A 272,682-nucleotide genomic window follows, 5' to 3' on the forward strand; every position below is an offset into this window, starting at 1 on the left:
TCTCCCTATTACTGTTTCATTGTGATCAGACACGCCCTTGCTCCGTGCAAAAGGCTGATGGAGTGCAATGAATATCAATTTGAATATTTGCAGCCCTCTGTGGATTTGCGCTGCTTGTAGATGATGCTGAACTGTGCAGCAGATGAAAACCACAGGCAGGTGGTTTGAACAACAAAAAAAGCCCCGTACATTTGTTTGTACGTTGTGTAGGCGGGTGTATTAGTATGCATCAGATTTCTGTGTGATCCCCCCCCCCAACACCACATCATAGAATGCTTCAGGGTGATTCCGCATCTCCAGAGGATGGATTTAAGAAAGTCATCTTTAGGAGAAGTTTGTCATGGGGTATTTGGGGGTTATTCATTTTCATTTGAGGTTGGACTCAACAGCAGCTGGAGCAATTAATTAATCCATATTACCTTCTATTGAGTGCACACATTAATCTAAACTAAACATTAAACTAAGTGATTCAACACACGGATGCATAAAATTTAACATGGCCTCTAAAATTGTAACAATCAGTGGTTACTAGACGTTGCCAGACCCTGTCATAGATGCTGAAAGGACCCCTGCCGCTGTCAGAGCAATTTTCCGAGTTGGAATCTGTATTCAGCGGTCTCCACTCCCCCCGGAGGCATGCAAATGCACACATGCAAAGAGCGGGTAAACAGGCCATGTCAAATTACTTTGAAATTGTGTTTCAATCATGAAAATCATTCCAGTGTCTCCCATGTGTGTGTTGCAAATCCCCCCCATCTGGTTTTGTCAGTCTGACAAGTCTCGAGGGGAAGCACTCTAAGAATTCACTGGTGTTGAATGAGACCTTGCTTTCCCAGCAGCACTGCAACAGACTGGTGAGTGTGTCTAATGTTTATTCAAGTTCACACATGTATTTTTTGCTCCAACATTCATGCAGGAAACATCTTTCACCAGTGCAAAGTGGGGTTAACATTGTATTTGCCAAAAAAATCAGTGGAAACAATGGAAATGTTGCTCATTTAGCACATATATCATTTGTTGTTGAGAAGAACAACATCCATTTGGTAAAACCACTTTCTCGGCAAAGTCATACATAAAAAAGGAGATTAAACAATCTCTACAGTAACCAACATAGCCAAATATACATAATAAATATAGCATCACAACCAAATATATCAAAATTCTGGAATTTGCTTGTCTTTACTTGAATCACTCTATTCCCCCACATTTTCTGCCCCACAAATTACAACCGGGCCTTTTGTCTCTTCCAAGTAAAACTTTCAGTCAATACGAAAGGTGTTTAAACAGGTGTCTCTTGACTCAGTCCTTTAACTGTAGAGACCCTTACTTGTGTCTAAAAAGGGCCACAAATCACTTCTGTTCCAGTCCTCAGCTACGTTGTGTTTTTTTTAAGAGGCTCCCTCCTTCACAATGACTTGAAAGGCTGCATCACTTTTGGATTTAATATCTTTGCGGGGTTGAAAACCCTGCTATCCATGGATATATGGTTACAGAATATTGGCTGGAAAGATCAAGCATCCACTAAGAATTTGCAGTGAGGTAGAAGGTTACATTTTAATCAATTCTTCTTTCTTTTTGTTTTCATTGAGTATTTCATTCGTCCTGAAGTAAAAAGTGCTGTTATTCTGAGATCCCAAGATTGTGCCCACCCACTTGAAGATGTAAGGATAAGCGTACATTGAGCATGATCATCTTTGCAAAATCAAAGCCAGGATCAGTTCAATCACCCTCAGAGTGGGTTGGCTGATGGGGTAGTTAGGTGGCAGTTTCACTCCGGCACACGACGGCTTCACAAAATACCTATGGTGATGAGACAACGGATTCAATTTTCACCTTTATCAAGCCGATGGGACCATCATTCTGACCCTTATGTGGTGCCACAAACCTGAACTCCTCTCTGAAGCTGGACTGGAGGTGCCGCGCCAGCTGGTTCTCATGCTGCAGGCAGGCCAGCAGGAGGCGACTTCGCTGAAACAGCAGCACAGACTGAGTCGGACTCAAAGGGGATGCCTGCACGTCTGACAGAACCAACACCATTTGTTGGGCCTGGAAGCTGATAAAGGACAGCTGTGCAGGGACAAGGAAACCAGTTAGAGTCCTCCCTGCTCTAAAAGAATAATACCAATGTATATTACTAAAAGAACATCACCATACAATCAGACTCTGCGAGTGTGCCTGTCAAACAAGTTAAACAAGTAAAACTATTAACTTACAATGAAACGGGAAGCTGCAATTATTGCAATTAGAAGACCTCAAATATTTGAACTTCCAGTTTGGTTAAGAGTCATATATACCAGACTACCCCTAATGTCTTCCCTGGACTCTCTCCTTTCGCCGGTTCCCAAGTGGTGTGGCTCTACACTCTGCTGCTGTCCCTTAATGAATATTAAAGCAATTATCTTACCACATGGGCTAGAACCATGTAACTGTCAGTACTACTAATATTATTACCATTCCCTATCACACTCTTGTTTTCTAGCTCTCTCTTTCTACCCCTACCAGTTGAGGCAGGCGGCCACCTGCATTGAGCTGGGATCTGAGGTTCCTGCACCAGTAAAAGTCAATTGTTTCCTCACTGCTGTCGCCAAGTGCTTGCTCATGGGGCGAATTTGGGGTTTCTGTAAATCATTTTAAAGAATGTGGTCCAGACCAACTCTACGTGAAAAGTGTCATGAGATGACTGGGTTGGGATTTGGTGTTGTTTAAATAAAATCTGACTTGACTTTGACTCCCTATGGATTATATGCACAAAGTATTTGAAAGCCTAAGAAGGACTTGGAAACATTTGTCAGTTTCATTGGTTTTGGCTTTTAGTGGGATTTAAGACTCAATAACCCTTAAACCAGACCAACAAAGTGAAATAAAGGGGATTAATTGTAGTTCCATTGAGTTTCAGTGACTGTCTGACTTCTGGAGGTACAGTGGGTGAGCTTACCAGGTGGGGGTGAGGCCGCAGGGCTCGCAGCACCCAGCCGACGGAGAGGAAGCTTTCAACGGATGAACACTTGCTGGCCTGAAACACACACAACGAAAAACATACACAGTGAAAACCCAAGGGTTAAAAGAAATATACTCCCTGAAGAAATTAGAGTAATTTAACCATCTTTAGTTTTGCTGATGTTTCAATGCCAAGTAGCTTCAGTTTGCACAGGTGTCAGGGTAAAGATGTGAAGGTGCCTTTGGGAGTTGTGGCATTTATACACCAACAACAGTTCTATTTTAAACTACAGCAGTGAATGTGATCCGTGACTGAAGGTCAGATGTTTTGAGGGGAATATTACTTATGTTGAGGCGGCAGCACCTGGTTGATGTCAGACCTTCACAACTGTAAAGTTCTTTGACGGATTAAATCATTGCATGATATTTCAGAGCAACATATTTATAATATCACAATACAATCATAGTTATCATGCATGCAGATATTACATGCACTGTCAACACTCGGGTTATTCATTTTAGAAGGAGTGTATCACAAGTCATAACATAACATATAAAACCTCAAAAATCCTTGGCACCAAGGCCGAGCATGGAGTCAGTTCAGGTCAGGTGAGCTGAAGAGACAGAAATGTTGTGAAGAGAAACCATAGATGGAAAAATCTGGAAAAAGACGACGGTAAGTACTGTAAGTGACGAAGCAGAGGTAGCTGGTCAGGAAGCTAAGGGATAAATACACAGGTCTGTGGTTCCGATGATAGAGGTTTGACTCCTCTGTGGCTGTCTTATTGATATAATTATTTTCCTTTCATTGACAATTTTTTATTTTTTAAATGTATTTACTTCTTTCATTTATCATCTATAATGCCTATCCTGAAGCCAGGGTCTTGGGGGATTGCTGTAGCCTGACCCAGCTGTCAATGGGCGAGAGGCGGGGTTCGCCCTTGACCAGTTGCCAGTTGATTACAGGGCCACATATAGAGGCATGCAAGAATTCACCCTGTCATTCACACGTCTGGGCAATTTCGGGTCCTCAACGTAATCAAAATAATGGGTAATATTTTGAGGGAAAAAAATGTATATTTTGGCTTACTAGAAGAATTCAGAGAATGACTTGACAGCAAACGTGTCCCTTGGTATATTTGGCATTCTACATTTGTATATTGCATATACAAATATTCCACTGAACTCCACTGAACGCCACAGGAGGTCTTTCCTACCTGAGGCTATCAGACTTTTTAATTCCTCTTCCCTCAGCCGCAGGGAATCTTCAAATCTTTGTAGTTTCAGTTAACAGTTAAGACAATTTATATTTCATTGTATTTCTTATTCTTCCTCCTTTCTACTATTATCTATTACTGTTATGTTTTTACTTGAAACTCTGGCACAACAATTTCCTTCGGGATAAATAAAGTTGTTCTCATCTCTCATCTCATATTTTCTATACTTTGGCCATACATTTTCTTGCAGCTATAACCAGTCCTTCTGATTCAACTGTGTTTACAATGCCATATAAAAGAATATACTGTGTTTCTGTGAAATGCAATGAGGCACCTGAGGCATCTCATACATTATTATACTCATTATGATACAGACATTTTGGGCAAAAATGGCTTCACCCCTCACCATCGGCACATTTATCATTGTAATTATACTCATTACAGGCAGAACTCACCTCGTGGCCTAAAAGCAGCAGCTCAAACAGCAGAGAGCAGGCGGCATCCAGGTACTCAGCAAGTAAGGCCTGAAGCTGTAAAAACGCATGATATATGATAAAAAGACAATATGTGAGTAGAAGATTAACTCCAAACATACTTTTGATGATTATTACTCAGCTATCTTATAAAACAAACACTCTCATGGGGTTATTTTGCTCTTATGTATCCATCCATCTATCCATCCATCTTTCCCCGTTTATCTGGAGTCAGGTTGCAGGGACAGCAGCCGGAGCAGTGAGGCCCAGACCTCCCTCTCCTCCGCCGCATGGTCCAGCTCTTCCGGGGTTTCCCCAAAGCGTTCCTGGGCCAGCCTAGAGACATAGTCTCTCCAGTGTGTCCTATCTCCCCATGGTCTCCTCCCAGATGGACATGCCTAGAATACCTCTTCCGAGAAGCGTCCAGGAGGCATCCTGACCAGATGCCGGAGCCACCTCATCTGGCTCCGCTCTATGCGGAGGAGTAGCTGCTCTACTCTGACCTCCTCCCGGATGATCGAACCTCTCACCCTATCTCTTGGGGAGAGTCCGGCCACTCTGTGGAGGAAACTCATTTCGGCCGCTTGTATCTGCGATCTTGTTCTTTAGGTCACCCATCGGTGAGGGTGGGAACGTAAATCAACCGGTAAATTGAGAGCTTCGCCTTCTGGCTCAACTCTCTCTTCACCACGACAGACTGGTACATTGTCTGCATCACTGCACACCGCACCGATCCGCCTGTCGATTTCCCGCTCCATCCTTCCCTCACTCGTGAACAAGATGAGGTGAGACGAGAATCTCCAAGATCTATGACATTTGCAGATAACATTGTGATCTCTAGTGAGAGCAGAGAGCAGGTAGAGGAAAATCTAGAGATGTATCCCCTTGAAAGGGGAGGACTAAAGGTTAGCCACAGCATCACAGAATTATGTCCATTCCAAATGGAAACCTGAGGCTACAGGGAGTGGAGATCAAGAGGTTGGAGGACTTCAAGTCAACAGTTCAGACTAATGGAGAGTGTGGAAAATTGGTAAAGAAAGGCGCCCAAGCAGGTTAGAGTGGGTGGAGAAACGTGTCAGTGGTAGTGAGTGATAGAAGTGTATCAGCCAGAATGAAAGGAACAGTGTACAAGACAATAGTGAGACCAGCGACGCTCTATGATTTAGAGACAGTGGCACTGAGGAGAAGACAGGAAGAAGAGCTGGACTTAGCAGAGATGAAGATTCTGAGGTTCTCTTTGGGAGTGACCAGCATATATTCGATCAGGAATGAGTCCATCAGAGGGACAGCACGTGTTAGATGTTTCAGAGATAAGGTCAGAGAAGCTAGACTGAGTTGGTTTGGTCATGTACAGAGGAGGGATAGTGAATATATTTGTAGAAGCATGCTGGGGTTAGAATTGCCAGGCAGGAGGGTTAGAGGAAGACCAAAGAGAAGATTTATGGATGTAGTGAAATAGGACATGAAGTTAGTTGGTATAAGAGAAGAGGATACAGAAGATAGGGCTGGATGGAGAAGGTTGGCTATGCCAACCCCTGAAGGTAAAACCCAAAAAGAAAAGAAGACAAATCATTACCATAATCGTCAGCTCACCTCACTGTGAATCACAGAAGGCTGGTTCTCTAGATGAAGCTCTGGATCACATAGCAGGGCGAGCAGCATCCTGGAGGCCAGGGAACAACTGAGGGAAGGGAAAAAAAAATCATTATTAAATTATATTTAATGAGTACATTTCTAAAAAGGATTTAAAAGAACTGACTTGTTGGCAGAGAACTGGCAGAGTCTGGCTGTATCATTCTCTGTCTCTCTGAACATGATGGCCAGGGTTTGAACAATCAAAGTGCTGAGTCTGAAGAGAAAATCAAACACAGGCATTATTATAAAACAAAATAAGTTTGGTAACGTATTAACGTGAGTAATGTATACGTAATGTAATACTTTCAGTTTGTGTCATTTGTGTGACATGGTGACTTGTCCAGCAGTGGTGTAATGGATCTGAAAGTGTCAAAAGTGTGTCAGCAAATCCCGAAAAAAATCAAGATGGCGCCCTGGACGCAGGACAGCAGTCATTCTGATGGCTCATTTCATGAACGCGCTTTCAAGGAATATCAGTTGAAAAATATTATCCAGGGCTGTGTTAAGGGAGTATAGTGGTGTGATCAAAATCAGAAAAGAATCCTTTATTGATCCCCATGGGGGGAAACTGCTCATTAATAGCATTAAGCATCCGCTTTTTACATTTGTTTTAAGATAATCATTCCACACATTGCAAAAGAGAGTAACTGCTAATGAAGCACATACAAATAATTAGTAAAAAAAGCCCTTAACTAGATGAAGAATAATTATAAGTCAGTGAGTTGAATTTAAATCTTCATTCTCTGAGAGACACAGGCGGAAACACACAACAGCTTACAGGAGCTGATCTGCTGTGTGACTTCGGTTGAGAGTCTGAGCGCTGTGAAGATTTTCCTCCAGGGACCAAACCAGGAAGATGCATAGCTCATTGCTCTAAAACACAGGGAAATCCCGTTGACAGCTGACTCATTAGTTCGGTGTTGTTTCTCAGCACTGGATAAATGACACATAACCACTGATCTGAGCTTGAAATGGTTCAAAAGATTGGAAAAATAACATGTTTTCAGTCTTTTTTCTATTTTCTTGGTTATTTATTATCATGAGTTGCTGATTTTCTGAATCCATGTATCAATGAAGATATAGCACAATTAGTTAACACAATTATATCCATTTAATATAAAAGGAGGAAAAATATCCAAAACATGCTACATGTAAGACCTCAAACAATACAATGACCATTAAACAAAGTAATTTAGCTGAAAAAAATTGGGTTTCCATCAGTAAGGAATCTTTCACCTTTTGCAAAGTTTGCATTTTGCATTAAAAACACACCATTCAATAAGAAATATAATTTAAACATAGGGCTTGATAATGATTAATGTCATTAAAAAAATCAAGCTGAGTAGTTTTGTTGCTCATTTCTACAATATTTTTGACTTGAAACATAATTTGTTAGTCAGGTGGTTAGGTTACTTCAGGTTGTCCTGGGGCAGGAGGGTGTTTTGATTTCTCACCCGCCAGAAGAGTCTGCGCAGAATGACGTTATTGCAAGCTGCCGTCCTCAGCTCCTGCAGCAGCAGGTAAAAACTCTCCAAGTTGTCTCCTGCCTGCAGGAGCTCGGAGGTCAGCTGTGCGAAGAGGCTGGCAGTCCGCTCCCAGCTGCACAGAAGCAGGAATGTGTCTGTCACATCACATGTGTTCACTAACTTCACCCTCGCCCACCCTCAGCCAAGGCTAAAATCTACAGAAAGCTTGTGACCCTATGTCCGCAGATATTCAGACACAACAGCAGGAAGTGAAAAGAAATGGTCATATAATGTAAGAGATGTCTGTCAACACAACAAGGAGATTCACGAGTGTTACAAGTTCATTTCTTCTTCTTGAGATATCTGGTTGGATACGGGTCGCTGTTTACCCACTTCACACTTAACAATCAAACACACAGTCAAACACACACACACAAAATTATTGTTATTTCCAAACATAGTTGTGCAATATAGTTGCACAAACAACTACAAGTTGTGTAGGGTTGTTACCTGAGCGATGAAGGTCTCTTTCGAGGGGACAAGTTGCTGAAAGTTTGCTTGTGCGGAGAATCCAACAACAGAGTTGATCTCTGAACACACACACACACACACACACACACACACACACACACACACACACACACACACACACACACACACACACACACACACACACGCACGCACGCACACACACACACACAAAGGGTATGATTCAGGGGGGGATTTGGTGGGTTTGTATCATGATGGTTAAATAGAAAAAGTCATTCAGATTGATATGATGTGTAAAAGAAACAATTTGCATTTTGACTTTAAAAGATCTAGATCCACTGAAACATCCAAATTGATGATGTACTGTTTGCCACAAGATCCCAAATATATATAAAATTTATTAAATCTAATATATTTATAGATCATTTGGTTAAATGATACCATACATACCATTATTTGCTCAAGGCCATTAGGAAACACAGAATAATTGTTGAGGTCAAAAATATGTTTTGGGGTTCAGAAATTATTTTAGTTTTTTTGTTAAATCACACCTATTGATATTTTAATATTCATATGAAGGGGGTGTGCTTGTTTCAAACTGCTGTTCTTTATCAACGCCTACGATAATGAAGCTGTTCCAGGAGCTCTGCAGGTGGAGATAGAGCCTGGAGGTGGGCAGCAGGGCATAGAGATGCAGCTCCGCCTTCCTGTACTCTGTGACATTCACATGGTCCTTTCTAAAAAGACGGGACAGAGCGAAACCCAGCCTCCTGGCCATCTGAAACATTAGTGCAGTTTAGTTTTTGTTTGCAGGTCCAGTTATATATAAATACATTTTAATATGTGTTTCATATATTGTGTGTATATCTCACTAGTTGAGGGGAGCGAAAAATTATATCTCTCTTGAATATTTCTCAACCAAACACCAGCAAATTTTCAAATGTTTCAAATGTAGAATTGATGCTTTGTTTCATTAACATAGAAGTTCAGTCACTAAAAAATAACTTTTTTTTTTTTTTTTGACTAATGGACCAATTCTATCCAATAAGGTCAAGAACATGTTTTATCTGTCACATGATTACTGAATGTTTAACAGTTCTGCCACTTCACATTGGCCTGGATGTCGGTGAAGTGTCATCCTTACCTTCACAGGCTTAGGGACATCAGGCCTTTGACTCGAAGTTAAGGCAGCCATGGTGGTGGAGCTGTAGAGTGGGGGGATAGAAGGGGGCTGGCTGGGAGGGTGCAGGACCCTCTGGGGGCCCAAAGTCTCTAGGTTCAGACATGAGGCAAGACGTGGGGGCTTGACCAGGTGAACTTCCTCTGTGGCCCTTTCATTGTGGTCTCTAATAAACAGAGGCAGGTTAAATACAGTATAAACAAGGTCGTTTTGGGGGTGCTATTGATCATAATAAGGGCTTAAAAGGAGCAACACTTCACTCATTATACTCAATTCAAGCCTGATGTTGGAAAGGATCTGCACTAAAAATCATTACAATAATCTAGGGAAAAGCCGAAGATTTGTCTTTTTTCCACCATCACCTCAGTAAGGCTGCTGACGTTAGACATTTAAAATCAGAAACCTGCAGGGATTCTCATTCCGTTGACATTTCCTGCACCAACCACCCATGCATCTTTTAGTTGTGGCCTTTGCAAAAGTGATAAAGAATGAAGGTTTTCATCTTTTTTATTGTTTCCACAAAATAGTGGGGGCCTGAAATGTGATTAAATGTTCCTCATGCGGAAAATGGGGGTATAATTAAGACTCCAAAACGTGTTTCTATATACAAAAACAAGTAGCTCACTCTGTATTTCTAAACATTGAATTGTCCTTGAATTGTCCTTTGCTGTATAATCTTAGTTTTTAAGTGTTACTGAGCTTATTAATCCTTACTATACAGCTGAAACATATTTTTAACTATTTCTCTGTGGAAGCAAGGATCTCCCGGGGATGAACCGCATGCGGGCACGACAGCATTGGCGCTTTACAATGCTTACATCCCGTGCAGTTATGTCTCATTTGTTGCAACCCATCAACTATTCAGGGTTTAGTGACAGTAAATGTATGCTGAATCCCCCCTTGTCTCTTTAAAAGTCCTTCCTGACGGGACATTTTCAACAACAGGATGCCAAGCATGACATAACTCCAAATTCAGTCAGCCGGCAAGCAGCTTTAATTAAGGCTGCAAGTCTCTCGATGCAACATGATTTCAAGGTTACTGTTTTACATTTCCATGCATTTTGAACAGATTTATGTTTCTATAATTACGTTCTGAGTTGGGTCTTTTCAAGGCTGTTCTGAGGATAAAGGGATGAATCTGCTGTATGTAAAATATTAAGCCGCTATAAATGATAAATACTCCTAAGTGAAGGTCCACAGTTTACAAAGCTCGATTTTGAGATAGGCACTTTTGTATTGACAGAAATAACAATTATATTATGCTCATTACCAGGAGTAGTTGGATAAAAACGGATCCTTTAAAAAGTTCTACTCAGTGATCTGAAGGGTTGTCAATGCTGTATTCAGGTTTTGGTACAGCTGAGGATGCCTGTATGAACATCTGGGGTTCTATGTTTACTATTACCTCTTATTCCTTTGAGAAAATTAATTTGTCAAGGTGTGACAATTTAATGTCATACATCCACTTTGCGTGTCTACTGTGCACTTCCCCTATTATAGGATTGGTACAGGATTATCTTCTGCCTTACAGCCAGCCTTCTCAACTGGCTTTATAAGATGCTAGTTTCTTTAGACCAAACTTTGTTCTCCTGTATGTCTAAATTAAATGCTCACAACCAGTTGTGCCACTTATTTTAAGCACAAAGGCCCTGCTTTCTAAATAGCTTTTCCAATTGGAAAACTATCTGCGCGATACAAGTTTAATGAGCAGCGGGTAAGCTGAGATGAAATGTGACTTTCTTGGTGAAATAAGTAATGAGCTGAGACTCAAGACAGCCATTACATGACAAGCGGAGGGAGGGTGACACAGCATTCACTCTATTCACATTCTTTGAAGTATCTGCACCACAAGAGCATATATAAATACGGGTATGTGCAGTTATAGTGCATTTTTGCTCTGTCTTGTGGCCCTTTGGACATAAGTGGTTGTAAAGTTTTTTATAGCACACAGAGTTTGTCTGTCTCCAGGACTCCCAGACAGGGGCTGGCAATTACACTTGAGACAGACAGGAGGGAAACATCCTGAATCAGACACATAAAGTTACAGAATAGAACAAAGAGAACAGGGCTCTAACGATAAACAAACCCAAAATATAAACATATATTTATTCAATATAGGTAAATGTTATATCAACACACACAAAAAAGACCCATGCAAAGCAAAATAATTGATAATAACAATATTTTTTTCTTAAAGGCATTGCCAACCATTGTGACAGCAGCATTTGGCAAAGAACACAAAACAAGCAAACAGTCAAAGTTCAAATTGTGGAATTAAATGGCTCCAAATTCATGTAAATTGTATTTATGACTTGAATCACTCCTTTACAGCAGATATAAAAGTAAAAGCAGCCAGTTGACATTAGTGTCTGTGGATATCATATGGCAAAACCATTGTGTGTGTGTGTGTGTGTGTGTGTGTGTGTGTGTGTGTGTGTGTGTGTGTGTGTGTGTGTGTGTGTGTGTAATGCTCACCTCTGTACAGGATATCCTGTAGAATACAGGCGCAGGATGGCTAAGGTTACAGTGAAAGGGATTGGAGAAAACATGGACTGTGCCTTCCACTGTTTTTACAGATACATTGTTTTCTGACATATCACTCATGTCACATTCTATGTTTTTAGTGTTTTGCTGTAATAAATTTGAGGTCTTCAGAATGGAGAAATACAAAAGAAAATAAATAAAATAAATTCTACAGTATTTATTATATGCAATACAGGTGTAATGTTTATTGAATTGTGTTGTCTTTAATCTATCGTATTTAGTACGCCTGCAGGATTGAGCATTTTGTATGTTAGCATTGTGTTACCAAATGTGTATAATAGCATGTATGGAAGTGTCAAGGTGGTTGAGACGCAATGATGTCAATACATCTTCCTGAGCCTCAGAAATGGGAGATGATGGTCAAAATAGGTCAAATTAAATGGTTGTGGTGATTTATGTGTATGGTATTAAGACATTTATATCTTCTTGAAAACGTGTTTTTACCTTTGCTAATGTGACTTCTTGTTTGGCTGCTGGAGCTTCTGCCAGAGGGCAGGGCAGGCGGAGGTTGTCCCTCCCACCTGTCTGGCATCCAGCTCATGCCCTTCCTGACAGGCTTTTCAGTCATGTAGGTGATTCGGATGTGCTGGCAGAGTTCCCTGTCCTTCCCGTGCAGGAAATCTGGAAAGTCATTGATCTGAATGGATAAAGCCGGAGGGGTAATGGAAAAAAAATGTTAACCAGTGACAGTTTTCTCTGAAATGTAGCTACCCTCTACTAAAGCGCGGCAACAACTTTCTGATTCGCAATAAAAAAAACTCTTGATTTCTAATTATTTTATAGTAATTATAAACATGAATAAAATAAAGTATAATGATGGTTAACTTTGCAAATAGATAAATTATTGGCTGAGACGGAATCCCCACTGAATCAGCATTAACACATAAATATATAAAATGTATATTTGTATAAAAATACTGCCAGAGCCAGCCGGGACAACACAGCTCAATGGCAATTTAAGGGTTTGATGCAGAAGGGATTTACTTGGTGAGAAAGTAGTTTATCCTTTGGCCTCTGACATAACAAGATAGATAGTGATTATCTCTATATTAAAAAAGATCCCCTGAGCAGCTCTCAGACATTCAGATTCACTTTAGTATTTTGCCTGTTGGGTAACTTGAGAGACAATCCAATTATTAAGGTAAAAGAAACGACAGGATAAGGTATGAATACAGAAAACAAGTACTTGATTCTTCTGTTGTGTGGCAACGACCTAAGGAATTAAAATAAAGAACTTGGGATTGGAACGATTTAAATAATACCATTGGAGACCTGTGACTACCGTGCTGTACATTTACACACCTCACATGCAAGAATTTGGAAAATGTAACATCATTTTCAAGGTTTTTATAAATTATTTTATTTTATTTTATACAGATGTGTGCAGAAGGTCTTGAGTCGAGACCTTCTGCCTGGCAATTCCAATTCCAAAGACTGAGTTATGCCACTATTTATAATGTAATCATTTAATTCGAACCCATTCATGATAGATGGGTGTAAAACATGAAGCCAAGTGATAAATACTTGATTTTTAAGTACATTTAACTGATGTTCCCAGATGTTTAGCTAACTTTACTGGGGTCAGCAGGAAACTAGCTAGTGTAAACTCACCAGCTCGATGTCCAGCACGCGCCCGAAGCTCACGGCTGCCGTGAGCGTGCGCGGCGCGTGCTCGGTCAGGTACACGCGCTCGTCACTCAGCACCGCGTACATGTACGCCCTCCTGACCGCGTCCGACACGACCACGCACGGCTCGTAGGCGCGGATCCGCTCGAACACAGACAACTCCGTGTTCCGCTTCAGGAAAGTCTCCAACCGGATGTTCCTGCGGGGAAGAAGCGTCCCGGTCCCGGACATGACGGTGCCAGCAGGGGGGGACGGGAAAACTGAATGCGGACACCTGCAGAGCAGCCGTCGCGCCTGAGATCGGATGAAGCGCTGCTCTCTGATTGGTCGACGTGAAAGACGGGCCTCTGATTGGCTTGAGGATGAACCCTTAAGCGCATCCTGTAGCCCTGCGGGGGAGACGAATCATTAACGATTGCTGAAATGTATTTAAGAAAAAACACATCAGCATTTTATTGAATTTGCAGAACATTTATCTGCAATTTATTTATTATTATATATATTATTTATTAAACATTGTTTTCATTCATTCATTCACTCACTCACTCATTCATTCATTCATTCATTCATTCATACGTACATCCACTGACCCATACATTCATTTGTGCTGCTGTTGTAAGCAGCTATTGTATGCTGCGAGTTCAACTTTTTTGCACATGTGTTTGTATTTTTTTATTTCTATATTTTCGGATATTTTTTTATTTTTCAGCTTATATTAGTTCCTTAACTAGCTCTATTCCTTTGTCCCCTTTCTGAAGTGCAAATTGAAATTTCCCCATTGATGAATGGTTAAAGGCACATTATGTTCTATTCTAATATATTCTGCATCTGGATAAAGATTTTTTTGTAGGACAGCTAAATCGGGTAATGCCAGGAGAAGCTGCAAGACTGGGAGATTGAATTGGTGATGAAACACAATATTTTCATCCTTTGCCCTCCACCATAAGGGAGTTTACAACATGGCGTAAGGTGATAAAAACACTGACTGCATTTTTTTCATTTTACCATCCAAGATGAAGTCAAGACCTTGCTTTTAAGTTTCCAATTCCATTTCCTGGAAAGTTGTTTTATATGTGCACACACTAGATTCATTTCACAAAATAACAGGCACAAAATGATTGTTATTTTACACATTTATTCAAACATCACCATTGTAACATGTTATCATGCATGTTTGTTTAGCACTCCTACACAGAAATTGCATTCTGTGCAGAATAACCAGATTTGAAGCACTTGTTTATATATAAGGCCAAACAATTTAACTGTGCCTAGGGGTGCCTGCATTGTTTGTGTACATTAGGACATAATTTGGTTTGCATTAGAAATTGTTGTGACAAACTAATAGGGGAATAACAAATTTAGACATTTGACATTGTAAACTTTAAAATAAACATGTTGAACCTCCCTCATCCTCTGCAGAGTGGAAATCTCTCTGCATATCCACTAAAACCTCAAATACTTTCACAAACTGCAGCTTTTCAAATTATAATAAAAATAAATTTCTCCAAGTTGTTGGACAAATTATTTACAGAAATTGGGTTTCGATTTGTCAACAATCGGTTTCTAATATGCAACGCAGGCTCAATGTTGTTTATTTTCCTGGTATTCCTGTTTTAATTCCATGTCTCCAAAATCATGCCAGAAATGTTAGCATACCACCATACAGGCTTCAAACTACAAACCTGTAAATGTTAATAAGAAAAAGCACAAGTGCTGTGTCGGCAAACATTTATACACCACAAGTACTATTCAAGCTGAGAACCAGCGTTATGTTTCTGCCTGTTTTTGATGTCACACTACAGACTTTGGTACATTCACTGATATTCACCTTATTCTCTTAAAGGCACTTCACCTTCCTCCAAGTATTGTCACAACACTGGCACTCTTCAGCTTTGCCTCCAGCTTCTCTGCTTACAGCCTACATGTAAATGAGGAACAGATAGATGTAACTCAACTACAACTGCAGCGCCCATCATAAATAGCATCACAGTGCCACTTGCTTGCAACAACACAGGTTATGCTTTCTCAGAACCTGAGTTCTTGTCACAAGTCAGGCATGCAGACGCTGACACACTCTTTGGGATTCCAGCTACAGTGGCATTAGACACCTGAAGGCATCCTGCCTCTCAGCTTCCTTTTGGTAATAACACAGCCTGCACTTTGTGGGCCAAAGGTGGGTTGAAACAGGTTTCCCACTGTCATTCTAGCTAAACAGGGGATGCTGCAGTACCTCCTCAGCTGTGATACGTAGGATCGCATCCAGCAGCAGCATCCTCTTCACCAGGTCCATGAAGTGTTCCTGACCATTCTGATATCCCCAGTTGTCCTCCATTAGCTCCCTCAGACCATCGAGGGAAAAAAGGATCAAACCTCTGGTGTCTTTGGCACGGACCCCGGTCTCCAGGGCATACAAGTCTGGGGTTTTGAAGGTCCATTGGCTCATACCTTTCTGCGCCCGGCTGAAGTAATGATAAGTTCTTATTCCGCAATCCAGGACATAGTCATCTGGCTGCCCTTGTGTTTGAAGAATGAAGTGCAGGACGTCGTAATTGGTCTCTCCGGGGTACAGTGGGAAACCTGTTACTAACTCTGCAACAGTCACACCAAGGCTCCATATGTCAATTGCTTCATTGTAAGGCATGCCCAGTATGAGCTCTGGTGCCCGATACCAAGTTGTTCCAAAACAGTTACCAGGTTGCGTTGTCGACACATCATGTGCCAAACCAAAATCAATAACTTTAATGCTCAGTGGCTGCTGGTGACGGTCCACAACCATGATGTTGTCTGGTTTCAAATCGGCGTGAATGATTCCCAGTGACCTTAAATGGAAAAGAGCGATAGCCAACTGATACACTATGGGACGAAGTTCGTAGAGAGAAAGCGGCAAATATTGTCTGTAATGATTGTAGCCTCGCAGGCTGAGATCCAGTATCTCAAAGATCAGACAGATGTGGTCATTCTCAAAGAAAAGGCCATTCCACCTCACAATGTTGCAAGTGTCCGGATCCAGCCGCCGCAACTTTTCCAGGATCAAGACTTCCTCTTGGACCTGTTGGATAATATGCGGCTGGTTTTTGTTCACCTTAATTGCCTCAACCTGGTTCGTTTCCATGTTGCGACATTTGGTCACAAAGCCAAAGCTGCCCTGTCCCAGAATGTCCTCCACTACGTGGCACCGGCCAAGCATGCTTCCCTGGTAGATGTACAGCTCCTCAAACGTTCCCATCACAATCAAATTTCTCCAAGGGTAATACACACAATATTGTCACTTTTGTCAAAATAAGTGCAGTGCCCATTTACAGTCGGTGCTTCCCTGTGTATAATTACATTTTCCCCTTCACAGCTTGAGTGACATTCACTTCACAGCTTGCCTGCAAGTCCCTCACACACGGACAGAAGAAATGTTTTGCTGTACCGTAAGATATCTTAGAGCGTGAAACCCTATTTTTTAATCAGTCTTCACTTTAAAAGTCTTCTGTGAGGGTTTAAGATGATGCACACCCATGGAGTTAAACTGAGGCCCGTTTTTCGATTGATATTCTTCTTTTTAGGGTTTTATGGTGTATCTGATTTAGAGTGAAATTCTTCAGTGAAATGTTGGAGACATTTAGCATCCATGGAGTTGTATTACCGCCTACCCCTGCCTAAAAGTCAGCCTCAATTTGCTCGCCCGCAGCTCAGTATTCCTGCAAGGTTCTGACGGTGTCCATTATACAAATTTTTGGCACAGAATATGCTGATGTCATATAGCATGTTTGGGGTGACATCACCGACACCACAGTGCTATTTTTCTATCCAAAATCATATACTTTGTACTCAACTCAGGCGAACTCAGGTGTGCGTAACTGACAGTATCTATCATTTGGATGCTGCAGCTTAGTTGCCACAAACTGAGAGGTTGTGAAAGGACAAACTGTTATGTCATACAGGGGGAAGTTTATTAACTATGATGCCTCTGTGACTTTATGTTTACAATTAGAAATCAATACATCTCTTGTTTGAATTTATGGTTGGTCCACTTGACAGAGGAGAAAATACTGGGGCGAATATCATGCTGTGAGAGGAAAGGTGCAATTTTATGAAGGGGAAGCACATATCAGGATATAGTGAACACACATAGTGAGGCTGTGCACCATAACTGGTCAAGTCTCAGTGAATGTGTTCTGCAACAAGTGTAAATGAATGATCAATAAATCCAATAAATCCATCCACCCGTTCTCTGCCATTTATTCTGCACTCAGGGTCACGGGCAATGCTGGAGCCTATCCCAGCTATCAGTCACAGGGCCACATATATAGACAAACATCCATTCATTTGCTAATTACTGTATTATTCAAAAATGTGATGTGATTTATAAAAAAATGTGATGTGATCATAAATAAATGAAATTGAGAATCTCTTTGCAAAAGAAAGGTAAAAACATGGAATGCATCCTGTTTTATTGTCAGGATATTGCCTATTTTGTCACCTTTATTGCATCTGAATTTGTGGAGCAAGTAAATTATTTCTATTGAAAAACAGATTTTTTGAAAAACATGCAAGGAAAAAAAAACCTCAGTGCCATAGTAACAACCACCTTTTAGATGACTTTCCTGTAACGATCAGTGTATAACAAAGTCCTTAGCCTGCTCACGTACCTTTGTAGTCTATTCCTTTTGCTCCTCCACCTTTAATAGTTCCTTCTCCGTTCTGGAGTAAATGCAGATTCATCTATTCCAGGCATCTTTCTGCTTATCAAATTTCAACACATCTTTATGTTCTGCGTTTAGAAATACTTTTATCCTGACAGGAAATGTATGAATCCATATCTTACAAGTTAGAGAATATGTTTATAAATGAATCCCTTTGAAACAAGATGGAATGGACCATTTGTTCTATCTATTTATTTACCAATATTGCAACCAAATAACAGAGAAAACAATTCAGGGATTTAATTTTTGGGACAAGGCAGTGTTTTATGATTGTGTCTGGTCAGACCGGAGTGTCGCATTGAAGGATCCTGTACCTCTCAGTTGCAGAGCGATGGGGGTCTTCATTAGTGGAGAGTGAATCATCACTTTGGCCTTGAAATCTCTGGCGTCACTAAAGCGCAGTAATAAAATCAATACATCTGAAACCTTGAGGTGTTTTAAACCTGTATCATAAATGCTCATATCAACTGTTCCAGAGCTATGTTAGGCAGTGGTTTGTTACCAGGCAGTAAAGCTGATCTGCAGACACTTGCTGCAGACCGTGACGTTGAGGTCCTTGGTTCGGAGCATCCCACAGTCTGGTGTCACTCTGAACACGTTCAAGTCCCTTTCACTGGCCTCTACATGAAGTCACAGAAGCAGCAGATAATCAGGTTCCCATGCACATTTTTAATATTTAGACCTTTTACATGCACCTGAGGTAAATACACACCAAGTTTTGAAATTTAGCCTGCAGCATCCAGAGCTAAACATAATGACATCTTAGTGGTTATAGCAAAAGGGCTATGCTAACCACATCCTGTAATGAGGATTCAGGCACTCAAGAAGTGTAGAATATATTCTGTATGTGGCTCCATTCAAGATCTAACCAAACCCTAGAGCCAAAGCAAAGAAGAAATAGGAAAACAAACATTCTCTGATTACCTATAACTGACTTCCAGTATATGGGGCCTCCATCACTGCAGAGATTGACTTCTATGGTTTGTGTCTGATTCACATAACAAACCCCAAAGTTGATGATGTCACTAGACAGAAACAGTGTTGCAAGTTTCAGATGTGCCTGTAGAGGTATTTCCTGGACAGAGCACAAAAGATGAAATTGAAATTCAGGCTGAATCTGGTGAAATTATTGACCATATAATATAGTTGTCATGCCATTTAGATTTTCCCCCTAAGATTTAAAAAAGCTAACCTGTGTGTTATTGTTGCTGAAGTGAATAAGGAGATTTTGCTGGAACCTCAGTGTCTTTTGACCATTTGCACTTTGGACCAGCGTAACCCCATGCTTGGCTTCCTCACCTGCCAGCTCTGCATAGTTTAGAAGAGACAGGGAGCAGTGGAAAGCCACAGCCACCTGCGAAAGATCAGCATTTTGTTTTAAAAATGTCCAAATGACAGAAATTAATTTCAGTTAATGATCTCTGCTATAACATTCTCTTGTCACACCTGCATGTTGTGTTTAGGTTTGAGAACCAGACATTGACTGTCTTTAGAAGACAGCTTACTGGAGGTCCTGGTCTGGCCTCTGGGCTGAGACTTCTGCACTGAAAATGGAGGCTGAGCCTGAAGCCTGAAGTGCAGAGGCATCTCACAATTGTTTCTTAGCTGAATTGATTGAATAACATCATAGTCCTGCACTAGGACCTGAACAAATAAATCAGAAAAACAAACATTACATGTGATTGACCAATAACACACCACTGATAAGTGTTATTGAGATGTTTGCACTCACCTCTTCCATTTCTGTCTTCAGTAAATCACTAACTGAGGCATGAAAATCCAGCACTCCTGTGTCCTCCTCTGTCTGCACTAACAGCCTACACCAACACAGTGAGGAGTATATACATCATAATACGGCACTCTGAGCTGCTTTTCTCTGACCTCAGCTGAATATGTCTTTGAAATCACACACAGTGATGCGGTCAGGTTTTTAGGGCATAAAATATTATGATTTTAGTTCCTTACGTAGCAGGCTTTACAACTCCCAGTAGATCAATTCTGAGTGGTTCCACATCCAATCCTTGAAACCTTCTTACTTTGCCAGGGACACATGCAGCCACCTGTAACACATGCAGGATAACAAGCCTTATGCCAACTGCATCCATGGTACTTTGACTTCCCTTGACTTTAAGTAAGGAAAGTTCCACTTGGCACATTGAGCATGTTACCTCATAGTCCAGACTCATGAAGCCAAGAGCTACCCCAAAACATGCAACCTCACCAGCTGATCCAGAAAGAGACAGTGGGGTGAAAGATATATGGATTGTAGCACTGCCTTTTGCTGGGACAACCTGGAGATGTAAATATGGGGAAGAAACACATTTAGATGGGAAAAATGGGCCCAGGGGTGGTTAGAATCATGTATGTAACTCAAATATCAACATACTATCTGCTGGGGTGTGATGCAGTATGGGTAATTGGACAGGTTTCCTCTGTGAGGTCGAATATGGACAGAGAGGAATTTTTTCTTCCCGTGATAAGGATAAAGACAGGTCTTTCCATCCTCATCTACAGGTTCTTCATTTACCAGTTCCTGAAATGGACAGATGTGTGCAAAATAAATATTTCTGCTTGTTTTCCCATCGTAGCCATCAGGAGTTTCTGATGGCCAAATTGTGATACATCACACTGTTCCATTAAAATTCATGTTTGAATTTATGTATTTTTTTGGCTTTGTCCTCACAGTGGAGCTTTGTTGAGAGGCATCGGATGCTTCTGAGCCAGAGAAGTAAGTCATTTGGTAGTCTGTTTGAATCCTTAGGTTAGGACGCCTCACTGCTCCACTCAGCATCTCATTGCCATCTGCATCCTTGATAGGGAAGGCTTCCCCATATGAAACTAACAAATCTACCAGTTTACTGTCATCACGATCCACATTATATGCCTCCCAATCCATACGAATGTCTGTTAGAAAGCGGAAGTTTGCACTGAGACTTTTGAAACCCCTCAAAAAACAGAATACAATCAAAACCAAACACATAAATAAATAACACACAAATAATGCATATTACAATGATAGGTACATAAATCAAATTAATATGCAACAAAAATATAGATCAAAGACTACAATTTACACAACCTGGATAAAGTATGCACAACATACAGAATCTCTAAAAAATAATGTTCTATAGGAATCTCCATCATTATGGAACTCATGCAGTCTGTGGCCAAAAGTAATGATAAGTGTAAAAGATTTTTTTCTATTTTTTCAATATTTGTTAATCCATGTTTATTATTGGACTTACCAAATATGGTGGGGTTGTTAATTCGAAGAGATCGAGATACAGTGTCACCACCAGACACATGAGTGCCAAACCTAAAAATGTAGACAAAGATTTATCTGTTTATCATCTTTTTGATAATCAAAATCAAATAGTTAATAGCAGGATGGATATAACTAGGGAAAGAAAAAGTGAAACAGACTGAGTGGCTGGTCCCTGGTTTGGGTCATCTAAATTTGGGCCTATCAGTTGGAAGTAGAGTGGGCAGCCTTTCACTGTCATCTCCATGGGAATGATGGTGGGCTCAAGGTTCCCAACCTGAACAAGATAAAGAGTTAAACTTTATTGGTTCACCAGGAAATTAAAGAGAAAAATATATACTTATCTAATCCTCATATTGGTGTTGTCCCACTGAACTAAATCATACCTTGCATATAAGGTTATCTTTGTATTCCCCCCACATGTCATTGTATGCAGTCAAGGTCACAGTCAAGGTCTCAAAGGCTCCAAGGATTCCACTGCTTGGTGAGACAGCGAATGCCACCCCCTTACTGTGAGCCAGAAGATTGCTTACAAACTCTGTCAAAGAATTCAAAAGGAAAAACCTCAGAAACAATGTCACTGGTGCTCAATTGAAAGTGCTTGTGCTAAAACAAAGTTACACATACCTTTGTATATTTTCTCATCCAATTTCTTTTCTTGAATTGGATTAAGCTGCATCTTGATGCTGAAATATTTGTGATTAAAATGCAGCCTGCATTACATCAGCATTCGAATAAAATCAGCCTTTGATCAATAATTCAGGTTAATGAGAGCGATGCTTTACCCTTTCTTTGATAGGCTATCGGGTGTTTGGGTATGACAGGTGAAATACTCAACCTCTATGGTGAAAGAGGCAGGGATAGCTGTTTGATTGGTTATCTGTAAATGCCTGACGACAGGCTTGCTGAAAAGTACATCATTTCCAAAATCTAGCACTGACACAGAAGGGTTTTGATCATCTGGGGGATACCTAAAGGAACAAAACTTATCTTAGTGAACATTTAGAACAGAATCACAGTCTAGATATATGTATCACAACAAGGCTACTACCGGACACCAGGGAGCGAATAATATATGCTGAGTTGTTTGGCTTTGGAGGCCGCAATGGCAAGAACAAGGGGTAACTTCATTCCCTCAACCTCACAGAGAGCAGCCACCTCAGTCGTCTCCAGCTGGGGGACAGATAAAGCACATTAAAAATAATGTGTTTCCTGTTGTGGGTCAAACCTTACCACTGACTATTTCCATTCAGTCTCTTTTATCTCAGGTGATGAATTACATGAGCTTCAATTATGTACGTTGTTGGCAAATACTTACATCTGTGTGGGAAGTGAAGTTGACAGTAATATCCATGTTTGCATTTGGACCCAGAGTACCAGATGGGGGATCAAAACTGGCTGAGCACAATGGAGCCTTCTGACCCTGGAGCTGAGTCTGATGGTTGAATATTTTCATTCATGTGAGATATTTGTGATTAAAAGAGATCCATGTTTTATCAACTTCAGAAATGGCAAAACTAAGATAAATCAGCAATGTTCACATTTCTTAACACAAATACCACAGAGTGCAAGTACTAAACTTTAAACACACCATCCATGTGAAGTTGGCAGGGTGCAGGGTTTGGTTGAATAGCGTAACGGTTCTCTTGGTTGGAACTCCAAAGTAGACTTCAGACAGGACCAGCTCACAGTTTAACAAACAAACCTGGGGAGATTGCACATCCGCTCGCAACGAGAGGTGACTGTAGAGAACATATAGGGAGAGTCACATTTCACCCTGACATGGTCACAGAGCATAACTGCTGATAAGTTTATCATAGCTGTTGTCTCTGCACCACTTCAAAGTGTCTACATTCCAGTTTTGTTTAGGTAATCGCTTGAAAACATATACAAAGATAAGTCTCAAATGGTAAATTCACAATAGTACGACATATTCCACAACTTGTCTGCAGTGATATTTATCTATATAAATCCACCTGATATCCGCACAATTCACCTAATGCAGGGGGTTGCATCAGGAAGGACATCCGACGTAAAACTTGTGCCAAAACCAAATACGCAAATCAAACCTAAGAATCTCATACTGGATTGGTCAAGGCCTGGGTTTAGAGCAACCGACATTGGTGCCGATAACCTACAGTACTAGTAGAAATTGGGCTACTCTGGGTCAAAGAAGGAGAGGAGGAAGACGTGTTCAGAGGCAGAGAGAGAAGAGGAAAGGCAAGAGTCTGGGACTGAGAGAAGGGACTTTGAATATTGGGATGATTACAGGAAAAGGTAGAGAGTTGGTTAGCATGATGCAGAGAAGGAAGGTGGATATACTGTGGGTCCAGGGGATTAGGTGGAAAGGCTAGAAGCTTAGGGGTATGCTTTAAGTTGTACTATCATGGTACTGACAGGAAGAGAAATGGAGTAGAATTATCTTGAAGGAGGAGTTTGTGAGGAATGTTCAGGAGGTGAAAAGAATGTCAGGCTTATGAGTCTGAAACTGGAAATTTAAGTTGTGATGCTCAATGTGGCTATGCCCCACATGCGGGATGTGAGTTGAGGTTCCCCACGTTGAGGAAAATCTAGAGAGGTGGAGGTATATGCTGGAAAGGAGAGGGATGAAAGTTAGTCGCAGCAAGACAGAGTATATGGTGTGTATGTGAATAAAAGGAACTCAGGTGGAACGGTGAGGCTCCAGGAAGTGGAGATCAGGAAGTTGGAGGATTTCAGGTACTTGTGGTCAACAGTCCAGAGCAATGGAGAGTGTGGAAAAGAGGTGAAGAGACGGGTTCAAGCAGGTTGGAATGGGTGGAGAAAAGTGTCAGGGGTACTATGCAATAGAGAACTATCGGCCAGAATGAATGGTAAGGAGTACAAGACAGTGGTGAGACCAGCGATGCTGTATGGACTAGAAACAGTTACAATGACCAAAAGACAGGAGGCAGAGCTACAGGTCGCAGAGATGAAGACAATGAGGCTCTCTTTGGGAGTGACAAAGATGGATAGGATCAGGAATGGTTCCATTGGAGGGACAGCACATGTTAGATGTTTTGGAGAGGTCAGAGAAGCCAGTCTGAGATGCCTCGTTCATGTGCAGAAGAGGGATGCTGAATATATTGGTAGACGGATGTTGGAATTGGAGCTGCCAGGCAGGAGGTCTAGAGGAAGACCAAAGAGAAGATTTATGGACGTAGTGAGAGAGGATATGAAGTTAATAGGTGTGAGAGAGGAGAATACAGAAAATAGGGTTAGATTGAGAAGGTTGATTCGCTATTGCAAACCCTGAAGGGAAAAGCCGAAAGGAGAAGAAGATCGGCACAATTCACCTACTCAGCAAAAACAATCATATGGACAGTAATACTGGGGGTAAGAAGAAAATAGGTTATGGTAGATCTAAATTTAGGGTTGAATTATTTTTTCAAGGAGGAGATTGATATTGTTAGGAAGCAGAGTATCTTTACCATCCTGTTCCATTCTCCACTTTGAGCTCCAGCTCTGTTTCAAACTGCTGGCAGAAAAGTGGCCTAAAGAAGACATCTACATTCCACGAGGAAAAAGGGAGCAGCACACCACTGCATGGCTCGACAAATATCTAAAGAGAAACAGGTAATACAAGAATGCTTAACTTGAGATTAAGAAAGAATCGGTATGCAAAAACATTTACTGTATTTTTATTTTCTTACCTGACAGTTTTGATCCCCCTGTTGATTGTTATGCACCTGTTTCAAGATCCACGGAGCTTTCAGTTTTGTGATGTTTGTTAGAAGCAATGTCCTATGCTTCTGCTCCCCAGGCCTTATGAGACCAAAGTCCACACTGGGCACGCTGAGAGTCACTGTGGGACCCTAGGCAGAAAAAAAAAAATCAGCTCAAACTGGTTATTGGCCTCAAAATCTATAATTAAAGACTGGCTTAAATGGAAACGGGTACTGTGAAAATCATAATTGAGAATGTGATAGTGTAATGGGCTCATTCAGACCTTGAAGGACACTTCCACAGCCAAAGCGACAGTCTCATGGTCATGCTGTATATGGCAAACCAGACTGGTCACAACCCTCTCTGGTTTCCCTCCGCTCAAAGTAAGATTAAAATCCAAACACTCGTTCATTTCTGGACCAAAAACCATCAAAGACTAGTTAGCAATAACTGACAAGGATGATAAGCTGACTGATCATGAATATGGGGTATTCATACTCTCATGACACACCAATTTTACCAGCCGAGGGATCTACTTCTATCCTGTGGGAGCTGCTTATCTTCTCCCATTCAAAAGTGACAGAGGTTCTGCTGTGGTTCCACATCTGATACAAATAAGATGTACAATAATACCCTATTTACAAGTGTAGTGTGCAGTGACTTCATTCAAAAATAATGTATGCGATTTTTGATTACTATATTAAATTGTGACAGGAGTAACCTTGAACTGCCTCTGGATGGTCGTGAAAATAAAAACTTCGCCAGGTATTACAATAGCATAGGGCTCCAGTAGGATCTGGTAGTTTATTGTGGACCCCTTAACCTCTATCTCCATGACGATGACATCACTCAGCTTGGAGCCAGGGTGCACAGGCTGAAGAATGCCGCATTTACCCTCCCACCCATAGACACAAAGACAAGATTTTGTCAATGAACTGTCTCTAATAAAATCTATCAGCTTGCTTGTTTGTGCTGACCTCGGAAATAACAGCAACCTGAAAGACACGGAAACATACCTGTTGTCAAAAGGCTCTACGGGCGGCTGGGGAATGTCTCTCAGGACAAGATGACAGACACTGTGGTAATCCTTAACCTTAAAACAACATAAGCCATGTAAGTGATACAAATGTGATTACTACAAATGATATTACATGCTATTAACTTTTTTGTGACTTTATTCATAGATGATAGAATAAACTTATCATTTAATTTTTCTAGCATGCTGTACCTCCTTTGGACAGAAACTGAACAAGAACTCTTGATCCTTGCAAGGAGCTAGAATGCCTGTTGAGGGGCTAACTTGGAAAGCATCATCTTTAGCTGGTTGAAACTGTATATGAGAGACCACTGGTACTTCCCCTGGAAGCAGGGAGTTCAGGTTTGGCCTCATGATCTGCCAGTGGAATGGCAAATCCAAGTTGCTTAATTTAAGGAGAGACAATGGGAGAAAGATATTATTACATTTAAAGTTCTGTGTTTTTTTCTTCTTTTTCCGATCGCTAAATGCGGTTATTGTGACATTGAAGAATAATCTATTTATAGACTTTGGCACAGGAAGGTAGTCCTCATAGTCATTGATCAGAGTGTAACATTTCTATGCTAATTAAGAATCTGATTCTAAGATGTGGACCTGCAGGATTACTTATGACATGCAAGTATTTTGAAACCATTTCTACTCTGCTATCAAAATCAAACAAAAGGGTGTGATGGATAGTTTAAGCTCCTCCATCAAAATCTGACAATTGAATTTTCTTAAAAATCAAGGGAGAGTCAAGGAACTTGGGTAAAACATATATTCATTGAGGAATTAGAGTTAATGCCGAGAAAGAGAGTCAGTGGGAGTTACAGTACTTATATTCCTCAATACTAACCAAACCCTCATAAGAACTCAAACAGAAAGTGAAACTTTGTCGGCAACGGGATTGACAAATAAATAATCAATGGAAGCGTCAGACTTTACCATTTAATACTGATAACATAGTTGATGACAAGAGAGCAGCTCTGAATCCTCAGGATGGATATGGATAATTTTGATTAATTTGTGGTCAGACATTGAACTTGTGATGGACATGTTTGCTGTGAAAAGGGATTTCCATGATCGTGATGATATCAAAAGTTAGGTTAAGCAGATACCTACACATTGTTTCTGATGACAACTTTCCTCTCTTGCACAGACATGGAATTGCACGGACTGAACCGGACAAAGTGGTCCGCAGTGAGGTCACGCGCCTCTCCGATCATGGGAGGCAACTCCTCCCCAGACACTGACACAAGCTCAAGAGCAATCAACTGGCCCTCTCCTGAGAAGGACATACACATGGAAAAACAAAGAGGGGATTCAAAGGGTTCTACCCTACATTAAAATTTAACATTTTTGTGAGACATGGTCACCTTCAGTGGAAATGTCTTTCACCTGGCAGTTGTCACATACAACAGTAAAAACCTGACAACACTTCCCAGATGTGACGGGGAAGAAAACAACCTGTAATCATACAGAGACCCCCACAAAAAAACAAACACCCAATGAAGAGCATACCATTAAAATCTTAAATGAGAAACATTCTGGGAAGCACCTCATCATTTTAATAGTCACACCTCAACTACAGTGGTGTCTCCTGGCTGCAATACAAAGAGAGATGGACTGACTGCAAAGGGTGCCTGCTCCATGAAGAATGTTCTCACCACAGACTATGTAAAGACACAAAACACACATCCTCAACTCTGGACAATCGGTGAAAGATGTTATAGACAAAACTACATTTTTTAAACACATTTTACCCTCAGATTTGATGCTGGCCACTGGCTCTTTGGGACTATGCAGAAAGTCCCAGTGCTGAGACCAACATTCTGGCATTGAAACTGAATTAATTTTACTCCTCCAATAAGGCAGTAACCACAGTCCAGAACTCTCGGTACTGAGGATGAACAGAGGACACACAGGACACAAAGCATCGAAACTTTCAACGAAGACAATGCGAAAAATGCGTTGTACAAGAAAGTGCACTAAGAGCAGACTCACGAGTGAGGACTGGAGGGGGGCGCCGGGCCTCGATGGGAACCACAAGGGCATGCTCTGCCTGGGTTTCTACCACTATAAAGTCCTCATAGTCAGCCAGGGAGTCCGGAGCAAACAGCACTGTGTACTTACAACTCATTCCTGGAGCAACAACACCACCTTCACCAGGGAATCTTCCTAAACAGGTGAAATAGAAATGTATTTAAAGTATCATCTTCAGCTCGATTCCCCCTTAATGCATTATTAAAGGTCACTCATACAAAAGTTAAATGCAGCAAGGAAAAACAAGTCGGTAAGCCATAACAAGTTCAATGGCAATAAGTATAGGGGAGTCAATTAAAAAAAAAAAAAAGATGCGAAAAATACCAAATGCTGTTTTCCCCTTCAAAAATACATTCACAAATTAGAGGTCTAAATAACCAAATGATTGCAATGACTCCTCGGCTGATATCTAAACATGGATATTAACAACCATGATTGTAAAGCGGTTACTAAAAAAACACTATGCTACATGGTGTGGCTTCTGTCTTGATCAAAGCAATTTGAGGAAAGTCTAAATGAAGGAGGTTGTGACAGTTTGTTTACGAAAGAAAGATTTTTTTTTAATTAAATCATGAATGTATGGAAATAACTGTGAGGACACTAAAATTCAAACTCAACTGGATTTGTTATATGATGTTTCCTATTGGCTATTGGTAAATTTACTATTTGAAATTAGCAAAAAATAACTGCCAAAGCTTATTTAAAAAAACATTGCGTTAACAGATAAATTCTGTGATCTCATGCAGTTTCAGATTCCATCCATTTTCTCACAGTAGAGGGTGCTGATGGATACAGAATCAGAAAGCTAATACTTCCAAAAAATTTCAAGCCCTCTGGCCTTTTTTGCAAAAGATTTGCTGATTCCTGTCACATTTGATAAATTCTTCAGCTGGGGGAAACAACTAACCCAAACCGATGGAGAAATAAGTAGTCCTGGGTGGGAAGACTCTGACATTCCGACATGACGAAGTTAAGTTTTTCAACTCTAGTGTAACCTAAGACAAAACAGGACACGATAGATCAGAATTTATACACAGGTTATATTCTTGTTGAATGCAACTAGACAGCATTTAGTTACTTCTGTAGTCATTCTGTAATTATTTTGTATTTTTACTGAAACACACCTCATACACGCGTCCCACATTGTAGTCAGTGAAGTATACTACTGATGGCGTTGCTACAAAAACTGGAATGGGATCATCATATGGGCTTTTGCAGAGAAAGAGAAAAATCACAATACTTTAGCATTCAGCATGCTATCAGTAAGCAGCAGACTGAATAACAAGTTGCCATCTAGATGTGCAACACAAAGCTGTAAAACAGTCAAACAAAATAACAGCATTACTGATGCATGTTGTAAATACCACTTGAAAAATAGCAGCTTTGTGGTCAATCATCATCCTTCAGTTGTGGCCCGTTTAGTTTATTTCCAGAGACAATATGAGTCAGGAACCACACCTGTCATAATAAGATTGTCATCTTCTATCTGTGGTTTTCTCCATACCAGAGGTGTTTCTGACCTTCTCAGAGCAGTTGGACATTCTTTGTTACCATTAGCAATATAAAATCAAACTCGAGAATTTAATCATTTATCTGCTGTTTGGAAACTGAATGCATTTTAGGTGGGCACCATGAATGTGCCTGCTCCCCCCCTTTTGCCAAGAGGATAAACCAACTCAAAAAAACCACCTGTTCAAAAATGTACTCAAAAGTCATGAGAATATTCAGCAATCAATTGTCCTATTATTTAAAACATGATTGAAAAGATCTGCAGATTCAAATTTCAAGACAGTCAAGACTTACTGTATATTGATAGTATTCTGCAAATAGCAACAGTCTGATTGGTGCATACATTTTTGTTTTGTCTTTTTAACGTGCTATTTGAAAAGTCTGGATGATTTGACGGTGATATAATGTGGTCCGTGGGTGAAGCCAGATCACATGAAAAATGTCATATTTGGCAGAAAAGATGTGTGAATTGAGCTGGCAAGTATGTGTGTTTGCAGATAGTACATGCTGAAGGGTGATGCTTGACCTGGATTTTTTTGTTTAAGCAATTTCGTTGGCTTGCCTTTTACATTATGAAGACAAAGTGTTTAATTTTAAAATGAAGGAAAGTGCCTCTCTTGTGCGCCACAGAAGGGCTCTGTACCTTTGCTTCTCTATCCCTTTACCACATTGAATGCTCTTGGGACAGATGGGATGGATAAGGGATTTGCCACCCTTATGTGCATTTGGAGGCAGGAAACGTGGATTTAATGTGCATTGCTTCTTATTCTCCTGCTTAAGTTTGTCAAAATCCTTTCTGCCTGGAACATCCTTGATCTTTGGTCGGTGTTTGGTCGTCTTCTGTTTCTGAGAAACACAGGGATATTTATGACAGATCTCAATAATGTGTTTTCATCATATCTAGTCTAAACTGATTTCTGGACTAGCTAAGATTGCTAGTAGCTTTTAAGCTACTTCTCAAATTGTCATTTATTTCAGTAGTACATTAGTAATTTTATGTTTTGTTTTGTCCCCTAACACAGTTGTCTATCAAAAAAGGTGTCCGCATCCCATCACATTTAGGAAAGAATGTTTCTGACTCCTCACCTCATTGGCTGTTGTTTTGCGCTCTGAGGAACATGAGCTGGACTCAAAAGTCAGACTGAGGTCAGACTCATTCTTGTCTGGGACTGACTTTAGACTGTAGCCATCATCCTGTGGCTCCCTGGATAGATGTGTGGTGCAACCCAGAGGCGATCTGGGAGGGGTTAGCTTTACTGACAGGAAAAAAAAATCAAATCAAATAGAAAGAAAAAGTAGTAGAAATAGTAGTAGTAGTTGTTGTGATGGTTCATAAATTGCAAGGTACCTTCTGCTTTTGCCTTCAACTGTGTGTTCTGATGAGGTAAGTAGTCCTGTGGGGAAATCAGGTTGTTCACTTTGAGAAGATCATCATCTATATACCAGGGAAAAGCTGATTTGACTGGAAAGAAATACAACAAACAAAAACAAATGAGGTGCATCCCTGGGAATTTTTTAAATCACTGCAATACCTGTGCACAGTGACCAATAATATGAGCTTTGACTTTGTGACTTCTCTAGGCAGTGAGATTCAAACAAACATTTCTGTGAGTGCACAGTGAAATAATGATATATATATATTTATGTGTACACACACACACACACGCACACACACACAGTTCACTTTCCATGGTACCAACCAACTCAGCGGTTGCTCACCACTGTACACTCAGTGAAGAAGTACTGTCGTTAGACCTACATAAGCTAAAATGAGTATTCAGATATAATTCTCACCTATAGGGACACCTGGGTTATCATTATCTAATCCAATGTCCTCTTTCAGCCTCTCAAAGGCCTCGCTCTCCTTGGATGCAGCCTTTGCTCTGGCCTGGATTATGTGACTCTCCAGCATGTCTGCCTGTTGTACACAGTGGCTGTACTCAGCATGAGCCTGTGTGGGGAGAGTTTGATTGAGACACTTAAAAGATATATGCAAAAATAATTGGGTATTATGCACGCATGTTTTGTACACCTTTGTGGTGATACCTGTTGCAGTTCTTTGACATATCTGTCATGATAGCTGCCTCTTTCTTCCTTGGTCTTTGTGAGGTTGGAAAGGGTGTCTCTCCCAATGATGGATTTCGTGTAGAGGTCCTTGAAAGTGCTGGCCAAGACTTGGGAAATATCCTGAGAGCCAGGAGGAGAAGTAATTTAATCTGTAATTTGCAGCTACAGTATATTTATTTATGATTAGCCGTCTGTCCCTCACCTGAGACTGGCTGGACGCAGGCCTGTGGGTGCACTCGGACCGCGACGTTTGTCTCGTCTCTGGTTCCTCCATGACGACTGACTTGGCAGAGGTCAATGCTAACATTAGCTTGTCATTTTCAACTCTTTTGTTCGCTTTTAAAAGGGACTTTCACGCAACTTAAAGTCAACGGCAACCTGTAACGTCTTCTTCTGAGGTTTTAACAACAAATGAGTCGTGTAAGCAGTACTTTTAGAGTTTCCTTCTCCCTCACTATCAACGTTTTCTGTCAACATTCCAGCCACTTTCAGCCTTGTGTGTACATTGGGTTGCCATAGCGACGGCCCACGCGCGTTCTCAGCCGCCGGTTTTGCGCGCCGCACATGGGAAAATTTTGCCCTGATTCTTGCCAACGGACTATCGAAGTGCAACAGGGTGATGCGCGGGTTGTGACACGTACACGCTCACACGCACGATAGGATGCGCATCTACATTGGGGTTTTGCAGATGTTGCAAGCAAATACCTCCATACAAAGTTCTGAGAATGCATGTTAAGTTCTTTGCACTCCGCAACCATATTGCTTTCCTTGGGATTTATATACCCACGTTATGTTATATTATAACTCATCTACACTATTTTATTCATGTTGTGATATTTTTTGCTTTATTTTTTCATTCAGATCTTTTTGTAAAATTATAACATTATTCAATATGAAAAAAAAAAAATCAAAACTGGAGGAATGTGTTTGTAAGAAGGGGGTTGAAAACTTAATTGTACAGATTCTTATTCTGGCGGGAATAACTAGTGTATACTTCCTTCCACTCCTTTACGAAAATGCTAAATGATATATTTCTTGTGTCAAAGACTGCCTGAAGTGGGATGCCGTTCTACATTTGTTTTCTTTATGTCGATTTTGTTTCAACATGTTCGAAATAAACAATAAACAACACCAAATTGACTGCAAATCTGCAGAAGGAATTTCGATGAGAACATTTTTCCAGGAGTATCAGTTCAAATCCTGGTCAAAACATATGGATAAAGCCTTTGCAAAGGGACTGACATGAGAAACAGTAAATGCTGCTTAAATAATAGAATAAAAGATATTACAGAACAACAGAGGGAGGTTTGTAACATTCAAACTGCACATTTCGTGAGGTCAGAATTGAGCTTATCTGAGCCTTTTCAGGCTGCAACCTCCTTCGGAGAGGGAGGATGAAGCAATAGTCATAACAGTGACTCTCACAACCTCCTCCTCCTTCTTGGGTTGCGGAATCCAAACTGATGAGGTCCTGTCAGACGCAGGGCCGAGAAAAAATGCTGGGTAGTGACATGTATGCAAAGCCTTTTCAATACACCATAGAAGCTTAAGCCAAAAAGCAACTCGATAGTAAAGATTGTAATGAATACATTGTCAGGTTAAGTAGGACTAATTTTGGCAGTCTTTTAAAGAGGGTCAAAATTGCAGTATGTGAGGATGTGCTAACCCCTTCATGTTGCACTTAAAATCGAAACTGATGGGGGACAGAACGGACTTTGTGAAGGTAACATTGCAGTAGTTTCGGAGCCAGAGCTTTCTTTCCCACCGGGTTCTGTCCAACGAGAGAGTTCACAGAACAGAATGGACCGGTTGACACTGATAATAAAGAGGCACAAAGAGGGATTTGTCTCAGTCCACATTTACTACAGTCCACTGATTCATTTACAGAAGCTTATGTGTCCCGCGCACGACACAGTTTACTTAATATTAACTAAAAATTGAAATTATAAACGCATGAAATAAGTTTTCTTTGATTTGATGAAACAGCCATCAGGCGTATGGTGCTTTGAAAGCCTGCTTTGGGTCTGTTTTGCCAGAATCATTGTTCCCAAGAAATTTGACGAAACCTCACATAATGTATTCACTGACACTTTGAATGAATATGTTTCTATATTAAAAAAAGCTGTTCTCTCAATACTTTATATGAAAATAAAGCGTGTGTGCAACAGTTGACGATCGAAGGGCAGATCTGCACAAGATATGGCAACAACATAAACAGTTAAAACATAGGCTTTTTGAAATAAATCACTTCTTTCCGTTCAAAAAACTCAAATCAAAACAAATCGTGTCCAGATTTACTCTGAGTGTCATCGCGGTGTTTGTTCGAGGCGGAATTCCATCCCAAAGTGTTTGGATTGTGTGGACTGAATGGCACTGTGAACAGCAAACACACACACACTCACACACACACTCACACACTTGTCAAACCGGTGTTGCAGTGGGTGTGGACAGCGGAGCGGGATGGGCCGGCGGCGGGGCTCGGTTCAGTCCAAGGCTCGGTGCCGATACGGGAGGCGCAGAGACGGTGCACGGTTGTCCCACAGTGGACTCTCCTCTGGAGGGGGGAAAGGGCGTTTTTGGTGATTTATCCCGGCCAGGAGACAGAATGGAGGCCAATGGCACGGCGGGGAGACACGGTGAGTTGACGGTGACGCACAGATTCAAATCAGCCTGTAAAGTCAAATATATGTATTGTGCTAAAAGCCGTTACCTTGTGTTTGTCTTCGAGAATGAAAACGAGCGAAATAGTACTTTTAACAAAGTTGAAGTGTTGGATTATTCAACTACAATCGAGTTTTGACGTGCGTTCAAGTCAATTTAATTGGACTTTTTTTTTAAACGACTCACTATCCTCTAATATTGTCCATAAACAAAACGTCAACGTCAATGTCTATTTTTAGTGTTTTCAATGAGAATCCACGTGAATTTTCCCACCTTAAAGTATAATCTAAGCTCACCGGGAGGTGGCGCTGTTACACTATACGGTTTAAAAGGCATTTAACCATTTTAATGTGGTTTTAAAAATAGGAGTGTGAGTTGGGAAAACCGGTTGCGTCTTGGGAGGGGAGGGAAAAAATCTAATTCCACTGTTGCAACTCGCTCAGCACTTTTTTTTCTACCGTGAATGTGTGTGTGTGTGTGTGTGTGTGTGTGTGTGTGTGTGTGTGTGTGTGTGTGTGTGTGTGTGTGTGTGTGTGTGCGTAGACATGCGTTATAAATGGAAGTTCAAGTGCGTCTGTTGAAAAAAAACGCGCTGTAAGAGCATTGTAAACATTACTAAAACATTGAAATATACTGATGTAGACACCGGTTATGCTGACAAAAATAAACATGCAAGTTTGTTAAACGTTCAAAGCATGAGTCTCAGCGGCTCAGAAGTGTATGACAGTGTAATAGACCGTCAGGACCCGCCCCTACAGTGAAAACTCCTCAGTGCCGGGTTTTATTTTTTTCTCTGTGTGGAAAAAAAGGCAGAGTGGATATATTTCTTATTTTTTCCAAGTGAAGGATAAAGGTAAGAAACCCTTGGTTCACAATGTCGTGTTTCCACAAACGTCCAAAAAGGACAAAATCCGAAGAGCTGGCTTTCAGGGAACACATGAAAAAGGTCGCCCAGGAGAACGGAAAACGCATAGGTAAGTCCTGAAAGGTGCGTTATTCCCCCCTCCCAGCAGACAAACATCCATTATTTACAAAGTTGGTCCTTTAGGGGATGGGGGTGTGGTTCAGATATTGTCCCCAGAAACTACAAATGTTGAACTTTGCTGAGAAAACAGTTTTGTCCAGTTTGCTTAGTTTTGTTTTCCCTTTGATGCAGTTTTGGAGGCGTGCAGAGCCTCTCTCACTGCCTGGAGCTGTGCATTCCTTCAGCCATGTTGACGACTCAGAGGGAGGGGGTCGGTGTGTATGTGCGTGGGGTGCACCTTGTATATTGTGTCTTTTTTCCATCATATATCTGTCATGTCACGGACACTGTGATTTCAAAGCGGGACAGTTATTGACACACAAATTACTCAAACACAAAATCTCAAGATCCCCGTAGAAACTGGTTCAGACAGCAGGAAAATTCAATGCTCCATCCAAGGATTGAATGTAGGCAACAATGGTGTGTGTGTGTGTGTGTTTGTGTGGGTGTGTGTTTGTGTTTGGTCAGCGCCTTCATGTAAGATATATAAAGTGGAGAACTTGTCAGTTTAGAAATACATGTCATGTGGTCTATGAGACTTGGTGAAAACTGCCTCCTGCTCCAAATCAGAGTGTAGAGAGAGAGAGAGATTATGCAACACATCCTGGAAAAAAGCCCATTTGGAAAATTCAACTCATAATGGATATCAAAAAGTCTGATTCAGAATGGGTTTGTGAGGAATATAATTGCAAACCGGTCCAACATTTGTTATGTTACAATCCTCTGTGTGTGTGTGTATGTTTAATCTTGCACTCCACAGTACTAATAATTTCCATGTCCTTTATCCTGCTCAAAAATGTTTTATATATTGTAATTTTGTCAATGTGTGCAATCAAGCTTTCGCTTCTTCTTTTTTTAAAATATTGCTAAGCCAAAGGGGTCAAAGGGCTTAGGGTGTGCTGCACTTAGAACAGATAGTAAAGATTTTACAGATAGCGTGGTTTTTGGACAGTGTATATACAGCTGAATGAACCTTCCCTTGACAGTGTTGCATGAAAACAAACATTTCTCTCTGCCCACAATGAAGTTATGCCTCGGAGGCTTCACGCACAGATAGTCTACCTCTCAATTACTCTTTGTTTCAGCTTGCCTCTCAGGGCGTTGTCGGTATAACGCAGATGTTAGATGTTAGATTTTTTTAGGCCTCCTGTAAGCAATCTGGGTAAAAAAGCAAAGCTCATCTGATTCTAATAATTGTATCTTATAAGTATGAATCATGTGTCTGAGAGGGGGAAGTCCAAAATTTGAAAGGCATAGTGGCTTCTCTGTTGAGATGTTGAAAGGGAGGGAGCGTGATGCACACTTTTAAAAGGAAAAGTGGATTACATGAATAAAAGGAGGCGACAGGTTACTACTGCACATCGTGACCGAGAGACTTGAGCTCCTTGCGGTGGCTGTGAGGTGGTCAGGTTCCCTCGTGCAGTCTCTTCCTATAAACATCCCCAACGAGATGATGGTATGATTCGGGAAAAAATGTGTGTAATGTCAGGGCTCTGCCCACGGGCCAGACACAGTCTGAGCTGCTGGTGTAGTCGAGGTGAACGTCGCTATCCTCAGATACCCTTTGCTCCCCAGAGGAACAAGTGGTGATAGTGTCTGTATATTTACATTTAATGGCATATTTGAAGTTTTTCTCCTCCAAAGAAGAAAGTTAAAAGCCCCTGACCTCTACATTCACTGACAAAATACTCACATTAGGTCATCAGCTTAAACAGAAGAAAAAAATAAACTTTGTCCTGCCAACATGAGTTTATTGTGGTTTCACAACATTGCACGTGCACTATGAATCAGCAGATGTCACACACCCTTTTCAACGCTATCTGAACCAGCCAGGTTCTCCAGAGAGATAAGAGACCTTCTTCTACATCGTTCTCCAGAACCAGTGGGCAGAAACACAGGTGTATCATTTTGCAACTGATAGCACAGCAACAGCCCTTGTAACAGCTGACTTGTCAGACTAAAGTTCGAACTACAAGCTGACTCTCAGACTCTTATTCTCATCTAATGCTCTGGGAGGGGTTGGATGAGCTGAGGTTATCTTTGAATTTACGAGAACTGTAAAAGTATCAGTATGTGTCGTGACACACAATTCCAAGTCATCTGTGATGTGCTTAAGATGTCCAGTGGTACTGTTGAAAAATTATTCTGTCACGGTTTTGTGCACTCAGCTGCTCTCTTGAGCTTGAGATGCGAGAATTCAAATCCGACTGAACATTAGAACTCCATACAACATACAATAACATACAAAAAAGGCTTGTGTGCTGCTACCTTCAGTTGCTAATATTTACAAGGTACAGAAGCTCAAGTGACATCAAACTTCCAAACCACTTGCTTTTGTAAAATGGTATTTTATCCTGTGATGATGGTTCCTAATGGCGCCAAGCCAACTCAAAACGAGAACTGATATTCATTGGAAAAAATAAAAAAATCCAAGCCACGTTTTTGAATTAATCACAAAAGTTATTGTCAAACCTCCATGGACACGGCCACTTCAGATATAATTTGTCAGCTAACTTTGCTTATTTTAACTCCAACTTCTTTCTGCTAATGCAAAGGTTTGGAGGGCGATGCAGACCTCCAGTTCCTGCTCATCGGTGGGGTGCTGGTCAAGGTCCGCTCAAGCTCTTGGAAGAAGAACCGCTATTACAAATTGCAGGAAGACTGCAAGACCATGTGGCATGAATCCCACAAGAAGTTCAAGAGAGACCAGACCTGTGAGTGTCGACACCGTCTGTGCTTTCGTTCCTTTTTTTTTTTTTTCTTTTTTTTCATTTTACAAGGATATCAGCAATGCCGACAAGTGTCACGGGCCTGTTCTCCACAGGGTTTCTCCGACCTTTCAATTCATCCTCCTCTATTCCACTACTCGCAGCTGTCCTTTTCAAGACCCTTTAATAGCTTGCTGTATACTATCTTACTCATAAAGAAAAGGTAACTTGCTCTCTAATCAGACAGGAAAATTGTTGTGCCTTTCCTGGCTGTTTTGCCGTCGGTCAAAGACAGATTGTGTTCTTTTGCTGTATGCCTCATTGATTCAGTGTCAGAGTGCGAGTGTCCTTCTCTCCAGGGCTGCAAGCTGCAGCTGCTACCGGGACTGATAAACTCTGTCCTATAACAATAATAATAATAATTATTATTTCTCAATCCCCATGGGGAAATTCATTCTCTGCAAGTAACCCATCATGGATGAAACATGAGCAGTAGGTTGCTGTCCACCAGCGCCAGGCAGTTAGTGTCTTGCTCAACACCATTTTGACACACTAGGAGGCGCCGGGAACTGAACTGGGAATATTTGATTCTAAAGAGGATTGCTCTACCTCCTGCACCATGTCCCCACCTGAGTTTCCCTCTCTTACAAACAGTGAAAAAAAGGGCAGTGGGCCATGCTAGATATTCCCAATATTGGCATTTCTAGTGCCCACAGTTTGTGTTTGAGCATATATGAATGTAGAGGGAGGAGAAAAGGACATGAAAGTGGTCAAAGGTATGCATTCCTTTACATAAATGTGTTGAATTTCTCTAAAGAGGAACAACCAAAATTTTCTTTTTTTCATTTTCTGCTTGGGTTTATTTTTGAAGGTTTCTTTTTTTAAATTGAGTGTAATGTCGTTCTTATATTGTCCAAAAGTCCCAATACTGCTACAGCTGCTCACACATCAGCTCTTTTTGGAAACCATAGACACTTATATAATCGATGAATGTCTGCAGAACATTATCACTTTTTCCGTAAGTTAAATAAAGAAATCCAGAATCCAGAAGCGAGCAGTGATGATACATCTTATTAACAAAAAAGGTGGAAAACGGAAGGTGAAGGTGATACTGAATGAGATTATAAAGACCAATCAAAATATAACTTGTAATGGCTTGCTAATTTACTGAAATAATTATTTTATCCATAATATGAAGTTTACCATCAATTAATTTTTTAGTTTCAAGCCTGCTAGTCTTTTCATGCTTAAGTTTTTTTTCCAGTGAAAGGGATTTTTTTTTTGATACATCCATTTAGTAACATGACCAAAACACATGCAGCCACATATACATCCACTGTCTTGGTAGTTGTGATAAAAGTGCAACTACTGTGTTTGACTGTAAGGTGAAACACTAATGGCAGCATTTCACTTTGGATGATTATAATGCATCTTGTTGTAGCAAATGCATGTTGTATTAGTAGCAAACAAAAAAGCTGAAAATTGACATGAAATTCAAGTTTTCGCTCACAAACTTTTGAAATGACCCCATTGGCTGGTAAAGATTGTGTTTTGCAAACTGAAATGCAGACTCTGTCAGGCTTAGCACAATAATCCCTTTCATCAGACATCATCTGGTATTCAAGCAATGTCTGCTTGATTCAAATGATGTGACAGAAGAATTGTGGGCTTCATCTCTTCAGATGGAGTCTCTGGTTCATAGAGACTGGTTCATATTCATCTCCCTAAACTCCTCCACAGTGGAGTGTTGGGATAACTTGTATGCACAGATTGAACAAACACTCTCCTTCTGCTGAGCGCTTCTGAGGTATTTTGTTCATGCAGCGGTCAGCTGAGTGAATAGCACCTGGCCTTGAGTAAGTTTCACCCCCCCCTCTCCCCCATTGCTTCATTTTACCCTCAAGTTGCGTGACCTTTAGCTTTTTTTATATTTCGATCCTCCCAAGAACAATGGTTGTTCTTCAGTGAGATGGATATTGTAAAGTCTTAATGGTCGTAGCTGCACAACCACAACACGAGCTGCCCCTATGGCCTCCAAAGCTAATAGTCTTTAGTGTTTTGTTGAAAGGGCAGTTGTTGACATTTAGTGTGATTACATCATGCTTGGTCATGGATGCTCTTCCGTGCACTAAGCTGCTCAACAATAGAGTTCAGCCTGAGCAAATGGAAAAGTGAAGCATGCAGAGAGTCCTCCACTACATGACTGAGAAGGCATCTGTCACAAATGTGGATCATGAGTTTATGAGTACATGTGCTTCATTCAGATGTGCAAGGCGATGAAATGGGAGCAGACTTCATCAAACTGTTTTATAGCTATCAAATTTTCATGGAATGCGTTTGATGACTAGAGCATCTGAATGTTGTACAAACAGGAACAAAATGTCTGAGAGCATCTCTTCACCAGTCTCAAAGGGCTCTTTTGGGTAAATTGCTCCGTTTAAGGAATGCACTAATTGGTAAATAAGATTTTGGATCATCCTGGTGTCATTATGCAATATGTTTGAAAACTACATATTTTGATCCCTGTGGGACGGAAGGCAAATTCCCTATTTATTATTTGACTGGGTGTGGCAGGAAAAAAACAAGTGAGCAGAAGGAGTAGGAACCCAAATAAGAGACACTTTTATTCTGTCATGGGATTGTGACACAGAGGGATTTTTGTTGGAGCTTTATGGGACACTCCTGCACATTTGCACATTACATGTTTCTTAATAAATTCTGTTATTTTCTGTTATTTTCTATTCATATTCACACACACACACACACACACACATACACACACACACACACAAACACACACACACACACACACACACATACACACACACACACATATATATATAAATGCAAAATCAGTGGTGTTGTTGTTGTTCCCCACAAACCATAATTTCAGGAATTCATACTAGACATTTATCAATACTAATTATGAAAAAAAAGAGAAGATATGCTAGTAAACAAATTATTTATGCTTCGCAATCAGACTGATTTACACCACAGCAACATCATAGCCCCTGAAATACTGACTGGAAATTTTGAGCTATTTCCATCCTCAGGCTAGAAAATGAACTTTGCGTGATCTCGTGACACGGATGCCGTCCTAAATAACTTGACTTGGGTAGACTGAAGGGAAAATTTCATTGTTAGTAACAAACAGGGGGAGGCGTCACCAAAAACTACAGTGGAGAAGCTGTTGTTCTGTGGATGTTTTTGGTAGATATCCCTATTTTATTTTTAGTATGATCTAGTAGATCATATATGATTTTTTTGTATAATTATAATGATAATTATAGTTATAATTATCATTATGATAATAATAATAATAATAATAATTTTTATTAGTGTTGCGCTTAACAGTTCCTGTAAATGCATAATTGTTGTAATATTATATGTGCATCATATGATGTCACTATGGCATCATCTGCAATGCTCAAAAGGGTGGTTTCCACTGGAATATTTTTGTATTATTAGGAATATTGTAAAAGGTAAAAGTAATTCAATTCAGATGAAACATTACATACATTTGAATATCAATGCAATTTGAACCTCTGCAATAGAGTAACTCACTAAAAAGAGTCCTCTGAAATTCCCATTATACTGCAGCAACTATGGAAGCCTTGCCAGCCTTCTGTTGGAAATTGGAATATTAGGAAGCTCAATATTGGATGCAGAAGCACGGTGGTGCCGATTCTCGGTTTGAATCCTGAATCCGACTGGGGTGTGCTGACGTACTTTTAGTTTGGATCAAGTCAACTGAATGTTTAGGTTTGAGGTAGTAGAGTTTTCAAAAAATCTGCACACCAAAAAATGCTCCAGAAAGAAAACTTGATCTATTTTATATATAACATGAAACACCGATTCTCACATGCATGCTCGATGTTTTGAGCAAAAAATAGGCTCTTCCTCAGATGCTTACTGGAAAAACTGTATGTGTTAGCAAATATATTATTGTGGTGCCATTTTTAAAGCGAAGAGAAGGATCATGGAATTGATTCCCTCCTCCCTTTTTCACACCTCTTATTGGATATATGATGTCCTTTTAACATTTTAACAGCATACACTATAAAATATAAAAAAACATCTACATGGGGGATCAGACCAACAGAGCAAATAATATAGACAGAAAGAACATATGTTGTGGACAAACACAGATAATGTAACAGGCAGTGCGGTTATCTCAACATTTTGCTGAGGTCAAGTTCTAGCATGTCAGTGTCTGTTGTTTTGGAAGGCAGAAGGGAACTCCGACACAGAGCTTTCCTGTTGATAAAGCGGCGTCATCTGGGGGAGTTGTGTGTTAAGTGTGTCAAAAAGATCTTTAAACACTGCTATCTTATCGAATGAGAAACATTCACCTCAAGGAAAGTTTCTTTGACTTCCAAGAACTTCACTATTTGGCCTTTTTTCTAATTTGTCCTTTTATGAGAAAATAGCTGTCATCAGCAGAACCAAGAATGCCTGGAGTATCTTGAAGCCAAGGCTGTAAGGAATATTAAAATGAAAGAACTTAGAAGTAGCTTTGACAGTTGCTGAGGGGAGATGCATGTGTTACTTCTCTCTTCATATTTAGATTGTAGAATTTCTGGAAGCCTTCATTTTACATAATGTGAGTCACTGCTTGGAGCTGTTGGCATTAAACAGACTTTCCTTTTTTTTTTAAGTCACCCACTGGGGCCGTTTGTAACTGGCTCTCTGCTGACTCAATGAAGCGCCAAGTGGCCAAGCAAGGGACTTACTGTATATAGCAGGGGTGTCAAACTCGAGGGGCGAGGGCCGAATCAGGGCAACAAACAAGTTTAATTGGGCTTGCAAAGCTAAAAGATACGAGGTTTCAGGGGTGAATTGAACTATAGGTATATTAACAAAGGTTAATATGTCATGATTTCACACGTCCGACCCACATGAGAATATATTTTCCTCCATGTGGCCCCTGAGCTCCAATGAGTTTGACACCTGTGGTATATAGGGTTTTAGCTTCTGTGTATAGTTGACTGCGTTCAAACACCAAACACATAATAAATAGGAACACCAAAAACCTGGTGGAGAGAGCCTGGTGGAAACCCATGCAGACACGGGAAGACTTTAAAAGTAATAATTCAAAAGTAACCTTAAAGATAAACCATTGCAAATTAAAAAAACAAAGAAAAAACATAAAACTTTTACCTTGAAAAATAGAGGGAAAAGATTAAAGAGGCCTGTCCCCCCCAAAAAATGATTTGAATGATACTTTAAAGTGATACTTAAAAAATGCTTGACAAGAAATTTAGCAACAAATGAAATGTATGCATTCTTATTTCCGCAGGTAAAGTAGAAAGTCAAATTATTTGATTGTGATTTCTCAGGGTGTTATCACAGGGCTGTTCCTACTTTTCAAGAGCTTGCATCTGCTAATGCACTCCACTGCCAAACATACCGGTGACCTCACACCATGACCTCCTCTCTCTCCAAACAGTCTCCATCGATGACATCGATTCTGTGCGCAAGGGCCGACAGTCCGAGGGTCTCAACAAGCACACGGAACCCAGCGACGATGAGCGGTGCTTTACCATCGTCTTCAAGGGCCGCAAGAAGGCCCTTGACCTGATGGCGGACAATGAGGAGGAGGCCAAACGGTGGGTTGAAGGCCTGGAGAAGGTCATCAGCAACATGCGCAACCTCAACTCCCAGCAGAAGCGTGAACAGTATCCTTGACGATTGCTTCACATGCGCGCTCTTCGAAAGTGTCTGTGGCCGTTTCAGCTCCAAATTCGGGTGTTACTTGTTGTCGTTGTAACCTTACATCGATATGCCAGCTGGATCATCAGCTGCATGAGGAAGGCCGACAAGAACGAGGACAACAAGATGACACTGAAGGAACTGAAGCACTTCCTGCGGCAGATTAACATTGAGGTGGACGACACATATGCTGAAGACCTCTTCAAGGTAGGTAGAAGACCTCCCCTCCTTGCTCTTTTTCCTTCATATTGGTTTCTCGTATGCCCGAATTACATTCTGAAAACAATCACGTGTGCCATGTTAAACAGAAATGTGACGAGTCCAACTCGGGTTCCTTGGAAGGCTCCGAGATCAAGCACTTTTACGATCTGCTCACCCAAAGAGAAGAGATAAACGTGATCTATGGGAAATACGCCGAGGCAGACGGTCACATGAGTGCCCGGGACCTCATGAACTTCCTGCTGAATGAGCAGAGGGAGCAGGTGACCATTGAGGACGTTCACAAATTGATCGAAAAATATGAGGTCGATGCAACAGGTAGGTTTCATAACGGGAAAAAGATCCGTCTAAATTTGTAACATATACGTCATGTCTGTTGGTCTTCATATCGTTCCCTCAGCAAAGCAGAAGAAACTAATGAGCAAAGATGGCTTCCTGATGTATCTCAACCACGAAGACGGCTCCATCCTCAATCCGGGCCATAAGGATGTGTACCAGGATATGAGGCAGCCCCTCAACAATTACTTTATTTCCTCCTCACACAACACGTACCTGATGGAGGATCAGCTAAAAGGACCCAGTAGCACAGAGGCCTACATAAGGTAGCTTTCTTTAGGGTAGGGAACACACTCAGCGAGGCTTTCAAACTGCAGACTGTAAGGACGTCCTTTTTCCACAGAGCGCTGATGAAGAGCTGCCGATGCGTGGAGCTGGACTGCTGGGACGGCGCGAATGGCGAGCCTGTTATTTACCATGGTTACACGCTGACTTCAAAAGTTCTCTTCAGAGACGTTATCAAAGTCATTAAAGACTATGCCTTCAAGGTATGGGCAATGACCCCTTTCGGGACAGCGGCTGTATCAAATTCCTGCAGGAATGTGATCATATTGTGTCCTTTTGTTGTGTTTCTTCAGACGTCTGACTACCCGGTGATATTGTCACTGGAGAACCACTGCAGTATCGACCAGCAAAAGCTCATGGCCCATTACTTGATCTCCATCCTTGGCGAGGCTCTGGTCACAAAGCCTCTCGGTACCACCATGCCCACCACCTTCCCGTCACCTGAGGTTTTTGGCTTTTATACGTAAACCTATGAGAGAAACACATAACATAATATTCTCCGCTCTGCTCGACAAGTGCCCTCTCGAGTAAACACAGTGAGGAAAACCACACCTAAACTGTCCACCTCCTGAATCAATGAAACTCTGCCAGATATTTTCATTTTCCTGTTTACTTGTTTAACTGTGTAATTTGTCTAGGAGAGGAAGCTCTTGAGATTGTAGCAAAATTTATTGTAATTATAAGAGCGTGCTTTAAAACCCCCCAAAGCGCAATCCTAACTGCGACAGTGTGAAGCCTCGCTTACTCTCCGCATGTTAATAGTGTTTGTGAATTTGAAAATAAAAAAAAGCACCCAAAAGACCTCCTCTGTTCTGATTTCAGTGTCAGAGCTGAAGAGGATTTTTTTTCAAGACTGATGTGATCCAAACAGAGGCTGTTAATTGTTTTTTAAATTTTAAAAACTCCACAATGCCAAATGATGATAATGTACTCATACACTTCGTCCCTTCCATCTGGAAGAGAAGAGGATTCTGATTATTTATAAAAAGAAATTACTGTCATTTTGGTATTTAGTGTCTATAATACTCACCTTATTTTTCTTGATTTGTCTTTTTTTTCTTTAATGCATCTCAATTCAATTTAATCATCTTAAATACTTGTTTTGTTGACCTTCTCGAGCCCTTTAGCGGTCTTGAATGTCGTTCCCATAGGACTCATGACTGTGACTTCTGTATTCTTACTTCTGTTATGCAACATTTGCCCTGCTGTGATTGGCTGTTGAGAGGGAGTAACATGACAGTCATCGCTGACAAATGTGCTGCAAAATCGATGAGCTGTTAGCTTGTGTCTGAAGTTGGATGCCGGTTTATCATTTGCAGTGTTTCCTGATGTGTTGCATGTTGACAGGAGCTGAGAGGGAAGTTCCTCATCAAGGGAAAACGCCTGAACAAACTCGATTCCGCCTTCACCAACAACAGCACGATAGAGGAAGACACCGTGTCTGAGGAAGATGAGGCTGCAGAGCAGGAAAACGGACAGAAGGCAAAAGCCAAGGTATGTCAAGTCGAGCCAAACAATGACATCAGTTGCTGTAAGATAAGAGACAATAGTGATTATTTATTAGATTTGATTTGTTTTTTCTTGCATTGAAAAACAGTTTCACTTTCACCAAGGGGTCATGTGCTCCGTTGCAGGTGCATGCACCTCAATAAACCTATGTACTATATGCAAACAGCTGATCAGTTAACAAGTTTATTTTTCAAGGCACTGTGTGATGGAAAATGTGCTATTATTGTCCATTTAAAAAAAAATATCCAGCCCAGTTATAGATTGATAGAGAGACGACTATAATAATCACCATGGGGAATTTTAAATTGTCGTAGCTGCCAGGTACATCAAAATACAATAAAGTTAAAAAAATAATTTAAAAAAAATGATAAAAAGAAATGCTATACGAAAAAATTAAATACAAAAAAGGTAATGTAGAAACACCAATTTCAGTGGACCACATTCACAGTTTGGTGGCTGTGCCTTAAATCAGGTGCATAGGTGTTATATAAGGTGCTAACAGTTTTATGCTTCTTCTTCTTCTTTTCCTTTCGGCTTTTCCCTTCAGGGGTCGCCACAGCGAATCAACCCTTTGCATCTAACCCTATTCTCTGTATCCTCCTCTCTCACACCAACTACTTTCATATCCTCTCTCATTACGTCCATAAATCTTCTCTTTGGTCTTTCTTGAGAATTCCTGCCTGTCAGCTCCAATTCCAGCATCCGTCTACCAATACGTTCACTATCCCTCCTCTGTACATGACTGAACCATCTCAATCTGGCTTCTCTAACCTGCTCTTCAAAACATCTAACATGTGCTGTTCCTCTGATAGACACAAGCTTTAATTTTAAGCTTAAATTGAGATAAAACGAACGTAAAATGGTCAATGAATATAAACACATTTTTTTATCAGAAAAACACATTTGTAATTCACGTTTTGGTATCGAGATGGGTTTAGATACGGTAATCCTTTTTGAGCAACGGACAGGTACACTAATAAAGTAACCTTCCTCTCAGAAATCGAAGATCAAACTCGCCAAAGAGCTGTCAGACATTGTCATCTACTGCAAGAGTGTCCACTTTAATGGATTTGAACATGCCAAGGACAACCTGGCCTTCTACGAGATGTCCTCTTTCAAGGAGAGCAAAGCCTTCAACTTGGCAGAGACCTCGGGTAAATACCTCGACGCAACATGACTCCTCAGTGCAATGTTGGACAGAGTGAAAAGTGGCTTAATGCAGATTTTAATGGTGTCAATGGCATTCTTCCAGCTACCGCCTTTGTCCATCACAACATGGACAAGCTGAGTAGAATCTACCCAGCCGGGTCCCGTACTGACTCCTCCAACTACAGCCCCGTGCCGATGTGGAACGCTGGCTGCCAAATAGGTACATTGTTATTTGGTATCTCCAGAAATCATAATTGTTTGCTGAGTTGTCTAAGTAACTCTCTTGTCTCAACCTTCTTTTCCTGAATGCCAGTGGCGCTGAACTTTCAGACTCCCTCCAAGGAAATGCACCTAAACCAGGGACGCTTTTTGCCAAACGGAATGTCCGGCTACATCTTGAAGCCCGAATTTCACAGGAGCTTGTCCTCTCAGTTTGATCCCAACTCACTGTCCAAAGGGCCTTGGCTAAAGAAGAAGAGTTTTCATGTCATGGTGAGGCTGTAGGTCTTGAGTGTACACTCCAGAATACAATTTGATTTAAACCTGGATTTTTTTATCCTTGTTACTGTCTTCATCCTTTTAATTGCCTCTTCAGTTCATATTTATATTCATATTTATTGTTATTGTTGCGCTGCTGTGATACACTAATTTTCGCGATGGAATCAATGAATTATCTTATTTTATCTTAAAGTGGTTCATATTATTTCCATTTAAAAGATAATTTCATCACTTTACATTATCCTTATAGGTGATCTCAGCTCAGCAGCTACCAAAGCTTAACAAGGACAAACAGAAATCCATTGTGGACCCTCTAGTCCGGGTGGAGATCTATGGCGTGCCAGCAGATGTTGCCACCAAAGAGACGCACTACATTGACAACAACGGTGAGCAGACCAAACTCATGCACCATACAAGTGGTTTACCGCCTTTGAAAAATACAGAAAAATATGAAAACTATCAGCAGGTGGTCACCATTAAAACCAAGGATGTATCTTGCAGGATTCAACCCTATGTGGAATGAAAGCTTCCAGTACACCATCCATGTCCCGGACTTGGCTATGGTCCGTTTCGTGGTGGAGGATTACGACGCCACATCCCAGAACGATCTCATCGGCCAATACTGTCTTCCGCTCACCAGCGTGCAGAATGGTGAGCACTGAGCGAATATACAGGACTGTCTAAGAAAATTAGAATATTGTGATACAGTTCATTATCTTCTGTAATGCAATTAAAAAAAAGCAAAAATTACTTTTTCATGATATTCTAATATTTTTAGATAGGATTTTTGAGTTTTCTGAAGATGTTAGCCATAATCAGCAATATTAAAATAATAAAAGGCTTGCAATATTTCAGTTGATTTGTAATGAATCCAGAATGAATGACATTTTTGTTTTTGTAATTGCATTACAGAGGATAAAGAACTTTATCAGAATATTCTAATTTTCTGAGACAGCCCTGTAGGATATACAAATGGTTTTGTGCAAAAAGATTTTTGATGTGGTAGTAATATTCACACCCAACTTTGGCTCTCTATTAAATACGTTACCACTCCATGCATTAAGTGACAGACACACAAAAGTGAAAGTTACTTTTTTTTTCTACAGGATATCGCCATGTTCCACTGCTCACCAAGCGAGGGGACGTCATTAGCTCGGCTGGGCTGTTCGTACACCTCATGCTTCTGGACGCCCACCAATAGATCCATCAATGTAGTATGTCAGATTTATAAAAAAATGAAATATTTTAACTCCTTGTAAAGATAATCAAATTGTTTTTCTCACTGTTGTTTCCGCCACATTCTGACTGTGTAATAATTTTAGCTTTTTAATTAGGCACACACTGTGTGTGGCTTAGAGCTCACGTAGAGAGAGAGAGAGAGAGAGAGAGAGAGAGAAGTCTGAGTGAACAAACCGTGACACAAGAAGGTATACATAAAGATGTTGTTATACTGGATCCGTTGTCTTGTGAGGGTGTGCAGATGTTGGCGGTAATCTTTTCTGACCAGTATTTTAAATATTGGGTTGGGCTTTCTACTTTTATACGACAAGCATCTTAAAACTTTTCTAACAAGGACCACGCGATGTACTTACATTTCATATATTGTTTCTCAGCGTAGTAACGTTATAAAGCCATGAGGTAAACATGTTGTCCGACGAGAAACCCTGCAGTTTTGTGTTTGACTGCAGAGACAATAGCTGCAGATATCCAAGGCGATTTTTTTATTCATCAGGCAGACTTAAACTCTACATGTTTTCTTTTTACATCTGAAATAAATACAACACTATGCATTTTTACTGTCTATATGTTAAATACTTTATTCACTGTATTTAATGTTTGACAGAAACTTATTCTAACACTGACCCGCCGCAGTTTTTCTTTGACAATCCACCAATGGTTGACTCCATTTGCACTATATCTCAAATAAAACCGGTGTTCTCTAATAAGAGGTGTATGTTAATGCTTTACAAAAGGACTTACCTGTGTGAAATAAAACAAAGATACAGTGGCATTGTGTTTATTGCACAGGCGTATTATGCAGACAAATATTGGCACAACTTCCACAAATAGCTCATAAAAGGATCAGTGATTAGCGATGTTGACAGAAAATAAATATTTGATTGTGACGTCATAACAATTTTAAGAAAAACAAAAAGGATAGTTTCAGATAGTGCAACATCTCTGGTAGGTAGGAAGTATCCGCAAAAAGGCACATCATATTTTTTCATTACATGATCGAATTATGGAAATAGTACAAATAAAACAATACAAACCAATTAACTACAGGCTTAAAATGCATTATTATGAGCTACTAATTGCGTCTGTTCCATGAATGATTTTATTTTGTTTTAGTCAAGAAGCGTGCCCGGTGGTTGATGAAAGTGCTTCAGGTTGAAAATTAATTTTGCCTTACACACACACTTTTGATTTATCCCTTCTCAGAAAAGCCCTGCCTTCTTCTTCAGCTCATTCTGTCTCCACTTTGGCTGCAGGTTGAAGTCTGAGCGGCTTACGCCCAGCAGATTCACAAAATCTTCATCTGACAGGTAGTCCTGTATAGAAATTAAAAAAAAACAAAACGTCAGGCAACAGTTAGGCTGACCTCTCCTGCCGGATGCCTGCTATTACATCAGGATTTACTGAGCATCTTGGTGGACTTCATACCTACAGCTGCAGAAACCCAGCACAAAATTATCAGCCTGCTTTTGTGTTACTTGCAGAAGATAGAAAGTGCTCCCACCTCCCGCTGGCTTGGGTCGACACCCGGGGGCAGGTCGGTCACTTGTTTATTGATGAGGAGTTTTGGGTCCAGGTACATCCCAGGGCCTCCAACTGGGGATGATGGGAAATTGGTAGATTCAGGCTGCTGGGCTCCCGGGTTGGGCTGGCTGGTAGGGGTGGTGGGTCTGGGGCTCAAACTTCCAACGAGGGATCTATTGTTGGCTGGAGGTGGGCTGACGGGGCTCCCTGGAGCGCCATTTCCATACCCGCTCACCCCAACAGGGTTCAGCTCCTACATTTATGAGTGAAAATATAAAAATGTAAATAGTAACAGTAAGGTATTGAAAACTCAAATAAGAGGTGAATTAACTGTAGAAGGAAATTCAATTACCACAGTGATTGGTGAGAGAGACGTTGCATCGTTTAGCTTTCTTTTCATCTCCTCATAGGAGTGTCCTCCCTATTGAGAGCATCAGATGAACCAGGATGCAGCACAAGTACGCCTGCAAGGTCTTCATCCCCCCATACATACATAATCTAGCAAATTATCCATGTGGCTGCACATGAAATACCAGATGATTTATTCACCAGATTATAGCATCAATGTCATTCTTTATTCATTCATAGCAATTATGTCTGCGGAGGTTCTCAGTCATCCAGGTCATGGTGAATTCTTGTCAAAATCTTCTTGTTGTTTCAACTGGACTAGAATTCCTTCACTTGAAGATGTTTTACCCCTCATCCAAGAGTCGTCTTTAGTTTTTCAGTTCAGAACTGAAGAAGCCCCTTGGATGAGGGGTGAAATGTTTTCAAGTGCAGATGCCACAACAAGAAGATTTCAACAAGAATTCATTGCAATGATGTTAATGAAATGCACAGGGATTGAACATTTGGCTTGATAACTGGCTTTTTTGGTGTTAAAGATCCAGGCGGCTGCATGTGCCGCCCAGAAACTCACGCTCCACTTATGAGAATCCCAGGCATTGAACCATCCGGTGAAGGTGGGCGGCTCGTAGCCTTGTTTCACAAAGGCAATGGGGGTTTCCGGGTCACGTCCCGCAGGGTGGGAACTCAGGTACTTCTGGGTGGTGTTCCACGCCTCCTTTGTCTCATACTGATTTGCTGAGTTTCCAACCCACAAGAAAACCTGACGGGATGCGGGAAATGTGAAAGGGGTTACCCTGTTAACCCATTTATATGAGGTGAGATGGTTATGGTGCTCAGGAATTTCTTGCAAAATAGTTCCAGTGAATTTCCATTGCTTAAATTAAGCAAAAACTCATAGATTTGCAAACAAAGCATGTTTTTGCCTCCACTGCTTTCTGGGCAAATTCCATCTCAGTTTGTTAAATCGTTTAATTTCCCACGCCAGAAAGCCTGTAAAACCTCTGACCTCCTCCCAGGTGTCCAACAGCATGACGTCTTCCTCGTCCAAGTCGCTCTGGGCAAAGTCGTCCACCTCGGTCATTCGAAATCGACCTGTCTGATTGGAGCACTCGAATAGGCGCGGACTGTGCGGAGGCTCCTCTCTCTGCAGCCTGCAACGGCACACAGATGCGTAATCTGTTATGTTTGTGCGATTCAAATGACATCGATTGACCTTGGTACAAAATGAATCCAGATATATATGTAAGCTTTTGAATGCTTTAAATATAATGAAAGGTTACTTTAGATAACCCTTCCATAGCCAATGCCTGGTTAATTCCATATTGTTGTAAATAGTTTCTTTGTGATCAGGGCACATGGGAAAAGACATGGTGGCTAAAATTGTGCTGGTTAGCCAACCAGATATTAATTCAACGTTTTATGAATTTTTGCATTGGTGTGTGAATACACTCAAAAATTAAAAGTGCATTGAAGTGTTTAAATTGAGTGGTTTTTACCTCTTGTCACTGGCATAGGGGGCTTTTCCTCCCAGAGCAATCCAGAATTCATCTAGCTCCTGGCCCTCCATCACCACCTGTTTGTCCTGCTTGGACAGCACATCTGCCACCACTCTACCCGTCTCCCTCTCATCTCCGTTGCAGCCCTAGGAATGGATAGAGGGAGAGGTGTGTGTGAGAAAAGCCCGTGGTTGCAGATCGAACCCCCCGCCCACCCTCACGCAGGACCTCTCATCTCAGATGTCACCAAATACGAACCTTTCCATACCACAGGTAGCAAACATCATCCGTCTTCAGCAAGAAGACGTCGTTGGTGTTGAGAGACGAAGCCCTTGCCGGCACCTCGGTGGCCTTGCCGTTCATCTCATTGGTCCCCCTAACCTGGAAGAGCCTGGCACTGCTCTTGGAGTTGACCTCTGCTGGGGCGTCTGCGCTGCCCTGACCACACCACAAACAAAAACCACATTCACATCTATTACTATTACTTTCTAGCAAAAGAAAAAACATGAAAACTAAAATCATAGTTTCAGTATTTTGTCGCTGCACACATCATTGTAGCTACCAAACAGACAGCAAGGGAAATAAACATACCTCACAGATTATAAGCTTCCCTTTGAAAATAGCCAGGAAATGGCGAGGCTCTTTTCCCATGACCACCCTGACCTGGACTGGGGCTCCGTTGTACTTGTTATACACGTTAACAGCCTGATAGGCACATGCTGTGACTTCATCCTTGCCGGCGTGGCAACCCTTTTGCAAAACACACCCAGATAGACTGCCTTTTCATAAAAACAACACTTTTTTGTGATTTGCATTGTTAGTATTGAATCAAAACTGACCTGCCACATGTACAGGATGTGATGCTGCTTGTTGGATATTTGATACGAATACAGCACCAGGTAGCAGTCTCCGCTGTAGAATTGCCCGTATGTACTTGGGTCTACCTCAGCCAGCTCCAGCTTCTCGATGCGCCACACCTGACACGCACACAAAAGAAACTGATGGCTTTTTCTGTCGCCCGGATATGAAGGGTTTGATTTCATTATTAAAACCCCACCTTGACTTCTCCGGAGGCATCGTCCACCATGCGCTGTTGGGCGGCCAACTCGGGGCGAGCATGAAGCTCCATCACATTAAACTTCCCCTGATCGACCTTTGCTGAAATAAAGTCAATACGTTGACTGTGAATTTATTATTTCACGGCCAAAATCAATACGGATCGAGATTCAGTTTGAAGGCAAATAAAAAAAACTGAAGAGCTTTTGATACATCGCTAAATTAACATCTCATCACCAAATGCAAACTCACATAATTTTTTTCTTACATTAAAATGCTCACCTGTTAATTTGGTTTATTCATTCTTGTCTTTTTCTTTCTTTTTTCACATTTTCGAGGCAATGCTTTCTAATTTTCAGCTAATTAAGAACAATTTTTCAATTTCTTTCTTGTGGACAACTCATTGACTCATTTCACAGTAGCTTTTGGTTGGTGTGTATTATCACCAGGGAATAAATTCAAGGGATTTTTTATGCAGAACAATTCACTTAAAAGTGAGGCAAGCAGGTAATTGAAAATTGACAACATTTACAGTAATTGTTTTGTTTAAAGCACAATAACTGCAGTCTTACAGTGAAAAGGATTTCAGACTATTGACTTGAACTTTCCAATATCAGAATTGTTTGACGGTCCTTTTTGAAAGGCTATGTAATATCATAAAAATGGTGCTGTACAGAGGTTACCTATCTTGCCTGTGCTGTAGCTGGTGCCTAGACCCTGCGTTTGACCTTTATCTCTCCAGGACCGAAACAGGTGCTTGAACATGGCCGACTCCCCGCCCTCGCTCATCACCTCTACGCTGGTGGTTGGGGGGTACGTCTTGGCCTTGATATAGCCCTGTGAGCAAAAAGGACTTATTATTAGAGACCCCTGGTGACCCTGCCAAAATGGCCCCATATCATCAATTGATTAATTGATTAATTGATTAATTGATTCATTCATTATCTCAACCGCTTACGCTCTACTTAGAGTTGCATGGGTGCTAGACGCTATCCCGGCTGTGACTGGGTGAGAGGCGGTGTTCACCCTGGACTGGTTGCCAGTTGATCACAAGGCCACATATAGAGACATACAACCATTCTTCTACCTGGGGAAACCCAGGTAGAAGAATGGGAGAACATGCAAACTCCACACAGAAACACCCCCTGTCAGAATTGAACCAGGGACCTCCTTGCGTCACGTGGGAGTTTGAACCGCTGTGTAATCCTGATGCACAATCCCTTATTAAAAGCATAATTTCTCCAAATTTCAGGCCACTTTAAGACTCCAAGTTCACTGTGATAGTTCAATATACTACTTGTGTCTGCTTACTAGTGCTCTGTTGAAAGCTTCCTGTCGTTCTTCCTTGGAGGCCTGTTTTCCTTTCCATACCATCACACAGGAGCCTCTCTGGTCCAGAATGTAGCAGTCCTGAGTGAAAGACAAAAAGGGAGAACTGCAACACATTTCTCCATCAACAGTATCCCGGAGTTTATAACGGCACTCACGGAAGAATGAAGCAGATCTTGCGTTAAAGGCTGAATGGCCACTTCTCGCACCACCAGATTCCCACTATTTTCAAAAACACTATGGGGAGACATTATAAAAACAAGCTGGAATATTATTAGTCACCAAAATATTGTAAGGGGACATTCAGTGGACAGAAGGGGTCCTTACTGGTAAAGTCTGACGTAAGGGCACTGTTCCTGGGTGGCTTTGTCATCGGGAATGGCCTCCTTCAGCGACCCAGGTCGTTGTCCGAGGACGTTTACCATGACCTTCATCAGCTCAGGGGTAGCTTTTTCATCTCCTCCCTCCACAACACCGATCTGTGCACGACCGCCTCTCTCCCTGTCCCGGATATCCTGGGCCAACAAGACTGCCTTGGGGAAGGGAAGACAATTGCAGACTTATTCCACCACAGCAGGAATTACACAAGATATTCATCAAGGAGTTTTTCATCCATGAATATAAAATGGCATGGCATACAAAGCAGAATCTCAGTAAGGTAAAAGATTCCAAAATAGTTAAAGAAACAGGTAAATCTTCTCTAAAACAAAGAATCAAAATGTTGCTTTTTATTTTGATTTTTGAAGTTCTTTCAATCTGTGTTTCTGCTGGTGAAAAGGCCACAGATGATTCTGATAAAACAATAGACCATATATGATAAACCATAGTATAATATCCATATGGGTTTTATTTTGTTGTTATTGAGAAATGTTTTGGTTTTCGACACAGGTGTTAAAATGTAAAAAAATGACAACTAAGAACATGATAATAAGTAGAAGACATTTTTGTTGCCAATTCCAATATAGAAATATATTTTTGGTTTGGGAATTGCTCTGACAGAGGTCAATTGTTATTTATAATAATGAAAGTTTGTATGAATATGAATCGAATACGATAGTGAAAAGTATTGTCTATTTGTTAATTCACAAATTGGCTATGGTTAAAACAGTGACATATCCTTGGCAACAATAGACATCATCAACATGGGATTTGATATGTGGCAGTAAAACTGAGAATAATAAAAGTTGAACAGAGTTGATAAAACAATGAACCAAATTAGAACCATGAAGCAGATTCAAAGCAAGCAGAGCGTCTGAAAGAGCTTGAAATAGGATCAGATGATTTTCTGTTATTCAAGGATGCAGATGAATTCTGAGGCAAGCACAGTAAACAGTAAACACGGTTGTCATAGCGATATATTTCTTTAAGCATCTTTGCCAGGAGCCTAAAAAATCATGCCCAGCAAATAAATAAGGCTCAATATATTCGAACCAAACGTTTATGATAATAATATAAATGCATTTAAATGGCAGCTGCGGTTAATTTGCAAACTTGGAAAATGTTATTATACACAGAATCAGCCAATCTAGAAAAAAAGGAAGTGTGATCCATCTCATCTACATCTGAACACATGATTTTTATTATAAGTGGGTGGTTACCTTCAGTTTCTCTCTCCTGTTGCTCTGGGGTCCATTCCACTGCACAATGGCTTTCCCCATATCCAGCAGGAATATATCACCGTTGTTAAAGCTGCTCCATGACACCTCCACCTGCACACAGACACACCAACATCAGCGGGATGGAGAGGATGTAGCTCTCTCTAGAGTGAAATGGGCGTATAAAACATTTCAAGACACAAATGGCTTTGAATAATGTAGGGGGAATTATTCCTAGCGCGCTATTAATTTACATCTAACATGAGTGAAGAAGAACTGAAGAAGCTGTTCGGAGGAGGGGTGAAATGTCTTCAAGTGAGGAAACTTAAGTCCAGTCGCCAAGACAAGAGGATTTCGATGAGAATTCCCCATGACCTGGATGACTGAGAACCGCCACAGACAATATGAGTGATGTGATGGTGAGAACATGATGATGTGACAAAGAGCGAGTGACAGCAATCCATGTTATGGGAAGCCTGTGTTGTGGGAATGCACTCTGCATTAAACAAGGCCGGTGCTCCACGTGCTCCCTACCTCTCTCGCTGTGACGTGCTTCCTTCCTTTGACGTGCAGCAGTCGAAAGACGTTGTAGACATTTGTGTCAACGTGGTGAAACCCTGAAGCCACTCCGCCCTTTTTGTAGCTGCAGGCACAGCATTCAGTTATCAAGTGCACTTGCCAAAGTTCAAGTGTCATAAAATATGCGGGGTCAGACAGGAAGGCACAAAGACAACAGGGGGCCTGCTTTTTTGTTAGTCATTTAAATAGACCTCAAACTAAAACTTGTCCAACATGGAAACAAAAGTACCGATAAAACTGATAACCAGAATAAGGGAGAAATGTAACTTAAATTGAATGTTATTTTTGCCAGCTATGACTTAACAAAACAAGCGAACTTGTTTCAAAATTATTTTATACTGAAGTATTGGGAGATTAAGTATTGTATAAGTATATTAAGTATTGCATAAGAATAAGTATAGTATTAAGTATAGTATAGGTATTGTGTGTCTTGTGCATGTGTGTGTGTGGGTGTATAGTCCCCCTCTCTTCATTGTTTCATCACTTGATTCAATTCTTCTCTACAAAAGTAACCCTGCTCTTTGACTCACATCAGGCCATTCTTAAAATAGCCCCTGAACCGAGGCGACTCGCTGCCCTGCACCTCCCTGTGCTGCACGGGAGTTCCACCCAGGTGTTCATCCAGCTGGGTGACATAGATGGCTGCCGCACCCTGTTCATCCTGGGAAGAGGTGCTTCCTATCCAGTAGTGGATGTCAGCTGACTGGCCTGAGCTCTTATTTGGACTTATCTGATTTACAGAAACACAGTAGCAGAAGAAAAAAAACACTTACACACAAACAAGTTACCAAGTACAGGCATGCACAAACCACATGCCTTCATTAACATTGAGCCTGTGTCGCCTCATGGGAAATCAGCTGCTATTTTCTTACTCACGTAGAGAACAATGTAACAGTCACCCTCAAAGAAGTTGCCAAACCCTTTCGTCTGAACAGGAACCATCTGCATGTTCTAAATAACAAATAACACAAATTAAAAGTATATTTTGTAGTCTGAAAATGTCAACATAAATCACATTTAAGTATGCCACAGTCTCCTTAAGTTAAATGACACACTAATGGGGACTGCATGATCTACATGTAAAACCCCATGGATGACTCACATTGACGGTCCATATCTGCAGGCCTGGCTTCTTGCTGACATTTCTAAAAGCATCCTTGTTGTCAGAGGTTAGCATGCTGGTGGACTGAAATAAACAGAAAGACAGACAGACAGACAGACAGACAGACAGACACACACACACACATACACACACACGGTAATAATGTGATTCAGTGGTGCTCCCTCTGCAAGAGGAGATGTCTAAAATACATTCATGTTCATGAAAATGCAAGTTTTTTGACAGAAAATTTGTCTCTGAGGTACATGATTACTTAAAGCAAGTACTTTTCTACTAAATAGGTTACAGTGAGTATTTTTTCTTTCTTTTTTTTCTTTTCATTTTGCAAGAAACCCAATTTTTATACCCTACAAAGTACCCTCAGAGGGTGTCCCGCTCATCACTTCTTATGAGATATTCCACATCTTTCACTGCAAACAGTTGACGGTAGAACGGCGAGCAAACTATTTGAAAAGATAAGACCATTGACAGAGAAACATCTCTAATCCCGCTAATGAGTATCATCTTGCTGTCGCAGCAGTGCAAGTCCTGCAATCAGCAGTGCTTAACGGATTCAAACAGAGGAAACAAGGGTGCTGATAAGCGAGCGCACCGCAACCCCGGCTGTGCCAAGAATAGAGGCCTGGTGGCGACACTCTGCATGGAGAGAGGGTAGGTGGGATGTTCTGAATGCAAATACAGGCTCCGTGCATGCATGATCCGATTGTCAAATAGCTGGAGGTACTGCACTTCTAGTTATTTCCAAGAATAAATGACATCGCTATAATTCATGGTTCATAAACCGTGTGGCGCCTCAGGAAGAATGTCGTGATGATTGATGGAGTCAGCAGTGGGAGGTGCAGCCATACTCCGCCAGAATGTTCACCACACCCTTTATCAATGCTATCAAGGCTCCACTTATCGACGTAGTCGGACGAGGTATCGGATATGCAGAGCAAACATGCAAGCAACATGCAAACAAATGTGTGAGATTGAGAATAAATGATGGGGTTGAGGCCGAAAGCGAGGATGCCAATAAATCTGAGGAGGAATGAGGGGGAGGTGAGAACATTGGTGAATAGGAGGTGGCCAAGACTGGCAGTAATTTTTGTAAGGGCTGATAAGTAAATGGGGGTCATTTGGAGATATTTGCAGAGACATTTTATCCAACAGCAACACTATCAAGGACTTATGGTGAGAAAATACACAGCTTTCCTTATGGACTGCAACACAAAGCGACGCTGAGTTACCAAGCAGTGATTGGTGGAAAGGGAAACTGCTGTTGAAATCAATCAAATCAATCTTTTTTCTCCCAGTTTGAGCACCACAAGGAGAACTCCGTTACCATTACATCCATGAAAAGAATCACCGCGATCTACATAATCACGTCACATAACCTCAGCAGCCAATGTGATCTGAAAGCGTTGCTTTTTTATTTCCTCCACTTAACTTTGATCATTAAAAAGATAAACATGATGAGTAAATCACCTTTATGAACATTTGTCTACAATTGTAATGACAGATGACATTTACAGATTGCAGCTTCATGAATGTATTGACCGCTTTGCTGTGTTGTGCAAGCTATGCAAGGGACGCGCCCTGCTTGTTTACTCAACAGTATTCGTATAACACGAGACAACATATGAAAGAACACATGCAATCAAAACTAATATATATAATTACATGAAATATAAAGCCTGTTAGGCATTTTTGATTCACTTCAAATAAAGCTGAGTGGTATTATAATAATACAGTTTCTTTTTTATATTAATATACCACATCTATTGGATTTAACTGAGTTAAATCCCATGGATCCAATTCCCTGTGCCACATTGGACTGGTGTGGGCTTTTCGTTTTTGTTGTTGTTATTGCTGCAAATGGAAAGTAACAAGTGTTCTCTTTGATATGATATCATCCAAAAGAGGAGGAAGAAGGAAAGAAAAGAAAGCATAGGAAAGGTTGCTTCCATTATTGTGACAGCACACAATCGGCATTGTTCAAACATTCGATGTGTATTTTTAAAATTTTCTCCTCATATATCAAACACAAATATGGTTATACTTTATATAGATACTGTTTGCTGGAACAATGTTGTTGATATTAATGATAAATACAATCTTCATATCAAAGTAAGGGCTTAGAGATATATACATATATAGATGTACTGACATCTGAAAATAATGTTTTCCAACATGTCAACAAAATAACACTTACCTTTTGCTGATGTGTCTTTCGGGGAGAATCCCTGCCTGTCACCTACAAATTGTAGCAGTATATTTGTTAGATCTTGTCTTTATGTAGAAAAGGCGCAGAGTGGCCGTGTGGCTGCACAGGGTTAGTTGTATTTGCCTCCACACCCACCTTTGAACACACCTGCAATTTCCTGTCACCATATTTGCAATGACCACAACTTTAAATACGCCTTTTCTCAAATAGATTCCGAGGTAAGGCTGTTTCGTGGCCAAATGAGGTTGAAGGAAGTTTCATCCGACGCAAAAGTCAAGATCGTGTGGTTTAACTCAGCAGAGGTGAAATTAAGCCCCACTTGACATCTCCACTTGCACCTGCAGCATTCAGCTGGCATCGTGTTTGAATTCAATAGAGCCCCTCAGCGTTTACCCTAGGCAATACAGGAGCTCCCTTGACACCAATTATCAATTTTACAACTATTACAACTGGCAGATGTGCGTGATGGGTCTTGAGGAGTACTCAAGTCTTATTGAAAAGGAATCAGAGCTGAGCTTTGCGTGGCTACATTTCATCTTACATGCCCACTCGTGCGCAGTTTGCAGAGGAAGGTGCGACATTGTCAAAGGATTACAGCTCCAAGGTCTGTGGTTCCACCCCCAGATGAGAGCAAATTCGGCAGCTTGTATTTACATTTGTTTTCTGAATGTGAAGGTGTTTACAAACAAGCAAAAAATGCATCAGGAGTCATTTTTAAAAGCAGTGGCACCAAAGTGATTTTCTTGATTTTGTTAATGAGTCCAGCGCTGATTTGTATGCTAAGATAACAAGTGGAAAGCAACGGTGGATTTTCTAAGCTGTGGTTCACCTTGAGCTTCAACGTGCCACCCTCTGCCGAAGCTTTCACGTCCTAAACTCAATCTGTTATTCTTCTCAGCAACACGCCGGAGGACTGTTAAGCAGTCAGCTGTTCTCTGGTCCAAGTAATTTGGAGTCAAGAAGGAAGTTCTTCTTACCTTTGACCATGGCTTTTCATTTCTGGACACAATCCTTGGCTCCATTGTGAATGAATAGTTATTCAAATTACATAGTGGGCTTCAGTGGGCTCCTGCATGAGTGGGTGAAAAGAAAAAGGCCCGAAATAATTCTCCTAGCGTGAGCAACAGGCTCAGTAATATCTAATCCACTGCTGCATTTATGGTGGCTGCTGCATGTGTGAACATTCAACAGTCACATCACCATATCACATGCACCTAAGCTCCTCTTGGTTGCACATTAACCAGGTTGAATAAGTATCATTTATGCCCCCTGCATATCATTTAACCCTTCAGAGACATGGGGAGTAATAACAGAAAATCATAAAGACACTGACATTGTTTAAAAATATTCAGTTTGTCGTAGTTGCAGGCAATCACATGTTCCTCCTTTGGTGATCTTCTCTGCTCCAGAGCTTAATAGATTTAATTAAATGAATTAATCAAAGTGCAGGTCTCATGAAAGAAGGCGGAATAGAATGGAGTTGTTTGAAAACTGCATCTAAGACTCAAGTTAAAATCTAGGGGTTGTATTTTTCACAGTATGCATGCGTCTGAAATCCCATGCTTACGATAGATTGTAATTTTTTTCTCATTTCCCTTTTTCGCTGTCCAAAGTCGATAGCTGACAGAAAATAAAAACCATTTAGAGTCAAAACGAAATATTGTAAAAGAAAGGACTTGGGACGGCTGATAGTAGATGTTTTGGAGATAAAGTCAGACTGACATGGTTTGGACATGGACAGAGGAGGGGATCGTGAAGATGCTGGGGTTGGAACTGCCAGGCGAGGGGGCCTAGAGGTAGACCAGAGGATGTTTATGGAATGAGTGTAAGAGGATGTAAAGTAAGTCAGTGTGAGAGAAGAGGATACTGAGGAGAAGATTGGATGGAGGCAGATGATTGGCTGTGGCAACCCCAAAAGAGATCAGCCCAAAGGAAATGAAAAAGAAACCTTATCTTATTTGTCACATTGTTACATCCCTTTCCCCCTTGATGATTTTAATTATAAAATCAACTGAAAATGACATTCTCTGTTCTTATTTGAATTCTGGTGATAGTGAATCCCTGTTACCTCCTTCCGCCCAACCCTCCTTTATTTATTATTAGCTGAATTATAATTATTATCATCACTGATGTTGTTTGAGATTTGTATGCGGACAAGAGATTGAAAATAGCTGCTTCGTCAGCTGGCTCTAGAACTCTGAATGTAAACCTAATGAGTGAATATGGCTATTGCAATCTCTATATAATGGGTAATGTGACATATATCGGCAACAAGCAGAGAGTTATAAATTGTCAAAATGACTGGCTGTGTGGAGAATCTGAAAGTTGTTACACAGGTCCTTCAAACTGACGGTGTGCAAACTTGCAACTTTAATCATGTTGTACAGTACAATTTCAACAGCATTCTTTACAATTCACCCAACCCTGATAAATAGATTTTCTCAGAAACTAAGCTAATTATTATATTTTCCTTCAAGGTTTAACATTTATTGGTGGATACTGATATCATCACAAAGGGTTTCTCTCTTTTTTTTCCTTTTTAAATAACGTGGCCTTTCGTCATCTTGAAGGATAAGTTTACAGTCAAAGATCAAATCACACAAATTTAAGAACCTTTAAATGCAAATTTGATGATCAACTGGTTACTATACTCAAACATAAAGCAGGTTCAACAGGCTACTGTGATCCTTTTTAGAATTATTCTATTCTGTTTGCTGAAAATACAAGATAACTAGCAGATATTCCATTTTCACTTCAATGTGTATATTTCTTGCTGCTGGAGATGGCGGTTTTACAATTCTGGGTATTAAGTCCATGTAAATATGCAGCATCAGAATGCACCCCTCCTTCTCTGTCCCTCCATCCCTGACACAACCAAAACAGTAATGAAGGCACTTCATTCTGTAAGAGAATAGAAATCACAGTTGTTGAAACGAAAAGCTCAAAGGAGACACGGCAGCCTGCATAGCACAGCTTCAACCCCTCCCCCCTCACCACACAAAAAAAACAAACAGCAAAAGTCATTTATCCTCTAACAGAAAAAAAAAATCTTAGTTTTGTGTATCTAGTCATTTTTGGTAACTAAAATATTACTTGATACAATAATAAAACCTCATTTTTCAGATAGAAAAATTACTTTATGCATGTCTTCCTTAGAAACATAGATTATTTACATACAGTAATAGAATCTTTTGCCAGCAGGAGTCCTGTATAAAGAGTCCAACGTGGAGTCACTCTGTATTGGACGATGTCCAAATCAGGTCCTTGAAGTTCTCTGACTAGCGTCTTTGGAGCTGGTAGGAGGACGGGCCTGCAGCAGGGGAGAGGGGGATGTGGGGTTGCTGGAGCTGCCTGCTACCTGTTCCTCAGGCTCTGTAGCAAGCTGTAAACGTCCTCCTCCTTACTGAGGCCGTCGAACAGTGGGATCAAATCGAGCAGCTCCGTGTCTGTCATGTCGTCAAACCAGGACTGCACCGGGACCTGAGCGGTGTTGAAAGAGGACGCCAGAAGACAGAAAAGGCAGCTGTTAATTCTTTTTGAAGAAGTGCACGGGGTGAGGGGACCGGTACGAGCATGATTTCAATTATTAATCAGGGGGAAAATGCATCAAAGACACGGTGACGGCAGAAACTCCGCAGAGGAGAGGGAGCTCAAAAATCGGGAACACCGCCTCTGGCTCACGTTGTAGCTGTTTATAATAACGTGAGCCGGAACAAAACAAAGGCATCACCCACTGCTAGAATGAGAACTGTCATAATTCATCATAATTTATGTTATCATGAACTTGTTTTTATTATTAAGGTATTTTGGGATCCAAAACAATGCTCTTGAGAGCAAAATATTGAAAAGGTGGTTTGCTTGCAAGGAAACGTCCAGGAACGCTGACATTTCTTGGTTAAATGGTCACAATGAGCCTGAAATAACATTATCTGATTGGCCAAACCTTTTACAGGTGGTTATCACAACAACCAATGCAGCTTCATCAATCATCATTCATCATGTTATTCACAAAAGACGAATACCAGCCATGCTCATCCAGGCAAAGACACATTAGATTTAAAAAGTATAACAACACTAAAGTAATAAAAACAACTACTTGAATCAGGATTGATTCAGGACTAATTAATACATGGCCACAAACATAAAAAAAGGATTCAAGAATTAATTCATGATCTAGTCTGACACCCTGGGCAAGAGGGAGCAGCCAGAACCAGTCCAATCTGTGATTGGTTGGGATGGTGCAGGGTTCACTCTGTCAACCACAGAACCACATCTAATAACACGACCATTCAGCCTCAAAAACAAATCTACAGACAATTAGGAGTCGCCAGTTACCCTCTCGCTTGTGTTTTTTTGGTCTCTGAGACAGCCTAGAGCACATGTGTCAAACTCAAGGCTGCTGGCCAAATACTGCCCACCACATCATTTTATGTGGCCCTCGAGAACATCTTAAAAGGTCTGATTGTCTTAAAATGAATAAGTCAAATGCGTCTTTTGACTATAACCTAAATATCCCACAATTCATGCCAATCATGTTACCTGCATCTTGGTTAGTAATGGCATCCTACCATTAGATTGTAGTGTATCCACATCAATGTGATTTTCAACGAGGTGAATTGAGAAATACAAATGATCCCTAAATGTCCAGGAAGAGAAAACTTGATGCAGATGGAAGGCAATTTCAAGAAAGATGGTAAGTCAAATACATGTTTTGGCTTCAAAACATGTTTGGCTTATGTCTTTTGTGTTATGAAGCAGCATTGGTTGTCAAAATGTACAATCTACATTGGCATTTTGACACCAAACACTGTGCTAAGTATGCCAAAGTTAGCCTTCCAAAAAAGCAACGAATTGTACAAGAATTCAAAGTAGCAATGCATTTAGTGTTCACAGGTTTGTGTTTTTGTGTATTGTGTATTGTTACTGCTACATGTGGCCCTTTGAGGGCAACCATTATGCTGACGTGGACCTCAGTGAAAATGAGTTAGACACCCCTGGCCAAGAGGAAGCCCACAGGTAGCCTCCACTCAAGTAAAACCACCCATGAGCCATTGGGTGATGATGCTAACCATCTCACAACTTCGACACTGTAATATACAACTACTAACCAGCAAACTGGACGGCAGTAAAAGATAGCTGGCACTAAGCAAAGAGGCCTCTGAATCAACCTGGTATATTTAGATGTTTCTTTCTTCCCCCACAGCCAATTTGGCCTTCACCTTTTTCTGGTCATGTTACTGCATGGACTCACTTCCTGTTTATTTTGGCAGCAACTCGGGTGGGTGACAATTCACCAACTTGCTTACAGCTCGTGATTTAGTAGATGCAGTCCTTATACAGTCTTCAGACAACAAGCCATGTCATGGGGTTGTGATAAACTGCAAGAAGCACAGATTGCTTCAGAATTGCTCTCGCTGACTTGATGTCACAGAGGATGGGCAATTTGGTAAATAATTCAGGGAGCTTTTTGCGTGGTCCAGATAAGATGCCTGAGGAATGGAGAAGAAGTGTGATGTGCCCATTTTTAAGAATAAGGGGGTGTGCACAGTTGTGGCAACTGTAGAGGGATAAAGTTGATGAGCCATCCAATAAAGTTATAGGAAAGAGTATTGGAAACTAGACTAAGAGCAGAAGTCAGCGTTTGTGAACAGCAGTATGGCTTCATGCCTAGAAAGAGTACCAGTACTACAGATGCAGTATTTGCTTTGAGAATGTTAATAGAGAAGTACAGAGAAGGCCAGAAGGAGCTGCATTGCGTTTTTGTAGACCTAGAAAAAGCATATGACAGGCTGGCAAGAGAAGAGCTCTGGTATTGTACGAGGAAATTTAGAGTGGCAGAGAAGTATGTTAGACTGGTGCAGACATGTATGCTAGCTGTGAGTGAGCGCAACGGTGTGCTGTAGAGGTAACAGAGAAATTCAAGTTGGAGGTGGGACTACTTCAGGGATCTGCTCTGAGCCCCTTCTTGTTTGCAGTGGTGATGGACAGGCTGACAGATGAGGTTAGACAGGAATCTCCATGGACCATGATGTTTGCAGATGACATTTTGATCTGTAGTAAAAATAGAGAACAGGTTGAGGAAGATCTTGAGAGGTGGAGGTATAGGCTGAGAAGAAGAGGAATGAAAGTTAGTCGCAGCAAGACAGAATATATGTGTGTGAATGAGAGGAACTCAGGTGGAACGGTGAGGCTACAGGGAGTGGCGCTCGAGAAGTTGGAGGATGTCAGGTACTTGGGATCAACAGTCAAGAGCAGCAGAGAGTGTGGAAAAGAGGTGAGGAGACGGGTTCAAGCAGGTTGGAATGGGTGGAGAAAAGTGTCAGGGGTACTATGTGATAGAATACTATCAGCCGTAAAGGTGTACAAGACAGTGGTGAGACCAGCGATGCTGTATGGCCTAGAAGCAGTTACAATGATGAAAAGACAGGAGGCAGAACGAGAGGTCCCAGAGATGACGGGGGCTGCTCCTCTTTGGGAGTGGTGAGATCAGGAATGAGTCTATCAGAGGAACAGCACATGTTAGATGTTTTGGAGAGAAGGTCAGAGAAGCCAGGCTGAGATAGTTTGGTCATATACAGGGGAGGGAAAGTGAATATTTGGTAGACGGGTGCTGGAATTGGAGCTGCCAGGCAGGAGGTCTCGAGGAAGACCAAAGAGAAGATTTCTGGAAGTAGTGAGAGAGGATATGAAGGTAGTTGTAGTTGGTGTGAGAGGAGGATACAGAGAATAGGGTTAGATGGGGAAGGTTGATTCACTGTGTTGACCCCTGAAGGGAAAAGCCGAAAGGAGAAGAAGAAGATCAGCACAATTCACTTACTCAATGAAAACAATCATACGAAGAATAAGAAGAAATGTCACAGAGATCATGACTTGAATCATATATGAGCAATACAGGATGTGACAGTGGCCTTGTTTCAGCTGTCAAAATGACTTCAGTCAAAGAATATGTGATGTATTTGGGCCTATCAATCTGCGCACTGATGGAGAACATGTAAACTGTAACATCAAGTACGGGAAGGACTTACTGCATTCTCGGGGTGGAAAATGTAGGAGGCAGGTGAGTTGTCTATGATGATGACTTTGCTGAGCTCTCGGCCCAGCCGACTGAGGTCTTTGACGTAGTTTCCTCTGTGGAAAACACAGGATTCCCTGAAGAGCCGTGCACGAAACACCCCCCACTGGTCCAGCAGGTCCGCCACGGGGTCGGCGTACTGTGCGCAAACATACATAAAGCGAGAGTAAGTAATTGACACGGGGCTGTCACACCAACGCTCGAATGCGACAACTGACCTTCGCTAAGCTTGCTGTGAAGAGGACGCACTCGAAGAGCTCTCCCATTTTCTGGAGGAATTCGTCAACATGGGGCCTCTTCAGCACGTAAACCTGAAACAATGGGAAATGGTTCACAAACTAACATTTCTGCGGGGGAAAGCATCAAACAAGGTAAAACCTGGGTGCAATTGGAGGTATAAATTTAGATTTTAGATTTTAACAGAATCATATTCGGGGCTCTTCCTCTTGCCTCCATCCTCTTCAACAGGTGTCCGCTGAGTCGTTGCTGCTCCCGAGTGCAAGTAATCAAGCATAGGCCAAGGCAGAAAGAGACAGCCTATCCTGGATTACTTGAACCAGGTCGCAGCTGGAGAAAAGTGTCTTGTGCTTCAAAAATGGACAGAGGTGTAACAACTGTCCCAGCAGCAGAAATCCTGCAAATTCTCTGAAGGACAAACCTCAGTAGAGAGATGAAATCATCCTTTTAGTTCATCAAATTAACAGCTTCTTGAACATAATCATGACAAGTTACTTTTTTTCCTGCTCCTGCTGAAATATTCATGCAATAACACATCTGACTCCAGAGAAATTGGCTGAAAACAGAAAACGAGTGATGAAAATTTGAATAAACTTAGTCTTTATGATTGGATGTCATTTAAATTAAGATATCTTTGATTATTTCCCCTTTTTTTTCCCCACGTTATTACATCCATACCTGGTGAATGGTCCCATCAATCTCCACCGGAACAATGAAATCTGCATTACTAATGGGCTGTAGGCGAAAGAAACATGGAGAGAGTTCAGATCTTTCTTATTTCTAATACTCATTCTGGCAAAAGCCGAATGACAACTTTAAAAAAAAGATAGGAAAAAAAAAGTGCTCTTGGCAAACTGGGGAGACTTTAAACGTAATTTGGTTCCCAGTGTACCAGCACTCTATATCTGTGTCGAATAAAAATAATAAAAAAAAAGAAAACACACGTGGGACTCCGGTGATGAACCTGGAAGCGAGGCATGATGACAGATGCAGACAGGAGTCTCATGCCTGTGACTTATGTCTTTTTTTTTTTTTTTTTCAAAGCAGGAAGGGGGGAGAGAGGAGATGCGGGAGGCAGAGGAGGAGGATCAACAGCAGCGAGGATGTGGGTGGAAGCCGAGGATGAAAGGATTAGGTAGGAAGCGCGTCAGTTTAATTTCAGAAAAGAAAAGTGGGTGAGGGAATAAAGAAATGGGTTTCTTGTCGTTTTGATAAGCTCAAAAACAGATTCTGAATTTTCCTTTAGTATGCAGTAATTAATCAGGAGGCCTAATCAAGGGTGATTAATCAGGCAACAGGAGATATTAAGCTGTTTCTTTTAATTTTTTGTCATTTGTTTTACTGTATCGTGTGTGTGAAATGTTATCCATTCATTCATTCTTTCTTATCCATAGCGCTTATCCTGCAGTCATGGTTGGAGCATGGTCCATCACAGGGCCACATAGAGACAGACGATTCATCCTCTCATTCAGATGTCATAAAGAGAAAAACAACCATTTACCCTCTCGTTCGCACATCCTGTAGACACAGTATTAACTTCCGCATTCAGAAGTCACATTGACATACAATCATTTAGTCATTATCATGTCATAGAGAAAAACAGCCATTCATTTTCTCATTCACATATCACATGGAAATATAGAACCACTCCCCCATACACACGTCTGGGAAATTCAGGGTCCCCAATGAACCCTCTGGATGTTTTTGGACAGTGCAGGAACCCGGCAGAAACTCACGCAGCCATGTGGGAGAATTGCTCCCCACAGAAAGGTCAGAATCGAATCAGGGACCTGTGTAAAATATCTCTGGTGTTTAAATCAAGAGTTACCGTCCAACGTTAGCCAGCAGAGGGAGTTTATTTTAAATTGTATGATCGTCATAGTGGTGACAGTGAAAAAGTCGACCGACTCGGGATGTTTGGTTTCACTGTGTGACGCAAGAGTGAGTCAGTCTGCCCTCTCTGGACACATGGGCACTTCCATACAACAGCTTTGAAATATTCATAGCTGGTTTACCCCAGAGAACATGAGAAGCCCCCCCTGTTTGATAACAAGACTCAGTAATGAGCCTGACCGGAGACGGGCAGCGTTGAGAGCGAACCAAACTGCTCTGGCTCTCACCAGGAGATGAGAAAGAGGAGGAATGACGGAGGAAAGACAGAGCCTTGTCGGCTGCTCCTCCGTCGAATCATTTCAACATCTGAAGACCGAACACATGGCCACTACTCATTGGTGCTGCTCCATAACGGGCCCTGATCCGAGATGGCGAGAGATACAGAAATGGTTGCTATAGTCGGAACAGAAGGGACAAAGCCAGACATGTTTGTTTTTCATGGCTCTCTGCCGCGACGATGGTGGGAACTTCGAATTGTATTAATGGATTTATGCGCGACACGGGGGAGAAGATGCAAACTCAACTCCACACAGAAAGGTCCCCTTGTCGGAAGCGAACCAGGGTCCATCGTGCTGTGAGGCCATAGCGCATACCACTGCATCAACATACCTCCCATGAAGTGATCAATAAATCTTAATATTGATTTGAGCCTGTATTTAATAAAACAGCACGGTCGCTTTGGTGACAGTCCCCGAGCGTAGAGATCCATACACATCTTAAGTGAAAGAACTCAACGTGCCTCCAAAGAATTCTGACCCTATCCAAAACCTTGCGGGTGAAGTGGGACTGGGAGCCAGGCCTCCGTCGTGCTGTGTCAGTGCCAGGCCTCACTGGTGGTCTTTGTGGCTGAAAGGGGAGCGTACTGCTGCAGCCGGCCTCGAAAAATGTTGCAAAAAAAAAAAAACAGAAGAGTTGAAGCAGTTGGCGCAAGATCAAAGTGTCAGCCCAGGGATGTGATTCAAGCGCAGGGGGATCACATGGGAGATGAAACGTTCTCTGGTAAAATGTGGAAAAATGCAGCCACAACAGATGTCCCGAGGAACTCTATTCAAACGTATTCTGAAGCAGCTGACACAAGCTTGCTGTCTGCAGCTTGACAACAGACCTGCACCGCCAAACTTACTCCATTTGTATTCAGGACATCAGTCAGAATTGCAAATTATAGTTTTGTCCCTTTTAATAAAAAAAAAAACTTTTGGTGGGCTTTTCAATTGGAATTATTATGTAATCCGTACTACATAATGCTATGGGAGAGAATGATGCTGTTGTAGTGCATTTATGTGGCATTCTCAGATCGATTGGCAAGTCCTCAAATTAAAGATCACACAGTGATAAGTGTGCAGATTGCAATTGTGCTGTAGTCATGTGTGATGAAAAAACATTAGCTTTAACATTATATATTTTTATATAAGCACTGTTATTAAACTCATCACGTAATATGTCAATAACACTGCAGGGCCGCAGGATTATATTCCCCCCCCCCCCCCGAACATCCAGGATAAAGTATGTGGTATATGTGATGTATTACATAACGTTACTATTCCTGTCCATGCACAGCTTGTTGAGACGGGGTTGGAGATCCTCTGTCACTTCTTCTCTCTGCTCTTATTGAATAAACCCACTATTCAGTGGTGCGTTGGTGGATTGAGTGTTAGTGTTAGTGTAGATTTGATCCAAAAAATGTTTGCCAATAACCTCTCTTCTGCAAATGACAGGAAATACTGTATATTGTCGTTTCTAGGTGCTTTGTTTGTTTGTGTGTGTGTGTGTGTGTGTGTGTGTGTGTGTGTGTGTGTGTGTGTGTGTGTGTGTGTGTGTGTGCTTGTGCGTCTCACAATTCAGTTTAATTTGCTGCATTGATGGAATCCATTTCATACCGCATACTGATTACTGAATTTCATTGAACAGACCAAGAATCCGGTGCGTAACTGAGTTCCATCGGACGTAAATCACAAGCTGCTCTGAGAGTTCCTGATTTGTTTTCTTCGGGGAGAAAAAAAGGAAAACTGTTCTGACGAGATGCGCCAATCCAAGACTTCTGCGAAACACATCCTGTCGTCGTGGAAAGCAACAGTACACTCCCTTGGACACTCCCTTGTGTGTGGGTGATCATGGATGTGTGTGGCCCCATGTTCCTGGCATATGACCGGGACTAATGGGTGGGTCCGGCGCAGTGTGTACATTTTTCTCTCGCTGTTTTTCCGCAAACTGCAAAAGTCATGTGAAATTGTCCCGAGAGTTTTCTCAGCAGATGGTTCGACAGACAAAGAGATCCCTTTTAATGCCCGACCCAAAGTGCTGCATGGTGCGTGCACCTTTGGCTTTTTCGTACACACAAAGTACGCAGAGGTAAGATGATCAACTTGGGCAGAGTTTTGCAAATTTGGGTCGATCATGTGATCCAACTCTTTGAATTCGGGCATTGTCAGTGACACTATGGAGCAGACTAAAATAATGTACCTCTAACCTAATGATTTCCAAAGAAAAGATGAATTCAAGCCTGTCATGCTGATCTTGACAGTGCTGGTAATGATACTTCAATATTCAATCAATATTACTATGAAAATCCAACTTGATATAAAATAAAAAAAAATACATGAGCTTCTGGGACTTTCTGGGACTTTAAGTGGATAATGTAAATGCAACTGTTTAATACAGATGGTGCACAACTCAAACTAAGTAGAAGTGGAATTAATCTAACAGAGATTTTCAGTGATTTTTGATGATGCCTTCAAATAATAATGATAATAATAATAATAATACTATATATATTATACGTATATATTATATATATTATATTATTATTATTATTATTATTACTATTATTATTACTATTATTATTATTATTATTATTGTTATTGTTGTTGTTGTCGTTGTTATTATTATTATTATTATTATGACGAAAACAGTCAATGCAAATTCCTTCTACACTTGGATTCACAGTAAAAATGTTTGGCTTCATACAAGTGATAAGAAATATGCTGAAAGATGGACTGACAGACATTTAGATAGACAGATAGATCACCCCCTCGTTCAATTTGTTTCTACCTTGAAAGCAGCTCAGGAAAACACTAATGCCAGATTCAATATAACCCCATGAAAACTGCCATGGTCAACAATACTTTGGTTTCGAACAGCACCATTTTTGATATCGTTATGCATTGACTCTGCTTTTCTTATTTCTTCTCTTTGTGTTTAAAGGCGTAATGAGCCCCGAGGATATTCTATCTTTCCTGTGATTCTATGCCCTTTGTCGATGGTGGGGAAGCACAGTCGTACCTCAAATCATCAAACCCATGTTCACACCAAAGAATGACGTCCTCTGGAATTGTATTTGAATCTTACTATTTTCCCCCGAGGAGCTGCAGAATATCAATATAATACGCTAATGTGTGTTTTTAGAAAGCGATAGTGAAATACCTTGAAGGAGCTGTGCACCAGGGTTTCGTCGAGGTCGATCACCACACAGTTCTTGCCATAGTCTGCTATACTGACCTCAGGCAGGAGAAACTTGGCTGGAGGCTGCAAAGATGCCACGTGCACAGACACACACACACATGTTACATAATATATGTAAGTAGGAGACTGTCACACTAAAACAGAATCATAATGATCAAATTCCTTGTAAGTTTATTAAAGTTAGTGGATCCATTAGTTTACGATTAATTTTTTTTTGGTCTGGTTGTAATATCAGTGAGTCATTTACAACCCCCCCGGTCAAAAATGTGCTTCTCAGTATGTTCTTGCAGTTGAATATTTATGCGTGACTGCGTTGAATAATAAGTGGCTCCAGAAACACATTTTCCGCACTCACTGCTTTGGGTTTAAAATCTTATTGAAAGACACGAGTCTGAGAGCATCTTCCGTTGCAACGTGGACATCCTGCATGTGTCCAGTCCCGCTCTGATGCTCCTCAGACACGTGTGTGGGAAGATGACAACTGTAGATCTTTTACAGGGGTAATTGTACATTTTGCGCAGAAAAATATACCATATATATTATGTATACATTATGAACGAGGATATACTTGTACCTGTATACATTTGGATTGGGATAAACATATGCTACTTTTTTCATTTAGTTTTTTTTCATCACAAACGATTGCCATTATCTTGAATGATGGTCTTTAAGTGAAATAAGTAGGATTGGAGAGATGTCATTGGTGCACAAAAGTGATCAGAGTAAGTATCACTTTCAACATCACCCCTTTACAAATGTTTCTATTTTTGTTGCAGTTCTGTGATCGTACCGCACACCTCCCCGCTGACAGATGCCGTATGACCTCGTGCCCACTGAGCTCTGTGACTGTGTTGCCTTCAGGGACCATCAGTGGGGGGAGGGACACTTGTGTTCTCTGCCAAACAGGCCCAGACTTTTGAGTCAAGCACGGGGCAGATGGAGCAGCCATAGGTGGCATAGGCACGTGCGTACGTGCGGGTGCACTCATGCATGCACACTACTCTATCTACCATCTATATGTGTCAATTTACAAATTCACACTTATAATGTATATTTCTATTTGTGTGTGTGTGTGTAAATATACACATATTTACACGCACATGAACTTTCCCTGGCATGTGCTAGTACGTTTCAGCGAGCTGACAGTGTTTATCATTTCTTATCGGGAACCTGCATGCTGATGAAGGCTGGGAACAATTCCCTGGCAGCAAGGACATCCAATGACATCCTGTCAAATCGTGATGAATGTGATTTATATATGCAGGTTGAGCAAAGAAAGACTAGGACCTTGACATTTTCACCAGACAGCTGCAGCCTGAAAAAAGCCTTCCACCCGGAGGAGCAGCCAGGGGGCACTCTACCGACCTGCCCAAGCCCCCTAACCTTGAAACGTGCTAGCAGATAATCTCACTTGATCAGCCCATACAAGTCCAACAAATTTCATCCATCCCACTATGTGCCAATATGACACATGTATGAGTATTAAAAATTAAATCTCTCGTTCTTTTTTTTAATCTCGATTTAAAGCTGAACATAATAATAGAAATAATGAGCCGATCCAAAGAGCTAATGAAGACCGTTAGGTGCAACCAGTGGCCCCAGATATTATTTAGTGACAGAATAGTCCCAGAAAACTTGTCTAGTTTGTTGACTTATAACAATGATTAAATGTGTTTTTAACATTATCAGCATTTTCCGATGCTGTCAAAAGTCAAGTAATCCAATAACAGATGCCGCTTACATCTTAATTTACCTCTGCAGATTCAAAAATTGATGCTCTTTGCCAGGGAGATGGAATACTTTTGCCCGCAGATAAATTTTGTGAGGCGCAATAAAGCCATCCTATTTTAGAGACTATTTTGTTTTAATTCCTGTGAACGTTTTAGTCAATCAATTTTCACATACACGTTTTGGTTATTATAGCTGGCTGACTGTCAGTTTAGATAATAATAGAAAAAAAACACCGAGGGGCATGTATAATGTCAAAAGATAAATTAGAAATGATGAAACATGAGGAAAAACATCACGAGCAACTCTGCTCATCAAAACACGATAACGATAATTGCTTGCAAATGCTACGTTTTATGTTCTGTGTTTTGACCTTTCCAGGTCAGTTGATGCCCGTTACCGTTAGGTCATTCCCGTTACCTTCCAAGTGAAAGAACGTGCTGAGCAGATCTTGTTGCCACACGTGACAAGGCTTGCCCAATGGGGGCGGTGATAATTTAAAGCTTGGCCGTGACATCGGACATTGTGACTGTGAAAATCCTCAATTGCCGTAAACTGAGAGGAAATAGCGGAGAATCCAAAATAGCTGCATCGGCATTGCAGGCATTAAAGTGTCAAAAATAAACATCCGCTCACATTTAAAACCAAATTCTAATCTCTAATCTCTTTTAAGGGATTGCACTACCTAGTCCTATAAGCTCAACTCTATGTAGTTTACTGACCAGCGATTGCAACGTAATATGCATATGTAGAAAATAATCTAAGTCAATCCAGAGATAAAGGCAAGCAAATCCGTTAGGCATGTGACATTCTGAGCTGAAGCTCTAAAGACTTTATTTGAAGAATCTGATAAAAGAAAAGTCAATCTCATCTTTGGTCAGTGGGAGGAGGAGGAAGCAGAGGTGCCAAAGAGAAGTTCAATTCATTAACCACACCGGAGTCAAACGACTGAAGTAAACAGATGAATATTCTTCAGCATATTAGAAAATAATGAATAAAATGGGATTTTTTATTTTTAATAAATAATGGGATCAAAATGATTGAATGGGATTTTTAGCAGACTGAGACCGAATCATGAATTTAATGATAGTAAAACTGGGTTTTCTTTAAGCTTAATTATAATTCAATCGGAATTTTTAAAAGACATGAATAGCATAATACCTAGTATAAAATTATTTTTTTGCTGTCTGACGGAAAAGGTAGCCGGTCTTTGAGGTGAGCAAATACAAATCTCGTTTAGGGCGAGCTGACGTAGGGCGAGCTTTTACGTTGGTAAAAGAATAAAAGACAGCAGTACTGCAAAACAAAGTGCGTCATTATATTATTTTTTAAAAATATTTCTTTAAATAATGATCTTGTTGTAATTGTTCCAAGCTGGAGCTGTGAGAATATTACGAAATATTTGATCAGCTACATAAAGCAAGCATAAAAAGCCCTCTAATGATCAGAATAGTATATCTGAGAATTACATCCGCATTCGTTTGAAAATGATGAAACAGCAAGCGTAAGGAAGATGGAAGCAGATGAAAGAAAATGAAAGATAATAATACATACACTGGGAATTGGGATAACCTGGACCTGGTCACTCTGGGGAAAAATAAACAGAGAAAGAAGAAGAAGAAAGGGGAGGTCGAGAGGGGACAGGGTGGAGGAGAAAGCAAAGAAAGGCAGTGAAAATTGGCGCAAAGAAATAATTGACAGCATCAATATTCTATTCGACAAATGTGGAAGGAGAGAGGGAGGACGAGAGGAAAGGGACGACCGGAGAGCCCGGTGATAAAAAGTGAGAACAACACACTTGAAAAACAAACAGAGCTGCCATAGAAACAAATACAGCTGGACAGAAATCCAGCAACGATCCACTGCTGGGAGGGACTGCGGGCACAAACCCAGCGAGAAAATCAGCCCCACACAATAACAAGGCGTTTTTTTTTTTTTTTTTAAACGTCCAGGTTCGCGAGGTTCACTCCAAATTAACAGGGGACTCGTTTGTTTAAGGGGGTCCGGAGCAGGTCAGCACCAACCACATGTATGGCGGTGGTGAAGAGCCACGCATTCCTTCCCTCAATGGGAGCCATATTACAGGTAAACAGAAGTGGAAATATGATATTATTTTGCTCCATTTATAGCCCAGTGTCCCTGCCTTGGCAGCAGAACGCCGTGTTTGTGGAGGAGCTTCGGGTTTTGGCGCCTTTTCCGAAACCAGAATGTTCGTTTCACACATCCCTGCTACACTGGTCAGACTGTGTGTGTAAGGAGAGGGGGAGGCGTGGGTGCCAGGCAATCCATCACACTGGACACAAGGTCCACTTTATGGGGATAAAAGAAGCAACAGTATGTGTGCATGCGTACATGCGTGTGTGTGTATACATGCGTTGTCATGGGTATATGGAGGGGACCAAGAAAGACTGTGCAAACGTGTGTGTGTATGTGTGTGTATCTTTGGAGGCTCTCTGCATGATCTGCTTGTTATTTGGTGTGCACACTTGTGTGCGTAGGCAGATATCGAAGAATGCGAGATGGGAAGCGAGCCCGTATTTTCAAGCAGTGGATGGTAAACAACCCCTGGGTTCAACGGGTTTGAAGCAGCTGGAAAAATTTGTGGAGGGAGCCGAGTGAGGCTGCGCGGCCCCTCGGCTCTCTGCAGGAAAAGGCAAACCTAACCGGCTGCTCCGAAACAAAACAACAATTACTACTCATTACCTGAGCTCTCGAGTGACACTTGATTTCTCTCATAAATTATCAACCGATTCCCACAGGGCTCTTTTTTGTCGGCCATGTCGAAGCAAATGGTATTTAATTTGGACTCCGGCCAGCTATGAGGTAAGAATCTAACGAGGGGGAGAAAGAAGCTTCACCTTGGGAGGACTGCCGTTCTCCTCTGGAGGTGGTGAAAAGGAGAGTGTCTTGTTGTTGGCGGGTGGCGGCTCCACATGGTAGTCATTGTAGTTGCGAAAGCAGCAGAAGAAGGGGCTGAAAATGCTCCGGCTCCGGTGCTTCTTTAAGCTGCTGTTGGACTGAGAGACTGGAAAAGAAAAGAAAGACAATTGAAGTGAAATGTTGAGATCTTTGAATGACAACTCGGGTAACGTTGCAAAAATACCCGTCCCGTCCCGTTGGATGTGGAGCTAGAGCCAGAAAAAGTCTGTTAAAAGGAAGAAAAACAACTAAGAAGTCTATTTAAATTCCAGTAAACACCAGGAGAGCTCAGTAATTCATGGTATATTGTGGTTTGTTTATTAAGTACAACAAATAAATGTAATTGGTTTCCATGGAGAGAATCCAAGGAGCAACCGCTCATACCCAAGCCGCCGGGAAATGCTGGGCTTTGAGACCGGCTCTGCACATTGACCAAACCGAAACTTCACAATTGTTTTCAGAAGACTTCAGAACCTCCGTCAACTGACAGTGGGAGAGAAGCGTCTGTCGTACAGTAAATTTCTGAGAAGCCCAAATCCTTCTTGTAATTCAGTTTTCATCGCTGGTTTCTACCTCTTCTGGTTTTTAGGATATTGTTTGATTGTTCAAGATAGGTTCTAATTCATTCATTTATTATCCACACCGCTCTTCCTGTTTCTTGTGAGGGTGCTGAAGCCTAACCTAGCCGTGATCGGGCGAGAGGCAGGGTCCCCCCTGGACTGCTCGCTAGAGCCACACTTCTGTTCGTACCCTCATTCACACATTCCTTCATTCACGTAATATTGTTGCGTTCTTAAAATAATTGTCCAAGTTATTGCCCAGAAAAAACAAAGAACTGAGCCCTATTTTGACTAAGGAGATGATTTAGGCCACAAAAAAAAGCAAAAAAATACTCCAATATTTTAAGAAGGTGACATACAACCATTCACTTGCTCCATTCACATGTCTAGGCAATTTAGGGTCTCCAATGAATCTCTTGCATGTTTTTGGACTGCGGGAGGAAACCTAAGAACCCAGAGGAAACCCACGCTGACGTTGGGAGAACATAAAGACCCCACACAGAAAGGCTCCCTGTCGAAATCAAACCAGGGACCTTCTTGTTGTGAGGAAGAATTTCTAGAAAAAAAATAATTGCACTTCCTTCAGAGTTCATTCCCAATTTAATATGATTTCTTGCAGATTTACAGGTATTTGTGTTAAATTGCTGGCAACTGCAGTGTCTCACTGAAAACACCACCAGATTAGTAGGGAATGAATCTGTGTCCGGAGGCTTTATGCATTCATGATCTTGAAAGTCAGCAATAGCTGCAGGATTACATCCACCACTTTTATCCCTGTCCGCGTAAGTTGAGGGATAATCCCGAAGACACAAGTCTGGTAAGCTTGCTCCAGTGGCACAAAGACAAAGAATTTACTCCGCACTTTATTTTGGCTTCCCTTGCCCCTGAGCAGCTTTCGTAGAACTGAGCTGGGAGCCGCCCACGACTGTGTATCCAAACATCCAACCTGCACATTTGGAACGTTGTACATTTCTTGAACTTGAGCCATTTAATTGCAACATCACCTGCTTCAAAGTGGGCACAGTGTCCTCTACATCAACGAAAGCTGCGTCCTCTAAACAGACGTGATGCGAGTGGATGTTTAGAGCTGCAAACTGTATGTGTGTGTGTTTGTGTGTGTTTCACATGCCTCGCTGCATCATAGTCATGTATGTCGCACAGCACAGTGACGCATTGGTTCATGCGTTAGGAAGCGGAGGGACAAAAATAAACCCAAACCCCCTTTGGGGAGGAAGTTCGGGTTAATTAACATTAAGAAAAATGTATGGGCAAAATGCATTCAAAAGGTAAGGAACTGAAAAGCTAAGATTTAAAAGCACTTCATGATAACTATGTCTGCACATCAAATATATTAAGAAATCTATCCTGACTGGTGTTGGTTCCAGCTGCTGCAGGTGTGCACTCTACAAGGAGCACCCCTCCAGTTTTACATTTTATCTGATCCTGAAGAGAACAACACACTCCCAACAGTTGCCGTTCAGGCTTACATTGCTCTCCTCCACTGTCTCCGATGCCCATGGCCTAGTTTCACACTGATGGAGAGGAAACACACAGGCTACGACGGCCTGTTGGCCTGATCATAATGATTTATGTTTTGGATAAAATTGAATTTTAGAAAGCAACATCGGCCTACATAGAAAAAAAAAAAAAAACTCTCACGGTGTCTTCAATAAGAGCGCTGTTAATCATCTGCTTAATCTTTTTAACGGTTATTTCAAAGCCTGCAAATGCAAAGATGTCTTCAGTGCTCTGAAGTGTCTATGCCCCAGACTTTCACTAGAATCATCATTTCTGCGCCTCGGAGCAGCCATCACAGCGTGCCCCCTCCCCCCCACCCCTCTACCCCTGTCCCCACTGCCTTGTTAATGTGCTCATAGAGCCATGTGACAGAGGCAGCCCAGTTAGCCATCCATGCTGAGGCTGTTAGCAGCCGGCTCTTTTTCTGAGAGCCTTTTTCGCGTTGCTACCCGAAACTGTCTTTGGGTTACAACAACTGGATCTGACAGGCTTCGGGCACTTGGTCTTCTTTGTTCCCCATGACTTTATACGCCGAAGCTTGTCGTGCATCCACGGACAGATATTAGTTGCCAAGAAGGAATGCTCGAGCACACGAGTAAAGCTACCCAATGTGAAGAACACAGCAATGTGCTGCTGCCGCTATGACTAGAGAAGTTATTTAGCGAGGAGTTGTGCCTTGGAAAGGTCTGAATCACTCACTGATGCTGCAGCTTAAAACTGGTAAGTATTACAAGCTAAATGAAATGTCAGGGTTTTGATAAGTGAAAAACAAAGGATACATCCAAGAGGAATCTATCAAATAGAAGAACGCACACACAGCATTTTAAGCACACACGCACGTACGCACGCACGGACACACACGCTTGTACTTGTGAACAACAGTTTGTAGTACATTGCAAAGACTTTCACTGATGTGCACATTCCCTTGTCCCTCCAAATCCTAACCACCTGAAAGTGTTTCAGAAAAGACAAGAATACAGTCCACACACACACACACACACACATACACACACACACAGACACACACACACGCAATTATGGTCAAGTAACTGGAATACTGTGGAATGATTGCTTCAAGACACAGAAATGCATGTAGTCTTCAATTACATCCGAAAGATGTAGACAAGCTTCTCCACTTTGACAACGTTGTTAGCGCATCCACCTCGCAGCAAGAAGGTGTCCCTTGTTCTATTTCAACGCAGGGGCTTTCTGTTTACATGTCCTCCCCAGCTTTGTGCGGGTTTCCTCTGAGTTCTCTGGCTTCCTCACACTGTCTAAAAACAAGCAGAGGGTTTATTGGAGAATCTGGTTGCCCAGACGTCTGAATGACAGAGTGGTGTCTATTTTACATGTGAATGAATGAATGAAAGGATGAATAGTTTGATGTCTCTAAACATGGCCAATGAAGGAATAGGCACCAGCAGCTCCATGATTAGTGAAATAGATTATGAACGAATTGATTAATTAATTAATTAAATAATAATTATACATATCTATATTGTGAATACTTTAAATTTTATCTTTAGGTGTTACATTTGATTTCTTACATTCCTAATTTCTTTACATTCATGCCAGAATGAGAGGAAAGGTGTACAAGACAACGGTGAGACCAGCGATGCTATTTGGCCTAGAAACAGCGACAATAACAAGAAGACAGGAGGTAGAGTTAGAGGTCGGAGAGATGGAGATGTTGAGGTTCTCTTTGCGAGTGACCAGGATGGATAGGATCAGGAATGAGTCTATCAGAAGGACAGCTCATGTTAGAGGTTTGCGAGAGAAGGTCAGAGAAGCCAGACCAAGATGGTTCGGTCATGTACAGAGAAGGGATAGTGAATATATTGGTAGATGGATTCTGGAAATTGAGCTGCCAGGCAGGAGGTCTTAAGAAAGACCAAAGAGAAGATTTATGGACGCAGTGAGAGAAGATATGAAGGTAGTTGTAGTGAGAGAGGAAGATACAGAGAATAGGGTTAGATGGAGAAGGTTGATTTGCTGTGGTGACCCCTGAAGGGAAAAGCTGAAAGAAGAAGAAGAAGAAGAAGAAGAAGAAGAAGAAGAAGAAGAAGATTGTCTTTACATTCATTATGATAATATTGATAATAAAAATTCCAATAATGACCATAAAATAATATGTTTTGGTTTAACTTTTATATAACATTATTTTTACAAAAAAAAACATTCATTACAGGCAGAATATGGGAGAACATTTGTAATTAAATACTTGATATTGATTGATGTGAAAATCCAGTATTTCTGCTTCTTAGCGATTATAATTCCAGATGTGTGTTTGCTACTGCCTCAGAAGTAAATAGAAAAAGATTTAACATATTGCTTTCAGATGTAAAGAATGCCTGAATCTGCTTCTGAACAAAAACTACTAAGATCATTCTTTCACAAGAATTCTTACCCTCCATTTTGTGGAGTACATCACTTCCTCCCCTGTACTGATCAACTGCCCGGGAAAAGCAGGTGGGAGCACAGGAGGGGGAGAGAAAGAGCAAAAGTTGTGAGGGTGGGGGAGGAGGTTTCGAACATGGGTGGGGACAGTAACTGTGGCCAGACAGCCTATACTTGTGTTTGATTCTTACTCCACCCACTCCTGCAGCAACACCACCCTATATAAACAGAGCTTTCTTTTCTCCGTTTGACACAAACAACGTATTTGAGAGGTGTGCACACACACACAAAATAAATGACACTGACATGACTTCAGTGCATGGTTCTCAATCAATATTTACAAGGAAGCAGTTGGGGGGGACTTTGCATGGCGATCCATCAAATATTTATCTGCATGAACAGCAACACATAAAGGCCAGAAATGAAAGTCTACAGGGTTATTAATTGGGAAATACAGCGTGAGAAGTGCAGGATGGTGCAAGTGGAAGTTATTTACCCAGTGGACGCATTTCATTCAACTGAGCGTGGTGCCTCGAAGCGTTGGCCCTTTATGTCCCAGCATCCGTGCTGGATGTTAGGTAACGGCAATAGAAAGCTCATTAGTAAATCAGAAGGTCTGGGCCCCATGTCACATGTTCAGGCACAACCACTAACAAGGCCGGAAGATGGAGAAAACGCAGGAAATTCTCAGCATTCCTGACAGGAAGAGATAATCACCCCGTGACCCACAGCATGGAATAATGCCAGACCCTGAGAAGGGGGGAATATGATCCCAGGCTTAGCTGACAACTTCAGAGGTGGCCCCATCTTATGTTTAAAATGTGGCCCTTTTTGCAGGATGTATGCCTTCGCAGCACTCTCTGTCCCTGCAAGACTATCTCGTGTTCAGGACGTTCAGGGGAACAAATGGCTCTGGATAAAATTCATTTCGATGTGAACTGTCATGATTTTAGTGCCCAGAAATATTGTGATATTTTGCATAACTGCAATGTGATTACGACCACACTCGCAACCGACTAGAATTTATTTTTTACCCCTTCAAACCAGTAGAGGGAAGCATATGGTGACCGGCCAAAGTAGAGGTTTGGATCCATAATACTGCAAGATGGACCTTTCCCGAAGGATTAGTCTGCTTATCCATGAAGGGTGAGTTGTTAGTTTGTAGGTTTCTTCTGATTACAACTGGAACTGTAATAATAAGCCATCACAGATGTCAAATGTGGAAAGAACGAGACTTTTAAAAGATTGTTATGGCAACTGAAAAAATAAACATTGAAGAGTTCCTTGAAAAAATGAAACTGGGGAAAAAAAAACTTTGCTTTCTAGCAATGAAACTGCATTACCAGATTTCAGCATTTCAAATTGCGAGTAAAAAATAATTATCATTATTAGTGGAAAATAACCCCAGACATTCACACATAAGTGGACACACGCAGCAAGTGTGTGACAAGCCATGCAGGTAAAGAGTCCGGCAGCACCAGGGGGGACGACAAGTGAGAGTCCAATGGGAGGCTGCAGCTTCAATAATTCAAACGGAAAACAGGCCAGTTTTAAATGGCTGAGGCGTGTACTTAACATCTGAAAAAATAAAACGGGAGAGTGCGCGAGGGTGGGGTGGGGATTCCATACAATCTTTGTAGTACAAAGCTTTTGTACACTTAAAAAAGATAATTTTTTTTTCTATCATCTGACAATAGTAATATGACATCATGGCAAGAAAACACCAACAGTCAGAAGTGTGGGTTTCTCTCCCCCTGTCACTGGGATACTGAGTGTAGGGTGTTTGCATTAAAAGTGAGGCCAGCTGTCTGGGGCTTATATAACACCCTGTCAGAACAAACACTTGAAGATTCAGTGCAGCCAAAGTAAAGAGCAAAATAACTCCCCCTTGATAGGACTCTCTTCATTCAGAGCCCGAGATCTAATGACTCAAGTTGACCTAATTCATGCTCAGCCTGAGCACCTGAAGCGAAAGTTGTTACATTCACCGGCGATCACTGGCAGCAGACCGAGGGGGGGCGGGGGGGTCCTCGGGTTCAGCAAAGTAGCACGGCAAAAGATATCCCTTGCATAAATGCACCACATGTCACACTGTGACGAAGCTCAGAGGAAACCCTCACAGTAAATCCTGCTCCGCAGTGAAAACAAAAGCTGCCACCAACATAATTACATACTTTGGATCCCTCCGGTTTATTCAATGAGGTAGATTCTAATACGCAAATAATCAAAATGCTATCAACCCCAACGGTCCTTTGGTTGAACAGTATATTGTATTAGTGGGTTTAATAGCAGATTTAGTTTTGTTTTGCGATGTTTGATGTGTTTTTCTGTGTCAAAATCTAAAGATTGTTAAGACATTTGTCAGAACAGAGAAACATGTGTGGCGTCCCAAAGCAGGTCTGGTCCAGAAAATCTAATTTTCACTTCCATTATCTTTGAGCAACAAGGCAGGTTAAACTATCGGAATTTTGATTAATTCATTTTCATTTTAATTACTTATACTGCTGTGCCAGTCTGCTGTTGCATTTTTACACTCTGGGCAACAAGACCCACACATCTTGCTTTAAAACACACTCTTTTTAGTGAGCTGTAGGGCCATTTCTACAAACGACACAGCGCTCTGACTCACATGTCAGTGAGTTCTTTGGCTTCAGTCAGTGTGCATGTGTTGAAACCTCGGGTGTGTATGTCCTGCTGTGAGGCCTCTTCCCCGGTGCGGGATCCAAGCTAAAGGACTCTGAGACAAGCTGCATCCTGTTAGAGACTTGAGATGCACGTGAGACATCGTGGAAGATGTGAAATAACATAAAACACCGATAGCCTTCACTAGTGTTGAAGTCCGGGTTGGACTATCTGTCTTCACTCCAATTAAATTTAATTTTAAGAACCACATTGAAACAGCTCAAGTCTGCAAAGTCTCTCCGGGAAAAAAAAAATCACATAATAATTTCTCCATCCTTTTTGTTCCAAAATTGCAAATCTTAATATTTTCACAATTGCTCAATACTTGCACTATATACTGCACACTCAGGGTTTGCAACGTTGCGACTTGAAGGTCTGTAAGAATCAATAATGACAAACATTGGGTTTTCCGTCGTCTGCCAAAAATCAATAACTAATTATCTACAATATATTATTATTTCTCTGAATGATTCAATCTGCTGCAGTTTCAGGAACGGTTTAGACTCACAATGAGAAGCTGTCACACATTATTGTAAAGAATCTGTTCAGTCCTTCATTAAAAATGATTATTAAATGTTTTTACAAACATTTGACTGCTGAAACGTGATAAGGGATATTGACAGCACATTGGCTCCCTGAAAACACACACACACACACACACACACACACACACACACACACACACACACACATGCAGCGAATCCCAATAGCTGAATGAAGCCAAGTAGCATCAGATGAGCTGAGCCTGCAGTTCTGCCTGAATGTGTGTGTTTACTGTGCAGCGTTCCTTGCCGGGATATGTGTGAGGCCATCAAGCCAATAATAGCCCAGTTTGATAAAATAAACTCCCATTAAGCCTCCGTGCTTCCCCCACAGACAGCTGAGGCTGCAGTGAAAATTACAGGCTGCTGAGGTACAACCGGTCCTAGCAGATGCCTTTAGTCACAGTGACTGACCCTCAGCTGCCCTTCTGCCTCCATTTCCTCACTTATCCCCAGATTTATATATACATACACATTCTACGTGACCTTATCTAACTGACATTCACTCAGTAACCCCATCGCACGTTGAGCAGGTCAAGATCGGGCTTATTAGGGATGAAACACTTAGTTGCCACCCGTGGCATCAGACTGATTCTTTGTGGTTCTACCCCGAACCCTGGCACAGAGCGGGTCTGTTTTCCACGCTCACACACATGTAGGTAGTGCAGTAGTGGTGCCAGGTTCCCTGCCTGCCTGCCTGCCTGCCTGCAGCCCACAGGGATGACGGCTGCTTCTTGAGTGCTCACTGAGATAAAGGAGATGACAAGCTTGGGGGACTTAACCCACTGAGAGCTCAGGGAGAAATAATGAGGGAGATCTGACTATTCTACTGGAGTAACGCAACCCGTCAGAACACAACCCACGCTATTTGGGGCTGTAGCAGTTTTTTCGTTTTTTTTTTTTTTGGCTTTTTGTTTTGTTCTCACCCCTGACGAGAAGGGTTGTGTTTTCTGCGCCGTTTGTTTGTCCGTCACCAGGATTTCGAAAAAACGAATGGGCCGAGATTTGATTCAGGAAGAAGCTGTCAAATTTAGGGGGCAACAGATCCACTGACAAAAGCCAGACCTCAATTTATATCAATCAAAGGTCTGCCATCAGGTGCAACTATGTGCTCTTATACTTTGTGATCCCCAGCTGATCATGAAAGTCCATCTAGAAACCAAAATCTAATCTTATCTGCACGAAGATACAAACGCAGGAGTTCACATTACTTCTCAAAAGTTGTATGTTTTTCTGCCAGACTCATGCATACTGATATGCCATGAACAGAAAGGAAATAAACAAGTAGGTCATGTAATCTGTGCGTGAATGTGTGTTTGTGTGTGCGTGTGTGTGTGTGTGTGTGTGTGTGTATGTGTGTGTGTGTGTGTGTGTGTGTGTGTGTGTGTGTGTGTTGCCATAAGCGCATGCACGTGACCCGTTTGTGTGTATTTTCCCATGCCTCTGCTCGGCATGTCCTACTTACTAGCCCTTGAGATTGGTCATTAGAGTGTTCACCTTTACCTCTTGAGGGGAAGAGAATGCCTCTTTGTGTCTTTTGTAAAGCCTCTGCGTCCCACTTCAATGCTCATTCATTTAAAAAAACGTGCAAAAACCTTTTAAGTCTGTCGAAATTGAGACATAGGATTAGCTGCGACAGGTGATGGAAAATTAAAGAGGTACATATAATTTCCACGTTAGATAACTGATTATATTACATAATAATAGAATGAAACACCAAAAAACAACTAGAACTTGAACATCCGGGATCGCCCACATATACCCGGCTTAACCAACCCTTAGTCCCGTTGGGTGAGAGGCCTCACCCTTTCATCTCTGACACAATATCCCCTTTCTCTTTCACTCTCTCTCGCTCTCTCTCTCTCCCTTCCCTCTTTCACAGCTATCTTTCACTGACTTTATTGACCTTTTTTTTCTTCCTCCTTTCTGATGTCCATTTGGTGGAATTGATGCTCAATTAATCCGAGCCAGTGGCCTGTCCAAGTTCACGCTCCGCTAACGGTAGCGCCCTGAAAGGGGCTTCGGAGCAAAAGCATCCAGGTTTGCAGCGTTCATGTGGCGGGCGGTCATTTGCTCCGCAGGGATCACGGCTTTTGGAGCATTAATAATGGTCCTTGCTTATTCACGGGGGTTGAACGTCTGTGTGTTGGGATACATGGGAGAGGTCCAATGATGAAATCCAACAGCAATAGTGTGTGTTAAAAGATAAGCACGACAAGCATGCAGCAAAAACACCCCAGTGTCAGTCTGTTCCCAATTAGGCACAAAGTCACTGACGGCTGTAGTCAATTAGGCTGAAAGTTAGAAACTGACACTAAGCTCTTAAAGAGTTTAGCAGATGGGGCTTTCTGACTTTATTATACATTGAATCTTTCAAATCATTACAATCTAAATTGTTCATATTACCCACTAAAGCTCGGGGATGGGGGCTGGGGGGCAGGTTGACAGGCCAGAACATCACTTTGTAAAAAAAAATAAACACTTGAAATCTGACCATAATGGAATCCACAAAGTGCCTGTTGGACAGAGAAATAGTTAAGCCTCCAAAACTAGCATCTGCAGTCTGGGAAACATCCCACTGGGCCAGAGATGAACATCAAACTTCCTTACTGTGCCGTCAAATACAATTCACAGAAGACAAACAGAATATGCAGAATAACCAAATATACAACTAATGAAATAACTGGCTCTACGTAGACCTGAGTTTGTTTGTTCGTTTCATTTCAGCGGCAATGCATTATTCTGCTTAAAATTGGAAAATCACAATCATGCAAAGGGGAAGAGACGTGTATTTCAAATTGAAACGAGAGGCATATCATGGTGTTATATGCTATCATGTCAGAAAATGCTGCTACTGAGATTATCAAGTATGCTTTATAAATTACTATTCATTACAACACCTCTGAATTACTGATCCATGAATACAGTAATTTCACATAACTCCTCAACTTGACATTTCTGAGCGATTTCGTTGGGATGAAGGTGTCTTTTGGTACCATTAGTAGCAGAGGTAGTTTGTTCATAAGGGCGATCTGGGTAACGTACCACCAAAGTGCACGAAGGAGGGAATTTTTAAAATCAGCTGGCAGTTCCGCTCTGTGGGGAACTGCCCCTTTTTTGGGACGGTCTTCAGCGAGTTTGAAATTGCCCCAAGTTCTCTCATAGACTCTCATGTGAAATCTTTTTTTTTTCCTCTAAAAGCAGTATCTTCAATGCATCCCATATGGGTTCTGGGAGGGCTTGCATGTACGTGCTTTCGTCATTACGTTACCTCGTCAGACCAAAAACAGGGCATCACTTTGACCACAGTACTCCCTCGCAGTTCAACTTTCATGGTGATTTTTCATGGATAATACAGCGGGTATGTGGTATAAATATATTTATATATATAAAAATATACATAAATGTATAATTTATTTATTATCTCAATTATTTTTATGGCAAATTAAGCATTTTCAGAGCATGGTGTTCTGTATCTGGGCTCTGATTGGCTCAGCGACGTTAGCGTCATTCTCTGCATTTCCTGCGCATAGCATACATTCAGCATCTTGCCTTGTCACATTGATGTGCAATCCCTGCTCATAGTGCTACTCTACAGTGCTGTGTTTGCATGAATGATAAAGGAAGTGTTTATAGGGAGTGTGGTTAAGGTTAATGAGAGTATGGGGAGGGTCATAAAGCTTTAAAATTAAATTAACAAAATAATTAAAATATGATTTCTACAATGTAACTCTGGCGATGAACAAGAGACTAATGTAATGTGACAATTGTCTAGTCACCTGTTGATACACCAATTTAATGGGTCCCCTTAGTCATCATCACAAACGTCCAGGAGCTGCCACTGTTTGGTTATTTGAATCAGAATGAGTTTGACACGAGGGGGGAAAGGGAAAAAAATATCTGTAGTTCAGCTGAATATTTGAGCATTGATATGCCTTTGAACCGATGTGGCAGTCAAAAGCCTGTACAAACATTGCCCGTAGTTCGGAACAGCGGAATAGCACATCCATGTAAAGTGACCTCGGCCAACTGGATGGAACAAATGGGAAAGTAGGGGGTGCTTAGGAAGAAAAACTAGATCCGATATCACTGCGGTAGCTGTTGCTTATGCAAATGGTGAAAAATAAGCTTACATCAACTCATTGGCCTTATTGTTTGTGTCTGAGTAAGTGCTGTGTATTGCTGTGTGAGGAGATTAAGCACATCAAGCGTTGCCACCTTTGCCAATGATGGTGTCATGTACCAATTAGCATACTTTTTATACCGTCTCAGAGGCCTATTTGAATTGTGCCTAGCTGACACTATCTGTGGTCACATATAACATATTGTCATCCTCATTAGTTTTCCATTTAATTGGTCGGACAGCGGGTCAGGATGAGCATGAAACAGTATCAGAAACAAAATTAACCTAGTGTAGCAACCCAGGAATAGAAACTATAGGCTGTCGATCCGTCACTCGCCTGCCCTTCTTGATCACTGGACTCAAGGTTTGTCATACAGGATGCAGTTCTGTGATTGGTGGAGAGAGGCGGGGAGGGGTCGACGGTTTGAGAGCGGGAAGATTCGAGAATGTAGCAGGAGTGACGTGGCGCACCATGTCTCGTATAACTGTATCAAAAGAAATTGTTGGGATAAAGCAACTACATCTGAAGTGAAAGCCTTGTTGCAGATGTCTTCATTGAAGCGTTACACTATTCCTAGAGGGATACCGCACACACCGGACTCTGTGATGCTCTTTCAGCTACATTTGTGTATAACGTGATCACTTGGAGAGGAAGTGAGCCTAAATCTGGTTAATAAACAACATTGCGTGCCAATAATGTACATCAGCTACCATAGTGGATTGAATATCCTGCTTGGCTTTGCAAGCGGAGGCAGAGAGAGGTTTATTTCTCACTAGCGAGTTCACAACTCTCTTTGGCCAAACGGCGGTGAAGCAGCTCAATTTATCGGTAGGCGATTCTAATGATTTTATGACTTTAAAAAATCATTTTGAAGCTGTTGTTCTTAAGAGTGAGTCTTTGCTTCGGTGCGAATCTCAAGGCAGCGCAGGGACTTTTTGGTGCGATAAACAGGACTGCTGATTGGTGAAATAACAGGAGAGATTTTACAGTAAAAGAATATCAACAATACAATCTGTGAAACGATCTTTAAATCAATATTTGCTTGAAGCCGGGCGAGGAGTTGCGTTAGGCTTTTCCTTTTATTCTGCTAAAAGTGAACTAACCCATGACTTTTTCTGCAGCCTCTCTGAGGACACGCTGCGTTTCAATGTCATCTCCTTAATTGCATCTAAAAATCTATACATCTACAGTGCAGGCAGCATAGTAATGAAGGCCAACCTCACAACCTCTTTGAGAAGCCTTAGGACTGCTCAGTAGACCACATTTTAAGTCCCCTTAGGCTTTGTGCTAATACATGGGTATTATGCCCCTTCATTAATAACCACAAATGTGACAGCAACTGCGTCACTGTCAATTACCGGTACATTGTTGTTTCCCGCTGTTTGTTATCTGTGGATACATCATTAATCTCTAATTAATATTCAGGAACGATGCTACTTCATACTACTACAATCTGTTGCGGGCTGCCAGTACCACATAACCTCAATGAACAGCCTCCACATCACAAAGAGATTAGAAAAATGCATCCTGCAACTTACAGCCGTAAAAACATCACATACCGTTTTTATTTGTGGAGTGAATCCATCTAAAACACATAAATGTGACACAATCCCCTGAAGCATTTCCATCCAAGAGGACACACCGAGACGCGGGGTGATCCACCACGTACAGTTAACAAGCTTATCGGTAAAAGGAGCTTAGTCTCGGAAGAGAAATATTAAACTCTTCCCGATCAGCTGCCAATATGGTGTTGGACCAAAGCAATGAAGTTCGCTGGGAAACATCTTAATACTCCAGCACTTCCCTGGTGGTGCAGATAATCAGCTTTTCAGAGCAGCATTGGCTGAAATAGACTCATAAATCTGTAATAGGGACCTGCACTTCACAGCAATGAGTCCATCTTTTCCTGCTTCTGTCTCTCATTCAAAATGGTGCATTGAATATTCACCACACTGTGTTGCATCCGGATCCTACGTGATTCCCAAGAAAGCCGGAGATCGTCTGAATAATCTGCCCTCGTGTGTGTCTGTCAAAACACAATCTACAATCAACACAATCTACGACCAGGTGAACGTTTGTTTTTTCTCTTTCGCCGAATGTTTGAGTTCAGTAATAAAAATAAAAATGCTGAGAGCCGCTACTGCGGAGGGCCAAGCTGTGCCAGCGGCTCCGGGGCAGCCAAAATTAACAGAAGTGCTGTGCTTGCTGTGCCGCGCATGCCTGCAGGTGTGGTCTACACATCATAAACACTTTATTTATGTACAGCTCAGAGCTCCAGGAATAACCTCAGGAGCTAAGTGGACATTAAATCACAACTTTCAGGTTGTGATATTATAACTATAGTACTTACTTCAGGTTTTTCAGGTGGGATGCAAAGGTGTTCTAAAACATACCAGAGTATCACATTATCAATTATTATTCTATTCATCTAATTACTTAATTTTTTCACTACCTACTTGCAGCGTCCCTCTCAGTGATAGGGTCGCCACCGTATCTGAAATGACTGGATTCAGCCTCTATCTGCCACGGTATCGATTCAAGATGAGCTGGTTCCCGCGTGTCTATGGAAAATCATCTGCTGGTCAGTTCAATATACCTATTTCATCTCCATCTATCCATCTAATATTGAATATCTTCCTTGAAACCATTACAGAGAGGGGTAACAATGAGACTTTTTGAAATTGAGTCATCATAAACTCTTTGGTCTTTTCCCTCTAAGAGGTATTTTTCGGTTCCTCCAAGAGCACCGGGGGTAGAATATATGAAAAATATCCACAAAAGCAATCAGATTACAAAATTGGCTCAGTTTGTTTATTTTCTTGATGAAGATTAGTTATTTGAATCTGGGTACTCAAATGCTATGACATTTAACTTTTCAAACATTGGCGGCAAAACTAGGCTGAGTTTTAATATTGTTATCAATAATTTCGCCATCGTTCAACGGGAATGCTCCAAGAAAAAGGTCAGAAGCGAAAAATAACAACAATCTGTCACAGGAAGAACTTTTATTTCTAACCCTAAAATTAGACAGGCAGTTTTTTTCTCAAAGATATGACTCAAAGAGGCTTATCATTTAAAATGTAATTGGATTTTTGATCTCTCAGTCCCACTTGTGTGTCAATCCACCTTGTGAAGCTGTTGTTTGGGTGTGTTACAAAACACGTAAACCAATGGGGAGGGGGATGGCACAAACTGATTTCCGAAAATAGATTACCATTATTATCAAACACGTGATGGTAACAGGGATAGCAATACCCCATTTATGGCTTGCAGTTTGCAATTACTTCACTGCTCATTAGTGTGCGCCGTTTGGATGCATTTATCCCATCCATGTATTATTCATACTTTTACAAAACGTATGCGTCTGTGCTTTCTCCAATGTGAATATTTTCTGGGGCCTTTTTTTTGCAGTATTTATAATTGAGTTTGTCAGATAAATGTCATGACGGAAAGTTGCAGTGGAGTTTGATTAAATGCTTAAAGGAAGCAGGAAGAATCTGAGAGATGAAAACACGTCCTGAAAACTGATTTTAAAAGTAATGCATTGCGTTTAAGATATGCACGATTTCACAGCCTGATCGTTTTTACCAAGAATGAGGCGTCGCAGAGAAAATATCGCACAGAGACGCCATTAATGGTGAACGGGAGACAAACGGGAACCCACTGGCCAAGATTTTTAAGTGCAAACTTCCGTTCAAATCCTCATCAGTGCTAAAGCCGGCACCACGAGCACGACTTTGGCTCGGCCTGTCATCACTCACCCAGCAGGAGTTAAGAGCTAAACTCAGATTTAACCTAATCTGGTTAAGCTAAACGGCTCATCCACTGATACCTATCTGACTGTGAAGTCATCAGCGTTAAAACCCGCAAAGAGAGACCCGTCTCGCCGTCCTCCGTGTTTCTGACCCTTCCTTACACTCCATTGCATCAGAACGGGAGGAGGAACTCTCTGCCAAATGAAAAGCCTGATTTAGGCATGAGAGACGAGACACTGTTTTCTCAGGGTCTCGTGCTTCTCTGTTGGAAGCCGTATAGGAAGAGAGGAAGAATCTGAGAAGCGCCTGCCAACACTAGTGTACAAAAGAGAGAGGCGATAGTAGCACATTGTTACAGTACATTACTGAGTGTGTGTACACAAATACACTGCAGACCACACTTGTGTTTTGATTAATACTATGACTGTGAGTTTGCAATTATGTGGACGGGAGGGCTGTGAAATATTAAGCCTTTCCATAATCACAGTTGGAGAGTGAAATTATTCTGAGACAAGTTGGGAGGTTCTCGTACTTGAACTGATGATTGTAATTTTCTACTAGCTTACACTTCATCTGTTTCGCATGATAATAAAAATACTTAACTTCCTCTTCCTGTTCAATTAGAGACATTTTGATTGTCTGTGCTAAGCTTTGGATTACCTGTTATGGAGTAAGGAAATTCTTCTTTTTTAAAATTTAATCCAAATTAACCTGAAACATTTAAAAAAATGCCATCTGGAATGGCAGTGAAGTAACTGCTTTTATGTTTTATCATAAATGTGAAGCATATTTTTTTTCCGCAGGGAAAATGCATATAACAACACAAAAAGAAATGCAGCAAAATCATCGTCTCTGCTTGATTCATTTCAATTATTATAGCTCTAACTTTGCTTAAATTTAATCCATAGGCATAATGCATAATGCAAAGTTCATCTTTGGCAAGTAAATCTGAGAATTTCGTGATATACGCTTCGCAACCTTGTCATACGTTGCGCTTCACAAGAAAATATACAGAAGACTACAACTCAATTGCGCCTCCTCGTTCTTCTACAACCACGCATGCCAAATCAGCGCTTACCAGAAAATCTGCTTGTTTTTCAACCCACTGCCTATGATGGCAACCTTGCTCAAATGTTGTCCCAACCCCCACAACCCCATGTCTGATTTCTTCTTCTGCAAGTCTCCATGCCAGGAGGCACAATACAAGATGGCAGGAAAATCAATAGTGTAGAAAACAAAACAACACCGTACTGCTGAATGGATAATTTTGCTCACTCTTAACTTCTTGCACAAACAGCGACCGTGTCGCGTCTTCACAAAGAAACCACCAGCATTGTGAAGCTCACCTCATTTCACATAATCTATAATGCATAAAGATATCATTTCAACCTGACCACCATCTAAAAAAAAACTTTGTTCCAATGAGTTACTGTCTTTGCCGGGAATGAAACTGATAGGTCTTTAAAAAAGCCTGCCTGGACTCTAAAATATTCAACATGAGCGTGTGCGTGTGCGCGTGCAGTCATTCGTGGCTTCGGTGCAGCTCGAGCAGGAGCAACTGTCCCGGACAACAGCGCTGTTTGTTGTCTGCCCCGACAGAGCCGGCAGTGAAGGGCAGGAACTCCCTTCAGGAAGCTCCCATGGGACACTTTGTGTGTTTCCCTGCAGCAGTTTGAGGAGGCTCACTGTGGGCGTTGTGTCCTCTCTGGTCAGCGACTGACCCACAATCTCCCCCCTCTAGATAAGTCGCCGGAAGTGCAGGAAATCAGTGACGAGGAAAAAAACTGCTGTTTATTTGTATCGCAACTATTCTCATCTAGTCGAGTTTAAGTGATCGATTAGATTTTTCATGATCGTAGAAGATGCAGTGAGCCGACAAATGCGGAAAGGAGAACATCGGCTGGGTCACGACTCCTCCGACAACCGCGTTCACGTCGGTCATCCCCAGAGCGTTTTAAACAGGTAGCAACTATCCCGAGGGATGTCTCGCTGCTTCCAAAATCGCTAATCGCGTATTCATTATTTAATCATCTTGTGAGCGATGACATTCACGGTCATTCTTGCTCAGCGATGCAGGAAAGGTGACTTTTGCTGGAAGAGGGAGTGACAGGAAGCGGGCGGTCCGCTCGGCCTCCGGGCACCTCGTGGCTTCTTGGGCCCCACGACGGCTGGGCCCCGGCGCTTCTGCTGTGATTGTGATCTCCACCTGCGCGACCCATCCGTTTGTGTGCTCCTAAGCCCCAAGAGGCGTTTCTCATACGAGGAGCCTTTCTGGAAGTTAATGAAAAGCTCCCAGTTCCTGAAGGGAGGGAGGGTTTGTCACTGATGTCTTCCATCACAGCATGGCCAAGGGGCGAAATAACAGCGGAGAAAACATGCTTTTTTTTCTGGGGCTGCTTTATGTAACAGCAGGATCATGAATAACTAATGCACAGTTCATAATTTGTATACAATGCCTATATCCAGTGTCTCAACGTGTTACCATGATAAACTTTGTCAGCATCTTCCGTGCAATGTGCAATGTGAGATTAAGAAAAGACATGTGTGGTATTTTTTCTTCTTTTGCGTGTATGTGTGTGTGTGAATATTTTCCCCTTAAATATCCGTGGATACTGGTAGTAAACACTACATCACGCCAGTGCAGAGTACACGCCTCCTGTAGTTACAAAAAAAAGGAAAAACAGCGCTCGCTCTCCACGCAGTTGAGATTATCACGTTTTCTTAAATCACAGATTATTCAGATTATTTTAAATTAAACAGGGTGCAGAGAGAGCGGGATCCTCTTCCTCTCTGCCTGCAGCTGAACAATGGAGATCGTGGCTCGGCGTTGCAGCCTCCTCTGCACGGAGGCTCGGATTGGCACCGACAACCCCAAAAAACAGAAGCCCGAAAACAAGGCAACACTCGCGGCGTGAAAGATAGAGGACCCCCCCCCCACCACCACCTTCGGCTTACCTTTATCTTGACTCGAAGAAATGCTTTCCTCCTCTTTCGGATTTGCAACCTGTGTTATGATGGACGTGTTGTCCATGGAAACGAAATGTCGTGCACCTTCGGGCCACACCGTTGTTTTTTTTTTTTTTGTTGTTGTTTTTTTTTTTTTGTTATTATCCCTCGGCGAACATCCCAGCGGGCGGACGCAGGTCCCCCGGGCTGCGCACAGGCGAGAGCCTTAAAAAAAAAAGAGCGTTAAAAAAAAATCACATCTTATCCCCAGCGAGCGCTCCGGGCCGCCGATGCGCGCGGACGGGGGGAAATGTGCGTGTCAGCGCCTAGTCCAGCATCATCATCCGAGGGGACGGTCCGACGCGCGGGAGGGGAGACAAAGCGTCGGGGTCCTGCGCTCACGCCGTGCGCGTCCGCGGCTGCGAGCAGCATCGCCAGCCCCCGCCTTCTTCTTTCTCTTCTTCCTCCGCAGCTGCTGCTTCTGCAGGATCCGACTCGGACGCACTCAGTTTCTGCTGCGTGATACGCGGTTCACACCGGAGATGGTGATCGACCTCCAGCCGCGGGCGTGTGCGGGATCAGGGAGGCGGCCGCGCGGCTGCAGCCCGACGGCTCCCTGCTGCCTGGACCGGGCGTCCCGATGTCACTGAGGAGGGCGGGACACACACACACACACACACACACACACACACACACACACACACACACACACACACACACACACACACACACACACACACACACGCCGCGTTTTTTTTTCTATTTTTTACAGGGAAAATAACTTCACGCGTGACACAAGTGTTGGCGAGACCACACTCAATTACCTGACTGGGTGGACTTTGGGGGTTTTATTACCTTTGCTGTCGAACTAAATAACTAAATAACTAAATAAATAACTAAATACAGGAAGATGGATAGATACAAACATACTTTGATACATAAATACCTGCAGACACATAACATGCTTGGATGCATTATTGCATATATAAATACATACATACATAAATGTATGCATACATATATACATACATGCAGTACATGCATACATACACACATAAATACATACATACAATCCATGCATGCATGTATACGTACATGCATACCTACATACATATAAAGATAAAACTGGAATCTAAAAATGGAAAATGTGCAAACCATAATGGTTATTGTGTTAATTTCAACCAGTTCACCCTGACAACCACCTGTGAAAAATAGCTCCCACAAAATCCTTTTTTTATGCACACACCTTAGTCCAAGTGATGAAGTTCCCATAATGTGTTTTGCAAATTCAGTTTCTCCTGGTGACAGTACAAAATATTACCTCAAAGTCAGATATTCTAGTCTAGTTCCCAAAACTAGATCCTTGTTTGAATTTCTGCTGCGTTAGTGCCTACATCATCCTCAGAAATAAGAGCAGAAACACGCCTCTGTGTCTAAAACACAAATTACATTGGAATAAATCCTTTTCCAGATTCAAGATTCCGGATACAAAGATTCAAGATTCAAAGTGTTTATAGTCATGTGTACAGTGTGGAACTGTGTTTTCCTGTATGATGAAATTCTTACTTTGCTGTCCACAAGGCATTTAGATTGCTTTTACATGCAGAGCAAAGTATACAAATGTGTTTGAGTATATGAACACATGATAGATAATAGCAGAATGTGAAAAATCCTTTTAAAGCTCACAGCCTCAGAATCATCTTAGCCAAACATCTGAGAGAAAATACTGTACAATTTAAAAAAAAAAAGAAACAGTTGAGGTCTATTTGAAAGGGTCGCCCCTGTTATTCTGAAATCCCTTCAACATGCAGAGAATTATGAGTTGATTATTTAATTTCCATGATGTATGGAAACTCTCAAGAGACAGTAAGCACCTTTCTGTTAGGGGGTTTATCACTGTTCGGCTATGAAATTCATTGGTAAAACTGGGGACCATTATTAACGATAGGCTTAAGTTATTATCTTTCAAAGCGTTATAAGTGCTGCCAGGATATATAAGGGTTACATTTTCCCAGAGCATCTGCAATAAACTCTCATAATGGGTGTGGAGAAGCTGTTGCAACTGACAGGGTCAAGGTCACTTGTAGCTGTACGTTGGCGAAATTATGACCTTTCAGATATTCAGTGTGTGACAAGCTCTGAAAATACTTCATCCGACATTTTCCACTCTTATGTTTTGGTATCAAACCCTTGTTGCACCGAGAACCGTACACACTGCAGCTATGCAAGGATATATATCAAGAGCGCGCCCCTTAACAAATACTGATAAACCAACCTGGCTCTTCCTGTTTCATTCTCACAAGATCATAGGATGGCAAAGTGTTGTTCTGGTCCGCTGCCAACAGCGACACATTTGATATTTGTCACCCCTCACCTTCTGTGTCACTTATATGGAGCGCAGGCCGAATGACCCCACCTGGGAGACAAGTGTATGACAGAGCATGGATGGAGGGAAAACAGCACTTAGTGCAGGAAGTCATCTGTCGAAGCAGCGTATAATCAGTCCAACCAGGCAGACATGGAGCTCCAGGTGTGTGTCACCAAAGCAACAGCCTAACGCCACTGGACCACTTTGGCACAATCTCGGCGGCTTTTCAACCTCGTTGTCATATGTCGACTTACGGTGTAAGTCAAGGCTGCGGGGCCGTCCTGAGAAACGATCAAAGCGCGACAGTCCGCATTACTTTGATATCTTGACAGCATAATGGAAAGCAGAGTAGGTTGATAGACGGAGCAGAATAACTGTCTCGGGACCGTCAACCGAACACTATGGCAGCCCTACCCAAGATGAATCTGATCGATTGCAATCACTTCCAAAAAGAAACCTCCAATAATTGTCTAAGGGCCCGATGTGACGTTTACAACAAATCTTTCCAAAAGAGGGTTTCAGTCTTTTATAGTTTTCCTCTCTGTTGTCAGTTTAGTTATTTATGTTTCTTCCACATTATTTGGGGGTTCGAGAACATGATGCTATAATCACATTATATCGCTGTTCCAAATTCCGTAATCATGTTACTGTCAGTAATCAAACACTTATGTCATTGCTGTGTGTGAGAATCTGCATAATTCCATTTTGTTATATGTTTTTAGGTGAAGAGCTGCACAGTAACAAGAAATAATGTAGTTGTTGTGTGGCAATTTCTTTTCCAAAATGGGCAGTGAGGCAGTCGTACATCGCATTTTGAAATCCAAAGAAAAGCAAATCATCATAGTATAAATTTGTAATCAACAGCGTTTTGTGAGGAACAACCTCGTCCCTGGTTATTTGACGCTGTAAAAGAGTTTGACATCATGACTGACGGCTGCAGCTCAGACTCCCTCGCGTTTCCAGGGAGTGGTTAAACGAGATATTCAATCTTCTTCTGCTGCATAAAGTGACTCTGTGTTGGCAGGTGTGAAGAATCACAAAAGAACTTTGGTTTAATTAATTTTGTATAATGTCTTAGAGAAAACAAGTTTAAAAAGAAGCAGTTCAAAGCTTGCTTTGATTCTAAATTACTGCTTTAATTCTAAATTAATTCTGAAATAAATATTAAACCTAATGCATTTGTTAATAGATAGTTTTCGTTTTCACTCCTATCGTGGATTATCATGTTATATTGCACTGAGATTTTATTTATTTATCTACGTACTTACTGACTTGTTTATTAATCATTTAATTTTCTAATTTATTTAGCTTTAAGTTGTCTCTTGTCCAACTCTTTCTCTAGTTGCACAAGAAAAACTGGATCCAGCGCCAAACTTGGGCAATTACATCTATCTATCTATCTATCTATCTATCTATCTATCTATCTATCTATCTATCTATCTATCTATCTATCTATCTATCTATCTATCTATCTATCTATCTATCTATCTATCTATCTATCTATCTATCTATCTATCTATCTATCTATCTATCTATCTATCTATCTATCTATCTATGTACAGCAATTGAAGACAATGCTGCTCCTGCTGCAGTTACATAATGGACACCATGTAAATCCTGCATGAGTCATGATCTTGTGCCTCCAAGCTTCTCTCTATCTAAGTTGATATATTTAGAAATATAGGTTTATATCGATTAGCTCCCAGATTGGAGGTTTATTTAGTCAGTGCTTGAATCCTCACGCTCACACTCACTTTTTGATAATTGACATGCAACTTGCTGGACGATAACATTTCTTCCTCAGAGAATCAAACAGCATGGCCCTCAAGCAGATATTCCTCTTGATGAATAATTAAAAAAAAAAAAGGTTTGATATTTACTTTGATTGGGCGCAGATGATCATTTTCACTATCTTCAAGTGCATCTGGTGAGCTGTCACGGAGTGGGGCCTTGAATGTTTTATGAAAGTGGGTGTAGTTCAGGGCGGAATTTGAATCACACAATCTTCTCACTTCTTGGACGCCCTCCATCTTCTTTTAAGTTGTTGCTTATGAGACTGACGGGGAAAAGTATACTGTTCGCTGTATATGCATCCAGTATGGAGCACTATGTTCACAAAACTGGTCCTTTTCTTGTTTCAAAAAGAAAAATCACTGTTTTAGATATATTGTTCTATAGATACACTGAGTAAGAGTCAGCCCAAACTGGATGAAACTATACGATAGATAGATAGATAGATAGATAGATAGATAGATAGATAGATAGATAGATAGATAGATAGATAGATAGATAGATAGATAGATAGATAGATAGATAGATAGATAGATAGATAGATAGATAGATAGATAGATAGATAGATAGATAGATAGATAGATAGATAGATAGATAGATGGATAGATAGATAGATAGAGATGTGAGAGGTAGAATAACTAAAGTAAACAGAGTGGTCCGAGAATAGTAATAATAATTTATGCACAATGGTTTTAAAAAGGGTTTTGAATTCATGAACAGGAAAAGGGATGGATATTACTACACGATTGTTTGCCTCAGACTCACGCCGCCATTGATTTATCTATAGCGCCATCTTGTGGATAAAAATGGAATTGCCTGCGCCTATTTCGGAAGGAGTGCTTCAAAGAGAGATGGTGTCACAGATACTCAATGGATTTTCTTTCCACGTCTTCTGAAGGCCCAGTAGAAATAATCTACTCTAGTAGAAACACAATGTCTGTGGATGGATTTCAAAAAGCATGGTGCACAATTTATCATCAAAGAATTTGATCTTCAATCGAAATCAGTGGCTCTTAACCTGGGTTCGATCAAACCCCCAGGGGTTCAGTGAGTCAGTCTCAGGGTTTTGGTGGAGGTCAAGGCACACACCCAACTCCTATAATTCGCAATGATGCCTGATGGGAGTCAGCGTTCTAACTGCATGATTTGCAATACCAAGTCGAGCAATTCTAGTCAAGCACCGGCAAAACTAAGTCAACACTTGCTTATTCCGTCCTATTCATTTTATAGTTTTGCTTTTGTGTGAAAATCATGCTTTGCTGGTTTCGTTATTTGAACACAGTGATGCTGATGCACGGTTCATTTTGTGCACCAGTAAAACATATACCTATGTCTATAGGTATTTTGAAAAATATCACACTTTTTTATTTTTCAATAAAGAAGGGTTTAGTGTATGCACATATGAAACTGGTGGGGTTCAGTACCTCCAACAAGGTTAAGAACCACTTATTTAAATAAATGAAGTGTGTGGTCATAACGCGGCACAGCAATGTCTTTCAACAGAAATCAAAGCTAAGGAGCACCTGCAGATCTCATTGTGGGGCAGTCAATGTGGATCACTCAAGAGAGAATACCCCCTGGCATCAGATTTGGATTTAGTCACTTGCACAAATTTAAGATTCAGTCTGTTTGAGAGAAGGTATACATTTCTCAGGCAGGCATAAAAAAGCATAACCAGCTGAAAGTCAAGATCACAGAAGATAACATTCACTGTAAATCTTCATTGCGTCTTAATAGTCAGTCAATTTACCCATATTTAATCCCTCTATTGTACACACACACACACACACACACTGGAGTGAGTGTGTGTGTGTGTGTGTGTGTGTGTGTGTGTGTGTGTGTGTGTGTGTGTGTGTGCGTGTGTGTGTGCGTGTGTGTGTGCGTGTGTGTGTGAATTATAGCTATTTTTAATTTCAGCAACGCACTTTCGGACTTTCTATTTGCAGAATCTGCCAACGCCTCACCCTCACCCAGGCCGCAACTGGCCGTGACGAAAGTGCGTACGCAGACCGACAGACGCGTTTACTTATTCGCAGGGATTTCATCATTCTCCTCTTCTCACATTACGGTGGTCCATGCTTCTCCGCAGCGTAGCATCAGCACTGCTCAGGACTGGCACCGACATTCCCTCCCTCTGTCCGGTGTTAACGGGCCGGTTTGTTCGCCAGTCGCTTCGCTTCACTCCCCGAAGCAGGCCGTTTTCAACGTCCGACTCCCTGTTTAAGAAAAAGAAGAAGAGCCTGTGGCTGCAGCTGGCGGAAGGACAAACCATGGACGGCAACATTGAAGTGATTCTCGCCCCTTTGAGGCTCGCAGTCAAAGAGCAGGTAATACCGCATTATGAAACATTAGAATTTCGTGTATTTTATTGCACCAGATATTCGGTGAACCTGGCTGGCCGAATACGAAGCTGTCAGTGAGGACGGGCTCCCAGAGCTAGCTTGTTGCTAACAGTAGCGTGTAGTTATGTCTTCGCCCTTTGCCACGTTTCAGCTCATGCAGACCCGAGCAGGGTGGGCTGGACAAGTCAGGCTCAGTTAATAATCCAATAAAAACACGCACTGATATTTAGTGGGTCTTTTCTGTGGCTTAATTTAGGGGGATCTGGTACGCCAAATGAAACAGGAAGGCGCCCCTGACGTGGACGTCACCAAAGCTGTGGCAGAACTGAAAGCAAGGAAGAGAACTCTGGAGGCCAAGGTAAATCTATAATCTCTGTTAATGCGTCATTCAAAGAAGCTTTGAATGAAACTCCCTCTTATACTCAAAAATGTGCCAATGAATCTAATGAAGATGAAAATGTCATGTCTGTCTACAAGAAATTTTAATCCACCTTGCATCCCTGTTTCAGGAGCTGTCTTTGCAACCAAAAGATGACATCGTTGACAGAGCCAAGATGGAGGATACCCTGAAGAGGCGATTCTTCTATGATCAGGCCTTTGCCATCTATGGAGGTGAGCTTGAGATTAACCCATAACGGGGTCGGGGGGTTCAGTCGGTGTGTAAAAACCAGTGCACGTATTGTCTTTAAGCACTCTGTTACAATGCAGTAATGCTCCTTAGGGGTGAGCGGCCTGTATGACTTTGGCCCCGTGGGCTGCGCCCTGAAGAACAACATACTACAGGCCTGGAGGCAGCACTTCATCCAGGAGGAGCAGATCTTGGAGATCGACTGCACTATGCTTACCCCGGAGCCTGTCCTCAAGTACGTGCTCAGATCGATAGTCATTCAGAGGAACTGAGTCAAAAGACCTTTTCAGGTCTTGTATGATCTGTGTTTTGTTTTGTATTGTATTGGGGTTTTGTAGTTGCCTGGTGGTTCCTAGAGTCAGCTCCATGGTGCTGAACTGTGGGTTTTGTGACAGGCAAATAGTGATTCTGCAGTTTCATGCATGGAGGCTGATACCATAGCAGTCTTCCATAGCCCGGTTGCAGATACATTATCATTTACGAGATCAAACAGAAATATTAAAATAAATGCAATAACAATGTAAACCAAATTAATTAACAAATCCGCCTTATTATTCCCAAATTTATATTCAAGGACATCAGGACATGTGGATAAGTTTGCAGACTACATGGTGAAAGATGTCAAGAATGGGGAATGCTTCCGGGCTGACCACCTCCTCAAAGGTACGGCTGCTTTCACTCCGTGATCCAAAGTCTCAGTCTGACTCACCGTCAAAGGCGATGGTTGCTTCTCATTTCGAATGATTCATGAGGATGGGGGTGAATGTGAGGATGGGGTGAATGTGATGTCCAGTCTTGTGTGGTCAGTGTCTCTAACTATTGCTTTTGCGCTTGAGGGAGAATGGAAGTGGTTGGATCAGCAGAACTCACACAGTGCTTTCATAGTCAAACAAGCTGCTCGGATCATGCTGGAGTTGCGCCAAAAGCTAGTCTGGAAATATGTGGGGGAAGTCATGTCACACCCTGGAATCCTGGGACATTATATTTAGATTCTTTGGGAGGACAAAAATAAAGCTTTTTGCCAATTTGACCACTATCTTTTTTTACTTATATCAAAAAGTGCAAGGCCCTCAGGAACTCTGTCTTTTCTGTTGGGATCCATGTGTATGAAGCACTACTTGGAGAAAAGGCAAACAGCGATGTCAGGAATGAAGTGAAAGTAACACCGTAAGATAGATACCTCAGTGTTTGCTGCACAGTAAGAAACACTGGTGCAGAAGAACCTGTCATGTGTTATTGCACAATTCATTGGGAATCTCTCTCTTATTCAGATCGTATGTTCAGCGCGTCTACTTAGCCCTTACAATATTATGGATGGATTTTACTTTGAATAAATGAGGATTTGAATATTAAATCAAAGGTCTATTGAATATTTCATATCAACTTTTTTTTTCATTTTTGCCTTCCAACACTGGGGTGAAGTGAAGAGTCAGACTTCTGATGATTTTGTCTGCAAAGATCAAGTTTGGATGCCACTGATTTTCAGGATTATTTTCAGCAAGTAATCTGCGTAAAAGTTGTTTATTTTTGATACGATGGTAGGTGTACGTGATGCTGCATTCCCCTCATTTGTAGTCATGATTTGTGAAATCGAGTGATAGTTGTGTTCAGGGCGATGCAGCTGTGTCATTTGCATTTAAATGGCCGTGCATGGTTTAGTGCAGACATGTGTTGGGAGAATTGTAGCTTGATTCATATGCATGCATACTCATTTTGAAGTTGATGTGGAACATCATGACCATCAAATGTCACTGAATATGATTCTCACTGCGGAGACTGAACAAAATCTCTACTTCATTACATTTTGCATCATTGCTTTTTGCCCCTCTGTCCCGCAGCCCATCTTCAGAAGCTGATGTCTGACAAGAAGTGCGCTGCGGAGAAAAAGGCCGAGATGGAGAACGTGATCACTCAGGTCAGTGCTCGCTGACAGGGAATGCTTGCCTAAGGATTCACGCGGTAGAACCGCAGACCCAAGTCGCTGTCTGTTAATTAAATTTCTACCCCGATGTTTGTTACAGCTGGATAACTTCACCCAGCAAGAGCTGACTGACCTCTTTATGAAATACAACGTCAAGTCACCCACCACAGGGAACGACCTCACACCCCCTATTTCTTTCAACCTGATGTTTCAGACATCCATTGGACCAGGAGGGAATATGCCAGGGTAAAATTAAACAACAGTCAAGACGTATTACCTTGCATGCTTTGAAACATCAGAATAAGTATTTCTGAGTTCTCATCCCACTGACTTTGCAGCTATCTGAGGCCTGAAACCGCTCAGGGAATCTTCCTCAACTTTAAGCGTCTATTGGAATTCAACCAGGGAAAACTTCCCTTTGCTGCTGCTCAAATAGGAAACTCCTTCAGGAACGAAATCTCTCCCCGCTCTGGACTCATCCGTGTCAGGTAAGGCGCCCGCTGGCCTGCCCCCTCAATCTCCCCGCAGTATTTCTTTGGTGTGTCAGGTGTATGATCACCCTACATATCCCTGCAGGGAGTTTACCATGGCTGAGATTGAGCACTTTGTGGACCCAAATGAGAAGGTCCACCCTAAATTCTCCAATGTAGCGGACTTGGATATTACATTATACTCATCCAACGCCCAGACCAGCGGCCAGTCTGCACAGGTCATGAAGCTTGGTGATGCAGTGGAGCAGGTATGGATCCTTTTTTCTTGTTAAAAATGTTTGTCATAAAACGTGCTCTGTTCCAAAACAGTCTTTCTATGAAAGAGAAAAAAACTGAATTTGGCCTCAATCCTTGGTCAGAATACAGTGTGCATTGTTCACTTATGAGTATCCTATAATATTGTGGTAACAAAATGAGTGTTACTATAATCGTCTCCTGCCAAAAGGACAGCAAGCTAGTCAGTACAATTTTCAGGCAAACTCAGCTCACACTTTAGCTACTCCTGTCTTAGCTACAGTGTCTAAGTAGCTAAAGTAGCTGAAACTTAATTCGGAGAATTTTTGCTGCAAATGCATTGGATTACAGATTGTACTGATTTGGAAATATTTAAGAATCTAAAATGATACCCACAAAGGTGATTCCACAAGCATGTCGATCAAAGTCACAACCGGAAGTCAGTCTTGGTCATCTTTTCTTGGTCCTCTTTTCCAGCAAGTGATAAATAACTCCGTCCTGGGATATTTCATCGGGAGGATCTACCTCTACCTTACTAAAGTCGGTATAGCCAAAGACAAGCTGCGCTTCCGTCAGCACATGGACAACGAGATGGCCCACTATGCATGTGACTGCTGGGACGCCGAAGCAAAAACCTCCTATGTATGGACGCCTGGAAGATCACCTTCAAAGGAATGCTTTTGGTTTTATTGTCTGTGGTTGTTTAGCAAGTTTTTTTTCCTTCACAGGGTTGGATTGAAATTGTGGGATGTGCCGACCGCTCTTGCTATGATCTGCAGTGTCATGCCAGAGCCACAAAGGTCCCTCTGGTGGCAGAGAAGCCACTTAAAGAACCCATATCCTTGAATATTATCCACTCTGACGCTACAAAGATCGATTTTCCCCCATCCTCCCGATCAGTTCTGGTCACTCGGGAGTTTCACACTCGTTGGTCAAAGATACTCCTTAACCACTTCACACAAAGTTTTCAATGTTGTCCAGTTTGAGCCCAATAAAGGAGCCATTGGGAAAGAGTATAAAAAGGATGCCAAGTTAGTCTTGGAGTATCTGTCTGTGTGTGACGAATGCTACATTACAGAACAGGAGCAACTGCTCAGTGATGCTGGGTAAGTGTTGTGAATGGGAGCTGTGCAAAGCATTGTGGGCTATTTTTTCAAGATATTTCCAGCAAGGTCATTATGTTCCTTTTGACTCCGCAGAGAGTTCACTGTAGAGACAGAAGGGAAAACATTCAGGCTCACAAAGGACATGGTCACTGTGAAGCGATTCCAAAAGACTCTGCACGGTAACATTCACCGACAAGGAATCGGGACAAAGCTTGTGCTGTGATACCAAGACGCTGTCGTCTAGAATTTGCTCATCTCTGTTGCAGTGGAGGAAGTGGTCCCGAACGTCATTGAGCCCTCCTTCGGCATAGGAAGGATCATGTACACTATATTAGAACACACATTCCATGTTCGAGAAGGGGACGAACAAAGAACGGTAAGCGGGTTCTCTGCATCACTTACTTATGATGAGGGTGATGAAGATGTTACTGCACCTCCAAAGGATCAGGGAATTCATCAACAGCCATAATGTTGCATTATTAATTGTTATATTACTTTCTAATGGAAGAAGTCAGAGACAAATTTGTTAATCTTATGGATCCTACAGATAGGATGTACTGCCATGCAGTTCCTGTCAGTCAGTATATGCAAAGTTGAAACCTTAGAGATAATAAAGGCTGTTATTTATAAATGATTTTGCAAGGATTATTTGCATCTGAATAATAGGCCTGTCTCATCTTGCTGTCTGCACCCCCTGCACCCCTCATTTTCTCTATTTGTATTCCTTAGCTCTTTAGCTTCCCGGCAACTGTAGCACCGTACAAATGTTCCGTCCTGCCTCTGAGTCCAAACCAGGAATTTGCGCCCTTTGTAAGGGACCTGTGTAAGTGCCTTTGTAATGACAGTGCCCTGCAGTCTTTTCTTTTTTTTTTTTTTTTTTTTTTAACTGACAACTAGTGATCATGTGATAAGCTATTCTGGTAGAATACCTCTTCTCTCTTTTCCTTACAGCTGAGGCAATGACCAAAAACGGCGTGTCTCACAAGGTGGACGACTCTTCGGGATCCATCGGGAGGCGCTATGCCAGGACGGACGAGATCGGCGTGGCCTTCGGTATCACCATTGACTTCGACACAGTGAACAAGTCGCCTCACACTGCCACACTGAGAGACCGCGACTCGATGAGGCAGATCAGGGCCGAGGTACGCCACAGGTCCCCCGTCTTTTGTCCCCCCAAAAAACTGAACCTCCATCAGGTCTCAGTTTTGACGTCCCGTGGACACAGCAGCATCAGTTTCCATGGGTACTGATTGGCACTCTGCTGTAGCAATGTATTCATTTATATTCTTACCTTTGAAATCCAACCATAATTGCTAACCTTGCTCTTAAACATTTATGGGTGTTTTTTTTCATTCTTTTTTAGGATGTGACATAAGAGCTGCAGTAATTTGCCTCTCTTATGAACGCAACGTACACTGGACTCCCTACACTCCTAACAAGGTCCTCTCTCCTCAGATCAGTGAGTTACCTGTGGTTGTTCGGGATTTGGCCAACGGCACCCTGACCTGGGCGGAGGTGGAGAGTAAGTTCCCCATCTTTGAGGGACAGGAAACCAGCAAGAGGGACGCAGTTGAAGAGTAGAGCTCACTTCGTCTGCCGGCCCCTCCATGAATCTCACAGAACTTGTTGCGTACGCATCACCAGGAAGAATAATGCAACTGTATTGTGATAAGCTACAGTGGTGTCCCGAGCTCTCCGTGTTCTGCACCACTACAATCACCGAAATGTCGTGTATTCATCATATCCTACAGTTGAGCAAAGCTTGCACAAGACTGCTTCTTCGATGAGCAACATTTCATCCATGTAGGGCCATGTGTTTTAAAGGGAGAAACTGTAATCAGGTTGTCGAGCCTTCGGCAAAAGGAGGCTTCCGCCACTCTGCTTTTCAAGCAGACTGGATTGAGATATTTAACAATTTCAATAAAACCATCCAGCACTTACTGGACATAGAATATCAGTACGTTTGTTCTTGCGGCCACATCGGTTTCAAAATTGTATTTTTTCTGACTTTTTCCAGCAGTTAAAAGTCATCGGAGCCTGACCTCAAACAAAACCTCGAACCCCGATATGTAAAGTGTGTGTGTGTGTGTGTGTGTGTGAGTGATAGAGAGAGAGAGACAATGACTGCATAATAATTTAGTTAAATAGAGAGTCTCTTGAGTCGTGCTGGGGAAGCCAAGTTGGTACCAAATTTGTCCCGACATGTGTCACTTCTGGATTGCTCCATTGATTTGAACACAGTCAGTCACTGTGGTCTAGTGTGTCCATGGAAGCAATTAAGTGCTGAATTCCTTAATTAAATTATTCTAATTAAAGCAGATTAATGGATTCATTTATGCTGGCATGTGTCATACCAGCAGTGTGAAAATGGTAAAAGGCCCAGAGGGAAACATTACCAATTTGTCAACACCAAGGGATAGTCCTGGGTCTAATTTAACTTTCCCTCTTTTGTTTCTACACAAGGAAAACCTTGCAGAATCCCATTAATCTCGCTACTTAAATTTTGTTCTGACAAAATTAAGATTTGACAGACACACTTCTGCATGTCTATCACTGCAAATTCGTCCAGGTTGGATAAAACTGCTCAGCTTCTGAAGTCTATTCCATCCGGATCCCCATCGTCTGTACTTTGTAAATAACTGCATGATGCAAACGCAGGCTGTTAGTATGAATGTACAATTTTGTGAGCTTTTTGTTAAAAGCAATCACGTTGGATTAGATGCACATTAAAACTGGGAAAATTGCCCCGAATGAACGAATGAGTGAGGGAATGGTTGTTTGTCTGTGTATATGGCCCTTCGATTGACTGGCAACCAGTCAAGGGTGTACTCTCCCTCTAGCCCAATGACAGCCGGGATAGACTGTATCCAATAAAATGCCATCATTGGATATTATTGGATTGCTTATTATTGGATACACAAATGCGACTTCTAAACATTGCTGTTAAGTGTGTATCACCCAGAACCAGAAAAAGTATCTGTCACTTTGGGGCAAGTGGAGGGCACACGGGGTAGTATAGCAACCTAAGGCAGATCAAACATCTATAAATATATTGTAGCGTGGGGCGGGGAGACTGGCCAGCGGAACCCCAGAATCATTTGCATGTAAGGATAATGATTGTTGGCAGCTTCTCATGGTTCTGTGTTAGAGTACACCAATGATGAATAGCCTTACAATGCTGTGGTTGATGTGTGACACTAACCTGCACTGTAAGTTGCTGGATGAAGGCCGTGCCCTCAGTCGAGCTGGTAGCGCTGAAAGACTTGAATTAAAACTACTTTTTAAAGAGTTTAATCCTCAGAGCAAGTTATCCTTGACTCCGATTGTTACTTTGCTGAGCCCCAGCTCACCACAATATAAATAAAAGTATATGACTAAAGGTAAAATAAAAATAAAGTGAAAAAAAGATTAAAAAATTGAATGAAAAAAGAGCAATTCCAGGATCCTTAAATTAACTGTAATCTGTGTAAACCACTTTACATGTGCACAAGTGGCTGTATTAAGGTGACATATAAAGGTTTAATTTCTTTGCAGCATAATCTTTACATATTGCAAAGATGCTCAAATGCTGTTTGGGAGAGAAAAAAAAAACAGTAAATAATACATAATCCTTCAGCCGTAAATTGTGTTATAGATAAAGCAGACACACTCCCCTGCCAGAAAGTGCAGTTAGCCGAAAATTAGACTGTACTGCAGGTGCTATTTCAGTGGCAAAAGTGGGAATATATTATCATGTATAATATTTTGGAATATGCAAGGAAGAAGAAAAAATTAAATACTTCAAGCCATGTTGGATGATGCAACTCTCAGCCCTGGTTTCAGACTAGAATGAGGAAAACATGAGGAAACAGGCGCCTCCCCCTCTCGGCGGACACTGAAGACAGCGTAGAAGACGTGCGGGAGCCGCACAGCTGGCTGCGCGGCGGTGCGGTGCGGACTTCTCCCCAGTGATTCCGAAATACTTCTGACCATGGAAGAGGCGTTGGCACCTTTCAGGGAGGCCGTGAGAGACCAGGTGAGAAAATATGACAGTTTTAAGCAGTTTGTCTCTGCTCTTCTTCCTTCAAACTGCTGATGTGTCAAATAGTGTAAAAAAGTGTCCTGCAAGAAAAGCGAAGCAAGACTCTTCAGATGTCACGTCAGGAAAGATGCAGAACACAGGGACTGGAAACTGTCAAAGTGACCTCATAGTACACACAAAGTACTTCCAGTACTGGTATTTGTATCATGAGGTGTATTTTTCTATGAGAAATAAAATAGTAGATATTTGAAAAGAAATTTGACTCTAGAATAACATTTGTTGCTGTGTGTTTTACACAGCAATATTATGAATCTTCTTTCAACCCAAATCAATAACCGGTGTTGGATATTGTATTAACCCTCATATTATGTTAAGGGTCAATTTGACCCATTTCACCCATTGACCCAATGGGTCAAATTGACCCTTAACATAATATGAGTGTTAAGATATTTCTCAGTCCAAAAAAAATGTGCAAAATAGGTAAATTTTCAAAAATACTGGTTTCATCCAGCAAAGTTCTCCCTCCTTCTGCTATTCTTTCCCAGAATACTTGTTTGTTTTTTTTTTTCAAGTATGCATTCAAAGAGTTGAGTGTTTCTAAAATTGTTCACCAACCAAGCATGAATGACACACACGTATGTTATCATGTAATTTGCGTGAACCGGATGCAAAGCGTATAATTTCCCCACCGCCGTCCGCAGGGTGACCTAGTGCATCAGCTGAAGCAGCAGGGGGCCCCGGAGCTGGAGCTGAACAAAGCCATCGCAGAGCTGAAAGCCCGAAAGAAAATCCTGGAGGCAAAGGTAAGACTCTTTAAGACCTCTCTCAAAGGTTTTGGACCTGGTTAGTAAAATATACTCATTGATAAAATCTGAAAACATCACCCGCAGGAGCTGTCCCTGCAGCCTCAAGATGATACCGTGGACAGAGTGAAGATGGAGGATGCTTTGAAGAGGAGATTCTTCTACGACCAAGCTTTTGCAATATATGGAGGTGAAACATGACAACTGAGACGATAGAGACGCAAAACCAAAGGGGAAAAATACCTATGTGCACCGTTCGGTAACTGACTGGTTGTCTCAGGGGTGAGCGGCCTGTATGACTTCGGTCCCGTGGGCTGCGCTCTGAAGAACAACATCCTGCAGATATGGAGGCAACACTTCATTCAGGAGGAGCAGATCCTGGAAATCGACTGCACCATGCTTACCCCGGAGCCTGTCCTCAAGTAGGCGTGAACTCCGAACCTTCCATTTGTTTCAACTCCTTTACCAAGATTAATTCAATTTAACTTGATTTTTTTTTTTTTTATTCCCAGGACATCTGGCCATGTGGATAAATTTGCTGACTACATGGTGAAAGATGCCAAGACAGGGGAATGCTACCGGGCTGATCACCTCCTCAAAGGTGACGGCCTACCGCAAAATCTGGCAAAATCGTCATTGTGTCAACATGCATGTATGCAAATGCACATTAGCAAGACAGTTGTTAATTTTCTACTTTTTTACCAGGGCATTTTTAAAAAGCCATTTAAAAGAATGTTAGAACAAAGGTTGTTACCCAGCTTATGATCTTTTAAAGATGGTTATGCATGGTTGGGTGGAGCAGATACCAGGGTGGGGCTGTAATTTGAGACTTAACTGGTTTTTCTAGTAATTCCATCAAGAACTGTTCCCGGTGTTATCAGAGAAACGTACTCTCCTGGTTTTCACATTTATTCCAGCACAGATTACACACTGGGTTGATGTACCATGTGCAGCCTCCAATCTCCAGGTGCCAAAGCTTAAATTTAATTAGAATCCGAGCGATGAGGTTTCGTGTTCATGTACTTGCATGAGGAATTTCTTCCGAGGGGCCCCATGCATTCCTGACCCGTCTCCAGAGAGTTATAGCAGAGACAGTCAAAGACGTCTTTACCACAGAATCTATCACCTATTTTCAGTTTTGTTATATTCTCTGCATCCTTTTAGTTTGCCAACATAAGTAGCTAAATGTATCCGATCCTGCAACAATTATTCCTTGAATACCTTTCTGACTTTCAGGCAGCCGCACAAGAAATTGAAGTCATATGTGCCCCTAAGGTTTGGAAAAGAAGGCTGTTGGCGATTTTTTTTGTAATACTTTTTAATTTTTTAAAACGTATTTTATTATTTTTTTGGGGGGGCATAGTGGCGTTAGTGGTTCCAGGGTGGCTTTGGCTCAGTTTGTAGAACAGATGTCCCTTTGACTCCGCTTTGCATCCTGCATTGTCAAGTGACCGGGCCACAAGTTGATGAAACTGGCATCATTCTCGTTTCATTCATACAGCACTTTTCTGGAAAGTTCCCTATAAATATAGTTGTCATAATTATTATTATTATTATTATTATTATTATTATTACGTGAATATGTTTAACTGCATGTGTGTACCAGTGGGTAAATGTGGTAATTTATCTTCACAGCTCACTTGAAAAAACTAATGTCTGATGAGAAGTGCTCAGAGAAGGTGACCGAGATGGAGGATGTGATCACACAGGTATGTATGAAGCCCCTTACACACACAAACACACACAAATGCACAACACACAGAGCGGGGGAGAACACTGACATCTGCTGGATGTAAACAACCCCCTACAGGGGAGGAATGAAAACAGAAAATAATCTGAGTGAGATCATCAGCATCTAACAAATGTCTGCAGCCAGACATTTATGAATATGAGATTTGTGATTTTGCCTTGCAGTAATATAAATCTACTTCATGGGCTTTAGGTCCCTGAAAACCCAGAACCGATTGGTCCAAGAACAGTATCTTCCCACAAAGGATAAGAACCCAGAACACACATCGCTACACAACACTGCAATAAATACAGTCAAACTGCAATAAATCCACTCACGCATTCTTTTGGCGCCTATGTGAATATTTCTTAGGCATATGTTATTCCATTTCATTGTGTATATTTTTAATAGTGGACATTAAGATGATTACATATTTATAATAAACTCCTTTTTTGAATTACTGTGAGTACATTTGTGCAATATTCGAAATCTGTTTGTGTTTTTAAATATTCCGCCCTGATGTTTTCAAACCAAATTCTGTTCTGTTTCTGATAACCCAATGACAATAAGGTCTTCGGACTCCAGCTGCATTTTGTTACATTTGTAATTACGAACAAACAATGATGTCTTGAATACTTGCAAGTCAATGGTGTTGGCATTTGATCACATGGGTATTATTACTGACTTTTGTCTGATATTGAAAAGCACTACAGTATGTAATTTCATTTATCTCCAAATCAATGACACAGTCCAATAACCAATAACCAGGAAATCTGCCAAACTAAGGCGATAAATCAAGGAAGACTCACCTAATTTGCAGCTTGAGAATCTTATTGCTTCTCTTCTCGTTCCAGATGGACAACTATACTCAGCAGGAGCTGGCTGATCTGTTTGAGAAATACAACGTGAAGTCTCCGTCCACAGGGAACGACCTCACAGCTCCTATAGCCTTCAACCTGATGTTTCAAACATCCATCGGACCTGGTGGAAACACGCCTGGGTACGGATCATGATAGCACGTTGAGTTATGTGGAAAAATGAGGTTTGTAAAGTGCTGTGAGGTCCATTGCGTCTCTGCAGCTACCTGCGGCCTGAGACCGCTCAAGGAATGTTTTTGAACTTCAAGCGTCTGCTGGAGTTTAACCAGGGGAAACTTCCCTTCGGCGCTGCCCAGATAGGAAACTCCTTCAGGAATGAAATCTCCCCGCGGTCCGGCCTCATCCGTGTCAGGTAGCGAACAAGATTCCATAGTGACGGTGAGGCTGGTTTGAATGCACTTTGGGAGCTAATCCTCTGCTTGCAGGGAGTTCACCATGGCTGAGATCGAACACTTTGTGGACCCCAATGAGAAGGTTCACCCCAAATTTCACCAAGTGGCTGACCTGGACATCATGCTGTTCTCCTCCAAGGCCCAGACAAGCGGTCAGTCGGCCCGGGTCATGAGGCTGGGGGATGCAGTAGAGCAGGTAGAAAACACTGTGGATGTAAAAATGAATGCATGAATTAATGAATAAGAGAAACAATAATTCCTTTTTTACAGTCTCTTAATTCTTTCTAAATTAAATCTGTGCCCAAATAATGTTAAGAATACCGGAAATCATATGTAACAAACATATTGTAAACCCAAATATGCATATTCTACAAAACAAAAAATAAAGTCCTAACAATAACAGAACAGTAACAGTAAAGAGATAATTTGAAAGGAAGTTTTAAAATTCAGAAATGTATTACCGGTATATAATTTTGCATAATTCCATGCTTTTCGACATCCTGTGTGTTTCTTTTTCAGGGAACCATCAATAATTCTGTGTTGGGCTACTTTATTGGAAGGATATATTTATATTTGATCAAAGTGGGGCTCTCCAAAGATAAAGTGCGCTTCCGTCAGCACATGGAGAACGAGATGGCTCACTATGCCTGCGACTGCTGGGATGCTGAATCCAAAACCTCATACGTAAATCCTCTTTCTTTGGTCCTGACTTTAAACGCTTTAAATAGTCTGGATCATTTTTCCCCAATATAATTTCGTTTTTTTAATGTTCAGGGGTGGATCGAAATTGTGGGCTGCGCTGACCGGTCCTGCTTCGACCTCACATGCCACTCCAGAGCCACCAAGGTCCCGCTAGTGGCGGAAAAGCTCTTGAAAGAACCCATATCCTATTTTTCCAGACTTCACTCTCATTCAGTGTAATCCTAAACTCGGGATCACACAAAGTACTGGGATGATTTAATGGAAAACAGTGTGAAGCAGTGGTGTTAAGATGTAATGGAGGGGTGTCAATTCAATCGAATAGTTGTCAAACTATTTGTAAAATGCCACTTGATTTTATGGTGCTTTTCCCCCCTTATGAATTTAAAGATGGTTGATAGAAACATCAATTCCAGTTTTCATCCCTCCATCCATCCATCCATCCATCCATCCATCCATCCATCCATCTTCCCCTGCTTATCCAGAATTGGGTTGTGGGGGCAGCAGCTGAAGCAGTGAGGCCCAGACCTCCCTCTCCCCCGCCACATGGTCCAGCTCCTCTAGGGGGACCCCAAGGCATTCCCAGGCCAGCCTGGAGACAGTCTCTCCAGTGTGTCCTGGGTCTTTCCCATGGTCTTTTCTCAGATGGACATGCCTGGAATTCCTCCTCCGAGAGGCGTCCAGGAGGCATCCTGACCAAATGCCCGAGCCATCTCATTTGGCTCCTCTTTATGCATAGGAGCAGCGGCTCTTCTCCGAGCTCGTCCCGCATGACCCAACTTCTTTGACTGCTTCAGCAACTTCAGCCCCGAAAATAGGTGTGTCTGCTCCAGAGCCCCCCGGCTCTGCTTCCTCGGTGGAAGGCATTTCAACGGGGTTGAGGAGGTCTCGGAGGTATTCCTGCCACCGATCTACAACATTTCGATTTGAGGTCAGCAGCGCCCCGCTCCCACTGTACACAGTGTTGACGGAGCAGTGGTTCCCCCTCCTGAGCCGCTGGATGGTGGACCAGAGTCTCCTCGACGCCCATCGGAAGTCGTTCTCCATGGTGTCCCTGACCTCCTCCTACGCCCGAGTTTTTGCCTTGGCAACCACTGAAGCTGCATGCCATTTGGCCTGTCAAATACCCTCACATTACGTTTGGGTCTGCCAGGTCTTACCGGCATCCTCCCCCATTAGGGGGAGCTACACAGAATCTCCCTCAAACAGAATGGCTTCTTCTGGGGCACACTGACATTTTCATGATGGGAAGTTCTTGAAATAGACAGTTTGATTGATAGATGTGAGCAAAAAAAAAGAATTCTTTAAATAACCAATTAATATTTATACAATTTTTGTGTCATTGAAATGGTTTCCCTATCCCTTAACTTCTCAACACAAAGTAGTACATGTTACAAAATTCGAGCCCAACAGGGGAGCCATCGGAACGGCATATAAGAAAGATGCCAAGCTCGTTTTGGAATTCCTGGATGTGTGTGACGAATGCTATATTACTGACCAAGAGAAAGTCCTGAATGGCACAGGGTAATTTATTACACATCCAGCAATTTATTTTCTAATGTGTTTATTGATAGGGTGAGGTAGCAACTCATTTGTGCCCACAGGGAGTTCAGCATCGAGACCAAAGGCAAAACATTCCGACTGACCAAAGACATGGTTTCTGTGAAGAGATTCCAGAAAACATTTCACGGTATGACGCCTTTCCGAGCATGACAGTGAAGCTGGCTTGTCGACCTTCGGGAAGAATAAAAAGAGATATTCTGTTTTCCACCAGTGGAGGAGATTGTTCCCAATGTGATTGAGCCCTCCTTCGGCATCGGCAGAATCATGTACTCGATCTTTGAGCACTCTTTCCGCACCCGGCAGGCGGATGAACAGAGAACGGTGACGGATGATTTTCCAACAAAAATCCAGTGCTTGATCATTTTCTATTATGTTTTGTCTTTTGCAATGTTTCTTTGCATTTCTTTTCCAGTATTTCAGTTTTCCCGCCACTGTTGCTCCATACAAATGCTCCATCCTTCCCCTGAGCTCCAACCAGGAATTTGTACCATTTGTAACCCAGTTGTGTGAGTGCAATATAATTCTAATCAAAATAGCATTTCTGTTAAGAAAAGAACTTTTGCTTATCAACCTCTATTATGATTATTTACACTCTTCTAACCTCAGAATCATGATAGAGTTGAAGGTTTTTGGAGATGGGAGCACATCATAGGTGGGGCTGACAATGACGCTGATGTTGCTCGCCTCCATTTCCCAGATCAGGGCCAGCCGAGCTTTCTCTGACTAGTATGAAGTCATGGTTTGCTCCATCTTCTCCACAGTTTTTATTGGGAGTTCGTAGATAGTGAGCGGCCACTTTACCTTAGGGAGAAGTCAAAATTGCAGGCACCGGAGCTTGAGCTTCCCCGACAGTATGGTCTTGTTGATGTTTCCCAACTTCTGGTGATGTCCTGCCTTATTTGCTGCACTTGGTCTTTGTCCTTGTGGCTTGCCTCGTACTCTCTGCATAGGCTTTTGAAAGGTTGCAAAATTAGAAGTCTATAAAATTATATCAAAGGTGGCAATGCGTTAAACATAACATTAACATTTAACTTGAAAGTTGGTCAGTATCACAAATGGTTGTTTCATTTTTTTTTTAGTATTCACTGAAAAAACTGAGCTGGGAGGCTCATAGCGGTGCAGAATGTCAGCGGGTTAGGAAGTTACTGAGGGCTTCAGAGGAGAGGAGGATTTCAGATATCAGACAGGGAGCCAGTGGAGCTGTTGGAGGACAGGGGAGATGTGGTCTCTGGAGTTTTATTTATATAGTAGTTTTTGGAGGTCAGTACACAAATGAAATGACATGAAAAATCAGATTCCACACTGTTAAACCTATAAGAAGGGGTAAAAACAAGCCCTACAATCATAGGTTGTATTTATTAGACACAGATGAGGTGTTTGAACCACATTGTAAATTGACTTCTATTACCAATGCAGTCAGTGTATCATACAGTTATATTCGTAGTATCTGGTTTACTAGTTGGACCACTCCAGAAAAGGGCAGATAACTCTCGGAACATCCAACTTACTATTGTTAGGCAAAGTATTTTGGCTGCAAATATTAGCTCAGGACTCAATGATTATTTTTAGTGTCAGATTAGCTTCAGGAGCTCTGTTGTAAAACAAATGGGATGTTGACTAATTTGTGTTTTCATTTAAATTACATCATTGTAGTCTCACAATTCTTCTCATACTCAATCTTTTCTTTTCATTGAGAGATTGCTGCTGGTAGAATGTGCCTCCCACTGATTTCTAAATGAATTCCTTTCAGCTGAAGCGCTGACCAGAAATGGCGTGTCTCATAAGGTGGACGACTCCTCCGGGTCCATTGGGCGGCGCTATGCCAGATCGGATGAGATTGGCGTCGCTTTCGGCATCACTGTTGACTTTGACACCACCAAGAAGACGCCTCACACCGCCACACTGAGAGAACGGGACTCTATGAGGCAGATCAGGGCCGAGGTAGAAGGAATAATTGGAATGCTTATAAAATTATTTTGGGATTGTTTTCACTTTATGGCAGTTTCTCACCAGTGACATTAATCCTGCAGGTCAGCGAGCTTCCAACCATGCTTCGAGACCTGGCCAATGACAGCTTGACGTGGGCTGAGGTGGAGACCAGGTACCCTGTCTTTGAAGGACAAGAGATGAGCAAGAAGGAGTAACCAAGCGGAAATATTACATTGACCAGCTTTGAGCTTTGATAGTCTTTTGTAATTGTTTATTAGAATAAACAGAGAATGTTATTCTAGCTATGAGATTCATCTTGGGATTGTGTCTTAAGCCTTTATTGCAAATGATGGAGCACCCCTGGAATTAAATGTGCCTTCTGCACTCAAGGAAACCATGAGGATTAAAATGTTCTCAGGTGGCCTTAAGCCATATTATTATTACCTGAACAAACCTCTTAACTGCCCTCAAACTGATCTGAAGCCGTAATGCCATGAAAATGTTGTGGGGACACATTTGAATACCATGTGCACTGTTGGACCCTTTTTGAATAAACTACACATGGTTAAATTTATCGTGACTTCTTTGTGTTTTCAGCTGCAAACTTAATACCAGGTTTAATGTTGTGATGCCGGTGCTCGTTGGCTGTGGTTGTGTTGTCTCGCTGCTCAGTTTGCATTGCAGTATGTGAGGCATGGACGTTTGGCTGCAGCTCAAAATTACAACGGCTTAGGCTCTCCCTCAAACAGATCTGGTGACCTGGAACAAGGAAAATAGCAACACATGCAGAAGAGGAAGAATTCTTTTACTTTAAAAATGTAAACTTAACTCAAAACTCCAATGATTATCATATTAAAAATGACAGGAAGCCAATACCAGACAGCTATAAAGAAAAACCCAACAACAATACTAATTTGGTTGTTTTAACCCTGACTGTCACTCGGGAAATATCAAGGGATGATAGATCCAACAACACCTCCAGATTTCTTAATGAACTCCTGATTTTTATGGGCCATATTGTATGGGCATAGTATACCCTCCCCTTGTTCCGCCCCTCTTTGTCAGTAAGTATAAATACATCAAGTCACCTTTAACTAGGGGCAGCTCCCTCCCAGGGAGTTAGAGGATCCCGTCGCGAAACCTCGTTCTTTTTTTCTGATTTTTTTTTTTTAGATATGCTGCTTTGATCCTTTTCATGATTTGAATATTTGAAGAGAAAAAAGAGGCTTGTTTAGTGCTTCCTCTGGGCCTGTAAACGCTACGTTCCAAGGTCAGTATTACAACAGGTGTCACAGAGGACGAACCAAACTGCATGACCGTGTGGTATTTGAATAAAAGGCCAAAGATTGTTAGCCAACAAGAACAGTTTAATGGAACCAAGATGTGAAAAATACTAACATTGGACAGTGGCATCTACAAACTGGACATCATTTGGTCGTTCAGGGTTTTAAAGCCATTAGCGTCAAGTTTTTGTGGTGCTTAATTTAATTCCCAAGATGAAGTTGTTTAGTTAAAAATAGGAGGCAGCTGCACTCTGTTGATGTCTTCACCTCTAATCTGTTAACACTTGACCACCATTGTTCTTTCTTTGATATATCTGTAAAGTGATACAAAGATCAGATAGATAAAAGTTGTAGAAGATAAAGTGAAGGGATTCAAAAGGGACAGAAGAGTGGGTGACATCAACATTTTTGAATCATTAAATTTGTAAATGCCATGTCGTCCAGGGAAACTGGGAAAGTTACAATACAAACCTGTGTGTTTGTGAGTGTGTTTATGCAAGGTATATTATTCCATCATCAAGTATTTGATAACTTTGTTAAAATGTACTATCACAATGTTTAGCAGCTCTAAGGATAATAAAGTTCAGGAGTCTATTATTTAGGATCTATTTTAGGGCCTGGACAGTTTGGGAACTCCTGATGTTGTCAAGTGTTGTCACTGTATCTAAGCGCCTTCATTCCTCCTGATCTTATTAAGTAATTTAAATTTCTCTCACTTTAATTTCTCTACTCTGCCACATCATGGTGAAAATACTCACTCAGCATTTATTTTATTTATTTTTTCCCCGTCCAGTTAACAAAATTGTTTGTTCAAATTGGGTGATGTGAGCTCTGAATATAAAGCATATACAATATTAAATTTAAAATTTATATTGAATCAACATATTAGAAATAAAAGTCAGGCAAAAGGATCAAATTAGCAATACTTTCACGTATAATACTTTAGATGGGTTCTGTGAGGAAAAACTCACCTGAATTCGCACTGTGTAGTCACACTTTCAATTGATATAGAGTATATCGAGTATCTTGAGAGCAAGGTAGTGATAGATTTAGTCATGATTTTCAAAAACACTATCGTCATTTGTTAGTATGACAAGATATAGTTAAGGCACCATGGTCATGAAACTCCATTTTAGTACTCTCATAACAGAAAAAAGTAATACTACACTAATTACAGTAAGACATTTTTTTTTTACACAAGTACATGTGACCTGAATAAAATGTGAAGGACAATTCTATCTTTAGTTACAGTCAAAGCAGATGTCTCTCATTCAAATAGTGACATGTTACACCTTCCTTTCCATTTTGCATCTACTGGTCCAAGACTGAAATGATAATGGCGTAACAGTGGAAGGTCAGAGTCTCAGACATTCTGAAGTTCTGACAGCAGAGCGAACCATCAGAATCTGAGTGTGGCTGATAGGACCAGGATACGTGGGAGTTCTGTAATGTTCCTAGGTGTCAATGAGAGTAAAACCTGTTTGCAGTGACACACTTCAAGAGTTCTGGGTGTGTTCAGGAATCTCCCGAGTTCTTCGTGACTTTCAGCATGGGGATCAAAGCTGCTCTTCCCAAGTATGAGATCTACTTCTACAATACGGTGCTGTCCCTCGCCATGCTCTGGGCCACCAGCTGGATCATTGAGGTGTCCAGTTGTAAGTAAAGTAAAAATACTGTTTGTGGACCCTCAAATCACGACTTAACGCTATGTATACTACTGGGATTATATCCTGTTATGTCTCTTGGGCTTAGAAATGTCCAATACTGCAATTCTGTCATTTACAATCATGTTTTTGCTGTTGTTGTCAGTGCCTTATACTATGGTGTCTGTCACAATAAGGTGGGTAGAATTCAATAATTCATAATAGAAAAAAAGACCTTCAAGAAAATAACTAAAACTAACTAATATTTCAATTTATTGGGCTGTTAAAGACACTGAAGACAGAGATCTCATCCATATCAATCCAAATCCATACCAATATCACACCAAGATAACAAAAAATAGATAATTATTTAGACATTTTTCTGTCTGATAAAAAAGGCCTGTCAGTGACTAATTGTGACAGAGAGAAATAAGTATCATCATGTTTTTTTTCAATGATTATGAGTTTCCATAATGTAGGGAGTTCTCACTGTGACCTCTCATAGTGTTGCAGACATTAGAAGTATTGTGTCTGCTGTAAAACAAAACTGCATGACATATGGCCCAGGGCCAAACACACACGCAGGCACACACACACACACACACACACACACACACACACACACACACACACACACACACACACACACACACACACACACACACACACACACACACACACACACACACACACACACACACATTATTGGTTGGACTTCAATTCTACTTAAATGATTAATACTCAGTGATTGACTTCATATAATCTTCAGAAAGTCAGATGTTACCTTGTTATATTTTTAATTTCCTATATCTCAGTTCTTTTAAGATGCAAAAAATTACTGAAACTGTAGAGGGGCTGGATTCTTTATTTTCTATATATTTTCAAAAGCTAAAAATACCATGCAATAATGATTATTATTATAAGTATTTATTATGTCTTTATTTATTTATGACATCATAAAATATTCTTTGTTATTAATATTAAATGAGTTTTTTTCTTAGTATGTTACTCAACCCTCTGGGCTAATTTTCATGTAAAGCCCAATTATTTTCCACATGGTTGATAATTTCAGAATGGCTGTTATGTTCATCTTTGGATACTTTTCTTATTAATTCCTATCATATCATTTAATCATATCATATCATTTGACTCCAGAACGATAACCACTCTGACACTATCATGTTCTTTAGAAATACTTTCAGAACTACATACAACATCATAAAAACAGCGAGACTGTAATTAGTTTCATTTGTAATATTTAGATGTTATTGAATTAAATAAAAACAAATTATTTTATCTGTAAAGTTCTGGCAAAAAAACAAAAATGACATAAAAAAATCTTCACTGAATTGTCATTGTGCCTAAAACATGGGGGGGACAATATTTTGTTTTATTTGTGAAGGGGGTGCCAGTAAGTCCCTTTGCCTGAAGTCCAAAGCAGTTTGGGATTTGAGCTTGCCTATCATTTCTACATTTTTGAATCTTTAGATTGTACACATAAAAATCAAAAATGAGCTAACTTTGCTGTTCCCTTGGGTGCAGCATCTTTCAGGTCAATATTTGTTTACTGACAACTGACAATTTGATTTAGTGTGTTCCTCTATAGCTGCTTACTCACTGTAGTAGTGCATGACATCTCCAGCGCTGCAGTCTTGTCGTGCAGTACCACTTTGCACCACAAGAGGCAGTAGTGAGTCGCTGTAAAGCAAAATATATGGGAGTGTCATGGCTGTTGTAGTTGAGTCACGTACAATCAAAACAATGTGTGGTCGACACACTCGGTCACACATTTCTCTGAGTTGAAGAGTTGGAACAAAGCAGCCTGTTATGGGGATCAGGTGTCAGTATTAATACCACAGAGCAGGGGAGATAAACAGACCCCTCCAATATTGTCACAAAAAGCTCCAATGTTATATCACACAACAATGGCAGGAAATTTAGAATAAATCTAAACAAATCACATGAACAAAATATGTCCTCTTTAGGTTTTCTATTTTAACTTTTCCTCCCCCAGCCAGTGCCAACAGAAAATCCTTCAAAACAACGGTGAGGCCGGGATGGTACTACTTTGGGAGGAAAATGGTGAGACTGAACTTACTGGTTGTTTTCGAGCCTCGTTGTTTGACACACACACCTCTCACTTTGATGAATCTGATCTACAGGATACGGCTGATTTTGAATGGGTAATGTGGTTTTCGACGTTCAGAGAGCACATCCTGTTCGCCCTCTCTGGACACGTGCTGTTCGCGAAGATCTGCACCATGTTGGCCCCACAGGTGGGACTAAATTTCAGGATCATTCTTATTTATGTGCGTGAACAAACTACAAGGAAATAAAATAAAAAATAGGTCGGTCGGAACTATGAAGTCGGACAACAGAATTATAATATGTGTAATTTCACAGTGGTTCAGTGGATTTATTTACCATTCAAATAATTTAAATCGGCCAAATTTGAAATAACAAATTAGACCGAGGAGCAACAATTGACCCAGATGAAACAAAAAGAATAAGGAGTCAAAAAAGTAAAAGAAATAGCAAAAACTGGTTTCCTAGCAACCTAATATTAAACAATTTAGCTAAAAAATTTCCCAAGCATGGAAGAATTAAAGCAAATCTCATTTCATCTCATTTCATCTAATGCTAACTATACTGATGCAAAATTTTCAGTATGACCGAAATGAACCGAAAAGTCATGTCATGAATGCATCTCTGGACTCAAATATGTTGTGACCTGGTGTTTTTCTCCTACAGTACAGGTCACTGGTCTACATGGTCTACGGGCTCCTGGCTGTGTGGACCAGCATGGGCTGGACTTACGTCACCCTCATCCTGTCACACTGCATTCTGCTCTATAGCATTTCCTTGGTGAAAATTCGCTGGCTGTGCTTTGTCACCGGTTTCTGCACCCTCGCCACATTCAAATGTGAACCCTTTGTGTCCTGGCAGGTAAAAGGACGCGCGTTTTTTTAACAGACAGATTATCGTCCCCTTAGAGACCGAGGTTGCCGAGGTGCACTATGAAGACCAGCTGCGATTATGGTCATATTAGGGTTATTATTAGTTATCAATCAATTTCATCAGAGTATTCATATTCCGTGTGGGATGGCAGTGCAGTGGTTACCACTTCTGCCTCACGGCATGAAGATCCATGTTTCAGAAAAAGCAGTTTAGAGGATGAATGTATAAATGATTGAATGGGTTTTTCCATATATTCATTCATTGGTGGCATAAAGTTACTGTTATTTGCTTGTTTTGTTAAGTGACTTCACATCTTTGGCAGATGAATTAAAAATTGATTTATAAAAGTGAAGACAGACCGAAACTTTAAGATTATTCGATTTCTTTTATCCCATCAGATGACACAACAAGAGGAATTCTGATGGAGCTCTTTCCTTTATCCAATTATTCATTTTATGTTGTTTCTTCTCTTTGTAGGCAGGATTTGCAGAGGGGGACTTTGAGCTGCGCCATGTCCTCTTCTATGGAGGCTGTGGGTTTACTATCATGCGTTGTATGAGCTTTGCTCTGGAGAACTGCGAAAGAAAAGACGGCAACTACAAAATCCTAGAGCTGCTCAAGTACAACTTCTACCTCCCGTTCTTCTACTTTGGGCCCATCATGACATTTGACAAGTTTTATGTTCAAGTGAGTCAAGCAAAAAGCTTATTACACTTTTGTTTATGGCCCACACCACCAGCTAGGTGCATTTTTTAATGCAGTCACAATAAACAGCTGTTTGTTCATGTGGCAGCGGCAGGTGGGGTAAAGAGTGGGTTGACAAGATGTGCGTCTGCTGCCCTCCATAGGCCAACAAGTCAGATCTGAGCAGGAAGGAGCGTGAGATGTGGAACATCAACCTGCAGGGCCTGCTCCACCTGGCCGTCATCATCGTGGTGGATGTCCTCTTTCATTTCATGTACATCCTCTCCATCCCCACCGACACCAAGCTGCTGAAGCACCTCTCTGACTGGGCTTTAGGTCTGAGCCGCTTATTTCATCTGTTGGTGTCTGAGTTCCGTGTTAAAAGTATAAAAGTATTCACATTGTTTTGTCCTTTGTCAAACCACATTGGACATTTTTATCACTGTTACTTTTGTCAAAAAAATGGAACAGAAGATTTCATTTCAAACTTCTTGCCGGAAGGCAAAATCAATATTTTCACCAAAGCAGGGTTTAAAACACGTCCATAGAAAACAAAACTGCCCTAATGGAAGTGTGTATTTCAAAGCTTTCTAGAGGTGTCCCTTTTTTAAAAAGATAATTAACTATCAATTCATTCATTCATTCATTATCTATATCACTCTTCCTGCACTCGGGGTCGGGGCTGGAGCCTATCCCTGCTGTCATTTAACGAGAGGAGGGGTTCACCCCGGACATTTTCTCCAAACTATCCCCCCCTTTTTCTAACAATTCAACCAGCTGTCATGTGCTGGGACGTTAATATTTTCGGACCCACCCGGAGGTGGGGAACAAAATTCAGTGCGCTGCAAAGATCAGGTTGATAAAACTTGCAAATTGTCATTGTGGCTCTCTGAAGAATCTAAAGTGACATCAGTTCTGACAGGGTGACATTGTTTGCAGTGGGTCTGGCCTACCTGAATCTGGTGTATGACTGGGTTAAAGCCGCTGTCATGTTTGGAGTCATCAACACCGTGTCCAGGCTGGATCACCTGGAGCCGCCCAAGCCACCGAAATGCATCACACTCCTCTACGTGTTCTCTGAAACGTGGGTTAGGTTTCCATGTGTCTCATTCTCACTTTATGTTAATCACAAGATGGTCCACATTTTGATAACATGCTTTTGTTTTCATCTCATAGCCACTTTGACAGGGGGATCAATGACTGGCTGTGCAAGTGAGTGCCACAGAATAATCAATGATGTAAAGTAGGGATGGAGATGATGAATGAAGAGGTTCTGATGTTGTGGCCTTCGCTTGCAGGTACGTATATGATCACCTGGGCGGAAAGCATGACAGTGTGGTTGAGGAGCTGATCGCCAGCCTGTGTACCTTCGGCGTGACCATCCTCTGGCTGGGGCCCTGCAAAGTGGTGCTGATCTGGGCATTCTTCAACTGTTTCGGTCTGAATTTTGAACTGTGGGCCGCCAAGTTCTTCTCCATGGAGCCCTTTGCTTCTTTTGAGGTGAGCGAGTGGCGTGTGTTCATACTTCTTCAAGGATTTTATACTTACTAGATTTTTTTTTACAGTTGACCATGTCTGAGGCCATGTCCCGGCGCATCAGAGCTGTCTTCAACACTTTCAACTTCTGGACCATTGTGCTGTACAACGTCTTGGCCTTGAACAGTTTGGACTTTGCAAAGCTACTTGCCAAACGTCTGCTTCTTAAAGGTGATTTAAAAAAAAAACTTAATTTACTGTCTAAATATCGTGTAGCTTCTGTACTAAAACAAGTACTGACAGTGTCGTAATTTCCTACCTTGCCAGGGTTCCCTGTAACCACCATTCTCGTCATGTTCGTGACCTACTGCTTAATCCAAGCGATCAAAGAGAGAGAGAGGAGACAGGCCCTTATCGATGATCCTGATCCACTTCCTCCTCCCGCCCCGCCAGTCACCATCAGCAGCCCCACCTGCCCTGCTGCTGCACCCGCTGCTGCTCAGCTGGTCGCTGACCCCGGCAAGGAGAAAGCGGAGTAGACAGAGAGACAAAGAATGGAGCAAAGCCTATGAAGTGATAATTTTAATATGAAAGAATAAAAAGCCTAGATTTTATAAAATGACTTTCGACCAGATAGTATTAAGTTTCATGTGTACAAAACAGTATTAACTGAAAATAACCAACCATCATTTTACTATGTTTGTATAATAAAAAAAAATTCTTATTGAAAGGCATTTACTCAGAATCAGGATTTCTGACACCGCTGTTGTGAATGTAAAGAAATAAATTGCAAAGGTTTGTACAAGACACCGTGCTTCCGGCAGACTCGATTCCGTTCCATCCACTGAGTCAGTCGTCTCGTTGAGCCTGGAGGTATTTCTGTCAAGCCGCATCAGCTTAATTCCATTCTGATGCCACCGCGCTGACACGTTTGACACTGGGTCAGGCCATGAATCACCTGAGCGATAGACACAGACACACAAGAAAAAAACATTCACTAATCAGTTTCTTGTGTCATCAACTGAACTGAATCACCTGTCGTATTCCACCGCGGTGAAACACGGAGGATCTCGTTTTATTCTAGATGCCAATAATAGGTCATGCCCGGGGATGCTCGGAAGGTATATTGAGGATTGCGGCCAGTCAGAAGGGCGTGATGCCGTAGGTGATTTCCGATACCGTCTCCGAAGCCTTCAGGGGGGCCTTGAAACACAGATCTGCCTGCTAATCAGCTGGTATGAAAGTGGGTATGAATGACACACGCTGTGGAGAAGGATTTAAATCAAGGAGCTGATATATTAGTGTGAAGGAGTGTATCTCCTGTTAAAAGAAGAGACGGACTGAATATTTATTTCTGTCCTTTCCCCAATTTCCAACAGTGTTTTCCTTAAGGACTTTTGTGGAAGTGCATTTTACATCGTGACATTCTTATTAATACTTGCCTTGTTACATTTACATATGTAGAATTATTCCTATTCCATATTCAATAAAGTAAAAAAAAGAGATGTACAATTACATTTTAATGCATAATTTGTATTTGAGAATTTTGAGCAGTCATAAATTAGTTTTCCTAATTGTTTGGATGGGATATATATTTTTTATAACATATTCCATTATCTAGTATTGTATTAATCTATGCGAGCTTATGTTTGTTTACAAACAACCAGCCACAGAAATCAAATCATGACAAGAGACTTCCATGAATTAAGCACTTTGCACTCTCTGGTTCTAGAAGATTTATAGAGTAAATAAAGATGGTATAAAATGTCTGAAGAAAGAGACCATGAACATGGATTATTGAAACTATAATCCATCATTCCTAAATGATGGTCATAAATCTAAATGTACACAAATTGCTTCTTTTTTATGGAAGTAAAAAAGACGAATATGCAGGGAGAGGGAACTTAACTGGGAAATACAACAAAATTGCTGATGTTTCAACAAAAATTAAAGTAATTGTCAAGTTCTAACAATTATACTTTACATAATATAATAAATAACTTGACATAGATGATAAACAGGTGTTTATGTTACAAAAATTACGTTGTGATGGTAGCACAGTGATGACTCAGGGATGAGGCCTTGGTCTATTCCTGTGTCTGATGTGACTCAGAGGGCGCCTATTAGCTGTCAGCTGTCTGAGTGGGCGGACGAAAGCTGGGCGGTGGGTGAGCACTGGAGGGTCCAAGGGATTGAAGTGGGGCTATTGCATTTCATGTTCCAGAATGAAGCCCGTAGCCCTGTTGCAAGCCCCCGGACTATAAATAGCCTAACAGTTGGAGCGCTGTTGAAGGGTCATGACAGCTGAGGCTGTGGGCCGTGCCTGAGTTTGGCTGCTTCAGACCGCTCGCAGGCTGCTTCTCCTTCCCAGACACAAATTTGAGCGAGACGCAACATCCAGGGAGAGGAGGTCTTGCCAGGAGCGATGGCTTTACCTATGAACCCGATGGACGAGCCTAGGCTGTACCAGCAGACTCTGTTACAGGACGGCCTGTGTGACCTACTGGAAGGCGAGAAGCTGGTGGACTGTGTGCTGAAGATCAAGGAGAAGGAGTTCCCTTGCCATCGGCTTGTTCTGTGTGCATGTAGCTCCTACTTTCGCTCCATTTTTCTTTCCGACATGGACGAAAGCAAGAAGAAGGAGATCGTGTTGGAGGATGTGGAGCCGGGGGTGATGGGACTGGTCCTGAAGTACCTGTATACCTCCAAAATCAACATTACAGAGCAGAACGTTCAGGACATCTTCGCCGTGGCCAACTTATACCAGATCCCGTCTATCTTCACCGTGTGTGTGTCCTTTCTCCAGAAGCGCCTGAGCCTCAGCAATTGCCTGGCCATTTTCAGACTTGGCTTGATGCTGGACTGTCCCAGGTTGGCCGTCTCCGCCCGAAACTACGCATGCGAGCGCTTCCAGCTCATCTCCAGAGACGAGGAGTTTCTGCAGCTGCTCCCCAGCGAGCTGGCAGCCATTTTAACAAATGACAATCTCAATGTGGACACAGAGGAGGCAGTTTTCGAGACTCTGATGAACTGGGTGTCGCGAGACCCCGAGAACAGAGAGAAAGAGTTGCCGGGTTTGCTGGACTGCGTCCGTTTGCGTCTGGTCCCGGAAGATTACCTGAAGGAAAAGGTGGAGAATCACAAGTTGATTTCCTCCAACCCTGAGATCCAGGAGAAACTCCAGATGGTGAAGGACATGCAGGCTGGGATAATGCCTGAAGCCAAAAAAAGAAAAAGCAAGAAGGAGGATGGTGGCGAGCAGAGAGACGGAGAGAGCGAGGACAAAGAGGAAGAGGAGGACCTCCTCCCGAGCATCCTGAACGATAACTTACGCTTCGGCATGTTCGCCAGGGACCTGATCTTGATGGTTAATGATGCGGGCGCCGTGGCCTACGACCCGTTCAGGAACGACTGCTTCGCCGCATCGCTCTCCAAACAGATCCCCAAGAATCACATGAGCCTGGTCACCAGAGAGAACCAGATCTTCGTGGCTGGAGGATTGTTCTACGACGAGCAGAACAAGGAAGACCCTCTGTGTTCTTACTTCCTGCAGGTAGGGGAAGCACAGGATGAAAATGACAGCAACAAAGTTAGCTTTACTTATTTTCTAATGAATGATCCCCCATCCTTACATTTATTGTGGTTGAAAAATGGCGGTTGAAGGAATAAATTCCTTCAAAATAAAACATCAGTCATCAGAGACGGAATCAGCACGTCAATCAAATTGAAATATGATAAAATGAAGACTCTGGTGCGAGTGTCCACCGCAGGAGCTGTGCGCATCTTAGCGTGCACTCCCTTGAGCGGCAGAAGAGAGGATCAGAGCAAACTCATGATATTTGCGACTGTGTTTACGTGCTGTGGCCTCGGCACAGCCGGGAAAAGCTCAGATGGCTTGTGCACCAGCGTGCACGTCGCTCAGAGCTGAGAAGCTAGGGCTTGATGTATCTGCCAGAGATATATGGCAAATGATTCAAAGTCAAAGACATGATTACATCCTTTCAGGAATTTCATTAAAACAGATGATGCGTCGTAGCCCACTTATTCAACATATACATATGTTAATTCGTCAGAGATAACTCAATATTTGACAACTGAAGAGTAATTCGGATTCTAGAAATGCAAAGACTGAATTCATCTAACACGTGCACCTACACCCATTCATTTGTCTTCTCACCCTCGTGAGCCAGTACGACCCCGTCAATGCTGATTGGCTGGGGATGCCGCCGTTGCCGTCTCCCCGCTTCCTGTTCGGCCTCGGCGAGGCAGAGAACTCCATCTTTGTCATCGGCGGACGGGAGCTCAAGGAGCAGGAGATCACCCTTGACTCGGTCTTGATCTATGACAGGCAGTAAGCGCAGCTTCTATGAAATCACCTTGACCCCTAAAAAAGAGAGAAAGAAAATCAGGATTCCTCTGGATTTTCATTCACAGATCCTTCAAATGGGGAGAGTCTGAGTCAGTGCCTTACCCGGTATATGGACATGCTACTCTATCCCACAATGACGTTGTGTATGTGATAGGAGGGAAGGGGGAAAACAAGTAAGTGGATGATATTATCACATATTAACATTATTCTGTGGAAGTTCAAAAAAATGAACTATCCATGGTCATCCCACTGCCCGTTTGGCAAATGTGTTACACTTTGGCAAACCAACGCTGGTTATATTCCTTGTTTATCATGGCAACAAAGGAGTTGCCTGAACAGGATGTGTGCTTACAACGCCAAGACGTTTCAGTGGAAGGAACTGGCGCCCATGAAGACTGCACGCTCTTTATTTGGAGCCACGGTTCAAGACAATAAAATCTACGTGGCAGCAGGTGTGACCGACACGGGCCTGACGGACTCGGTGGAGGTGTACGACATTGTGACAAACAAGTGAGTAGAGCAAAAAAGACTCATAGAACAGGGTTGGGATGTATGACATCAAAATGCATTAATCTCTGATTTATGTAACGATAACGATGACAATAACCACACACATTATCTTTTCACCCCCCTGCCATACATTTTTCTTTCCCTTGCCCCCCCAGCACTTGAGGGTTCAAGCAGAGGGAGAAGAATCAAACATTAAACATTAAAGTGGCCCCCTTTATGTTTCAGCATTTGGGTGCAATTCGGTGATAAAAACACACAACCACAACATTATTTTGATTTATCACACCAATTTTGCAAACTCTCTGCCTTACTGCAATAAAATATTCCAGGGAAAAAAAAAACAAATATCAGGCAAATTGTCTTTGACTATTACAAAGAGTACTCCAATTTATCCTGCACTCAGGTTGTATGCCACAAATAGACACATACAACCATTCACACTGTTTACATCCAACCTGTACTTTGTGAATTTGCACAAACAAAGCTGCACTCCACCGTTTACCTGTCAATCTGCACTTTTTACAACTTGCACACCCAGTGAAATGAACTGCTAACATTTTATTTTGCACTTCCTAATTGTGTACACCCAATACTGTCCTGTCATGCATCTTATTTACCAGTCCATCTTTACTAACTTACCCATTTCTCTTCTACTAACACTCAATCAGACTATCTGGCTTTAACAGCAAAATTATAATTTCATTGTGCAGGGAAACCAATTACTGACTTTACACATGACAATACATGGCAACAATATGGAAACATTCAACCATTCACTCTCATTCACAGAGCGTTGCAATGTGTCACATTGTAATGTTTGAAATAGTGATATCATTGTGAATCAGCGCATGTTTCTAGCCAATAAGAAGCGTTATTAAATAAATGTTACATGGCTACTTGAAGGTTTTCAGTTAAAAATTGTAAAATAAATGTTTCCAAGTAGATTTTCCTTTGAGGGAAAGAAAAACGTGCCATATCTGTCAAAAAAAAAAAAAATCAATGTGTGTGTTTGTGTTTCCAGGTGGTCAGACTTCGGTGTGTTTCCCCAGGAACGCAGCTCCCTGAGCCTGGTGTCTCTAGCTGGCTCACTCTTTGCAGTGGGAGGATTCGCAATGATGCCTTTGGAAGACAGCGAGGAAATCATTCCCAAAGAGATGAACGACATATGGAGGTGGGCCAGCCTCGCACTTTTTCTGTCCGATGACAAGCTATTTCTATTTTCTGTCAGAGACAATTATTGTGCATTTACGTCTCCGCCGATGTTAAAACTGAAATCATCTCGAAAACGTAATTATTTCATATCGGCCAGTTAACGGATGTCCCAGTTTGGTGACGTTTGGTCTGTTGGCCCCATCAGGTATAATGAGACGGAAAAGATGTGGAACGGGATCCTCAGGGAGATTGAGTATGCGACAGGAGCCACTGTTCTGGGGGTCCGACTCAATACGCTGCGACTCACCAAGATGTGAAAACCCCTCTGGGATCTACGCTTGTAAATTATCACCGGTCTTGGAGCCACAGCCGGGCCGCTTCTTTGACATTCACTCGATTTCTCCTGCTGAACACCACAACAGCTCCTCACGTGAAGCTGCGCGCACATGTAGTAACATTTTAACAACATGTCTTTCAGCGTTTTAATCTGATTGACTGATGCTATTAAAATGTGAGATGACATGTAAGTCATTTATAAGATTTTTTTTCCACAGAGAATCAAAACATGACAACATTCGCCATAATATATCTATACTGTTTAATATTGAAATGATTTTTGTTATGCGTTGTTGTGTTACAGATAGTACACACTAGTCAATAATACAATAAGACAGAAAATACAGTCTAATGTTATTAGCACCCCTAGACACTATTGTCCTTGTACTGTTTTAGTATTTTAATATAGCGGAACTTGACAACTACTGCCTACACATGGTCTTTTTACACCAGAGTTAACTAAGACATAGTGATTACATTGTAAACTAGACAATTAGCAAAGAACAGTACACATTATGATTTCTTACACACAGCTGCGGTATGTGTACGGAAAATGCAGAGGGTTTGTGAATGACATATATCTGAGTTGAGTGTGGGATCGGGGCCCGCGGATATCATCACACTTCTTTGCCAAAAAGGTTAAAATAGCCGTCGAACAAATTTACCCAAATGTCACATGCAACGTAACCAACCAACATTTTAAAAGAAAAAAAAATGATCACATTGTTGGTAGCACCCCAAATACGGGCAGAAGCAACAATTCACACTCCTGTTTATTCTACAGAGCAACACATTTGTTGCACGCCACTGAAAAACCACCATTACCAACATTTTTATTTCGGAATGAGGCTCACACAATCACACCCCTTTCAGGTTTAGCTGTAGCAGCAATTAAACATTTTAAAAAAAGTCCCACAAGAGACCCAAATTTGGCAATCCCAAAATGGAACCCATTTCCATTCTCCATGCCTCATTATGTGACAACATTTGCCTCGGGTGCCACGCACAAAGCACAGTCACCGCGGCTGCTTGGCACCAAACCAATCACAGATAGACCTTTATTTAAGGACAAGGGCACGTCCACCTTTTCCTAATCTAATTCAGGCCTTTGGCTTCTAGCCTCAGTAAAAGGACAATTTGGCTAATTATTACATACCAAGCCTTCCAGCCCATACTATAAGACTTGAGAAACTGTGCAAAATATCCCTCCCCTTCTAAGTGGAATTTCATCTTTACTGCTGTTCGCCTTTTCACAAACACAATATAAACTTCAACATTTTGCTTCCACAATGTCATTGTTGCTGTTTAATTCAAAGGGGACTTGATCAATAAATCATCACAAATATCTCCTCTTCCCCTTTTCCAAGGTGGCTTTAGTCAGTCAGATCCTTCTCTAAACGTCCTTTGAATGCTGTGCTACGCACAATATTTTTATATATATATATACATATATATATATATATATATATATATATATATATATATATATATATATATATATATATAGTATTGAAATCACGTAAACAAATGTAATACACAAGGATTGCTTTTGAGCAATTATCATTCTATGAAATATGGAAAATCATTGATTTGTTCATCGATGTATAAAATCCACAATATGGTTTAAAAAATAGAATCCACAGGGCCTCTTCAGTCTCCTGCTTTAATCACATTTTATCATACCCCTTAGCTATGCTAAGCTAGTTCTTGTATTAAAATGAGAAGGTGGAACAGGGTCAAATTTACTTTTGCAGATTTACAACAAATGTTTTTGTTTGTTTTGTGCTTTTTTATTATTATTCTTCTTTCCAGATGACTTAACATCTGCCCAAGACACCTTCCTGGCCAAAACTGCATTATTACAACTTACTATTATCTTCTACCATACAACATTTAAATAAATATAAACTGGCACCAACTCATGCCAACTCAAATGACTGTAACTGTATCAGACATAAAACAACACTAGTTAAACTCTACTATAAAGTGCTCAAAATGGTTAGTATGATTTCATTAATCAATCAATTTGGCCACAGACGTTTTCCTCAATAAACAGTCACACATAAAGCCTCGCGGAGCAAACTGGTACGACCCCAGATCCAATTGTTCTTCATTAGTATTGTGATTGGAACACAAACCCATAAATCATGCAGGCACAGCTGCACGCACCCTCAGGTGGGAGTCATAAATACCTATTAAAGAACGTCACGGTGCGAAACAGGTGGGATTAAAATGCGGAAACGCAACAGGCTGAGTTGTCTTCATTATTCGGTGAGCCACGTCACAGCTAAAAAAAACAACAAAAAAAAAAAACACTACTTACACAGGTCCAGCTCTGCTTAGCGCACATTTGCAGCAATGTCAAGCAAAAAATAGCTAAAAAAAATCCACATTTAGATGAAATTTGAAACTTTTCGGAAAACACGTGCACAAAATGTCCCTCCTGCTAAAATTCGAGTCTTGTGTTTGGGCTAGTGTGGCAATCAAAGTGCATAAATCAGTAGTATGAACTACTATCACTCCTCCTTGACCATCATCAACCATCAATAGCCAGGACAAAAACATGAATCTCCCTCCGAGTATAAGGCAAATGCGAGGCATCACAAACCTAAACCACAGTATTCTTGGGCTAGTGCTTTTCAGAACAGCGAGGAGGGAAAATTGAAAAAACATTTTATCATCATCGTAAATGACTTCCTCTATGATAATTAGAGAAACAAAATACAACTCTCCTATAAGTATTAAATGAAGGCTTTTCTCTCCTCTAGTGCAGGAATGAGTGCAGTTTACTACGTTGCCACAAGAGGGCAACAGTTCTTTGCGTGACATTGACAGGTCGTCTATGTTTCTGGGTGCCACTCGACCTCTCTCGTTCAGGTTTTGGGGCCAGATAACGATTTTCTCATTCTCTTCGATACTGCTATATCGCATTTCTCTTACACTTATACAACGAGGACATTTATGAAGACATTAGGAGAATTTACGGTGACTGTGTCCTGGAAATTCATCCAAATGATGCATTCAGGGGCAGGTTTGTACGTAAGGCTTTAGAGATCATGGCTCTCAAGAGTGCCACTCTAGTCCCCTTTTTGTTGCTGCTTTCAGTCCACAATCAGATATATTAACTCTGGAGTGTATAAAATGTTTGCCTCCAGATATCTTTTTTTTGTTTTTCATCTAGAGTTCTTTCCTAATACTTGCCAGGTAGGGCTGAATTGGATTTAGCAAAGCCAGAATGTTGTCAAAAACTGAATACTTTTAATTTAGAGGGCAGTCTCAAACTGGACCCTGTAAGAAAAAGCAGCAAAATCAAAGAAAAACAAACATGTCTGACACATGACCCCTCAAAAAAATGAATGAGAAAACGTACCATTATCTAATAACAGTTAACATGGCCCGAGCCATTTCACCATGGCTGTTTACGAAATATAAGGGAGGGGAGCCCAGACTACACCAAGGTGCATATGTCTTTTAAATAAAACCATAAAAAGCTTTATACATTTGAAAAAAAAGAGAAGCTTATCTACAAACTAACTTTTGGCAGTAACAGCCAAGACGTATTCAGGTGGGAGTGGAGGGTGGGGGGGGGGCACATTCAATTGGCTTTCTGGATGTAAACAAGAGGATTCGATCACAATTGAGATACACTTTCGAACAGTATTTACAGGTCAATGTTGCACTGCATGTTGTTCATCCATTGATGGGGGGTTGGGGGTTGAGGGTGAACCGATGGTGCACAAAGTTACAAAACGGCACGTTCACCAGGACACGTCGACGGTTTAGGGAAAAAAACGCATCTCCACGAAAGAGGCTGGATGCGAGTCCTTTCTATATGTCCTTTACCTGTACAGCAGCAGCCAGTTAGCACAGTGTAGATCTAAATTGGAAAAGTGGAATACAGTTCCTAGAAAAAGCCTCCTGGCAACGATGAATCTATTAAATTCACCTGCTGCATTATTGCATAAATTTCACTTGATGTGGCTGAGTTGAAGAAAATGATTGTTTGACCCTCTGTTCCAAGCCACGCAACACATTCAGGAATTGTTCAGGCTGAGTTGTGGATTATTAATGGAGATAATAGTAAAATGTCAATTTTTCTTTTGAGTCGGAGGTTGAAAATAACAAAACAAAAGGGTCCACTGGCGCTGTGATTTTCACACTTCCCAATGTCCATGCATCAATGGCCCATCACCGGTCCATTGACTAAAATTAATTTTCAGGGACGGGAATGCTTTATTTGTTAGCGATTAATGTTTGATTGAAGTCTGGCTACCATTGCAGGTGCAGTTCGAAAACCCATATTGGTGCCATTGCACCGAAAGACCCTTAAGTATGTGACACGGATCAATAATCATTTTCCCCATCCATCCATCCATCCATCCATCCATCCATCCATCCATCACCATCATCTGCCGCTTATCCTGCACTCAGGCTCGCGGGGGAAGCTGGAGCCTATCCCAGCTGTCATCGGGCGAGAGACGGGACTGCTCGCCGGTCAATCGCCAGGGCCACATACAAAGACAGACAACATTCACTTACTCATGGCAATTTTCCCAATTTTTTTGCAATCAACCTGCTGCATGTGTTTGGAATGTGGGAGGAAATCCACGGAGGAGCCAAGGTCCTTCATGCTGTGAGGATGAAGCACAAACCACCACGCCACCTGCATTTCCCCATTTGAGGAAAAATTGACTAATCAATTCTAACTGCGGAACTATGCTAACCAGCTGCTGATGTGTACAAATATAATTTGTAGTCATTAGCGTAGCATGGTCTCTTTAATCAGACTCTTTATGAAAACAGAAAAAAACAATTAAGGATATTTCCCAGAATTATGAGATCTAGGACAATTAGAAGTTTGATTCTACCGCAGACAGACGTCAAGCAGTTGTCAAAAAGGACACATATAAACGTAAATGTCTGAAGGCGAATACGTACTGCACAGCCGCCGCTTCGTTCCTATTAATAGAAAAATAATGATGTGGCAGGAAGGAGCCCTTTCAGTGCAGGAGCTCTTTTGTGCCAAATGCAATAGACGACAACGCCGAGAAGAGTTTTAGGCTTGGGGGATATACTATCATGTTTGTCACATCGATATGAAATGTGCACACTTCAGCAACACCACTTGGATATTTCTATTTCTAAACTGTCACGGGTCGGTTTTAGCCGGAAGAAGAGCTGTGATGTTAGCATTAGAGCGAAACCTATGACTATACTGGAAGGGGATACATCAGGTTTTATGAAGAAGTCACAGAAAAAAGTGCCATGTCGTCTCCAAGCCAGAACCGCAGAAGATAAGCACACTTGCTTAATGTAAGCAAAAGATGAGAGTCGACAACATTTTTGTTTGTTTGTTTTTCCCATCACCTGAACCAAGGAGGCTCGAGTATGGCTGAGTGTAGATCTCATCTCACATGCCATGTTTACTCATATCTGCATTACATCTCCCTCCCTTGCTGACTCTCTCTCACACACACACACACACACACACACACACAGACAGACACACACACGCACGCACAATGAATTGCACAGCTGACTCTCAACTTGTCAGGACTTTGCTTATGTCATCTCAACAACATGACGTACCACAAATCACACACTATCACAATTATAAAAAGGGTGACGATTAGGAGTACATTTTCAATATCACTAGAGTTAAATGTAAGGTGCCAGACTGATTATAAATGCTGTATAACATTACCTAACTATAGCATGTGAGCTAACAAGATTTGGTTATTGGCAGTGCCATATACACATATATGCTCAAAAGACAAAATAGCATTTGGTTATTGCTGGGTCGGATCAGAACCACTCGCTACATCTTGGCAGAGAAAAGGAAAATAAACCATTTTTCTCATCGGAGCGGGATTCTCGGGAACCCCCCGCTTCTCCCCACCGCTTTGTAAAGATGCTACAATCAATGCATTGTGCAAGGCTCTGGAGAGATGCGCGTGGTCTCATAGAGTCCAAAAATGAAATGTGTTTTGGGTGGTGGAATTCATAAGAAGAGGTGGGGTGATGACACGTCCTGCTGGACTCTGAGGTTATCTATTGTATTTGATAGAGTAAAAAATATTTTCTTAAATTTCTGCGGAAGTTGTTTTTTTTTTCTTTTTCTAATGAGGCCTTGATGTAGCCTTCATTCAGTTTCCTACTCAATGCAAATGTCTCTGAGGTGCGTCCCCTCTGTCGGGGGGGGGGGGGGGGGGGGGGGGGGGGCTCACGAAAGTTGAAGCTCAAAGAAAAGACAACAAAACAAAATTAAGTAGTGCTTTTTATGCTACAGAGATTTGTTAGTTGTTGGAGTTCATCCTACCGGCAGAGAACAGGGGAGGTGGAGGGGGTAAGTGCGGGGTGGGAGTCAGCCCCCCCATGGAGTGCCGCAAGGGTAGAGACAGTTGGGTGGCGTGAAGGGGGTGGGGGCTCGAGGCAGCAGTGGGTGTGGTCACAGAGGTGGCGGGGATTGCCGCCCCCAACTGGACCTGACTGGAAGAGTCCACAGAGCGCGAGGACAGAGGCTGATCCAGGCCCAGGGGGTCGCTGCTTTCAGCAACCAGTGGGTTGCTGACGCGGAAGCACTTCTCCCTGTGCGCCTTCAGCATGTTGGAGAAGCGGAAACGCTGGCCGCACACTTCGCAGGGGTACGGCTTCTCCCCAGTGTGTGTGCGGCGATGGCGCTTCATGTTGGGTCGGCTGGTGAAGCTTTTCCCACAGATCTCACAGATGTATGGTTTCTCTCCTGCCAAAAAAGATGGGCATGAAGATAAAAAAACAAGGAGGAACATTTAGTGGGATTTAAATCCTCAGGCCCCAGAGGGTCTTTGGCCCCATAATTCCATTTGTGTCTAATTGCCAGGGCAATTAGAAACATCAAATGAGCGGAAATATGAAATCTCCCATTTTCCAAATAATAATGCCTGAAGGGACAAAACAGCCAAAAATCTAAAAACCGATTAATGGACCAAAAGGAAGATCACACTTAAACAACTGAAAGTACGGTTTCCTTTTTCTTATTTTTCTTAAATCTCTCCGCCCTAGACAAAAAGAACTTAGTCATTCAGTATCCAGCTAATTTATTAAGGTTTTACACTATTTCAAACTGAATCCGGTTCATTCTAAAGCTGGACATTGGAATGAAGGTATAGCATGTTGACAGAAAGGCAATGTCTCCACAAATGAAGTAAGAAAAAAAACAAAACCAAGAAAAAAAAGCTGAAACAGAAAAAATATTCATTCACTCATTCATTATATAGGGGGCTGGAGCCAGTTCTGGTTGTCACTGGACAGGAGACAGGATTCACCTAGACCAGTCGCCAGTCAATCACATAGAGACAGACAACCATTCATTCACAGTTCATTTAGAGATATGCAATCATTCACCCTCACTCACACATATAAACACAACCATTCACTCACTCATTCACCCATCATATATAGACATGCAACCATTCACTCCCTCATTCGCACATCACATACTGTGAGGCGGGGAGCTCTAACCATTGAACCACCCGTGCCGCCCTCAAAGATTTCAAAAGTAAATGATTCCGTTTCCTGTGTAACCTGCTTGCCACTAGATCTAACTCACTCGAGTAACTAAACAATCCAGAATATGGATTCAGGCAATACTCTTTGCTGCTGCTGCTGCTGCACAGTGTTTCCACCACCTTTTATTGTTTACACCCCAGTCCGCTCCAGATGATCCATGATTCTGAGCAGCTGTGGTGACACCTGACGTCTCCTCAGAATTCAGGATGAGACACGGACAAAAACAGGAAGTAAAACCTGTGTATGCCCTGTACCTGGTTTTCTGAAATTTCTGCTATTATTTGTGAATGTGAATCATATAGAAGAACGGTTATTGAATGCTTAAACTTAGGTCTAATAAAATAATTTTGATACCAGTAGTTGATACCAGGTCATAATTTTGCTTTGTGAAAGAGACAGCTGTATTAAATCATCCAATAAACTTACATCATTGAAACTAGTAAGAGATAACTGGAAGTTCTTTACAAGTACATAATGCATTTTTAAATGCCAAAAATTGAATAATTCAAAATAAAAGCTGAAAAAGTAAAGCTGAAGTAAAAGATGGGCAGATAATGAATGTGAAACAATAAAAGACATTATAATTAATAAAGAGGTTCAGTTGAATACAGAATAAAGTAAATAGAAAAGCAATAAAATGTAACTTTATCTCACAAGTATTTCCCGGCGGATGGAACGAAGGAGTAGATCTTTTATACTATTGACTTCCCAGCCCTCTGATAGGGAAATGTCATTCATTCATTCATTTATTTATTCATTCATTATCTATACAGCAATCCTTGCTCTCATTGGGTGAGAGGGAGGGTTCATCCTGGAGCAATCACAGGACCACATAAAGAGACATACAACCATTCATGTCTATTTAATTTAGGGTCTCCACTGAACCTCCTTCATGTTTCTGGACTGCGGGAGGAAACCGGAGAACTCGGTAGAAATCCCACTCAGAGGCAGAAGTGCTAACCCACTGGGCCATGGAAAATCATTATCAAATTTTGGAATAAACATGCTATATTCATGAGGACAGATGTATCTGTCCTTATATGTAAAAAAGTAAAACAAGATTTAAAAGAAAATGTCAAAAATGTCAGTAATTTTATGAGTTAAAAATGTGGGATTGGTTTGTCTTTGAGTTTACAAATAAACGAAGAACTTACCAGTGTGTGTTTTCATGTGTTCATCAAAGTACTGTTTCATGTTGAAGTCCTTTCCGCACCACTGGCACATGAATTGCTTGTGGCCAATGTGGATGCTCATGTGGGAGCGTAGCTGGTATTTGTACTGGAAGCGCTCGCTGCAGTTCTGGGACAGCACAGCAGGTGAGAGAGGAAAATGAGGGGCTAATTGAAATTGATCCCTGGGCGGTTAAAATGAGGAATGAGACGCACACGCGAATTTTTGTTTGAATACATTTTTGGGGGTTGGGGGCTTTTGCCTTGAGAAACTATTAATGCGAAACACATTTTCGCAGTAATAAAAACTCTCTGGGATTTTTAATTGATATTGAACACAAACTGACAAATGTTAACAGTATAATCATTCATCTTCTATTCTAGGCAACCGCATTAGGAGATTCATCTCATTCTTTAGAGTCTTTTTAAAGAATGAGAGCTCTTTAGATTTCCCGTACGTCTGTGAAATTCTCCATGTAAGGGGAAGCGTGGCCGGCAGGAGCTTAGAAAAAGGAACTCAAACCTCACACTTGAAGGGTTTCTCTCCTGAATGTTGCAGGGAGTGAACCTTCAGGGACATGCTGCGCTTGAATGACTTCCCACACGTCTCGCAGGTGAATGGCATGTCCTTTGTGTGGGCTTAACACACATACACGCACACACACACACAAAGAGAGAAGATTCATTTACGGTGTTTAATAGGGAGAACCACTTGAACAAAAATCAACATTTCTAAACTTCTTTCGTAAAAACAGCTGTGGAGGATCTAACAAGGCTGAGATATCAACTGTCTATTATCCATCATTCTGTTGATGCGGAAACCAACAAATCTGTGTCACTGACAGGATGGCTGAATGCACTATATAACGATATGTTACCGTAACTTGAGCATTAAATACTTTTTTTGGCAGTTGAAATAAGGAAACAAGATAAACCTGTGTAAAACGATACGCGGGTGAAGAGGAAGTCTGAAATAGCGGCACGCAAATGATGGGCCGAGGTGATGGATGGAGGTGCAACTCACCGACCATGTGCTTCCTGACGTGGGCCATGGTGTAGAACCTCTTCTCACAGATCTCACAAGAGAACTTCTTTTCGGCGTACCCGTGGACGATCTTGTTGTGTTCGTGCAGCGACCAGAGCTTCTTGAAAACTTTGCCACAGGTTACACACTTGGGGAATCAAAAAAAAAAAAAAAAAAAACAGTGTCCGATACAGAAAACAGAGAAACAAAGAGTCAATATTTAGAACAAATAAAAATGAATTCAAGAACACATTTAGATGGTGGTTATTGTGCTGACAAAGATATTAAACATAAACGCTGCGAATAACCTCTGAACCTTAAGCGCGGTTTTAGCCCCCAAAAGGGTGTCAATGAGGTTAATAAGGAGGTTTTAAAACCAAACCAAAAATATAAACAAATAATATTTCTAAATAAATGTGCAATTTTAATAATGACACCTTGTGGCAATTGGAAAAAATAACCTTGAAAGATAGCAAAATTATTTCCGTTATTAATGCAACAGCCCAGCTAATCAGACGGCCTTACATCAAGGACTAAAGTCAGTTTCTTTGACCATCTTTTTGGAGAACAAAAGAAGATTAAAACTACAAAATATTAATCAGTAAGAAAATTCTGGGATGTCCCAGTGGGGAACGTTCATGTAAGCAAGTTAAGGATTTTCATTGGAGTTTTGTCGTATCTAAACCTGACTATTAGGCTATCATTCATCTACCCTGGTCATCTAATCCTGGGCCCAGGATTATGTGTGCAGAAATATAATCATTTTAAATAATTGACGCTTTCATTCCACATTATTTGATAGTTATCTTCACTGAGGCATATATCCATATCTTGTACTGATTTCACAATAAACCTTATCTCCTCCTCCCTCTATAACAGGCTTTTATTTCTCAGAATTATTAAGCCTGAGATTGAGACTCATTGTAAACATTGCGGTTTCACCGGTTTTAGTTGACACTGGAAGAAAAAAACAGGGCACAGCTCCATCAAACTCCACCTTTCAAATGTTTAGCACAGGATTTATGTTTCTTAAGAGCCAACTAGAAATAAAAAAAAATGTCTTAAAAAGATTATTGCTGTGATTGCGTGTAAGAGTTTAAGTAAGCCCAGATAAACGTGTCACACCTCGGCTTCACTCATTAAGATTATGACGACTGGAAAGTAAAGAATAAATGGGAGATTTAATCACTTAATTTGAAAAGGTGAGGAGGAATCATGTCGAGCCATCCTCCTCCTCCCCGTTGACTCATACCTGGATGCTCTTCTCGCAGTCGGTCTGCTGGTGCAACAGAAGCTCGCTCTCCAGCAGGAACCGCTTTCCACAGTTATTGCAGATCTGCATGCGATTGTGAGTGACGTTCATGTGTTTCTCCAGGTACCAGCGGTTGTTGAAGACTCGGGGGCATTTCTTGCAGGAGTAATGCTGCTTCTCCTCCAGCCTCACCTTCTGGCCAACGCCCTCCGTGTCCATCGTCCTCTTCCCACTGAGGCGCTGGTTGGCCAGCGTGGCCTCTGCAAGCGTCTGCCGCATGGAGACTGTTGTAACTGCCATTCCCAATGCCCTCGTGCCCCTGTGAGGTCGATCCATAATGGCTGGCTGCTCCATACCTGGAATGTTGAGGGTATTCTCCTCCTCTTCTTCATCTTCCTCTTCCTCTTCGCTACTCTGGCCTAGTACATCCCCTCCCTTCAGGTCCTCATCACACTCCTCTCCAGCAGCATCTTCATTCTCTACTTCATTCTCCTCGTCATCCCCTGAATCTCTCTCATTGTCACGGCGGCCGCCAAACATGGCGGTCACTTCTATTGCACTTGCTGATTTGCCCTCTGAACCCTTCGACACATTGAGGGTTTGATTGTTGAGGTTGACTTCAACAATGATCTGATCCCTGTTGAACGAGGTATGGCCGTCTGCGGCCTTGGACTCCACTCCATTGCCCTCTGCTTTGCACAAAGCAGCCACACCGGCAGCGGCGGTACCTCCCCCCGAGCCCTCCTCACTCTGGTAGTACTGCTTTTTCTGGGAAACCTTGCCCGCCTCTTCCACCCTGATGGAAAACGGGCTGCCGCCCTCCCGTGTGTACACCCTGCCGAGCTCTGACTCCTGTTTGATCTCCCGGTAAAGCTGGCTGGGCGGCATCGCCATGGCAGCTGGATCACCGCCACCGAGCTCCTCCTGATTGGCCATATCTGCGCAGGTGGTCCTCAGCGAGTGGCTGCTGATGAGGTCCCGACAGGAGGCTGCAATATTGCTCATCTGAAGCAGGGTGGCAGCGTTCAACACGTCACGGACGGTGCGGCTGCTGACCAGCAGTTTGGAGGTGTAAATGAAGTTGAGGATTTGCTGGAGGCCTTGTGATGTCAGGGTGTCCAGTGACAGGTCCACCTGTCGCAGCTGTTTGCTTTGGGTGAAAAGGGAATGGAAGAAAGGGCTGTAAGCAGCCAGCACACCCTTGTGGGCCGGGAAAGTGCTGTGCTGACGCACCAGAACGATATCGACGTCGCACAGGTCGGGCTGGAAGAGGCGTTGCTCATTCAGCCTGTCCATCAAACAGGTAAAGTGCAGAGCAACATCCTCCACCAGAGAGAACTCAGCAGAGGGGAAGTCCGTGGTCTTCTCCACTACGAGCTGCAGAGAGAGGAGAAAATGAAGATAGATGTAAGGGATAGGAAGGAAATCTTTATCGTAACCACCATCATTACAATCTGAGCATTTCTGACCAAAGATGCGGAGCAGATCTCTCTTAAATAACATAAAAGTTCAATGATGAGAGGCTTTTCATTGACTCATCCAGTGGGGCCATCCCCATCTGGTTGGGCTTTCCGTCATATCACATGTTCTTTATAGATACATGGAGTCCAACATGGATGAGACGCAGTAACAATGTTTGGAAACTACAGTCGCATTCCTGGTGATATTGTGAGATACGATCAAACGTAATCTACAATTATGTCCAGAACGGCGTAAAGTATGATGCATGAAAATTTCCCCTTTCTGAATTGCGCATGGGTTCTATTTATTTATATTTTGCCATCATGAGGCTCAAAAAAAATCTTACAAAGTCACCTTATGAATGCTTTCATTCTCATACATATTCACCGGTGGCAGGAATGCCAACCTGTTCAGTGTTTTTCCTCAATGTCACTGCGACAGCAGGATGAAGCCAATAATCCTCCCATTACTCGACAGTCACTCAACCACCTGAACCGTCCTGCCACATTTATGGCATTCATCCGTGTAGGCATCTGTGGACTAGTAGCTCAGGAACGCAACGTCTACGTTGTGTCCTGTGTCTGCGGTGCCTGATTTTTTTTTTTCCTTACCTCCCAGAACCCGAGCTTATATATGTCATGTCTTCATTTCTCAAAGCATTTGGGGATCAGACCTTGAGGCGTCCAAAAAAAAAAAAAAAAAAAAAAAAAAATCAGGCTCTTTGAATGTACAGTACTTTTGGAAAAAAAACAAAGTTACCCTCAACCACTCGTGAATGATAGGAGCTCCACTCAGGAATGTGAGGTTACGTGAGATTAACTACTGATGTCCTGAAGCATGTATTTCTTAATTTTAATTTCATTTCTATTTACATCAAGACAGATTTTTTTTTTTGTCAACATTAGAAAAGTTTGAAGCCTGAAAGTTCATTGGATTTTCTACACTGTCCACTTTTATGTCCCAATCCAGCCCCCAAAAAGAATTGTAAATTTTTAAATTTGAAGCCAATTGCTTAAAAATATATTTTTAATCAACAGTATTTCTGTTGCAACCTCCAAGTGAAAGGAAAATCGAAATAAATATTCTCCCCGGTGATAACATCTCTATTCATAGATTTTCATTAATTTTGTTGCATAAGTGAATTGTAGTGTAAGGGCATATGTTCCCTTATTTAGCAGCTTATTAGACCCCATCTATGGCGGAGCATCGAAATTCCATTATCAATAGGAATAAAATTTCAAGGATTCATCGTCAAGAACTAACAAAGAAACAAATAGTAATTGCACTTTAATACAATTTTTTGACATTGATAAATCATCTTAAACACAAGAATGATGGCTGAAATAATGAATAATGTTCAAGTAGACATTGTCAGCTTCTGACTCGAGGGTAAAGTCAGCGCTTACTGCAGAATGCAGGTCAGAAAAATCAAAAGGTGTAAGAGTCAGCACCCAGCGCGAGGCCTGCAACTTCCCAAGGTGGGTTTATTTTAGCACAGGAAGGGCAGGGTTTCGATCCAGACAGGATGTGAGAAAGTGGCAGGAGAGCAAACACGCACATACACATACGTACATATTCCCATGGATGATTGTTGAAGGGGGATTTAAAAAAATGGAAGAAAAAAAGAATTGCATAACTTAAGAAATATGCATGCAAAGATGCATGAACATTAAAGCACGCTCTCTCTCTCACACACACACACACACACACACACACACACACACACACACACACACACACACACACACACACACACACACACACACACACACACACACACACACACACACACACACAACTGTCTGGTCTCTGCAAGGACTAACTGGTGTTTGCATTTGTATTCACTGCCATCCACCCCCATTAGCCGACTCTCTCAGCACACCCACCCACTACACCGTCCCAGAGGAGTTGCGAATTATGCACAAGACAAAACATGTCCGGAGAAATAATTAGGAAAACCGTGCTGAATAAATAGTAACGAACCTTCCAAACAATTAATGGAATTTATCATTCTAAGCATCTTTTAGAGGCTGGATGAGAAGCCATTGTAATTTTTGGCGAACATGCTGCTGAAGGTATTGTCAAAGAAAGCCAGATCTTTTCTTCTTGATTAAACTGGGACATTTACGACAAAAACAAGCGGCTACGCAATCAATTAGCGATGGATTTACAATAATGATAGAAACATCATGGTGTTTATGGTGTCCTGCTTAGTGACGAAAATGAGTATCACTAATGTTTCGATCATTGTTAATTTTATATTTTCTCTGCCGGATCAATGACAACAAGTTTTGTCCATTGTTTCAAGCTAGAGAACAGATTTGAATTTGGGCCTAACCTTGAGAGTCTGGCCTGTTAGAAAAATTCAATTATTGAGTGTTAGATTTATTCATAGTTTTGAGCTTCTAAATTGGACTCTGAGCTGGAGATGAGGGCAGATCGGATTTTCTCTTACCGAGCGAGGCTACAGACATTGCCCAAGGGCAAAACGCCGCAGCCTTAATCAGATCAAATATAAGTTACCAACTGGAAGTTATGCTACTTTGCGGATAACAATCAACGTCATCCGGGATTCAAACAGAACAGAGCAGCCATAGAGCAAATTCTACCACGAATGTTTACAAATACAAACCATCGCAGCTGGAAAAAAGGAAAAGACAATGGCCGTGTGTTTTTCAATGGCGAATTGGAATGCAAAACATTTTACATGTTGTAACCACAGTATGTTTTAAGCTGAGATCTGAGTATTGATCTGTAGATCTGGTTTAAAAGTGAACCCATGGATAGCCCCAAATATATATATATGTGTATATATAAAAGGACTGCAGCCAAACAAATCGTGTGAGTACTTCAGAATGAAACTCTGTCATTATCTCCCTTGTCACCTATGTCTGAGCCCCCCCTTCACTGCTCCCTGGAAATGTCAGGGAGGGTTTGTTTGCTGTCATTAGAGGAAACACCAGTTTCAACAGGCCTCCGAGTCAGAAGCGTTGCAATACATTATTCATATCTGGTCTGACCCATGACAAACACAATAGGGGGATTACTGATGCAACCGACAAGAGGTGTCACTTAAAAAGGCTTTCAATCAAACCTCAGTCCAAACCCTTTCCAGGCAAAGCGTTTCATAATTTGTCAAGTACAACTGTGCGGGGGATTCTGTCGCTCTGAAGAGGCCTGGGCAGAGTTGCTTTTACACAAAGCTTCTCACGAGATCTATGAGCAGTGAATGCATCCATGTGCCATTTTAAGCTTGAACTCTCTGTTTCATCCTCATTATGATCCTTCGTTTTTTCTGCGAAAGGCAGAGTTGTGTGTTCATATCACCTTCTCATTACTGGGCCAATTCAACCATAGCTGATCACACAAAAATAATGGTCTGGGCGTTTTCACACCTTGAGATTATACAGCACTTTACACTAGATCAGGGGTGTCAAACGTGCGGCCCGCGGGTCCAATCCAACCCGTGGAATAAATCGACGAAGGGAAAAAATACATAAAAATCATGAACTACTTTTCAAAAATAAAAATGCAGTTCCTATATTGTCTGCTATGGTTGCACTGCTTGAGTCAGTGCTAGCAACACGGCACAACACTATTTGACTCACAACTTGCAGCAGATGGCACCAATGCGGCTTTTGGGTCTGTAAATAGCATTTTTATTTGTCAGAAATGAACCTGCTTTTACGCTGGACCCGACACCCTCATCAGCAAGATGTCATTGTCAAAAAAGAGAAAAGTTGACGGGGTTTCCAAGAAAAATGGACCACCTCTTGTTTGTCGGTTGATGTTAATAAGAAACCTGTGTCCTTGGTGTGGATATGGCAAGTTTCGATCCCACAATGAGGGATACAACAAAAATACAACAAAATGCAACTGAGAGGACAGAACTGATGCATGTATTTTTTAAAGGAACATTTCATGACATATAAAGATTTTTATCATTTAACAGTTTTCCTTTATAAACAAAGGAAAAATTTGGACTTGGTGTTACTTCTAGGTAATTAGGGTATGATTTTACTGGTCTGGCCCACTTGAAATCAAATTAGGCCGTATGTGGCCCCCGGACCAAAGTGAGTATGACACCCCTGCACTAGATAGAATTCACCCATTCACCCATGCTCACTTCCCCAATTGTGGCACAGCTGCCGTGCACGGCACCACCAAGGCCATCTGGAGCAACATTAAGGTTCAGCGTCTTGCCGAGGGACAGCAAAGAGAAGGAGCCATGAATCAAACTGCCAACCTCCTGATCGGAAGGACCAACTAAGACACAGATACCACCCAAAAGAACTGGTAGCTCGTCACGGTGCATTCAGGTATCTGAGGTGAGTTTGGAAATCTGGACTTTGGGAATAGTGACATTGTGATATTATAGAAATTCAGCAATTTCACAGAAAAATTAAAAACTGAAAATTGAAATTACTTTTCCTTGACTGTACTTTTCTGTGGCCGACTTTTTTTTTCAGCAGATACTTTACATCGGCCCAACCTCAGAGAAGCAGAAGAGGCTGACGTTGATACCTCAGCAAGAGTAACGTCCTCTTTTTGTAATTTGCATTTTACCAATCAGAACGCTCTCTCTCTCCCACTGCAGCGCCGAACAGCCTCTGTGGATTCAGCGCTCTGTAAAGTCAGTATGCGATGAGGCTTACACAGCTGCCATTTGAAAGTTCTCCTGTACACAAATTTGTAGCAGGACGTGGCTCAGATCTCGGGGCCTCCTCCTGGATAAGAGTGCCAGGACCGTGTCGTCAGCTCTTGTTTGAGGGTGCATACGGTGCCCCGGGGATACAGTTACTGTTAGCACACATTCCACAAATGGGGGAGCTCAGAGATTTACAGCCCTCAGTAAGTTGTTGGACATACTGAGGCTGGAGACAGACAGCATGAACGGCACAGGAGTGGACAGGTTCATTACCATGTGTTGACACATCATCTGTTATGTAAAGATTCATTTTTTAAAATTAACTTATTGCTTCCTGCTTAGATTACTATTAAAAAAAAAACACGAAACAGATTCTACCAAACTGCCGGAGGAAATGTGTCAGTACTTTCAGCTCTGTCAACTCTGAGTCTTGGTTTAAATCTCCCTAACCCACAGTATGGCTTCCTCTCAAAATATTGTTCCATTTTTTTTTGACTTCAATGAATTTAGATTTTGCCTTTTATCGCTGGATATGAGTGTAATAATACTTTACTTTAATCAAGCATTTATGTTGTAAGTGATGCTATTTAAAAAACTTGTTTCTGTAATTGTTGCAAAATAATGTCCCTTAGTAATTTAAAGGTAAGTAGGATAAAGACATCGAGTCATTTTAATTCAGGACAGGTTTCTTCATTATTTCTATTTCACAATGATAAATTTAAATGAAGACTCTTTGAAATCATAATGGAACATGCATAAATATTTATTTTCTTCTAATAATTATGACCCAAAAAAAACAATTAATTCAATGTTTCTGCTTGATCTATTTGTCCAATTTCTATTATCAATATATGAGGTAGTTATTCATATAACTGAAAACATATAAGGCTGACATAAATATTTCACATCCTGATATTTTCTTAAGCCACAGTTAGCGCTCAAATGTTTTGATCTCATTGACCTTGAGTTCAGAACCTAAAAATCATATTATTTCTCATTGTTTGGCTTTTTTATCTTCATTAAGAAACTATTCCTATTGTATACAAGTCAGCAAAATTGTATTATTCAAATTTTGTACTCCACCGGTAATCGTTGCTTTTAATATAAACGCAGAATTTAAATGAAAATGAATAGTGGGTCAATTAATTGATCTATTTTCATTCAATAATCAATTTTTTAATCAATTTTTTGACTTCCTCTGATTTCTTAATACTGTAATATCAAATCTGTAATCTGTGATGAACATCAAATCATCATTTTCTAATGTAACATGGCATAATTGGTTTCTCGTGAAATCAGTGATTGACTATTAAACTAAACAGCATTAAGGTGCAAGTGTATTGTGTGGTTATAAAAACACACTGCATTTCTGTTCAATTAGCATACATCTCTGCTGCAATGCAAAAATATTTCCCTTCACATACTGATATTATCAGGTCAGAAAATACGAATCAAACAAACCGATAGTAAAGTTGCAAACTGTACAGTGTCATTGCAGTAGATGAACATCAGGCAAAACAAAAACATTGTACCTAATCGTCTAAGGACACGATGACAGTCGTCTCATAAAGTCGTGGGTGGGTTTGGAGATTCTCCAAGCACAAACCTACAGTAAAGAGCACACTCAGCAGCCATTGTCAGAGTGAGGCCTCCTGCTGGGGGCCTGGCGAGGGGCTCGGTTGTGACTGACACCCGGAGGAAGGAGAGTGGGCACCATGTCAGGCCTCATTTCATTCATTGGTCTCTCTCACACACATTCCCGTATCTCTCAGACATCATCGGTGCAGACATGAGAGTGTGCATGACAGGTCTTAATACAAAGCCTCCACCAGATCACCCCCGACACAGGCGGTGAGCTCTGGAGTAATACCGTGGTGCTTTTACGTGGCTGAAAATGGTCCTGCAAACATGAGTTAAGGGGGCAGGACAAGGGCAGTCCAATCAGACGGCCATTAAAAAGTCATCAGGATAATGACTGACACTACGTCCTCTGTGCTCGCCAGACCTCCAATGCAGCTGACGCCAAACGGCAGCCAGCTTTGATGGAGGCAGAGAGGTGAATCCCAATTCTTTGGGTGACAACAGCGGTACGGCTTAATCCCCGGGGTGTAATGTGGTCCAGACTACCGGCTGAGTAAGACTGGCATGCTTGGGAAGTGCTTTGCCAAGTTGTCTCCCTGCTTTCAGCATTTGTGTCTTGTGGAAGATTTCTGCTCTGTCTGCTGTCTGCACTCTCTCCTCTTTGTCAGTCCAATCAGCATGAAGACCTGGCACTGAGCTTATGACTGAGAAAACATAGACAGCAGCAGCACGTCGCTCAAGTCTGCAACCCCGGAATGGACACAGAGGCATACCTGCATTATGAGCATGATGATAAAGAGGGTAAAAATATGACTGGTTTCACATGATCACATTATGAGCTAACTGGAAATGCACAGATCAGCGAGAGGGGTATTAGCACAAGCATCGGTCTTGCTTTAAACAGGCCCCGCAGTGATCATATAGTGCTATGATGAAGAAAAAAAAAAAATCAACATTGATAAAAATCAGTGTTGCAGACCATCGAGGTCACACATTGTCCTGGTCACATGCACAGCCGCACTCAAGGGGAACACATTCCTCAGTGGGTGGTTCCTGTTTATTTGAACATAATGCAATGCAAATTGCATATTTGCAATCGTGTCAATGCAATGAGTCAATATTTCTGTAATTTTTGGTTGGCAATAACATCTCATTAATCATCTTTGGATTTCTGAGGGATGAGAAGGTACATGGCCATTTGTCCGTTTTTTCTGACATTTCAGGTTCCAATCGGTTAGTCAACTGAGGCCCTTGTGAGGGGTTTGCACTCCAGGGAAACATGCAGTGGGTTGACAGACAACTCTTATCCACAGGTATGAATGCAAGGGATGTGATCATTAGATCGCTTGCAGGACAGCTGCATCCCAATGCTCTTCCAGCCCACACAGCAACAAAGATAAAGTAATACAGTTTCAGGATTGTCTTACTAACAAGAGACCACATCTATGCTCAGGAGGGTGTAAGACAAACAAAGGCTTCTTTTCACAGTATCACATCATCTGGAAAATGGCAGATGCAATTTTTCATATTCTGACAACAGTCAGACAAAAACCTTTTTTGAACTTAAAGCCCGGTATTAAACCAGATACTGATCCAAGCTTTTGTGAAATGTGTTATATTTTAGATTCCACAAATGTAACATAAAGGATAATTCAGTAAAAATATATTTTGGATTACTTTTGATTTTCTTTTACACAGCAATCCATCAAGACGGAATTCTCTATCGATGAGCTAAAAGACCGACAGCCCTGAACACTGACGATGTCGATCGATGATGTCGTAAGAATTTAATGTGAATATGATTTGAGATTCTCGGCGTAGAGATACACTATTTTGATATTTCCCCAGGCTCCGACTTCGAGGACATGTGACACTTAAACCACAGGGGACAAACTCAAATAAACTGCAAGGAAATTAATCAATAATATGAGTAAATTGTTGGATCCAAATATAAAGCAAATATAAAAAGAGTAAAAGTCCAGTGAACTGAGCAACCTGAACTGTCTGACGTGGGAAAAAATAAATTAAATTTCTGGTAGCGTAGAGTGCAGTGGAACAAAAAAATATGAAAAAAAAAAATGATAAATTGCTCAGTTTTCTCTGGTTTAGCTAATTATTTTATTCCCCGCAGCCTATTAAACTTTTAACTTCCCAAACCACAGCATTCAGTGCTGGCTCCAATTAATAAAGACAATATTATCAGCATTAGTGCTGCTCTAATCCCAGACATCCAATCTCCCCGCGATGTTGCAAAGACAGGGCTTTTATCCAGCCTAATCTCACCGTTTGGACCGACCCGGCCCCACGCTGGTGCTATAAACCCAGCTTCCACCACTTGATTTAAATACATTTCCATCTATATGTTAATACAACCACAGGTGACAAGCCAATCTACACCTGATACGGGTTTATCCGAGCGTGAAATTGGGATGCACAAACAAAAATAATAAGGATGACAACGTGGCACGAGCGGCGTCATACAGGACATTCAAATATGGCAGCGTTCATAGGATTGCCACGGCAGCACGATTTGCAAAGTCCTTTTACCAGCTCATCCTTTGAACAAATTGGACTTGGTTTGCTAAAGCTGGGCGTGACAGCGTGTTTGTTTGCACGAGTGTGTGGCCCAATCAGAGGAAATGTTGAAAGAGCACATCAACCGCAAGCTGTCAGGAATTGAGATGACAAGCAGCGAGATAATCAAAGGAGCTGCCCGGAGGTGGCTGGTTGGATTTGGCGGCGGTAGGAGGGGAGAGCAAGCGGCGAGGTTAGAGCGTCCGCACTGATGCTCTGCCAGGAAGTTTGTGTCTGGGCCAATGAGCTGAGAAAGGAAGTGCTGAGTCAGGAAGCCCGGCCAAGAGAGAGGCCCATGGTGCTGGCATCTCCTCCTCATACACACGTTACTACGCTTCACACATCACTGCTCCGCTGCAGTCATAACACACTGTTCCCATGCCACAACACGGGTGCACGCACGGCCACCGTGCACGCATTCATCAAAGGGAGGTAACGCCAAATACCTGTGGCACAATAAAGTGCGGACGGGTCGACTAAGCAGATATTTGGGTTTGGACACCGTGTGAAAAAACACCACCGGGTCAAACCGAATTGACAGAAGATGGCAAATGTTAACAAGTTAAATGAGAGACACATCTTTTAAAGTGATCTAGATGAGACAAAAGATCATCGGCGGAGCAGCGGGTTGCAGACGTACCCAGCGGATAACACGAAGGGGAAACCGTGAGATCTCCTCTTTTCACAGCGCAACACAGAGTGAAAACTCTAACATGAGGCTCTTCTCTGTAGAGGGATCTCCAGCGTGTGTCTTTGTGCACGAAGGCGTTCGACACAAAGGTCAAAGAGGACGGACGGTAAAAATTAGCAGTTAGCATAGCGCCAAAGAAAAACAGGAATCGGGGCAAGTCAAAAACTGACAAGAAACAACTAAACACTGTGAGGTTAAAGGTCTAGACATGGATTTACGTGGAGACAATGGAACTGTTGACCCTGAACCTTAACTATACGATAATTACGACAGCATCGGTTGTTGCTGTATAATCAGTGGTAGGTAAATTCAACTCAATTGGCAATAATGAACTTGAATTCAATCCAGACCTTGAGAAAAGTATCCATTCTGAAACAATAATGTCCTAAATCTCACTTTTTAATGTGTTTCACTTAGGTCAGGCTGCAAAGAAAATAGAGGGGGAGAGATTGGTCCCAAAACTCAGGTAAAAGCATTTATGACACAATAACAAACAAACATTGCCCGCAGTTGTGCAGGCAGCACTTAGTAAAAGCAAAAGAATAAATACACTGAAATAAACTCAGGAGAGTCAACAACAGCTGAAGTACAACCAAAATTACTAGGGTATCTTTCATTGCAGGTATGAGATGATGAAATGGTATAAAATCCTTCCTCTTGAACCTCCCACACACATTTTCTTTGACTAATAATCATGACAATAATTATGATTATTATCATTGTTATTATTTTTACAACATTATTAACAATTATTGTTACTATTGCTGTTACTGTTACTTATTAATACTATATATCATTACTATTATTAATTACAATTATTATTGTTGTGATGATAACAGTAATAATAATAATACAAATACCACTATGACTGCTGAAAGTGATAATAAAAATAATGCTTATTCTTCCTCATCAAATTTTAGAACTTATCCTTGAGTATACTTTTACCCTTTGTTGAAAGAGTGTAAGCCAGTTTTAACCCTTTATTATTATTTGCCATTGTGCCCACAGGCACCTTAAGCTATTTAAACTGTTATCCAAGCACTTTGTGTTTAGTTTAACAGGCGGCAGCTGAGTTGTCTGTCTTCCCATACAACAGTTGGACAGAAATATGTGCACCCCGAAATAAAGACGCTTGATTTAAAAGGCATCAAAATTTCAGGTTGAAGTTCGGTTTGAGTCTTTGGAGCAGCTTCACAACTGGTAACAGGAGCTAACAGAGAAGGGGAAGAGAACTGGCTGTATGAACCAAAAAGATGAATATGCACGCATTGACCAACATCACACGAGAAATAATATTTGTGATGAACACCAGATCAAGGATCCCTCCTATCCTGCTTTGCAATTCTCAGAAAACAGCATGAAAACTCATTCCCCTCTGCCTTAAACCCCTTAAGTCCCCTCTCGCCAGCCTGGATTTCCCTAAAAGTTACACAAACACCATTTTAAAACCACACAGTGTGTCCAAATGCCTGTCACAAAGGGGCTAATTGACATCCATCAAAAAGAAACTGTGTTTTTCATCCCATTTGGCCGCGGGGGTGATATGAAGAAAGTAGACGCCACAATTAAAAACAACCGTGATGCTTCATGAGGTTGTGCTGTCGGAGCAGACGGGAGCAAATTAATTTTCCCGTAAAGCTGGTGGGATTCACCTCACTGTCTGTATGGCATTGACCAACGCTCTTAATCTCAGGAACATAAATCAGCACCACCTATGCTTTGAGTTTCCAAGGAGAGTGGGGCCCACAGCGTCTGCTGAACTTTGTTTCCTGGGTTTCTCCGAAGCGGCTGCACTTTTCCCAAGGACCAAAGACAGTTACTGGTTTGGCGCCCGGAGACAGCGAAAGCCTCAAAGTCAAGAGGGTGGACAGGAATGCCCTGAATAGGCAGTTACATAAAACTCCCAGCTCCTTCGCTCTCCTCCTGTGAGGAGAGCGAAGGAGCTACTCAGGACCTGACACTGCTGACTGCAGTTGGATCCGAAGCTCCCTAAACACCAGAGACACAGGTCTCCTTTATTTCCAGCTTCCCGGGCTGCAAATGACAATAGACAGATTTGCAAATGAACAATCTTTTCATCCGAAACCTGGAAGTAAAAGGTGACGCGACTTATACATAAAAAAAAAAAAAAAAAGAAAAAAAAGAAAAAAAATCAGCACCGACTAATCCCCCTGGCTGAAATAGACAAAGTAATTGCTGGAGTCATCTGCAGTAATGCAAACAAGGGATCCATCTGCATCTACTGTACTCCAGAGTATGCATGCAGGAATAAAAAGAAGAAGAGCAGCAATAATCAAACCACTTCCTCCTCGTCCTCCTACCAGGCTCCCAGGTCTGGCTCCCACCAGAAGCCACCCGGCGTGCACCAGGGTTAACCCCACTGACCCGACCTAGATATTAACCCAAGCCTCCAGATGTGAATGCGCCGGGATTACTCCACCACTGCATCAGGCTCCACATGCTTTTCTAATGAGGCATCCTAAAATGACCCTGGAGACAAGAGTTTTACTGTCTGCCTCCCTCGGTCCTCGGCGGGCCGTGCACAACCTGCCAACCTGAGAGGGGTGGAGAAGGTGGACAAGGTGGGGGCTTGTCATTTTCACACATCAATATCATGCAGCAAGTAGAATACAACGGGCTGGGCAGAGGTCTCTGAGGAGATCCGCTTAATTTATGCGTCAAACTTGCATAGGCATTTCAGTTTAGCGCACACACACGCACCAGTCACGACCCGATATGAAAGAATTTAACTCCTTCTCTGCGTCCGTGTAGCTTTTTTTTTTTCTTTTCCTCTCTCTCTCACTCTCCCCACCCCTCCTTCCTTGAACAGCCGCTTGGATTTTCCAACTTACGCCATGAAGGCAAGTTGTAAACTTCCCGGCTGCAGCTCGGGGGGCACAAAAGGCGCCGCTGACCGCCGCCGGTGGCGCAAGATGACGGCGCACAAGTGCGCTAAGTTTGATCGGCATGATAAGTGGCTTATTTTTTTTTTCATTATTGTTAATTTTTTTTTAGCAAGAGATGAGAAAGAGAACACCTGGTGATGGGACGAAAGAAAAAATAAATGTGGAAAAATTAAGAAAAAAAAATGCAGCGCTCCCTCCGAAGCCTACCATTTTGATCCTGCGTCCAGAGGCTCGAAGGAGTCCCAGAATAACTCCCCGCGCAGCGGTTTTCCCCTCGCCATGAAAATGACCGTGGAATTGTCACATTTCTCCAGTTTTCGCCCGATCCCCAGTCTTTCAACCCTCCCCTGTGCCACTGTAGCATTCAGACAGACAAAAATGCAGAGGCTGCTTTTGCAGGAGGAATTGGTGATTGGAGCTCGGGGATCATATGGGCTTTTTGTCAGACGGTTTTAAAGGGACACGGCACTGTTTAATGTGGGAGTTGAGAAACAGGAGCCTTTCTTTGTGCTGGACTCTATCTCTCTCTCGCTCTATGTTTCTTTTTGTGTGAGATATTTAGATTTCCTCCCCGGCATGGCGGGAGGACTGGGAGAGCCCGCCGGCCGAATGGCGCAAACCACCGGTGCGCGATCTCTGGCTGCGCGCCCCTCTGACGTCAGGCCGGTCCACGGACAAGGAGGTCAGGGAGTTCATCCTTTTCCCAGATAAGAAAAGTAACTTCACCCCGAAACGTCATAAAGTCCCAAAGTGGCAGAAACACCCCCTTCCTCCGCTTTCCCACGTATTTCTTTCAGAATGTATTTTAATTTAGCTGGAAATGAAGCAAAGGACAAGTCCTCTCCCTTCAGGGGTCACCACAGCCAATCATCTGCCTCCATCTAACCCTCCCCTCTTCATCCTCTTCTCTCACTCCAACTAACCTCTTTGCCATCCATAAATCTCCTCCCTGGTCTTCCTCTTGACCTCCTGCTTGGCTGTTCCAACCTCGGCATCCTTCTGCCCAGATCTCCACGCTCCCTCCTCTGTTCATGTCAAAACCATCTCAGTCTGACCTTATCTCCAGAACATCTACCATGTACTCCACGCCGATTGATTAATTCCTGAGCTCTCATTCTCAAAGAGATCCTCAACAGCTTCATCCCTGCTTCCTTTCATTCAAATACCCTTAAAACCCCTGAGACTGCTCTCCATCCATTCAAGCCTGCTTGGACACATTTCTTCACCTCATCTCCACACGCTCCATTGTTGACCCCAAGTACTTCAAATCCTCCACTTTCCTCATCTATACTCCCCATGGCCTTACTGTTCCACTCTGGTCTCTCAGCCACACACACATTTATCCTGCCTACCTGTATCTGACCCTCATTCCTCAATCGGAAAATAATTTCATGTAAACACTCGCTCCCTCACCCCACTTTATCAAAGTTATGGGCCAAACAACAACAAGCTGTACATCTCTATATATGCCCCTGTGATTGGCCAAGAGTGTCACGATGCGTGGGGGGGGGCGGACTCGGGCAGGGAACCACACCTCAGAGCAGGAATCTTGATTGGAAGCGCTTTATTTGGATTGAACGGCAGGTAGGGTGTCGCTGGTAAGCCCCTGGCCCCGAGACAGAGTTGCACAGGGCTGGGTCTCACCAGGACGGGTGACGGCAGGACGGGCCCCAGGCAGGGTGAAGGCGGGAAGGACTGGGTCTCACCAGGACGGGTCCCAGGCAGGGTCAAGGGAGGATCTCAGGCTGGGTCAGATGTTACACCGGCTGGCTGGGTCTGGTCGTAACGGGGTAGGGGTCCGGTCCTGGGAGGGGTCTGGGACATCCACAATCCTCCGGCGCCAGGCAGAGTGTGCCGCTGCCCTTTATAGGGATCTTGATTAGCGGCAGCTGGTGCCGATTGCGAATTAATCCCAGCCGTGTCTCCAATGGGCGCCTCCTGGCGCCCCACCGGGCCGGCCTGGGTGGGTGTGGTTCCCCGAGTCCATGGGGGCTGGAGGATGTGGTTCCCTGCCCGAGGTCGCCCCCGCGAACCGTGACAGAATCCTCCGGCCACCATGGACTCGGGGAACCACACCCACCCAGGCCGGCCCCGTGGGGCGCCAGGAGACGCCCATTGAGGGGGGGTACTGTCAGGATCTCCTCTCGGCAGCCGAGAGGAGACACGGCTGGGATTAATTCGCAATCGGCACCAGCTGCCGCTAATCAAGATCCCTATAAAGGGCAGCGGCACACTCTGCCTGGGCTGGAGGATTGTGGATGTCCCAGACCCCTGTCACACCGGACCCCTGCCATGACTGGACCCCTACCCTGTTACGACTGGACCCAGCCGGCCGGTGTAACATTTGACCCAGCCTGAGATCCTGCCTTGACCCAGCCTGGGACACATCCTTGTGAGACCCAGTCCTTCCTGTCTCCAATCTGCCGTCATCCTGCCTGGGGCCCGTCCTGCCGTCACCCCGCCTGGAACCTGTCCTGGTGAGACCCAGCCCTGTGCAACTCTGTCTTGGGGCCAGGGGCTTACCAGCGACACCCTACCTGCCGTTCAATCCAAATAAAGTGCTTTCAATCCAGATTCCTGTTCTGAGGTGTGGTTCCCTGCCCGAGTCCGCCCCGCGCATCGTGACAGAGTGAACCCCACCACTTTCCAAATGACAGCTAGAATAGGTGTCAGCACTCACTGACCTGAATTACAGGATAAGTGGTATAGATGATGAATGAAGAAGTTAACAGTTACATCAGTATTTCAATCTCATGCAGATTACCTTTTCATGCAAATATATAACACATCCAATGAGAGCAAAACCCTTTAGATCCTAAAAAGGTGAGAGAAAGACACTTGTACTTCAGAATGTTGTGGCCCAGAGGGGAAGCTTTGAAAAACAAGTTTGAGTTGAATAAACCTTTGGTTGGACTAGATGGAGGCATAAGTAGAATGTCTCTGGATTACATGGGAATATACCTATAAAATACATGTAGGTGTGCATCCAGTTGTGACTACTTGAAATATGTACAAATGCATTATATGTTTTGATGAATGCTTGCCTTCCTTTTGGGTATTTGAGTGACCTTTGAAGACCTCATGAAGGTAATTGTCAAAAAAAAAAAAACAATTTTATATAAAAATGCTAACCACCCAACTATATTTTCAAATACTTACTTAAAATGATTGATGATATTGATGATAAAATGATTGATATCAGCCTCGTCTCAGGTTTCTCTCCGGTGAGACGTCTTTTAGTGTCAAGTGCATGAGTGCAGCCTGTACATCAACCTTACCTTGGATCCTTGGGCAGAATCTGCACCTGACGCAATTTTTAGTGTCTGGCTTCCCGCTGGAGCCTACGCCAGTGGAGCTGTAAAGTGTATGCAAATGTCTGTAAGGAAGGAAGCGTAATTTCAATTAGTCGAGAGTGATTAATATTTTATTGGAGCCATTTCAGTTTTCATTATTTGAATGAAGTGCACGTCTCCAGAAGGGGGATTTCAGTTGTTGTAATCTGAATCTTCTAACTGCAGGATATTGATGGGGGGGGGGGCAGTCTTTAGGAATCTCAAATTCCACAAGAGCAGCGTTTGTTTTTTTTTTAAGTATATCAAGAATGTACACCTGTCCACCAGGACAGATTATCTGGAATCCAAAGGCTGCAATTCTTGAGAGAAACACCGGTGGCACTATTACTCTGCTTCTGCTATTGCTACTCAACGAAAAACCGAACAGAAAAAAAGCAGCAGGGTAGAGCGGTATTTATTAAATGGAAACATTCATAACTGTTCCAATAAAATGTAACTCTGATATATGATGCTTTATGAATACAGTTTCAACAACCATGGTACATTTGGTAAACTAATAGTAAAAAGACAAGATTACAGTTTCGAACCCACAAAGGTACATGTTCATTCAACAAGATATGTTTTCCAGTGTTGCTTCCACTGGAGGTGAACCTAAACCTGTCCTAACTTTTTAGTCGTCCAACTGTCTCACATACTTAAAGTCTGATGTTTCAGTGTATAAAAACAGAAGTAAGAAGAAACCCCAGAGAAACAATATTATAAAACATATTTACAAAATGTGTATCTTATTACTTGAAAGAACAATATGATTCACGTAGAAAACCTCTGGCAAGACAGAGCCAATAGCTTTTGACTGAGACCCACCTTCGTCCAATCCAGAACACATACATATTTATTCACATTCTACATAAACAACATTCATTATCCCAGGTTGTCGCGAAGGACTACAGTACACGATTAGAACAGTATACAAGATGGAATATAGAGTATTCCCTCAGAGAGGTTAGTAACCGATCTGCATTAAAAGGCTAAAATTAATATGCCTTTTGGTAGACAGTGTCCAGACTTGGTGTTTTTGTTCCATGTGGCTCAACTATAGCGGCTGCTATGACTGCGACTTCTGTGCCTGGAAGAGCTGCGACTGGAGGAGCCATAGGACCTGTGGGAGATAAACAGTGGATCATAAAACAATGCAGGAGGGAAGAAGCTCATCATAAACTGTTTCTTTGAGCACCTGATTTTAGTCTTTAGGAAACATTAGACAAGAATATAATTATCTGTAATATTTGCAGATTGGTATTGTACTGCAAATGTGTCCGTTTCAGTAAGGCAAAGACGGATGTGCCGTGTCGTGAATGTCTTCTGAGCTTCACTGGGGAGCTGCAATATCTTACCGGGATCTGCGATCTGAGCTCCTGTAGCTGTCACTTCGCCGGCGCCCTCGGCTTCTGCTTGCACTTCGGCTCCGACTGGAGTAGCTGTCAGATGAGTCTGACCTGCACGCACACACAGCCAGATGACAACAGCCGCTATGTTTTGGGGGTTTCATTTGTGCGAATTTGCTAAAACAGGCACATGATATCACGAAAAATAATCAGACCTCATTGGGAGCTTCAACCAATGATTTGTTCACATGACCTTTTTCTGTGACAATTACCAAGTCATTTAATACCAAACAACCAATGAGTGGCTAATACAACATACGTGCAAGGGAAATCTTTTCAATCCCTTGAGCAAGAATGCACATATGATTATAAATATAATTCTTACTTGAATAAAATTAACTTGTTGCGTGGTGTTAACTTGGGATTTGCATGTCAAAATACGAGTGGGTCTTTGTCAAGAACGATGAAAGTTATTTGCCGAAACAAAATGTTCTTCTCCCATTATTTGGTGGCGGATGTCAAACAGCTGCTTGACGCATTATCATCTGCCACCTTCTGGCAGGCATAGAATATTAATACATGAGCTGGAAAAATGGGACAAGGCGACTGTAGCATGAAACCCATATTGTCACAATGTGACAACTTCTAAAAGTTGAAAAATTATGAACAAGCTCTGATATATTCAATTACTTGTCCAGCGACTTTTTATTTTAATTAATAATGTAGGTAAGGAATGAATGAAATAAGGATGCAGACAGACCTGGATCTCTTATGCCGATTATAAGAATGACTTCTGGAGTGACTTCGACTGTATGTCCAGCTGACGGAAGAGATACAAGAAAAACGACCTTGATACTTCAGAATACAGCTGTCTCACTTTCAATATGACCAGGACCTTCTGAAATGTTCTTCGTGTATGAAATATACTAATACCCTAGGCGCCATGGTGTGATGTATTAATTCCCTGATTCAATACATAAAACTGAATTTATGTTAGGGAGCTGGCAGAATTACTGTTTTCCAGTCTCCTTATTCGTACTATCCTTTTTTCAAATATTGCAACTCAACTTAATGGCCATATAATTTGAGATTTATAGTAATTGTGTGGGGAGTTTTATATGATTGACCTCGACTGAAGACATGCTCTCCCCAGGGTCCATTGAGAACTATAACAGATTACTAAGGAAGACTTTGGGGATGCACCTGTGACTTCTAGAACTGCGGTATGTGCTGCTGCGAGATCGTCCCCTCCGGTGTCTCCGTCGACTTCTGCTGCAACTCCTGAAAGATCAAGTTGTGCTGTAAATGAAAACTTTCCGAAAGTGAGGAAAAATGCTAATTAAATGGTTCTTGAAAAGATTTACTGGTGGCACCCTCGGTTCCCCTTTCCATCAAATCACTTAAGACACTAACCTGGACGAGTAGCTGGAGCTGGCAGATCGACTTCTGGACCTGCTGTAGGAGTGGGACCAGCCCCTGGTATGGGAACGGTGACTGGAAACAGACCGAGATTTCCTGGTCACAGACCTTGACTTCTTCGGGGAGCGTGCATGTGGATTCCCTCTGCTCTTTTCCAACGAGGGGGAACTTTCCTCACTGGAACTCTCCTGGTTTCTTGGTCGCTGGTTAAGTCGCACAGTCTTACGGACTTCGTCGAAGAGAGATCCCGGTCGGACGCGACTTTTACTTTTAATCTCCATTCTTACACCCTGAGTGTTGGAGGTCTGGTGCTGGGTAAGCTGGGTGTTGTTCTCAGTGACTGGAGGTACGTTTACATTCTGAGAAAAATACATTCCTTTCAAAGGCCTCCATTTAAAATTACTCACAGTGTCAGATGGTTTGTCAGTACCCACGTCATCTTTCGGTTCATCGGCTGTTGTGCTGTTGGTGGTAACAGTGGCATCTTCTGTACTATGAGGTAAATCCCTGTCTTTTCTTGCCAGATCTGACAGTTGTGCGTTAGTCTTTCGGGTTGATTCAGGGTTGTTATTAACAGAAATGCGTGTAACTGCTGATTCAACAACTGATTTGCTTTCATACTCTGGAGTACAAATGTCCATATCATCCAAAGTCTCCTCTTTGACACAGAGCATGTTGGTATTGGTGGCGCCTCTCCTATTGGACGACTGGGGGAGGATTTCAGGTTGTTTTAGGCTTTTATTGATGGTTTCTCTTGCCTTCTGTTGGCCTCTACTCTCTTCTCTATTTGGATTGTGGTTGATTGAGGTCACATTTTGGTCTTTTTCATACCTTGATTTTACATCAGGCTTTTCTTTAAAAGATTTACCAGGGCTGTGTTTGTCTCGTTTTGACTCATCGTCATCTTCATCCTCTCCAAACTCGATTGGCGGTTGCCAGTGAAAGGTTTCTTTCAGCTTCTGACGCTTCTTCTTCGTTCTCTTTGTCTTTTCCTTACTGCGATGAGTGCTAGTTTTTGTTTCCCCCCTACTCTTATGTTTGTGTTTACGTTTGGTCTTCTTCTTACTCTTGTGCTTCTCTGGCTCTGCAGCTTTTACAGGACTTTCCACTTGAAGACCAGAGGCTGAGGCAATTTTGTTCCCTTTTGCAATCGCGGCCTCTGACGGCTTTCTGGAGGGTTCGATATCTGATTCTGAACTGGCCTCACCTTCCTCTTTCTCAGATATGGCGAGTGTCCTGTTGGTTACATTTTCAGGATCACTCTCGGAATTCCATCCAGTTAAATCAGAAACTTTCTTGTCTACCAAATCCCCAGGTAATTGCTTCTGCTTTTTTGCCAGGGCGGCGCCAACATTTTGACTCCCTTTATCACTGTCACTGTCCCATTCGGACCTGCTATTAAAGCCCTCCATGGGTGCTGAGCTGTATTGTTTGATCTCCTGATCCAGAGAACTGCTTTTCTCTTTTAAACTTTCCAAAGACTTGCTTTTCTTGGAGGTGCTAAGATCAGGACTAGGTTCCCTGCACTCTCGGTTTCCTGACTTGGGCTGAGCATCTGGACAACTGGGATGCGAAATATTCTTTTCTAAATTTTTCAGCGGCCTCAGAGAACTGTAGTACTTGTTCCATTCCTTGTCTAATGATTTCTTTGAAATGCTACTCGTCTTCTGTGAGTTTTCAGTGTCTGATCTGCTGAATGAAGATGATCTGCTATTGTTGTCAAGAGGGGATCTGGACCTGGACTTACTGTAACTTCTACTCCTTGAGCGACTGTAAGAGCGGCTGTAGGATTTACTTCTGGAAGACCTGCTATGTGAGCGCCGTGCAGATATACGTGCTTTGTCACTCTCAGACTCACCAGGCTGAGACTTTTGCATTCCTGTGGCCTGAACTTTCTCTGGAACACTGGTAGTTGTCTGTCCAGTGGAGGAACTATTACTAGAAGATACTTTAGCTTTGATTTCCTGAATATGGATGTAGGAAGGTTTCCAGGGCTTTTGACCAGGCTTCCAGCGTGAAGGGGGGGGGCTATCACTGAGTGGGATCACAGGGACACTTTCAGGAGGTGGGACAATTGGAAGCCTGGAGACTGTTGCAACTTTACTGTCTGGAAGCTTATCGAGCATGCTGCTCACTGTGTGTTGTTTAGGCCTGCAGGATTTACGCTTTCTCGGAGATCTAGAATAACTCTTTTTCCTGGTTGACGATAAAGATCTGGATCTGTGCCTCGATCTCGATCTTGACCTGGATCGAGAATACGACCGAGATCTGGATCTAGAAAGGGACCGACTTCTTGACCTAGACAAACTCCTGGATCTTGAATAAGACCTTGACCTTGAATAAGACCTGGACCTCCCTTGGGATCTGGACCTACTGGATGTATAGGATCTGGAATATGATTTGGACCCTCTGAAAGACAAAGAAGACCGTCGTCTCTTCTGAGGAAACAAATGTCTCTGATTTGAAGAGGAACACGATGGAGAATGGGATACTCTTGACCTTCGCCCTGAAGATTGCGATCTTTCACCTTCTGATATAAAAGTCTCTTGAGGTTTGTTTTTGGAACTCTTTCTCTTGGCGCGTTTACGTTTTTTGGCCTTTTTCTTGTGCTTGGCCCTCTTCTTCTCTTTCCGCTTTTGCTGCCGCAAGCTGGATCTCTCAGAGCTACAGGAGTGTTCTGAGGACCTGGACCAAGCAGAGTCATTTCTGTCATCCCATCTGCTTGAGGAATGGTCATTTAATCTGTTGAGTCAAAAGATCCATGGAAATAAAACAGAAAACAAACCTGATATTCAATTTTGAAACACAATGAGCACTCATACTTGTCTCCTTTGCTCCATCTCTCGGTGCTTGGTGGCTGATAAGCTTTAGTTCTCTTCATCTCCTCTTTCCAGTGCGGGGGAGTTTCACTACTTCCACGTTCTTCCAAAGATGCAGAACGGGATTTTGATCTGGTGGGAGTGTGATACCTCTGTAGAAAAAAAAATCTGAATGAACAATCACACCTATCTAAATACAACCTGGCTCCACAGATTGTTTAGACTCTGTTTAAAATATCTAAATACACAACTTTACTCACCAGCTAGAACATGTTTCAACAACTTTTGCTCAGGAAGCGGCTATCTGATGTTACATTAACAGAGTGGCTAAAGGTTTATCGACCGGAGATGAGCAAAGACAGAATAGCTATGAAAATAATGAAAAAGATGTAGAGAATAATTCTTTGCAGCAGGGGTTCTGAATCTGTCTAGTGATCCCATAAAGAAAATATGACCCCTTGTCACAATTGTGTAAATCTACGGTTTGATTCTAGCATTTATTGGTTTCCTTTTCAGCATAAATCCTATCAGACTGGCAAGAAAGATAAACTAACATATTCCATAAGACAAACATCAGGAATTGTCGACGTGTTCTTGGATCATAACAACATAAATTATTCCTGACATCTAATCCTTTTAGTGTTCAGTGTCTGGTGTTGAGTGTTCAACTTCAATAGAGTTACAAGTCTGGGTGATAACATGGAAATGACTTACAGCATGAATAATGACAAATACTCTCCCTTTTGATGATGCAAAGTAGAAGCTATTTAAGAGGACTGCATTCAAATGGTGTGTCAAAATGAACATACCACTGTTCCTCTGCCTTTGATTTTTCGTCCAGACTTGGACACTGCTGGTTTCTGATCTGCTGGAATCACCAGTTCTTCTTTCTCAACTCTGAAAGTAAATCATCACATAACAAAGATTGATACAGCATGAAAATTACATGTATGTAAATACTAGAAAAATGCCAAAGACAGCTGATTCTGAATTCACACTGACATCTCAGTTTTATTTCCCTGAGAGGGCATGTCACGTCGCAGCAGGAAGCGGTTTTCTGGTACGGGTGGGATTTCTTCGGGTCGAACTACAGGCTTCTCTCTCTTTCCCCCCTGTTCCTTCTCTACTTCCCCTTCAGCCTCTTCCACCGCTTTCTCTTTCTTCACAGGGCTGGAATAGTGTAAAAATGGTGGCGATCATGGGAATTGTTCAGCCAGAAAGTAATTGACCATGGAGATGGGAAATGGTACCTTTGATGGGGAGAATGAATATCCACGTTCCTCGCCCTCTTTAATTCCCTCCTTTTCTTTTTTGAACGTTTGCTCTTTGCATGTTTCTTGTGCTTGTGATGCTTGGGTTTTTCATCAGTCTCACTTTCAAATTCGACAGATGAGGATGTGTGAGAAATTGAGTCATGAGAGTTGAGAGACAATTCAGCAGAAGAGTAGGTTCTTTTCCTCTTGCCTTCAAGAACTGAATTAGGGAAAAAAAACAAAGAAAGGTATTTTTCCATTAGAAACCAAGAAATATGAAAACAATATAAGTGTTAAGTCAAAGTAAAAGCTCTTATGATGACAAGCTTTCAGTATCATTACATGTTCCATAAACTGCAATACAAAAAAACTGCTTGATGTATGAAATATAATAAAGGACAACATTGACAGTGTTGAAATCAACTAAATGATCTTTTGGTGAAGTTATTTCTTCCTTCAACAGCCTCAGGTGGACCAATGTCTATGTAACTTCACAAGGAAACCAGGAAAAATGAAATAATTTGCATGGAATTCGTTTATCCATCAATTTCAAAAACCAAAATCCCTGTTTTTATATAATCATGATAAATAAAAATCATCTTGGAAAAAAAAAATCTTGCTGAGTAATTGTCAAAAATTATGCTTTAGGCTGGAAATTTTTGATTGAAAAACAGTGCCACGGTATTTGAAATAAATGGAAGTTTAACTGAGAGAATCAAATTTAAAATCAGGAGTCTCTTTAGGGCTCTCTGTTTCTCTTTGTAAATGAAAGTCCCTCAATAAAACTGAAAATAAATGCATAGATAATGGAAATGAACATCAAAATGACCAAGAAAGATTGTGCTAAAATTGTGTAAATGTTTTGGTAAAAAACAACAACATCAATTTACTATCATTGGCAGACTTGGTGATCAGCTGTCCACAGTCCACCACTCTCACATCAGCATAGGGTCTGCTCGCTGAATCAGTCTTCAGCCCCTCAATCTTCTTTATCACCTCAAAGCCGGAGATGACAAGACCAAAAACAACATGGACTCTGCAAAAATGAACCCCATCATTGACACATAATAAATGAGGACTTCTTAAACATATTATCAGGTGCCATTAAGGATTCATGTTGAAAGGGAAAGGAAAATGCTTGACAACCAAGTTGAAATTTGACTTTATATAAAAAAAAAATTGCTATTTTTACCCATCGAGATGAGGTGCCATTTTGGTTGTGCTGTTTGTGGGAAATCAAGCAATCAAGCCAGGAGTGTCAATCAATGGCAGACATTGTGGCCATGAAAAAAATAGAAAAAGGAGGACAAGAATGAGAAACAACAAGATGTTTAAACAACATGTGGCCCTACTATACCATGGGAGCTATGTTAAAAAAGGTACAGAATTAGTTCAAAGACCATTTGTTCATTTTTGTATTGTAATCCAATTCAAGTGACCTAAAATTTTTGACTGTTGAATTAAAACAGCCACAAATAGGAAATGAAAACACTCTACAATAGAGTGTCCCCAATTACATAATCATACATGGATTGTACAAAGACCACAGTGCATAAAGATTAAATTTTCTGTGCGTTAATCAGGGATGGCTTCTTATCTGGGGGTGATGGAAAAAAAAAGAAAGTCTACAATAGCCTGTCACCTCCAGCCACTTGTGAATACTACTTTAGCACATCCAAAATAAACACTTACTCTGCTGAATGCTTGTAAATACGCACTACTGAATGGATAAATATTCAGGAGAGAGAGAAACACAGCCTTGGAGACACATTACCTTGGAAGAGCAGGATGCTAGAGTTTCTGTAAATTTTACACAAAAACGGCAAGAGAAAAAATGTAACACATTTAAAGGTAAGAGAGATTGAATCCATGTTTCTCTGCACTTTGAATTTCTTACTTGCACACAGAGGGAGGTTGTTGACAGTCACAATCACAAAATTCTACATCAAAATAGATAAGGGGCTTGACAACAAAAACTAAATCAAAACAAATGGCAATTATCAAAAGGGAAATAAATAATGCAAGTGACCAGTCAATTTTTCTTTATTATTAAAATGGTGCAGAGTTATTTTGGTTAATGAAAAATTCAATAGAACTCACATGAAAAATTGTGAACCATTGGTGTCTTTCCCACGATTGGCCATTGACAACAGGAAGGCTCTGTCATGTTTGAGAGTGAAGTTCTCATCTGTCAGAAACAGATAAACAGGAAACCAAGTCTCACAGTGTTTCCTGTGATCAGAAATTGTTAAAAAACCTGGTGGACTACAGGAAAAAAGAAAGACTGACATGGCAACCATTGAACCACGTCACTGCCTGAACAGGCCGCCCTCGCAAGCTGATTTGTAAAGCATCACATTTTATTGGGCCAAGAGTACGTCGCCATACAGGTTCTAGTATCTTTTTAATCGCACTGTGGGAATCAGGTAGCTTAAACTTGAAACATCATTAAAGTTAACATTTATATTTAGGGTACATAGTTAATTTAATGATCATCAAGGCATCATATGAAATTCTAACAAGTTTTAAAAAAAATGGTTGAAAATGATCAAAATTATGTCATGATGTACAAGATCATCGAACTATGTTAAAGCTAACCAAAATCAATGAGCGATGATGCTAAATTAAGAAAAAATGACAGTAACTCTAATGGGGTAACTGTATGGGATTACAAAAGAGGTTTTGCATGGTGCAATTTTTATTCAAATACAAAATCTTTTGATGACGTTATGATGGGAGTAATGTGATGCATTACCTATTTAACACAACCTTCAAGGGAATGATTTTCAGCCCTTAATGCAAATAATGTGCAGAGCAAAACAATGGATCAGCATAAGAAACGACATAAGCATGTCTTAAATCTCAATGAGGCTGAAAACCTGGCTTAGTGATTGTAAACTGAATACAAAAAGCAAAAAAAGTATTACTGAAAATGTTCATCATTCACGACAATTTTTCCCAATTAACCAGCACGCAGACACGGGGAGAACATGCAAACTCCACACGGATGGGTCCCCTTGTTGGACTTGAACCAGGGTGTGAGGCTGAAGCGCTAACCACTGCGCCACAGTGCTGCCCATGCTAAAAATATGTTTAAGTTTAAGTTACAACACATTATTGAACCGTTCATGTTTTTAATAACTACTGAATTAATAATAGCCTTACTTATCTCCAAGATTTCATATGGTGAACCTTCATAATATTGTATTACTGTTTTGTTATTGCAAAACCTCACTTGCATTCCAATGTGGTATTCAGTGGGATTTTCCAACTTGGCAAAAAGAAAAGAGAAAAAGAAAAATCCGGTATCTGTATGTGGCATGTCATGAGGGCTTAGTTAAGGATACATGGGCTTCAAATATGACGTGTGATTTTAGAAATTATTTGATTACCCTGGGGCACTGGAGATCTGAAAGAGTAGCAGTATGAGTGGAAAATGCTCAGATCCATTCAGTATTTTGCATTTGCACCATTGCAAATATTTGCACTGTTTTCACTGGCTAAGCACGGTGGTGAGGACAATGTTGACATGGTGTTACTGAGCTGTGTACATGTCTTACCTTCTCATTTTGCAAAAGACCACTCTATAAATACAAGAATATGTTGAAAATTTAGGCAAGAAGACTTTAGTTTTCAATAAAGAGAATGCCTTCTCTCCATGCTGATTAGATAAAGCCGACAATTTTTACTAAACAGAGGACAGTACAGTACATAGGAGAAGCAAAGGTAAACAGTCAAAGTACACAACTGGTCAAACATTATAAAACACCACAATTTCTCTAGATTTTATTGAAATGTGGATCTCAAAGCAAATCTTTGTCCTCATGACAAAAAAGTAATCAATAAGGGTTAGATGACATTTCTTTTGTCCTGTGCCTCATCAAATTTGTTCTCTTCACATTTGAATCTTGAGCATCATATTATCGTTAAAGGGATATCCACAATGGATGTGATCATAACTTAAATCACAATTATTAGATCACGTGCAGAGTACTTTTACTGCACTGTCCAATGTAATATCACATTTGTCTTCTGGATGCTGAAGACTTTTTTTTCATCTACAGGTGGGATGTCTGCAGGAATTGTTTGAATCCCTGTTAAGGAAAGAGGGGTGCTTTTATTCCCAGAATTCTTATTATCAATTCGTTGTGTTTACTTTTCGTCAAACAAAATAACACTCAATGAAAGCTAGAGTAATTAGCATGCTTCAAAACTTTTGATTGGTTGTGTACAAAAGAAAATTGACATAGTCCATGATTAGGACAAGAGGCAATGTGCAATGAATTTCTGAAAGGACATTCAACAGAACTACCTGACAGTTGCATGCAACATTATGCTCATGCAAAAGTTGATAAATAGGAGACTCAATTGTATTTGATTAGGATTTATGAAAAAAAAATATATATATGTTTTTTTAAATCAAAGATCAGATTTACCTTCAAAGTAGCCACCATAAATGGATTCTCCTCCTCTTCCATTTCCTGTGAAGATTATAACAGGAGATGATATAAACTAAAACGTTTGGAATTTTTCAATTTGTAACAAAACTTAGTATCGACTAAAGAATGGCAACCTCAGAAATCTAGAATACTAAGTCAGTAATGAACATATTTCGGTGACTCATGTCATGAGATTTCACATACAGGTCAGGCTTCAAAACAACATCCTCTTGCTTTCAATTGACAAAGGTAAAGCAGAACAGACTAATGCATTGGTAGTCAATATAGTGCCTGTGGCCACCTGGTTGCCTGCAGGCATCTAGTAAGTCGCCCACAGAGCAGTTCTAAAAATAGCATCTGTATGTGCTGCCAGAGCTGACTGCAGCCTTTCTCGCTGATGCTCAAGGAAACACTGGGGCGTTTCTGCAACATCCCAAAAGTCTGTCACCTTTCAGCCTTGAAACACTCTTTTTACTGAAGGCAAAGTCAAGTCAAGGGCATAAAGTGGGGGAGGTGGTCAGTCTTTAAAACAAAGTAGTATATGGTCAGTTTAGAAAAAAAACAGCAGCATACACGCAGAACAAACAAACCAAAAATGACAGATGCTTGTAATGTCATATTGTTTCATCAATGTTATAACTTTGGCATCTGGTCAAAAATCCCCCAGTCAGAGGAATTTCACCACAGATGAGAATAAACACAAACCATATGTGGACTGAACAGTGTAAACTTTACTTCAGCAAATACACTGGAAAAATAAAAAAATCACAAAGATGACTATTTTGCAACACAAACTTTCAAAACACACATACATATAAGGGGGAAATTATTGAAGTCTCGGGAGGCAAATAGTTCCATCTCAGATTTAGTGTGATCTAAGTGTTAAAAAAATAGAATGTGGTCAGTTATCAGCAAACACAGAAAGACAGTCAGGGAATTTCTTTGTAACTAAAATTATAAACACAGGTAAATACAAATTGTTAGGCCACCACAGCAGCCACTACACTTCAGCTGGGTCTAAGAAAGTATTGGTAAGCCTACGACTAAAACATGACATATTCTCCTGTACTGAATAAAGACTGTATGTGTGTGTGTATGTGTGTGTGTGTGTGTGTGTGTGTTTATTTATATATCTGTAAATCTTTTACTTTGGCATGCATTTCCCTCGAAATGTTACTAAACTCTTCAAAAAATAATTCAATTTTCTCTCACTGCGAGAGCTACGTCTGGTGTGCTTTGCAATATCATGGTTCCTCTGGATGCATTTCCTCACTAAAAATCTCCATGATGTCCTCTGAGCTGTTTCCAGCCTTTTACTTATTTAGGTAAAAGCAACTTCAAAAAGTATTCACCCTGACAGAATCCACTCTGTTCTCTCTACTATAATTGGTGGGAGTGAAAGAGACAGATACAGAAAGATATAATTTGTGACATCCATTCATATTTATGCGGCTGCAATTAAATCATATGTTGGTGCCGATACAAACATAGGTATAGCATTCTGGTAATTTAGCTCCATAAATTCAAATCAATTCAAATGGCCTGAAGAAAAGAAAAATACATGCATTTATCAAAGAATTCAAATTGATTATTGGGAGAACAGATGAGAAAGAGCATTTAAAACTGGGGGTTAAGAATACATTCAGATCCATTTTCCATCTTTGTTGCTTTGCTGATATGATTCTTGTGCATGTATATTAGATCAGTGTTTATTTTTGCAGAAAAAGACAGATTTTAAATTATTATTTATTTAAATATTATCCTATAATTCCAGAAGGGATTGTTTGTTTGGTTTAAAATCTGTCTTCAGGTGGCAATTCAACATGAAGGACACACAGAAGAAACATGTATGGCTTCTGATTAGAGAGGCGCTGACTTTTTATTCTAGTCAGTTACTAACAACTTAATATGATGTACAAATGAACCCCATCTTTTCTCCTCTTGATAGGAAGCTTATAGGATGTTCCCCCCGTCCCTGACAATAAGTCAGCTGAGACAGTGATCAATGTTACTGTAGAGAGTATAAGTACATATTTGTGCAGCTCATGGTTTAAGCGCTTTAGGATCTAAATTCAATATCAGTCTGAGAAAGAAACAAAAGCCAAATACAGGAGTTTATGTAACTGGGGAGGGATAAAAATTGTAAAAGGTGCTAAAAGGTTCTTTTTACCCCTGTAGGTCTATGTGTAACTATTTTGTACATATTGTGTATTACAGATTATAGCAGTAGCCATCACTGACATTCCAAATATTAATATTAAACTCAACTCAAACATTCTCTTATGTAGCAAAATGACTGAGTCAGTAACTTTAATGTTTCTGAACATAGCATAATGATAAGCGTGATTTGGAACTTTGGTATGTAATGCTATGTAAGTCTCTAAGTAAGTCTCTGACACTTCCCAGCACAATCTGCAAGACCAAATAAAACACCAACCATCAGATTTGTCAAGTACCATTAAAATAGCTTATATCAAAAATCAATTGAGGCTTGTATCTTTCATATGTATTTTATTGAAGCCAAAATGTCTATTTAGTGATTACACACAGACATATGGGAAGGCCAGAATTGAGACACTGGACTATTGACGTAAAAAGAAGTCTGAAGTTAGTTTGTTTGTCGCTGGTCATTTAAAGATGAAATCTTTAGAAAAGTGATGTTTCTTTTTGGAACTATCAGTAGCTACTATCAGTAGACAGTGATGTGAAAATTGGTGGATCATGCAAAAAATGTACATTTGTCGGGTATTTACACATACATATGGAGCTCTGGTGTGGCTTTTAACACGGAAAGAGTGACACAACTCAGTCACTTCTTTTTGTAAGGAAGGCTTGGATGTACAGTCCATTAGGATTCTGCTTCTATCACTTGCAACCTAAACCCACCATATCCGTATCTCGATCCAAAAGATACTGCCTTGGGGTTCACCACCTTGGCTCAATAGCACCAAGGCAGCTAGCATGTCGAAATTATATGTTTGGAGTAGCTCAATATACCCGTCACTTCACCCTAAGCCTGTACTGTAAACAGTACTTTAATCACATGAATCTTGGTTGTAGCACTGAAATCCCTTAAGTACACAAAGTGAAGTACATGAACTGAAAGAACTACAAAAAGGTGGGGCTTAAAGGTGGTCACACTTCTTGAACAGGCATGCAGAGCAGCAGCTATTTGGATTTAAAGCAACAGACAGAAATTGCTTGTTCTAGGAAGCACTCAGACTTGGGACAAGAGACAATATAGTGTAGATGTAGATGTAGTTGCAGTTCAGGCAAAACTTTATAAATAAAACAAGCTATGAGAATGACAGAAAAAAGAAAAAAGTGCTGAAAGGGATCATGATATTGAATCTCAACTACAATACCAAATAATACAAAAACAGCTATTTCTTGTTTTCTTTTTCTCCAAATGATGAAAAATGATGAATAAAAAATAATAATAATAATAAAATAGAAGACCTTCAGTATAATATCTCAATGTCTTTGATACAGTATTCTTGTGAGTAGGAATGGCTAATGGTGCAATGTAAGAATCAGCCCTTTACCAAAAATGTGATGTAAGGGAATATGAAGGGATGAATTTAGGCTGCACTGGGTTTACATAGGACATACCTTCAGTGAAGTCCCCTCCCTGGACCATAAAGTTCTTTACAACTCTATGAAATGTGGAGCCTTTGTAGCACAACTTTTTTCCTGTAATTTTGCCAGTTCCTTTTTCACCTGCAGAGATAAATATGTTAAGAGGGCTATTAATGAAAATAATACTGTACTGCATGAAGGTCTTTTGTGTGCACTAGACGCTTTGAAGTGTTGGGTAATGTTGGTTATGATTCCTGCTGTTCAGGGTTTGGTATAAACAAGGTAATTAAACCTGCTTGATTCCAAAGAAGCAAGCACTTGTTATTCAGGCTTCTATTTGATACCGTCTCAAATTAAAACTGCAATATTTTAGACGATTTTTGTTCAAGAGTAAAAATGGATGGTGATGGACTACAGTGGGAAAACCTCACTCTCAGGAACATACCTTCATGAAGTGTGTTGTCATGCTTTCTGAGGACAAGGGGCTGTTGCATTTTTTTAATTAGCATTTCAACTCATTACCTGAAATCCTTCACGACATTATGATTACGATACTTTGGTTTGTGAAAATGCTGTTACACTATATGCGTGTGTGTATGGATGCTCAGCAGCCATCTCCCAAGTCTGCCCTTGCCAGTATCACATTCCCATCAGTCCCGTGATGTGAGAAATGAGTAGGAGCATCGATCTGCAGTCAAGCTACAGATTAATGGCTATCTCCAGGCAGACAGCTACTACAGAACACTCTGTCTTGCTCATTGGAATGAAATATCGAGGGAGGCAAATCAAGACCCTTGATCCACCTCATGACTCCATCTGCCACCAGACAATTTACAAAGTGCCCATACCTCATTTCCTCATATTCCCTGGTCAACAGAGGGGAGCGCAACAGCTTTGCGGCTCATTATTTTATTTCAGTAATATATATTCTTCTATATAATTATTTTATGGAAAAATTGTATTAATCTTGTTCACTCAAACCAAAAGTAAGGTTTTTGTCTCTTTGACACGAATCAAAATAACAGAAGACAACTGTTTTGGAGATTAAACACTGAACAGAGCTACTTCTCTAGTGTGCTTTCATAACTGTCAATTGACCTATCAGCAAATAGTGCTATCTCATGTTTCTCTTGAGTAAAAGGTTAGAGCTACTAATTTTTTTTTTTTTTTTTTAGTTTTTGTTTTGAGTAATTGCACTGGAATTACATAGGGTGTTGCTTAGAAAATACTCACCAGTGCACAAACAAAGAAAGTTTTTGCTAGTCTTGGGACAAATATCTGAAAAAAGTTGAAAGACAATTCGTCCAACTGCAGAACACAAAGAAAAGAAATCATTACTGAATGATTACAATCATTACAATAGCTACTACTTTGAATTTGAATTGTAATAGTCAAAGGTAGCTTCAGTGTAATACAAACAAACTGACAATAAGGGAGTGTTGATATGTCGCTCAATACTTTTCTATGGCTACTTATGTCAATATAAAAATGGAAATGTGTGTTACATATCTTACAATGCCTCAGATCCTTACATTCATTTGTGCTCCACAAAAATATAAGGCCAATGATTTTTCAGGATTAATGAAGGTTTAATACCTTGTAAGCCTTGTTAACTATAACCTAACCAAAACATTAAGTCTGTGCAGAAATAAATCTTCTTTTAAACAAGCGAGTTAAAATCAAAAATATACCGCTTGAGAGGCAAACGGTTTTGAACCACAGAAAATGCCAGTTCAAAGTAACCATTAAAGAGTGTCGATTTACATTAGTAGGGATTCCTTGCATCTCTGAATACTTTAGAATCATCTTACCTGGCTCCCGGTTGAGCTCCACATCAAAGTAGCACTGAGGACGGTCTCTCACCCCCATTGTGATCAAAGTCCTAGGTGACCTTAAGTGACGATAGAGTATAAAAATTTTCAGAAGAAAACTTGTATGTTGATAGTCAAAGCAGCTCTACATACATCGTTGTTAATCCCTTGAATTTGTCTGTGTAAACCTAGAAAGCAAGGATAGGATAATGATAAGCGTGATTTGGAAAACAATGTGAAGGGTCTGAGACTTTAAGGGAGGAGGGAACTAGAGAGAGCTGGCAGTCGAAAGAGAAGTCCTATGGGAATAGTACCGGCCAATACAAATGATAGTGAAGTAAAGCATATAAAGCCTCTTTGCTACACAGATTAAATTCTCTTTAGAGACTCTTAAGAGATTGAATGATCACTAACTGTCTTCAACTGATTATATCCAATGACATGGACAGAAATTGCATATTCAATGCAGAGCAGCTAAACCCCCAGCACAGCACCATTCCCCATGCTTTTAATAGGTGGAGTGCAGGATCTATTTCCGTGTATATTCATTCATTTAAGTATTTACACAACATTTTGGTTTAAATCATATGTTAGTCTTGAGCAGCTCAGGGGTATATTTGTATGAAGATATTGGATGAGGCAGAGCATCCATTAGTGATGATACTGCTCTACTTGATCGGACAACAATGTATTTAAAATTAAATGTTCTGTATGGACAACAAAAGGGGTGTAATTAAGCATCATGACTTTATAGTATCCAAGTTATATCCATTTTTAATTGAAAATACACATGAAACAGAAACATGTATTGCAACATCAGTCAGCAGGATGGTGCAGGATGTTTTTTAGATCTGCTTGACTGACCGATTGACAAACCCTTGTATTTAGAAAAGACTACCGGAGAAGAAACTGTGAGAGACATAGAGGTTTCCAAATTGTTACATATATGACAACCTTTCATTTTTTCTTCCATAAATATTTGAGTGTGTTGAACTTCAAAATTCCTATTTTCTGTAACACCAAAAAGGGTTGACAACAATTTTATATCCTTCAGGCTGCTCAAATGTCTTATCAAATTTGTTTGTGATAAATGGTGGGATGACTGACATTCAAAGCTGATAAGTGGCCAAAACATACAAAAACAGTTGCAAATTGCCAGTCGGAGATAATCATGAAGCTCAAATATAGTTTCCAGACTGCCTCTTAACTTGGCCAACCAGTCATCAGCAAACATTTCAAGACAGGTGCACAAAATATAGAAGTCACAAGTTAAACTATACAGCAACTCAGTCTGTGTACACTCTTGAAGAGCGTTTGTCACATACTTGACTAAATGTAGATCTAATACATACCAAAACAGCAATAGTAGTAAGATACATGCAAGGTTAGTAGATTCTAAAAGTTAAGTCATTTTACATTTTACACATACTGGTATGTCAAAGCACCTTGAACTTTTGTGCCATTGGCCCAATAACCTTAGATAGAATTTTAAGTAATACAAATATCATTGTTAAAATGATATTCAAATATCAAAATATGGGTGTTTAAACATTACATGTTCTCACAGGTCTTATGTGTCGAGAGAGGGAAGTTTCAATGTGAATAAGAGTGGAGAGATAAAGAACATAGAACATGCAAACCTGAATAAAATAGAAATTGTGGTCAGGAGGGTACATATCTGCCACTTTTCCAGTAAAGGCAACACCTGACCGTAAATAACTACTGTAGAGCAGCCTCTCCTTGTAGACCAAATAAGATCAGCTTTCCTGATTTTTTTTTTTTTAGCATAAGGGAACCAATGCAATGAGATGGATAACGCTAAAGATTGGAGTGACTTGGAGTGAGAACTAAATGTATCATAAGTCATAGACTTGTTTTTGGAATCCAGATCAGAATATGACATGCATTTTTTCACAAATATCTAACAATTCTGGAGGGCATGAATGCCACAGAGAGCAGCTCTGCTGTACTTCAAGCAAAATAAGACAAATCAAGACTTAACCTGGTAAATTAGCACAAATCTGTCTCAGATATCTAAGTATGACACATAACAGAAAAGCTTGATATAAATAGCTGGGCTATCATGTTACTAGCCTTGGAGGGGTTGATTTTCTCAAAATGGCATTGTCAAACTAAATCCTCCCCTGTAATTACGGCAACAATAAATGTCCACACCTTCGGAACAACCCAATGTTCTAAAGCATTTAATTCCATAATTATTACTATTATAATCACTGGATTTGCTTTTCCTGACAAAACAAAAAAACAACTAATGTGTGGCAGTGTCTTATAAGCAACGATATGTAATAGCAACTTTTTCGTGGATATCTTGCTATCTTTTGTCTCTATTTATATTTATATTCATATTCATTTTACTTTTTTATTTTTTGATATTATAACTGTTACTCTGCTGTTACAAGAGAATTTCCCCAGTAGGGATCAATAAAGTTTATCATATCTTATTTTATCTTATCTTAGCTTACGCGGTTGCTATGACAATCAGTTGACACGCGTATTCATTTTTAAAGACCGGATTTACTCACGTAAATGTGACTATGAATATGGACAGGGACATGCAGTTAAATATTCAGAATAAAAGGATCATGTCTCAATTCACAACAAATGTTATTTGCACCAAAATCTTTGTCGCACTTAGAGATAAGCGAAAGCGTGAAAGTGGCCTTGCGCCAGGTTAGGCAGTTAACCAACACCTCACACTATTCACCTGAGAACGTTTAAGCTAACAACAGGAAGGCTAGCATAACTTAGCTAATTTGCTTGCATTCACCTTGCTCTCTTGCTCGATGATAATTTTAGATTTTTGGAAGCGACAACACAGAATTGACGGACTATGTCAAATGCAGTGTGTGACAGTAAAACCAACCTCAGTACAGCAGCAAGCCGGAATAATAAACTAGTCACCGAGGGCCTCCGACATAATGTACTTGTTATGCAGCGAGTAATCCGGGCAGACGCCGAGGCGCTCTAGGAATTTTGTCCCTGCTGGTTTTCCGTTTTGCGTAGTAGACTGTTGTGGTTTTGTTTCATGAAACGGGGGTCTGACGTTAGCTACGTTCCTACTTTTAAATAATATGTTAATTATAGACTATTAATCACATTTTCAATCCTATATAAACTCTTGAAACAATCACCCGAAGCAGGGGTTTTCCGTCAGTTATTACTGCGTTTCCTTGGAGCGATGGTTTAGTAGCTAACCCTATAATAGCTTAGTAACACGGTGCAGAATGAAAGCAATGATAATGAGGTAAGGTGCTACATGGTGTTGCTTTATTGGAGTTCAATTGTTTTACAAATCTTGTAATATGGATTAAATGTGTGAGCTCTGTTACTCTACGCATTTCACAGTATTCGGGGGGAGGGTATTTTGGTCAACCACATCACTGATTTGCCACACTTCTAAGCAAAGTTACACCGTGAAGTGTCAGTAACAGTAACATCTGTTACGTTTATTAATGCATAGTGCATACTAAGCTACTCAAATATATTCTTTGACATGCTGGACATGCTTTTCAGAATCATAATACAATGACGTTATTAAAATGCTTGAAATTCCACCTACTTCTATAATGTTAAAATTCCTGTACATGAGAACAAGTCTTTTCAGTAAACGTTATTGGCTTTGGATTTAGTGGCACTTTTTTTTAATCCTTTCAATTACAAATTCCTGAAATGATGATGCTGTCATCATAATATTTGCCATTGAAAGTACTCTTGTATTTTCTCATATAACCTGAAATTGCCTTTTACCCCATGTAGGTGTTGTGTTCTTCATGGACCCAGGGGATCATGTCTCTGATCCTATTTGCCTTTGTGGTTCGGGTCAGGGATGGACTCCCCCTGTCAGCCTCCACTGACTTTGAACACAATCCTGAGCTCCAGGAGAGAAAGCAGCAGCTCCGGGCCATCAGCAAGGGACTGGGAACCTTTCCTGATAGGGCGGCTGTCAAGGGCCAAGAGCTCAATATATAGTGAGAACCTAAAATCCAAAAACAGTATGTTTTCAATGTAGTGAAATGGAAGATAGACAGACTGTTGCTCATCACAGGGGCATTCATATCAAGCTGTTTCAGGCTGTTTGTTTACTAAACACTTCTGCTCTTTTACACGTTCAGCTTCATCTCTTCGGAGGGTGTATCCTACATGACGGTATGCCACTGCAGCCTCCCCATTGTTAAGGCCTTCTGTTTCTTGGAAGATCTGCGCTGGGAGTTCACAGCTTGCTACAGTCACACTATGGTTGCCTTGGCAGCAAGACCATATCCATTTTTGGAATTTGGTGAGTAGAAAGACAACTAATCTCCGTTATTTACACAAATAATCTCTAGAGATTACGGTACTAAATATTTTGTTTAAGGTAAGCTGATCTTTTAGTCGTTCAACAGTAGGGAATATTGACTTACATTTTTTTACAAATAAAACATGTTAAGCTGAATGAATGTAATCTGTTTTCAGTTTCCCTTGTATAAGTTATAATTCAATAACCCTAATCTGCTCTGCACACTGGCAAATGACAGACAGTGCCATCCAGAAGCTGAGGCAGCAATACAATCGCAATGGAGGACCTGCCCTTGAGGTCACGTTGGCAGAGGTACAGGAGGAGCTGAATATCCAGCCACCCCACTCTCTCACTTTGGAGGAGTTTAATTTCATCAGTGGCACAGCAAATGGGCACGTGGAGCAGGTCACTGGCTGTATGTAAGGCTTTAGATTACAATACAGTTCAGAGATGAGTGTGCTTTAAAACACTCTAGGTTGTAGAGATCTTGTGATAGTGCAGTGCGAAAGGCAGCCACCCAGCCACTCTTATTCCTTTGTTGTCCTTTTGTTTTCCTCAGGTCAAAATGTAAAGCTGGAACCAGTTACAGCTCCAGGCATCCTTTCCCTAGTCCTTAATATCATGTGTGCATCTTTGAACATCATTCGAGGCGTGCACCTCATAGAAAACACATTTCAGGTATGGCCTTATACCTGGTACTTACCAAAGATACTTACCTTTAAATACTTTTATACTGTCTGGTTTGTTGATGTAAGCCAGCTTGCCAGTACCTTATGAAATGTGTCAGGCTTGTCTGGTGGCGGCGGTGGATTAGCAGATTTTTAGTGTTCAAAAGGATACAATAATGTTTGTAAACTTCACTCAACTGTGTACATTTATTTAAATATGAATGTAATATAGCTGATAAGACAGACTGTATCCAAATGACAAGTATCTTCAGTAGTACTTGTATGTATTTACACAGGATGATTACGAAGGCGTATGGAATGTTGTGGCGTTTTTTCTGGCATTTCTCTGCTGTGTGTCTCAGGTTGGGTTTCCTTTTTTTTAAAACATACAACTATTGTATCATAAAAAACACTCAAGTCAAAGTCTTTCTTGTAACTAACCTGCTTTTTCCCCACAGTGCCACCTGTACCTGTTCCACTCATCCTTGAAGAAACTTAAATCCTTCATTCTGTTGAGTGGAGTTGTTCTATGCAACATCTACCTGCTTGGCTTTAGAAATGTATGGCAGCTCATCTTCCATATATCAGTTGCCTCCCTCTCTGCTTTCCTCATCCTTACCCGCAAGGTCCAAGACAGAACCAATGACTGTGGGGTATGAGGATCCTTGAACACTTTGATGGTGATTTTCCCTCTCTGTTTATGTTGTCTACAATTGATTACTGGTAATATTGCTCAAAGAAAATAAGTGGCTTGATCCTCACAAGTTAGGAAGATATTCTCTATCCATCCATGGAACAGTGTCATTGTGAATTTTTTCTTTTATCTTGAATACATGTATATGCACTTTGAGCATAATGTTTCAAAGATTTAGAAGAGTTTTCAGTGAAATCTTCATTGAACTTTGGAATTATCCTTTTAACCTTAAATAACCCCCACAAGCTCACACTGATGAAGTAATTCGGCTTGCTGTGGTGAAATGGAACTTTATTTCCCAAACATAAGCCATCCTTCCACAGCACAGATCATTAATAGGTTGTGCCCGGGAATCTTGTGTTTATCTGCATAAATTGTAAATTCAAATTCAATTCTGTTTCAAAAAACTTTATTTGTCCCCTTGGGGCAATTACTATTTTTACAAATAGTAGATCTTTCTGGCAACTCCAGGCATTTAAGTTTTGTTTTTTTTTTTGGATGAATTATTCAGTTGGAATTGTAATTGGCATTAAAATATTTTATTTCTTTTGAAACAGGTAAAGCTGATTTTCAGATGGTAGTAGTAAAGATTAGTTGTAGTAATAGGGTAGTGAAGGTGACGCCTGAACAAAGATGTATTTTTACTGAAGCAAAAAAGCTGCACTGTTCAATCACTTAATCATTGGGTAGCTGTAAATGTCAGGGCCGATATAAAGCTTTTTTTTCTGGTCTTACTGAAGGACACCACAAACAAAGATTGTTTTTTATGTTCCCATATTCAAGCACTTGCTCAGTGAGATATTTGAAAGCTTGAAATTCAAGGGCTCTGTTATTAAAATGAATTGATCACTACACATTCCCCGCTAAGGGATGTTATTGTCGTGTAGGGTACACTGTTGGACATGATTTCACTCAAGTCCATCTTGCGTCGACTACCAAATTTGAAGTATTTCTGGTACTGTATGTATTTTCTTTAACTGCTCTAGTGCTAACTACTGATCTCTGCATTGGAAAAATGTAAATTGAAGGGAAGACCTTGAAAGCACTGATTTTGTGAGTGCAACATTATTTAAAAATGTCTGCACTGTTGTGTTGTGCTGCACTGTTGGGTTTTGACAATTGATCTTGAATGTGTTTGATGTCAGATTCAGCTAAAAATGATATTTATACCCTTATTCATTTTAACCATTGACGCTTGTTCGGTTTGGTTTACACCAGGGTTTCCTCCCTGTAGTTTTTTTTCTAGTTATTATTAACAGGGATTTTATATAATCTTCTTAACTGCTAGTAGTTATGCTGTATGCATTAGCTAAATAACAATGCAAATGCCCATCTGAAGCTTGTTTAACTCTTTGCAGGTGAAGGTAGGATGTAGCTACAGATAAACACAACTTGGGTAGTAGTACCTTTTCTATGACTGCGCTTTTGCAGTTTTTTACTGTACTACAGGTTAGACCCAATTAATATGGAATTTCATATTTGAGGGAAATTTCTTTAACGTGTTAACATTATTCATTGTTAGTAATTTCCAAATAGTGTTAACACCATGAACATGTCAAACTTTCAAGTTTTGTCAATCCTAAAGGTTTTCTGGTAAAACTGCAGTGTTGTTGATACAAGAACATTCTTAATCATTTTGGAGTACCACACTTAACACACAACACTATTGTGACCAAATGAATTGTAAAATGTATATAACATCATCACAGTTCTGAATAGAACTAAGTGTTGTGCGGCAAAGGTTGATGGTTGTAATTAATATTCAATCTGAAAATTAAAGAAATATTAAATAGCTGGGGAAAATTAAGGCAGCTTATTGTTTGTTGGATTTGGAAGTCTTAACTCAGAAATGTCTTTTCGCCCCAAGCAGTTAAAGGAATGATGGGAAGTAATACAGTATAATTTCACCTTTGCTGCTGCCAATTGCAATGATCATTATAGGGTTTTATTTTAATCTTCTGTGATAAAAATTAAATTTGATAAATAAAGATTTTTTTTTTTTTCCAACTTCTTAGTCCTTGGTTGTTTTGTCTTTCTTGGCCTCCCATGATTTATGCAGTTATGAGAAAACAAACATACAAAATCAATAGTCTTGTTTTTGAAAAACAATGATCCAGATTTCAAGGATTGAATATAATTTGGTCTCTTATACGTATTCATACGCACTGATCAACTTAAAAGTATAAATAAAAAAGATAACTAAATTAATATGACTGTGTTTGTTATTTGCTCCAACAGAGGGAGCCCTTTGACAAGGCAGGATCATTTGCTATTTACTTTTTGTCAATATCCTTCGGTAAATATTGAAAAGGGCTTGTAGAATTACTTTTTGATTTTTCACCATGATAGAATCTGACTTACAATTCAAATATTAACAAAATATATTTTGCACATTTTTTATAATTTACCATCCAGTCCTAGACTGACTGAATGAGTGATACCATAAAGTCTAAATAGGTGGAATAGTAACATTGATAAAGACATCTTCATCCATTTTATCTCTGAGCTGACAGTAAGTTTAGGGGAGGCAGATTGGTTTGCATGAAATTGAACTTATGTGAAACACCTTTTTTTTTCCTGCTATTAGAGTTTAGGACAATAATGGCACAATTAGAAAATGACATCCAAGTGCTTCATTTGTGTTTATGTCCCAGGAGCTGGCATCTAATGCAGCATGTAAGCAGTTGCAGCTTCTCTTTGGCTCAATAGCTAACTAAGAATGTATCTATCCATATACATATATATATATACACACACACACACACACACACACGCACACACACATATATATATATATATATATATATACATACATTCTTGTTTGTATTGCCACTGATAGAAGGTGATTGGGACATGAATGGGACATGAATTACCAAGCATGAAAGTTTAGTTTAGTTTAGTTTGAAAATTGCAGACAAATCAAGCATCTCCCTCAAATTACATCATGTGCCTCAGAAATCTGCTGTGCCATCAGATCAGTCCTGTTATAATTCATCCAAATTTATCAGCTTTAGATGATCCTCATATTCAGGGATTAACTTCTTTCAGCCTAATTGGCAGACGCTGCTGCTGCTGATGAGAAGTGCCCTTCCCTTCCTTGATGAACAGACTTGATAACTCGGGTGGTCCTGCCAATATGTTTACAGCTCACATTTCTTTTCACTTACTTCCCCCTTCTCTAATATAGCACGCTGTTCCCATATCATCTCTCTGTAACAATACCAGCAACATGATAATTTATCCAAGTGCTCGTTACTATTCCCACTGTATCGTAATAGGGATTAGCTCTAATGGGTTAGTTCAGTGGGTTCTGTTTGAATTTTGGTCTCCTGGCATGTGTGTGTGTGTAGGTACTGATTGTGAGCAAAAGACTGAAATTGGCTGAAGACTAAATTGCATCAAATGGTTCTTTTGAGGGGCTTCTATTTAATGTTTTTCTTTTTTTTCTATTTGAATCTCTTGATTAAATTTTGTCACGTTGCAGATCCATGACAATAAACAAGGTCTGCATGGTCAGGGATTTAGTGATTTCAAGCCATGGAAAAGAAAGAAAACAACATAACTCATTAAAACAATGCCGCTGAACCCATTCTAAAGTGCGTCATTTTGATAAGTAATTTTGGCAAGGTTATTTATTAGCAGCAGACAGAATTTCATCCTGACTGTATCAGATTTAGAGCCAACAATGATCTTCACATTTATCATTGTGGAAAAATAGCCGACAGTGATTGTATGTATTGAGCAGCTCCAGACAGTAGCCGTGCATGAAGGTTTAGAAGCACTGTAATAATGAATGTATGTTCTTTCCCCCCCATTCACCAAGACTTTCCTGAGTACATCCAATGTGTCCCGGAGGGGGACCATAGAGTCTCAATTGTTGTTGTGTGAATTTAGAGATACAGCTTTCTTAAATACAATGGGGCTGAGTGCAATTTTTCTCGAGATGTGTTGTTATGAAACCACTTGTTATGAGCACTGTGAAGTACTTGCAGTGATCAGCACTGGATTTTTATACAACTGCTTTTTTCTACAACAAAATTATTTTCACTCTCCAAAACACTCAACTGAATTACATTCACAAAGGAGGCCGGCGTTGCTGTAGTATCTCCAAAATGAATGCTTTGCAGGCAAGAGAAAAACCATGTGCTTTTGCCTTAAATAAATTAATTTAGTTTGACTATACCAGTTTAGTTTATACAAGTGATGTGACTCAGAAGGGGTTTATAGCAAGACTGGCTACCCAGAGAGAACTGTTTCACATGTTGATATTCTAACATAAAGGCAGAAGGACTTCATGATGAAATTACTCTGAGCTGTGGAAACTTAATCGAGGTGAGTCAGCCTCTGACACGGTTTCTTATTTTGCCCGCCTCACTGCCCATGCAGCAAGCCAGAGGCCTACACTTTATGTGTTCCTTTCATTCCTGATGCATCTTTCATTTCTCCCCCCACTGTGTGGCTGTCTCTTCAGGGGGCTCCGGTATCAAAAAGTAGAGAATTACTACTGCTAGTATTTTCTCTCTGATTCTGCAACAGGTGGGATCAAATATGAAGCATTACTTGAGAATGAATTATTTAAGGGGATAGTCGTCACTCACATTCGCCAAAAGTATTCAATGGAGTAAATGTAGTTACCATCGACATACTCATGTGAAAAGTATTCCCTGATCTTTAACATTGTTCTCAATTGTTTTTATGTTGAATTCATTTATATGCCTCATTTTACTCCGATTTATGTCAACTTCATCTAAACTGATATACTATTCATATTTGATTTATTTGTGATTCACTGGAAAATGTTAACCTCCATGTTGGGGAACCCCACACCTGCGCCCCGTCATGAGGGGATCATCCCGCTCTCACCGCTCAGAATGCAGCCAATCAATAAAGTTTGGTACATTACTCAGTCGTGAGAACACTGAAAAGGAGAAATTCCCCCCAAAGGAAATACCAAAAGTACCTGCTCTACTTACTGTTTTCCAAAGTTAACTCGTATTCCAAGTTTGAGTCTTCATCGTGTTTTCAGTAAACTTACTGTTGATCTTTGACGTTTTCCATATGTAATTTCATTTGTGGGTTTGATTGAGTGACAAACTGATGAAAATAAATAGGAGTCCATGGCTCCCTGCCATTTGTTATCTTGCGGCTGAAAGAGACAGTGTTTATGGTTGTTTTTTTTTTTTTTCAGTCACTCGTCTTTTCAGGAAGAGAATGCGATGGGTCAGTAGTTACGGAAAGTTGATGAATTCAGCCTAACAACGCATAGGAACAGCAAAAGCAAGGAAATCACTGGTCTGGTTTTACTCAGGGGTTGTTATTGAACGTTAGGTCCCCAACCCAATAACGTACTGCCCTAAATCCCCATAATGAAAAGTCTTTTCTTGGACTGCTATTCATCACACTTGCAATTATAGGCTCATTGTGGGACTAAAAAGGAGAGTCTATGTTTTACTGCCTGCCAATGTGCTGTATTACAATGGTCATTTAAGAAAAGGATTTGAACTGCAAGAAAAAGCGACAACTCTTTTAAATTGACCCGCTCCCTTGCATAGTTATGAAGGAAAAAAACCTTTATCAATTACTGGTTCTTTCCTTCTAGTCTGTGCTTATGAGAATTTGTCCTCAACCTTTAGTGTTAAAAGCTCCTCTGAGATCATGGATACTAGACAATCAGAGGGAAGCAAAATCAAGTTTGTTTTCAACAGGCTATTCAATATCTTTTCTTCAGGACTCAGACTTGCTTGACTAGCACTTTGTTTACCAAGACAATCCTGCCCTCCATGCCAAGATGACTAAAATAGATCAAATATGTGTTCCGTGTATTCTCTCAATTACATCTTAGCTCGGAACTGTTTCTGTATTCAATAAGTAATTATTGCAGCGTGTTGTGGTGATGTGAAGGCTTCTGAACCTGCACCCCATTCAAGGATTAGACGACTTGCTCCAACAACAGATGAAGAAATGAGGAGCGTTTGCTTCAAACTGAGCAAGGTCACTCAGCTGTTTCTCACTGTATGACAAACACCGCGAGCTTCCAAAATATATGCAATCATCTCTCAGCCAAACTAGCCCAGACCTAAAACAACACAATCACCTCACTTAGACGTGGCAGCATGCTTCAAATACTACATTAGTCATCGTGTCCACAACCAAATTAATGCTTTCATGTCAAAAGTTACATCAAGCATCCTGCCATTGTATACATATGTGGAACAATTTTCAAAGCTTGTTTACACCCCGGTCTGACATGAATCAAAGCTCTGTGAAAGTTTCTTCCATATTTTGTCTCAACAATGATGAATCACGGACTACGTATGGCTGTGGTAGAATAATAGTCGCGTAAAAAACACTGTGCTCTGCATTCATCATCACTGAAAGCTGCTTACAAATGAATAGGAAAGTGAGACATTACAAAAGTGTATGAGAACACAGTATGTGAAAAAATGTGTATATTCTTACAGCAGCACAGCAGCAAGCACAGCAAAATCCAAACAGTTGGGTTTCTTTGTGTCCATCTGATGAAGGAAAATGTAATCACATCCTAAGTCACATCACTTCTTGCACTAATGTGACCTAAAATCCCACCGGGAAATATTTTTGTGCAACAGCGAGTTTCTCAGCTTTTCTGCATTTAGATGGCATGTATGTCATTTGCAGGGGAGCCTTTTTTTGAACCAGGAGAGGGGCTGGTAAACATACCTGTTGCAGGTCTTCCTCCGGCCATATTGTTCTGTAAAAACAGATGACACTGAATAGTGGTGGGGCCACAGTTATGCCAGCACAAGCCATTATTTATTCAAGCAAGCTTTTACATTCTATATTTATTCTTTGCAATATGCAAATGATTGTAACTGGTGAAAGCCATCAATCGTTTTTTAGAAAAGTCACAATTTCAAGCAGAGCAAAAACTAACTGCAGTGATCCAGATGTCACTGTTGTACATTGACAATAGCCAGCTGGTGTGATTTCTGAAAGTTGAGAAAATCACAGTTTCATCGCAATTGGCAAATAACTTCTCTTTAGATTAGTCTCGTCTGGTTCAAGAGGACCAGTGAGGACGGCAGGGGCAAAGCAGATCACAGCATACCCTTAATGGTGTGGACAGCGCTCACTTGTTTCTTCTCTCACTTGCATTTTCATTATTTACCGCATGAATATTTAACAAGTACCATGAATATTGAAAAATACTTAAAGGCAAGACATCTGGCTCAGTTTAAGACTAAGCCTGCAAAAAAAAAAATCATTCATCGTTATCATCTAACTGTGTGATTTTTATGGCTCCTGACAGCTGCAAGTTTACTGGGGGGATGAAGGCTACACTCCCAAAAAGAATCATTCATTTTGTATTGTGTTAATTCAAGAGTAAAATAAAATCACCCGTATATAATTTTCATTTTTCATATTCTGCACTGTGGCCTTGTGCCCAAACTATGCTGCCTTGTTTCTGGAAAAAACAACATAGAATAAATCTTATCAGAAAAAAAAATCATGTCCATCTTTAGTCACGGCTTTAGTTACAACACAGCTGGGTCTGGCATTGACAAGCTACCCTTGCCGAGAGAGACCCTAAATGAAACTTGGACCATCAGTCAACAGACAAGGAACGTCAGCTCAGGGGGAAGAACCTTCCTACACCTAAGGAAGTCAGCAGATTTAATTGGATGAAGTGTAGTAGTTGGAGGCAAACTACTATTTGCAGGTTGCCAGCCTCTTGGTGACTGGAGGTGGGGTGACAGGGGAGGAGGGAAGGGGGGGCGGGGTGCCACCTGTGCAACAACTCAAACGTTAAAGGATAATGAGCTCACATCTTGGGTTTTCCTGTAAGAGCTGAAAGGGATCCATATCAACCAATTAAAATGTCCCTTTAAAGAATAATCGGCTGAAGCTTATCACTGGCTGGGTCAAGCATGCACATCTGTCTTTTCATTTTTGCCACACATGGTAAAGGATGAGTCATCCGATTCAATTTTTATTCTTAGAAAAACTCCTGCAGAATAAGCGGTTATATATAATATGATTCCTCTGGATCATTATTGTTAAATAAAAGCTTAGCTCTCATTTCCACATCAAGGATTGTGTTAATGAAATATTAGACCTAGTGTGCGGGTCTGACAAACTGAGCATGGTGGGGTTTGTGTGTTCACTTCTTTGGGTCAATCAGTTTTTTGCTTTGGCTGAGTTAGCCTCCTCATTCTGATAAGACAAAGCCGGACGCCAGTCGCAGGGGAGCAGGTAAACCTGTTGAAAACATGAGGATTAATTCAAATAGCAGGAGCTTCATTACATGAAAGCAGACTAAGTGGGTCAGTCCTACCCTCTGTATTAAATGCAGACTGGTGTAGAAACTAAATACTGCGGTCTTGTACTCAAGAACGGATTAAGCTGCATTTTCTTTCACACTGACCAATGTAAAACAAAAGATAGAAAAAGTCTACAATCTAAGTAAAAAAAGTTCAGTGCTTTCTGACAGATGCCAAACATGTTTAAGTGAACAATAAATATCAATTAGGGAAAATCTGAAGCTGGGAAACTTGTGGAAGAAGTTTCCCAGAATGGCTTTTCCATTTCAGAGCAACTGCATCCAAGCCACACATCACCAAGTGCAATGCAAAGGTTGGATCCAGTGGTGTAAAGCCACTGGGCTCAAGAGCAATGAGGATGCATTTTCTCGAGAGACTAATCGTGTCTCTCCATCTGGCAATCTGATGGACGAGTCTGGCTTTGGCCGTTGCCAGGAGAACAGGACTTGTCTGACTGCATTATGCCATGTGAGAAGTTTGGTGCAGGGGGGGATTATGGTGTGGGGTTGTTTTTCAGGAGCTGGGTTTGGCCCCTTAGTTCCAGTCATCGGAACTCTGAAAGCTTCAGAAACCATTTTGGACAATTCCATGCTCCCAATTTTGTGGGAACGGTTTTTAGCTTTCCCCTTCTTTTTCCAACATGGCTGTGCACCAGTGTACAAAGCAAGGTCCATAACGACATGAATGACAGAGTCTGGTGTGGATGAACTTGACTGGCCTGCGCAAAGTCCTGACATTAACCCGATAGGACACCTTTGGGATGAATTTGAGCAGAGACTGAGAGCCAGGCCTTCTTGTTCAACATCAGTGTGTGACCTCACAAATACGCTTCTAGAAGAATGGTAAAATATTCCAATAAACACACTCCTGAACCTTGTGGACAGCCTTCCCAGAAGAGCTGAAGCTGTTCTGGCTGCAAAGGTTGGACCGATGTCATATTGAACCCTATAAATTAGGAATGGGATGTCACTTATGTTCATATGCAGGTGAAGGCAGGTGAGCGAATCCTTTATGTATGAAAAGAAATTGGGCAGAAATATGTGAAACTGAGCACAAATATGTTAAGTCTAACATGATTGTCTAACATGATTTTGGGATATCATCATTTCATCACAGAAAGGTAGCTGACACACTTTGCTGCAATTACATCTCAAAGTAACCTTCAGTTTTGGTGCCTTTAAATCTTTAAATGAAAACAATTTCAGTAAAGCACAATTAAGATGAAGTTAACTTTTGCAACACGAAAAAACAATCTCACATATTCAGTTGAAAAATCAATTGGCTGTGGTTAAATGTGCTTAAATGTTAAATGAGTTGCAAACACTGCAGTAAGAATTAACAAAATGGGTGCAAAAAAAAAAAACAAACAGAAAATAAATCCACTGCTTTACATAAATACAACAGAATATTAATTTGGAACATCATTTGAATATCAAAGATGAATAAACCATAATACAAACTTCAGGTCTAGTATAAATACCGATTACATTTTCACTTGGATACCATTACCTTTTTTGTTTTTTTTTACTGATGATTTAGATAATCAGCAATAACTGAAACAGCGAAGCAATGAGCAGGTCTTGCCACCACAGCGTCATCGTGATGGGGTCATTTTTCCAAGTGGAGTGGAGATTTTCTTTGTAAAGGATGCTTGAGATTCAAGGACCACCTTTCTATTTTCACTCTTAAGTCTTAGAAGAGGCAAGAGGCTGCACAAAGCCAATTGTGAGGATTAGAGTGGAGCCGCAGAGGGGACCACATAGGTGCAGAGATAAAGATAAGCATGAGATTTCAAAAAGGAAATAAACAATTGTTATTTTGTGCAAGTGAATGACAAAGTGAGGGCTTTGGGACTCAAGGACTCAAGAGTTGTGACTTGTTGCTCTTCTCTAGTGTCGAACTCTTCCACTGACAGTTTAAAACTTTGATCCAACTTGTCCACTTGAAGCTCTTTTGCAGCTCCTCTATCTGTTTTGTTATTTTTTGCCGATTGAAATAAAGTATTGAACATTTAGAACTGAAGAAGATGAGGATTGGGAGACATAATATACTGATATGTCCTTTATTATGACTAACTTTGTACAACAACCATGCCAAGTTAACAAAATACTTAATTCCTTTCTGTAATATAGGTAAAACATTATATTATGGGATGGCTTTTTTTTCAAATGTACAAATGTATTTACATTCAACACCATGAAAAATACACTGCTATATTAACACACTTACAGTAAATTACTGACAGCAAGACAGACAATAAAACCACAGGAGTTTTTAAAAGCTGCTGACACCATAAACATTGGCAGATTTCTTGCTTAGAGTCAAATGTAATATAAAACAAAAATAAAAGTTACAACACACTATCTTAAAATAATATAATCATATAATTCATACAGATATCTAAGATTAAAAATGGCAATTGTGATACCTCATTTCCAGTGATTTTTCAAAGCTAAGGTAAATCGCTGCTAGCAGCCGCCATGTTTTTAGCTTACATTCACCTTTTTTGTGTTTTGTTCTTACCAAAAACAAGTGCATTTACATTTATTAAATTTAGTTTTAGCAAAACCCTTCATTTTATCAGTCAGTTAAATGTATTTTAAGACTTGTGTGAACTTCAAAAGGTACTACACAGTCTGAAACTGCAAACCTTTATTTGTTCAGGATGAATTAGAGGTGAGTCTGAGACAGCATATCACCAATCCTAAGATAAAGCTTAGTAGTTGCCAGCTGTCACCATATTTTTAGCTCACATTTGTTTTTAAACCCATAGGTCTACATCATTATTTTTTAGATTGTTAGTGTTTTAAACTCCACAAGGATGCTGAGAAGTCTGAACCTGTCTGAACCTGCAAACTTTCAGCAGTTCAGGAGGAGTCTGAGATGATTTGATAAAGCGAATGCTCAGTTCTCTTCTGGCGAAAAAGTGCAAGTGACTCCGGCGCCCGGCCTTTTGAGCTGAGCAGCATAATGAGTCCTGTTGTTCTGGTCCAACAGTCTTAACTGAAAAGACAGGTTTGATCTTCTATCACAATGTATTCAGAAAATACTCCTCACTGGATAATCCAAGGGTTAAGGTTAGGTTGCTATTTGTGGCCCAAATTATCACAAGGTATAGTTGTGAAGCATATTCTTGCATGTGTTACATTGTAAAGTTCAAGAAATGAGTCAATTTCTATTTTTGGTTTTATGTCCATCTGAACCCTGGAGTGATGCTTCTGGCATTACAATCTAAAATCAATAATCTGAGGTTACACCGAAATTGGTCTTGCCACCGGTGAGCTGCTCAGCCCAGGAAAATGTAAACATTTTAGGGAATTGCTTGCAGGTGATTCTACCTCTGAGCCAGGTACTCATCGGGGATCGGAAAAAACATTTTCGGGACGTCCCGAGTAGGAAACCTTGACACTGTCACAGTCTCACAGTGGGACCAGGCAAATGAGCAGACAGTAGTCATGAAAGGGATGGCGATCAATCTCCCGTGACAGCGGCAAAGTAGATAAAGGTCATGTGCGCTCCATGAGCTGTCACTGTGAATCAGCCTTACAGTGGTGACCCTCTCTCCATTCTCAGTCGTTTGTCTCAAAGAGGAAACAATCCAGTAATTCTAACTTGTTGGGAAACCCTATTTTTTTGAACTGCAAAACTTAATATTCCGTTGTGTATGAATCTACTGGTATGCATTCCAAGAGTGCAGGATAATATAGAGGGTTCTTAGTTAATTTCTTCTCTAATGACTCTTAGGTCTTTTCGCCTTGATCATCTGCACGGAAAAACAACAGAGCCTATTTCTATGAGTAGGATGTGTTACATTGCAGCTTACCTTTAGCCTGAAGGTTCACTCTTAAAATGGGAGGAACAGCAAACACAAACACTTGGATATAAACTCAACTGAAAAATATGATCTATCTCTATCAATTATAAATTTTTTTGATTGTTTTTTTTTGTGCAAATAAGTGATGTGGCTGATGTGATCTGCAACAAGTAACATGACAAAATGAATGCTCCTTGCTCGATTTGAAAAGCTGTGCTCTTTTGAAAGAAGTATTGAGATAAAATTCCAATGCAGAGACACAATCAATATTCTACATTAATCTGTTTCCTCGCAGCTGTTCCCCCATGTAACACATTCTCCAGTCTATAAACTGATATTGCTGTTTGTAGTTTTCATTACAGAGCTTACAAATAGCATGTACTTTGAATATGATGTTTGGCATCAGAGGATTCTGGTCACACGTCTACGTTGTGAGTCATATGCTGGACAAGTCATCCTGGCATGAAGATGAGCCTCTGCGGGTTTTGGGGCTGCATCGTGTCAGCATGGTGATCTGGGTGCTGAAGTTGCTGCTGCCAATCGACGGATGCTGATATTTAGTGTCTGAGCCCATGTATCTCTGCAGGTGCCATCTGCGCCACTTCCTCTTGAATTCTCCTTGGACCTGTAAAAGATTGGTGTCATATTTAGCTGAAACTTCTGAAATGTTTGGATGAATTTGCATGAGCAAGGGCCGAACTGAGGAGAATAAGGGTGTATTTTCATGAAACATTGACTTGACAGTGGACTCCAGTAAGGGAAAGAAATGGATATGAAGCAGTAGAAGTATCCACAGTGGTGCCATAAAAGACTTCATACTGAAAGGAAGAGAATAAGAAGTAAGCCGTTGTGAGAAGATTTCCTTCCATCATACAGTGCTCACCTAAGAGCACTGTATGATGGAGATTTGTTATTTTGCTTCGAAGGGGGTATTTCTGCTGTGCTGCTTCATTTTTTATGGAAGACCCAGGCACTGTCTGAAATTAGTCTTTCCAAGCCATTTATTTAAACATTTTCATTGGTTTTAGAAACTTCACATTCAGTTTTTAATCACATTTGCCTGTTTTTGTCGGTAACTCAAGTTTAACCCCCATGTCAGTTTTTAATCTCTTCCAGCCATGTGCACATCTAACTTTGGTGTGATGCCCAAACAAAACATGTTAAAGTTCAGTTGTATTTCCATCCTGAAGAATTTCCTTTGTTACATCACTCTACTCAAGAGGAAGAAGAAGGTCACTCCAGTCATTATTTTGTCCTCCTTGTTATTTGTTAAGAAAGCATCAAAGCACGAGCTGTGGGTAGTGACTGAGAGAACGAGATCATGGATACAAGCAGGCAAAAAGAGTTTTCTCTACAGGGTGTCGGGGCCCTTCCTTGGAGACAGGGTAAGAAGCTCGGCCATCCAGATTTCCCTGGCTTCTGCCGCGTGACCCGACCCCGAATAAGTAGCAGAAGATGGATGGATGGAACTCCTCTGGCTTGTTTTGCAGGATTTTGTGGTAAGTGAAGGACCACTATCATAACAATGCAATGCCAGGTTTAATCCTAGGGTTCTTTTTTATTCACATGTCAGGTTCACAGACCAAACAATATATAGAAAGAAAACTTCTTCTAATTATCAATCAATTTCTTTGGTTGGCTGTGGAGTAAGTTTCCTCACATTTTCTTGGCCTCCAAAATTTTTTGCCTAGTTAGTTAGTGCCAGTGAGTGACCTTGCTAGGTAGACTGGGAAAAACCTGTGTGGAATTGCCAAGGTGAAAACCATTTCAGCAAGACTGAGCTGTGATCGTGGGCAGGCTGTCCTTTCCTCGCAGAAATCTCATACTTAATACTTTGATGCAGCTCATGATTTATCTGAAAAATGGTTGCTTGACTTCAAGATACTAAGTATGAAGAACACATAATAAAAATAATAATAGTATTAACAATAATCCATTCTATCATCTTGTCAGACCAACTCAAGAATTGATCTACTCACACAGAAAGAGGCATATATTAATTTCCCCATCCCTCAGCCTACACTTAATTTATTAGCAATGCTGCTATACATACGCAATGCTGCTATACATACGCCGATGCTCGGATGGTTTAAACACATCCTGCTATTACAGGCATCAAAAGCAAATGTTAAACTTTTTACCAAGACAGAACACAGATAGTGATTAAATGCAATTAAAAAGCTCATGCACATGTTGAAGGCCAAAAACATCTTTTCAGAATCTCAGCATCTAAAGCATTGCAAAAATGAAATGTTTGACACACTTCTTCCCTATCAGCTTTTTTGCAGTGACTACGGTGAACTGAAAATACAGCCACCATGATGTCATGGGAGCCAAAACACCTAAAACACACTACATCTTTGATTTCTACATTGAAATGTTCAGCAACTTCTACACAGAGGCCCAAATAGCTTTCCAAGTCAGGATATAAACATAAAATAGTCACACACAAACCAGAGAACTCTCTGGTCAAAAAGCAGAAGTCTTACAAAACCCCTGCATCCTCCCTCAAGCTACCAGTTACCTGGGAATGAATAGAAGCCTTAATACCGAGCTGAAGCAACCTGAGTTTATATTTCAACCGAAAAAGACTTAAAGCACAAAATACAGAGCACAGAAAGAGTCAAGACAAGCCTTAAATACAAAGTCAACCTCTTCCACAACAAGAGACATGACTTGTCTCACAAAATGGGGACAGCAGGTGGCTGACAGGGGGAGACACTCCGGTGACAGCAGCAGCCAAGGAGGCTGATTTATCAACATGGTCAAACAACATGAAGGGAAAGCTGAAGAGCAGGAAACCAAGGAGAGACTGGAAATTTAACATCAGCACACACACACGCACACGCACACGCACACGCACACGCACACATTCTATGACAGTATCAAAATTAAAGAGGGCTCCTTCAATGGAAAGCAGAGCGAAAAAAGGGAAATGCTGTGAAAAAAGAGCAAAAAAAAGAGAAAAAGAATAAACTAAAAAAACGGTGGCTGTAATGACAGACAGAATTTGAAAACTAGCGCTGTGTGTATCATGTATTTTCTAAAAATAGCTATATGCATTGCGATTTCTGCATTAATGTGATAACTTGGGTTTACAGCTCAAGTTTCCACATGATAATAAACGGGCTAAAACAGCAAAAAAATAAAACAGCAAAAATTCTGGACTTATTTCCAGTATTTTTGGTTTCCATAACTCTGTTAACTAACTCGAATCACACATTAAATCATGGCCAAGACCCAGGGACACCTGAGAGATGTGTCGGATTAAAATTCAGCCAGCGTTGTTTCAGACCTCACCATCCAGCGCATCTCTATGATTCAATCTGGCGAAGGAGTGGGAATACAACTAATCTGCCTACTGAGAACCCAACGGGCATTGCTGAATTGACTTTGGGCTAAAAAGCCTGGGCGTTTTTACAGACCCCCAACCACCCTGTCCAGTGGAATGCAGAAAATATGCTGAGAGTAGATCCCAGTGAGGCAAGATAAGCGCTGGTGACACACACACACACACACACACACACTCCTCAACTTCTCAGTCTGGCTACTTTTACCTTTTACACTGATGTGAGAAAGGGAGTTGCAGAGAAACTGAGGATAAACTTGATTTTCCAACCATGGGTGTGCTGTGTATGAGGCCAAATGTGCTTGTTAAAAAAATAAATAAAAAAAGAGGAAAGAGGTACATACCTCACTGTTAAGGAAGCAGTAAAGGACCGCCACCACGAAGCCCTAAATGGAAAGAAACACAAAGATAAGGCAATAATAATAGGTTGCGTCATGCACGAATCGGCGGCTACATTTATTATTACACTATTTATTATTACATTGCATTTGGCAGACGCTTTTATCCAAAGCGACTTACAATAGAGGACATAGGGACTGCAAATACACCTGCAAATACACGATGCACAGGAAATATACAGAACATTTGTGAAGCTTTTCTTTACAACTGCTCTTCGGTTCGAGTGATGTGATTTTGGAATTCTACAATGGACGGCACATACTGATAAAAGAGAATAATGTAGTGTGATGTGTTTGTTTGTAACAACAATGAGCGAGACGGTTGGGGAGTGGGAGAGCTTCCCAAGCTGAGCGATGGCTGCATACTCCATCAGACCTCGGGATGACACTGACTAGGAAAAAAAGCCTGGGCGTTCAATATTGTGACACTGTGAAAGGATCGGCCAGGAAAAACACCTGATATGGCTGATAGTACGTACAATCAGAGATCATATACAAATCATCATCAATTACTAAATATAAGGAAATATCCTTCAAAGATTAACATGTAATCTTTACCTGAAATGACCCCAAGATCAAATCAAAAACCAGCCGCAGCTCGGTCTTCACTTGCTCCGGGATGAATGCAAATACAATGAAATTGATGCCAAACAGCGGAATCAAGAGTAGGGTTGATTTTGCCAGTCTCCTGAAACAACAAGCAAACAAATAAAGTCAAATAGTTCCCTTTGGCAAAACATGTTTTTCAGACCACCACCCCCCAAGTAATGCGGGTGATGCAAAGGGGGAAATCAACTTCATATTTCAACTGTCAGCTCAGAGGGCAAGAGAGCACAAGGCCAATTTTAATAAGATTGCTGGAGAAAATGAATGTTGGTTTTAAAAGCAGCTGGTTAGCAAAGCTGATTTACGATGCAGTCGACCGCAAGGTGGATTTAGAAGATGATGTATGACTAACAGATCATCATTATTAAACAAAAGAATTAAAAGTGACAGGAAATGGGAACATTTTCATTTATTCCATCTTAAGGATATAACTCTAAAATAAAATGATATGGCAAATTAATTTCAAGTCAGTTTTTTTTTCACAATTTTAGAGTAAAAAACCTTTCATTTGATTTATTTAGTTGCTTATTTTAGTAGTATATTTTATTTTGTTGTTTCTCAGATTACCATATATATAGTCTCATATTTATTGCTATTTCAAGTACATTTAATAGTTTCCTCTGAATTTCAGGTGTTTTGCTGCCACATCAAAGCTTATCTGTTGCGTTTTTTGTTTTTTTTTGTTGGTTTTTTTTTTCAGATTTTTCAAAGACCGCCAAAGTTTTTTTTTTTTATTCCACTGTGGTTGAATCTGTATTGATTTTTTGCCTGTTTTTAAACTCAGGCCAGTCCACCAAAGCTAAAGGTAAATCAAACACGTCAGAAACCCACGGACAACTTTTGTCATTTGGGTGTCAGTGATGAAATGAAATATGGCTACAATTTATTGTCATGTTTGACTTATCATATAGATAACATACATACATATACAGTATATACACAGACATATGTACATATACATATTAGATGCAAATATACACACATATACAGCCATATATAAATATATATACACACACACACACACACAAAAAGTTTGTTGCCAACACTTATCAGTTATTGCAACATGAAGTCAATATAAACACAATAAAAGGGGAGAGCAGAAATTTCCTGATAACTGCTCTTTTAATTTACTGTGTTCCCTCCAGTGAGAAAGAAAATGTAAACTTTGAAAGTAGATTGTACTCACGAGTACTGGTTGCACTCGTTTCTTCCAATATCTGGACAGTTGATCTTCTGACGGAGTATTCGGATGATACAGATGAAGAGGATGAAGTTCATCTGTGTTATTCAAGAATATTCAAGAGTCAGAGTGACGCTGGTATCACAGTATTTTATGACATATATTAAGTGAGACGCTAAAATATTCACAGCGGATGGTTTCAATATTGAAATTCTGCATATAAAAAGGATTGTTCCGAACAAAGGAATTGCTGCTGGAGCTTTTATCGAAACCTTGACTGATGAGGGATTTCAGACATAAAAGATGATCGGTGCTGCATTTTGTTCCCTCCTCTGAAACAATGGATTCATTTGCATGTTACCAAAGTGAGCGGATACAAATTTAATTGCATGATATTATCAGTTATAAATTTAAGACAGAATCTTCGTCCTGCATCCATGTGGAAAAAAAGAAACGAAAACAAAAAAGAAGACGTATCTGTCTTATTTTGGCCTTCTTTAATTTTTATTTTATTTATTAATTTATTCTAAATTTTTGCACTGACACACATCTTAGTGCAAAGTGATAGAAAGAACAGCTGGCCAAGGCTGAGCTGAAACTTCCAGGCAACCGATCTGGTGCTGCTGCTGCCCCGGCTGACCGCAGCTGATCTCTGCAAGCCAGCGACTGTTCGGGACATATCCACAAAGACAGGCGCTGTCAAAACACAAGCAATCACTGACAGTCCATCACAGGATTTCCATAGCTGATATTTTGGCTGGTGCTTGCGCTGAAAACATCTGGTCATCAACTACATTCCAGAAAATGTAATTTGCAAAGCTATGAGGCTTTAATCCCAAGTCAGAGTAAAACATACATTCCACCTTCCCCTGCATATCCGGAGTCTGGCCAAGACCTCCCTCTCCCCTGCCACGTTGTCCAACTCCTTTTGGTTGACCCAAAGGCATTCCCAGGCCAGCCTGGAGACAGAGTCTCTCATGTGTGTCCTGGGTCTTCCCAGAGGTCTCCTCCCAGTTGGAGATGCCCGGAGTCCCTCCCCCAGGAGGCGTCCAGGAGGCATCCTGACCAGATGCCCGAGTCAACTCATCAATCTCCAATACTAATCATAGAGGGATCAAACAGCCTGTATGACGGGGTTCGGTACCCCATACCCCCGGAGAACCCCTCACAGCGTCGCCTGCGGTACACGATCAAACGTCTCCAGAGCCACAAAACACTTGTAGACTAGTTGGGCAAACTCCCATGCCCCCTTGAGGACCCTGTCGAGGGTATAAAGCTGGTCCACTGTTCCAGGGCCTGGATGAAAATCACACTGCTCCTCCTGGATACAAGGTTCAACGACCCAGCAGACCCTCTTCTCTAACTCTGAATAGACCTTATCAGGGAGCTTGAGGAGTGTGATCCCCCTGTAATTGGAGCACACCCTCTCATCCCCCTTTTTAAAAAAGGAGATCACCACCCCAGCAGTTGCACTGTCCCCAACATCTACACAGCAGCAGAAGCATGTCAAGTGTGTCAGCCAGGACAGACCTAGGACAGAAGTATTCCCGCTACCGATCTATCTCGAGTTGAGGTCAGCAGAGCCCTGCTCCCACTGTACACAGTGTTGATCGAGCACTTCTTCCCCCTCCTCAACACCCATCGGAAGCCATTCTCCATGGTCTTCCTAAACTCCTCCCCGAACTCCTCTTTGCCTTGGCAACTGCCAAAGCCTCTTGCCACATGGCAAGGAAAAACTAGGTCCAATGTGTGTCTTCTTCATGAGGATCTTCTGAGCAACACTTTGTCTGGTCCCTCACCTGGGACCTGTTTGCCTTGGGTGACCATTCCAGGGGCATAAAGCCCCAGAACAACATAGCTCCCAGGATCACTGGGATACGCAAGCCCCTCCGCCACGGTGGTAGCTCACGGAGGGGCCCTCTAAGAGCAGAGTAAAACAATGAATTTATTTTTATGTGGGTTTTAATGTTTTTTTTCTTGCAAAATACATCAAGCAAAATCAATAAAGCATCAATGTTGCTTGAATGTAAATGCTGTTATGTTCTATGCGGTAATTCAATACTTTTAATTTTGCATGATTGGTATTTTTATTCTTATCCGTTGTGTGGATATATTATTTGAACAAACAAGTGAATACCTGATTTTTTTGATCTGGGCTATTAATTTGAAAAATCAGGGGTCAGATGGAATCAAGCTTGAATTGCATAGTTAATGGATTTTATGTATGTAAGGTACACCTGCATGAGCACAGTAATTAAACCATACCTTTGTGATTTTGAAAAAATATGAATATGAACTTTTAAATGAACATTAGAATAAGAAAAATATACATACATACATGCATATATACATACACATACATACATATACATACATACATGCATGCACACACGCACGCACGCACGCACACGCACGCACGCACACACACACGCACACACACACACACACACACACACACACACACACACACACACACACACACACACACACACACACACACACACAGTGGGGAGAACAAGTATTTGATGCACTAATGATACACTTGCAAAGCATGTAGAGTATGAATTATATGTATGTACATACATACATATACTTTTTTTGTCATCCAGAAAGTCAGACCATTCTACAACACAGTGACTAAGATAACAACCCGTCAGTCAAGAAAAACAAATGGACTTATTAATCTGCTAACCCAAGTGAGGAAAGGTCATAAGAATCTGTTGGTCATGCTGTGATAAAGTAGGGATTCCAGAACAAGAAATGTAATACGTTTTTAATTCTCCATCTGATATTGTCTTTGAGAAATATCTGTTTTTTTTTTCATTTGGAACTGTACTTTTACAGGACAAAGAATTTGCCAACTCACCAAGATTGAGGCCAAGATTGGGGTTTTAATGATCCACCAGAAAACATCAGTGTTCTCTATAATATCCCAGCACCTGGTGATACAGCAGACCATAATTGTGTACAGAAATGAGCCAGTCAGGGCATGAATATACAGTTGTGTGGGATTTGCACGACCTGTATCACAGTGTTTTTCTTACCCCACATCGTTATAGTAAGCTTTAGCAATACTCCAAGCAGTGATGAAAACAGTTGGACCACCTGGGAAGCAAGATATGAGAGAACACTGAAGTCAGCGCCGCAACCCACTGGCAAAGGTTAGAACCCCCCCCCTTAAGCTTAAAGCCAGAGAAATGTATAAGTGGGAAAGCACAAATGTACAAAGATATATGAGTTGGCCAAACTCACCCCAGCCAATCAAAATGTAAGCCCAAAAGTACTTCCGCTCAGAGAAGAAGGAAACGGCTAGCAAAGCATGAAGGTAGAGGCCTTCCACCAGCAGCCAGAAGAAGCTGGCCATGATGCAATACTGGAAGAACACCATCACAGCTTTGCAGCCAACCTACAAGTGGGGAAATGCAACACAGAAACACATACTCTCACGATGATCTACCGAGACACCATGAGTGCAGAGACAGAACAGGTACATTAGCACAGTTGCATTGTGATGCATTGTTATTTTGGTTCAGGCTGCCTTAATTCATTGAACAGGCCCGCTTTATCTGATATTCATCCAGGACTATCACATGCATAATACATTTGTGGGATAGCGAGCGGAAAAGAATTCCTTCAGAAGAGTTTTTGTGAGCGGCTCATCCTATCCCGGTGCAAAAGTGAATGCTTCAGACGCTCCTTTGTGCCCACGGCTGTTAGACTGTACAACAGGACAGCACACAACTCTGACCCGTCAGAGGTGCATCTGGGCTACCACTTCCTCATTCATGCATGTAATGTCCTAATTCCGTTATGTATTTTTTCTTATCCTCCTTGTTGTCGCTTCATTCTCATCAATGCTTATCCAATTTTCCCTTGTTTTTTTTTTCCATTCTGTTATGATGCTGTTATTGTCACTTGTTTCTTCTATTTATGTGAAGCACTGCTGTGACAACAAATTTTCCCTGTGGGGATCAATAAAGTACATTATCTTCTCCTGACTCATCTGCACACCTGAAATTGCTATAGGCTGAAATAATATTTGCCGAATAAGGCCCTCTCCATTCCGAATTATATTAACGTTAACATTAATATGTCTTACGCTTGATTGGCTTGAATAAACAGGCAAATAATAATTGAATTAAGCCATTAGTTACCCACCATAAAGCATAAGAATTAAATTTACTTTCAAACAATGCACAATGCACAATGCACATTGCACAAATAAATGTAAAGAAATTCAGATTTGTAGCCTATAGACTAGGGATCTCTCCATGTTGTTCTTTCCATATGGAGGACGCCAAAGCCGGCAAAGTGCAGAGATGTTTCGACAGAGATGTCAGGCAACAACTTCTCCATCAGGATTGACAAATCATGTGAAAATTCAGCCTGTACCCACTAAACCCTGAACGGCGAGGCTACCGTTGAATGTGACGCTCAGGGTCATGAATAAAAATGTTTCAAAATGGCATGTGTGGGTTGATGCACACAGGATGTGTTTTTGTTTTTCCGGTCTCCGAATATTCATGGACACTGAACCTGATTACACCGCACAGGATTCAGGCTACGCAGATGCACATGAGCGAGAGCCCACGGGGAGGATGTCATCAGAATATCAATACAGAATACAGAGTCAAAAGTCACCCGCTGAGGTTGAATGGGTTGAGCTCGTGGAGGAGCTAGAAACGAAGGTGGGTGTATTTGAGAACTAGAGAGAACTAGTTGGAGGTACGTTATTGACGGAGAAACAGATCTGGCAGGTGAAGGCAACACAGAAACACTGAAGAGTGAAGATGTGAATCATGGAATAATGAAAACTGCATTTTCTTGTTTCAGAGATCGATTCAGATATATTACAGCCTGAACAATGACAAATAAGACCCGTTGTAAATGAAAACATATTTTCCAGAGCTGAGTGATAAATGGGTGGATCACCAAGAGAAAAACTGATTCAGACGTGTCGCCCGAATCTCTGCGGGGGTTGGGAGGGGCACTTCATAGGGACATTAGCATCATTAATCATAATTGAAGACTGACACAGAGAGTATCCAGCAGTCTCATTCATAGTTTATGTCATGATGCCTCCCAATCTTCTCAGAACATGAGCAGCTGCCACTTTACATGGAGCCCAACAGCTACAGAGAAAAGATTATTAGTATAGATAATATCAGCAGAAATACCAGTAATGACTGATGTGCTAAGGAATCTCTATGTGTGTATATATTATTTCTAACCAGAGGATTTTCTAGCTTATGCCAAGTCCATTAAAAAAAAAAAAAAACAAGCTGCAGTGTTACATTCACAATGTTAACTTCAAATGTTTTCTTTTGTAAAAGATGCAAAAACAATGTTTCCAGAAAGGTTAATTATTTTAACTTATACAATTTGTACAGTGTCAGAGCAAGTTTTAGAGTTCCTTCACAGTGGCAGCAATGGTAATTCTCAAATGAAATTTTAAGCAAAGGCAAATTAAGTTGCTTTTTAGTAGAAGCTTCGGTACGGCTGGTGTTTCAAGCAAACGTGCAGAAGGCACCTGCACACTGACAATGCCGACAAACTGAGTTTCAGTTAAGGGTGTGAAAAGCCGGCGGGACAAATCCAACAACAAACCAAGCAGATGAGAAACAGTTCAAAGCTTTGTGTTGCAAAGAAAGGAACAAAAGGTTGACACGAATTAAGCCAAGTAGTGCAAAAAAATAATGATTCCCTGGTGAAGTCAAAGAAAGAAAATAAAAACTGACCTAGTTGAGAACACAACAAAAAACAAAAGTTGGTTGTGGAATTACTCAGAGTATAAATTAAAAGTAAATGAAAAAGACAAACAAAAGACAGTAATAATGGCATATGGGTGATTATTGAAAAGCCAATGAGAAAGAGCATTGAAGCCCTCTTTGCCTGTCATTACGGAGGCAGAGCTAACAGCCGCTTAGGGCAAAAAAAACTGGTCCATTTCTTCCATTCCTCAGCATCACCAGTTGTATGAATGAAGTTATTATAAATTCAAGGCTGCGCACTTACTCAAAAAGGGACAGTTTTACTATTCATACCCATGTTTGTTTGTTTTTTTTGTCTGAGGCTAACCTTAATGGTGTAACAAGCTCTTGCTTAAGGACCCTAAAGACAAAACACGAGCAAAGAATTAATGCAAATTATGAAGGGAGCAGGGAGGGACATCCGTGGACACACCCACAGGTAAGACATGGTTGAATCTTAAGGGACAAGAAGAAAACACTCAACACTGAGTGAATCAGTTTGCCTGTGCATTCAAAAAATGGATGGAAACCCACAAGACTGTTCAGGAAGCTGCTAGTCCCTCAAGACCAATTAAATTACCATTTACAATTACATAGATTTCCACACGGCTCTGGTGTTTCCTTGAAAGACATGAAGCAATAAATGTAGCTTGCTGCATAGTTGTTTTCACTTCTTGGCTGAGAGTTTGGACAGCTCATTATACAGCCGGTGGTGAAGTTGAAAGGATTTTTTGTGACAAAGAATTAATTCCCACTTTACACGCTGAGAGGGGTAAAATGGATCCAAATGAGTGGACCGTACCTCTGCTAATATTAATGCATGCAAATCAGATCAAATTTCCTGCTGGAACTCTGTTACAAATCCGAAGGTATCTTAAGTAATTCATTTCTTATTGGCTTTGTCTGCAGCAATTAAACGGTGAAAAAATGAAAGCGCTTCCAAGGCGCCCCTCCGACACTCTGGGTGACAGATGATGAATCACTCCCTGCACATGCATGTAAACAAAGTTACAGCAGTATGAGCCAGCTAGTTGGAATGGAAGTAAAGATGGGGTCACATTAAGGACCGCGGGGACGAACCTGTTTCTATAATGTCCTTTGCAGCCATTCATAGTGACAGCTGGCTCCCGTCAACCGTATTCCATTAACACACTGGAGTTGGACGGGGAACACTCTAAATAGACACAGCCATGGCTCTCCTCATCCTGTAGCTGCACTGCAAAACATAAACCTCGTGCTCACGGGCGAAACTGCAGCCTCCGAGGGGACCCTTGGGTCTCTGGCTTGGCGGTCTGAAGCAATGTAGACAAATGACTGAGGGATTTTTAAAACACGGTGGTCCGGGTGTTAATGGCTTGTAAACATCATTGGACCAGCTGGACTCCATGTCTTCAGCCTCAGTGAGGTGACTCATAAACGTTATTATTATATTAAACTTTTACCCCAAAAAAGTAAATATCCCCCCTGTCCATTATATTTCAGTTTTTATTTCTTTCTTATACAATGAAATTTCCCATCAGACTTTTCTTGTGTTTCCCTTTCCCACAAATACAATAATTTGTCAGTGCCCTATTATTTTACTTAACATCATTGCTTTACCATCAGTTTAAAGTACCCAAGAGTGAATCCAGACATTTTCTTTCCCCATGTGTCGTGCTTCCTTCATTAACATGGCCAACAGGTTGTAGGTAAACATTAAACAGCGGGTAATATATCTAAATCAAACATCACGAGGGAGAAAAACTTCAATTAAATGAGACCACGTCTTGGCCCGCAAGATACAGGGGCAGCAGTATGTGAAAATATCAGCATTGTGTAATCTGGACAACATAAAGTTTAGACATAACTTGAATTCCAAGCCCAGAATTAATGGCTGCTTGTTTTTACGTTCCAGCAAAGTTTACTTGCTATTTTACAAATGTGAGCCACTCTGGGAGAAAAACTCAAAAATTGCTCACTCAAAAGAGGCAAATCTGAAATTAAAAAAAAAATTGTGAGGGTAAAACTCTGCAAACCATAAATTAAAGATTATGTGCTCAGAAAATCTTGCCTGGAATTTAGCTTGATTTGTTATTTTGGGTGTTTTATAATAGATTATATTTGCTGCCACTTGCTGCAAAATAGAAGTCCAGTGAAATGAGTGTAGATTAGGCTGACCCTTAAAAGCCCACCTAGCATTTGTCAAAAAGTAACTATTAATAAAATCTCTTTATGCGGACTTGCAAGTGGAAGACCACTTATTAGGCTGTCTGAGACGCATAATCAGCCAGACATCACCTCTCCCCAGCCCGTTTGTCATGTTCCCCAGGCAAGCTCTTTGAAAAGCAAATTATCTTTAAGGTTTAAAGACACCTTTTACACGCCCGCATAAATGGCGGCATTCCGGTCGAGTAACCCACCGAGCTCTGGGAGCAGTTGTCCACGTCCCCAACTTCATAGAGGACCACGTCTTTGATTAACACGGCGATAGCTTTCAGGATGAATGACACAAACAGATGCATGTGGATGTAGTTCCTGGTGCAGTGGAGTTTCCTGGAAGGAGATAAGGGGATAAAAGAAATTGATTGACCAACATTTAACAAAGCAACTGTCAAGGTCCTCTATCCTTTATGATACTTAGTCCCCACAGTGCCGCCTCAAAAATCATTGTAGCCTCAACCAGCCTCATTCCCGCAACCCCAGCCTGTGATCAGGTAAATCTCTGTCTGTTATCAGAGTCTGACAGACTTCCACAACAGTGTAAAGTAATAGCGTCTGAGAACAATTTCACACATTTATAAACACATTTTGTGAAAAATGCAAAACAACAACTGCTCACAAACCGCTGTGCATATTGTACATTGAGAGGAACAAATTGAAGGTGAATAAAAAATCTTTTTGTCGATTTTTGACACCTGATTATCATCAGCATGGTGACTAGAATCCTTGTGTCAATAAACTAATTGGAACACAACAATGTAGCAGAAAAATTTACAATATTAGTTCATCATTGGATCACAATCACATTATATCATAATTTTCTCATCACTGTTTCATTTGGTTGCACGATTTTCAAAATTTCTATCATCACATCCTCATTTGTGAGGATGAGGATTGATGTACGTATATTGGTAGCGCAGACCAAAGTTCAAATAATGTGAACAATTTAAAGACATCTATATGTAGTGGACGCTGCATGAGAGGGTAGCCGAAATCCAATTCAAATTTGAACTGTGACCAGGATCTTCTTGTGCAGTCTCCTAACAAATAAACAAGTACGCGCTCCAAAACAAAAATCCAACAAACCACACTTGAATATCCTGAACTTGATTTAGAAGGTGGATACCAGTACGTCAAACATCTCGTCATTTGGTTTAAAGCAACTCAAAGACCAAGTTTGCATTTATCTGATTTATTCTGTTTAATTACCAGTGGAGAATGAAGGGGAAGTGGGGAAGTGTTTGTCTGCCTTGAACCATTCATTAAAAAAATAACTGGTTTGGACTTCGCCAATAGCTACAACATAGATGTTTATTTGCATGCAGAGTGGGACGGAGAGATTTAATCACAAGTGTTCCCTTAAGACCCACAGAGCTGCTGGAGCCAGTCTGGTCATCAAATAAGCATTGAAAAACCAAGGAAAATAAAAAACAAACCCTCAAATTAACAAGTTGGCCTTTATTTTCTTAATTTCTAGAGGAAAAATAAACAGGCTAGGGTCTGCTCTCTGATAGAGGATGGAATGCTGAAATTACAAATTTCACATTTCATCAAACGTAGAGTGTCGATTTTGGATCGAGAATGTTCCTTGTACATCCTCCTGTGTGTACCGTAAACTCCACATTTCTCAGTCAAATACGCCCAGACCCTGAGAATGTATAAAACAGGAACATATCATTGTAGTTTGATTTGTTTGGACTGATCAAACATTGGTTTGATTGGGTTGGTGCAGCCCCCCCAACCCCTAGAAAGCCGCACTCTTCAAAAAGACATATGTCTGTCGAGTGTGGTCTTACAAAACAGTTACAGAGAAGAATTTCTGACAGCAAGCGCCTAGCCTCATTTTTCATTTTCTGTCCTTGATAGGGGAGATGAAATATGTAGAAAAAAAATGAAGAAAATATACAAGGGATTAGCAACAATAATATAAAATCCCAGAGAGATGGCTGGCAATTTACAGTAATGTAGTGCATTACGTGTACGTGGGGCATTCCATTAAAAGTACTGTATCTACATACATGATACTTGTGAAGGACATCTACGGCTTCGGCATCACACAGATGGGTAAGAGGGTGAGAACATTTCCAGCTTGAGGTTTTTACCCCTCCGTAAAGCACTTTTACAATGGCAGCATCTCTTGAAACAGAAATCTGATTTCCTTCCCACTGTCTGTGAAACCTTCGAGGACCAGGTGGGACACCCTCCATCCCTGGCGCCCTAAATATCCTTCATTATAACATCCGCCATCTCCCCTCTAGCCCCCACCTGACCTTAGCACCTACTGCTCTTCTTCAGCTGCTTGCAAGGATATCATATTTTCTCTTTTCTTTAATAATCTTGACTTGGTCTACTTTTGGCAGTGAGGATTGACACACTTTCACACCTGTTGCAGGTGTGATCGGCAACTAATTCAGTTACACACACACCAGCTTGCCAGGGACAAACTACAGGAAGCACATGAAAAAAATACTATGAAAAAGCAATTTCCTGTAGTGAGAAAAGGGTATCCTTCTGTATTGTAACTCTCCCACCATCCCTTGGGCTCTGTATTAGATTTAGTGGCTCAAGTATGAAGGATGTATGACCTGGTGGGAGAGAGAAAATACCCGCTGCAATGCATCACCTCTTTCTTTGCCTTGGGAGTGAACATAAAGGATCAGTGCTTAGGTTTATGTTTTTTTTTCTATCTATAGATAGATAGATTGATTTTTTAGGGCTAGCTTTTTTCCAAAAAGTGATACCCCAATGATGTAATACAAAAGTACCAGCACGTAAAACTGAAGACTGCGCATCAATTGTCAGTTGCTTAAATTTCTCTGCATTGTTGTAGTTTGCGAGGAAACACGATGCAAGCATACAAAGTCTTTTAGAATATATGCATCTGTCCCTTTATTCCATCGTACACAGCTCAAAGACTGGCAGATATGTGCTGTCAAAAGAGTCTGGAATTCAAGGGACTGTGAAATTTGAGTGACGGCTTGTTTTATTCAGAGCGTTTACATCTTAACTCCCTCCCATATTTACAACCTTAGCCTTCAGCTTTGCTTGGATCTGAGAGATTTTCCTCAATAACTAAATGTGTAAGTGAAAATTTTGAATATTCAAAACAAGACCTTATGGAATATAAAACCAAAACGTAACCACAGTCAGCCCTGGTTTCTTCACTCACCTGAAGATGCAGAGGATCACGATGGCGGTTGTTAGAGAAATGAGGGAAACACTGTGGCCGATCGTGTATCCAATCTTCACTTGCAAAAAGAATTTGCCCTGCAGATGAAACAAAGGGGGCACTGAATGCTTTTTATCATCTCAAAACTACTTAATGTATGTTACAAAAAAAAAGCTCTGGGCTTTGGGTGCCACTTGCGGCAAAACTCCGGTTATAATTCTACGCCATCCGATTTGAAGGATTTAAGAGATCTTGCAGTGTTTTCTTTTCCTGGCCCACGCTGGGTAGGAGCTCATTATGAACAGCATTAATTCAGCAAATACAGACAAAGATATCCTGGACTAGGAGTTTTGTGCGAAAGTGGAATTATTGGTATTATTCAGTTTTCTCACTGAACCAAAAGCAATGTCCTTGTCCTGGAAGAGTATTCTTTTTGTACATCAATGCTGAGGATTATCTAATTCAATATTAAGATGTTGAGCTTTTCAGTGACTCTTTGTTTCCCTGACCAGAGTTGTCATGTTCCCACCTACAGTATATCTACATCACCACTCAGACATTCAAATATGTTCCAGTTAGACTCAATTATAAACACGATATTTACTTTTGGCAATTCGATCCCTCTAAATTCAACACAGGGGCCCGTTTGGTTGTGTTGAACCCCAGTCTCCTAACAAAAAAAGACGTTAGCACTGACCACCTCCATTCCATATAGAAGCCGCATTTGACACAGTACTCGCATCAGCAAGTGAGCTTTCAGGGCCTTTGAAAGCAGCCTCACCATGTCACTGTCATTTCACGCTGTGTTTTGCGGCTGATGAAAATGTGATTCTGCGCCTACTGTGGCACACAAAGGTATTTCCCTAGCTTAGAAGGGCAGACATCACATTCCTTTTAAAGTACTTCACTCTCCTGATCCCACTGGAGTTCCTACGTGGCATACTAATGAGGCTCCCGATGTGACTGAGAGCAGAGTTCCCACCAAGGACTATCTTATATCCCCTCATGCATACTCTATCCGTATCTTACTCCATCTTTGTCAAAATAAACAACATCAGTTTATTCTATATTGAAGATAAATCAATAAGACCAATAATTTATACACACCTGAACTCCCTTCCAAATCTTGAATGCAGGGTAAATATCTTTCTAACAACAACACAACACCTGATGGCATTATCCCTCCTCTGTCTCAGGCTACAACCATAGGTTTGCTCGTAATATCTGGTCTAGTCATCTCACATTGTTATTCCAAGCTTAATCAATGAGCGTTCACAACATATTCAAATACAAAAGTATTTTATGGTTGTGGGAGTGGGACTTTTTCCACTAAAACACAGTTGTGGACTCAATTTTCTTTGCACTTCATCATCCTCTCCATGTAAAATCCATTGGAAAGTGATACAAATGTGCTTTTATACAGTATGATTAAAAGACCACAAGCACCCAAAGCATGATAGGTGTCTCTCAGTGTGGAAAAAAAGGCAATCATCAAATTATTGATAATGAATCGCTTGAATAGAGAAAGATCCTTGACCAAGAGGCACCTTTAAATAGGTCTGGGTTGAGTTTCATTCATAACCCAACTGTAATATGATTCAGGTTTGCACTGTTTCTAAAGCTGGTCACAGAGAAAGACTTCCTGAAGTTCACCTTAGAAAGCCAAATATCTGTTGATACTTCTGATACTGGCCTAATGCAGCCTCAGATGGGCAGGGACCAGTTTCTCCCTGAGCCAGCCTCAGGGGGAGACATGGGCCAGTGTCTCCCTGAGCCAGTCCCAAACAGACAAATGCAGAGCATTGTGTCAGGAAGGGCATCCAGCGTAAAACTTGTGCCAAAACCAAATATTGAATCAAGCTTAAGAATTTCATACTAGATCGGACAAGGCCTGGGTTAAAAACAACCACCATCGGTGTCGATAACCTACAGGGTACCAGTGGCAATTGGGCAACTGTGGGTCGAAGAAGGAGAGGAGGAAGGCGTGTTTGGAAGCAGAGAGAGAAGAGGAAAGGCAAGAGTCTGGGACTGGGAGTAGGGACTTTAAATATTGAGACAATGACAGGAAAAGGTAAAGAGTTGGTTGACATGATGCAGAGAAGTAAAGTGGATATGCTGTGTATCCAGGAGACCAGGTGGAGAGGTAGTGAGATGAGAAGCTTGGGTAAAGGTTCTAAGTTGTACTATCATGGTACTGACAGAAAGAGAAATGGAGTAGGAGTAGGTAGGAGAGTACTTGGTGTGTCATCTGGAAGGAAAGTAGATGGTGGTGGAATGAGGACTGGTTAGCAAAGAAGCGGGACACTGAGAAGACTGAAGAGATCAGACAGGAGTACAGGGAGATACAACGTAAGGTAAAAATAGAGGTAGCAAAGGCAAAACAAAGGGCGTGACAATACAATCACTTGTATGCTCAGTTGGACATTAAGGAGGGAGAGAATGATCTATACAGGGTGGTGAAACAGAGAAATAATGATGGAAAGGATGTACAACAAGTCCAGGTGATTAAGGATAGAGAGGGAAATGTATTGACAGATGCAGAATTGCAGCAACTATAGAGCGATAAAGTTGATGAGCCATATAATGAAGTTATGGGAAAGAGTAGTGGAAACTAGACTGAGAGCACAAGTCAGCATTTGTGAACAGCAATATGGCTTCATGCCTAGAAAGAGTACAGAGACATACAGAGAAGGCCAGAGGGAGCTACATTTTGTGTTTGTAGAACTAGAAAAAGCATATGATAGGGTGCCAAGAGAGGAGCTCTGATATTGTATGAGGAAATCTGGAGTGGCAGAGAAGTATGTTAGACTGGTGCAGGACATATATGCGAGCTGTGTGACAGGGGTGTAGCAGGTGTAGGTGTAACAGAGAAGTTCAAGGTGGAGGTGGACTCCACCAGCGATCAGCTCTGAGCCCCTTCTTGTTTGCAGTAGTGATAGACAGGCTGACAGATGAGGTTAGACAGGAATCTCCATGGACCATGATGTTTGCAGATGACATTGTGATCTGCAGTTAGAGCAGTGAACAGGTTGAGGAAAATCTAGGGAGCTGGAGGTAGGCGCTGGAAAGGAGAGGAATGAAAAGTAGTCACAGCAAGACATAGCATATGTGTGTGAATGAGAGGAACTCTGGTGGAACAGTGAGGCTACAAGGAGTGAAGTTTAAGGCGGAGGATTTCAAGTACTTTTGGTCAACAGTCCAGAGCAACAGAGAGTGTAAAAAAGAGGTAAAGAACCAGGTTCAATCAGGTTGGTCTCGAGGAAGATCAGAGGGAAGATTTATGGATGTAGTGAGAGAGGATATGAAGTTAGTTGGTGCAAGAGAGGAGGGTACAGAGAATAGGGTCAGATGGAGAAGGTTGATTCGCTGTGGCTATTTTTCCCTGAAGGGAAAAGCCAATGGGAAAAGAAGAAGACTTCTGATACTGGCATCATTTTTGGTTTACATTATCTATGTGTAACATCCGTATAGACGATACTGCATAATGACCATTTTAGCATATTTATCTGTACTTTCAGTTGTGCTACTTTTGAAACACTCCACCGCTTCGGACGACTCATAAATAAAAAACACAATAAACAAAAATTGAATGAAGGCAACGAAATAAATGGTGAGGCAGTTATGAAAGCAAAAAATCAATAGCAGCATTTTTCCTTACGAACTCGACAACATTCTCCCACAGAGAGGCGGAAAATGTTCTCAGTCAATTTTCCTGCCCACTGGGAAGAGATTTCCTGCTGTGCCTCCAAGTTGCAGCGGGTTACTGTTGTGATGTCTTGTATAGATGGTCTACTTACATCATCACTTGTGCTGTTCAGATTGTAGCCACAGTTCATGACAATGTCAAAAGGATGCATCTCGGTCCAGCCGTCTGCTGTGCAGGTTTTCGAGAGGTTACCTGAGGAGGGAGGGGATACGAGCATGTGCATTTTTCACATGTGCACGTGTTTGACATTTGCACATATCAATGTAATTCCTTAAAAGTCACTGTCATGACAAATCATCATATCAGACCCCTAAATTGTCACTCACACTCGAAGCACATCCAAATAAACATGCCCAAGATGAGTAATAATATTCATACGTATGTACGTATTTCCATTCACATGATGTTGTCAAACTATAAAAGGTGTCATTTGTGACAGCGTTTCACAAGTTACGTCTCCTTCCACATATATCACATTTTAAGTGATTTCTGTTTTTTTTTAACATCTGGCAAAGTTTGAAAATGTGAATAAATGTCTCCTGTTATCTAAAGACTTGGAACAGCTCTGTTAGGAGAAGCAGAATGTTCTCTCTTTTGTATCAAACACACCAAATCCCTGCCAATGGCGCCCTGGCCCTGGCAATATTTGTGTATCCTGTTTTATTGTGGATCAGCGTTTCATGAAGCACTGAACAAAAAAGGATTGTTCCAAACCAAAACTGGGATAATTGTTGAAGTGGAGCAAAGGAGAGCCAAACATTTATCTTGAGCTTGAATATGGGCTTGAATATCCATTTTGTATTTCCTAGTTTGAACAAAAGTGTTGTACCAGTGCCTCACCCTGTATGTACCATTTTAAACCTGTCTATATTATATTCAATGAAAATAATCCAAACAATTGACATGACAGTGTAGTTAACATCCCCAATGTCTCGTATCCATTATTTATAACCAACTACAGTATATCTTTGCCCAGTTCAATTGGAGGTATACTTTTTTTTTGCCAGAAGTGCACCAGAAATAGTCTGATACTTGTTTTATTCATGGGATTCATTCATGATTTATTCATTTGGGTGGCATTAAGTGTTCATACAAACAGCTTAATTCAAATGATGCCTCAACTAGAACATGACTCTTCTTTTTTTTTCCCTTTTCGGTTTCTCTCTTCAGAGATTGCCGTGGCAAATCATCTGCCTCAATCTATTACTGTGCCCCGTATCCTCTCCTCTCACCTTAACTAACTTCATGTCCACTTATTGTATCTACAAATCTCCTCTTTGGTCTTCAATATCCCTCCTCTGTGCATGTCCAACATAAATGATGGTCTATATTGTTGGTGCACTTACGTACAGGCAATTCCAACAATAAGTCCTAATATATGGGCTCTGGGCCGAGAAGATGGAAATCTTGAAATGTGCAGATTCTCCACTACTGGTATCAGTCAACCAAGCCTCAATCTGGGACACTCTTCCTCCCATATCTTTTTTTTCCCTCATTACTTCCCAGGGGCCATGGCTTGATCTACTGAGGTGGGTTCTGTCCATAGTTTTTGCCCCAGTTAAAGACATTGTTTCCTCGCCACTGATGCCAAGCAGGGGAACTGAGTCTCTTCTCGGAGACATTGACTAAAGTAAATGTGAAGTCATGTTTCAAGCCCGTGGACTTTCCTGGCCCTTTTCATCAGTTTCTGCTGCATTGCAGACTCGGGCAGAATTGCAAAGTAGCAGCGGTAAAGAAAAATGCACCTTGAAGCAAACGGTGTCACCTGGACTCAATCTCATTTTACAGACAGACATAGAAAAATAAACAAATCTGTACACACACACACACACACACACACACACACACACACACACACACACACACACACACACTCAAAAATATATACATGTACATATATATAGACCCATATATACATATACACATATACATACATATATATTCATAAACAAATACACATCGATACACATACACAAATACGTATATATATGGCAGTGGCTCAGCTGTTGGTGTTGGATGCCCTACAATGGACAGTTGGTGGTTCAATTCCCAGCTCCCCCTGTCTGTCTGTCTGCATGCCAAAGTGCACTTTGGTAAGACTCTGAACTTCCAAAGTAGTCCTGATGGTCTGGCTAGCACCGTGCACGTCAGCTTCGCCGCCATTGATGTGTGAGCGCACATGCAAACGCAATCCAGTGTGAAGAGCTTTGAAACCCGCAAGATAGATATATGACAAGAATCTTCAGATAATCTGTTCCAACGGCGTCAAGCAATCTTCAAAGAAACATCTTTTCCAGGAAAAACAGATCATTTTCTCACGCCGAGCAGAACGGGTGATAACAGTGTTTTTGGTCAAGTAACAGACGCACAGAGTTTTGAGTCTCATGAGCTTCCTGCAGCTCTGACAGCTGTCAAATTTGTAAATCAGGGGTGTTAATGAGAAATATCTTGCTTCCTAACCTGGGAAATACACAACGACCACGGTGGGGGATTTTCAGCTGCCATCAGAGTACTTGTATTTGAAAAAACGAGTGAGAGAGACGCATAAAATAAAGTGTTTTGATTTACTTTGTGCGGCTGTAGGCCAGGAGAATATATTTCCAAGCTAAAGTCTCACCCCAGCTCTGTTTACGCTTTCAGAAGAGTTTACCTTAAGCTGTTTTCGCCAAATATATTTGCTTGCACTTTCAAAGCAAATTCATGTCATTCATCGAAAAGGCTTTCTTCGTAGGAGATCATTCCTTTGAGATTTAACACACATACACGTTCACCATCACAGGATTCTTCTTTTCACAAAATCCTTCAATATATTAATTTGCCATTTACCGACAGAAAACTTAAGACAGTTTGTGTTCACTTTGTTATTCAGTGTTTGAAAAGGAAAACTCCTTGAGAGACAAATGAAAAAGAAGAGAAACATTTTGTCCATTCCACAAAAAAAAACAATATTTTGCATTAAAGTGCAGAGCAAGAATCTCGACGGCTTCCCCGAATCAGTTTCAATCAGATCACTTCAGAGGCTGCTGCCACTGTGGACCCTTGAGGTCCCTGCAACAGCACAATGGCATCGCTTGTTTCTGAACATCAAACCAGAGGCCAATCTGCCCGATGAAGTCTCCCAATGAAACCACCTTATAGCCGTCTGCATTCATCCTACCATATCCACTTCCCTCCACCATTCTTCAAGTTTCTTTAGCCATAATAAGATATTCCACTGTGGCTCCTGCTCAAATTAAGCTCTTCACGGAAGACGTAAAACAATATCAAATGTTATCCGTATTCTCTGTGGCTTTTCCCAGGGAGACGAGGGAGGACTCCTATAATTACCTCACACACACAAACACCAGAGGGTCAGTCATTTAATATTTGCCTCACTATGGAAAAGGATGGAAAGAAAAGAGCAATTTCAAAATTGACACATTTGTTGAGCATATCAGGAAGACAACCAAATTCCATGTGACTCCACTGACACGCACAATCGCCTTTTAATTGTCGTTATTGGTGTGATATTTTGTGTGCAAAAGCACTGTTCTGAACCAAAAGCTTCTGGGACGAGACACAGGAATAAAATCAAGGGTGATTAAAGATTAAAGCTATTTGCTGTCTCTTACCGGTGCATCTCTCCAGTCCTATTTTAAATATAAACTCCAGATGATTTGCATAGAGTCTGGCATGGCCATCCGTTTGAGAATCCCTTTTCCACACACTCGCCACCCAGAAGGGCTTAACGCTCTTTTAACAGACTGATTTGTGACAGTGAGTCCTCGCTACATTGGTTGCTCCGAAAAGAAGCTCACCAGCAGGAGAACATGAAGAGAAGCAGCTTTCAGTTTTTGTTGCATGGAGCGAAGAGGACCAATATGGTCGAGTGCTTCTGCTTCAAAAAACATACAGTGTGGTCAGTGCATACAAAATACTACCACCTTTTATTCCACTTGCTTGTCATTTTACTAAAACAATGTTTTCTTAGGCTCGTGTGAAAAGCGACCATCGCTGCAACTCAATAAACAGTGCGAGTACATGTGCCAAGACGCGGTAGCATGCAGAATTAGAAGGTGCTCATTCCGAAAGACTTCCCTTTCTATTTGAGAACAACCACTAAACCTGATTTGACTAAAAGTAAAGCTCAATTAAACTTTAGCTTTTCAATTTTTTAACTTGGTTTGGGTAAACGTTTCGACTTATCTGGTCAACGGATGTGGCTGGGGTCTCACCTGAAGAGTTGTTTGATTAAATTCTACTGACCAAGTTCAATGAGGGAAAAGAAATGCACTATATATGTAAATGTGCAGGATTTGCTTGGACCATTACGAATTACAAACACAAATCATACTAAACACACAATGATTACCCTTAAAGTTTCACCATTGGTGCAGCGTGATGTTGTCTAGCCATAGTGTTGTTATGAAATTCTGCTTTATGAGAGGAAAGTTTTCCCAATTTCAAGAATATAAAATTGGGAATTCATCGGGGGGAAGAATATTCACTCTTTCAGTCATACTTTTGGGGAATTTAGTGTCCTCAATTAACTCTTGCACGATTTTGGACTAAGGGAAGAAATCTGACAGCCCAAAAGAAACTAAGGCAGACACGGGATGAACATGCAAACTCCTTGCACAGAGGCAACCCTGTTGGAAATCGAACAGGCAGCGACCGTGGCACCCAGCTATTACAGCCCACTCTCATTAAATGTTCAGTTAATTATTTGGTCCTCTGTGCTCGTCCACACTGCATGAAAACAGTTTACGTTTTGAGCAAGATTGATACAGCAGCAACTAAACGTAAGGCGGGCACACTGTTACTCACACCGCCGTCAAGCAAAATATAATGAACGGAGTGTTGCTAACTGCAACACATAGGTGGCCCTGGATATGTAGACAGAGTTAATCTTGCCTATTTCTAAGATGCGTAATCTGAATATAAACACTGCTTAACCCAGATTGAATATTCCACTGAAGTACGCAATTTACAACCTTTGATAGATAGACTTTACTGATCCCATGATGGGGAAATTCAATTGTCATAGCAGCATTACAGGGTAGAAAAAGTGTGCAAATACTAAGAGAGAAGATTATGCAAATGGGGGATATAGATAAAGATACAAATGAACATGTACAATATAAACCATAGAAAGCAAAAAAAGATGAGACAGAAATAAAATGAATTCCTTGTGCAGAAAAATGGCTATAGAAATGACAGGTAGGAGATGTGGGTGGTAAAAAAGGTAAGTAAGGTGTCCTGGAGAATGTATACACTATGTGCACAATTATTAGGCAAGTGATTATTTTGACTGTACCATTATTTTATCCATAATGTCTTTTCGCTACCAGGAACCCATTATCCACCAATTCTGCCATATTCCACAACTGCTACTTACCTGAGGTGTCGAGAAGTAGGGGGTGTTTCAGAGACATGGCCAAGGTAAGAAAGGCTGAAATCCGACCACCTCTGAACAAGACACATAAGCTGAAACTTTAAGAATAGGCCAAGAAATATCTGAAGACAATTTTTTTTTGTGGACTTTTTATGAAATAAGAGTGACTCTTGACAGACCAGATGGATAGGCCTGTGGTTGGATCAGTAACAGACACAGAGCTCCACTTCGACTTGGACACCAGCAAGGAGGAGGTGAGGTACTGGTGTGGGCATGTATTATTAAAGATGAGATAGTTGGACCTTTTCGATTTGGAAACTGACTCGAAATCAACTCTCAGACCAACTGCCAATTTTTAGAAGACATTATCTTCAAGCAGTGGCACAGGAAAAAGTCTGCATCTTTCAAGAAGACTTTGAATTTTTACGCAAGACAACACTCCCTCACATGCATCCAAGTACTCCACCGCATGGCTGGCCAGTAAAGGCCTTAAAGATGAAAAACTAACGACATGGCCCCATTCTTCACCTGACTTAAACCATATTTAGAACTTTTGGGCCCTTCTTAAGCAGGAAATTTACAGTGAAGTTAAACAGTACATCTCTCAGAACTTTGCTGGGAGGCTGCAGTTGCGGCTGCACAAAGAGTTGATTCTGACCAGATTCATGGAACTGACTGACATCGTGTATGAAAAGCTTGTGGCTCTCCTTGAAAAAAGGGTGGCAATATTGGTCACTGAGGTTTTTGGGGAAAAATTTCAGAAGTGTTTATTTGTAAATTTTGAGTTTGTTTATTATTCTCACTTTAACGGGGGATAATAAATAAGTGTATTCAAAAGTCTTTGCTTTTCATTTATCCATCCATCTTTTTCCACTAATACTGCATGCAGGGTTACAGGAGCCTATCCCACTGTTCCACTGTCAGGGGGCAAGAGGCGGGGTACACCCTGGACTGCTTACCAGTCAATCACAGGGTCACATATACTGTCTAGTCAAACAACCATTCACTTGCTCATTTATTCGGGTTTCACAAGCAACCTCCACATGGAATCAAACCAGGGTCCGTTGTGCTGTGAGGCCGAAGTGCTAACCACTGCGCCACTGTGCCGCCTGTTTCTTGTTCACTTGCATAATAATTGTGGACTCGAATTGTTGCCTAACAATGGTGTACATAGATGTTCTCTTTAGAAAGCCAAAACTTCACTTTTACCACATAAATGTTCAGGTTTGAGGGTTTGTTAACATTTTGGATTGAACAAGAGCACTGTAGTCGTACAATAACAAAATGAATCATCCAAATTACATCTTTCCTAATAACTGTGCACGCAGTGCAAATAAGTATTATATAAATATAATATTCTAATTACAATATAATAAATATAGATACTGCATGGATAAGAGTGACAGGTAGAGAGGGGTAGTACAAAATAGGGATGAGGAAGTGGAGTAGTGCAAAAAAAAGGGGGGGCTTGTGAGCAGCATTGTGTGCTACATGTAGAAGAGTTTATGTGCTTGTTCCACTGAACAGTCTGACAGCCGATGGAATGAAGGACCTGCGGTAAAAAAAGATCCTTATCAGAAAATTTTGTCTTTCCTTTAATTTTGTGCATGCTTATTTTTTTTTTTCTTTTTTGAAAGAGTGTGTGCTGAGAAAGGACTTGGGGAAGAGTTACGTCTTTACAACGTTCCAAGTTGTGTTTCAATCTTACAAAGATATACATATATTTTTTCTTGCTATTTTTTTATTTTTGAAGTCATATGTCACTACCGCCATGGTGTTTTTCAACGGTTCTGTTGTACTTTCACCTTATAATTCAATTCTGATACTGTGATACGATGTACATTCATCATGGACAATAATCTGTCAATTGGGGTGGAACAAATTCATTAGTTCCACCCTAATGAATAATGTCATCTCACTCTGTAATTTTCATTTAACCATCACAGGTGATGAAACCTGTCTGACAATGACCATAGCAGCCAAATCAAATACCCAGTGCTGTCTACAGAAAGATCAGTGGCTCGATGTTGATGCGATGATAAGTTGGGCCTTTACCTTTCAACGTGTAGGGGAATACAAATGGAAAATATACACCAACAAAGATTGGGATACTAATTCAAGAAACTCTGCAATGAATGGAAAATGAAAACTGGAAGGGATCACGAGGCTAACGGAGCGTAAGTCACAGATCGATAAAGTGGCTGCGGTTAAAGCTCGATTGCTTTTGAATCCAAAGATGCCTCTCAAAGAGAATTGTTACCGCTGTCATGTTGCAACTATTATATTATACAAGTATGTAAAGAGGGATCATGTAAAAAGATAATGATAAATTTTTCTTTTCCTTATTTATTTCTCTTTCTTGAAGTGTCAATTTCATTTAAAATCGATCAATTTTTTTGTTTTTTGCCAGCATGGTCGATAATTCTGAGCGTCCTCCACTGCACAGTTGCAGTACGAAGCCGACGTCTAAGTTATAAATGGACGCTCCATTCCTCTGCCGCTCATTGCCAGGCTTTCTGGGATTGGATTTATCCCTTCTATCTCATTATCTATAACAGCAAACTAGCAATATTGCAGAAAAACATGTTACATGTAAAAATCTCCTCAACAATGTTGAACAATATGAGAGAGAGATAAAGGTCAGAAAGGGGAGACAAAGGGGTAAAACAGCGGGATCTACATGGGAAAGAATGAGAGTATTTTCAATTTGGGAGGACAGAGCTTTCTGGACAGCTAGGATGATTTTTTAAAATCTGGAAATAAGGAGGAAATAAGCAGTCAAAATAAGAAATTCCAAGCTCATAGCATCATAAATGTAGTTCTGGTCAAAGGTCACAGATGGATGATGTACTTGTAAGTTTTATTCAGCGAGGCACTAAAAATCCACTCAGACTATCTTTTTTAAAATCAATCAGCAGTGCGGGGGTTAGAGGGTTTGAAGTGTTTCTTTCAGATGAGAAAAGGGAGCTGATGAGTCAAGTTGTGAGAGCGCAGTAATCAAAAGTAACTTTGAGGATCTCCGTGTGGAGGAACATCGTTAACATTTGTCATCTTGTTTCCAAACATTACTTTTAAGTCAATGAACGATGTAGGTCGTTGTGAAATGAGCTTCAGATAAAGGTAAATTGATGGCACCAAGTCTGAAATATGTTTGTTTGTCCCTTGTGTCGCTCATTGTGGCCACCTTGTTGCGTTAGCATGTTTTCTCATGGAAACAGATCCAAATACCTCCATCTGACCCTCTCCTTTCGTTCACTATATCCATAAACCTCCTCCCAGGTCCTCCTCAAGACCTCCAGCCTGGCGCTTCCAACTTCAGCACCCTCCTACCCAGATATTCACCGTCCCTCTTCCGTACACATCCAAACCATCTCAATTCTCCAGAACATCTTACATGTGCAGTCCCTGTGATGGGCTCAACATCTTCATCCCTCCTGCCACCTGCTCTCCAATTGTCGATTATCCATCAACACACAGACGTGCAAATGATGAACAAATGCATTTGCGGTCGCACATTGATGGTTTTAAAATAATTCCATTCCACGGACAATGGTGACTGAAGGAAAAAAAATTGAAAAACCTCCAGACTTCAAAAAAGGAGATGCAGAAGTTAATGGATTGAATCACTTTTCAGTCTTTACCTTGATGCTTTTAGAGAATCTTAGATAATGTTGTGCTTTGTATCTCAAGAATCACCTCCCTTTCTTCTACCCTTTACATGTTCATGATTAAAGAATGAGTCTGTAATTCCCCACTGAATTACCGTGCCCAATAAAAGCTTTTCCAGTAAACGCCACATACTCTTCGCAGTAGCCCGGATAAGGCTTTATCCATCAGAAAGGGGCCGCGTGTCTATTTGTAATAGTCTCCAATTTTTTAATAAAACAAAACCAAAGAAAAGTTTAAAGGTTATTGGGAATTTTAATCATGAGATTGTATCCATGTGTTTCTTCTGCTTAGAGCTCTTTTCAAATCATGGCAGCAGTGCACAAAAGGTACAAGATGTGACATCTTAACAATTACTTCTGTCAGTAACAATGAATGTTCTTCATGAGGCTCAGGAGTCCACGTTTTCTTTGCGCGGTGCTTCAAAGTCTGCAAACTGCCCCGGGCTTTCCGGGGGTTTCTGATAAATGTCCAATGTTCTCAGTAGGTGTTTAATGCCTTTGAATATCAATTTTCTTTTAAGCAACACATTACATCTCTGGTATCTGCCCGACGGGCTGGGCGCATGTAAATACACTTTCAAATATCACAATTCTGGAAGCCAAATGTGATGTGAATAACATGGAAATATTTATATACGAACCAGCCTTTAGCCAACAGCGAGATGACATTTTGAGGTTTCGTTTAATGCCTCGTGGTTTATCTACCTAAAAATTCACTTCATAAATTCACGCAAAGTTAACATTGAAATGGCTTGTTCTATTCAAATTTGTTTAAATTTGGCCTTGTCTGAAAGCTGAGCGCCCAGTTGGGTAATCACTGTCAGGGAGCACGTTTATCTAGTTTCGACATGAAGCGGCTCTTTTATAATTGCACAGAGAAAAGCCGTGGGTGAGAAGACAGACTCTCTTGTCTGTTACAGCTGGAATGAAACAGACGGTGTTTACCTTTCTGCTGGTCACTGAAGTAACTGAAGTAGGTCGGGCAAGCTATTGTAACCACCTCTCCCACCTGGGCCGGGGGCCAGCAGGCGATGATATCCCACATGCCGTGGCAACCTAGCGGACGACAGTACAATCACAGTAAAACTCGGGAGGTCACATGCACACACAGCCGAAGTCATTTGTAGTTTTTATTAGGGGTTTGGTTGAGTCCCTGGAAAGTGATTCAGAGTTTTTGTTTTTGCTTCATGTCCCAGTTAGTTTTCTTGACTTGCATTTTTTTTCTTGCTCCAGCCAAATGACTTGATTCATCCATAACATTTATTGTTGATCGCGCCGGAGCCTTCCCAGTTATCATTGGGCAAGAAAATCAGTTCACCCTGAGACCGGTCACAAGTGGATCACATATTCATCATCATATCGAGACATACAACCATACATGTTTGTACATACGTCACTGATTTTTTTGGTGCTTTCTGAAAAACTTCAAAAATTACTTTAAGACAACAACGATTTGATCCCATTCATGTAATCATTTACACACTATATTGCTTATCCTGGTTGAACCAATCACAGGGCCACACATGAAGATGTACATCTCACTCATCTGAGCAATTTAGGGTCTACAACATGGGTGCCCAATTCGTCGACCTTGAACTACCAGTCTGTCAGCCTATCATTCATCCCCACTATGAAATTTGTCCCTTAATTGTTGTACAGGGGCGCCAGTTTGACATCTGACTTTTTCTGACACATCAGTCACACATACATTCATGCATACATGCATACATGCATAAATACAACAGCGCTAAGTGCTGCCAAATGGTGCTAAGTGCTGCAAAACGCAAACTCACAAGTTATCTAGTTATCCATCAATGTATTTATTTTAAACTTAAGAAAGGGTATTAAAAATGAATGAGGGGGTTGGATCAAGTACGTCTGGTCCCTGCGGGTCAACAATGAACCTGCATGTACTGGAATTGTAGGAGGAAACCATGCAGACACATGGAGAACATTGAAATTCCACATAGAAAGGCCGATCTGTTGGAATTGAACCAGGGACCTTCTTGCTATGAAGCACTAACCACTGCTCCACCAGGCTGCTCCTCTAACCAACTCAGGAAAAATAATCAAGTTTTGATGTTAATATCCTTCATATTTTGTCTTTTTTGGGATTGAGTTGATAACTTGATGAATTCCTGTTGCCTTTCTTGCATAAGAGCCTCCTGATCTCAACCTTACCTGGTCGAGACATTATGTAAAATAAAAAAACATTGGTAAAAACAAGTTACTTTATTTGATTTCTAGTGTTAATTTATATGTATTGAAAACTCCCTGCAGTGGAAATCAAATTTCCTCTCCACAGCTGTTAGCAGAAGTCTTTCTTCTAGACATCTCCATTACCAATTTAAATGACTTGTGAGTCACAGATATAAGGAGACTAAAACCTTACACTGGCTGGATGTTTTTTCATTTTCCAGAGTTACATTTAAATGACTGTTACGCTGTGGCGACCCAGCATATAGTAATTTTAAGCAGACACAAAGACCTCTGGGTTCTTATCCTCTCTGCGTCCCACACACTCACACACCACCATAGGCAGTCGTTTTAATTAAAAACGCGCACACACACACACATACACACACACACACACACAAAAATATGACGAGATCACAGGCCACGTGCCATTAAGTCCTGTATTAGCCCGGGTGACCAATTTACAAGTTCACAAAGTTTGACTCGAACTATCTTAGTTACAAATGGAGATACGGCATTTTAGATACTTCTAATTACATCAAAACATTTGAAGTCTTAGTGATTTGAGAGTAATGCTGTGGCTCATATCTTACGATTTTCTGCAGTCGCAGACTTAAAACTGATTGAAAGAAATTTGTCTTACTGGAGCTGTACTGGAGTTGCAGTTGTGAAAAGTAGTAATCTGAGCTAGTTTAGATCAGTCTTTTCCTTGTCTAGAGCTTATGATATCAAACATGTTTGACAAATTCACAAGTCTTTCACTGGTGACGTAACACAACCAACAACCAATAGATGAGCTCTAACAAAAATGGAAAAAGGAAACCTGGCAGAAAAACAATGGCCAGTGTGGAGTATTTCTTTGCAGTATGGATGAACGGGAACAGCAAAAGACATAGCGATCAATATGGACTGTCTAGAAATAGGAGTGGACGGTGGAGCTGTTGGCAGAGGAGCCCGGCTTGTATGATGTCAACTCTTGAATATATCACAACAAAGTGGAGAAGCAAAAGTGATGGACTGAAATAGCAGAGGCTCAGCAAATACCAGGTGAAAACATTGCGTGGTGGGAAAAGAAAATGCTGAAAGAATCTAGTTGTATTCTTCCATGTTTTTTCCCGAATGTTTTCAAAGTCTTTCGTAGTAAGATCCGCAGTCTGTGTGAAATGTTGGTCTCAGACAAGGCTGAGACTTAAAACTAAAAACTAGTCTTTAGATGTGAGCTGGTGTGAGATAATAGTTTTACACAAGTCTTCAGATGTATGGGTGGCATTAGAATAGTTCTGTTCTCCTTTACTGGAATTTCAACAGTGGGGTCCCACTGCTCCTTGCTATTGGATATTTGCAAACAATAATTGAAAAGCCCATTTCTTTTTTGCAGTCCTTAACATTGGGCTCAGTCAGAGCTTTTGTCTGAACTATCTTGTGTATCAGAGGACACCGAAAGACGTCTCCTTCACAGCCTTGTCCCTTTCATTGCGTTTTAATAAAAAGATTTTCATCTTATTTTTAATAGGAGCAGGAACAGCGTTTCCCAACCATCCCTGTTTTGCATTGGCACTGGAAGATGATGTCCAACGCAACTGCAATTAAATCTAGCAAACCATAGGTGGTGGTTGTATTATGTCTGAAATTACATCTTTGGAAGGAAGCAAGTGGATGACAGAAAAAATGTTAACAATGCCATCATTTTTGGACTCATGACCGCACCTGAATGTACGCTGCACCGGCTACAAATAACTAAATAAATGTGTATATATATGAATATATATATATAGGCCGCACATGGCTATAAGCCACAGGTGTCCATGTTATAACATAAGATATTAACAGAATTTTTTTTTTAATTGTAATTAAATACATACCAGTAACATCCACAAATGCGTAGTGAAAATGCTTTTTTCCGAACGGTGCCTGTAACACGGCTGATGAAAAAGATTAATAATGAATAACAAGAAAAAGTCCATCCATCCATCCATTTTCTGTCCCTGCTTTGTCCTACTTCAAGTGGTTGCCAATTTCGTCTTCCTCACTAAAACCATTAAAGCCGTCTTCTTCAATGTCGGAATAGAACAGCCTCAGAATTTCATTGTAATTTTATTGGTCCGATGTGATGATGCTAAATGTTTTGGCAGCATGAAGCTAGTTAGGCCCAAAAAAAAATCCATAAATTAGCTGTATCATTGTTTAAGCCGCGGTGTTCAAAGCGTGGTAAAAAGAAGTGGCTTTTAGTCCAGAAATTACGGTATTAAAAAAAAACAAAAAAATATGATGGCAATAACTTACAAAGGTTGGTGTCCTCTATCTAAATGATCCTAAAACTATTAAGGTCACATAGTTTGTCCTTCCTAACTTCCTAAGTTTTTGTACCTCGGCATATTATAGCGGACAGTGACTTACATGGAAACACAAAAACTATTTTGGAAGAAACACCTATGGATAGGATCAGGATTGAGTCCGTCAGAGGAACAGCGCATTAAATGTTTTGGAGAGAAGGTCAGAAAAGCCAGACTGACATGGTTTGGTCAGGTACAGAGGAGGGTTAGTGAATATATTGGTAGACGGATGCTGGAATTGGAGCTGCCATGCAGGAGGTGTTGAGAAAGACCAAGGAGATTATTTATGGGCATAGTGAGAGAAGATATGAAGGTAGTTGGTGTGAGAGAGGAGGGTACAGAGAATAGGGTTAGATGGCGAAAGGAGGGAGGGAGAAGGGAGAAGCTAAAAGGAGACGAAGAATTTTGTATGAAACAGCTGTGGCTCTTATCTGTGCACTGACCCTCATTTCTCTAGTCTGCTATCTGCTCCCTTGACAGGAAGCCGCTTTCCTATCTCTAACACACTAAATGAACGAGCAGTGTATGGTTTTGTTGGAAAGAGTCGTGGCGCAGTTAAGTAACACATTCACCAATAATGCAGGTTGCCGGTCATGATAACCTAAACCGGAGTTCTGTGGAAAATGTCAAGGAATCTGTATCATGGTAGAGGAACAACAACAAAGAATAAATGCTACATTACGACAAAAACACTAGCCAAAAATGTAAAACCCTCAGGGTCTGGAAAAACAAAAATGTAAGGATGATAGAATGTGAGGATTTTTAGTTTATCCTCCGAACTTGGCTTTGTGGGACTGAACTCTCGAGCGTTCTGAGCGTAAACCATGAAACAGTGGATTCACCTCACAGACCAAATGACTGCTGAGACCCCAATAACACAATGTCCAAATACAGTACATGGCCATCTAAGTCCAGGAGGCACAAACCAGCTGACCAAAAAGCATGTTTTAATGGAGGTGATACTGATTCTATCAACAAAGGTCAAATAAATCATAGAAGCTATGCTTTCATTATCGATACCTCTTATCCCAGAGGTCATTGGGCGAGAAACAGGGTTTACACTGTATTGGTCACCAGTCGAGCACAGGGCCGCATACGGGGACATACAACCATTCGCACTCTCATTTACACCTTTGGGCAATAACCTCCTCCAAGTTTTTATACTGTGTGAGGAAACCGGAGAACCCACAGACACATAGGGAGACGGGCAACCTCCACTCAAAAGGCCTCCTGTCAGAATCGGACCAGGGATCTTCTTGCTACAAGGTGAAGTGAAAACAATTGCGCCACCGTGCAGCCGTTTCAGTTATTCATATATTCTTAAATCAAACAATACTATTGGCATTAGTCTGACACGTTGACATTATTAACATTTCTATATATAACAGATATTTAAAAAATCTCTCTCTTGCTGTAACACTTGAGGAGATGTGATTATTTCTGGCCTTGTCATTAGAAATAATTTTTGACACAGTTCAAAAACAATTCTGATGTAAATGTTAAGATGAAAAGGTATACTCATGTAATTCGAAACGAAATAAGGACTCACAATTCATGACTTCTCCAAATGCTATATTTGTGACCTCAATTAGTTTTCTAAACTATCCTGCTATAGACACATACACACACACACCTTATTACTTTTATTGCACTATTCATACCCTCAGTGTTTACCATTTCCACTAAAAAGCCTCCTAAAGTACAAGAGAGAAGGGAAATATGTTTGGAGAACAACCTGAGGTGATGTTTCCAGAGGTGCTGTTTTCACAGCGCTCTTTCTCCAGCTCGATCTCGTTCACCACGTCACACATCTGCACAGTTAGCACCTGTCAAAGGGGGAGAGAGAGCACAATCAGGAACAATGCCTCAATTCCACCACATTTGGAGCAGCTAAAAGGATCCTTTTCTCTGGGTGGTCGATGATAATAATCAGCTTGCGTACACACAAAATTTTTAATTTAAGTTCACGTTTTCTCTCACATTCCTTAAGCGCATGAAGGTATTTTATTAGAGGGATCCCCAAATAATAATACAGTAAATAGACAGCGTGTTCTCCTGGTCTGGAATCCAAACACAGCTCCATCTTGCCTTTCAAATAGATGCTATCATGCAAATGGATTAGGGAGCAGAGTGGGGATGGGAGCCTGAGAGTAATCGCCAGGGATTGTTCATCTGTGTCAACAGTGCGGAAAAATGTAGGCTGACAGCCACCGATGGGTCAGAGGAAACGTGTGAGAGGAGCCCAAGAAGGTAAGCAGTGCGGGAGAGAAAAGGTGGTGGTGGTGTTGGGTGTGGAAGGGGGGCAGTTGGTGTACAACAAAATGTGGTTATCAACTCACAGAAAAGCTTCAGCTGTGGAAAAAAAAGGCACATCTTACAAGAAGAATTGCAACAATTTGAGCTTTCACTTTTATTTCTGCAATAATCTCTGACCCCACAGGTGCTGTGAAATGTACTGTATTGATCGCCTGGTGCGCCCAGCTTATTTAAGGGCACGTCTGACACTGTTGGTAAGTGCAGCTCATCAAGCAAGGTGAACCTCCCTGAAACAACAAATAACAGAACTAGGTTCGTTCCAAGAGCAGCGAAGCAAAGACCCAAAGCAATGAAGCCAAACAAATACCAAATTAGCCGCTCTGCTAGGACTTCTTGGGTTTCAAAGGAAAGTAGTTCAAAAAGTATTATCTTCCAGTTGGCATCATTGTCACCCACATCCAGGTCTTTCAAAACAGAAGCTCAGACAGTTGGTCAATTTGAAACCTTTAATTCATGTCATTGGGCTCAATGTAAATGAGAGGGTGAATAAAAGTCAGTCTCAGACAAGTCATGGTGACAAAAATTAACAAAATAATGATAGAGTGCAAATTAAACAGTAAAGTGCAGTATTATATTAAACTATAAGGTATAAAGTGCATGCAGATATAAACTGCTGGTAAAGTGAAAAGATGACATTTGACCGCATGCAGACTAAAATGTATAAACCTGTCATTTGAATATAGTAGCGGCAGAGGTTTTTTGCTTTTTTTTTTACAGTTTATTGCAAAAGGTCAGTATGGTGTATGGTACAATAACAGCATGATGGTTTTTTTTTCTGTGACAGTGCAAAATAGCAGTAGTGCAAAAAAAAGTGGTAATACTGCAATATATTGTCAGAAAGAATGGTTGTTTTTCTCCATACGACATGTGAATGGGAGGGTGAATGTTTTATGTCTGTATGAAGTGCGTATGATTGAGTATGATTGAGTAGGACTCTGTATGACATGTGAATGACAGAGGGAATGTTGTATGTCTCAATAGGACATGTGAATGAGAGGTCTAACTGCGATTGACATGGTGTATCCTGCCTCTTGCCCAATGACAGCTGGAATAGGCTGCAGTATCTCCCGCGACACTAAGTGTGAGATAAGTGGTAGACAATGAATGAAATTGTGAATAGTTGTATGGCTTTCATATGTTGCCCTGTGATCAACTGGTGAGCGGTCCAGAATGAACCCCGCCTGTCGCCCAATAGCATCTGGGATGGGCTCCACGACCCTGAGCGCAAGATAAATGTATGGATAATGAATGAATATATCAGAGATGACTAAGGTTTCTTAAATACATATTGTTGTAGTTTCTGTAGTTTCCGTGTTTCACAAGTTTCACATTTCACAATTGAGCCCAATCCATTTTATACTCCTTGTACATTGTATTCTCGTCTTGAATTTCACAATGACAGACAAAACAGGTTGTGCTTTATAACAGATATCGATCATTATTGTATTTTTTTCAAAACTTAGTCATAACCACAACAATTCTCACATCTCCAGTAAAGTCCCGCCGGGCAAAGACCCTACAGAACCCTGGGTTCAGTTTCTAAATCTTTCCTCAAAGCGCTCCTCCGCAAAGCTGTCCTCAACACAGAACTGGAACAAAACCAAGTGACAGCGCTCGGTTACAGGGAATCGTCAGAGGGAAGGAGACGTGTGCTTAAAATAACCCATCGTTGTCCATGTCATACGATGTGAGCTTTGACATTGCCGGCCGTAATGAGCCAACTTTGGCAATGCACACACACACACACACACACACACACACACACACACACACACACACACACACACACACACACACACACGGTGTAATTTTCCCCAATGGGTGTCGTCATGTGGGTTCTAAACAGCGCTTTAAGCAGATATATCATCAGCCAAATAAATGGCCATCAGAGTTTGTAATCTAGAGGTTTACGCCCTGTTGTGAATAAATCAGCAGACGCCTTCTTTTGGCAGCGATGTTATGAAAACAGGTAAAACCAGCACAACTTAATTTGCGAGTGAAGCACGTGCCAGTGGAGCTTTCTCCCCAATTCTTTATCATATCCTTCATTTTAGGAGACAGGAAATTATACTAAAGTCCTTTGATATATTTGTCAGATAAAATCTAGAAAACTCTCCATCTGCTAATAAAATATGGAGGTGATCATTGAGACAGAAACCTTCCAGAGTGCATATGCTCTCGTATGAGAGAGCAGAGGCTGCAACTTAACGATCGCCTCAAATGACAAAGAAAGGAGGGTAAATTCTTGTGATTACACAATGAAACCAAGATTTGCTGCTATTTTGCATAATGAATCTTTTAACAAATATGAAAAATGGCTATTATTTGTCTTGAGAAATCAAGGAATGTTTGCTTAATTTTATAAAATTGTGACATGACTGCAGTCAGCACTTCACTGCAAGACAGTCTTCGGTTGTTTCTCTTTCGAGTTTGCACGTTCTCCCCGTGTCAGGATGAGAACATGCAAACCCCACGTCTGCGAGGGTTCCCGCCCGCAGTCCGAAGACACGGAATAGGTTTGTTGGAGACCCTAAATTTCCCAGACGTGTGAATAAGAGCGTTAATAGTTGTAGGTCTCCTAATGCGGCCCTGTGAGTGACTGATGGACTCAGTTGGGATAGGCGCCGCCCACCCCTGACTGAGTGCAGCATAAGCAGTTTACCTAATGACCGGATGAATGAGGCATGACTGGAATTTCGTGATGACTTTCAGATGATGAACCAAACTATAGTCAAGTCTTGCATCACAAGATAAAAGTCGATCACGATCCTCTCTGCTTTTTCCTTTTTAAATGACTTCTCTTCTGTAATTGGAGTAACTTCAAGTTAGGTTCACCATTGATTTTCGCCACCACCCTTTCCAGTGTTTATACACTGCGATATTTTTGCACACACAGCCAGGATAAACAACAATAGTCTGAAGTTAATTTAATTTGGATCAAGAAGTGAACATACTTTCAGAAGAGGCCTTCAGTCAAAGGATGTGAGTGAAATGCATCTTCTGGCCGAACTGAATAGATGGTGTTTTCGCACTCAAGAATAACACTGACTATTTTCCAGTTGAAGAGACTGAAAACATTTACAGTGGTTGATACCGAATGTAATCCCTTCAATACTTCTACCAAAGCCATATCGTCGATAGTCATGTAAGATCTGATAAAAAGGTATGCGGCACGCACTGTAAAAACTAAGACACAATTTCTCCCACCACTGGTTTTACTAAGTTGCACTCATCGCCTCTCTTCCTCTTGTTCCCTCCATGAACAAGGTCGTCCTGACACCATCTCAATCTACAGAACTTTGCCCAGAGTAGTCTTCGCCTGCGACCGATTACAGTGGGAAAATTCAACATGACCTGAGGAGAAAGTGGGCATCCGGCAGGGAGGCGTAGGATTAATGTGCTGACATTGTCTGCGCGAGTAACTCAGACGGGCAGGGAAATGTCTGGAGGATCGGAGCCTTTGAGAACCTCGCTTTTTTTCCCCATTGGCATGAACTTGATTGGGAAGTCCTGTAAGAGCTGAACATTTTGAAGAGAGGTAACAAACTGCAAGCATTATATATAATACAAATTACAGGATAACTCACTGGTTTATCCATGATGAGATAATAATCTATGAATAAGACCCTGAGATGCTGTTGTTGAAATTAGATTCATGTCTTGCGAGGAGTTCTTGTAAATGTATCTCCTCCCAGAAACATGAATTCATGAATGGTTAGTGCATCACACTTTGGAAAGCAGTGTTGGAAAGCTCTCACACAAAAATAACCCTATTCATGTTTTATATTGCATTCATATTTCCTTTTCAGCTTGCACATTTTAGATTGAATGTAGATAAAACAGCAGCTCACAAGCCCAACAAAGCACAAAGTGGATAATTTATCAAGTTTGTTTTAAATCACTAAAAACAGCCCACATTTCCATTATTTCTTATTGTTGTACCTCCCCTGGTTGGGATGGAAATCCCACTACCACCTCTTCCCAACCACATGGATCCCAGAGTCATTAAAAGTTGTCGGCCGTTCAGATATCCTCATCCTGCCTCGACCCTCCCTGCTCAATTCAGGAGGTCAGCTGAACTTTTTGTGGAGCCATCATGTTCAAGCTCTCACCATTTCATCGGGGAAATCCCCTTGTGCATCTGTCTTTCAAATCCAAATCGGTTGACCCGAGTCTCATTTTCCCTGAGCTGCACCGAACGCACCCCAATAGATGTAATCTCAAGACACATTACCCGCGTACTCTGCAATCTCACAGTCGCCATCTTCCCTTGCACCTGCAGAGGTCACTGCTGAGAATTGCTGCTCTCCAATTTAAAGAGTTTTTACCACACCCATGCAAGGAGTCAGATTCCAAACTTTGGCTTGCAGCTTTAGCAACATCTCAACCTATGTAAAAGAACACCAATCGTTTCTGCATCCCCTCTTGGCCACTTTGCAGACTTTTCATCGATGGTGTTTTAAGAGATTTTACTGAAGTGCTTTGTAGTTGTTTATTAGGGGCGACATTCTGGTCCTTTCTCAAGCTCCCGGGGGGGAACCACTTCCACATCCTCCATCAAAGAACAAAGCGATGAGAACAAATTGTTCATGAAAGCAGGAATGTTAAATTTCAGTGCACAATCTATGATGGAGTGCACGAGTATACAAGCTTTCTCTCCCGCAAAGGACCATTTCACTTCTTCTGCTCCCACCCTGGTTAAGCTTGACCCCCAACAAGCATTCAAGGTGGAAGCTCATGTGTCCAATATTGGAGTTGGAGATGAACCTCCTCCAGTTCAGTCTAGATCACAAGTGGCACCTCTGTGCTTTTGTGTCTTGTTCGACCGGCCACAGAAGACTATCCGTTTGAAAGCGAGACCTGCAACGAGCAATCAAGTTGTCCGGCCTGGACCCAAAACCCGAACTAGGATCATGACCACCAGGCCTTATTCATTTAAAGTTTTATATATTTTACATAGTTTAAAATCTTTATATAAAAAGGTAAGGAGTTTTTTAGAGAGTAGGAAAAACACAAATTAGCTGCTGGTTTTGGAGCTGCTTGGTGAGGAAAAATAAAATCAGCCATGCTGACCGTTACATCATTTAAAAAAAAACAATCCAGTTGTATCAAACTTCTTGAAATCCATCAACGCCTCATAAAACAGAAGTTAAACTGGAGCAAAGTTTTAGAGGTGGGGGGGTCGGAATGCGTCCTTGCCTATCGGACCAGAGCTGAGTTCTCTTCATCAAAAGAGTTTATATATACATGTATTCCCAAACACACTGCAAGTAGAGTGTGAGTGTACAGAGGACAGGGGCTCCTATGAAGGATTAGAAAAAAACATGCCCGCAAAATCTCGGGCAACTTGGTGAAAGAGCTGGCCGTGGCGGGCAATGAATCAAAACGTCATCCTCAAAGTATTCACAAAAGCAGTGCGCACGAGAACCTCTGCGGAGCTTCAGGGGCATGTACACACAACATCTCTGTGAGCAAAACACTGCATAAATATCTGCCGGCTGCAGGTAATATGTAAGCAGAGAAGTCATCATGATGGCTGCCAGACTGTTGTTTCAACTTTTTACCGAGGGTTTTTCCTGTCAAATAGCTCCCAGTGCTTCGAAGTTAACACAAAACGGGGAGCGTCAGCAAAGCAAAGGGGGGAGGGGGGGGTGTGTGTTTGTTTTTCTGCGGTCAAACTGTACACGCTATCATTTATCCATGCATCAGTTATGTGATAGCGATCATTGTGCCTCCTTTTCTTCAGGCCTTTTTCCCAGCCCAGAGATTAGCAAGATGCGGCTGTCAGCGGTAGCTGGCCAGTGCAGCCAGGTGGCCAGTATTGCTGCGTGTATAATACATATTGTCATAATGAATGTACATTTTTAAATTCACAATTTTGGCTTGTTAGGTCTGATTATTTTAGAAACCTCCTCTACATCACTTGTCAAAAGTTTGTATTAAGTCATATTTATCTGAATGTACACACACACACACACACACACACACACACACACACACACACACACACACACACAAAAAATGCAATTCTCAATTATATGAGCTGCTGTTCACCTTCTAAATATTGTGTGGCATCCATTAAGCCGTGTCCTTTTAGATCTGAAACAATTTCACCGAATTGTTTCCTCATTAGATATTGACAAAAATTAATTTCAAAGTCTGTAAATTCAATTTGCTTCAGTGTCCTGCTTGGTGGAATCACAACTTTGAAATTTGAGAGGTGAATTGGAGTCACGGCAGATATTTGATGACATTTTATTTACCAACAGTTTCAGTTGAGAAAAAAAAAAAATGAATCAATCAATTCAAATCTTAATCACGACAGTGACCTCAACATCGGTTTTACATATAAACACTGTAATAGTATCACAGAAGGATGATTTGCAACCCGTATGTAGCCAGTCTTATCCTCAGATGGCTGGGAACTTAATATCTGCCAGGATCATCGATGATTTGATATACCACCCAATAAAAACCCATATCTTCCACAAACATCCAATCTTGGGGCCGAACATGCGGGGCCAAGTTATTCTAGTTGTGAACTTTCGAACGTTTACCTTAGTTTCCTATATTTGGTAACGTGTTTGAACGCTGCACAGAGAAGCTCTCATGCCAGCTGTCTGACATTTCCTCCCCCACCAGCCTCATCTGCTTAAAAAGTTAACGCTGACTCTCGCCCCCCTATCTGGCATGCACTTTTTAACCACTTATGGGACTTTCTGCTTTCCCCAGACCGCATTTCCTAAATGAATATATTGATGAAACATGTCGCCGGACATCATTGTAAGGCGGCAGCGCCAGGACCCTATGCTTAGCACGCCGGCCATATGATTTCCATGCAAGCTTCTATACGAATGGTGAAAATATGTCAACAAATGATGTGTGTGGTTGATCGTGTCCAGACGGGCCAGACATCCAACACTGTCAGAGGTCAGGAGGAAGATATTTTCACAATGCTTTCTATGTATTTAAAGGCTGTTCTGCCTGGAAAGAGCCTACCTGATAGTCACTGATGAAGCCACGCTGGCTATCAAACAGCATATTCCTAAATATGCCCAAAAGGACCCTGACCATATTTTTCAGCTCCTTAAAATTATTCTTTACAAAACCACACGTCCATTTTATGTCTCACAAGATGACCAGCAGCAAAGTACTGCTAACAGTAATAAAGAATCAGATGCCATAGCAGTGACTGAGGAGGACTTTAGCGGTAAGTAACCTGCAGGCACATTAGATTAGAATCTCCAAACCCTTTGCAGAAAGGCGAAACTTATCTGTGCGCTGCAAGTAAAGCGCTGCCTAAAAGTGCAGAGGCATCACCTTGTCGGAATGCTTCCAACCTCCAGCCAATCCCTGGTCCAAAAACGGTGCCTCATCCCTGGGATAAGCCAACCTTGGGATGGGGCCGGGAGCTCTAGGCCAGCCTCTGGCAAACCCCTAGCCCAAAACAGTGCTTCTTATCAGTCTTGGTAGCCTGAGGGCTGAGGGGCCCGGAGCAGACTTTTCTCAAGGCCACGCGACCCCCACTTAGTTCAGGAAAAAAAAGTCTGGAGTCAAATCATAACTAATAAAACTCCTTGTGCCTCATGTCCATTAAAAATGTTGGAGCCCTGTTTTGCCCAACACTTTTCAAATCCAGACACTCAAGCTCTAACCCTGGAGAGTTTCAAAGACTGCACATTTGAAACAAGGAGCGATAATGACAAGGCAAAGTTCAATGAATTTGGAAAAGTAATTGGCTTCTCATTTAGCTGCACCAATCTCAAAGTGGTGCCACATCAATTTTTAAGTACACCGCGTTGGAAGTCTGCTGGCGTCAGAACCCGAAATTCCTCGTCAGTAGCCGGCATCTCACCGGCACATCCAGGAGGGTCGGAAAGGGCTGCCTGCTACACGCCGTTCTTGCTGACAATAACGGGACACCTGGGCCACGAGAAATGTTGCAGTGATAGCATGGATCGTGAGAGGACCCGTCTCTCCCCATCAGTGGAACTGTCAAATTTTAGACTATTATAGTTAATGTTAGGCATTTTTCTTTAACAATTCCCTGGTGTGCTGCAGTCTAGTCCTGCTGTCAGAGACGTGCAACCATTCATTCTTATTCACACAGCTTGCCAAGTTTAGGGTCTACAAAGAACCTACAACCTGCATGTTTTTGGACTGTGGGAGAAAACCCACGGGGAGACGCCACACAGAAAGCTTCCCGCCCCTGTCGGAATCGAACCGAGGACCTTCTTACCGCGAGGCAAAGGCACTAACCACTTGATTTAACTTAATGAACACTTGTTGAAATTGTGAGGGTCATAAGATAAAAAGATATTCTGACCTCTGCCCGAAGGACTTTGTAACCAAAATTGGTCAAGGACGTTTTGCTGAAACAGAAAATGACCCTAATTTTCCCAAAGGTTTTTGTCGTCAGGGTGGGGAGGAGGGACAAATAACCCTCAAAGTAGAAGAGATAACACACAGCGGTTCTAGTAGGTGGGTCAGCAAAAACTGACAAGCATCCCTTTCTAGGGAGCACGCAGACACACAGTGATGTTTGATCATGGAAATGGCAGCTCTTAAGCTCAACTTTGCATAATTTAAAATGCGTGGAAAGACAAAACAAACTGTACTAAAGCAAAGTAGGAAATAAAACACAGCCAAATGAACAGCCTGTCGCCCACAGAGAAGAGTGTGAAGTATCTTGAAAATACAGACACTCTTAATTTTCACACAGGAGGGTGCAATTTTTCTTGGGACAGCACTATATTTTATGTAGAAAATGTTTTATCTCAAATTAAAATTCATGTGGTGTGTGAGATCAAGAGTGCTGCTTCAGAAGTGCTGTTCATCCAAATTGTATGATTTTTAAGAACCGATCCAGGGTCTGGTTTTACATCAGCGGTGTTTTCTTCCCTTCTGATTTGTGTGGGCATTGCAGGAGTAAACTTGAGTTCATCCACCAGAACATGCAGCTCCCCGAACAAGTCGTGCGACATAAAACATAAAATCCTGATTATTCTGTGTGCATAAAAAAAGCTCAATTTGATTTTTTGTTTCACCCAAGAAACTTCCAAGAGCTGCCTCAGGTAAAGACGGAGGGATGGAGGAGTGTCTGGATTCTCCCGAGAGCACCATTGATGGATTCAAATGGTTTGGGAAAAGAATGTTGTCTTGAAATGATAAAGTTCAGGGTTAAGACATAACCATCATTAAACGCCTGGCTGGATGGAGAGGGATGGATGGACCCCTGAGAAAATGGTACTAATAGGAGTAGAGGTCTTACTTTGGGCAAGTGTCCGTGGAGCAACAGCAGGATCAGCAGGAGCAGCCTGGATATCTTCATCCTGCGGTGGACTGTCTTCGTCCTCATCGGCCCAAATTCCGCGGCAGCTCGGTGGAGGTGCGCGTCCGGTACGCGCGCTCTCAGCCTCCCTTCGCTGCTCCGACAGCGAAGCAGTGTGCGCGCCGCTCCTGCGCCTCCTCATTCACAAGTCCGGACGGGCGCGCCCCCGCCGGAGGGGGGGGAGATGCGCGGGCACAGAAGGAAGAGCAATTGTCTATATTAACCGAACATTTCTGGTTCAATTCCCGGCTCCTCATAGTGCGTCGAAGTGTTGTTGAGCAAGACACTGGACCCCTAACTGCTCGCCTGGCGTTGGTGGACGGCACGCCTGCTGCTCATGGTTCATCCATGATGGGTTAAATGCAGATAATTTTTTTTTTTTAATTTATTTATTTGGTTGGGACAGTGCATGTTAATTAACACACATGAGACATGCATGTAAACACACCTCTCCAGATTGTAGCCATTGGCTAATTGTCTCACAGTTGCGCTCACAAACACACTCTCATGCATCCTGACCTATTATACATGGTCTTAGTGCTAGGGGAAATCTACACAGACACGGGGAGAACATGCAAACTTCGAAATTAATTTGCCCACGAGCGATTAATAAAGGATAGATTTATTATTAACAAGGTCACTATTCCTCTGTGACAGCAATGAGTGGGTGATTGTCAGACCCAATAACAACAACCACTGTGCCTTCTCTCAAAATATTAATCCTCTTTGTTTTCATCATTTGACTGTTAATACATAAGGTGTAATTTCAAGAATTCCCTTAAGGTCTTCGTATCGTCCGTAGTGATATGTGTTGCATGTGAAATTCAATCAGATGATAAGTCAAATAAATAAAACTGAAAAATTGAAAGGTGTATCAATGTATCATCTTTTGGAGTTTGAAATGCTTGGGTTGAATGTTTCCCTTTTCAATTTCACCTAAATGGTAAATGGTTTAACAAAGTTAAGATGTCTTTCCACATTTACTCTATGCACTTCAGACTCCTCTAACAGAGTTTGTTACATTATTAACTAGTGGATGAGCCTGAACAAGATGAAGAATTGCTGCATGACATTCATCGGTAAATAACTTTGGGCTCTTCATATTTCTGTTCCATCTAGACACAGAAAATAATTATCAAAACAAAAGGATTTTTCTGTAAAATCATATTCAGGTAAATAGTTATTTTCTTAAACCACGCTGGTTGTTCACGGTCTGTAACATGAATCGATGTGTTGTAAAAATGTTTGACCAGGTTCTAATGAACTCGTTCAGTTTTTCACAAGAGAGCTGTTGCCCTAATGAATGCAGAGAGCAACGTGCACCGTCTCACACTTTCAAACCACAGTTGGTGCATCGCACGGGGTGTAGGCACTGTCAGTCTCCAGCAGGTTTATCCCGGCTCTGTGTCTCAGGTACAGCCTGGAGAGTGAACACACAGCGTGCAGTCTTAGGTAAACAGGAAATCTTCAAGGGTGTTTGACCAGACAAAGGGTTGCACTGGCAAATCTCTCAGTCGGATGCAAGGTGATTGTCAGAAGTCGAGCTGCGGTCACACGAGAATTCATCGGTGAAAGAAATGTGAGGCAGGTAGTGATAGATTAACACAGTGGGAACGGTCAGGCAGTGATGGAGCACAGGTAAAACTTAAGCGGGAAATAAAAAACAAGTAAAGGGGTTAAAAATTGAATAGAGTGTGGAAAAAGGAAACGCCATTCACCTGAACGTTAACCTGATGAAGCAAATCGGCACCACCTGTAGGCTGCAACAAGCAGCTGCTGCTGAGTAGATCGTCTCCCACCATTTGCTGTGTGTAATCTACCATGATCCTACTGAGCAAGCTCACTGGGATCAGGTCAGAGGCCAGCAGAGGGGGACTTTGAAATTAAGAAAAGGACAAACAGTCAATAGGAGTCTAGGATTCTTGTGAAAATTATTTCAGAAGAAATAAATGGTAATTTGATAAGCGCCATTGATAAGTTTGAAATTTGGCACTGATTCACTCCCTGATGGCTCTTGCAAGTTGCAAGAATGAAATGACAGGCTTTGTTTGTTGTGTAAACAAGTCATGATTGCAACTAAGTCTGACCTTAAATATTACAAATATATGCTTTGCAAGTTTATACTTCCCAGAATTATTTAAGAATAGAATTTACATTTCCACCCTGGGTTTGTTATAAACTATTTATCAGCCATAAATAATATTATTTCAGGGGACACACTGTAAGGAAAACTGGGAACTATTCATTAGCTTGGCAAGACTTGAGTTTGTCCTGCGTCCCTCCAGTCAGCAATTTTCCCAATGGGTCATTAACTCAAATTCTTAAAAACATGCCTGACTCCAGTGCAAACCGAGGGTACGCAGAGACAAATTATGTTCTAAGAGGGTACCCCATCGATGAACAGATTAAAAAGTAAAACTTGTCTTCAGGTGTGACCGGACTTCCAAGCCCATGTTCTTCTTATCCACTACAGGAGAAGACTGAACTAAAAGCAGTGAAAATTAAGCGACGGACACATTTCCTTTTAAAAACTGGGTGATGGACGATTCATTCAGACATTCCTCTTCAAGCATCCATGATTTGTTTTTTTTTTGGCTCCTGCATGCAGCATCAAGGCTGCAAGCACAGATTAACCACTGGCATTGGTTTCAGGGCCAAAGGCATAAACAATGTTTCTCAGAGGCCATTGGCAAAACATTTAACAGCACAGATATTCTGTCCCCTGATGTAATTATGTGTTACTATTAATTCTATTTTCCTGTTCATTCAGATCTTTACCACTTATCCTACAAAAAGGGTGGCGGGTCCACTGGAGTCGTTCCCACTTTAACTGAAACCCTGTCGATCACAGCACTGGGTAGAGACCCACAGACAATTATGCCGTTTATAAAACTGTTGTGACTGTTGTCACCAATGCTGTTCATAACTTTATGGACAGAATTTTTAGGCGCAGCCAGGGTGTTGAAAGGATCCACATGGCTCTGTTGGCTTCATCAGGCCATGATCTCCAGCATTTGCAGCCTAATGTGAAGCGTCCGGGATGAGGATCAGCACCGCCAAATCCGAGACCAGGGTGCTCAACCGGAAACAGGTGGAGTCCCCACTCCGGATCAGGGAAGATGTCCTGCCCCAAGTGGGGGAGGTAAAGTATCTAAGGGTCTTGTTCACAAAAAAGGGTAGGATGGAGCAGGAGATCGACAGGCGCATCAGCACAGCGTCTGCTTGGATGCCGACTCTGCACCGGACTGTCGTGGTAGAGCTGAGCCAGAAGGCGAAGCTCTCAATTTACCGGTTGATCTACATTCCTACCCTCAACTATGGTCATGAGCTGTGGGTAATGACCGAAGGTACAAATTGGTGGCTACAAGCGTCCGAAATGAGTTTTCTCCACAGGGTGGCCGGACTCTTCCTTTAGAGATAGGGTGAGAAGTTTGGCCATCCAGGAGGGTATCAGAGTGGAGTCACTGCTCCTCCACATAGAGAGGAGTCAGATGAGGTGGTTCGGGTATCTGGGAGGAGGCCACGGGGACAGAACGTCTCTAAGTTGGCCTGGGAAGTCCTTGGGATCCCCCCAGAAGAGCTGGACCATGTGGCTGGGGAGTGGGAAGTCTGGACCTCTCCGCTCTGGCAGCTGCCTGATAAGCGATGGATGGATGGATAAAACTGTATGTACACCCAGTCAAGAAAACATTTTTTCCTTTGCAAGATAAAAGCAATTTTCACAAAGATTCGAGGCCTTGTTAGTAACCTATCCCTCTCAGACGGTCAAACTATATCAAGGTCAGTTTTTCCAGCCTGCGTGGTACACCCTTGATTTTTCGAGCTGCTACAAAGAGCTTCGTGCATCATGTAACATTGATACTCTGAAGACACCTATACATTGGAGACCCTCTGCTTCTAACTAACATGGAAGGAGAGACTTCAGATCTTACTTTCACCCTGTCTTCTTCTTGTTTTAAGTCAGGTTACAATCCAAATCTTTTTGTCTATGTAAGAATCAGCCATCTATGTATAAAAAGGCTAGTGATATTAGGTATTCGGCCAACACTCCATATAGTACAGAAATATACCATTTATTATCTTATCAGGATCAAGTCAATACACCGATTACACCTGATTTAATCAAATTATTTTAGTAACATTTACCAGTCAGCAAGTTACCTTCCAGTTAAGTGACAATTCACATAGTATCCCTCATTTTTGGCTCTAGATTGTAAACCTAATAAACTTATAAATTAAGAGTATACACCCATTTTTGATACAAATGTTGTTGCTTGTTATTGAGTAACCTGAGATGGCATCAACATGCTGAAATCAAAAATTGTTCTCCAACATGTGCCTTCATAAAGCTTTTCAAAGACAAATACAAAAATATTGCCATCACATCACCGGAACACAAAACTGGAATGAATGAAGTTAAAGAAGAAAAAAAAAAAAAAAAGCATGCTTTATGGTTGAAGAAGAACAAAAATGCACAACAAGCCAATTGTGTGTGTTCATAATGTTTTTATTCATCCTCAAATTACGGTCGGATGATGCTCGCCAGAGTGCAAAGGTGAGCGGAGTGGTGGCTTTGCAACATATCCACTCACAGTATGTTTAGTGGATGAACATTTCAATTATTTGCACATTTAGACAACAGCCCGGAACAAAACCATTAAAACCCGAACTATTATAACAAACCACAATACAGTATATTTATACGGGTCGACTCACAGCTGTTATCAAGGTGCCAGAAAACATCCCTTACCCACCGCATCAACTCCGGGTGAAGGCCACAACATTAGCAAAGTATATTTGAGTGCCATTGTCAGATCGTATTCGTAGCCCACGTGTGGGCTGGATGTCAGCCAGGTGAGCATAGTCCGAGAATGGAGCGAGAGTAAATTGGAAGCTAGTTTGTACACCTGGATGTTTGGTAAGCACTTAGATGTTGTATATTATTAAGGTCGTTTTGAGAGCACGGAACAATGGGAGGTAATGACCATGTAATTGTGGATTTAAATCAAATCCATGATTGTCATTAGTGCATCTCAAATTATAGTGTGTGGGAAACACAGGGGCAGTTTAGTGGAAGGTCTTGAACAATAAGGGCCGCAGTGGCAAATCAATACCAGTATTTCGATACTACAACACAAATAAGACATTTCAGTGTTGTGGACTTTTTAAATTGTTGTTGAGTGCAAGAGGAATGGATTTACATACACTTTTCGAAAAAGGGGGAGCTGGCAGTGTAGCAGCTGATGGGTTGGGTATTCTTCAGAAGAACTCTGAATTCTAGTAATGAAGGCATGCATTTAAGTCAAGCCAAATTTCACTTTCCAGTGGTGGATGTGGTCTGGCGGTTTTGATAAGCTCTCTTGCTTGTAGGCACTCATATGTCCTAAAAGATAGTATAACTGCATTTTGTCACCATCGATACATGCTACAATTGAAGGCCTTTTCAGCAGGAAACAGAATCTGATTTTTTTGTATGAACATTACAAGCATTATTTCTTTCAATTCAAGCTTGATTTGCTCTTTTAATTGCCATTGTAGGTCATTCTTACAAGCACGTGGACTTGCAATTGCCTGCAAAAAAAAGGAATCTGGAACAGACCGTGGGAAATTGCACAACATGATGAACGAAGACATCTGTGTAATTAAAACGAAACAACACTGCTAAAAGGCATAAAGCAAGCGTTAGCTTTAATAACCAGCTCCATTCAATTAGGCAAATGAGAGACATGTGCATCGTCTTAAATCGGCGCTTCTCCAAAACACACACACAGGAGTGTATTTAAAATAGTATTAAAAAAACAAAACAATGGGGATATTGATCTCACGTTTCTGCTTAAAAAAAGAGAAAAATTGATACTATGCCACCATTGTGGTGACAGAGGTATTGAGATCCATGCACAGCACACTTCTACACACTTGCATGAATGCAGACTTTTTATAGATGCAAGGATTTATCTAATAATCTCTCCAGATGAATATTTTTTTAGGTAAACAATGCCAACTTAAGACTTTATGAAATGAGTTCTGTGCTTTTGTCCTGCTCAACATTTTTTTTCATAGCAGTAGATTGTAGTGTTTGTACAAATCCCACTTTTAGAACACTTTGCAATGAGGCTTACTTTAAATACAATGAAAATTTCAAGGTGCACCATTGGCACAAGCCCTTTCTGCTTAACCAAAACAGGAATGCACCAACAACAGAGCTGGAAATAAATGAGTATACAGATGGTACAAGGACAGTTAAACAATATGAATATTTGGCAAGAAAATGTCAACTGTGTGGTTCTCAAAACTAGCAGTGGACCACTTTGTACTGGCCCAAAGTCTGCTTATGCAGTATAAAATAGCATCTACAAATCTTATTTTTCTTAAAACTTTTTGGGCCAGGCCAGGTGGGGAAACCCATTATATTTTTGGTCCAGATCCAGTCCTTTTCATTAATTCAGGAAAGATGAAATGGACATTTGCACCCTCAGAGGGCACTTATTTATTTCCTTTAGTCATAGAGATTGTACTTGTGAGACATACTATGATGACCTCAATCTGTGAACCAAGATAACAAGATGTACAATTACTCTCTCGGTGCTAAACCTCTTTGCCCTTGCCTTTATATCTAATGGCAGCATTCAATTCAATCTCATGCCAGACATAAGCTGCTGTCATGTTTATTTATTGGGGAGGCATGTCTGAAATGTACTTGAGTATACATTTTGGTGACAGCCATAATGTTGTCAGTCAACTTGACTTTCTGTGTAAGGTTTGAATGGACTGTTTGCCAGCTTTGCCGCTCTTCTGTCATACGGTCTTATCATATTCTGTCTTGAATTGCTGGATCTAAAACCTATTTCTGTGCAGGCTTCACTCAACCTACTTGAACACACAAAACTTAAGCCTTAACATAAATCCGTTTGAAAGGTAAAATTCTCATCAAGTCAGATGATTGCTATTCATCATTCCAAGATGATCATCGAACTCTTTGTCAAGAAATTCATAGCCTCCTAACTCTCCCTCAGCTTACTCTTTAGTGCACAAAGTTTATATTTTGCAATCTTGACACCGCCTTGACTGATGCCCTGGCCTTCATTTTGCCAAGTTGCAACTGGCATCACTAAATCACAGCAGGAAATTGATCTGCAATCAGCCAGACATTTAAACTAATATCCTGTTACTAAACAAAGTATCACTTGTTTGATGTAGCAAAACATCATCACCATGGTAGCCACTGAAAAATCAATATTTCTTAGTGTCTTTGGAGCACTGTTCAGGCATTTGTGCAAGAGCTGCAACTCCCCTCTCATCAGGGGACGAATTAGCTGGTGAGCCTGTAGAAAATATCCTCATTGCATTTACAGAGTCATCACAGTATTGTTACATTGACCCGCTGATAGCACATGTTCATTAGCAAAGAACTACATCACAACGTGCTACACTTTCTGAATTTCTATAATATTCCAAAATATAGCTGTAATGGGATAAGACCAAGATCGAATCCATGGATGAGCTGTCCCTTCTGTCTGTTCCCCTTATTCATAAATCACAATGGTATTATGATGACCTCCACAGCTGGATCAACAAGATGGAACAATAGGTTTCACAATTTTGCTACCCTAGGTGTAGGTGTAAAAGCAGTACATTTCCAGCGAGCAAGGTTTCTCTCTGGGGTCCATTGTGTCCAATGACAATCCTGCCTGTGTTACTTGTGAGTCTTGCTGTGGCTGTAGAGTCCAATCCTTGATTCACTGTCTGCCGCAGTCAGAGCAGGTGATCCACAGGCTGAGATTATAGATATAGTGCTGGCTTAATGTCTCCTTGAGTGTTTCTTCACCGGCCTCTCAGTTTGGTCCTCCTTAAGTCTGTGCACACCTTGTTGGCAGAGCTTCTGTCAGGTGGAGCGTTGGGTGGCGGCCTCCCCCAACTGGGTTGACTTCAGGCTGCACTTCATCAGAAATTTCAGTTGGTCTTTGTATTGCCTTTTCTGGCCACCAGTGGCAGCCAAGATGAAAATGGCCAGAGAGAACTTTCCGTGGCAGGTGATCTTTGACATGGAGCTGGTGCTGGCCAACAGTGGCCTCGATACTGACGCATTTGGTCTTGCGGAGTATCCCCGTGTGGGGGATGCAGCCCCTCCAGGATATACACAAGGTGCATTGCAGGCATCTGATATGGACGGCCTTGAGCATCTTTGTGTCGTGCATACAGTGTCCATGTTTCCCCAAGTGTAGAGGAGTGTTATGACTACTGTCTGGTAAACAGATACTTCGGTGTGGATGTTGAGATGTTTGTTCTGAAAGACCCAATGTCTGAGTTGCCCAAAAGATGATGATGCTTGATGATCTGGATTTGAATCATTCTTTCCATGCTGCAGTGGCTGGAGAGGAAGCTACCGAGGACTTTAAAAGACCATAGGCACTTGCACCAGCTGTGAGTACAGTTTGAAGTGCTTCTGGTAAGGGGGCCACAACTGCACGGTCGTCTGCTTACTGTAGCTCTGTGATGTACTCGGAAGTTACTTTTGTGACAGCCTAAAGCCTTCTGATGTTAAAAAGGTTTCTGTCGAGCCTGAAGTCCACCGTAATCCCACTTTCCTTGAATTTTTTCCACATAGCAGCGTCACAGATAGCAGGAAGATATTTAAAAGATACTGGAGCAAGGACACATCCCGGATGCACACCAGTACAGACCCTGAAAGGGTCGGATTCCAGGCCTCCATTAGTGTCATGTGCCATCATCTCAGCGTGGAACTGTTGAATGAGCGCAACAGCCGAATTATCGGGAGGATACTCCATAGAATCTCCCTGTTGATGGTGTCAAAATGTTGTTGGTTGATAGGTCAATGAACGCCATAAAAAGGTCCTGGTTTTGTTCTTTGCACTTTTCCTGAAGTTGCTTTGCTGTGAAGACCATGTCCACAATGCTTCTGTTCCCTCTGAATTCACACTGTGATTCAGGCAACAGCTGCTCCGAGATGCCACGGCTGTTGAAACAGATGGACTTCTCTCCTTTGCCTTTGTAGATGATGATGTTTGCCTCCACTGTTGAGGGACTGTTTCTTGCTACCAGACGTCTGCAACAAAGAGATAGAGTGCAGAGGTAGCCTCCATATTTGAAGACCTCTACAGCGATTTTACTGCACATCTAACCTCAAAGGTTGGTGGGAGATCGAGGGCTTTAATAGCGGGGTGGTCAAGTAACTCCTCCAACACTGTGGGGTCTGTTGAGGAGGGCCAGTTCAGGAGGGCTGCAAAGTGCTCATGCTCCTCTGCTAATGATGACCTTCTGGTCTTTGAGGTGAGTTGTACCATCAGAAGCCTTCAAGGGAGAGACTGAACCGCTGCCGGAGAGCAGCTGATGTAGGGTTGTTGAGTACGGCACTGAGTGCTGCATGCTTTTGTTCAAGCATGCTGGTGATTTCACCTGTATTATTGTTACACCAGTCCTCTGTACCTGTCATTGCACAGGTAAGCTATATATCTATATCAGAACTTCTTACATTAATGTAATCCAACAAGTGCCAATATTTGGAGCGTGGGTGCATCCAGGATGTTTTGTGTAAAAGATGAGGAAAAATGACTGGACAAGAAAGGTATCACTTTCCTACTCACTATTCATGGTGCGTACCACAGTTGCATTCACATACACAGCAGAGGTCCCTACTGACTGTGAAAACATAAGTACTTCTGTCTGACTGTTAAATACCACATTAACGGTTTCACAAACCTTCAATTATAAGAAATGGTTTTGAGTCAGTTGAAGCCTTCATGCCGCGGCGTGCATGGTTGTACGACAAGCATAGTGCCAACTCATTTTTTTTATTGGCCATGACAACCCCTTACCATGCTAGCAAAAGGGTAGGAAAAGAAAAAGACAGGCAGAGAAAACAGTCCCAAAGGAGCAGGAGGGAAATCACATATTCATTTTGCAAAACCCTGCCAATCCACAAATTGTAAATCAAGTCACGGTGGGATGTGATTATATATTATTCCCTAGACAGCATCACACCTTGAAAAACCAATATACTTTGTGCTGCAACTTAACTGCTGCACAAAACCACACTTATGATTTATTGGACATGTGAGACATTATATAATAATGTCTTCTTAGATATATTTCATGATTCACCATAAAACAGTGGGGCATTTTGTTTCTACAAATTGGCTGAGAGAAGCGATCTAGCGCACTGCTAGCAAAATCCTACAATCAGGTTCTACAAGGTAAAATATCCCCTGTGTTCCATAATTGAGATTGGAGGGCAAAGGTGTTTCAGATGTTCTGAACAGCATCAGTTCAAAGTAGCAAAGAAGACATGCCCATTCGAGATGTTTGCATCCCTTCTGAGAGTCATCGCTAGGATAAACTTAAACTGACTACAATGATCAATGTTCGCTTAAAGTCCAAACCCATGTTACAACCATACCAAACCAAAAAAATAGACCCTAAATCAACATTCTTTTAAAATGTGCAAAACCCATCAAAAACACACTTGTAGCCAGATAGGTTATTTGAATGAGCTCTTCAAGGACACCCGGTCTTGTAAAGACAAAATGGGTTCCTCTGGTGAATAATCTAGTGTCAGTGTTATTAGAGCACTATATGTCCATTTACTTGCAGAATCCTAAACCTGAATTTACATTCACATCATAACTGAGTGTTCTAGAGAACGCGTGGGTGCTACTCAGTTACAGGGCAACAAGGCCACTGCAACCAGCAGTCTGCAACGTTAAGCTCTACAGTGTTGACAGCTGGGATTGCACAGGTCAATTGGCAATGGCTAAACAGACACAGCAGCAATAGATGGAAACTTCAAAAGGCCTCTTTCCGAGTTCCATCATGAGTTTTAAAGCTGCGAACAGTTTTGCATTTGTGACTACCTGCTTGCTTTAAGATTTCAATTATCCTGCTGTTGAAAGGGATAGTCTAAACCAATGGTTCTTGCCCTGGGTTCGATCGAACCCCAGGGGTACGGCGGAGGTCAAGACACACACCCGACTCATAATTCGTGATGACATGCCCTACTTCACCATCACTGGCTCAGTAGTCAACTTGTGACTGTCATGATGGTACGTTGTGTGATTTCTTGCTTGATATTTTAATCCCGTCATACCAATTATGCCGTGCAAAAAAAGAAAGTGGTCAGACGAATATGCACAATATGGATTCATATGTGTAATGGGAGTAAGTGTCCGAACTGCATGATTTGCAATTCCAAGATTGAACATTTCCAGTCTAGCACCGGCAAAACTCGGGAAACATTTCCTTATTGCTTCCTATTCATTATTGTTTTTGTGTGAAAATAATGTTTTGCTGTTTTTTTCTTTGAACACAGTGAGGTTGTAGCACGGATCATTTTGTGCACCAGTTAAACATATACCCATGAAAAAATCATTTTATTTTTCCAATAAGGACGGGTGCAGGGAATGCACAACTGGTGGGGTTCAGTTCCTCTGACAAGGTTAAGAGCCACTGGTCGAAACCTAAAGGGATATCACTATCCTCCACAAGAGGTGTCAAATCAGAACAGTCTAAGTCCAAGAACCCAAGCCATTTCACCTCAAACAGTAAAATAGATTTTGGAGGTTGAATTCCTACAGCAGAGTCCTGCAGCAATTGTTTCATGCACAGAACAGAGAAAACACTTCTGGCCATAATTTTTCAGACTTAGGGCAAATGAAAACAGAAAATCCAGTTTAGCCCCAAAAGTCAGAAATGTGGCTGACTAGATGTCGTTTGAATTCCGTCAGAATCCACTTCCACAACCTCTGTTATGTCAGCCATTCCCATTACTCACAGGCTATTTTGGAGGCTCCCCCATTAAACCAACCTTTGCATGGATATCTGAAACATCACAAGCAACTGCAAATGGACTTTCCTGCTGGATAACAAGTAGTATTTACTACTTGAATTCTGTCACTTTCCTAAAATAATTGTCCTGGAAATCTGACAAAAATTATTATTTTTTGCCTAAAAGCAACTATTTTCTGAAAAACTTCACAAAAACAATTTTAAGATGGCCATGATTTTATCCCATTCATGCAATCGTGCAATCTCTATACCGCTTATCATGCGGTCAGGGTCAGTGGGAGCCTATCACAGACATTCAACCATTTACTCACACATCTGGACAATTTAGGGTCTCCAACAAACCTATTCCATGTTTTTGGACAATGGGAAGAAACCCACATACACACAAGCAGAACATACAAATATCGAACTAGGCACCCTCTAGCTGGGAGGCGCCACCTAACACCCAAATGCAAATGAAGCTGCAGAAACTTGGACATTTGTCCAGCAAACAAGGCACTGTGCTCAGCTGGTTGGAGTATTTTGTCAGACTGTTGAAGGGGAAAAAAAAGTCATGAAAGTTCCATTTTGCACGGTTATCTCATATTATTCTTGTTTGAATGAATACTTGTCACGATGGATATGTTCCTCCTTAGCAATATTATTGAGAAACAGTAAACTGTCATACAGATAATACTTACAGTTTGATATAGCGGGGCACGGAGCCCCAGATGATTAACAGAATGACCAGGCCAACTGAGAACCCAAACACAAGTAACAACAATCTCTGTTAAAGTGAAAAGCAGAAACTTCCAATGAGGGAAAACGAATCACAAATGCAAAATTCAATAAACCTGATATGACATGGGCAATGGGAACCAGATGAACCAGCACAGGACAACGGGAAACCCATACAAATGTGCACGACGACATGGAAACAGGTGGACGCAATCAACGTTAAAATAGAGAGGGGTGACAGGTGTGGACAATCACAACTTCCTGGTCTTGACACTATCCAAAATGAAGATATCAGTCACATTGTTTCTTCTTCTTCTTCTTCTTCTCCTTCTCCTTTTAGCTTTTCCCTTTTGGGGTTGCCACATTGAATCAGACTTCGCCATCTAACCCCATTCTCCGTTTCCTCCTCTCACACCAACTACCTTTATATCCTCTCTCAATACGTCCATAAATCTTCTCTTTGGTCTTCCCGAAGACCTCCTACCTGGTAGCTCCAATTCCAGCATCTGTCTACCAATATATTTACTATCCCTCCTCTGTACATGACTGAACCATCTCAGTCTGGCTTCTCTGACCTTCTCACCAAAACATCTCACATGTGCTGTTCCTCTGACAGACTCATTCCTGATCCTATCTATCCTCATCACTCCAAAAGAAAACTTTAGCATCTTCATCTCTGCAACCTCTAGGTTTGCCTCCTGTCTTTTCGTCATTGGTACTGTTTCTAGGCCATACAGTATCGCTGGTCTCACCATTGGTCTCTACACCTTTCCTTTCATTCTGGCCGATAGTCTTCTACCACATAATACCCTTGACACTTTTCTCCACCCATTCCAACCTGCTTGAACCTGTCTCTTCACCTCTTTTCCACACTCTCTGCTGCACTGGACTGTTGACCCCAAGGACGTGAAATCCTCCAACTTCTTGATATCCACTCCCTGTACCCTCACATTTCCTCCCGGGTTCCTCTCATTCATACACAAATACCCTGTCTTGCTGTGACTAGGCTTCATTCATCTCCTCTCCGGAGTATACCTACATCTCTCTGGATTTTCCTCAATCTGTTCTTTGCTGTCATTACAGATCGCAATGTCATCATCAAACATCATGGTCCATGGAGATTCCTGTCTAACCTCATCTGTCAACCCGTCCATCACCACTTCAAACAAGAAGGGGCTCAGAGCTGATCCCTGATGTCTGCTACTCCAGACTTCCCCATACAATACCAGAGCTCCTCTCTTGACACCCTGTCATATGCTGTTTCGAGGTCCACAAAAACGCAATGCAGCTCCCTATGACCTTCTCTGTACGTCTCTATTAGCATTCTCAAAACAAATACTGCGTCTGTAGAACTCTTTCACTTTTACACATTTCTACTTCTTTGTGGTCTACAATAGTCACCTCTTCTACCCTTGCCGCTCTTTCGTTTTCCCCATTCATCAGCTCTTCAAAGTACTCTTTCCACCTTCCCAACACTCTTCTAGCATCTGTCAATACATTTCCCTCTCTATCCTTAATCACCTGGACCTGCTGTACATCCTTTCCATCTCTATCTCTCTGTTTTGCAAACCTGATCATTCTCTCCCTCCTTACTGTCCAACCGTGTATACAGGTCATTGTATGCCCTTTGTTTTGCCTTTGCTACCTCAATCTTTACCTTATGCTGTATCTCCCTGTACCCTGTCTGTTCCCTTCAGTCCCCTTAGTGTCCCACTCCTTCTTTGCTAACCACTTTCACTGTATATACTCTGTATATATATGACATTATTAGGTTTGATTCGCATGTTTGGTTTTGGCAAAAGCTTTACGCCACATAACCTTCCTTGACACAACCATCTGCATTTATCTGGACTTTGCCCCCCACAAAGGCTGACCCAGGGAGACCTGAGGCTGCTTTGGTCACATTGTCTCTAATTATTTTTAATGTTGCTAAAGTGACGCACATTAATTTGAAAAACAAACAAAAAAATGGAAATAAGAAGAACTTGTCCCCGGCTTCAGGACAGGATTGATGAAATCCCTTATTTTGAAGCTTTTCCACCGACTCGCTAAGACTCCCCTCTTGATCCGGATTGCACCTGCTGTGTTACGGCAGGAGAACATGCTTCACTGGTATTTGCCTTTCTGCCATGTCTCCATGTAAAATTTGAAATAAAATTTAAAATCCTACCCGGATAGAACCAGAGTTCTAATCTGTCCTCCTCTCCTGTTGAACCGTGTTCAAGTCTAAGCCCGGAAGGAGGACATTAAATCTATGTTTAAGCTTAAAACTTCAATTTTTGATAAAAACTAATAGTCAGGGCTGACTTATCTTAAACCATTCAGGGGTAATGCTTCCGCAGCCAACTCATAGTCCCTTGATGCAGCAGGCCCATATTGTTATGATATATTTCTCTTTTTCTGTTTTTTTTTTTAAACTTAAATGATAAATTTTCATAATTTTTGCCATAATAATAGTAATTTATCCTTTACTAATCCCTCATGGGGAAAGACATTCTCTGCAATTACCCATCATGGATGAACCATGAGCAGTCGGCATGCTGTCAACCAGCGCCAGGGGAGCATTTAGGGGTTTAGCGTCTTGCTCAACAACACTTTGACACACTAGAAGGAGCTGGGAATTGAACCAGGAATATTTGGTTCCAAAAACAATTGCTCTACCTCCTGCGCCACGCAGAAGCCCCCCACCCCGGCCAAGAGATTCAAAAGATTCAAAGTTATTCAAAAAGATTCAAAGCAATTCAAAGCCTATATTGCCACATGTACAGGGTAAAAACGTGTTTCCCTGCACAGTGACATTTCCACTTTGCTCGCCGCAGTGCATTTATCCAAATGTGCTGATAGAAAGAGTGTAAACATTATTATAGATATGATTATAGATATAAATAAGAACATTGCAGTAGAACAGTGGAAGTGCAATAAGACATTTGAGTGCAGTTTGGTGTGCAACTCACAAAGTGCAGGTGCAAGTGAGCATTGGGAGTGGGCGTGGTCTTTGGCGATGGAGGCAGCTCTCCTATGGACTCTGGTAGATGCTCTGCAAAGGAAGCAGTAGGGTTCTGGTGATCCTCTCTGCAGTCTTTACCACTCGCTGCAGATGTCTGGGTCCAGAACAGTGGTGCTGCCGTACCACACAGTCATGCAACTGGTCAGTATGCTTTCACCAATGCAGCTGTAGAAGCTGCTGAGGATCTTAGGTGACATGCCAACCGCGTTGAATGCGGAGCTTACCTGTTGAGCCGGTATGCAAATTGCAGGGGGTTTCTAGGGTTTCTGGTATGTCGTTCTGAATGCGGGCCAGCACCATTCTCTTGAAGCACTTTACGATGATCAGAGTGATTGCTATTGGCCAGTCATTCAGGCTGGTGGGTGGCATCCCATTGGGGAGGGAGATGATGGTTGTGCTCTTGAAACAGCAAAACCATCGTGTGTGGTTCCATCGTGTGTGTGACTCACCTCCGTGTGTGGTTGGGTTTCTCGAAGCGTGTGTAGAAGTTGTTGAGGTTGTCCGACAGGTTGTCTGTGTTGATGCTGGAGGTGGACTTGTAGTCACTGATGTGCTGCAGGCCTTTCCACATCCACTCAGGGTCAACAGTGGGGTAGAAGACATCCAGCTTCTCTCTGTACTGCCTCTGGGCTGTTCAGATAACCTTCTTCAGTCCATTCTTAACAGCTCTGTGCTCTGTCTCATTGCCTGACCTAAGTGCATGAAAGCAGGCATGCAACATGTGCCAAATCTGAATGTTCAGCCAAGGCTTCTGGTTGTGGAACTTCCTGACTGGGCACGACGTTGTCAACACAAGTGCTGATGTACCCAGACATACACTCAGCGTTCTCCATTACAGTACTATTGCAATACTGCATTATTTTGGAGATGAAGCATTACCCCTCAGCATTGATACTTTAACATGTGATATTTCACACTACTGTTTACAATGGCCATTTTCTTCCTCCTTATTGTAGGAATCCAATCATCACTCGTGCGCAGCCTTCACAGCCAAGTCTTCAGAATGAAGTACGGTTTCATGGACTAGCAATGTCCAGAAAGCAGGACTGCTAGGCGAGATGATGAGTGGAAACACTGCTGTGATTGCAGCTTCAAATTGCAAAACACGGGACACATTAGGCTGTTTCTTCATTCTACCTACTTGTGCGAATCCTGCAGTGTGAAATTGTGCATTCACCTCCATCCACTGGTGCAATATGAATAATGAGATGATGTGTCGGATGTTACATGTGATGACGCTGGAGTCGGCTGCGCATCCACTTTCACCCAAGATGCAACAACGTGGCACCAGGTGTAATTATGTCTCTAATGACTGTAGCCGATCTTTGGTGGCTACCCGGGAAAATAAAGAAAGAAAACTTCTTAGAATTTTTAAGGCAGGTATGCTTGGCCCATGACTTTAGACCGTGACTGTGAACCAATGGCTCAATGAATAGATTTACTGAAACATATCCATACACTCAGCGAAAGTGAACTTGCGGCGCTGTTGGTCACAGTTAAATTTCACGCTGTTCCTTGGCGGTACTTTGATTTTCAAATACATTTTATATCGCAATCTCCTGGATGTATAACACGTCCACAACATTTGTGTTGATCAAAAAGTAATGTAAATAATACATATTAGAACTTATCCAATCAAGTGAGAAGAAAAGTTGGTACTTTTGTTGAGGGAAAAAAGGAACCAGAGATAGTTCGCTTAAAATTCACCTATTTTTACTTTGACAGAGATTTAGTTCCTGTAATCCCCGAGTTGGCGTTCATTCTTCTTTTTGGTGTCACAGCTTTGGTTGATATTATCAGTGGCTGCAAATGGCGGTGGCTGCTTTCAAATGCGTTCCTCACATTCTCGGCTCCAAAAAACAGACAAACCCAGGTGGAAAAAAAACTTTCTCTGAAAAAGATTATTATCCTAGTACTGCATTTGATGAAACGGGGGATATATTCACTGCTTACTATTTGCATTCAAGTTTATCACTCCTGTGGACGGCTGAACCTTCCACAATATCTTATAACTCAGTGGGAAAAACTGGACTGGAACAAGCTCGTCGTCCTTAATAAATTAGTTAATATTTATTTTAATTTTTAGCATATTTAATTCATTTGATATTATTTACTTAATTCATTTAATTAACTGTAATAATACAGTTGTGCCGATTATAGGTCCAACATAGATAGATAGATAGATAGATAGATAGATAGATAGATAGATAGATAGATAGATAGATAGATAGATAGATAGATAGATAGATAGATAGATAGATAGATAGATAGATAGATAGATAGATAGATAGATAGATAGATTAAGCAATTCTCCTTTTTTTTCTACAAGCCTTATACCCTTCATCCCATTTGTGATGAAACTGCTGGAAAAGAAACAGCTGGGACAGGGATGCTCTCATCCATATTGGCACATTGGCCATATTCAGGAGGAATATTGAGGAAATTATTTATATTTTATTATGTATTGTCATTCATTTTCATATCTTCTTTTAATCAATCCCCCATCAAAACTATGGTACAGAGGAGTGCTCCGAAATTTAACCTTCTTCTTCTGTCAGCGGTGCTTCCTCTATTCAGCGTCAGTCATCACCCTCTGTAGACAACAGAGAAAAATGCAATTGAAATTCAGAGGGGTCTTTTTGACTAAGCAATTCTATCAGGATGCATTTTAATCTCGTATGAGCAGCATCTGGATGAAACAAAGTTTTAAGAATGTCCTTCAGTTATATTCAAAACCAGGGTATCAACACCAGAGTATGTTTTCGTTTTCAAATTAGTCAAGTGATGTCCTTTGATGCCATGAATTTCATTTTGTGCTACGAGATCATCCCTCTCAGTTAACCAGTTAACAACCAGCCTTAATCTCCAGCTGTAGATGAAACTGTTTCTGATCAACGTAAGTTCATCTAAAAGCCAAGCTTAAATTTAACTCAGTTAGCGATACTATGAAACATCTAAGGAGAAAAAAACTAAGTGCCCTGATAACACGGACTTTCACAACATCTCAGTGATTCAGCCATTTAAGTTGAAAGCACATAGATTGCTTCTGCCATCTGCCACTTCAATTACGATCACACCAGTAGACATGCACTTACTGAATTTACTGCCTGCTTCGGCAATTGAACAAGGACATTTCTCATACTCATAGGTGTAGAACGCATTTAATAACAAATGCCAAGTTATAAATAGAAACCCAAGCTGATGGGCCTCTACAACTAGCAAAATGTAGATAGCTGCAAGTCGTAGTAAATACGTCGGATTACAAAAAGTCAGTGCAAAATGCAAGATATAAATGAATAAATGACATCAAGAATGTGCCTCCTCTGGTTGACATTCACTTTACAAATACAATTTATTTAGTGATCGATCTTGTGAGCTTCATTGTTTTTTTGTAAATATGTTTATGTTTGGTGCAACAACATCTACAGGTGATAGGATAGACTTGTAGCAGCGCAATGTTTCATGGTAGGATATGAAAAACCATCTAAAGAGGCTCAGTCGTTCATAAACAAGGATAAAGAAAGGGATCATCACTCGGACTGCTGAGCAGCTCAAGCCGACCTCAAACAAGGATGTCAGAAACGTGTAATTTCAAAGTCTCATCAGCAATAATTCCTCTGCTCAAGAACACTACCCGATTGTGGTGGAAAGGAGTAATGGCATAAACATAACAGAACAGCTTACAGCAGCACATCCAATAAACAGCATAATGTTGGATGAAATTACAGGTTAGAGATACCTTACATGTTACTTTCTTGCAGTGGTTGCTGGCAACACTTTGGACTAGACAAACACATTTTTGGCCTGCGGGTGGGAAGCCAGGGAAACCTTGGGAGAAGCCATTAGGCACAGAGAGTACACATGAACTCCATGCACAACAAGTACAGATGCAAAACTGGAATTTCTGGGCTTTCTGATCATAACCCAAATGTAACTTGACCAATGCATGTCCAAAGTGGGACACCTGATGCATTTTTCTGGAGTCACACATCAGTCCTATTCTCTCTGCTGGTAAGTTTTATTGGAAAACCATCCTGCTTCACTTCTCAGATAAACTAGTCACTTCAACAACGTCCAAAGGACTTGAAAAAATAAGTTTGTTTCTGTTAAAAATAGACTTAAAATAGGAACACTGAAGTCTAATCACAGTTTGAATCAAGTTACGGTTGATCAGTTAAATCTAACTGGGTTTTGGATTTTCAGACCTTGATTATAACTTTGAGGGAGAAATAACAACATTTTTTCACCACAACTTCAAATGAGGTTAGTGGGCAAATAATAAAGAATATTTATATAAAATTTGTACATTTGTATTAATTTGTGAGAAATTTAACACAGAGGTATAAAAATATCTTCCTCCTCCAGCTCCTCTGTGTTGTGTGTAAGCTGAGAGCAACAATTTGAGATTGTTTAACATAGGCTGTTAAAAGCATTTTGAGGACATACTATATGGGGGGTTGAAGCCAAAATGGTATCAAAGAGAGTAGATTGCAACAGTCTATCGTGGAATCAGTGACTTCACTTAAAAACAGATTGGTGAAGGGGAGCTGCAACTCCAAAGGTATGGTTCTTCCTCAGATCTCAGGACAGATTCAGGACACTAAGAGATTATCTCCTGTCAGATTTAGATTGTTCCCCCCCACCGCAAAAAAGTGAGCTTGGCTTTTTTCATAATATTATTTCTTTCTAAGTGAACATGCAAGCACACGGGACTCAAACTTGAGGACTGAAGTTTCCACATCACACTTTTATCATTTATTTTAATAGTTCAAGTAGACACAAAACCACCTGTACTTTTATGAATCCTGTATGGCAGTGAACCAATCAAATAATTTTGGTTAACCCATATTAGGTTTGTCATTGTTGGTGGATTGAGGTTAAGGAAATTATAATCCAAGATGGCAGAAAAATGAAAACATGTTATTGTCTAATTGGAAAGGTGCCTTTCATCAAAGTCAGATGTCAAGACGTGAGCATTGGGTGTTTTACCGTCGCTCTTGAATCAGCATGCCAACAACGACAGTTTTCTGAGAGGAATGAGTCACAATGGATTTGTGAATTCATTTACGCCTTCAGACCAGAAGTGCTTTTCAGCTGCCACCGGCTGCTCTTCAGCAGTATTTTATAGGACCCCAAATGTCACATTCACAAGGTGAAAGAGGAATATCCACAAAGCTTTTATACTAATTGGTAACTTTATTGCCCTTAGAAAGGGCTGTTCTCCTCATCTGCCAGGAAAGCGTCCAGACACAGCACACACACACCCCCCCCGGAGGACACCAATGGCCCAACTTTGAATGGTCCAAAAATAAACTGTGACGTGTTGCTCCTGCCTTCTGTCTTATTCCACAGGTAGGGGCTGGAAGGCTGAGAGGGATGGTGATTGATTGCGGCCCATTTCGCAGCCTCACCCCTCCTCCCCCCCACCGACAGACAGTTGCTGGACCTATTGGATTTGATTTTGTTCTATAAACATTTATTCATTCATTATCTGCTCCACCACTTATCCTACTGTAGCCTATTGCCTCTGCCATTGTACAAGAGGCAGGGTACACCCTGTGCTTGTCGGCAGTTAATCCCTGGGCCCCATGTAGAGATAAACAATCATTCACTCTCATTCACACATCTTGGTAATTTAGAGTCTCTAACCAACCGCTTGTTTTTTGGCCTGTGGGAGAAAACTCGGGGGAAAACACAGAAAGGCCCCCGTTGAATTTGAACCAGGGACCTTCTTGCATTCACACCAAATCGATATCGACCCTAATCTTAGCAATCCCAAAAAAGGTGCTGTACTCTCTGTCCTAGGAGAATGGTTGAGCAGCAAACTAAGGTCAACCTCACACCCTTGACAAAATATTTTATATTTCACTTTCTCATTTTTTATTCCAGAGGGTTTTTATGCCTTCTGTTGCTCTTGTTTGGATTCTTTCTAATACTCTCGAGTGTTATCCGTGCTTTACTAAGATGCTGCTTCCCAGCTCTCTGGTCCTATTCAAAAATACAAGATCAGCCAACTTCACTTCTGGCTTCACTGGACAATTCAATTACCTGCCGATTAAAGCATCTTACAGCTAACTTTCAAGGCTTAATCCCTAATTTAATTAAAATAAACAATTTATATGCAAGGACGCACTCTACAATCGACCAAATGGCCTTCGGCTTGTTAATGGACCTTGCTGGTGGCATCAGACCTGCCAGTAGTCAGGGACCACTAATTCTAAATAAAAGCCTAAATAATATTCATGTCCTTGCGGATTGGGTGTTTATTTTGTTTTTTTTCTTTTCTATTCTATTTATCATGAACCATTGTGACTGATCCAATGTTTCCAGGATATGAAAGGAGCTACATTGCAGAGGGGAATCAGCTATGATGACTTTCGGGGAAAAAAGAAAACAAACCGGAAGGGATAAGATGGTTTTGGTCCATTGTTGAAGAGTGGCAGTGTGATGACTAACTGCATCTGAGAGAGCGTTGAAGAGCTGATGAGCTGATGAAGAGGTGCTTGAGGAGTTTCAGTTAAAAGTATCTTTCTGTTACGCTGCATTGTGGCATTAGAATGATTTGCTGGAGAATGAAGCTGAATTGACAAGAAGCTGAAACAAGTCCACATTGAAACAGGAGCTTCACATTGTCATCACATGAAAGTTAAATTTGTTTTTTTGTATGAGCTGAACTGAGTCTGAATCCCTGTAGCCACAGCCAGTGACCTTCCTAAGCTGTGAGGAGTACCAAGACTCTTGGTATTCCTCACAGAAAACAGTCTGTGGCACTTTATCCTGGACTTCTATTTTGACAACATAAGGTCTACAGCATCAAAGATTGTATCTTCAGATTTATAGCTTGAAGTCATCATGATTCTCCACCCTTCATTCCATACCCCACCCAGCCACCAACATCTCCTCCACCCCGCCGTTGATATATTTACTGGCTTTATTTTTCTGGCTTGCATCCATGCAGGGCAAATAACGGAAGAGCATCCTCTGCTCACATTGGAAGCCTCCACACTGATTATTCATTTTGTCACTGTGGAGTGATCATCTCTTCAAGTGTGTGTGTGTGTGTGTGTGTGTGTGTGTGTGTGTGCGTGTGTGTGCGATTGGTCATTGTCACTAGACTGAGTTTCTTAAATCTGTGTGGAGGAATTCTAGATGTACATTTGAACTATGAACATTTAAGCCATGGGCAAAAATGGAAAAAAAAAAAAAGTTGATTTATGCTTTTCTTCTTGAAGATGGTTGATAAAAAGAATTGGAACACCAGTGAAAAACTAACCTTAAATCTAAAACTATTGTGTAATTCAGTTTTCTATTACCTACATTGGAGAGGTGGGTGTTTATTTGATTTTATATTTTTTTCTAAGAAAAATATGTCCCACCATGAAACTTGCTGTTTTCATCTTCAAGCTGTACTTCAAACCTAATTTCTAACCGGAAGAACCAGTCTACAGAGTTAGGCAATAACCTATTATCCATTGTCCTCATAAAAATGTGCTAAGAAAACCTCAGGGTATTTCTTGACCTCAACAAATAATCTCTCCTCCTCCATTGTTCTGGTCAAAGATGCCTGTATTTGTTAAATACATAAGCAAAGTTACACAAAACCCAAATTCAACAAGGCTAACAATGCTAACAATAATGACTTAAATGCTGTGTCTACAAGGGTAACAACCACTGTTTCTGTAACTGAGGGTTTTTCTTTCATTGTATTTGTGTGTGTGTTCTCCCCACATCACATCAGCCCCTTAAATAATCCCCTTTATAGTTTACCAATTATTAAGTATTGTCTTTCTGAAATTATTTTGAATTAAAAATGTAAAAAAAAGTGCAGCTGTTAAATTTTTGATTCAATTAATCACGGTGGTCATCGTTGATTAATTCAGCATAATAACAATAGATACTGACACATTGTTTATCTTTGGAGTGAAAAAAAAACTCTTGACAGAATGTGATGCAGTTGTATATATATATATACAGTACACACTTAGCATGTGTCAACAAACATGGTATCCAGATTTCAGAATAACAATTAAATAAATTAAGTAAACACAGCAACCCCACCATTTGACCAACCACATATTTTTTAATTGGACAAATATTCATATGAATGAGGCCTTATATCTTTTAGCTGCTGATGTGGCTTTCTGCTGGTGCAATTGTCAGCCATGTTGTTCGAGTTGGTCTTCGTCAACAAACAGCAGTGGGAGCAACAATCCACGCCAGTGAGTGGAAACATCAGATTTTGTGTCATTTCAAGCCGTGCATGCTTTAATAGCAGTAATAATTTGACTCCAGATAATCATGAAAATTAATTAATCTAGATAAACACTGGTTTACTTTTGAGAGCTCATATCAAAAATCTTCTAACATTGTTTATGTACTTTGAATGCAAAGTTCTTAACAGATTTGGAAAAAAATGAAACAAACTGCAGTCAAGTATTAGTTCCCCTGCACTCCTTCAGAAGGAGTGTTAATGAGTATGGGAAGCCCTGATGTGCCGTCATGCTGTCATCTGAATCCAATTTTCCTGGGGTTGATTTGAAGATGAAGAGGCCACAGCGTTAGCATCTCTCCCCCAACAGCAGACATCGTCTCAGTTGGTCCAAGTTTAATTGGACCACAATCTCCCAAGGTGTTAATGACACACAGATGAAAGGAAAATAAAAAAAGATGTATCTTTTAATTAACTGATTTTTTTTTTTTTTTTTTGCTCTTCTGCTCCCCAATCTATCTCTCCCATTTTTGATTTTTTTCCTTTGGCACCCCAAAACGTACAAGCAGAGAAACGAGGTTTTCTCCAACGGTAATTTACCACCAAGACTCAACAAAGTTTGACTATGAGGTTAGAAGGTCAGTGTGTAAAAGACACACAGAAAGCTGCTGCTGCAGAGCGGGCGTATCAGAAATCAAATCAATGTGAAAAGTTCATGCTCTGTGTCATAACATTTAGACCGTGAAGGCATACTACTTTCCTGAAAGATATTCAAAATTCTTTTGGTGAGGATTTGTATTAGGCCTGTTATGAAGAAATACTGCTGCAGGACAGGCTCGCGCCCATTTTCAGCCTGTTCATTCATTCCCAATTGATTTTCCCTTAATATTTTTGACATGCCTGTATATTTGGCCTCTGGCAAATCTGCTCTTATTATTTGTCCATCCCGTACCTGAAGCTGCACATGGCAGCATTCAAGTTGCCGAGATATTTTGGTCGAACCTGGAGCCGTCATCATCTATTCTTCAGTGTTGAAAACACTAAAAGTTAGGGAAGGAACTGTAGCACCGGAAAAGATGGTTGAAAGGATATGTGAAATTTTCATGGTGCAGTTTGACACAGAGAGGAAATATCACTCTTCTTTTCCTTTAAGCTTTTCCCTTCTGTGGTCGCCACAGTGAATCAACCTCCTTCATCTAACCATGTTCTCTGTTTCCTCTTCTCTCACATCGACTAAATACATCTCCTCTTTCACTACATCCATAGATCTTCTCTTTGGTCTTCCTCTTTTGCCTCCTATCTGGCAGCTCCAATCCCAGTATCCTTCTACCAAGATATTCACGATCCATCCTCTGTACACGACTAAACTATCTCAGCCTAGCCTCTCTGACTTTATCTCCAAAAGAAATATCAGGCTTACTATGTACTTAATAGTGTTTCTCAATAACGCATCTTGTTTGAAGGGCCGAAGTTGGTGAAATGAAAATTTTCACTCCTTCAGGTCTCATCAAGAGTGACCTTTGGCAGAGTACTCCACTGGATCTTATATAATCTATTTTGATTCAGTCTCAAGAAAAAGTCACCTCTGCTCTTCTCAAGATCCTCCTTCCACCCGCTTGACCTCCCTCTGTGTGCAACAAGGAATCAGAAAATTTGATAAATAAGTGATTGAGTGTGGATGGGGTTCAATTTGAGGCAGGTGAAGTAGCTCATCGTCAAATGAAACAAGAAGTTTACCAGAACAGGAATATTGAATACCGGTGATCGTGTCACAGTTTAATGCTGAGACATTTTCATTTTAATTCACAGTTAATGAAACATTTCAAAGCTGAACATGCGTCTGGCGCTCAACACATCCTTTCAACTGACATCAGTACCTTTTAATTTATGACTCAACACCAACCAAAGCCCATCTTCCCATGAAAAATTACTTTCCTAATATTTCATTATTCAATTTGCATTTCATCAAATTCTATCTATTTCTGAAAGCTTCCTGTAATAAACAATTACATAGATCAATTGTCAATTTTCAATCATTAGAAGCACAAAACATGTAAATCACACTGAGCATGTAATGACAGAACCGCAAGCAGCATTCCATTTCACAGTCATTGCAAAAGTAATATCCAAAAGAACCTAGTTGTTATTACTTCATTATGAAACACATGCTGTCATTCAGTCACTCATTCTCTAGACTGCAGGGTTTCCCAGCTGTCTCCCAGCGGGTTCACCCCACCAGTCGCCAGTCAATCACAGGGCTGCACATAGTATGTAGCACATACAATCATACACACGTCTGAGAAACTGATGAACTGTAGGAGGAAACCGGAGAGCCCTATTGCAGACACAGGAAGTACTTGGACACTCCACACAGAAAGGTCCCCTGTCAGAATTGAACCAGGGACCTTCTTGTTGTAGGAAGGAAATGCTAACTACTGCACCAATATGCCATCTTATGCTGTTATAATGACATTATTTTCATCGTATCACTAAAATAGGTCAGTACGTTGAATAAATGTAATTCACTTGGTACGCTCAAATAAACCTCTGTTCACCTTCATCGGGCAGCTCTTTGTATCAGAAATAATAAATGAATTAATGTTTGGTGAACAAAAGTAAAAGTGGGGCACTTGTACTCCTAATCTCATTTCATGGAGCTGAAGGTTAATCTTTCACTGCTGTTTTTCTTTCTGAACAAATCTTGTAATCGCAACTCACGTTGGATCATGACTCATTTATCGAAACGAGGCAGTTATTTATTTTTTCCCTTTCACAGTGCCATTACGTGAAATTTTTATACATACATGTGCTGGGAAAAGATAATAAACATAAAACATGGAGCCATAAGAACAAGTTATATCTAATTCCTCTAATAAAAATTACGGATCACATGTTTGCAGAAATCACTTCTCTGCAGAAATCATCCCCATTAATGTTATATCAGATTTATCAGGGAATTCATGTGTTTTTCTTGCAAACAATGTGCTCCATTGAATTACAATACAGAGAGTATTCTTTACAAATGAGTCCCACCAACATATGAAATCGTAAAAAACAAAACTGATTTGTTTAATATCAAACCATGTCAAAAGTCATATGGTGCAGCAGTTAACGCTTCCTCCTCACAGCAATAGGGTCTCTGATTCAAATTAATTTCAGTTTCCCCCCCACAGTCCTAAATCATGCAGGAGATCCTAAATTGCCCGGATGTTTAAATGGTTATATGTCTCTATACAAGGCACTGTGATTGGCTGGCGAGCAACTCAATGTCAACCCAATGACCGCTGGGATAGGCTCCTTTTATTTTGGAGAAAATGAGCTGTAATCATGAAGAAAAGCTAAGTGCAGTATGAGTCCACTGCTGAGTGATTATGGTGATATTAAAATGTGCACATGTCAAATTTTGCTTTTACTGTCGTGTTTCAAATTGAGTCACAGCGTGTTTCCTTGCCTTGTCCAGTAGTAATGAAGTATTGGCTTTTGAATTATTTATAGGGGAATTTCAACGGATTTCAAATTTAATGGGGTTTTCTTTGCTTCATTTGTAAATGCATGAAACGGATGATTTTGACTTTCAGTAACTCACTAAACCAGCTCAACTCAGAACCCAGCCTAATTTGTCCATGATGTTGATCGTGTTCTACTGAAATGGGCCAGAATATTTGCCAAAACATACAAGACTTGTATTATCAGCCTCAAAGAACTGTTAAGAACGAGCCTCTATAAAGGCACCTTTCATTATAGCACATACAATGAATACAATGATTCTTTGCACCCTCGCAGCGCAAGATGATCTCAGTCTGAAAATGTGCGGCCTCAAGGCAAGGCCATGCTTCGACTGAATGCTGAGATTTTGGGAGATCAAGAATTCTTGTAAAATAAAACCATTTTGGTAAAATGTAACCCTGCCGTGTTTTTGATGATTTTTATCATTGTGTGCATTCAACAATGTGTTTCAGGCCCGTGAGTCGCTTTGTGATGTACCTTCATCCGGAACATGTGGAGTCCTTGCCTCTGAGAACTGCAGTTAGAGGTTTTTTGGAGAGAAGGGTGCACTGAGAGGATGAAGAACAGCTAGTTAGTTGCATTTAATCAACCAAGATGGAGTCTGCATGCTTTTTTGCTCTGCTCTGTTTTATTCTATGTGGCGGTTATCCTTGCCGTTCATGCACAAAGACAGGTCTACTGACTGTCCACAACTTTAGTTTTTTAAGGTTGCCTTGAGCTTGGAATCCCACTAAAGACAGGTTAGGTTTTTCAATTTTTCATTATTTGGTCTGAGAGCTGCTAAATAAGTTAGAAACCAGTGAAATCTGTAACTCCGGCTGTCCAAGTGAAATAGATGTGGATATATTGTTAATATATTTCTAATGGCTCTATTGCTCTCTGCTCTCTTGACTTTGAGTAGCTATTGATGGTCTTCTACTCGCACTAAATAAAAATCATCTTTTGATGAGTATTTGAAGTAATTTCCTGTTGGTCTGAACAATCTCTCTTTGCATCTGACAAACCCCTTACTTAGTCTTGGGGGGTAGTTCATACTTTAACAATGTATTCCTTCACGGACAGCGCAAAAGGAAACACTTCTCCAGCTTTGTGGAAAAATGCAAAAAAGGGGTGCCCAATGCACCCCTTTTTGTCTGTATCTTGCACAGGCTTGGTGAAGGTCTTAACTCTAACCCTAACGCCGGACCTAACCCTAAGCAAGAGTCGGACAACCTTAATAGTGGTGCCGTTGGAAAGCCGACAGTGGGGATAGGTCCAATTTCCATTGCTCTATCTCTTACGCTTCTTCAGATAAAGGATCTTGAGAATCACAACTACACATGTTGCTGCCATCAACCTGATTTCAGCCTGTTGGTTCTGCGCTCAATTTGTTTCAAATGTTCGCATCCTGTTTGTATTCCCTGCTCATTCCATGCTGCAGATGCTGTGTAGTGTGTGTGTTTGTCGACTGAGCAGCCAAATGGCTTCTTCTCCCTTTCTTCTCTTCAAAGTTGTAGGTTTCAGGGGGGGAGGGTTGTAATCCCAAGCAGCCTTTTGCTAAAACTAGTTTTAATTGCATCCCACTACAAGGACACTACCACAGAACCAAACAGCAGCACTGGAGACGATAAAAAGGTCCTAGCAAAGTGAACTGTCTCACTGGACAGTTGTTTAGAGCATTTTCTCAATACCCCAGTTTTGTCTTCCCCACTGAGGCCACAGTCCGAGTGAGACAGCGGGTTTCTGAAAAGCTCATGACCTGGATAAACCTTTGTACAAGCTAAGGTTAAATCTGACAGGCTAAGCTAAGAAGAAATGAACAGCTACGTGAAATATTAAAATCTGTTCTGGAGAGTTACTATTTATGTCCCCCTAAGTGTACATGTTAAAAGCTGCAAATAGACTCGATGTGATGAAAGCAGGCGTGCGTGGGTTTATCAACATTTTTACAGAGAAAAAAACAGAAAATGTAATTTCTGAAAAGCCAATGAATGATCCGTGCGGCCTCCCTTGTTTGTTGCACTAGTTTGCTTGATGTTTGGTTGTCTTCTTTATTTCTGCAATATTCCATACATCAATTATGTGATATTTAGAAAATCTTGAATTTAATCACCAGACAGGGAAGTCATGATGACGAAGTGGAACATAAACACTTCAAGTCTCATCCTGCCCAGAAATGCTTTCATAAATCCTCCCCAATGACTTGCCTATGTGTATTGAGTTCATTCACCGCATAACAAACTCACCAGAAACATGTTAAACTTTGTTTACATGCTGTGTTGTCCGACATCCTGGATTTTTGGTCTCAACAGCTGCAATTTCCTCAGAGTCCTCAGTGTGAATCTGCAAAGCACAGGCTGTTATTGGTTCAATCGCTGAAGCATGATCCATACCCGTCACACACACACAGTGCGTTGTATAAATGTTTTGGTTCCTGGTCTTAACACACAAACATACTGTCTTGTTAGGAAAATGAATCTTTGTGAATGCTTTGACATGAAACATTTATGTGTATATCCCTTTAACTTATTTGTAAATATTACTAATTGTTTCCACTGTTGCAACAATGAGAGTGTAACTGAAATAGATTTTCGACATTGGAGGTGGCTAATTTTACTGGGAAATATAATTAATTTATACACTCTATTTAGGAAATATTCCACAAGCCGAATCTATGTGGAGGATTTTTTTTTTTTTTTTAATTTTTGATAAACGGACAGTTAATCATACACTGCATTATTTGTCACAGCGAATTTTGTTAAGTTTTACTTAAGTGAGGAGATGATCCATTAAACAGTCTAATAACTCTTGATCAGATCGCATGTCTGAGTGAAAACCAACAAAGGGTTATTCTAATAGGTGCTTCTAAAACTAAATGCATTTATTTTGTTTTGTTCAGGGGAGTTTTCTGCATATTAAAGATCCAATTCAGTATTTCTTGTTTTGGTTTATAAGACTCAACTTTGGTTTAAAGGAAAGTCTCCATACCAGTTCATCAGACAAAACGATTTGTAAGAAAGAATTTCTGGAATGTCAAATTGATTACAGAGGAGGGCGAAACAACAAGGTCATTTAAAGCATGACGACATGTATGCTTGTCATTTTGCCGACATCAACAAAGAAAGGAAATCGTACTTGAGATCTGTTTCTAAGACTTCAGAAAGACTGACGGCAAAACTTGTATAGCCTTTGTGTGGACAAATGAATACACTGCACGCAAAGTACTGCACAGGAAAATACGATGTAATTAATACACACATTAACACAACCAGCTCACCCAGGAATGTCTCTGCAATTTCACATGACATCCAGTTGGGCAACTAAAATAAACAATTAAAGTGTTCATTTTGTTCTGTAGAATGAAATCTCTGATCTATTTATTAACGATGACCATGGGCTGTCTTTTTTGGGTAATACTCAATGTTTCCTCTGCTGCCTCTTCACTGTTTGTTTGTTAATGCACTAAAACTTTGCAGGGTAAGTTGGCATTTAATTTGATTAAAATATTCTAGTTAACTTCAAGATGACCAAGAAATAAAAGCATGGCTCTTGTGATATGGAAGTTGTGGAGGATTGCATATGAAGCATTTGAGCTGCATTTGCAGACAAAACGCCTGGGGGGTCTACAGATGTAATGTGGGAGGGGGTGTCATGACCATTTGATTAGGAAATGCCTTATACCTTTATGAATTTGCCCA

At 41.1% G+C, this 272,682-nt stretch overlaps 13 protein-coding genes, 2 long non-coding RNA genes, 1 other non-coding gene and 1 pseudogene across 26 annotated transcripts; 8 read left to right on the forward strand and 9 right to left on the reverse strand.

Annotated features, from left to right (window-relative positions):
* Positions 1-870: 870 nt before the first annotated feature.
* c8h12orf56 (chromosome 8 C12orf56 homolog) lies at positions 871-13,798 on the reverse strand. Its single transcript, XM_086151631.1, has 14 exons — positions 13,553-13,798; positions 12,386-12,578; positions 11,406-11,419; positions 9,362-9,616; positions 8,840-8,995; positions 8,239-8,318; positions 7,717-7,861; positions 7,041-7,135; positions 6,387-6,476; positions 6,221-6,308; positions 4,610-4,684; positions 2,936-3,013; positions 1,886-2,067; positions 871-1,800 (listed from the first exon to the last, which is right to left on the reverse strand). The coding sequence occupies exons 1-14, from the start codon at positions 13,796-13,798 to the stop codon at positions 1,689-1,691; spliced, it is 1,809 nt and encodes a 602-aa protein (XP_086007757.1). The 3' UTR covers positions 871-1,688.
* A 1,972-nt stretch (positions 13,799-15,770) lies between these two features.
* LOC147231924 (homeodomain-interacting protein kinase 2 pseudogene) lies at positions 15,771-16,793 on the reverse strand (annotated as a pseudogene).
* A 1,248-nt stretch (positions 16,794-18,041) lies between these two features.
* On the reverse strand, positions 18,042-32,112 carry dlec1 (DLEC1 cilia and flagella associated protein). Its single transcript, XM_086151632.1, has 38 exons — positions 32,041-32,112; positions 31,818-31,958; positions 31,566-31,722; positions 31,120-31,233; positions 30,858-31,027; positions 30,421-30,617; positions 29,387-29,471; positions 29,170-29,257; positions 28,224-28,397; positions 27,983-28,119; positions 27,800-27,892; positions 27,596-27,686; positions 27,342-27,504; positions 26,433-26,625; positions 26,217-26,297; positions 25,926-26,099; positions 25,716-25,809; positions 25,488-25,618; positions 25,192-25,353; positions 24,970-25,100; positions 23,112-23,262; positions 22,839-22,955; positions 22,572-22,693; positions 22,306-22,491; positions 22,148-22,233; positions 21,907-22,058; positions 21,682-21,797; positions 21,504-21,574; positions 20,942-21,162; positions 20,645-20,791; positions 20,427-20,549; positions 20,224-20,318; positions 19,991-20,075; positions 19,705-19,902; positions 19,451-19,612; positions 19,183-19,333; positions 18,761-18,878; positions 18,042-18,649 (listed from the first exon to the last, which is right to left on the reverse strand). Exons 1-38 carry the CDS (start codon positions 32,110-32,112, stop codon positions 18,523-18,525), a joined length of 5,076 nt encoding a protein of 1,691 aa, XP_086007758.1. The 3' UTR covers positions 18,042-18,522.
* A 2,180-nt stretch (positions 32,113-34,292) lies between these two features.
* plcd1a (phospholipase C, delta 1a) lies at positions 34,293-49,882 on the forward strand. 3 transcript variants are annotated; one of them, XM_086151130.1, is made up of 15 exons: positions 34,293-34,474; positions 38,079-38,237; positions 43,681-43,909; positions 44,021-44,150; positions 44,252-44,480; positions 44,563-44,764; positions 44,842-44,986; positions 45,077-45,229; positions 46,131-46,277; positions 47,290-47,446; positions 47,545-47,661; positions 47,755-47,933; positions 48,190-48,325; positions 48,441-48,590; positions 49,046-49,882. In XM_086151130.1, the coding sequence occupies exons 1-15, from the start codon at positions 34,444-34,446 to the stop codon at positions 49,138-49,140; spliced, it is 2,259 nt and encodes a 752-aa protein (XP_086007256.1). In that variant the 5' UTR covers positions 34,293-34,443; the 3' UTR covers positions 49,141-49,882. The 3 variants fall into 3 exon arrangements, with proteins under 3 accessions (XP_086007256.1, XP_086007255.1, XP_086007258.1); XM_086151129.1 differs by lacking the exon at positions 34,293-34,474 and adding an exon at positions 35,319-35,473; XM_086151132.1 differs by lacking the exon at positions 34,293-34,474 and adding an exon at positions 35,696-35,738.
* A 68-nt stretch (positions 49,883-49,950) lies between these two features.
* On the reverse strand, positions 49,951-60,508 carry vill (villin-like). 3 transcript variants are annotated; one of them, XM_086151127.1, is made up of 20 exons: positions 60,417-60,508; positions 58,205-58,288; positions 57,979-58,053; positions 57,633-57,832; positions 57,058-57,166; positions 56,527-56,637; positions 55,256-55,461; positions 55,087-55,165; positions 54,911-55,009; positions 54,283-54,436; positions 53,601-53,701; positions 53,383-53,520; positions 53,135-53,293; positions 52,802-52,981; positions 52,544-52,689; positions 52,054-52,198; positions 51,619-51,807; positions 51,052-51,120; positions 50,680-50,952; positions 49,951-50,491 (listed from the first exon to the last, which is right to left on the reverse strand). In XM_086151127.1, the coding sequence occupies exons 2-20, from the start codon at positions 58,277-58,279 to the stop codon at positions 50,378-50,380; spliced, it is 2,622 nt and encodes an 873-aa protein (XP_086007253.1). In that variant the 5' UTR covers positions 58,280-58,288; positions 60,417-60,508; the 3' UTR covers positions 49,951-50,377. The 3 variants fall into 3 exon arrangements, with proteins under 3 accessions (XP_086007253.1, XP_086007254.1, XP_086007252.1); XM_086151128.1 differs by lacking the exon at positions 60,417-60,508 and having other exon boundaries at positions 54,292-54,436; positions 58,205-58,487; XM_086151126.1 differs by lacking the exon at positions 60,417-60,508 and having other exon boundaries at positions 58,205-58,487.
* LOC147231928 (uncharacterized) lies at positions 50,443-51,549 on the forward strand. The gene is made up of 3 exons (XR_015106519.1): positions 50,443-50,485; positions 50,660-50,712; positions 51,110-51,549. It is a non-coding gene; the product is annotated as an uncharacterized LOC147231928 (long non-coding RNA).
* A 2,266-nt stretch (positions 60,509-62,774) lies between the features above and the next one.
* Positions 62,775-96,883, reverse strand: ctdspla (CTD (carboxy-terminal domain, RNA polymerase II, polypeptide A) small phosphatase-like a). Of its 4 annotated transcripts, none has more exons than XR_015106524.1 (9): positions 96,270-96,883; positions 77,676-77,842; positions 76,372-76,404; positions 73,051-73,152; positions 68,416-68,472; positions 67,719-67,811; positions 67,454-67,639; positions 63,606-63,908; positions 62,775-63,329 (listed from the first exon to the last, which is right to left on the reverse strand). XR_015106524.1 is itself a non-coding variant. In XM_086151157.1 (9 exons), exons 1-8 carry the CDS (start codon positions 96,343-96,345, stop codon positions 66,369-66,371), a joined length of 825 nt encoding a protein of 274 aa, XP_086007283.1. In that variant the 5' UTR covers positions 96,346-96,883; the 3' UTR covers positions 63,782-63,908; position 66,368. The 4 variants fall into 4 exon arrangements, 3 of the variants coding, with proteins under 3 accessions (XP_086007282.1, XP_086007284.1, XP_086007283.1); XM_086151157.1 differs by lacking the exon at positions 62,775-63,329 and adding an exon at positions 66,368-66,479 and having other exon boundaries at positions 63,782-63,908; XM_086151156.1 differs by having other exon boundaries at positions 62,775-63,908.
* A 5,586-nt stretch (positions 96,884-102,469) lies between these two features.
* LOC147231930 (glycine--tRNA ligase-like) lies at positions 102,470-109,098 on the forward strand. Its single transcript, XM_086151147.1, has 17 exons — positions 102,470-102,746; positions 103,018-103,119; positions 103,271-103,373; positions 103,483-103,624; positions 103,964-104,052; positions 105,228-105,304; positions 105,411-105,556; positions 105,649-105,798; positions 105,887-106,049; positions 106,513-106,677; positions 106,764-106,870; positions 106,995-107,141; positions 107,235-107,320; positions 107,408-107,517; positions 107,871-107,964; positions 108,093-108,283; positions 108,597-109,098. Exons 1-17 carry the CDS (start codon positions 102,495-102,497, stop codon positions 108,720-108,722), a joined length of 2,250 nt encoding a protein of 749 aa, XP_086007273.1. The 5' UTR covers positions 102,470-102,494; the 3' UTR covers positions 108,723-109,098.
* On the forward strand, positions 103,730-103,862 carry LOC147231931 (small nucleolar RNA SNORA84). The gene has a single exon (XR_015106543.1). It is a non-coding gene; the product is annotated as a small nucleolar RNA SNORA84 (small nucleolar RNA).
* A 1,417-nt stretch (positions 109,099-110,515) lies between the features above and the next one.
* On the forward strand, positions 110,516-119,705 carry LOC147231932 (glycine--tRNA ligase-like). The gene is made up of 17 exons (XM_086151148.1): positions 110,516-111,156; positions 111,864-111,965; positions 112,053-112,155; positions 112,246-112,387; positions 112,478-112,566; positions 113,601-113,674; positions 114,549-114,694; positions 114,775-114,924; positions 114,998-115,160; positions 115,484-115,648; positions 115,739-115,845; positions 117,041-117,187; positions 117,268-117,353; positions 117,438-117,547; positions 117,639-117,732; positions 118,977-119,167; positions 119,257-119,705. The coding sequence occupies exons 1-17, from the start codon at positions 111,112-111,114 to the stop codon at positions 119,368-119,370; spliced, it is 2,028 nt and encodes a 675-aa protein (XP_086007274.1). The 5' UTR covers positions 110,516-111,111; the 3' UTR covers positions 119,371-119,705.
* On the reverse strand, positions 119,160-124,302 carry LOC147231933 (uncharacterized). Its single transcript, XR_015106525.1, has 4 exons — positions 124,180-124,302; positions 123,700-123,779; positions 119,768-119,914; positions 119,160-119,336 (listed from the first exon to the last, which is right to left on the reverse strand). It is a non-coding gene; the product is annotated as an uncharacterized LOC147231933 (long non-coding RNA).
* On the forward strand, positions 120,251-128,614 carry hhatlb (hedgehog acyltransferase like, b). The gene is made up of 12 exons (XM_086151153.1): positions 120,251-120,425; positions 121,926-122,093; positions 124,096-124,163; positions 124,244-124,357; positions 124,833-125,027; positions 125,517-125,726; positions 125,888-126,059; positions 126,663-126,807; positions 126,900-126,935; positions 127,022-127,223; positions 127,289-127,430; positions 127,527-128,614. The coding sequence occupies exons 2-12, from the start codon at positions 121,988-121,990 to the stop codon at positions 127,736-127,738; spliced, it is 1,602 nt and encodes a 533-aa protein (XP_086007279.1). The 5' UTR covers positions 120,251-120,425; positions 121,926-121,987; the 3' UTR covers positions 127,739-128,614.
* Positions 128,615-129,434: 820 nt separating this feature from the next.
* Positions 129,435-134,911, forward strand: klhl40b (kelch-like family member 40b). The gene is made up of 6 exons (XM_086151152.1): positions 129,435-130,752; positions 131,390-131,550; positions 131,634-131,741; positions 131,893-132,078; positions 133,100-133,249; positions 133,436-134,911. The coding sequence occupies exons 1-6, from the start codon at positions 129,625-129,627 to the stop codon at positions 133,545-133,547; spliced, it is 1,845 nt and encodes a 614-aa protein (XP_086007278.1). The 5' UTR covers positions 129,435-129,624; the 3' UTR covers positions 133,548-134,911.
* A 4,909-nt stretch (positions 134,912-139,820) lies between these two features.
* Positions 139,821-158,823, reverse strand: zbtb47b (zinc finger and BTB domain containing 47b). The gene is made up of 6 exons (XM_086150356.1): positions 158,628-158,823; positions 144,560-145,936; positions 143,308-143,455; positions 142,807-142,922; positions 142,269-142,413; positions 139,821-140,308 (listed from the first exon to the last, which is right to left on the reverse strand). The coding sequence occupies exons 1-6, from the start codon at positions 158,628-158,630 to the stop codon at positions 139,863-139,865; spliced, it is 2,235 nt and encodes a 744-aa protein (XP_086006482.1). The 5' UTR covers positions 158,631-158,823; the 3' UTR covers positions 139,821-139,862.
* A 3,328-nt stretch (positions 158,824-162,151) lies between these two features.
* Positions 162,152-181,411, reverse strand: nktr (natural killer cell triggering receptor). Of its 4 annotated transcripts, XM_086151133.1 has the most exons (17): positions 181,303-181,411; positions 178,419-178,498; positions 177,841-177,915; positions 176,641-176,748; positions 173,026-173,070; positions 170,690-170,777; positions 169,782-169,811; positions 169,480-169,625; positions 168,587-168,809; positions 168,339-168,506; positions 168,146-168,233; positions 167,340-167,488; positions 164,512-167,259; positions 164,302-164,379; positions 163,859-163,918; positions 163,108-163,209; positions 162,152-162,872 (listed from the first exon to the last, which is right to left on the reverse strand). In XM_086151133.1, exons 2-17 carry the CDS (start codon positions 178,474-178,476, stop codon positions 162,803-162,805), a joined length of 4,236 nt encoding a protein of 1,411 aa, XP_086007259.1. In that variant the 5' UTR covers positions 178,477-178,498; positions 181,303-181,411; the 3' UTR covers positions 162,152-162,802. The 4 variants fall into 4 exon arrangements, with proteins under 4 accessions (XP_086007259.1, XP_086007260.1, XP_086007262.1 ...); XM_086151134.1 differs by lacking the exons at positions 177,841-177,915; positions 178,419-178,498; positions 181,303-181,411 and adding an exon at positions 172,150-172,173 and having other exon boundaries at positions 176,641-176,698; XM_086151136.1 differs by lacking the exons at positions 173,026-173,070; positions 176,641-176,748; positions 177,841-177,915; positions 178,419-178,498; positions 181,303-181,411 and adding an exon at positions 170,364-170,389 and having other exon boundaries at positions 170,690-171,109.
* A 32-nt stretch (positions 181,412-181,443) lies between these two features.
* sec22c (SEC22 homolog C, vesicle trafficking protein) lies at positions 181,444-186,084 on the forward strand. Its single transcript, XM_086150357.1, has 7 exons — positions 181,444-181,683; positions 182,196-182,407; positions 182,552-182,715; positions 182,954-183,130; positions 183,275-183,393; positions 183,680-183,745; positions 183,842-186,084. Exons 2-7 carry the CDS (start codon positions 182,226-182,228, stop codon positions 184,040-184,042), a joined length of 909 nt encoding a protein of 302 aa, XP_086006483.1. The 5' UTR covers positions 181,444-181,683; positions 182,196-182,225; the 3' UTR covers positions 184,043-186,084.
* Positions 186,085-194,425: 8,341 nt separating this feature from the next.
* vipr1b (vasoactive intestinal peptide receptor 1b) lies at positions 194,426-242,008 on the reverse strand. Its single transcript, XM_086151137.1, has 13 exons — positions 241,707-242,008; positions 231,855-231,945; positions 226,536-226,646; positions 216,640-216,740; positions 212,843-212,940; positions 209,874-210,006; positions 204,977-205,130; positions 204,769-204,829; positions 204,591-204,663; positions 201,731-201,822; positions 200,497-200,626; positions 199,885-199,926; positions 194,426-196,816 (listed from the first exon to the last, which is right to left on the reverse strand). The coding sequence occupies exons 1-13, from the start codon at positions 241,791-241,793 to the stop codon at positions 196,628-196,630; spliced, it is 1,362 nt and encodes a 453-aa protein (XP_086007263.1). The 5' UTR covers positions 241,794-242,008; the 3' UTR covers positions 194,426-196,627.
* Positions 242,009-272,682: the final 30,674 nt, after the last annotated feature.

Source organism: Fistularia commersonii, chromosome 8 (genome assembly GCF_037954325.1).
Source record: "Fistularia commersonii isolate RoL2024-O1a breed Wild chromosome 8, RoL_Fcom_v1.0, whole genome shotgun sequence".
Classification (NCBI taxonomy): Eukaryota; Metazoa; Chordata; class Actinopteri; order Syngnathiformes; family Fistulariidae; genus Fistularia; species Fistularia commersonii.

Bases quoted from the DNA above. Each gene is read 5' to 3' on its own strand.
- c8h12orf56 (XM_086151631.1), bottom strand. From the start codon at position 13,798: ATGTCCGGGACCGGGACGCTTCTTCCCCGCAGGAACATCCGGTTGGAG. The intron at 8,996-9,361 runs GTAAGGATGACA...CTAATGTTTCAG, and splicing joins ATGTCCCTAAGCCTGTGAAG to ATGGCCAGGAGGCTGGGTTT. The intron at 3,014-4,609 runs GTGAGTTCTGCC...TGTGTGTTTCAG, and splicing joins TGCTGCTTTTAGGCCACGAG to GCCAGCAAGTGTTCATCCGT.
- dlec1 (XM_086151632.1), bottom strand. From the start codon at position 32,112: ATGGAGGAACCAGAGACGAGACAAACGTCGCGGTCCGAGTGCACCCAC. The intron at 25,354-25,487 runs GTCTGAATGAGC...TTTTCTGCCTAG, and splicing joins CTGTGGAAGTGTCCTTCAAG to GGTCCCACAGTGACTCTCAG. The intron at 22,956-23,111 runs GTGTGTTTAAAG...TTCAACCATCAG, and splicing joins CTGCCAACTTCACATGGATG to ACTCAGCTCCAGGGTCAGAA.
- plcd1a (XM_086151129.1), top strand. From the start codon at position 35,374: ATGTCGTGTTTCCACAAACGTCCAAAAAGGACAAAATCCGAAGAGCTG. The intron at 35,474-38,078 runs GTAAGTCCTGAA...GCTAATGCAAAG, and splicing joins GGAGAACGGAAAACGCATAG to GTTTGGAGGGCGATGCAGAC. The intron at 47,662-47,754 runs GTACATTGTTAT...CCTGAATGCCAG, and splicing joins GAACGCTGGCTGCCAAATAG to TGGCGCTGAACTTTCAGACT.
- vill (XM_086151127.1), bottom strand. From the start codon at position 58,279: ATGCTAACCTCTGACAACAAGGATGCTTTTAGAAATGTCAGCAAGAAG. The intron at 56,638-57,057 runs GTAGGGAGCACG...GTCTGTGTGCAG, and splicing joins AGCACGTCACAGCGAGAGAG to GTGGAGGTGTCATGGAGCAG. The intron at 53,294-53,382 runs GTCAGTTTTGAT...GTTTTGCAAAAG, and splicing joins ACATCCTGTACATGTGGCAG to GGTTGCCACGCCGGCAAGGA.
- ctdspla (XM_086151156.1), bottom strand. From the start codon at position 96,345: ATGGACAACACGTCCATCATAACACAGGTTGCAAATCCGAAAGAGGAG. The intron at 73,153-76,371 runs GTATGTATTATT...GCATCTTTGCAG, and splicing joins AGGTTATCCCAATTCCCAGT to CCTCCAGCCAAGTTTCTCCT. The intron at 63,909-67,453 runs GTAAGTCCTTCC...AACACCGCTCAG, and splicing joins TTTTCCACCCCGAGAATGCA to GTCCCGGTGCAGTCCTGGTT.
- LOC147231930 (XM_086151147.1), top strand. From the start codon at position 102,495: ATGCTTCTCCGCAGCGTAGCATCAGCACTGCTCAGGACTGGCACCGAC. The intron at 105,557-105,648 runs GTAAAATTAAAC...CTGACTTTGCAG, and splicing joins CCAGGAGGGAATATGCCAGG to CTATCTGAGGCCTGAAACCG. The intron at 106,678-106,763 runs GTATGGACGCCT...TTTCCTTCACAG, and splicing joins CCGAAGCAAAAACCTCCTAT to GGTTGGATTGAAATTGTGGG.
- LOC147231932 (XM_086151148.1), top strand. From the start codon at position 111,112: ATGGAAGAGGCGTTGGCACCTTTCAGGGAGGCCGTGAGAGACCAG. The intron at 111,157-111,863 runs GTGAGAAAATAT...CGCCGTCCGCAG, and splicing joins GGGAGGCCGTGAGAGACCAG to GGTGACCTAGTGCATCAGCT. The intron at 117,548-117,638 runs GTGACGGATGAT...TTTCTTTTCCAG, and splicing joins AGGCGGATGAACAGAGAACG to TATTTCAGTTTTCCCGCCAC.
- hhatlb (XM_086151153.1), top strand. From the start codon at position 121,988: ATGGGGATCAAAGCTGCTCTTCCCAAGTATGAGATCTACTTCTACAAT. The intron at 125,727-125,887 runs GTGAGTCAAGCA...TGCCCTCCATAG, and splicing joins TTGACAAGTTTTATGTTCAA to GCCAACAAGTCAGATCTGAG. The intron at 127,431-127,526 runs GTGATTTAAAAA...CTACCTTGCCAG, and splicing joins CAAACGTCTGCTTCTTAAAG to GGTTCCCTGTAACCACCATT.
- klhl40b (XM_086151152.1), top strand. From the start codon at position 129,625: ATGGCTTTACCTATGAACCCGATGGACGAGCCTAGGCTGTACCAGCAG. The intron at 132,079-133,099 runs GTGAGTAGAGCA...TTGTGTTTCCAG, and splicing joins TACGACATTGTGACAAACAA to GTGGTCAGACTTCGGTGTGT. The intron at 133,250-133,435 runs GTGGGCCAGCCT...TGGCCCCATCAG, and splicing joins GAGATGAACGACATATGGAG to GTATAATGAGACGGAAAAGA.
- zbtb47b (XM_086150356.1), bottom strand. The intron at 143,456-144,559 runs GTATGAGTCAAC...TGATTCCCCAAG, and splicing joins ACTGCGAGAAGAGCATCCAG to TGTGTAACCTGTGGCAAAGT. The intron at 140,309-142,268 runs GTAAGTTCTTCG...CTTTTTTGGCAG, and splicing joins ACACATGAAAACACACACTG to GAGAGAAACCATACATCTGT.
- nktr (XM_086151133.1), bottom strand. From the start codon at position 178,476: ATGGGGGTGAGAGACCGTCCTCAGTGCTACTTTGATGTGGAGCTCAAC. The intron at 168,234-168,338 runs GTCAGTGTGAAT...ATTTACTTTCAG, and splicing joins CAGGGAAATAAAACTGAGAT to AGTTGAGAAAGAAGAACTGG. The intron at 163,919-164,301 runs GTGCATCCCCAA...CTCTTCCGTCAG, and splicing joins CGCAGTTCTAGAAGTCACAG to CTGGACATACAGTCGAAGTC.
- sec22c (XM_086150357.1), top strand. From the start codon at position 182,226: ATGTCTCTGATCCTATTTGCCTTTGTGGTTCGGGTCAGGGATGGACTC. The intron at 182,408-182,551 runs GTGAGAACCTAA...TTACACGTTCAG, and splicing joins GGCCAAGAGCTCAATATATA to CTTCATCTCTTCGGAGGGTG. The intron at 183,131-183,274 runs GTATGTAAGGCT...TGTTTTCCTCAG, and splicing joins CGTGGAGCAGGTCACTGGCT to GTCAAAATGTAAAGCTGGAA.
- vipr1b (XM_086151137.1), bottom strand. From the start codon at position 241,793: ATGAGGACGAAGACAGTCCACCGCAGGATGAAGATATCCAGGCTGCTC. The intron at 216,741-226,535 runs GTAAACACCGTC...CTCCCTCCTCAG, and splicing joins CTTCAGTGACCAGCAGAAAG to GTAACCTCTCGAAAACCTGC. The intron at 204,830-204,976 runs GTGAGTTTGGCC...CTTGCTTCCCAG, and splicing joins TTACATTTTGATTGGCTGGG to GTGGTCCAACTGTTTTCATC.